The following is a 286,594-nucleotide window of genomic DNA, read 5'->3' as shown; positions in this document are numbered from 1 at the left end:
TGTTTTCCTCCTTAGGTCTTCATTAGCCCCAACATGTGCCACAGAGTCTGGGCCAATAAGTCTCTTTCTGTAAGTGGTCTACCCCTAAGGAACCCCCTTCTCCGGCTGCCCACAGAGTGGTGAATTTCCAGAGAAAATGCCTGAATCACTCACTCTTTCTCCTTTGCTTTAACTGAGCTTCTTGCTTCCTTTTGTTTCCCATCTTTTCAAATGGTGGTCAGAAAGCAAGACGGGGAGCAGGTGCCATGAACCACTCACACGGCGCAGGTCTCCTTGCCCAGTGGATGGATTCTTCTCTGAGTCACTTCTCCAGGAGGGAAATGCTTGCTGAGTCACTCCAGAACGCCCCAAAACAAAGAGGACAGCTGACAGGTAAGGCCAGATGCTCTCCACCAATGCTGAGTTTCTGAAACCCTTGAACATCTTAAAAGGCTGACACCTTGGCACCTGACAGGAGCCCAGTGATGAAAACAGGGGAGTCTTTTCCTAAAACTCACTTCGCTTTATTGACAGTTTGAAATTCATATTTAATAGTCCAGGTGTCTGATCTTGCATTAGCAGTTTCTGTACTTTTAAGAGTCCCTTATTTTTATTGCAAAGTCTTTTTTGTCCCACTCACTTCTCACCCTTATAGTTCTTACCTCTGCCATTAGCCATGATTGCATTTCAGAATCTAATCTGTTTGACAAAACACAGACAGCGAGGCAGGGCAGACAAGCAAGCAACCCCTCATCACGAATTTCGGTGGGACTGCTTGGAGCCCATGCCCAGATCTGGGTAAACAGAAGAGTGGGTAGACAGTCAAGGCCAAGGAGGGGCCATGTTCTGAAAGCCTCAGTCTTTCCAAGACCCTTAGAGGCTTCCCTGTTCCCCCAGCATTCCATCCCAGTGAGATACACAAAGGCACATTCAGACCATAGGTGATATTGTACTTAAAGGAAACATGCACTGCTGTATTTCATGCCTACTCAGTCTGGGGAGAGTTGTTGAGGGTAAAGTCAAAAACCCCCTCGATGAGAAAACAAATAACATCAATCATAATAACATAAAAATTGCATGTGAAGAGGGTGCTATAAATAATTCTGAATGTTTATTGAACACTACAGTTACTTCAAAATCCATAAATATAATCAGTCCTTGGATTGATATATTTCACATAATAAACATTATCAATTCTACAAAAGGTAGTTTCACTCCTTCTTCTAACATCATAGAACACAAACATAAAAATCAAATGCTACACTCTCTCTCAAAAAGGTCATTTAGCAGTGTGAATCCTCACGAAGGGTTTTGAGCCGTGAAAACTAAAGCTAGCAAGGGTGCTATACCTTTCACGCCCTGTACAGCAGGTGAAGGGACATGTGAAGGGGTCTGCCCACCTCAGAAGCCTCCCTCACTGTGCTTCCCATCCTCCCAGTAGAGCCCGCCACACCCGCAATGCATCACTTACTAGAATTCATGCATGTTTATTAACACTTACTTTACATCCAGGGAGTAATTTTGGTATTGAAAAGTTTATACCTCCTGGTCTAAACTAGGGGTGATATATTTCTGTTTCTTTCTTTTTCCAAGTTTTAACTGATACTTTATGTCACTAAGATGGAGAAATAAGTAAAAATTGGTTCTTGCTTCCTCCTGAACTCACCTTTGACACTAACTGATTGTCTCTGAGTCTTCTCCTGGGACCTCCTGAGGTAATTATTAGGTCTCTCCCATGTGACAAGGTCCCACCCAGGTGCCTCCTCCACTGCAGGCCCACCTTTTCCCTGCGGTCAAGTGCCTGTGTCCAAAGGGCTCTGAGATCTGGAAGTCAGTCCCTTAATGGTGCGTTAGAGAATTTAGCTGTTTAGAGTTTGGAAAACTTTGACATGCATTACCTAGCTGAACTGTGAGATAATCTAGTAGAAGCACTTCCAGGTAATAGATGGAGACATGAACCAAAGAGGGAAGTTGCCCAACAGTTAAATATCAAGTGGAAATTCCTAAGTTTAAGTATAGGTCTTAGAACTCCATTTCCAAAGCTCCCTGTATTTCTGGTTTTATTCAAGGTGTGTTAACAAATGACATAGACTTAAAGGATGACTCTGCAGAATTCTGAAAAAGGACTAGATCATCTTTAGCCTAGTGTCTCACAGTGGGGTCCCCGGACCAGCACCCTCCACCTCACTTGAGAACTTGTGCCTGTAAATTCCTGGGCCCCTTCCCACACCTGCTGAGTCAGAGGTTCTGGGAGTAGGCCCCGCACCTGCGCTTTAACAAGCCCTCTGGAGGGTGGGGATAGATGTGTACAAAATGCAAGAATCACCAATGTGGTCATAGGAGTTGGTAGGAGTTCAGTTACCAAGGATGCAGGAGCCTGAATCTGGTCATCATTTTAAACCTGTTCTACCTCGAAGAGCTATATACATGGGAAGCTGACGTGGAAAGTTTAAGATGGCCTTTGACCTTCTAATACTGGATGTCCCAGACAAAGGGAGGATGACAGAACTGGCCATAGAAGACGAAGAAGCTTCTGCAACTCCAATGGAGAGAGGACCGGTGGCTCTGCAGACTGCTTTTCTTGAGCGCTCATCTAGAGAAGGAAGTGCTTATGCTGACTTGTCACTTCACTATTTTTAGAAAGTCACCACCAAGGGTGTGACTTCAAATAAGTCACTAACATGTTTTCTGAGTCTTACTTCACTCATCTGAAAAATCAAGGATTTGACTCATCAGTTCTTAAACTACATGTGATACAATGTGCACAGCACTTTCTGTAAGTATTACTGGAAAAAATGTAAATCAAATCTCATCAAACCTTAAGAGCACCAGCCCCAACAGTGAGAGAAAATCAAGGGCTGGAGGAACAAGGTAGAGGCACCAAGAGGGGCTCAAGACACCTTCAGAGAGGGGGTCAGTTGACACATTCAATGCCCTTTACATTCAATGCCTTGGGCTTACAAAGTCAGGGGGCTGGCCTAGAAAAAAATGAAGTTAAAGAAATAGATTCACAGACACAATATAATGGATGGCACTTAATTGTTTCTTTGGTTTAGAAACATTTGGCTGAGAGAGGTAGCGATCGGTTGATAGACACACATGGGCAGAGAAACTATTGCAACATGTTCACGGTTGTTAAACCTAGATGGGAACAGATGGTCATTTTACTACTCTCTTCAAATTTATGTATGTTTGAATTTTTCAAAATTAATCTTGATGAAAATAACAAAAATAAAGAAGGTTATGTAGGGAAGAATTTTTTAAAATCTTTGCTAAGTCTCTCTTCCCTAAGCATCTATGAGTAAAGAAATCTGAATAAATATTTTTTAAAAAATAGAGAAGCCAATACACTTTTGTTGAACTACCTGACCTATTTCTTTACCCTGTCCTGTGACAACAGACCAAAGCCCCTGGCTGTAAAATATGTCTCTTTAATTCATGTCATGACTCCAAGGGCCTGGGGACCGTCTAAACATCTGCAAAGGCCATGGAGACAACTTTGAACCAGCTGCTTCAGGCTCCTCGGACCCCTCCCTCTCCTGGGATGCTGTTCTCTATGTTCTCCTTCTTAGACAATAAAACATAACAGGGAAAGTAAGGAGAATTGAGCAAAAAGATTTTCTAATGTTGGTGATAACAAGTATTAGGGTACACACACATATGCATCGAGAGAGAGAGATTGGAGGAGGTGAGCATCAACCGTCTCCAAAAGCTTCCTGAAATCATATCAAATTTTTTTTAAAGTTTGTACAAATAACAATCTTACTTCAAACTCTTCTAAATGTTCCTTTCCCAAATAAAAACATTTCAAATATTTCAGGGTTACATTCACCAAGCCACATTTTTAAAAAGTCAAAAAGATACCATCACGTTTCCTGAGGCTCGGACCCCACCCTGTCAGGGCTCAGTGCTTCACCTGGGGACCCTTACATCTGCCGGGTACCGGGAAGAAGGACTGTGACACCAGTGTCTGCATGGTGTCAGATCCCTGAACCCGTCTGTCCCACACCATACTCCACACACACATGACAGAGACAAAGCATGTACAGAGACAGGTGTGTGTGCCCAGAAAAAAACGTGATACGTGTGTGTGCACAAAGCCTTCATTAGTTGCTGCTGTTTGTAATGAAGTTTTGAGAAGCAGAGATTTGCTTCATGCCCTAGGGTTTGCATTGTTGTGTTACTTGCTTCCTTTGTCTTGTGAAATCTTCCCCAATGCATTTATTATTTAGCTGAACTGAAGCAGATGAGGGCGGCAAAATCTCCAGATATGGCACCACAGCTTCATAAAATAATGGTACAGCTGCCCAGGCTCTATCCCCAAGAGGAGAGAAAATAACAACCTCGAGATGAAAACACAGAGAGTTGTTAATCACTTTCTAATATTCCGTGCACAGCAATATGGATGAGCCATCGGAACTTGACCCCCAGGGCCTGAGGTTTTGCTTTTGCATCTTAGAGGAATGAGGCTGCCACTGAATGTTGGGCGGTTGTGGTGCCATGGGACCGGGGAGCCCGCCTCTCCCCAGCCTCAAACAACCCCAGTGTCACGGTGACCTCATCTTCCAGAGAATTAAGTCCCACGGACTGCTTCAGGGCTCGAGTTTTCCTGTAAAACGTGCTCAGACCTCAAGTCTGTTTTGCTGCTGTGGCTTCTCAGAATATTCCAGAGGGGGTGAGGAGGAACAGGCATGGTGAACACAGTAACTTCACTATGGGGTTGAACTCAAGAAACACTACTGCATGTTTCTCTGCATTGTTAGCTTTGTTGAGACTCAGAAACATCCCCTAAAAGTGAAACCCCTCTCCTTGCTCTGCCACGGCAAAGGGACGCTGTTTACGGATTGCTAATGGTAGACAAAGGAAGTTGATAAAGTTGAGCTATCATCATTTGCTAACAGAAGTTTGTTCTCTAAGAAAACCTAATATATATTTGATATCATAAAAACAGGCCATGTTTATTTAATTGATTTTATATGCCTAAAAATAAGGTGCAATTTCTTTTCCCAGGAAATAAATTATGGTTTCATCCTTGATTGAACGCACTGATTCGAATTTTATTTTCTCCAATAAAATGGAAGATTCTGAAGCTGGATTGATTCTTCCCTATCTTCAGGCCCAACGAACTGCACATTTCTGCTGAAACAGAAAACTGCCACATTTGATGTTCCAGCAAATTCATAGTAACTGCACCGATCTTTGTTCCAAACAGTTCTGGGAAAAAATTCACAAAATAATGAAGGAGCTGTTCACTGTGTGATAGTATCCAGACAGGAGTTCAATACTCAACTGCCTCAATTTTACCAAAATAGCCACTACAAGCGTGAATAAATAATGGTGCAGTAATGACCAGTGCACACGTCAAGCCTCTGCTATGAACCGCCTCTGATGAGTAATGCACAAACATTCTGTCAATCAGTTATAGGCCTCAGGAGATAGTTGTTCATGCTTAAGATAAGGAGCCGCATCCTGACAGGTGTGGCTCAGTGGATTGAGCGCTGGCCTGTGAACCAGACGATCGCGGTTCGATTCCCAGTCAGGGCACATGCCTGGGTTGCAGGCCAGTTCCTGATAGGGGACTCACAAGAGGCAACCATACATTTCTCTCCCTCTCTCCTTCCCTTCCCCTCTAAAAGAAAAATAAAGAAAATCTTAAAAAAAAAGATAAGGAGCCGCATGTAAACAATTCTAACTCTATGATATGCAGCTAGAAGGTTAAAAAATTGAGATTCAAACTCATGTTTGTCTGATCCCAGTGACGAAAAGTTTAAATCCTCAACTAAAAGGCTTCTCATGTCAACCCCAAAACTATCACCAGAATAATTTTTTATCAATTTTAATATATACAAATCCGACATGGAAATTCATTATAATTTGCAGTTTGTACTGGTAATTTTTTTTTTTTACTTTTCTACTTAGGGGAGAAGAAAGCCATTGCCAGAAGGATGATCATTTAATATGTGTCTCACATTTCCTTTCCCAAACCTCTGAAAGACTCCTCTTCTCAAGTCGGGCAGCCCCTGAAAGCTTCCCTTCTTCCTCTCGCAGTGGTGAAAGTCACCTCTCAGGGTCTGGAAGGAGGCGTGTGAGGTCAGGGATCCGTGAGAAATGAAGTCAAGTAGCCTGAAATGTAGGGTAAATGAGCAAGTCAATAACAATAAAGAGCACAAAATGGAAATATGGGAAAGTTCAAGCATGGTTCTCCTTTCTCTACAACCAGTTTGATCAGGCTCTCCTCCAATTGGAGAGGGCTTCACTACTTCATCAACCTATCTTTACATTTTTCAATGAGAGGATGATCATAACTCGGGGAAAACAGCCTGCTGTCCCAAATCCTTGCTCTCCTCCAGCAGGTTACTGAGCCCCTGAGGGCCAGGAGCTGAAAGCCTTCACCCACCAGAGCCAATGAGGGTGTGACGCTTAAGTTCTTTGAAGATGAGGAACAATGGGCACTCACAGGAGTGACTCTATTTTAAAGTTTGGAAGAGACACCAGAAAAAAAGATGCCCAAGTGCCAGTGTTTACTAGGATTGAGAGCACCAGGAACTACCGTTACTTGAGAGCATGTATTTAAAACTGATTGGCTCCAATCTGTGACCTATAGGCAATCGGATCATGTCGGTAGGTTAGGTATAAATCATACATACTGTGCAGGTGCATGTTATAAATGCCTGAGAGGAAGACGGTTTCCAACCCTATTCACAACATGGAAACACGGAGTCTGTTGTCTGCAGGAGAGCTCTCGAGGTTTGTGTTTTGTGAAAGAAACACTCTGGGAAAAGCAGCTCATTGAGAGATTTTAAATGAGTGGTGAGAAAGAAAAAGGAAAGATGAGTAAAGCATATGTTATTATTGCCAGTCCCCTTCTGTTTTGTGTTATCAGATAATGCCACGGAATCCACCACCAATCCTCCCTTGTAACTGGAATAGCCTCGCTTCATGCAGGTTTTTAGACATCGGATACATTTCGTCATTCTGAGTTTTAAAAATCAGCTTTGTGTCTGATAATTTCTTCAGAAAATAGATAAACTGACTAGGAAAAGAGCACCATGACTTGAGAAATGTTTGACCTTTTTTAACTTTTTCTGTTACAAATTTTGCATTTAAAATATATGCTCCTATAAATATGTTTTTAAAATCCCAGCTGTTTAAACACATTTGAAATGTAATGGAAGAAACGTCCCAATGCATGTATATAAAAGGTGAAACTAAGGACAAAATAGTGTCAGTCTTACCAATAAAAATCTTATAGTTATTGGAATAGCTATAATAATCCTGGTTCCACTTCTCCTGTTTTAATACAAAACACCAAGGAAACCAATCCAGCAAGGCATTTCATTCTTTCCAGTACTACACCACCGAGAAAAATGTTAAGGTTTCATTGTTTTACTCTCTTCTCTTTCTTCTATTTCATTCTCCTTTGCATTGAAATTACTTACTCAAATACATATTCTAAAATGACTACATTATGGTTTAAATATAAAATGACTAAAATATAAACCCTGCAAAGGCAAATGTCCTCTTTCTTTCTCTCTCAGCATCGCTCTCTGTTTCTTGATGTGTCTACAATTCTACCATTTTAAACAGATTCAGGGCAATTCAAGGCATAAGATTGCAATGAAACCAAAAATCAACATCACACACCAGCACGTACAATGTAAAGAGAAAGGGGAAGAGAAAATGGAATATCGAGAACGTGGCTTAGAAAACCGACAGTTGCAGAGAACTGTCAGTTCCTCCCTCAGTGTCTCTGCTTGATCAATTTCCCCCCTTTTCCCCGCCCTGGGGAGAGGAGTCGGAGCTCGCCATGCACCCCTGCAGAAGTCACCATGTGGAAGTGGCATCAGAGCACCCATGAGCCACACAGGTACCAACTCAGGGCTCGGCGCCAGCCCCCACAGGCCCCTCCTCCCCACGCTTAAACCATGGAGAATAAAACCATGCAGATCGTTTTAAAGGCAGATTTGATGTTGCTCCACTTAACCGTTTTCTGCTTTGGTTGTTTCATATCCAAGAAATGATTGCCAAGACTAATGTCAAGTTTTCCTCCCAAGTTCTCTTCTAAGAATTCTATAGTTTCAGGTCTTGAATTTACATCTTTTGCTGATTTTGAAATTATTTTTGTATGGCATAAAGTAGGGGTCCAATTTCATTCTTTTGCATGTGAATATCAAGTTTTCCCAAGACCATTGACTGAAGAGACAGTTTTTCCCCGTGGAGTATTCTCGGCACCTCTATTGAAGAGGAGCTGAGCATATCTGTGTGGGTTTATTTCCGGCTTCTCTATTCTGTTCCATCGGTCTATGTGTCATAAACAAGTGGGATTAAATCAAACTAAATTGCTCTGAACAGCAAAAGAAACCAGGAACAGAATGAAAAGGCAACCTATGAAGTGAGAGAAAATATTTGCAAACCATATGTAACTCTCAGGGTTCTCCAAAGAAATAGAACCAATAGGGGATACAAGGGGCCAACATGGAGGTGCAGGGTGCTGACCCCCATACCGTAGAAACTCTGGACTCACCCAAAACTTCTAATGGCCCACTGTTGACTGGGGGAGGCCTTACCAATAACAAAAGCAGTTATTTAACACATATTTTGTATATTATGTGTATTACATGTTGTATTCTTACCAAAAAAGTGAGCCAGAGAACAGAAACTGTTTTAAAGAAAACTGTAAGGAAGAAAAAATACATTAACAGTGTTTATTGAAAAAAAATGCACATATGAGCAGCCCCGTAAATTCAAATGTGTGCTGTTCGAGGGCCCACAGAATATGTACTATTGTGAGAACTGATTGAGAGGGATTGGCTCACACAGTTTTGGAGGCTGAGTCTCAGCCTCACAACCTCCCATCTGAGAGCTGGAGATCCAGGAAAGATGGTGGTGGCCTTTCAGTCCTAGTGCAAAGGCTACTGGTGTCACTCCAAGTCCAAGGGCAGGAGAGGACCCGTGTCCCGGCTCAGAAGGCTGGGAGGAAACAAAAGGGGCAAATTTGTCTTGCCACCACCTTTTGGTCCTATTCATGCCCTCGATGGATGGGATGCAGTCCACCCACACTGTAGAGGGCAGTTTATTCGATTTAGTCCACAGACTCAAATGCTAATCTCGGCAAGAAACAGCCTCACAGACACACCCAGGACTACTGGGTGTCCGTGTACCCTTGGTCCAAGCAAGTGATGTGTGAAGTTAACTGTTAGACCACACATTTGATAAGGGATTAAACCCAAAATATACAAGCAAGCCCTACAACTCATTTTATCATAGTAAAAACAAACCAAAAAAATAACCTGTTTTCAAAAATAGACAAAGGATTTAAGCAAATGTTTTCCCAAAGAAGACATACAAATGGCCAACAGATACATGAAAAGATGTTCAACATCACAATCCATCAGGGAAATGCAGATCACAATACATTCAGATAGCATCCCATGACAGTTAGGCATCTAGCATCAAAAAAAATCTGTGCAAAATATTACAAGTGTTGGTGAGAATATGGAAAAACCAGAACCTTCTACATTGTTGGTGGAAATGTAAAAGAGTGCAGCCACTGTGCAACACATGGAGGTTTCTCAAAAACTGAAACTCGAACAGTCAGATGACACGATAACTCTACTTCTGCATATATATGTAAGAGCTTTGAATTCAGGATCTCCAGGAGATGCCTGTGCTCCCATGCACTGTGTAGCAGCATGGTTCACGAGAATCAAGTTATGGAAATCATCCCGATGTGCACTGACTATATAACTGGATAGTACTCATCCTTTAAAAAGAAAGAAACCCCATCATTTTGTCACAACATGGAGGAACCTGGAGAGTAATAGGCTCCATGAAATAAGCCAGTCACAGCAGGACAAATACCGCATGATCCCACTTATATAATGTACCCAAAATAGTGAAACCCATGGAAGCGGAGAATAGAAGAGCAGCTATCAGGGGTCAGAGGTCAGGGGTCAGGGAGAGGGGAACTGTTCGATTGGTCCGAAGTTTTGGTTGTGCAGGAGGGGTCTGATCTGGAGATCTGCTCTACAGCATCGTGCCCATAGTCAATGACACTGTATTGTGCACTCAACATTTCATTACAAGGGTGCATGTCACATTAAATGCTCTTACCACCAAAAGAAAGAAAGAGAAAACAAAGGGACATGGGGAAGCTTTCAAAGGTGATAGATAGGCCTTCTTCCTTGATTATGGTGATGGTATCACACATGAATGCAAGGACAACATGAGACCCAAAACTTCTTTTTGTACATAGACTTTAATCCACATGAGTCTCCTCCCTATTACAATATTATACTACCAACAAAATCTGTTCTCAACACTCACTAGTGTCCAGCTATTTTTTTGAATTAAGTATAGCCGGTATAGGATCTTATACTAGTTACATTAGTTTTCAAAGCCTAAAGTACTTCATCTCTGGCCTTTTATAGGATACGTTTGCTGGGCCTGCCCTGGAATCATGCCCTCTTTTTGGTCATTTTTGAAGAGAAACCAGTATGCCCACGTGTAAGTTCTGGAACATAGAAAGGGATGAAGAAGGGAAGTGGCTGTCACCCAAGGACGTGCCCTGGAAGCTGTGTATTTTCCTTTTGTCCCGTCCTGTAGATCTGAACCTGGTCAAATGCAAAGCAGACTGGGGAATTTTGCTTTATCCTGTGTGGCCCTGAGCCCAGGCACAAAATTAAGAATCCCATCACTTTGTGAAAAGGGGAGAATTGCAACCCTCGGAATGAGTACTAAGGCAATCCTTATTTTCATTCAAGCAAAAAACAACCCTATGCAAGGGCATCTAATGCCTTCCACACATGTGATCCTGAACAAATGTTTTTGTTAGAAAGTGACAGTGATCCTTTTCTAAGTCAGCACCTGACGCTGTTTCCTTGAGCCCTGACATTTTACGATTGTACTCAGTGCCTACTACAAGTCATTTACTGAATTCTGATTACTTTACAGTTATATGAGGATTGTATTTATGGGGCATAAGCCAGTAAAATTCACACATCATTAAGAGCACAGTGAGAAAGCTGTTAGAAAAACATACATGTCACCCTTCACCTTGGCTGTGCACACACTGTCATCTCTAGTTTTTGATCAAAGATAATCAAAGTAAGTTCAGGTGTGTTTGTAAAATAAATCTGGTCTCATTAAATTTTGCCTGATGATTTACATAAATGTGGGAATAATGCAAACTGATCACATAAATCATTTTTGAAGTTTGCCTAGTTGAAATGTTTATAAAAGATTTCTCACTGGACTTTTAAAGCTCTTCTCAAAGCTGAAAAGGCAAGCCAAGAACTTACCAGAATTCATCCACATTTAGATAAATTCCTCTCTCCTCAAAGGACTTTGTGTGGACATATGTCCTTGTGTTTCCCCACCTTGGGAACGTACTTAAGAAAGAAGTTGCTGGTCATCTGATAAATAAAAATAGCAGATATTCTTAAACTCTCTGAATATCTGCTTATTTATGGAGGACCATAACTGGTCCAAGATTAGGAAGTGTATTAACTTACCAAGTTTGTGTCTCAATTAGCAAAAAAGAAATAAAACAATTTTTCAATAAATATGATTGTCAGAGCCACTATCTTAACTACTTTAGGGATGTATGACATATAGCAGATTTGAAATTTCCTGGGTGAATTTATAATTCTGCTTTAATAATAGGCATTCATTTGAATGTTTTGCTGTATAAAATCTACTTGTTCATTTAACATAAAATCATAAACATTTTCAATGTTGCTATCTATTTGTTTAAATTGCTGCTTAAAACTCCAGCGAATAAACTAAGAAGTATTGCACAGCACAAAAAACTATCAACAAAATGAGAAGACAACTTAATTAATGGAAAAAAGTTATTTGTAAATGATACATCCAATAAGGGGTTAATATCCAAAAATATAAGGAATTCATACAAGTTAAAACCTAAAAAACAATTAAATTAAAAAAACAGACAAAGAACATGAATAGGTACTTCTCCAAAGAGGACATACGGTTGGCCAGCAGACATATGAAAAGCCATTCAATGTCACTAATCATCAGAGAGATGCAAATTAAACCACAGTGAGATATCACCACACACCTGTCGCTGAGGCTATCATCAATAAATCCACAAACAACAAGAGCTGGTGAGGATGGGGAGGAAGGGGAACCCTCCCTCACTGTTGGTGGGAATGCAGATTGGTGCAACCATTGCGGAAAACAGTATGAACATTCCCCCCAAATTTAAGAATAGAACTGCCGTACAGTTATTGTTCTGGGCATCCACACGCAATGTGTGTATGAGCCTGAGAAATAATGTGGCTCTTGTTTCCCAGCACCTACATGTTACATCCCTATTGTGGCCACAGATCAACAAGGAAATCATTGCAAAATGCCTGCTCTGTTGCCTCTTGGTCAGTGTCAACATCTACAAACCCTTAACTTACAGGACATCATGGTGACACAGTCCTGGGGAAGTATCAACTCCGTCTTTACTACTCTCTGCTTACGAGGCCCTGGGGAAGCAGTTTATCTCACTGAGTTGGGGGGTCCTCTGTCCATCATGGTGATACCTGATGATCTCGCACACAAAGGATGGTTTAGAAAGCAGGTCTGTTAACCTGGAACTTCACAACTCTGAACCGTGGGAGTTTGGACGGCTGTGGCATCTCTGGGGCCATTTGGTCCCTGGACTCTCATCTGATTCCCTTCAAGGACAAGGGAGTCAGTCTGTGAGGGAGCAAAGTCAGGTGCAAAGAGAAGAAACCGCCGAGCTAACTGGTGAGAATGACGGCAGAACCAAGAGCCTGGACTTCGCCCTGCCACACACCATGAACCTAACCATTTGCTGCTCCAGCCCAGGATCTAATAGATGCTAGCATCTTTAATCTAATCACAAGCAATTCATTCAGAATATAAAAAAATAAAACTTGTGTTGAATACAAATATGAGAAAATGTCTTGTATTCAGTTTTCTCAGATGTATGTAAAAACACATAAAAATTTCAGGGCTTTTTTGAGTGATAAACACGTTCCAAGACTGCCTGAGATTTATGGTTGCATGTGTATGGAAAATTACTGAATTGTATGCAGTGGGAGAATTGTATGGTAAGTGAATTATATCTCAATGAACCCGTTAAAAGTAATTACGGGGTTTGAACAGATAAAGGACAGCATTCCTTCCAGCCACCTGAGAAAGACAAGGAGTACACCACCGACGAGCTTGAAACTGAGAAGACTAAATCCTCACCTTAGATGTGCTGCATTCAGGCTGGAGACACTGAAAAATTACTTAGCCCCACCAGGCCTTGGTTTCAGAATCACCAAAAATTAGTCAGTGTGAAGGTGAGAAATGGAATAGAAGCACAGGGTTTTGGTGACTATATGTGAGAACTCCTGGCACTCCAAACAATGTTCATTTTGTTTATTGTTAAAAATCTAAAATATTAGAGAGGTGGCTACATTGCCATTTAAAAATGAGGTACCGTTCCTCAGAGCAAGACTCTGGCTACCAACAGTGCACCAAGAAGCCACAGTGTTACACACAGAAGTGCACGCCCTTCTCCAAGAGTTGAACAGGTACCTTGATGGTGTGTGGCTTTATGCGTGCAAATGAGATTTAGTCTGTTGTCAACCAGGACCAGTTATGATCCCACAAATCTTATTAGATCTTCTTACCAGTCTAATGATAAATCAGGATGTCGGAACACCAGGTGGGTGTCAGTGGCCCTTCCTCTAGTCAATAGCCTCCGAGTGGCCCCGGGAACAGGACAATGTGCTCCGTGCCCACAGACAACTGCTTTCATGCCTGCTGTCCACTTCCTGGCCCTTCACTGTCAGACCCGTGGCCAGATCACCCGGAGGCTCACCTGCTTGCTTGTAAAATGCTCCTACCAATGCCCATCTCGTGGAATCATGGTAGAAAACAAAAGGAGTATCATGCAAATATCACCTAGTTCCACAGGAGAGATCCATTGACCTTTGCTTCCTTCCTTCTCCATGAAAATGCAAGTGTTGGTCATCAGGTCTGTGACATAAAAAGTCTCAGATGTAGGTGGCACCCTACAAATTGTAGTACGTTAGCTTGGTGTTCCTTCTCCCCTGATATATGGGGGCTGACTGTGGGGTTTTCACCTGAAATGTGTCCTGCAGATTGGGGAATTAAAATCCCTGTTCTTGAGAAGCCTGTGGAGACCATGAGGAACTAGCCAGGATGGCCATCACAGAGACAGGGCTTTCTGTCTCGAGGGTCTAGCATGTCGGGTTCATATTAAATTGAGAAAGACTTTTCCCTGCCATCCCAACATATCTGCCCTTCAGCTTTATTTTTCTTCAATTCTTGGGGGAAGAAAACATAAAAACTCCCCAGACCCTTGAATCTTTCCATCCCTCACTGAGGGGGCTAAACTGTCCTTTTCTTCTGTGTAGATGGGAGAAGATACAGGCTTCCCTCTGGTGATGTTTGCTCCGTGGGAGAGAAGCTGAAATAACACTCGGAATGCAAATAGACTGCCAATGAGCAGAGCCCTTTGAAAAATCACCTCTCAGTATCGATTGGCTGGGAAGGAAAGCCAGTGGCCCCGCTGCACTGGCCCTGGCTGCACTGCCCCAGGAGAGGCGGAGGGGCCCTGAGAACCTCTCATGGCCAAGGGCACTTAGCAACCTGCCCACCAGCAAGGTGAGCTCTGACCATCTTCCCGCCCCTGGAAGCCACTCAATTCATTCTCAACACACTCTTGCCCGCAGTCAAGTGAGGAGTTTGAAAAGAAAAATGAAATTGTCATTGAATACAGTCGCTCTGATCAGCAGAGATGTAGTAACACCGTGCATTTTAGTTTTCAAAGTTCCTGCCTGAACATGATGGCACTTGAAGCCTCCCACATCCCTATGAGTGTCCATACCTATGCCCCCAGAGGGCAACAGAGGCTCCGGGAGCCTCCCGGGCTGCTGCAAGGCCTAGCCTCTGACAGGTGGGGGCAGATGGAACCCCCAGTCTCCGAGCCTGCTTAGAGTGACCACGCCTCACCAGGAGCTTCCAGGCTTGGGGCAGAGCTGGAAAGGCACAGAGCGCCTCCATGTGGGGCTGGTTAACGAATCACATTAGAAACGCACAGGGAACATGGGATAGGCATTGAGACATGCAGTAGAATTGGGCACTAACATGGAAACAGCTCTATCTGTACTGTTTCGGGGGGCGGGGGGGAAGCAAGCAGTAACACCAGAGGGGAATAGGATGATTTAACTGCGGTTTGGGAAAATGTTACTACATTTTAAATATTTCTTCAAGGAGGTGTGAAAGGAGGCTCACAGAATACCTAAACAAATGTGTTATTCCCTCTGGAGTGCATGACTGGTTTGAGGGGAGGGATATTGGGGACAGAGGAGCATCGAGCACCTTCTACTTTTTCTAGTGACAGAGAAAAGGCACCAAATCCCCTGTCACCCTGGGCTCTGACGTACCCAGCCAATTAGATCAGAGTTGGTGCCTCGAAGTTCCTTCCAGTGTGTTCATCAAGTAATAAAAATAATTTTAAATAAACAAAACAGCCCACAGGGCTGCAATGCCTCTTTGTTCTGTCACCACTGCCCCCTGCACAGGAGGCGTCCCTGTGCGGTCGGCCTCATTGTGACACGTAATGGCTCTTCAGTCCGAATGCTGCTGGGACAGGAGAGGTCTGCCCCCACAGGTCCCCTTAACTGAGAAGAGGCACTGAGCGTGAGCAGGAGACCCACCCCTCGCACCGCACAGTGGGCAGCAGGATCTCGTTTTACCATGGGGAACCTGAGGCACAGCCAAGGGGCGCCCTGAAAATGAAATCATTGCTGACAACAGTAGCTGTATTCCCACCATCTCATGGCAGAACCTGCACCCAGATCTGACACCGCGGTCCACACTCAGGCCCCACTGTGGAGATGAGCGCTCACGAGAAGGGGGGTGTTTATGGAGAGGAAGACCTTAGCCCTGGTCTCACTTCTCAGATTAGCAGAGAACACGTGGAGGGACGAAGCGGTGACTCGCCCCAGCCTCCGGAACAAGCCACCCTCCAGCAGCCCCAACCTCCACTCTCAAGGTATAGTAGCAACCTGGCCTATTGACCCACCTGTTCCCTCCACAGTCTGAAGGACATGAACCTTCTCTCTAGCCACCAGCCCAGGACCACTGGAATGGGGGGACTTCCCAGCTTAAGAATCTCAGGTGGAGGCAGGGATTGCCTTTGCTTCAGTTCACAACACAAGAGAGTCCCCTCCACAAGGCAAAGACAAGTGGCCTGGGTTCATCACTCACATCCCCACCCTGCCTGGGAATAGAGAGCCAGTCATCAAACGTCGCAGAAACCACACAGACTACCCCATGGGAGTGACGGCCTCCCTCTCCCAGGGGCTGCAGTTGGGGTAACTCTAGAAGCAACATCTACCAGGAAGGGCTCAGGACTTGGGGTGCCTGGTCGGGCCAGCAATATATTTGAGGCCACGCAGAGCAGAGAGTGAAATATTCATGATTCCTGATTTGTAATGTGATTTCAGACTTTGAGTTCTGGCATGGCCTTCGAGCATGAACCTGAAGCTCCCCTGGAAATTGTCTAAGCCACTCGATACCTTATAATGTATTACCTTTCCACTAGGATTTGCCAAAGCCCATTGCTATAGCTTAGAACCCAGATTGGCCGCTAGCTGGGGATTTATTGAGTGAATGATAAATGTGAATCAATGGTCAATTGGTGAGTTCTTCTTAGTGTTTCTACCCCTTGACAATGTCAAATCAATTGCACAGGAACATAAAACTATATTTATTCCCTTTGTGTGATCCTCCCCAGTCAGCAGCAGAACATAATCTTTAAGCTCCTACTAATACTATTTCCAACAACGAATTTGTTCCATTCACAAAATACTATGCCACACACTTCCCTTCACTCTCCACTCTTCTCGTTGTGACCCCTAATGCTACAGGGTATGGTAAATTCATCACAAGGCAGCAGCAGGGAGACAGAGGGCCTCTGCCAAGCTGAGCAGGTGCAATCTGATGGAAACAGAAAATATTCTCTGTCCTGAGACCGTTTGGCCACATCCCTGCAGCCTTGGCTGGAGACGTCCTCTTACAGCCCCACGCATGGCCCAGGAGAGGACCACGCTCACGAGAGTCACCCTTCTCAGGGAACCCATCGTCCCCATGAACTGCGCCAATCATGGGTACCCACTTCACTTCCCTGGGAAACAAGTGGTAGGTTTTGCTCTTTCTCTTTTGTTGGTAGAACTCTCCTGTCTCCACCATCTCATTGTCCCTCGCAGGCCATCCTGGGGCTTATCATGCTCCTCAGGACACAGGGCACCAGACTTTTCTGTTTGGAATAATGGCTAACCCTCCAAGGAGACTCTTTGTGTCCTGCCCACCCCAGGCCGTGCAGCTAAGATCCCCAGAGGGGTGGGCAGTGGCTCTACAAGTCAACGCTCCTCAGGGTGAGTTTACCAGGCCATCATTCCAACGCTTGCTGGACTTGCAAATTCTGCACCCCACCCAGGCTGTCAAAGTCAGAAAGTCCAAGGGGCAGGGTCCCAGCCATCTCCATTATCACAAGCTTCAGAGCGGACACTACTGTCCACTCAGCTTAAAAGCCACAGTCAGAACTCTCCCCTGAGCTGCTCCTCCGATCCCCCTCCGCAATTCAGATGTGCCTGGGTGACAAAGCCTGGCTTCCCATCTCCACCTTGCTTACCTGGGAAACTGCTGCTGCCCCTGGCACCTGGGTGATAATCAGAACAGAATGACCCTGAGTTTGGTTCTGTTTGCCTGTGGTTCTGTGGAATATCTAACATCAGTGTGTGCATATGTGCACATGAGTGTCACATGTGTGCACGTGTGAGCATGTGTGTGTGTTATACAGTGCCAGAAAGGATAAGAAAGCAATGCTATTGTCTCAAGCTCTTGCTGCAGGTTAGAGCTTATCCTGTGTCTCATCCACCTGCATCTCTTTAAGCACCTGAAGAGCCCTGACCACCTACTTTGGTCCCCAGACCTGATCCAGGGCTAATGACACAGGTCCTGTGACAGCACCCAGAGATGCAGCAATCTGCCTGAGCCCCAGGAGACCCCCTGAGGAGAGTTTCTGGAGCCTGTGTAGCCCCCTCCCACTGCTCTCTCCAGGATTTCATGGGGTCTGCTGCCACCTTCCTGCTGCAGGGATCAGAGTAGGGATGGGATTGTGGGGGAGAGAAGGGGTGGCATTGGCCAAAACTACTCCGCATCCTCTTTCAGTTGGGTCTTCTGGGAGCATGGGGACTCCGAGCACAGTGGAGAGGTGAGCACCAAGCTCTGTGCCTGAGCTCATCACGTAGGTGCAGGGGCGACCCCTTCGGTGGGGCTGGCCATAGAGCAGAGGGAAGGTTTGGCCTCCATAGAGTTCACGACGAGAAATAGAAGAACACGTGGAAGCTATTGGGAGTCAGGTTAAATCTATTTTAAAAAGACAAATAGAGCTCAGATGTGTGTGGGTGGGCATTGGGGATGGCGGGTACCAGTCACTGACCTCCTCAAGGCTGAAGTTTTATCGAATAAACACCCTTGGTACTGTCGGGGGTTTCTGCGCATTTCAATTGCTACATGAGATAATGTATGGAAACAAAATTGAAATAAGCTTTTTGAAACCCATAGCTGCACAAAACCATTGTACATAGAAAGTACAGAAAAAAACAATTGGAATTATTTCAGGCTTTGAAAACTTATAATTATAGGTGAGTGGCTATTATGTTATTGGAACAGCCATTATAACTGAAAGGTGCAATTTGAGATACTATATGTGGGGACATTAATACACCATCAGATTTTTACAGCAAGAGCATCATCACACTGCATCCAAGTTCAAGTTCAGGGTCACCTTCCCAGATTTTTTTCTCAGTTTCCATCCCTTATTTTTAAATAGAGCATTCAGGTGAGCTAATGGTATCATTTCTCAAAAAAAATTACAATAATTTTTGGTTGTGCATTTTTTTTTCGCTACCGTTAAAAGTCTCCAAAGTCTTTAACATTTTAGGAAAATAACCAAAATCAAAATTACCCATCATTACATTCTCCTTATGGCTGTCACTTCTAAATTACTTTTGTTAATTGAATGGAGCTATGGTATGGATAATCCAGAAGGAGGGCAATGTAGAAATTATCTTTATTTACGCCTGTAATTTACATTTAAATGAAAATATGGTTCATGCTTTGGAGGACGCCCCAGCTGGCCCTTCAGCAGAATGAGGAAGGCGAGGGACAGAGGGCCCGGGGGAATTCTGTCCTGGCCTCTCTTCCCTTGCCATTTGGGAGCAGGCCTGATTTCCTGAGCCTCAGCACCCTCACAAACCAAATCTACCCTGTGCTTGTCCTGAGGGTCACAGGGATGGACAAGAGGATGGGCACAAGCAAAGGTGGAGATCCACATGGGAGCACAGAGAGGTCTAAGCAGAGTAACAGGTGCAGACGTACGTTTCGCGTGGGAGGCAGCTTCCTTCGGGTGGATGGCCAGCAGTGGGACAGCTCAGCCACCAAAACTGTATGGCAGATTCCCACAAATAAATAAATGATACATTACATATTTCATATAACATATGATTACCCATTAGTCCTGTTCTCTAATAGGCAATCATATATTATATAAAATCATTAGTCGTAGAAGTACGACTAATTCCAGGACTCAGAAACCAATAAGTAGAAATCAAATCCCTGTCCTCCGGGATGGCACTAAAACATTCTCTTCTTTCTTTACTACCTCCTTCTCTCGTTCACACTTGCTCACTCCTGAATGATAGAATGCCTCAACCAGCATAAGTGATTAAATGAGGTTTGTTTCACCAATTCTAAACATTTTAAATACAAGTACACAGATGATTAAGAAAGAAACAAAAAAAGTCACAAACTTACTCTACAAGCAAAACACATATTCTTCTTGAAACACATACACTGAAAATGAGAATTTTTTGTTCTCGAAGCCTCCGAAAGGAGATGCTGTTTTCTAGCCACCGCCATGTAGACCTGATCTGCGGAGAGGCAGAGACTGCAGGTCCTACCATTGCAATTCACACACTCTCCGAACGTGCACTTGCACTCACACATGGCTTTCCATTTTCAGAATGCATTTAATGGGCAATATGGCCCAAGTGACAGAAATACTTTCAAAGCACATGCTCTCCTAAGGTAGAAATGACTGCAGTGCCAATTAGCTGAATTATTCATCGAGGTGCAGTGCCAAACCACATTATCTAGACTTGAATTCCTTACAGGTTTTCTTCATTTTTCAAAAACTGGAATTGACAGCTGCTTATGATGCCTGAGAGCACACCAAATGCACGCCTATATAATGGTAAAGCATTTGCGGGGAACATGACACACTCAGCCAGTCACCCTCCGTGTGTCTCTGCCCAAGGCCAAGCGCATCTGGATGAAGACTTTGGACAACAGTGTCCATCATAGAACTACGATGTTATAATGAAACCTTGAAACAGAGTTGGGTTTTGATGGTCTGACAGAATGTAAGTCAAATTCCTGGGTGCCCTACGTGGGAAGGAGGCCAGAAGGAGCTGAGTGACCCACGTGGACTGCATCTCTGGTGGCTGGAGCAGCCAGATCGGGGGTGAACTCTTTACCCAAAGGTAAAGGGCCTTCTCTTTACGCAAATGCATTCCTGCCCTCTGTTTGCTTCCTGCCGTCTTCTTTGTAAAAGTAAAACCACTGGTTTGGGATAGAAAATTTCGTTAAAGGGGAACTAGATTCTCTTCCAAAAAAAATCACAGAAAATTATTTGCAGCTGCTGTTTTGTATTTTTTCAAAAGGAGTGTCCAACTAGAGGCTCATTGGACGGGGTGTACCACGGGGTTGTAGACTCCAACCTGTCCTGATTCCCTTTCGTGTGAGCTTTAGATTATGTTATCATGCATACCCAACCCCGGTACCCTCCCTCCCAACCCTCACCCTGGGGCTGGGGGCCCACAGGACTAAGGAAAGCTGTTCTGGAGGAGTCTCCTATTTGAACAGAGGTGTGAGGGAGGGTATTTAGAGATGACCTCCAACAGCCCTCACCCCACTGCCGCCAGTGTGTTCACACTGCTCCCCCTTCCCTTTAAATCTGTATGGACTTCCTTCCGGCTTGATATTATGCCACTCCTAGGTCTTGTTCTTTTCTTAAATTTATTTAATTATGGTTCAAGTACAGTTTTCAGTGGTCTTGTTCTTATTAGGCCTGGGAGCTTTCGCCTTTCTCCCAGTCTGCACCCTCAAAGGAAGCCAGTCCAGACTGCTGGAGGGAGGGATCTCAGGCAGCTTCCACGCACATGAGTGAAGCCTTCCGGAAAGCCCCAGACTCTTGGAGCCTCCAGTTTGTGATGGAGGATGAGCAACCCCAACCAATGGTTCGGCGGGATTGGGCCAACTCACAGAATTGTGACGAGTAACAAACCGCGGTCGTTTCAGTCCACTGGGAGTGGCATTGTTATGCCACAACGGACAGCTGAAAAAAGAGCTTCCAAGCAGCATGACACAACACACGTGGGCGATTTTAACTTTGGGCTTTTGAGTCAGAATTGTCACACTGCATGAAAAACTAAGGCAGTGGTCCCTCAGACAGGGGAAAAATCATTGTCTCCCAGAAATTGAACAGCTGCCCCCCAAGTAACAAAGAAGGGGAAGCACCCCATCGGGGAAATGTGGAGCACAGCAGAGGAAAGCCCAACCTGTTAGCAGGAGAAACCTGATTCTTCTTACTGACACATGTGAAGAATTACAGATCCGCTGATCTATTAGCAGGCACTCGGTTATTAGTGATCCATTCCCATGGAAGAGAAACAGCCAAGCTAAGGTTGGGGGGATGGGGGGTGAAATGCAGAGGTTCAGGGCAAAGCAGGGTGGCAAAGGGAAGGGCAGCTGAAGCCAGGGTGGCAAAGCCCCCCAGCAGCCAGAGAACCAAGAGAGCGAGCCCTTTGCTCTGAGGACTTGTGTAGTTGGCGGAATGGGAGTAAAAAAAAGTTACACACTGATTGGCAGGTAAAAGTGGTGCCAGCTTGCCTGGGGAGACGTGACGACCCAAACTTAGGTAAGTGTGGGGGTCTGTTAGCCCCAACCCTTATCTTGCTCCAACTCCATTAGTTCGTCTTTTGTAAAACAGATACGTGACAGTTAATTAAGGTTGGGGCAGTCACCCAAAGTTATTTATGGGGTGCTTCTTTGGACACAGTGCACCCTCTCCTACATTTCAGGCCTTGGGATGAAAGCACAGTTTCAAGGCTTTTTTTCCCAGAGAGGGAAATGCTGTGTTCAATTTCAAGGCCTTCCCTCCCTTGTGCTAACATAGTGTCTCTGGTGGTGTTGGAACACCTGGCGACATTGTCAGAGCAGCCTCAGGACTGCTGAGTTAGTGGGTGAGGGAGCCATGTCTCCCTCCTGCTCCTTGCCTTGGATTGCTATTCATTCTACCTAAGTGCTAAGAGGTGTGCCCTGGGTGCCAGGAAGCTGGCCGGTAAGGGCAGTGTGGTCTCAGGGCTCTCCCTGTCTGTCTCCTGCCTCAAATCTAACCGCAGAGGCACGTTGGGTTCCAACCCCGTGAAGTCACAAGCATCAAATCAGTGAAAGTCCCTAGCATGGTGCTCACATCTGTCATGGGTGTCTTTTGGAGTGTGATCCCCAAGGAGTGAGAAAAAATTGCCAGTGTGTACATCAACGTTGAGTACATGAAAAATACAGTCTCGAAGACTCCCAATCTCATTTCCCTCAACCCGTCCAAGTGGGTGGGGCTGGAGAGTGTGTCGGGCCTGTCACATCAGCCAGTGAAGTGAGATTGTCATGCACGCTTATGTGCTTTCTTCTGTCCCCTGCCATTTGTCCCTGGCATGGAATATACGCCACGGCCTTGCTGATGTTCCCTCCCCAGTGGTGTCCTTTTGCAGCTCACTGAACACAGAGTAGGCCAAACTTCGCAATGGCTATGAACACAGGTTTCAGAGGGCGAGAGATGGTACTACCGTGTGGTCTCCATCAAGCTTAATGTTCCATTTCACAGCCTTTGTAAATGGGAAAAACTAGGTGCCCGTAGCCCCAGTCATCTGGAACTCTCAGCTGTCCTATAAAGGGATAGCCCTTTTTAATCTCTGAGCACCAAACAGATGAGCTAATCAGTAAGAACCCCAGATTGTCAGAGCTAAACCTGGGCCCCTTCAATCCAGTGACCAAGGGAACACTATTGGCCCTGCATCCAGGGAAGAAGAAAAACCAAGAGACAGTGTGCACAGCACCAGAGACGCCTGGAGAGAAGAAGATGGCAGCCCTGGGATCCCTTATTCTATTCATCAAACTTCTATTTAGCACCTCCATTGTGCTGTGTGTGTGTGTGTGTGTGTGTGTGTGTGTGAGTGAACGAGACAGGCGATAGAACTCTGCTAAATGAACACCATTCTTGCCTTTGAAGTCCTCACCCACTGGGGATTTCATAAGCTAACGACAAAAAAGTGTCATGTCCTATAATTTAATTAAGAAAACATATTTCCCCATTATGTGCCCAGCTTAGCACTGGAGCTGGAAATGGTTTAGAAAGAGTCTAGACAGCACAGGCATTTGAAACACTCGCCACACAGTGTGGCACCTGCGTAGCAGAGGCAGAACCAGATGCTGCAGGTATTGTTTCAGGGCCAGATTCCGGCTTAAAGGGGTTCTGGAGACGGATGGGGCTGGAGAGAGTCACAGGTATGAACGCCCATCACGATACTGAACTGTGCCCTGGAACAGAGTTGAGATCATAAGTTTTATGCTATGTGCAATTTGCCACACTAAAAAAAAAAAGAAAAACACAGTGTTTATAAATGAAAAAATATAATGGGGGAGATATGGTGAGTTTTAAGCAAAGAAGATAAGATGGCAGAATAAGATGATTTTTTCTGCCTTTTAAGAAAATCAGGCACCATGAAGAAGAGGTTGAAAGGCAGTGGAACAGAAATTTTGGGAGGAGGCATGAATAAAGACCTGAACTGGCGCCACATGTGTGTGTGATGTGGAGAGAGAGGAGAGACTGCACACTAACAGACACTCGTGCACCTGACTGTCAGGTCGCGGAAGCAGACAGAAAATTCGGGTCTGGCCAGGCACCTTCCCAGGCTGGAGAAACAGGAAGAGGCGCTGATGAAGAAGAGAAGGTAAGGGCTGTACACAAGCCTGAAGGGATGTTTCCCACAGGAAATGACCAGGCAGAACCCTGCCCGCAGACCGCTAGTCTCATGCTCAGAACAGACGTGGCTCGAAATGTGCGTTCGGAAAGGCGGCCCTGTGGGCAGTACAGGTCTGAGTGGAGGGAGTCAAAGGGACTGGGCCACCCACCACCGAGTGCAAACCCTGCCCCACAGCTGGTCTTCTGTGTTCCTCCAAAGCAAACAGTTGATGTAAAATAATGGCTGATACCTTTTTGGAAATGATCATTTTCAGGACTGCAAACCTATAAGCCATGGTGGTTTGGGGTAAGAAAACAAATCTTGTGAGGGGTCAGCAGTTGCAGCCTCAATTTTTAAAAGAAAATATTCCATTAACCTGTCTGGCACCCCATGTTCCGGAGCAGAGCAGTGAGCTCCAGGCTCACACCCTCAAGAAACAGAGACCCGGGGGCTTTCTGCCACAGTCCAGAACTCAAGGGCTGTAACATGCTCTCACTGGGGACATCTCGTTCTACTGAAAAGGGCAGGGGTCGCTGGACCTTAGCTCTACCCCTGAGGCTGCATTGCTGTGGCTCACGTTTTCCTTCCACACAAAATCCTGGATTCCCGGGTTTCAGAGCGGGAGCGTGGTGCTGTTTCTTGGCAGAAACTCTAACTACATCAGCAGTCAGCAATGCCCACGGAGGGAGATGTGTACTGTCGAATGCACTGGGAAGGTGGTGGCTTTGTTGTCTGCACCAGTGTTAACCACTGAGTAGGCGATACACATTCTTTGAGTCAAACCTATGCAAGGGAAGTAGGAAAGAAGGACCTGCCCATAGCGCCAAAGTAGGGTCAGGTCCAGCCCCCACACTTTGGAGAAGACCATGGCAGGGGAGAGGAAGCCGCCTCTGCCCTCGACAGGTCATGTCAGCCAATTCTGCAGGAGTACTACAGGGGCCTTTAGCCTGTATTCATCCAGGGATGGCCACCCTACTGGGGTTGTTGGGCACAGCTTCACAGAGAGGAGGTCTGACTGCTGGGGGTCCAGAGGGAAAGGCCGGTGGGCCTTGGGAGGGGCCTCCACATGATTAAAGGGCCACGATGTGGACATACAGGAAAAGGCACGTTTTTACTCACCCTGATGCAGGGTCTGGACACTGAGAGTCCTGCAGGTGAGGAGCCACGTTCTCCAGAAAGGGCTCTGGGTCGGGAACACCCACCTGTCTGCAGATGTACCCAAGTGTGATCAAGGTCGCCTGTCACTTCCTGCATAGCGCCCCTTGGGCACAGCCCAGCCCTCCCCCAGTAATATCTTTGGCAAGAAGATCATATCGGGGAAATAAAATATTCTGTGCTGGAACTGTTTAAAAAGAATTTTAAAACCTCCAACTTGTTTTTTTAAAAAAGACATTTGTGGTAGAAGAATATTTCGTGGTTTCAATCAACAAATATTTAAAGTCAAGAATTCTTTTTTTTTTTCTCAATCAGATTTTCTATCTCCCATGAGAGCAGATCATCAGAGAGTGTTTTATGAACGACACTGCGTGGGAGTCACAGTTTCAATTACACTTCTGTCTCTTGTCTTCTGGGTGACATGGCGTGGGTCCCTAATTCTCATTTGTAATTTGGGGGTAATTACTCATGACTTGCCTTGTAGTTTAAAAACAAATAAAAAGCAGTGTTTCAAAGGGTGAAAGGATAGGTGTAAGTGAACTGCTCTTCCCCTTCAGTATGCACAGCACTGACAAACTGTATTTACAGTACTTCAAAAAATGATGAAGTACATTAGATAAAAGCACACGCTGGGAGTGGACGCTTATGCCATTGCCCACAGAGACAGGACCTGCAGCAGGGTTCCGAGTTGAAGGCCAGGAAAGTGACGTTTTAACCCACATGCGCTAATTACAGTCCTAGTCGAGGAATCAGAGCAGTCTTTACTTTCTTCAAAGAATGATAGATGCGGTACCCAAAATTTTAGTGGAAAAATTAAAAACAATGTGTTGGTCTCTTTAAGAATAATTGAGTCTTGCCCTGGCTGGTGTAGCTCAGTGGATTGAGTGCGGGCCTGCGAACCAGATTACTAGTCCGGTTCGATTCCCAGTCAGGGCACATGCCTGGGTTGCAGGCCAGTTCCTGGCAGGGGCCAGTTCCCAGCAGGGGATACACAAGAAGCAACCATACATTGATGTTTCTCTTCCTCTCTCCTTCCCTTCCCCTCTAAGGATAAATAACTAAATATTTTTTTAAAAGAATAATTGAGTCTTTTAAGAAAATGAAACCCAACCTGGAAATATGCATGGGTTTTCAGCAAAATCTGTGAGTTCATTATGCAGCGATTATCCTGGATGTGCAAATAAGATTAAGTTTGGAACCAAAGACAAGTGACACGGACCAGCGTTGTCACATTTGTCCTGACTGGAATTTCACCTCTTAGGGAGCAGTGTATTTCTGGAGGCTCCCTGGGTGAAATAAAGCCACAGAGAGCTCCAGAGGTGGCCTTCTGCTAAGGTTCCAAGAAATAACAGGGAGTCCAGTGTGGACGGCAACCCCAACACAGGCAGAAACCGGGCACTGGCCGGGGCAGTGAGTGTTACGCGTGGTCGGTCCACACAGTGCAGAACCAGTCAGGCACAAGCTCAAAGTGCTAGGCGGGTGTGGTGATGAGGCTCCTCGAAATCATGTTTTTGAGGTCCAGTATCTTCACGGACAGAGCCCCAGAGCTTTCCATTTCTTGGAACCCAATGCAGTAACTATGAAATTGAGCAATTAGAATTACATGCCAATTGGCTACAACTTTTTCAAGTTTCTCGTTCTTTTTAATATTGCTTTTCATATCTTTCCATTCGAACAGCAACGTGGATTACATATATTTACTGCATACAAAACAAGGTGTGTGAGCCTTTTGTTTTTTCGCGTTAACACTTCACAAGACATGTGGCTCTCGAGCCTCAACTGCGTCGCTGTCTTTCAGCACCAGACAAGGCCAAACCTCAGGTGCCACACTCAGAGGTCACTAGGGGTCGCCTTGAGCTGCCCTTTCATCTCCACGTGATCAGAAACGCCTGTCGCGGTGCCTCTATTGTGACACTCATCACATCCTCCCTGCGAGCTGTCCTTCAGTCACCAGCCAGTCTCCCCAAGAACAGGCACAGATGAGAGTAAAAGGTCCACCCATGAAGACGCCACTCTCAGCCTCCCCCACATTTTAGGGGAGTAGTGGACTTGTAAGCATCCAGGTAAAATGTCAAGGTGAGAAGGACTATTAGTTTTATTATGATAAGTCCTATGAGAGCACGAGAAGGAAAGGTCAAGTTTCCTAAGGCAGGGAGAGTAGAAATGGACTGGGAGATGATGGCAATCAGGCAGGAGGCTGTGATAGTCAGTTCTATTTGGACCTTCACCTGATTGGATGAGGCCCACCCACATGAAGGAGGGGAATCTGTTTTGCTCAAACTGGTGATTTAAATGTGTTAATCTCATCCAGAAATACCCTCACAGAAACACCAAGCACAGCAATTTTTGATCTTTTTCATTTTATGGCACACATAAACTAATTACTAATCTGCAGCGCACCAAAATATATATTATATTTTTGGTTAATCTGACAGGTATAATCAAAATAGGTATAATCAAAATTATACCTATTTTTAATTGATTCACACTAGATAACTATTGTGTTGGCTGGTGTCAATTTTTTTAACCAGACACTCTAAGGGGAAAGAGGTCAATGCCCCTGACCAAACAGTCAGGTATTACACACTTAAAAATTTTTTGGCTGCACACCAATTAAAAATCTCTGACCTAGAATAATCTTTGACCAGCTATCTAGACATCTTGTGGCCCAGTCAATGGACACATAAAATTGGCAATTGCAGTATGAAATAAAGACAGGGTCCGTATTAGCAAACCATTGTTTGCCTCAGGCTAATGTACAAGTTGCCATGGCCTTTGAATATGTCCTACTTGACACCATGCCTCTTAAAAGCAAGACCCGTGTGATGCCCACACTACTCCCCCAAGGTCTGCAATGCATCACATGTGAACATAGGGTTCCATAAGTGTCTATTTCATACACGGCAATGCAAATTAACTTGTTTGGGAAAGGAAGGCTCTTCAAGGTGACATCACCCATATAAATTTACCGGCAAACAGCCCAGAATCCACTTAAATTATTCCCTTTGGATGTTATTTTTAACCACTGATACCAGGCTTGCCAATGAACAGAGGCTAGTTACATTCTCCCACCTTTTATGAGTGTAATTTAATAGCTATAATTACAGAAATGTAGTCCAGGAGAATGAAAACAGATTCTCAGCAGATTACTTTGCATCTTACATGCTACTTGGTGATCTGTGCAACAGGAATTTAAAAACTAAGGCTTGAGGGTATGAGTTAACTTTATCTCAATGGCATGTTCAATGAGCTATGGTCGTGTGACATGACCATGGGCCTAACCCCCAACTTCGGGTATCCGCATTATTGCTTCCATAATGATCTCCCTAAATATGGAAAACATCAAGAAACCATCCAGCATTGCTTTCCTGAAATGTAAGTATCATTTGTTTTAAGATGTGTATAAACAGTCTGCCACTAATGTCTAGTTTTGATTTGTATATCTACACCAAAATGCCATAGAAGTGATGATTTTAAAAATATCCAAATGCAATTCAAGCCTTTCCCCCACAAATTAAATGTCAGCTGAAGTCACGTTAAAAGAGCCCACGGCACTGTTCCGATCAGGCAAAGTAAAGACGGCAATAAACACAGCAATATAAAAATGAACTAAAACAGTTCTTCACCCCTCAAATCTGACTCTGAAGAGGCAATTACTATGGTTGGATTCCTCGTTTGCATATTTTTTCAATCTGATTTTGTGTTAATATTAGCTTCTTACTCAAGTCATATGCCTTTTTCCCCAACCACATTTTTCTAAAGTAGAATTTAAAAATAAGTGTCCCCCAAATCTGTCCTGTCACACTTTCCCATGACTCCCCCACCTGATAGATAACATGTTTACCTTTGCCTCATATACAAATGTGGGCACAAAAATGTACCCGTGCAATATTCTGGGATGTCAACTAAAACATTTTTCTAAAGTACTGCCTGTTACGCTCTGGCCTTTCCCTGTGCAAGGCTGGACCCAGGGGCATCCCTAGCTTCAAGGAAATGTTTTTATAACATGAGCAGCAAAGCAAAAAAAAAAAAAAATAGGCAAATATTTGGCTTCGAAGTTTTTAAAGCTGAGGCCCAGGTATCAGAGACGAAGGATTGGACATGACCTGTGTAAATCCCCTCGCAGGGAGGGACGGGGAGCTGGATGCCTTAGAGGATTTCTGCTGAGAGAAAAGATGATAAAGCTGGTGACCCTGGTGACCCAGCATTGACTCTGCCCACCTTCAGCACACTGGCTGCCAGCTGCGGCGGAGGCTGGGAAGGAGCCATTGCATGACTCTGCCTGGCTAACTGGGATTACACCTCCAATACCAGCGATAAGTACAGGATACGTAAAGTAGCATTTCTTACCTACCTAAGCTTGTGGCTTAAGATATGCATCTGCTATAATAAAAAAATGCCCCCATAGGGCTATCATGAATATAAAATGAGGTAAAAAAATAGCACCTCTTTCATTTTTGTTGTAGATGGACATCTAATTCTGGCTCCCACTACAGTTTGTATTCATAAATGAAAGTATCTCTCTGTTTATTCTTGTTTCTAGCCTTATACAATGGCCAGGGTGCCATTTCTAAAATGCATCACCAACCTTACCACTCTGGCCTTTAAAACCACTCAACATAAGGTCTAAGAAGAAACCCCTATATCTCTATTTTGCCATTTACCTCGCGTGGAGCGTGCAGTGAGATGCTGAAGTTCCTGCCACCACACTGACCTACACTCTCCCCCCGGTGTCTCTGTGCATGCCCGTCTCTGCAGGTACCGCCCTCTACTCCCCCCACAGCTGCCCAAACAACCTCTCTGTCCCCTGATGACTCCTGCCCACCTCCTAGCCTTTGTGCCCTGAGATGCGAGGAGCAGAATCCCACATCCAGGCTGCACCACACACAGCCTGTGCTCCTCGGGGACAAGTGTTGTCTCTTCTGAGTGCTTCACCCACTGGGCCTCAGTTTATTTTTTCTCAGTTTAATGCCTCCTGCACCGGATTATAAATTCCATGAGAACAAAGAAAATATTTTAGACTTTTCTATATTTCTGTCATGGGCATAATGTCAAACATAAAATTAGTCCTCAAAAAAATGTTTTTTAAACCAATTTCAGCCATGGCTGGTGTGACTCAGTGGATTGAGCACTGGCCTGTGAACCAAAGGGTTGCAAGTTTGATTCCTAGTCAGGACACATGCCCGGGTTGCAGGCCAGGTCCCCAGTAGGGGGTGCTTGAGAGGCAACCACACACTGATGTTCCTCTTCTCTTTCTCCTTCACTTCCCCTCTCTCTAAAAAAATAAATAAATAAAGTATTTAAAACAAAACCACAGACAACAAAGAAATGAGCTTTATTATTTAACACACACGACTGCTATTAAACATACCTAAATGTAACATTTTGGCCTTGTTTTTTTCACTAATATTCTTTCCTTAAGTGTCTTGGGCATCCCTATTATCATGATTCTTGCCAGGATATTTCAGAATTTCGCTCCTACCTTCCCCCTCACCCCATCCAGCTGTCACTGTCCTGGTTCACCAGGTGTCTCTGGTTTCTCTGGAGGTGACTCTGCCGCCTCTGCATCGTAGGGTGAGGAAGTTTTTTGTTGTAGGTAATCTGGCACAAAATTACTGGAAAGGGGCCCTGGCTGGTGTAGCTCAGTGGATTGAGCATGGGCCTGCAAACCAGAGGATTGTGGTTCAATTCCCAGTCAGGGCACATACCTGGGTTGCAGGCTGGTTCCCTGCAGGCCAACTCCCAGCAGGGGACACACGAAAGGCAACCATACATTGATGTTTCTCTCCCTCTCCTTCCCCTCTAAAGATAAATAAATAAAATCTAAAAAAAAAAATTACTGGAAAGGACAGGTACAAAACTACACAGCACAGGCTAAATGACAGTTTTCTATGCTTGTTTACTTTTATTCCAAACAATTTTTCAAAAAGCAACTTAAAGCCCTACTCTTTATGAATCACAGTGCCGGCACCATGTCTAAAAAAGAAATAAGCCAAAAAGCCAAATGCAACCCTGCCCTCCCTCTGGAAACACCTCACTATAGTAGAAAAAACAAGGCACTGGAAGCTGGAGGATAGACTCACATAGGCAGAAAGATGTAAATGGAAGGATGAATGGAGAGCTGACATGGGCGGACCATAAGTAGGAATCTAACGTAGGCTTTACTCAGCAAAGAGAAAACATGGAAGGCTTTTAAGATGCTGTTCTGTTCCTCCCATATTGAGTTGAATAAGAATTATGCTGTGGGACAAGGGCCCACCTAAAGAAAGCCACTGTGGTTAGGAAGTGTAGTTCTGAAATGCTTTGGAGAAACCGGATACTTTGGGGGCGTGACAGACCTATCCTCCTTACAGGCCACGGCCCTATTCCCACTGTGGGATTGCCGAAACATCGGATAAAAACAGTTAACAGGGAATGAAACGTCATTCTCTAATTGGAAAATAAAAAAGCAATTTTTCAAAATAATGAAGAAGAAAGAGGCCCGTGTTTATTCTAGTTAGGTTTGCTTTGTTCTCCAGTGATCAGGTTGCAATGTAGAATATCCAGAAAAAAATGGGTCTGATTCTCATAATAGGACCAACAAACTGTGGAATCAGTATTAAAATTCCAAACACTGTGGCCTGAAGCAAAGCTTCCTCCAAAAGGTTTATCTTGAGGTTGGCCTGGTTCTTGTCACATAATCCCCCAAGGCCCCCCGCCCCCCTGCACTTGAGCAGCCAGGCCCAGGGGACATCCAAGTCCATGTTGGCAAGATTTAAGGGAAATCAACATAGCATCAGAGAGCATGGCAGTGAGTTGAGTGCCTTGCTGGTGTCATGCGTTGTAAATAGAGTCCAGGCAGGTAACTAGGGAAAACTGAAGAAGCATCGCAAATACTGAGGTCTGACAGATAACTGCAAATATGACTAGTCATCCAGTAGAGAAAAGGACAAAGGAATTTTGGGGACCATTTGGGCAGAAAAGCAGATCGGAAGCCTCGACTCTGAAAAACCAAGAACCAGTATTCAGTTACAAAAAAAATGCCATTAATAGCAATATAATAAAGTTGTCAAGTTTTTTAAAGACTTTTTAGTTCCAGTTACTATTCTTCATTCCCTCAAAGAAACCTTTATTGAACCTGTACTCTATAAGAGAAACAGAGGTACAGAGTCTAAGTCATAAGCCCACGTCACCCAGTGGGTAAACACGGAGTGATGAGTGCATCTCAGATCCAACTCCAAGTTCTTGCTCTTATGAACAACTGAATCTCATGAAACTGCATGAATGCATGTGTGTGCTCATGCAGGAAGATTTACGTGTGTGTGCGCACATGCGTACATATACATTTTAATTAGTGTACTACTATGTGAGTGTGTAAACCAGACTTCAGAGGCACAGGCTTGCAGAGAGGCTGCAGAATCACTGCGACGAGGGCAGCATAATAAAGCCCAGCTGCTCACTCGTGCCCATTGCCGGTCGTGCTCTGCCAGTCCAGCCACGGCCCCTCCCCACGACTCAGCTTCATCTGTCAAATGGACATGCTCTTACTGCCAATCTCCCAGGATTTTGTGATGAAATGACTTTTGTGTCTAAAATGCTTAGAACCTTCGCTGGCACATCGTAATCGCTATGTAATTGTTGGCTATTGTTGTCATAATTGTCACTAATAATGTGTTTTACTGAAAACTTTTCTGTCTCCTTTTTTCTTACCTTTTTATGGTGTAGGGATTCTGTTTATTTGTAATTCCCTGTTTTATTTTCCATAAGGAAACTCCAGCAGATTTTATAAACCAAATTTATCTGAAGCAATGAGAGATTCATCTGCTTCCCAGGAGAGAAATCTCTATTTTATTGGCCAGAGTAAGACCTCTTCACACTGGCAGACACGCCAGTAGGGCAACAAAATTGACATACTGCTGCAGGGTTGAGCCATTGTGAGTTTTTTTTTCACTCCAGAGAATGGTTGGTGGTCACAAGAAAGAGGAGGGTCTGCCTATACAGTGTCCACAGTGGCCATCACAGGACATGTGCTCAGCACATCTTCCGAGGCCCCAGGCCAGATTCATCACTGACCTAGAGCAGTCACTGGCCACTGATTTGAGTTTGAACAATATAAATTCTCCTATGCACAGTTCCACAGTCCAGTCTATCATCTGTCTCCAGCTAATAAAACATTGCCAAGCCTATTTTCTACTCAATTAACTATTTACTGTTTTCAGTTTCCCCAAAACCCAATGCATCTCAACAGGCTCATCTCAATATTTCCACATGTGCATTCCAACTTGGGTTTCCCTGGCAATCCGAGCAGAATTTGCTGAAAACTCAAAATAAATTGATATCAGCTTTATAGCATCATCATAAATCTCAGCCAGTAGAAAACCATACTCTCAGCAAAAGTGGGTTTTATAATTTTCAGAATGAAATCCATTTTTACATGGAGCAACCAGACCTAGATGCTTAGAATAATGCCATAAATTGGCTGAGCCAAGTACAATGGAAAAAAGTTAACTCAGATAAATTGTTCCATCTGTCTTAAAACTCAACCACCCACCCCCATTTCCACATGGAAAGGCCAGGCTGAGGCCCTCTGCACTCAGTAAGCATACGATGACCAGTTAATTCTTATCTACAGCCAACACACACTCACAATGGACATACATAAATGTTTGCACCCCACACACATACACATGCATATATGTGCATGTGTATGTGTGTATCGACACACATGCCACTAGGGAGGTAAGAGTAGAACCCCCACCCTCCTCTGCCTTTCCACAATGGTGTTTATACCATGTGTGTTCTGTTCTGCAATAGGCTTTCTTATCTTGCTTAAAGAAACTCAAATCAGTCTGTTACATTTAACCAAAAGCAACTTAAAGTAACATTTATTATATTTTTAACATATTACAAGGATCTCTTTTACTTTCTACATGTTGGGGGTTGCAGAAAGGATCTTTCCTTGAATATTTTACCTATTATAACAGGAGACTCTCTCTATCAAAAGAAATTAAACCTACATGTATGAGCACACACATACTCCTCAGTAGCATTCCAATTATTTGTAAAGAAATACCCTTAAATGTCTCTTTACTGATTTTTAGGAAAATAACAGTTGGTCCAAACAGAAACAGATTTAAAAAATAAGCATGTTGAAAATATTTTAGATCCTTGGCTTTGTGTATTTTGTTCATTTTTATACATAACTGGTCTTTTTTAAAAATATTTTTTAAGGGCTAGGATGACATGATTTATTTTACTTCATCAGCATGAATTTTATTTAAGATTTTATTTATTTATTTATCTTTAGAGGGGAAGGAGAGAGGGAGAGAAACATCAATGTATGGTTGCCTTTCGTGTGTCTCCTGCTGGGAGTTGGCCTGCAGGGAACCAGCCTGCAACCCAGGCATGTGCCCTGACTGGGAATTGAACCAAGATCCTCTGGTTCGCAGGCCCGCGCTCAATCCACTGAGCTACGCCAGCCAGGGCCCATAACTGGTCATTTTATTATGTAGTAAAAGTTATAAAAATTTAAAATTTTTACTTCTTTTTTTATTTTATATTCAATTATGTGCTAACAAAAACAGTCTTCTTTCTTCCTCCCCAATCTGCATGATTTATATTTTCTTTTCTTATCTTACTGCATTTGCTACACTGTCCAGTATCATGTTGAAAAAGACTGGTCAGAGGGAACATCCCTCACTAGTTTCTATCTTAGGAAAAAAGCATGTGGTTTCTCACTATTAGTTCAGAAGTTAGGTGAATGTGTTTGTAAATGTTCTTTATGATGTTAAGGAAGTTTCTTTGTATTCCTAGTTTGCAGAGAACTTTTTTTTTCATTAAATGGTATTTGATTTTGTCAAAAATCTTCTCCAGCTATTGATAATGATCTAGCCTTCTTTGATTTATTGATATAATAAATTATAATAATTGATTTTTCTAATGAAGAAAAATCATTTTTCTAATAATTTTTCTAATTTTTTTTCTGTTAAAGCAGCCTTCCATTCCTCAAATAAGCCCCACATGGTCACAGTTGCATTTCTCTATAAACATTCTTGGATTCAATTTACTATTATTTCTATGGGGATTTCTACATCTACATTTATGAGAGATGCTGATCTATAGTTTTTCTTCTTGCAATGTCTTTGGTTTTGGTATTCATGTAATCCTGGCTTGAGAATAAGTTAGGGAGCATTCTCTCTGTTTCTACCTTCTCTATAGATTATGGGGAGTGGGTACCATTTCTCCCATAATAATTTGGTAGACTTCACCAAAAAAATATTTGTGCCTAGTTCTTTCTGTTTGACAAGATTATTAATTTTTTATTCAATTTCTTTAGTAAGTTGGTTTTTTTTCTATTTTTCTTTGTTACTGTGGATAGAATTTTATCAGATGCATTGATTTTTTTTTCAAAGAAGCTGTTTTGGTTAGGTTAATTTCCTCTACTGTGTTCCTGTTTTCAATTTCATTGATTTCTGCTCTAAAATTGTTTTCTTCTATCTACTTAAGATTAAATTTTATTTTCTTTATTCTAGTTTCCTAAGGTGAAAGCTTAGATTATGGATTTTAGACTTTTTTCTTTTCTAACACATGTGTTCAATGTGTAAATGTCCCCCCAAATCACTTTCTCTACATATCTCACACATTTTGATAGGCTGTATTTTTGTTTTCATGTATTTTGAAGTATTTTTAACTTGTCTTGGGACTTCTTCTTTGATCCATGTGTCACCTAGAAGTGTGCTTTTCTTTATGTCCCCAAAGTTGGGGATTTTCCACCCATATGTTATGATTAATTTCCAGTTTAATACCACTGAAGTGTGAAAGCACACTTTATGTGATCTCTGTTTTGGCAAATCCCATAGTTTAGGTCCTGGTAAAGTCAGTTTCTCATGAGAGCTGCCCGTGTTAAAGAGAACAGAAGGTCTGGGTGGATTTAAAAATGGCTGCCTTCCCACAGTTCCTGCCTGAGCTCCAGGGCATCTTTTTTTGCTCAGTGCTGTGAGAATCTGCTATGAGGCTGGTAAACTCACGGAAGTGGAGGGCCCAAGACTGGGAAACTTTGGAGGTTTTGGCTCTCCGCCTGGTCCATACTGATCCCCCAGCCCATTATTCCTGCCCATTCTGGCTCTACCTGGGGTCTCTGCTTCTGGCACATCCTCCTATAGGCAGTGATTTTCTGAATCTTTCAATCTGCCTCCTAGTTTCCGAGCAACAGTTTTCTCTGTGACCTCGATTCTGTCATGGAGCTAAAAGAAGATGTTAAGTTTCAGTATGTTTAGCTCTTTTCTTATTGTGAATATTGGAAAAATGGCTTCTAGTCACCTTCCATATAGGACCAGAACCCAGAAGTTTCCTGATTTCAGTTAAATATCTAGAACCATGGCTAGGAACACCCAGCAATGTTTTCCCAAGTTACCATGTCATATCGCCTTTTCATTACATTGACTCTGGTATAAGGTAAGATCATTGCACCAGCCTCAAAGCCAGTTCTGCTGATTTCTAAGCCAGTTCTATTTCTTTTTTTTTCTATGCCCTCAGCTCTGATGACAATACAGAATTAAATCTTAGAAACTGACCATTATGCTGAGTTGTTGGGTCAAATGAAAGTGCCAGGGGAGTAAATGGTTTATATCTAGTCAATCCGCATATGTCATCAGGGTGCTGTTACTGCAAGGCATAGATTCATGTAGGATCAGTGCAATGTCTAGATTAGAAGGATGCTAGCAACCTGTCATGATAAAGTAAAGAATTCCTGCTAAAGACTGTATTCTCAAAGTNTTTTTTTTTTTCTATGCCCTCAGCTCTGATGACAATACAGAATTAAATCTTAGAAATTGACCATTATGCTGAGTTGTTGGGTCAAATGAAAGTGCCAGGGGAGTAAATGGTTTATATCTAGTCAATCCGCATATGTCATCAGGGTGCTGTTACTGCAAGGCATAGATTCATGTAAGATCAGTGCAATGTCTAGATTAGAAGGATGCTAGCAACCTGTCATGATAAAGTAAAGAATTCCTGCTAAAGACTGTATTCTCAAAGTCAGAATGGACCATTGGTCAATAAGCCAGTAAAAAAAGTCATTTTCTGATCCTACAAATCTCAAACCAGTGGTCATTACAGATGCCAAGTTTCCAGAAGATGAGAACTATTTCTCTCCTGGGTATTCTTCTATCCCCTGTACTTAGTATCAGAATGGAATGGAACAGCTGCTCATAACTATTTGTTGACTTAAATAAATGAAAAAATAAATTGCAAAATGTCTGCATCCAATCAGAATTGTATGGAGATTAGCCTGATAGCAGAACCTTCGAACTTCAGAAATTGAAACAGGATGTCAGTGCATGAATTTCTGCAGTGACCCCATTTTTGAAGGAGGAAATTAGGGAGGGAGGGCGAATTGACTCAATAACTGCCATTATTCACACCCACTGTATACCTCAGAAATCCCTGAGTATATTTTACTGGAATAGAAAATATATCGTTAACTTTATCAATGTGGAGAGTTGAGGGAGAATACATTTTATTAATCCTGAAGCTGGCATGTGCCTGTCAGCCAAAGTGAGCTAAAACAGGTATACACGGCATCTGATATTTCCTTCCAGAAACTGTACTCACTCTGCAACCAGAAGTCTCATGCGGGGGTTTATGAATGAGCTGTGGGGGTCTTTGAATCCCCAGCAATTTTGTACAAATGTTTTGCATATGCATATACTTATGCAAGAAGAGCTGGGACTTTCATCAGCTGCTGAAGTGATTATGCAAAATGTAAAAGAGCAGAATGGTATGAGAAGCAGGGAAAGGCCCCAAGAACATGTTCACCACCTGCACAAGTGTCCCTGCTGCCAGCGAGTAGAAGATGCCAGATATCAGACAGTGCACACTCTGAGGAAGGGAAGACGGGCCAACTGGACTGCACAGACATCATGCTGAGCACTGAGGGGCCTCAGCCCAGCCTGACCCTCAGGCAGGACATAGAACAGACCCAACAATTGGCAGGGGAAGTTTTTGAGGTTGGAGTCTTTTTGAGATCTATTACTCATTTCCATTTATATAACAGCTGATCAATCCTTCCATTTTTATTTTGACACAAAGTATCTATTTAACATATTAAATTGTCATCAACTAATGAGTAATCATTGTCTTTGAACAGCTGCATCACAGAAAAACAATAGAAAAAATCCAGAATCTATAATATTTTCATTTCCATTATGGCTGATTTAAGGACTCTTCCACAGATCCCGACTCTGCAGCATTTTAAGTAACATTTCATGGAGGCTGATTCTTTCCTGCCTTCTTGCTCCTGCACAATCTATCACACTCCCTCTTCCTTCACCTTTACCAGCCAGAGCACAAAAAAAGGCCAAATTCTCTTGACTTCCTTCACTTAAAAAAGGGTAAGACCGGGAAGAGAAGCAGATATTAGCAGATGCTCAGCATACAGCTCAAGGCAGCAGGAGAAAAGGTGTTTTGCAAAGTCAGGAAGGGGTGGGAAATGATGGTACCAGCAAAGGTCAACAGCATCCTTAACCGTGGCAGCCAAATGTTGGCTCACTAATTGGACCGTTTACCTCCCGGAACTGTGACAGGGTTGCTCATCTGCAGTTCTCAGACCTTTAAACCCTTCCACTGATCAAGTGGCTTAAAAACTAAAAGATTCTGTTAATTAGTGTTGATTCCACAAGATGTGATTTTACATGATGCCATATCCAGGAAGCCCTTCTTCCTGACAGGTAAGGAATGTTCTTTGTACTTGGCAGGTAGCAAATAAAGCGCTGAATGAATAAAGGAAAATAAGGCACATGATTGTAGCAAGAAAATCCAGTGCCCATGGACGTTTTTTCTGCCACTTTGCCTGGATTTCAGTCTTTTGTTGGCACAGTTTCTGCACACATGCCAATGAGAAGGGGTCAGGTTGAAAGGGAACATCCTAAGTGAACAAAACTCAAGGGAATGTTATATGTTAATGTGGAGACAAATCCCTGTGCCTAAACATTTAAAGAAGCTAAGAGCTTCTTTAGGAATCTAGAAACTTATTTTAAAAAATCCAGACCTAATTTCTTTCTCTGTATCCTGTCACGCTGCTGAAGGCATCTCAGACACAGGAAATTATTTCAAACTCATGGGTTTGAAGTCTTTAGTGATTTGGGGTTGAGTTGCTGGGCACATATTTTAAGGTAGCTTTGTGACAATATATTTGGTTTATAAGAGGCAATTATACAAAAAATTTCAAGTTGTACTTTCTTAAAAGTATTATAACAAGCATAAATATGTATGTCTTTCTGGAAGCCAATTCACAGAAAATATCAAAAATTGTATATACAGTACACACATATATATTATCTTATACACATATATACAATACACAGAGCCTCACACATGTGTGTGAGTATGTGTAGCTTTTGACCTAGTAAAGTCACTTTAGGGAATGTTTCCCTAAAGTAGCGGTGATTGAACACACATGCATAGATACATACGGGGAAAAAACAGTTTACTGACGCTGTGCTATGATCGTGAATAACTGGAAACTACTCTCCATCAATGGAAATAAATTGTGGTAATAAATTATGGCACATCCACCCAAAAGAAAAACCTCCATCCATCAGTGATGATAATACAGACTTATTTGTCCACATGGAGACATCCTGAAGGTTTAGTTGAGAGGGGGAAAAAACGATTAAAAATCTTCACGTATAATAATATAGTGCCGTATGTTGGGAGGAAAAATATCTGAGAAGTTTATTAAAATGTCAATGTTTGGATGGAGATTGTTTTAACTTCTAATATTTAATGTTTTTACATTTTTATTTATAATCCTAAGTAACACAATAAATCCATTTTCCTTTTAGAGAGGAAAACCCCACATATAAAGAAGCACACTGAGCTCAAAGTAGCAAAATGACAGACAGGAATGGGCCGCGGAGGATTACAAAGCTTCCCAGGCTGGGACCCGCTGTCCAAGGCCACCAGGCCGGGCCCGTGGGTCTCATGGGGGCGTCTCACGCTCTTCACTGGAAGCCAGCAGCTTTCCAAACCACCAGGTGGTCAGAAGTTGCTCCAGGGTCGCTGCTCAGCAGTCCTCTCATGTCTGGCATGTCCCTCTCATTTCAGCTGTGCGGCGACTGCCACCCCGGGCCCTGGGTGCGATGGCCCCGATTCAACCCAGGGGTTGAAAGCGACGGGTTAGGTAGAAGACCCCCCTCCCAGGTGCGAGGCCCAGCAGGTGCAGGTGGGATTCCCGCTCTCGGGCAAGCACAGAAATAACAACTTAAAAAGAGAAGAACGCTAAGGGCGCTGGAACCAAGGGCTGTGAGACAAGCTCTGCAGAGAAGCGTAAGAAATAGCTGCAGCCCGAGATGCTGGGGGTTAGAAGGGACTAAATGAGAAAACAGCTTTCTAAGAGGAAAAACCAAAAAAACACTTCCTCGTGATCACAGGGAAACCGGAAGTTAGAACCCCGGAAGTAAATAGCTGGAGAGTGAGCGATGGAGGAAAACTGAGAGTCCTGGGAGTTGACCTCACCAACCTGGCTTGGGAGGTGGAGAAAAGGAGGTGGCCTATTGAGAGGTACTTTGCTTTACTATGACACCTTGGCTAGTCTAATAGTGGCCTTGAAAAGCTGTACTTGCCCCTGGGGCAAGGGAGATGGGCGTGACTTTGGTGATGCAGGTCACGGTGGGAGGAGGCAGAATTTAAGTGTCTTATTTAAATGAGAGCGAGCGGTGAGAAGGGAGAGGTAAGCGGGCAGCTACAAGTGGTTTATAGTGAGGACGGGGGCCATGCGGCCTGGACTAATAAGGAGGGAGACGATGCTGCAGTGATGGGGCCTGGTGTAGCTGACCCCAGAGCTTCAAAGGACTTCCTTGCCACCTCCTGACCTGCCGCACCTGGATTGTAACTCGGCTTTTAAAGACCTGTGCCTGTCCTGAGTTTCACTGCGATTTCCCCATGGTTTCACTGTTTTGGAGCAACACAGGTACATGCTTTTCTTTACTATTACACAGAGGCTGATGAAAAGTATTTTAGGTCCTGCACAGATAAGGACATGGGGAATTGGGGGGACGCTTTTGGCTTGTAGTCTGGTGGGGAGAATGGGAAGTGCTGGGTCCCGTGGGAGAGGAGAGGTCCGAGCTGAGGTGCTCTCGGCCCCCTCGCAAGGTTGCAATGTTGTAAATAAAGATTTGCTCCTTCCAGCATTAATTGTTGGGTCATTCTCCAAGGTGCCATGTGCATGGGCCCCAGTGGGCTCAGTAGCAAAGTGAAAAGTAGGCACTGAAAGGCAGGAAGTGAAGATCTGGAATGTGAGTGAATGGAATTGAAGTCCCAGGAACACACTGCCCCAGGAACAAACTAGAAAACACATTAGCAACATAGGGTTCCGTGCGTATCTGTGAGGACATCTCAGCACCCCTTAAACATTACAAATAAAAGCCCTTAAAAATAAGGAAAAAATGGGTGTCTCTGAGGAAGGGTGAAGAGATGAAATAAGTGCACACATAAATTCACATGTCCAATAAATATACTTAAAATGTTGAACATCTTCTAGCAACAGTTATGCTATTTTTTATATACATGGAAATTCTTATAAGCATTGCATTTATTCCCAGTATTGTGGAGCGCAAGGACATGGGCACTCCCATAGCCTTTCCATAAAAGTCTACTTAGTATGAACCGCCTGGAGGGAAAATTAGGCAGCAAGAAGAGAAAGCCTCGAAAAATAATAAAATAAAATAACCACACGCATTTTGATGAAGGAGTTTTATTTCTAGCAGTTTGTCCTAAGGAATCAATCACAGATGTTTAAAAAGATGCATGTGCAATGCTGTTCCTTGCAGCATAATTTATAATAGTGAAAAATTGGAAACAATCTAAATAGCTGCCAATAAGAAATTGGTTTTTAAAATATGGTACATATAAACTATGATGAAATTCAAGAGAATGATTAGCAGTCATGTGCAAGAATACCAAATGAAATAGAGAAATGATCAGTGAGAGAAATAGGCTCAAAATAATTTACAGTGTGACCTGAATTTGGTTAAAATATGTGCAAATATAATGCTACTATCCATATGTATAAAATATATGCAAGGAAAGGGGCTGCCTTTAAATAGAACATCATGTTACTGGAGACTCTCCAATTCAACTTTGCAAATAAGGAACAAAGTGGAAGGGCTTCCACTGCCAAATATTAAGATGCATTACGAAGCCTGGGAAAATACCAATATTTATTGGCCCTTAAGAAGAGTCTATAGGCCAGTGGGTCTGGGCGGAGATACCAAATGTCAAAGGATTTGTATACAAAAATTTTATTATTTGATAAAAATGTCACCATAATTAAATGGAAAAGGTATGAGTAGTTTGAGATAATGTTCAGAAAATTGGTTGATTGAATATAGAAAAATAAAAGTGGGTGTCTACCTAATGACAGATACAAAAGTAGAATTTAGCTGTATTAAAGACTTAAATACAAAATACTTAAATACAAAACTTACAGGTAAGAGGAAACATTGTAGGACAGAATTTTTCTCACATAGAGAGGAGTTCTCTCTATCGTTAACAATGTAATTAATATACAAAGAACTGCACATACTTAATGTGTACAATTTGATGAATTTGGATATATGCAAATGCCCAGACACCATCTCCACAATCAAGATAACAGACACTCAATACCTCCCAGAGTTTCCTTAAGTCTGTATGGTGTGTTTGTTTTGTCTTGTGCCAGAACACTTACTGTGAGATCTACCTTCTTAACAGATGATGTATTACAGAATTGTACACCTGAAACCTGTAGAATTGTATTGCCCAGTGTCATTCCAATAAATTCAATAAAACTTTTTTAAAGTATTACATAAAGAAGTAGGCATGAGGCATAGAAAGAAGTTCAATGGTGTTTCTGTTACAGTTATGTAAACATAGATGTCTGTTTTTTGCTTCTTCATCCACTGGTCATTTATCAAGCTGTATCTCTGCAATTAAGAACCAATCACATGATTTTCAAAGTTAAAATGCACTATTAAATAAAAACAAAATGTCATTCCTCAGAGATGTTTCAGTAATGATGCAGCACAACAAATAAGTCTGGGTCATACCTCACAGAAAATGCTATGCAATGAAGTCACTGAACACAACATGAAAATACTTTGTTCATAAATCAGTTTAAAGATCGGACTCTGTGTTTCAGTTCTACACAGTCAGGAATACGTCTCAGCACTGAAACCCAAAGAATGTAATAATGTAGACAATGTAACGCCCCCCGAGAAGTCATGTTCATGTTTTCAGGCTAATGATTTCCTCGGCTCTTGCATCCAGGCCCACTGGAGAGCTTCAGCTATACCAGTGAAAAAGTAAATGGACTTAACATGCTAACTAAACACATTTTCAGCTAAGTAAAAGGAAGACTTCGTGATTTACTTGCATAAGTAATTCAAAATGTAATAGTTCTAAGGAGAGAAAAGAATAAAACAAGAAAATCAAGGGTAAAGGAGAGCCACTGCCATCCCTGGTGTTCTCAGAAGCATTACCAACCTCTCAACTAGGCCTTGAGTGACAGCACTTTTTCTACAGTGGGAAATGGCAACACGGAAATGCCCGAGATAAATTCAAGCAAAAACACAACAGAGTCTACATGCAACTTGAAACCTGTCTGTGGCAAAATAACTCAATAATTCTTATTAAACCCACAGCTGATTTGAAAGTAAGCTCTGGCTTGGTGGATGAAGAGTTATTTCATTAAATAAGGGTCTGGATAAGAAGCAGGAGAAAGCAGACAATAAGTACATGTCCTAGAAGTATGTTTACAAATCAATTTTTTCCAGATTGGAAAGCGATCACCCCGGTGAGTTTCTCTAGAATGTTTTATGATTCTGCTTTCTAGTCCCGGCACTTCTTTGCCTTCTGTTTAAGTGTCTCAGGATGGAAGGCTAAATAAAAACAAATGAAAGAATCACAATAAAATTGCCTTTGAGAACATTTTAAAGATGTTTCTCAAATCAGTCCAGAAGCTGTTAGATGACATTGGCAGCGTCGCAGGAAAACATTGTCACATCGGGGTTTGCTCCCCAATTAAAGCCCTACATCTGGTTAGAGTAACTGGGAGAAGAATGGTTCTGGCTAATGTAACGGGACAAGGGAATCTTTTGCAGACTATCAAGTACAAACAGAATTGAGAGGAAGGGTAGAAAACCGGGATCACAAATGTAAGGGTAGATTCAGGAGCCTTGGAATTAAAAATGTAATAATAACAAAAAGAACAGCAATAAAGAATATTAATAACAGTTCATGTCCATTGAAAAAATACTACATAATAAGCATTATGCTACACGCTGTACAAATATTATCAATAATTCTCACAATGACTGTGAGACAGTAACTGTTTTCCTGTTTTAAAGTGACAAATTGGAACAGGAAGTTCCTTGCCAAAAATTCCACTGCTTGTAAGTGACATGGAGTCTGTTGAGAGACACATTGTTGTTACTCACAGTGACTCAGTTCCTTTCAATGAGATGAGCCAAGGGATTGGCCCCAGTCATTTTCTCCATTCCACCACTGTGTTCAAGGCTCAAAGGACTGAGGAGACGCTGGAACCTAGAGGCAGCAGGTCCTTGAATGGGGCCTGGAGGTCCACCTGACTTTCATGCCTAGTTTGTGAGGTTACTCCGAAGCTGGTACACACATTCTTACTTAGTCCAGGTAGCTCCCTTGGTTAGAGCAGTGTATGAATGAATTCAAAGTAACACATTTACCCTTCACTAAAAAGTCTTTTTTCATACACGAAGCTTGCAAATGGTGTACACCAATCCCTAATGGCATCCGACTGCCCCTAGTATGTGACCAATGACAAGTAGAGTGAGTTAAGGAAAATCACCCGGGATTCATCAGGTGGCTTCTCTACAAAGCCCTGAGTGTTGTGCTTCACAAAGGCATTTTCATTCCATGCTCAGAATATCCCAGGAGTGTAGGTTTGATGTTATATTTGAAGACAGCCTGTTTAGAAACACTAAGAAGCTCTCAGGATGAGTGCCAGCCAGTGGCCCCAGCGTGACTTCCACCTAGTGTTTTTTGCTTCCACAGCCCACACTTTTGCAGCCAAGGTTTGACAGTGTTCATATCTGTCCGCAGTCACAGAAAATTAATGCCACACATGGTCGGCGAGACAGCTGGGTCATCTCCAAGAAAGTGAAACTCCAGTCCTAACTCACCATCTTCTACACAGAGAGAAGCTGGTGAAGTAATCACAGGGTCACGATGCTTAACCCAGATGATCCTAGAGAAAGTCGGGAAACCGGCAGAGAGCAAGCAAACCAGAGCCACCTAGTTCTCCGGACAAACAGTAGTCTCCTAGTGGACAAACAGAGCTTAATTCTCCTGGAAGTAACCAGCCTGTCTCTGTTCCTCCTGCATCCTGTCCCCTCTCCTGGTGCCCACACATGCTCTGTCACTGTGCACTTTGATGACTTCTGGGACTGCTGGCCTGCACTGAAGTGCATCCTTCAGTTCTATTCTGGGTGCTGCTCTTAGATTACAGGGTGTTGTCCCAGACACAGCCTAAAACCTAAACTCAAGCCCAGAAAAATACAAGTGGGAAGGCAGCTGCAGCAGAGCTACACAACAGAGGTGAGGAGAGGCATGCAATCACCTCATTCACAGGGCAAACCCCAGCCGAGAGCAATGAGGCAGGAGGTGGGGCCGGCTTCTGAGCGAGAGTCTGAGTGGGATCCCTGTGAGCAGCAATGAGAGCTCAGCGAGGCACAGCCTCCATCTGCTCTTGCAAGAACAAGGCTGACTTCAAGCCTCAAGAAGGAAAAAATGGCAATAAAATGTTAAAAGCCATGGAAGCTGAGCTTCTTAACCAAACTGCATTCCATCAACAGAGCGTCCTTTCCTCTCCTCTCAGTTTCCCTCTCCCTCCGGACTTCAGGTTGGACTTTTTAAATTTCACCATAATTAGATATTTTCACTACATTTTTCTGTAATCCAATTTTTTGCAGTTCTGTAGAGCCTCTAAAAACGTGTTTTACTGTGCAGCCGAGAAAGAAAACTGCATGCAGCCTCTTCCCCGAGCTGACAAGGGCTTCACGAGGTGGTGGCGGTGAAAAAGAGGGAAGCTCCACAGGAACACACCGCTGAGGTTTCAGGGGCGGCCCCGGGCACCTGTGTGAGGGATGCTGCCGCCATGCCCCCCAACCCTGTCCGGTGGGTCCCACCTTCTGCCAGCTTGCCCATTCTCAAAGGAAACCAGATCCAGCCTATTCAGGAATCTTACTTTTTTATTGTAGTATATTTGACATGCAGTGTACATTTAAGGTGTGCAATGTAATTAGATACATTTACATATTGTAATATCACCATCATCGAAGTGATACTTAGCACCTTTATCATGTCCCGTGATTATTACTTATTTTTGATGGTTGGAATAAATATGCTCTAGTTACTTAACAAGTTTGAAGCCTATAACACGGTATTGTTGTCGACACTCACTGTACTGTGCATCAGGTCTCTAGGACTTGTTGACTGCTCGTTGAGAATTTGAGAACCTTACAACTTTATTTATTTATTTACAAATACACCTCTGAGCCTCACATGTTGAAAACACGCTGCTCGCTCTGTCCCCCCGACTCAGGGCAGAAGACAGCCTGCTCTGCCCAAACACAGAGTCCTGCCTTCCTGTCACCCGCAGTCAATGAAGTTACACGTTGGCATTTTCCTGCTATTGCCCCACACATCTGGCTCCCCACCGTCTTGGCCCATTCTTTCTCTGCAACCTTCTTTCTGCATTGGCTCCTCCAGAACATTCTCTCAGCTCACCCCAGTCATCAGCCCCTTCCAAACAAGGAGCATGTCTAACATAGCGTGACTCAATAAACACGCAGTAAGAACCACACAGTTAATGCTTATAATTCTCTAGTGTCCACATGAAAAGGGAATGAGGAGGAGTTACTTTCAATAATATATATAACTGAACCCAGTATATTCAAACATCATTATTTTAACGTGTGATATCAGCCACACACAGTTCAAGTGCTGAACAGTGAGAGGGGCCGGTGGCTGCAGCAGGAGACGGGGAAGAACCAGCTCCCTGAGCTCTCACTGCATGGGGAGGACTCTCCTTCCACCTCATGCAAGGGCCGTCCTCTCTGTTTCACAATGAGAGACCTGCCCAACATGACACCATTCGTAAACCGAACAGCTGGACTTCTAATTTGGATCTCTCTCACCCCAAAGAGCACGTTCTTTCCTGTCACCACACGTCTGATTACTAAAGGACGGGCCCACCACCCCAGTCCCGTGGCCACCTGCTGCAAAGGAGCAGCAGCCCTCGAGAACCTCCTTCATCCAAACACAAAGTCAGGCACATGACAACGTATTAATCACGTCCTCCAATCTCTGTGCTCTTGATATGTAAAGAAGAAAAGGGGAGGTGGGGAGAGAGCGGGTTAGAGGATGGAAGGGAAGGGAAGAACCTAACCTCCATGAACTTGCACTAGCCAAGTTCTGAAGCACTCTCAAAGCTGCTCAACAAGTTGACGATTTCATGTGGACAATGGCACCCATCTTGCAGTGTTTAATATCCTTAACATCTGGGTCATGTGGCTTATTTTTCTCCTATTCTACTGAAACATTTTTGGAGGTCATCTTTTTATACCATATCAAGTGGTCATTCCTCAGCCTCCAGGCTTATGGGTGGACCCCTTCCTCTTCAGGACAAATGTCACAGTTTTTTTCACCTCCTCAAGAAGGAGCACAGCACCTTGGAAATCAAAGGTGCTCAGTAAACATTTTGGTGAGTTACTATTCACACAAAGCCCTTTCTGTTGCTACTCAGAGATGCTGCACTACCATCTCAATTTGCCTAAGCTGACACTAGGCCAATTATAGGCCACATCAGAAAAGAACTTCCAAAAAAATGTCCCTGTGTTCCCTCACATTTAAGTAGAAAGTATCCATTAACCTACCTTAGTCTCTAAATATATTAATTTAGAAAACTCTCTAAATGAGGATTCTTTGGTGGTTTGTCTAAACTGGCAATCATGTCTAGTTTTAAATGTTGCTATTGCATCTATGGCTACAGGACAAATGAGATTTGGGTAGAAAAAAATTATTAAGTGCCTAAAGCATAATTTTCTTTAAAGTTGTTTATAAAACAAAATTCAAAAATTTGAATTAAAATAAAAAATTCTTGAACAGTCTTTGCCTAACTGAGTTGAGGATGATGACTGTCTCATTTTACAGTTCAGGGAGCCCTGTGTTCTCAGTGAACAAAGAGATTCCAACCTTTTCCTTCATAAGAAAAATCCTCGATCACCTGCATATACATTGCCCTTCTCCCTCTACACAGCACTGCATTTTCATTGGCTCGGTGACTGTCCCAGATAAGTGTCTCTGTTGCTTCCAAAGGCCAGAATTCTCCTAAGTCCTTCATCTCATGGTGTGACCCCATCAGCTTCTCTATTCCTTTCTCACAACTTCAGTCTTAACTCTTCTAATACTTCTTAGTAATTTATTTCCTTCCCAAAGACCTCCTGATGTAGTTTTTCAGAAGGTCAGTAACAGCCAGCGGGCTTCTTCTCAACCTTGCTGTGTTTCTGTTCTGCTTACCAAATGCGTGTGTTCCCATGTGTCCCCAGTGCCTTATCAGAAGGTTCGGCATAAAATTGTGCTCAGTAAGTAGCTCTGGAATGAATCAACAAGTAATGGATTGATGACTGAGTGACTGAGTGAATACTAGTCTTACGAGATACTCTACAATATAGACTTCTGTGCACAAATGTTTTGGGAACTGTCACTATCATACCATCTCAGGACAGTGCACATTGGCACATTGAAGAAGCAAAGCAGGTGACCCCAAGTCAGTAGGACCCCAATCTGTAAGCTACTGGAAACCAGTTGGGATGCTGCAGGGTCTCACATGTAGTGAGGGCAGAACCAGTAGGTGTTTGGGCACTGAGCTCTTAGGGAGTCCACGCTGGCCCCCACACTGGTGCTAGGACAGAAGTCGACCCTCTGTCTTCCTTCCCCAAAAGTCGCCCTTGCCCCCTAGAACCCACAGAAGAAGTTCCAAACCACCTGGAAGCTGGTGTCAAGGCCTCTGGTACCTGCTTCAGCCCAGGTAGGGGGTGTGACTCTACTGGGCATTCAAGACTCAGTGTCCCCACATTTGTCTTTAGGCTAAAGAGTGACTCAGGGCCCAGAGAGCTGAGCCAGGGGGTGAGGGTTGTTCACACGTGGAAGGTCTGGGTATGGAGGAATTACTTTGTTTTTACCCATGGAAATAAGCAGTATATGTGAAATGGACATCTATAAAATAGTACACTATATTATATATGGTATATGTGTGTGCATATAAGCATATGTGTGTATACTACATGTGTGTATTCACACATATAGTGCATATTTTTCAAAAACAGGATTCATGATTGACAGTCTTACAATGCCATGCTTATGCCCACTTCCAAGACTAACCAGTCCTTCTGACATTATCAGGAGATCCTATAGATGCTACTTTTAAAAGACTCTGAAAACAGGAAAATCTGATTTGACCATGCTGGATATAACACTTTCCCAGATGAAGCCTTGCTTGATTTTAGTTTCAGCAATAAACTGAACAATTCTAGTATTTAGTAGCCAGTTGAAAGCACTAACAAAACACGCTTCAGAAGTTCCAGAAGTGCGATCACTTCAAACAAAAAGTGAAGCAACATAGGGAAATAGGAGGAGAGTCGGGTGGGCTGCAAGTGCCTCTCTCTGTGGGAGACCGTGCAAGGGAGGGTCCTAATGTTTAGGACTGAATCTGTAAGTCACATTAAGAGTAGTGTCATTGTTCTCTGTCATGATCTCTGGTTTGGACTGAAGACGGCATCGTGACTGTGTCAGGAGATGAGGACTGAGAGGGTCCTGGGAGGTGGTCTGAGGAAAATGTGGGAAGTACAGAGAGACAGGAGAGGGAGGGAGAGAAGCTCCCAGCTTCCTTTTATTCAGTCTCAGAACACACTAGTTAGTGATTCTAAGGAGATAAAGGTTATAGTGATACAGTCAAGGCAAAGATTTTTAAACACTACGATACAACTTTGTAGTTGAAAGCAGCTTCATATGATGCTGGTTTAACAAAATAAGGGAGAAAAATGTGTTGTCATCTTTAAGATGTACTTTAATTCTTTCAGCTAATTGACCTGAGTAACAGGTATGGACAACTAATGAGCTATGGGTGTCCAATAGCTGAAGGCAAGCAAGAAAAACATGGCTTGTCGGTGCTTTTTGAGAAAAGAGAGAAATTTATCTCCCTTCCTTTCTCATAAGCTCTGCTGTCTTTGGGAAATGTCTCTGGCTCCATCTTCAGAGAAGTAGTGTGTATGCAGCTTTGAGAGAGACGCCTTTGATCTCTGGAAGTCTAGACCAGGGGACCACAGCGACTCAGCACACTGCCTCTGCCTGACGTCCACCAAATTCCTGGATGCCCAAGACAGTGAGCGGCAGACTGGTTGCCTAACTATGGCTTTCTGAACTTCACTCTTGCAAGTTGAGAACGTATTTACTTCCAGGATGGATGCACAAGGTATCTGGAAAGGAATCGTGTAGCAGGAGACATGGCTGGGCTCTGGGCATGTCTCTGGAGTTGAGTGTTTTAGATGGAGAAAGACCAAGGCCACTGTGGTGGGCCAGCGGCAGGTACAGGGCCCCAGGACACCCTTGGACGGTTGTTCATTGGTTTAGAATGCTGTAGCTTGCACATTCAGTCAAGAACCTGCTCCACATTGGAGTTAGAAAGCTTGATTCTGATGCTCTGACCCATGTCTGGTGCAGAGTCGTCAGGGGAAGAGCTCAGACGAGCAACTGGAGAGCTGGCTGTCCCTCACATGGGACAGTGGGCTGCTGCCTTTGCAGCCCAGTGCCCATAGCCAGTACTTCGAGCATCCGCAGGAAGCAGGAATTTTCACACAGGGGTGGGGTACTCTTCAAGGTCAAAGAATAAAAGAGAATAGACACCTAGGTTCTTCCCCTCCCCCTCCTGAGGCCAGCGTAGATTAAAACACCTTGGCTCACCCTTATGAGGGTAAGGTGGCTTTCCGTGGGTTCTGGGGTGCGACAAACCAGGAACTTTGTAAAGCAGTCCCACAGTGCTCACCAGACACTCACAGGTGGCCGTTAAAGCACCCGGACGCCTTCCTACTGACAGTAATCAAAACTGAAATCCAAGAGAGTCACTCACTACTTACATTATTTATGCTTTTCAACAAAAAACTAATTAAAGCTATTTAAGTTGGGTCTTCTTTTTCAGAACATAACTGGGCAAATTCAGATGAAGCAGGCCATTCATGGAGTTTTTGATAAGGATCTGAAGAAAGGATGAATCCACGGCTTCTAGATTTGAACCCCTTTGGTCCCCACCATCCAGCCAGGCACTGAGGGAGCCTGCTGTTCCGTCTCCTCTCTGCCTTCCTATCTCAGCCTCTGGGAGACAAAACAAAACAAAACAAGCAAAAAACATTATTTCCAAGACACTGGTGGGAGCTCTCAGAGGTGAGACTGGGCACTTCCATGAGGTCTGTTTTTTTTCAGCCGGGTCATTATTTTTTGAGAATATAAATGGTGGAAGATGCTAACCATGGAGCATGAAGAGGGAAGAATCGGTCTCAGGATATTTAGGTCACTTTTCACTCCAATTTTTTTCTTCTTCTAATGCTGCCTAGAGAACACTTCAGTGCTGTTTTAAAGATACCTTCGCATTCACAAAAGGCCAGGCACGTGCTTGCTGCTCGCTGCTGTGAGAAAATTTCAAATTCTGGCAAACTGCTGCTTTCATCCGGCTCTTAGACAAAGAAGCTATTTTGAAATCCTCATTGCATCTTGGGGAAAATAAGACACACCCCAAGTTTTTAGAAAACAAAGTTAGCTCACTGCCTAGCCTTGCGTGTGCCCAGTTAGTACCTGCAGAGGAGCTGGCCCTCACCCACAGACTGGGCTGAATGTAGCACCCATGCCCCAGAGTTCTTGTGGGGATTGAACTGTGCCCCGACTCTCACACCACGCCCTTGGAGGTTCGAGGTCCTCCTTTTTCCAGAGCCCTCCACAGGCCTGCCTTCTACTGAGGGAGACCCTTGTGGGGGTCCCAGAACAGTCAAACGTAGGTCTGGCTGCCTGCTACTTGGAAAACCAGTACTGCAGAGGCAGGTGCTGATGGAAAGGAAAGGTTTCTTTGCAGGTGCTGGCTCTCTGGAAGATGGGGGACTCTTTTCATAAAGCCTATCTCCTTGGGAAAAGGGGGGACTCACATCTCAGAGCCCATCTTCTGGAAGATGGGGAACTCATGTCACAAAGCCCATCTCCCCCTCTCAGTGAAGGCAGAGGTTTTAAAAAGAGGAAGAGGGGACAGAACAAAGAGATCAGAGGAGGGAGTTGCAAAGTTCTCTATGTGCCCACGAGTACTGTGCTTTCCAATAAGGCAAGTGATGGTGAGGTGTGCGTCATCCTGGTTTAGTCACCTGTCTTCGCGTCATCCTGGCTCCCTGGCTGGAGGTCAGCGAATCTCCCAGAGCTGGGAGGCCTGAAGATCAGAGTCTGTATCTTTTGAAGTTAGTTCCTGGGATTCTTGTGTAAACATGCTGTTCATCCACCAGCTACATATTAGAGTCAGCAGGTATAGAAACAGTGTCAAAAGATTGGTGCGGTGGGTTCCAATCCCCACAGTTCCAATTACCCACGCTTACAACTCCCCCGTGGTTATAACTCCCCGTGGATCCAATCCCCATGGATCCAACCCCCCAGGGTTCCAATCCCCCACGATTCCAGTGGCTCTGAGAAACGACCCCCCTGCGACCTTCTCTCTGTGCCCTGAACGGCACTTGCCCTGCATCTGATGCTTTCGATCTGCTCAAGCTTCTCCTTTTGGAAAAAGAATTTAAAACTTTCTTTAATTAGAAACTCAATCTTTGCTCTGCTCAAGTGAATGTGTGATCATTTCCACAGAGGAGGTGGGGATCCAGACTCCCTGCAGTGCCCAGCCTGCCAGTCCCTGCCCCCACCCCCACACCCCGCCCCGCCAGCCACCCTTGGAGGCTGAGTCCTGTCTGCTCCTTCAAAGGACCTTGTGAGTGGCTGAAATGCAGAGAAGAGATGACTTAGCACCACAGTTATCACCTAAACTCCCATTCACTGGGGTTCAGTTTCCTGCAGGCATTCTCCATGGTATTTGCTTGCCACTGAGCCCATTCCTCTCTCCCTAACAGTTCACCAGGCACACAGGTGAGAGGACTGGGCCCAGGTGTGCCTTTCAGGAGCCTGGCGTTCGATGGCCAGAGGTGCAACATGAGCCTGGAGCATTGCTTTTTAGTGAGTCAATGGGCAGCTGTACCTTAGAAAAATCAATGGGATTTGTGCCGTTGTTCCTGGGAACAGATCTAATTTGAAACAAAAATAGAGGCGCATTCCTGAGTGACTGCAGGAAGAAAACAGTGTTTTCTCTCCTGCCCCTAAACCTTTGGTGGTCCGGAGACCTTCCTGCCCAGGAAGTGGGTGCAGCATTGCCGCCTAGTGGTGTGACTCACAGTTTTTAGACCCCTTCTTTGAAAGAGTATCTCCATGTCAGGGTAGGATTTTTTTATTTATGCTTCGCAGATGCGTTTTTTTATGAAACTTGTTCCTGAGCACAGAAACATCAAGTGTGGAGGCGTGAAGAGTCTTCTGAAGTAAAATGGCAAAGGCAACCATGAATCACAGCCACCTTCAATGCCCGTAGTCCTTCATCACAGCACTCAGAACACATTTTTCTTCATAGGAGACACTTAAGCTTGTCCGCAGAGGCATTGTGTTCACACCAGGTGCTATTGGCTTCTCCCCGTGGACAATGACTTCAGCTCAGGTCAGTTCTTGCTGCACAGAGTGTTTGTGTAAAAGAATGGTAGCCCCTAAAATCCGATGTGTCTTCAGAAAGATCGGTTAGGACAGGCAGTCTCCTCCACACTGGTCAAAATCTGTTCCCTGGGCCACACTCAGGGCCTCCACCCATTGGAGAGGCTGTGTGGCCCCTGCACATGACCCCTGCATGGTCCTGGGCCCTCTTCCCTGCACATGACCCCTTCCTCCTGCTCAGAAAGGTTCCCCGTGGATAAGCAGGTCCTGGGTCCTGCATCCACCCCCAGGGCCCCGGTCCCTTCGCAGATGGCCTCTTTCTCCCATTTATGTTGATGCCATTTCCATCCTTCCACAGGTGAAGACCACGCCTTGCCAGATTCACTGTCACCGGGGCCACCTGTTCCTCCTGCCACTCATTGTAACCCTCTGTGTCCCCTGCGCTTTCTATTGCTTGTCCTCATTCAAAGTGCTCTACCTCTTCTCATCCTATGGTTCAGCTGCTATAGAATTCATATGCACTCCCTGTAAAGGATGAATTTCCACTGGTGAAGTCTGCCAGGTGGTGGTCAGGCAATACGGCCCCATCCCGGACCAGCCCACACAGACCTTGTGCTGTGCTGAGTGGGCGCTCATCCCTGGGGACGCTGAAGTTGGCAGAGCTTTGGGAACACTCGCGTGGGACCCTTACATGGCCTCGACCCAAAGCCATTACAGCCCAGGCAAAGGTGCTTTTTTTTTTAATTACACCAGTTTAGATAAGCAGAGATTTCTTTTTTTTTTAAGATTTTTATTTATGTATTTATTTATTTTTAGAGGGGAAGGAGAGAGGGAGAGAAACATCAATGTATGGTTGCCTTTTGTGTGTCTCCTGCTGGTAGTTAGCCTGCAAGGAACCGGCCTGCAACCCAGGCATGTGCCCTGACTGGGAATTGAACCGCGATCGTCTGGTTCGCAGGCCCATGCTCAATCCACTGAGCTACGCCAGCCAGGGTGGCAAAAGTGCTTTAATGGGCATTTAACCTCTCAGTTAACTAACCTCTGGCATCCATGAAATGTAGAAAAATGTACATATTGTACTGATACAGAATGTTTTTCATGAATGGTACAGTCCACACACATCAGGGACATTTACCCACGCAGTTCCATCTATGTACACTAGACACACCAGCCCTCGATGCTTTGGGTGTTATCATTCCATGACTTAGTGGGGAGGGATGCAAATGAGTGAAGATGTACACCACACCTAAAACAAATCTGACACTGAGCCTGGTCTCCACACTTAACGCTGAAATAACACTGATGTGAAATTCCCTGCTACCTTTGAAGAATCACTGGTCGGCACAGCACAGCATCCCTAGGAACTGGGCTTGAGGCCTACAGTCGTGTGGGTCCCAGCTTCCGGTGCACATGCCGTCACCTCTACAGGAGGCAGGTGCACACTGACTGACGACGGGGAGGGGCTGTGCATTCTGAAAGATGTCTTCGAGCCTCTTCTTAGTCTACTATTCATTCAGGTAATAACCTGTTACTCTTTCTACAACAGGACCAAACTGAGTCATTATAAGTGAACTTTTCTGGTGTTTCATTCTGTGCCCAGAGAAGGAACACCACAGCCTACAATGCAGGAAGCCAAACAGTAACGAAGGGTGCAGTGAAAACCTCCCCAGTGTGCCAGTGCAGACACCTTGACCTGGAGTATCTCCACAGTGTTTCTGGGACAATGCATGCTGTCTGGTGATCATCAGAAACCCCTCGAGGCAATCCAGCCCCCACTCTTGTTTTCCCAGCAGAGATTTGAAGCTGGTTTGGTTGAATGAACTTTAAAAATACCGCTGCTACCAGAAAAAAGTTTTGAAAGTAAATATACAAACAGCAGATCACCATAGTATGTACAGTTCACATATCACAATTTATACTTGAAAACAAAAATGTTTGGAGGCCTTCCCAGTATGGCTAAGGAGAGGCAGACAATAAAGCACCTTGTATAATAGCCAGCCTGATTTTATAAAGAAGATATTTTTCTCATAATGATTTTCTGACAAAATTAACTAATGCCCAGACCAGTGCATTAAGAAATAATAATATTCTCACCATGATACTTGCTGACTAGGATAAGACTTTCTATGTGGCTTTGCCTATGAGCAGATAATTCAATGGCTGGAAGACGGAGGAGGTTATAGTTTCATTTTATAATAATTAAAATCATTTTTTACTTTACACAAAGAATCAATGGCATTTCTTATTAAATTTCATCTTGCAAGGAAAAGAGGGAGAGAAGTCCTTTTATTCCTAGATCCCAGCACAATAGGCTTCAAATGTCCCTTGGTGTTCTCAGTGCCCCATGGTCAACGTGGAAAGATGAGCAGTGCTGAGCACCAGTCCCCCATTGGGGCCTGCGCAGCTGGTGGTGGCAGAAGCCAGCAGTCAGGACTCCAGCATGTGTGTCTAGCCACACCCAGGGTCCGGCGACACATCGAAGTCAGTCCGAAGTCAGAAAAACTGAACATTTAATTTCATATCCAAGTCCTTGAGGGAAACCTCATCAAATGACACTAAGTGCCATCTACTTTTTATTATATGTGTGGCCACAGTGTTCACACGTGAGGGCAACCAGGCTCTCAGGGGTTGGACCCCCAAGTTGTGTGGCTGTGGAGCTAACGGTGACCCACAGTGTCTCTGCCCCTCTGGGTGTCTGTCCAGTTGGCCAGTGTTGCCTCCCCAGTTCTGGGTGAGAAGTCACCCCCTGAACCTGAAAGGGAAGAGCAAGTTTCAAAGAAAGGCAAAACCAAGCATTGGGTACGTGCTTGAAACCAACTCATAGGAAACATGCAAGAAAGGCCTGGTTCCTTCGCTGCAAAGGTGGCTAAGATGTCTGCTCCAGGTCCCCCTGAACTTTGGATCCCTAGTCCGGGGATCTTTTTGCCCCCTGTGAAGTGACCAGGGCATGTGACTCAAGCATCATACCTTAAAAGCCCAACAGGGACCAACCAGTGCAGTCACTTTCTACTGAGCATCTCCCCAGGGGCTGGCACTTCTCCACACTAATCAGTGCAGAAACAGCCTTCACTCTCGGTGAGTCCTTCATCTTCCGGTGTGGGGAAGTCGTGCCTTCTCTGAAGTCTGCAGCAATTATCAGCCGATCGGGCGTGACTCTGTGCTAGAACTAGGTGCGCTTTCACATATAAAAATCCATTCTCGAATTCTTTTAGCAGACCCCCCACTAGAGGACTCTGTTCCAACGTTAAAAGACAGGAGATTAAAATGTAGGCTGCTTTGAGGTCAGGAGGGCTGCCGTGAACAGTGAGGTAAGAGTGTTCCCGGCTCAGGTCCCTCGAGAGAAGAACCTTTTACATTATCTCTTTTTAAACTAAAAATAAGGCTTCCTTTTTTCTCCTTTTCCTGCAAAGAAAGAAATAAATATTCATCAGAGAGGAATGACAAAGCAGAGGATCCGACAGAATGGCAGAGACCCACATGGGCACTATCACTCCGAGCAGTGCTGCTTCACTCTTGTGGATCTCTGTTTCTGAAGGGTGTGCGTGTGTCTCTGCACACATGTGCTGAAAAGAAAGATAAGGAAGAACAGGCTCTACCTCTGGTGAGAGGGCTGGAGTGGAAATACAGCCGGGAGAAATTCTCAGCTGTGGGGGTAGCTGACCGGCCTCTGAGCTGTGTTGGCCAGTATTAAGCTGTGTGGTGTTGGCTGCCTTCGACCTGACATCCCCAACCACCTCCACCCCCCCATCTTCAGCAAAACCTTCTCCGTGCAATGGCTCTCTTAGCGGCCGTTTGGCTCAGAAGAAAAGGGAAGAGCCACTGTAATCAACTTTTTAGTTGAATTGAAGTGGAGAGAATTCAATACTCAGAGGAGCCAAGTTGCAGAGAAGAGATGGAAAATTCCATGTGAAAATTAAATCTGCAGGCCCTCCACGAGGCCCCTCCGGGGCGGGAGAGAGCCGGGGCCCCTGGTGCTAGGGCAGCAGTATCTCCAGACAGAGCTCTGAAAGCACAGGTGGGGGTGCTCCAGAATGACATAGAATTTGGGGACACAAGAGTGACCAAGAAATCTTCTCTGGTCCTGAGATGATGAGGATGGCACCCCACTTCATAAAACACAGTCCAGCCACCAAAAATAACTCAGAGTACTTTAAATGTCCATGTAGTCTTTCACAGCAATGCCCACGAGGGTGTGAATCTGGGCTGCAGCCCTGGAGGAGGTCCTGTGCCCCCTGAACTGGACTCTCTCCTTCTCGTGAAATGGCTGGCAGAGCACACTCACACTGCACCTAGGAGCACCCACAAAGCAGGCGCGTGCCCAGCACCTGCTTAGAAACTCACCGTCCTCTCTTCTCATCCCTCCCTTCACCTGCACCTGTGCTGGGCTCTGCTACTACCACCTGCCAGCTCTCAGCGATATCCCCCAAATCACCATTTCCTGCATCAGAGTTTCCTGGTGAGAACACTATAGGTCTATGTCTCACCTTCCTTGGATCAGATGCTCAGTGCTTTGCAAGGTGGTGATACCAGAATGTAAGGTTAGTTGGCAGGAATGCACCAGAGAGAGAGGGGCAAGCAGAATGCTGGGCCTCCTCAGCCCCCACCTGGATGCTCATTCTGTCCCCTTTCAGATGCCACACTCTGGGGATATCTAGACAAGCTGGGAGATGGTCGGGGAGATAAAACAGGAAGAGGGATCTCTCAGCTGCGCCACATGTGAAACACCTCCAGAGGCTGAGCTGAGACCTGACAGGGAGAGGAGATTCAGGACACAACATGGCCACCTCCTCAAAGACCATGGCCAGGACTGGTTTTCCCTGCTCAACATTCAGTAATCATCTGTCATGACAAGCATCAGTGTTCAGAAAGAGCAGGTTAGTGATGAACGCAATGGCATCTGGAGGTTCTTCCTTCACTGGGGCCCCAGATGAGTGCAGCTGCCGTCTTTGTCACCCAAAGTCCAGGGTGCGACGTGCCGGGGAGAAATGGGACTGAAGGGTGTCTAATCTTGGGACACCCAGAAGCCCCTGTGGCTGACGCCGCTGTACCTGTGGCACAAAGGAAGCTGCACTACCACCTGGCCCTGTCGGCCATGTCCTGACCCAAAGAGCATGATGTGAAATAAATCTCGTGTTGAATTTTTTGTGCCTCGAGACTTTATTTTATTTCTTTCATTTGTATGGAATGTGTTGGTTATTGACTTTGGTTAATGAATATATGCAGGTTTCAGATGTACAATTCTACGATGCATCATCTGTGTGTTGTATTGTGTGTTTGCCACCCAAGGTCAAGTCTCCTTCCATCTCCGTTTATCCCCTCCACCCTCTCCTACCTCCCCCACCCCCTTTGCCCCACCCTTAGTCACCATACCGTGTCTGAGTTGTTTTTCTCTTTGCTTGATTTTGACCCAAATTCTATCTGAATCATTCTTGACTTCCAAGTGACTAAGGACTGAGAGGGAAGTATCTCCTCAGTAGAAAAGAAAGGAATATCAGCTTGATTTCCATTGTTTCAGGAGCTTAAACCAGGACCATTGAGTAAAAGGTCAACTCAGTTCCCTGAGGAGGAAGTGAGTCCACTGGATGTACCTGAGCAGGGACAGTGTGTCCACACGGCAGCAGCCTGGCCCAGAAGGCCCGACTGAGTTCCCAGCACCTGCTGAAATGACCGCTGCTCTCAAAGAAGGAAAGGGACGGCTGTTCCCTTTCGTCCCAGATTGAAACCAGTTTGGTTTTTTCAATAGCCTGCATGTCAGCAGGTTTTAACCTCAGCTCGTGACTCAGTGCTGCGGGAGAACAAAGCGGGTCTGAGATGCTCTGGACACCTCAGTGAGCATGAGATGCCCACTGAAATGTCCCCTCCACTGGGAGACATTCAGAAGTCCCCAACACAGCACTGGCTCCGGGTGGCCCATGTCCGAAAGCACACCGCCTCTCTCCACAAGCTCTCTGGCAGTCTCCAAATGCCAGAGGCACCTGGGGAAGCAGCTGGAAGGAGCACCCCAGGCAGCTGTCCTCCAAGCTCACGCCAGTGCATTCGAGCTCCTGCGAGCTCACAGAGGACCAGTCCCCAGCCTGAGCCCTGCTCGGCGCAAGCAGCCTCCGGGACACAAAAAGCCATTTGTTACCTTGCGTCATGTTTGCAGGCGCCCACGTGGTTATGAAATGTGGCGTGCATCCAGTTCTTGCTCCTCGTCCTTACCCAGCAGGATGAAAACATCATTCCACCAGCCCGCAGCCTAGAGCCAATTTTGCTATCCTCATTCATTTGGGACTAATCACGTTTACTGAGACTTCAGCTGCGTTCCTTGCAGCAGGCAGCACAGCCAGCCTGGCAACTGCAGCTAACCGGCTGGGAGGAGAGCCCTTCCGGGACACACTCACTGGCTCCCGGTGTCTTGAGGCATTTGGCTGGCATGGTCTGACAACTCAGGAGCTTCTAACAAAGAAAAATAAACTGTGATCCACTAAGGCAGCGCAGGAAATTAGCAAGCAGGCTGTGCAGGGGTCTGAGCAGCCTTGGGTGAGGAGGAGGGGGGAGAGGAAAGGAGATGAGGCACCCCCCTATCGGACCATGGCAGTGGGCATTCATGTTGGACCAGAGACAGGGCAACTTGGCAGTGGCCTTGTATAGACACCTGGGTGGTTTGAGGGGTCTGAGCAGGGTCTGGAGGCTGGGCTGCATTTGCCATACCCAAACACACGGCCACCAGAGCCGGCAGATGCCAGGCCCACTGTGTGCAGGACAGCCAGCCTGCCTTGCTGGTCTGCCTGACCCAACCCACCCACACACACAGCTCCATAACAGCTTCCGAGCAAACGCCCCCATGGTCTTTACCAAACCTGTGGTGTGCGTGCCTGTGTTAGTACGAGTATGGATGTGCTGTTTCCTTGTCCAGGGCAAGCTTACTTTAGTGTTTTGGCCATGTGTCCGATAACCAAGTGAATGGACAGCTTCCCTATCATTGGCAATTTCATACAGAATCAGGCCCATATCTGGGGACAGGGGTTAGTTCTGATAACTGATGGACCCAGAGAGTTTCTGGTCTAGGCGTCTGTCAGGAGACAGGACTGAGTTAGTCACAGCCAGGGGTGGGCTGAGCTGGGCGAGGCTGGGCTGGGCTGGCTCTGACCCTTCCTACAGCACAATCCTTGAGGCTGGGGCCCCATGCATCCCGCCCCCCAGGTTGGTGATTGGGACTGCAGAGCAAGGAGATTCAACAGAGGGCCAGTCTGATTCACAGCCTAGAGGGGCCTGAGGTCTGAGGACCAGTCAGCAGGACGTCTCCATTGCTGCAAACATCCACAGTCAGTGTGGAGAGGTGCCCTGGGACCCCAGGCAAGCGCACGAACCTGCAGGGTGACCAGCAATGCACCAGGACGGAGGATGGGGCTGAGGGGGCAGAGGAACTGAGTCCTCAGGGCCGAGTGGTCACCACTGGCAGCCACTTCAGAGAGTGTGTGGGAAAGTGGGCGGGGTGGAGGCCATGTGGGGTGGGGTTTCGGGCTCAGCAACTGCTCCCAACAGGAAGTGGGCTGAATTGTGGGTCCCCAGCCCCAAGACCTCAGCACACAGCCGTATGTGAAAGCAGGGCCATTACAGGTGTAATTAGTTGAGATGAGGCCATTCTGGGGTAGAGTGGGCCCCTAATCCAATATGGTTGTGTCCTCACAACAGAGGGGGCATTTGGAAACAGGCACACACACAGGGAGAAGGTCATGTGAAGAGTGGAATTGTGCTGCCACAAGCCAACAAATTTTCGGAAGCTGGGAGAGGTGCCTGGAGCAGGTCTTCCCCTGGAGCCTGCAGGGGGACCATGGCCCCACCGCCACCTCGCCCTGGACTGTGGCCTCCTGGACTGTGAGATACACTAGCTTTCTGCTATTCAAGCCACCCAATCTGTGGTCCTTTATTACACAGCGAAGCTGACTGATACACTTCCAAGGCTGGTTTTGTGACTGGTGGTTTCCATTCCTCCCTGGGTTGCTCTTCCTGTTTGGGTGGCTTTATCAGGGAGACCTTGGGGGTAAGGGACAAGAGGCAGACCCTGAAAGTACTTCCAGTCCCTGCCGAAGGAGGGTCCTCGGGGTGCAGCCCTGTGCAGTGCCCATACTCCCGGCCTGAACGGGACAGGAGAGCAGGAAGGACTGTGTGGGGAAAACCTTTGCAGCCAGCTGCTGGCCGGACCTCTGGTGCTCAGAACTCTATCAGCCCCATCGGAGACCCCATACTCCACAGCGGGGCCACTCATTCTCAAATCTGTTATCCGACATTTGCTATTAGGTGCAACATTCAACCCCCAAGCATCTGTCACCTGAGCTGACGCAGTGGCTGCAGATTGTACACCAGGGCCTGGCCAGCACCTCCTGAACTCTTCCCACTGCCCTCTGTCCAAAGGGTCTGGAGTCAGACAGAATTACAGATTCACTGGGATTGTGCCTCAGTTTCTCCTGCTACCAAGATCAGAATGGAGAATGAACAATTGTGCCCTCCTGATCTGGATCTTTGGGCGAGTATTCGGTGCAACCCTGAACTTCAAAGAGTGTCTGTGGGTCAAGGTTAGGTCAGGATCAGGGTCAGACTCAGGGTCATGGCTAAGGCTAGGACTGGGGTTAAAGAAGTAGGGTTAGAGTCAAGATCAGAGTTAAGGTCAAAGTCGGAGTTAGGGTCAAAGTGAAGCTAAGGACTAATGCTAGGGCTAGAGTTAGAAGTAGGTTTAGGGTCCGGTCAGGCTCAGGCTCAGGGTCAGGAGTAGGGTTAGAGCTAGGACTGGGGTTAGAGGAAGGGCTAGAATTTATGCTCAAGTTAGACCTAGGAATGCAGTGAGTGCACAGTCAAGTTCTATGACACTCAGGTCCTGCCCTTGCTGCTCCTAGTGTGGAGTGGCATCAGGGGGCACCCAGACAGTGCAGCCAGCCCACAGTAGCCCACACAGTGCCTTTCTGAAGCAGGTGTGGCCCAACTCACCCCAGCTCTGCCGTCCTCACCGACGTTAGCCCAGAGTAACATGAAGTGTCAGGAGATTCCTTTTTCTGACTTAATTCATGGAGCAGATCATGCCTTCAGGTCCCAAGATAAAGTTTGTAGTGACCAAATTCTTGTCTTTTTTAATCTGGAGCTCTGTGGTCCATACCAACCCTCAGGAGTGCTGGGTGTGTGGAATGTCGAATTTAACATGTGCATGTGACCTGTTGCTGCTCCTGTCCATCCTGTTCACATTCATCCCACAGCCCCATGCACCTCCTGCAACAGCTTGCCCTGGGCAGGCCAGCCTGCGGAACGTGCATCCGCACCTCGAGCAGGGCTGTCTCCTCCTCCTGCTTCCGAGCCCCCCACACACCCACACTGATCTTAGGTGTGGGCTTGAGCTGAATTTTACCCAAATGAGCAGTCCTGGCAGACTCCGTGAGGCCAGGAAATCTGGTCTCCCTGTTTGTCGGGTGGTTTGCTGGGTGGAAGTGATAGCCCTTGCTCCTGGTGGTTATGGTGAGATTTGGGAAGATGTCCAAGCTACGGGGCTCATAGTCACCTGAGTCCTGCTCTCTCACCCTCACCCAAGAAGCTGGTGGAGTGCATCCAACCAGACACATCGAGTCTCTCCTTCAAGCCCACACAGGGCTCCCTGCCTCCAACGAGGACTGTCCATCTGGCAATCTGATACAAGTCCCTGTTTTTGCCATAAGGGACAAGATCGCAGTAAAGAAGCACGCAAAAGCCAAAACCCAGCCTTGGGGAGCTCTCTTCTCCAGCTTCAGGCACAGAGCCTCTGACATTGTTGCTTCGAAGGTGGGGAGCAGCCAAGTAGCCACTGACATGTGAAGGGCTGGTACACATTACTAGGCTGCCTGCCCGTTCAGAAGCATTTTTTTATTTTTCATTTGATAGGAAACACTGAGTTTCGGAGGGGTGGGGCAGTTAGGGAGAACTTAGAGCTGTCTTTGAAATTTCTGAGAGCTGCTGCCCAAATGCTGTTCTTATGGAGATTAGCAAATGCCAGTTTTAGCAAATGCCAGTTTCCGGGGAATGCAGTTAGACGGGGATGGAGAGGTTCTCCCTGCAGGGCCCAGTCGGGGAGCTGATTGCATTTGGTTTCCTGTGCTGCACCCAATTTCCTCCTGCTGCCAGGGAGCTTTCCCTCTGAATTAGGTCTCCCCGAGCTTTCTGCAGGGTGAGCCAGAACCAATAGGCGTTTGCCAGAAGTTGAGGATGGGAGAACTGAAAATGAGACCCTGCCTGACTGTGACCTTGCAGGGACTGGCATCTGTCGGTGTGAGGGGCAGGCGTGGAGCAAGTCTCCACCGCTCCATCCCCCCCACCCTCACATCCAGGTTTCCTGTGCCCCCCTGGGGCTCGAGTAGAGGATGACCAATCCTCAGCACCACCTCCTTCTCCCACGTGCATATCACACCCTGTCCCCTGCTGGCCTCACTTCCTCTCACCTAACTTCTGTCTCCTCAGCGGCAGCAAACTCTACTCTTGTAATGAGACTGCAAGGAGATGTTTGAGGAGGTGGGCAGGGTATTATGTGTTTGATGATCGCCTCAGGAACATGATGATTGCGACAGCCTGTTGGACGGAGCAACTGCAGAAGTCACTGTGCCTGGGAGCAGAAGGAGTCTCGGTGAGCAAGACAAGGACCCCTGTCCCCAGGACCTGCTCTCCTGCTGGGGGGCCTACGGCATGAGTGCAGTAAAGGCGAAGGACATGCGCTTATGCATCACAAGAGCCAGGACTTGAATCACAGTTCTGAGACTGGTTACAAACTTGACCTTGAACCTGTTGTGTGACCTCACTAAGCCTTGAATGACCCCACCTGTTGAAGGAGGTGAGTAATTGTCTCCATCTCAGGAGATCGTTGCCAGGATTAAGTGAGACATTGAATTTCCCACGTGCAGCCTTCGGAGCACCTATGTTTGAGTGGAAAGAGGCCTCTGCCTCTGTGTTCATCTCAGATGTCCAAGGCCCACCCTCCCCTCCCCCTTGTTCTGAGAGGTGCAGGTGCACTCACAGGTGGTAGCTGGGACCACAGGCCAGCTCCACAGGATGGGGAGATGCTGAGCAGGTGACCATATCAGGCCCCCTAGACATCAGAAACCCGCAGATAAGGTAGGTGGTCTGTACCTTCACCTCCCTCCATTCACAGAAACACCTTTTTCTTTATCCAGTGGCGGCTGGATATGACACACATGAAGGTTTCCCCATGGACTTCTTAAGGACAAAGACTGAGTCTTACTTGCTCTTTTTTGACACCTTTTTCCAACCCTGATTCTCAAAAATTGGGCTCACTGGAGCTCCACCCTGCTCTGCCGGCTCTGCTGTGGGCGTGGCCTCGCCCCTGGGGACCACAGGGCCCTGGGCTCATCCGGAGAGAGGACCCAGAGGAGCAGAGAAGCCCCGTGGGGGGTGGAGTGAGATCCCTGGAAGAATCTGCTGAGAAAGGGAGCTGCAAAGGATGGGCCAGGGAGGGGCACTCAGTTAGGGCCGTGAGCGTTTGCTGGAGGGGACACGAGGTGCCAGGAGTCCCGAGCTTTTCCTCCTGCCCCTCTTGCCCTTCCTGGTGGCCCCCTGCTTCACAAGCTCTGAAGGCATTCTGCCTGTCAGGACAATTTCCCTCTTACTACTCACACCTCTGAGGTTGTTTCTCAAAACAAGCCCAGGACCAGCCTGCAGAACAGTGGACTAGAGCTCTCCCTAGATGACTGTGCAGAAGCTGCATCAGCCTGGGCCCCCCCTTGCAGACAGGATTGCCTTGGGGCACAGGGGACATTCCAGGGCCAGGGTCTGCATCTCCAGAGCCAGCCACTTGGAGACAACCTGGGAACTTATGGAAAATGCGAATTCTCAGGCCCAAGCTCGAAAGCAACTGAGGCAGGAAGTCTGTGGCAGAGTCCAGAGGCCCATGGTTGCAAGCCCTTCTCTGGACAATGCTCACGCCCACTGGAATCTAAGGGCCACTTCACCGGAAGCAGCAAATGTCCCTCAGGGGCAAAGATGCAGACACTCCCAGAGATGATTCTGTCAAGCAGGAGGTGACACACCAGGCTCCAGGACAAGGTGCAGTTTCCCCAGAGACCCAGAGCCCTCTGTGAAGCTCTCCAGGCATTAGGAGCAAGAACTGCCCCAATTCCAGGGAAGGGACACAAGACCTTATCAGAAATGCAAGTTCCTGGGCCCCACTCCAAACCTGGGACTCTGGAAAGAGGGTAAGTTGAGAGTCATGTTCAACATCACCTTGGCACAGCAGGTGGAAATGGATGCGTTCTGACATCTGCCCCTTAATCCCACAACTCAAGCCCTCTGTCCTTCGCTGTCTCCAACATGTCCAGGAACTTCTAAATGTGCTGACTCACCTCCTCCAGGGCCCTTCCTTGGGGTGATTTTACGGGGAATGTACCCCTCACCTCCACAGCGGTGCATGTCATGTGGCAGACACCATGCCATCAGTCTCAGACTACACTCTCTCTCTCCTCTTCACTTTTCAGTCTTCCCTGTGGCATCTCAGAGAGGACCAGGGAAAGTGCCAACCTGACTTGCCTCTCCCGAAAAATCCAATTAATTTATTTTAGCTACGCTGAGTTACATTTTAGATAAAATGGGACCGAGATATAAAAGCACATAGGTGGAAAATCCCTATAGAGCAAGAGATTATGTTTAAAGGAATAAAAATTGAAATAACGGTAGGAAAATAAGCCTTTGCATGTTCTCCTAACTTGTTGGCCACTGTCCAGTCATTGCCTCTCTTCCCCACTCATCATTTGCCTCACTTTTTAGGGGAAAACCCTGAAAGGGACCCGTGTCTCCCAGTTGGGTCCTCAGAGCACCATCTGCTCTAAGGGACCCTACACTTTTGCAAAGACGTTTGGCGGAGAAAGTTGCAGAGCGAATTCTCATTCTTAAGCCGGCAGACTTTGTGATCCTTTAAGCGCCTTCTTGGATGAAACGTGCGTGATTTTTCATGGAGTTTCTGGTGGGGAGCCTGATAACACCGTGCAAGGAGGGGCTACATGTGTGGGCACCCCAGAAATGGCAGCTGGGGGCTGGGAGGGGCTGGACAGCTGGCCAGGAAGAGAAGTCAAGTCGGGGCAGAACCTTGGATGGGCTGGTCTGAAGTTACGGTAGATGGGGTGTGGCTCCTGGGAAGGGGTAGCAGAGCCTGCCCCTGGGCAAAGGGGCTCTGCGATTGCACCGTTGGGTGTGCAGCCACTTCTTCGGTGTCCAGCCCCCTCCCGTTTGTTCGGGTGGACGCCAGATCGTGCTGTGGACATGGATTCCTCGTGAAGTTCCTCGTCCGTATTTCTCACCACAAGCATTGTTTGATGGCTAGGGAAATTCTTTTACGAGTTTGATGGGTGCAAGCAAAGACTTGGGAAAACACATTTCAGTGATCCTGTCACTGGCGTTCCCACCACGTATGTTCTTTATTTTCTAGCAACACAAATCATTTCCGTGAACTTAAATTAAAAAACTTAAGAATTCTGGGTACCTTTAAAGAAAAGGCAGAACAGACAGACATGCATAGGCCTGGAGCAGGGGCCCCAGAGGAAGGCTTGGGAGACAGGGCCGCCACCGGATCAGGGTCTCGTCTCAGCTCTTTACTGGGCGTGTCCCCTACAGGACCATTTATTTAAGTGCCCCGGGCCCACAGTTCTCATCTGGAAGACAGCAGATCTGCCTGAGAACACAGGTCAATGCACACTGAAGGTGCTTGGTGCAGAAGCGAGACTCCGTACCCGCAATGTGTCTGGCATGTAAGCATTTAATAAAACGTTACTTGTCCCCCACTTCAAGCGCACGTACATATCAACTCTGACCCAGGATTCACCTTTGGCTTCTGGGCTGCAGGGCCCCTGGGCTGAGCCCTCACTCACCCAGAGGAAGTTATCAGAGGACGAGCTCCTGGCACACTTGGAAGAGCAAGGGGTCCAGTGGCCTGACCTTCAGCCCCCGGGACAAGCATCAGCTCTGAATGTGAGGGGTACACACACTGCGTAGCGGGCGCCTCTGCTCAGGGCCAGGTCGGCACAGCTCTGGGTGATGCTGCCCTGTGTGTGTGTGCCCCATGTGTGTGTGCCCAGGGAGTGTCACACTAACTATCACCCCAGACCCCCTGGCAGATGTCCAGGGTCCATACAGAAAGTTGCTAATTCCTCCACCAGCGACCACCACACACGGCTTCGCTCCAGGTCCAGTCTATTCTGTGGAACTATCAGTCCTTGTGATTACAAGAGCCTCCCTTCATATTTTCAGTGAGGTACTGCTGGGGCAAAATTAATTATTTACTCTCTTTCATCATTTTGAGCTGTTACCCTGGCCTCCTGAGGCCTGACCTCGGGTGTGGCCCTCACTGAGTGCAATTCGGGATCTGCTCTCAGCACCAGGTGTGACCTCTCGACATCACCTGTCACACCGGGGCTCGGCTCCACTCTGTTTGCGGCCCCTCCTCCCCTTCCCAGTGAGCTGCTCCATCCTTGGGAGCATCCACTTGCTCCCCCAGGAAGCGTGAGCTGGCACTGCTCCCCATGTGCATGCTTGTCTGGATCTGTGCAAATGTAACACTGGAGAGCCACGCATGCACACTCACAATCACACATGCACACGTACACACAGAAGCCCCTGCACAGGTGTATGCACACACGTGCACACCAGCACCCCTACCTGTGCGCACACACAAGCACACACACTGTGTGCATAATGCTCTTCCACCGCTCGGTTCAATTCTTTGTTCTGCCACACGAAAACTGGGGTGCCCATCCCAGGAGACTGAAGCAATGCAAGCAACCCCCAACCCAGTGTCCCTGTCCCATCAGCCACTCAGGCAGCTCTCTTTTTCCAACCCATCTTCTGTTTCCAGCCCCAACAGTACACCCTGCCAAGGTCAGGGATCCGTCACCCTCCTCTCTCAGTCTCCCTCATTAAGGCTCCTCATCAGACAACTCCTCATTGCCCCTTGCTCGTTCTGCACCTGCGGAGCCCAGAGAGCCTGTCAATCACATGAAACAGAGCAGGTCAGAGAGGGACGTGGGCCGCACGGTGTGCGCTACCACAGGCAAGATTTAATTCAGAAACAAAGGCAGATGGACACACTAATTGGCGAGGCTGACAGCACACCTTTCGTTAAGTTCAATGCTCAGTGAGTAATTACCTGGTCATATATAGACATGAGACATGGCATGGGGCCCAAAATTTTCTTTAACAGCCTGCAGTGGGGCCTCCCTCCAAAATGTGTCATTCTCCTGAAACTCATCCCATCAATGCTGGTCATACAACTTCCTCCAAACCAGAGTGGCCACATCGGAACCCAGGAAGTACATCCACAAAGGTTAACATTAGTCCCGAAAGAAATTTGAAGAAATGCATCTCTCTTGTGGTAGGCCAGGCTCCCAACACTCTTTAGTGGTTTGGGGGGCAAGCAAGAAGAAACCACTTTCCCAACATACCTTACACCTTCTCAGCAAGTCGTAGAACCACTTTAGTGGGGGACGGGGGCTTGGGGGGCGTCTCATGAGTGTGATTTGTGTCCTTATAAGAAGAGACACAAGCAAGTCCTCCCTCTCCCTCTCTCTCTCTCTCTCTCTCTCTCTGTCCCTCTCTGTTCCCATCCATAAGCCACCAGGAAGAGAATCTTTGAGAGGAACCAAAGAACCCAGCACCTTGGTCTTCGACTTCCCATCCTCCAGAACCATGAGAAATAAACACGTGTTGTTCAAGCCACCCAGGCTATGATGTCTGCTGTGGCATTGCGAGATGACTAGGAGAGTGGTCCATGGACACAAGTCTGTGTCCTTGTTTTCTGCATCTTCAAGGGGCCAGTCAGCCTCCCCTGCCCTTTCCATCCATTGCCCCGGCCCACCCAGGCCAACCACAGCATTGCTCGGTAGGAGGTGACTCACTGCTTAGAACCTGGGCCAGAAGATTCTAAAGAGGCACACAGTGAGGTAAATTCAGGAGATGCGATTGGCCCTGGTCAGTGATGGGGGAAGTGAAGGGTGCCCCTCCTGGTCTCAGAGCCCAGGTAGGACCTGGTGACTCTGGCGGAGGCCCAGGCATGAGGCAGACTAGGAAACCCTTGCCCATCTTGGATTTTGATTTGGTTACAAAGATATTGGAAGCCTGTGCATTTTATAGTGTAAACTCACTACAAATCTGTTCATATCAGCCACCATGTCCATGCACCATAAATTCCATCTAGGCAGACACCGGCCTGATTCTGCCTAGGCACCAAGCTCCCAGCACCGAGCCTGGCGTGGAGGAGAACCCGCACATCCTGTGGGAGCCAGTGAATGCACCAGCACACTTCGACAGAGTCGACCCCTCTATGTCCCCCTGTGCCCGAGCAGTGGCCTTGAAAGGCACTGTGGCACCTAAGGGTGGGGATGAGGGACAAATGTGGACCCAATGCCCTCTCCTGGAGAGTAAGGTCTGCATTGACACCCCCACAACTGCTGCCCCCAGAGGGAGACCCAGGGGGCTGGGGCGAGTGCACTGTGCCTACCCTGGACTGCAAGCTCTGCCCTCATCCTTGTCCTGTAGCTTCACTGTACACATTCATCCTGAGGACCGTCTCGTCCCATAAGCTTCCTGCCCACCCATCCATGGCCAACTCAAGTCTTGTTCAGGTCACCCCTTGAAGTCTGGCCTGGCTGTTACATGAACTTCTCAGAATTGTCTTCCTACAGCTTAGTGGCCTAGCTCAGGGAGACCCCATCTTCTACAAATCACACTTTAAATGGTTCCTCCCCCCACCCCATTCCTGTCACTCAGATGTCACGAAATGTGGGCAAAGGAAGGGAACTGAGAGGTGGGATTGAGTGCAGGTGGGCACATGGCTGTGCTCATGGGGAGGGCAGAGGCAGAGGACCAGGGGCCTCCAGAGAAAGGCAGAGGCCCCACTGTGAGGTACTCCATCCCCACAGGCCTGGTCTGAGCCCATAGGCCGAGAGGACAGAGGAAAAGGTAGAAGGCAGCTGCTCTGTGATGGGCTCAGGGGACAACACATGACACAGCCCAGGAGAAGGGAACGTTGTGTGTACCTGGGAGGTCCCGCAGCAGCAAGACCCACAGAGCTGAGGCCACACTGACTGCCTCCGGGCTGCAAAGTCCCCATGAGGACAGCAGTGGTCATGTGTCAGCACAGAAGGTCTGGGCTGTCACCTGGGGACACCTATGAGACACCTCAAGGCTGCTTGAGTGGGAGACGAAACGAGGGCTTGCATGAAGAGGGACCTGCGTCAGCAATGACAAGTTTGTATCCGTGACAGGCCTGCACCGAGGCAGCCAGTCAGAGGAATCAGCGATGCCCCCTGTTCTCAGGACGGCCTGGCGGCAGGCTCGCACCTACTGGGGTCATTTGTTTTGTTCCACCTTTGGGAGATAAGCGGGCAGTGAGCTGATTGAAACCCCTGACAGGACCCCTGCTGTTAGCCGCAGGACAGCTGCAAACAGCCGCTCGTGCGCAGGGTCCGGCACCTTTAATCATGTGTCTCCGGGCTGTACCCATGATCTGTCGTGGGATTCCTCTCTAACGCGCTCCACTGCCCCGGGTCATGGCTTTCTACGCAATTTCAGTTTTCCTCAATTTTCAGAATGACTTTCACCCCCTGAAATAAGCCTCGTTCTCTGTGAATCAACATCTCTTTCCTGTCACATCCCAGCCCTGGGGTCACCCCCAGCCCTCACGGGTCCCTCTGTGACAGAGCCTCTGATGGGGTGTCCCTGCTCAGCAGAGCCCTGCATTCTCCTTGGGGCTTCATTTTCACCGAATGGACTGAAAGTGTGTCCAGGCTTCCAGCAGGAGACCCCAACATTCTCTGTCTGACCTTAGTACAGCTCCTCCTCACCCCCGATTTTCTGTTTCTTATTTGTGGAACCGGAGAATTCTACTCCATGACTCCCGCCAAGGTCCGACAGGTGTGCAGGCAGCTGAGGCGCAAGTGGGTCCTGACCCTTGCCCACCATCTCCTCCCACACACATGCTGCTGCCCTCCTGTCTCTCTTCACCCACCAGGCTGCAATTCCCGATGTCACCAGCGGGGGCTCGGTGGAGGCTGGTGCCTCGGTGACGGGTTCACAAAAGGATGGGGAGAAGACATGGTACGTCCAGGGGCCGTGGGGGCTACCTCAAAGGCTGACTCACCGGGACTTGCTGGACGCCATCATGTTCCTCTTTTCCCTGCACAAGCCCGCCCTGGGCTGGCACCTACCTGCCCAATGATCCATGTCCTTTCCCCCAGGGCCCCCAGGGTGCCCACACCATGGAGCCCACCTCTAACGTCCAGAAACTGTCACCAAAGAGCATGCCTAGAAGTTCAAGCAAAAGTGATGTTAGGAGGTAAGCAGAAAATCCACCCAGTTTCTTTGGTCATGGAGCATTTTAATTTCATTCTACTGTTCCAGAGAGGAAGCCCCAGAATCTAAGTCCAGTGTCATCCTGGGATGCCACCTCTGTCCCCTCTGGTTCTCTGCCTCGCATCCCCCTGTGGTGTTAGGGCAGCTGCTGCTGGACTGCGACATCCTAGGGGAGCTGATGACAAGAGAAATGGAGAGGGACAACAGGTGTGCCGCGTTTGAGGCCTGTATCTTCCTGTGGCACTCCCTTCACAGTGGCACACATCTCGATCCCCAGAGAATTAGCATGTGGCTGAAAATGAATGGTTGCTACAAAGGACATTAACGTGCTCCGCTCTCTGCCCAGTTGTGCCCATTTGAATCCTTCAGTTCGAGAAAGCCAGCTTTGCCACCCAATGCCTGCCCCAGGCCTCCTTCCTGAGGGACAGCGGTGTCCCAGCCTCTGGCCTCGACAGTGCTCCCCACCGCCGTCCCGCCTCCCCACTTGCCCCGCTTCCTGCCCACTGGCCTCTGCTCTTTGTCTGCTGCAGTTACAGATCCCCATTCCCAAGTACCTGGTGCTTCCTTTTCTTCTGTTGTTCTTTATTACTGGAATTTAACTCAAGACTTGGTGAGGCCTTTCGACTTTTCTCCCGAGTTTTTCATGCACCTCGCAGCCTTTAAAAGCCTGGCAGAGCACTGAGCGCAATCAATGAGTCATCTCTCTGCTGTTCGTGTGTTTGGGTTCAGTAAAGAAAGGCCCCCAACAAGAAAGCAAGCCTTTGCAAGCCTGGCATTTATGATCAACTTCTGTAGCGATTTAAAAAGGTCGTGGGCTTTTTGGGAAAGTCTACCCCCACCCTGCAACTCTTTTCTTCCTGCCTGATACTGTTCACAGCCCTGAGGGGCTTCTTTTTCTACCATCATGTGTGACAAGCAAAGGATTATAGACTGGTCATTACTTTTATTTGTGCATCTTGGAGCTCCGGCAGGGAAATGCAGGGCTTAGGTTTTCTGTGTGAGAAGTATCACCATGGGAGACCACCCCTTTAGCTCAAGTCCATCTCACAGCCTGGGTGCCCCTCCACCAAGGGCCAAATAGCACTGCATTCTGGGGAAGCCCTAGAGATTGGTCCTCACCAGAGAAAAAGATTTGTGTAAATTTTGGAGGCAAAGAAAGATAGGTATTTCTACCTTTCATCACCTTAACTTGCTACAGCTAATATGTTAGGTTTGTGTCGAATCCACGGGCAAGGCCATCCCAAACAAAGTCTCACTTTAAGGATAAAAATTAAGTAAACATGAGCTAAAATGCAGTTCAGCCCATGAGGATGTTCTGTGCTAAGCTTCAGCTGTCTGTGTTGTTGTCCAGCTATGGCTCACAGATGGCTGGACAACCCCCAATGAAGCCAAACCCCAGTCCATACTCACTAGGGCGGCCATAGGGCCCAGATTAGGAAGTCCGCCCCACCAAACCTTGCGGGCTTTGGAGGGTTCGTTACTGAGGTAAGAGGACAGTCCTTGCTTGCACTTCAACTGGCCCAAGGACACTGAGCTGGAGAGAACGTTTCCACTCTCCCAGAAGCTTATAAACGGGGCAGCACCCATCTCCCTGGGCTTCAGCCCTGCTGTTAGGGTTCCCTGGGGTCAGAAAGCGAGGTGTCACACCAGACACTGACAGCGACGTGTGGCTGAGTGCCACTTGGTGCACCAGCACTGGCAAATGTTTCGTTAGCTGGCCAAGAGTTCATCATGAGAGAAGCAGCCTGAGACTGGAGGGGCCCTGGGGCTGGCAGGGGCCTGCACCTCACCTGCCCAGCCTCCCCACCTAGAGGGCCACTGGGTTAGCCAGGAAAGAGAAAATGCAGGAATCAGTCCATCGAGATGCCTCCCAACACACCCACAATAGCAAGCGGGATTCAACATGCATGATGCTGGGCCATTGGACCAGAGGTTTTTCGCTGTGAAGCCAGCAAGGACATGAGTCATAGCCCAAACCACACGCAACTGCCGGTAGCCCAGCCTGTCCCTGCCCCCACTGGGTGGTTTCCAACGTCTGTTCTGGTCTTGATTTCACAAGAGCGAGGACACCCTGTGAGACCACCACACTCAGCTGCCTTTCAAGAGGAAAAGTCTGGAAATTGGCTCATATATCTACCAAGGCAGCTACACCTCTGACGGTATCCAGAGGTAGGGACAAAACCACAGAAAGAAATGATGTAAAAGCAAAACTGCGAGATAATTTTTAAAAACCCACTTTGTTGCTGGTCTCCATTCACATGCTCACTCTCTGACTCACTGATGGACCACACCTTGTCTCCCCTCTCTAACCTTGACCCCTGGGACCACGATCCAGCCTACTCCTCCCTACTCTTCTGCAAACTCACAGCTGAGGTTCACTCCTAGGGCATGGGGTCTCGCCTAGCCCTGACTCATTGGAAGTAGATTCCTGTTGCCCGCTGGTCTCTGTTCTGTCCTACCTGCAGAAGCAGCGTCCATACCTCTGACACCAAAGGTGCAGACTCACACCACTCAGCACGAGGTTTGCCTCCCGCACTGAGTCAGGACAGCACCTTCTGGGGGACACACAATGCTTCCTTCTCTCTTCTTCTCTGGTCTGGTGCTCCAGGGGAAGGCCCAAGGGTGCCCCACCAGCTGAAAATCTTCAGGCACCAGGGGGATGCAGCCCTCACCAGGAAGGAGCTCAGTGGAACTTTGAGGAAGGAGACGAGCAGGTACCCTGCAGGCATGACAGGGCTGAGGCTCCCAGATGGCAAGTTTGGGGGCCTGGCCTTCCATCCTGCAGTCCTGTCCCCGGGTTTAATGCAATTCTCCACTGAATCGTATGGGCTCCTCTACTTTGATGTTTCAGTAAGTGGTTACTGAGTGCCTACTGTGTGCCTGCTGTGTGCCAACCACCGAGAGTAATTCAAAGATAAATAAGGCGGTTCACTCCCACCCCAGGAGCTCACAGAACTTGACCCATATGGTGAGGAAATCAGGCCACAGCCAGGAGTCAGGCACAAAAATGCATAAGGTGTTGTTCGGAACACGCAAAAGTGGAAAGTAACCATATATCCAACTACATTTAAATGAATAAATAAATTGGGTTATAGTCTCACCATAAAATAATACATATCAATGACAATAGATAACACAACACGGAGCCTTAACCTAAAAAAAGTCGTGATGAGAAAAACAGACCCTACAGTGCAGTTCCACCTCCGCGGCAGAAAGGCAGGGAAGACGGCGCGGCGTTAGGGGCGCGGGGAGGCGACGGGCATAGAGAAAACCAGGGGGTGATCGGCAAGGGTGCTGGGTCAGCGGTCGCCTCTCTGTCTGTAGTGAGAGGAAGGACATGAGGGAGTTCCCTGGAGGGCGGCTGCTATAGTTGCAGACTCTGGCTCAGGGGGCCCACACCTGCAGCCCCAGTGGCCAGTCAGAGGTGGAAAGTCCCGCAGCTTCCAGGGAGCTGTCACCAGCTCTGTGGCTCCTTATAGCCAAGGAGAGAGGCCCCGCCTCCATTCCCAGGCCAGCTCGTAGGACGTTCACTCCCTCTTCCATGTGGCCTCCTCACCTCATTTGTTCCTTTCATTTTTAGCTCTGCTCATTGTGAAACGTTCTGGAACAAACTGGGAGAAAAGTGCAAATACGTAAATAACTGACAAAATGAAACCACGAGGTGCTCAGGTCACTTGTGAGAGAAGCAAGGGAGCTCTGCAGACCACCCTGGCTGCCACCACTGACCAAGCGAGAGATCACACCTGGGAAGGTTCCGGAAGAGTGAGTGCAAGGAACTGAGTCACTGAGCAGCAGCTCCAACCAGGGGTTGAAAGAACAGGGCCCTGGTAGCTGGAGGCCCTGGACACAGAAGGACACTGACAAGACCTCCTGTGGACCAGCCCTTGGGAGGGCTGCGAGAGCTGTGGCACAGTGTGACCTGGCCAGGGACAAAGCGTCCAGCCCTCGAGGATGTGGGGGTGAGAGCAGGGGACACCGACTTCCAAACTCCCCATCAACTTCCCTGACATCTATTGGTGACTAGCAGGTGTCATCTTTACTCTCAGGGTTAGCTTGCACTGTCAGTAGGAGGGACCGTGGCTCGGCCCAGCTTGAGGCTGTGTCTGCTCCTGGAATGGACACCTGACCACAGCCCACAGCACCTGCTAGGTGGACTACACCACGTGGGGGCAGTGCTGACTGGCATCCCCTGTGTCCTCGCTCCATCTGGAGTTTCTCTGGGGACAGGGGAGTGACATAATCCTGCCACTGGGACCATTCAAGAGTCCACGTGATGACCTGCTACCAGTGCAGTCCCCAGAATCTTAAAGCAGAAAATGGTCAGGAAATTTGACACATGCGCATCTCTGACTTTTAAGAGTTCACCCTCGCGAGGCGATAGACCCTCAAAAGGCAGGATTTTTTTTACCCAAACCTTCAGACCAGCACCAGGGAAAGGGCTGCACACTGGACAAGAGGAAGTAACCCCACTCCAGTCCCAGCGCCGCCCCAGCAGGCAAGGCCGACACTTGTCCTGCTGCTGAGGGCCAGGGGTGGGTGGCCAGCCCCAGTTCCCTTCCAACGCTGACCCGGAGACAACGCATTCCCCAGATCCGTCTCTGCCAGCAAATACTGGAACCAAACTATGAATCCCGCCTAAACATGGACGAAGAAGCAATAGAAGCACAAACAAAGAATTGTGATGCATGTGGTGTGTGCGCAAGTGTGCTTGTGTGTGATGTGTGTGCCTGTGGTATGTACGCACATGTGTGGTGGCGTGTGCGTGCGTGGTGTGTGTGTGTGTATGAAAAGGAAAACCTGCCTAGCAGGAGGGCCCGGAGATCAGAGTCCTGAAGGCGCCGTCCTCCGTGCTCGTGTGCAGAGCTGGCACACCGAGGAGAAGGGACAGTGGGAGTGATGAGTAGGAGGGAAATGAAGTAAAACGCGCACCTCCGCTATTTTGGTAGTTTATAAAATCTTCTGTCTTCCAAACATTTGTGCCTCTAAAATCAGTTTCTCAGGTTGAAGCCACAGAGGGCAAGGAGGTGCTCAGTGGGCCGAGGGTCAGAGGACCCTCTGCTGCTGTGAGGGCAGCGCCTGCCACTGGGGACAGGCCTGAGCTTCAGAGGAGCCCTCTCGGCTGTGATCACAGCATGTCACCAAACAGTAACGCGTAACGTGGTGTCACATTTAGCACCTGCCAACTGTCCTTGAACCCTGACTCTCTCTCTCCTGCAGGTAAGGGCCATCCCAGCAGGTGAGCAAGATTTGGGAAGAGCTCTCGTGGCTATAACTGCCAGGGAGCAGTGACTTAGGACGTGGGCAAGTTACTTAACTCTGTTGCTTGCTTTTGCCAAAAATAAAATGGAGATCATGGTCCATCCCTCACAGCGTTTTATGAGGATTAAGTCAATAGCCACAAAGTGTTTTAAATGACCCCCGGCTCACTAAAAGCACTCAGTAGCGTCGGCACTCTGCCGGCCGGCCCTGGGTCCCAGACCAAAGCTCCTGAACTCCGCCCCTCCTCCCCCACATCCGGAAGCTGAGGTGAGTCCCAGCTCATCGCTCCTCCTCAGGATCTGTGTCCCCACTTCCAGCCCCAGTCGACTCCCCTGAGGAGGCCAGGCCCGACACCTGCTGCCCTACTCACAGAGGCCAGTCGTCCCCAACGCGGGCACCAGGCTGCCACACAAAGGGCTCCAACACAGGCTGCACTGCATCTTCTCTCCATGTTTGCACTACTTCCAAATCTTAAAGGGGGCCTTGGAAACGCGCAGCCCTAAAAACCTTAAAGTGCAGATGCCATACGACGCTGAGTGGGAACCCTCGCCTTTGCTGGGCCTCGGCCTCCTCATCTGCATACGGGATTAAATGGTGACAGCGCCTTCTCCTCGGTGGTCACAGAGGTTGCGTGAGACGGTGGCCATGGTGAAGGGCTCCGTGGCCGGTGCACATTTCACGGGCTTTGGCTCTGCCAACACCTCAGGGCAGGGGGCTGTGGAACAACGCCCCAGTCCCTTGTCACAAAGTTGTCAGCTTTGCAAGGATGGCTGAGCCTTCGCTTTGACGTCTACCACACCCCCTAGTTTAACATGCACACCGGTTTGCATGGCGCCACACTACAGCCGAGCTCAGTAGCGTGTTTGTGTAATTGGCCCTGTAGGTTCTCAGAATCGACTGTGCGCTGGGACCACTTCAGCAGCTTGTGAAAGTGCCTGTGACAGCTCCTCACCCCACACGCATCAGATCCCAGCTTCTGGAGGGGACGGTCCCAGGTATCCGTAGGACACAGAGCTCCCGGAGACATCGAACGTGACACCAGAGCTGGGAAGCACGGCACTCATCTTCCTCCCACCTGTTCACTCAGCTGCGGCCCTACTATGTGCCCGGCAGTGACACAGAGGTCAGCAGGGTGACGCTGGCCCTCAGAACACCAGCAATGAACTGCCACAGTGCCAGTGCCCAGGCACAGCCCTGCATACAGGGACCACTCATGCAGGCCTAAGAAGGCAGGGAGTTTATTCAGAGGAGGAGGCGTTTTCAAAGGAGGGAGATGACTGGGGGAAATGACCTTCATGGAGCTGAACTGCATTGTGAGGCCTCTAGGGTCTGCTCAGAGCCATGGTCATGTGACACCTGGACATAGGTTCTGTTCATGAAACATTTCCCCGGCCCTGCTATAGGGTTCTCATCACAGACCGCTTTCAGGGCTTCCTCTTTGCAGAACAGAAGAAGCATTTTCTTTTTTCCTCTAACTGTGATTTCCTCAGACAGACATTTCCCTGCTGGCCTTGAACTCCAGACATTTTACAAACAGGTTTCTATTCATTGGTAAAGGTTGCATGAACAATTACGGGCGAACCTTGGGAGCATTTCTGCTATTTTTCCCCTTCTGGATCAATACTGTTATTTTTAAAATTACCACAGATCCTCTTTTTTAGAGAAGATGGAGAGAAAATAATGAAATATAAAGGTCATTGCTCTGTAATCCCTTCATAACCAAACGTCTGTGGCTGGTGCTTCCCAGTCCAGCTGGGTGGAACAATAATGGAAACTTGCATTTGCTCAGCACTTGGCACGCATTGAGCAATTCGCTCTGTGCTTGTGCACGGCATCTGAATCCTGTCTCCCTGGAATGCCGTGGTCTGGGGCCTAACCTCCCATTTCGCAGATGCAGGGAGAAGAGGTTCGGCAAGGCTTGGAACCCCAGCCCGAGGGGGGCCTGGAGACCTGCGTTGGGGCCACCACAGCACTGCTGGGCAGCTCTTCCTCCCCAGGCTTCACTGTGTGGTTGTCACAGACCCTGGTGCCCTCTCCAGGGACATCTCGAATGCCAGTCCCCAATCTCAGTCCATCCCCACCTCGGACCCCTTCTCCCTGACTTGATCAATTAAGCGTATTGTTAGCTGAGGCCTATCTAGGGGGCAAGCAATATATTACACGCATTTCAGTGTTGTTCATCGCACGTATGTTGTAGCGTTTTTCTTGAAAGTGTTCTGTGTTCAATACTTTCAGTGTTTCATAATAAAAACACTTACTGAAGCTGCTTAATTGTTACCGACACCATACTTGCCACAAAGTAGGCTGAAAAATGTATAAAACTATTATTTAATGTTCAAAATAGCCCTGGCTGGTGTGGCTCAGTGGACTGAGCCCTGACCTGCAAACCAAAGAGTGGGTGGTTTGACTCCCAGTCAGGGCACATGCCTGGGTTGCAGGCCAGGTCCCCAGTAGGGGGCAGGTGAGAAGCAACCACACATTGATGGTTCTCTCTCTCTCTTTCTCCCTCCCTTCCCCTCTCTAAAAATAAATAAATAAAATATTTTTAAAGTGTCAATATCATATCTCAATGATGGTTTTTAATACTCAAAGAGATAATTTTTAAAATATCAGTAGATTTAAATATTCTTGAGGTTTCTCTGACTTTTATCATTAAAGATACTCTGGCTATAAAAAAAGAAAGAGATAAATTAGAAATGCACTCTGTTCCCGGAAGGGAAATTTACAAACTGTTATGAGAGGGAGAAAAACACACACAATCGTGAAAACCAACATGTGGGCACATCTCATCAGAGATGATCTCTGCTTGCTGTCAGGTGGTGAAGGCCATGGGCAGACGATGCCCTTGGGAGCCTGCCGGGGGTGGGGGCTGGCAATGAGGTGGGGCCTGAGGGGATGGGGACCTGGAGCCAAAGAGAGAAACAGCCCCGTGGCCCCCACGGGCGTTCACGGCTGTGATGAGTGTTGGACCCTCGGGGAGCCAGTCGAAGGGCCGGTTGCCCTCTCAGGCTGAGGGTGGGGTTCTGCATTTCCACCTGAGCTCTGTGTGATGCCACGGCTGCTAGTTCAGGAAGCAGAGTTTAAGTAGCAAGGGTCAAAACTGTAAGTTTCACAGAAAAAAAAAAGCCTAAAAGTCAAGGGGCAGGACATACATATGGGCCAAAACAAGAGGGAAGTGGGGACTGACTGCCGGGAGGGTGCCCAGGTCAGGCCCAAGGGCACAGAGATGCCAGGGTCCTTTCTGTGGGCTGGAAGTGTCTGGCCCGTGAGCCCAAATCATTGAGAGGAAAGAGCAAACACCCATGGAAGGCTTGCACTTGAAATAATTAGCCAACAAAAAGTGAGGGTGGAAATTCCCTCACTACCCAAGTGCAGTGATCCAGGGATGCTGAGGGCCAAGTTAACGGGCTCCTGCTCTTTTCTCTGGGAGCCAGCCCATGTTCCCTTCTTCCTTGTGTTTGTCTGCCCCTGAGATGATGGCCTTTAGCTCAGCGTTGGCTTATTTCCAGTCCCCAGGGAGTTTCGGGATGCCCTCCAGCACCTGAAGCTGCCGTTGTGCAAGGGCTCACACAGACGGCTCCGAGTGAAAGCGCTGAGGCCACAGCGCTGTGTAAAGCAAGCCCCTTGGGGAATCAGGAGAGGGTCTGAACAGTTCATGGTGTCCCTCACTGGTACCAGAAAAATCACCCTGCAAAGTACAATCAGCCCAGTGCTCCACACCCCATTATTATGCAGCATTTATGCAAATGCGGCCGTGCAGCCCACTGAGAACTTGGGGTTTTGAATCGTTTTCCTCATTGTTCTGTTTGCTACATGAACATGTGGTTTTCAAAAGGAGTCTGACTTTTCCGTTCTGAAGCATAAAGGGAAAGTAACAGACAGGATAATTTGACAAAATGGGCCCTCGCAGAAACTTCCCACCCTGTCCTCCAAAGTCAGCTTCCAAAAGCAGAGAGAGCTTGAAGATGAATGCCAAGGACAGAGAGATCAAATATGTGCAACCCCAGCTGCCCCAGGTCAGCAGCTCCTACGGGTGAGCCCTGGGCATGATGAGGGTCACCTGCGGAAGGGCCCAGCAATTCATTCCAAAATCCAGGTGAGGGACATTCTGCTGACAGAGACTTTTGGGGTCCTGACAGTTTGGTTCATGGAAATACCATACTGGGACTTTCAAACCATTTCCACTCTCCTCAAATAGGTTATGTAACAAGGGACGCATATTGGGGAGGGGACCCAAATTGATGGGAACAATGCTCAGTGACAGCCTTTGTGATTATACACAGACACGGAAGATCTGACATGAACACATGAGAAATGTGACCACGTGTCCGGCTGGCTGGACAAGCCATCCCAGAACCTTACGTCATTCCTTCTCCATCGTGCAGCGGGGCGAGCACCAGGTGAGGAACAGGGAAGAAGGGGTATTTTTGCTCCCATTTCTGGGTTCCACCAGGGACTATCACTTTCCAGATTCAGCAGATGGCAGACAAGACAGTTTTGTCTGATGAGCTAATTAGTTTTCAGCACCTCATTATCACCTCACAATGGATCTAAAATAAAAGCTTAAGTGCAGAATGTTTAAAAGGCCTATTTGAAGGCAGTCAAGTGCATTCTTTACGTTAAACTCTTTCATCAGAACTGGACTTTATCTGCTCAGGAGATATTTAAACAGAATGAAGACCTAGGAGAAAACTGTTAATAAAATAGCAAGTTTCTAACATTGAAATGTTGTAAAAGCTGTTATGTACGTTCCAGACCAACACCAGTAAGCCACATTTTGTAGTAAAAAGATCCCCGGTACCAGAAGATCTGAATTCCAGGTTCATCTCAGCCACCATCTGACCACCCGGCCGGAGGAAGTCGGCTTCTCCCAGCCCCACTCCTGTGTCTACGAAAGGAGACCGTGGGCCAAGCAGACGAACTCCACGGAGCCTCCCCGTTCTAAAATTCACCTGTTTGACTGGCACTGCGATAGGATCGACTCTGCAGCCATCTAGGGCACACTTAGGGGATATAATTTTCTCAGATAAAACAATGTGCAAAGTTGTTACGCATTACGAAGTGCTTTTCTCTAACAGCATAGTTGCTTTGGTGGGTCCCACCTGCCTCCAGCCATGGCATTCGACACACCCCGTGCCCAGAGCACTGGGCAAGCTACAAATGCTGAGCCTCTCCAGCTGAGAGTAAGGGGCTAGGGGCAAAATGACAACCAAGCTGGAGCCCCTCGGCGGTCCAGGACCAGGTGTCATGCTTGCTGAGCATGTCAGAGCTGCTGGGGTGGGGGGGAGGCACTGTGTTGTCCTCTTTCAGCATCTGGCTCCCATGGGGTGCTCGGTAATTTTTGCATAAAGACATGATATAAAGCACTTTTGCACAATGGTTAAAATGCACTGAGATGAAGAATTTTCCCCTCCTGGAGTCAGATTTTTCTTTTCTTTTCTTTTCTTTTTTCTGACATGACATAAAAGCTACCACCACTTCCAAACCACAAACATTTCTCTACTTCATACTCTCAAAACTGCCCCATTTGATGGCCACAGGTCACATGAGCCTATTTGAATGTGATTGACATTAGGTGAAATTTAAAATGCAGCCTCTCAGTCACACTAGCTCCATTTCACGTGCTGACTGTCACGTGTGGACTGGTGGCTGCCGTGGGAGATGGTGCCATTTGAGACCCTTTCTGTCACCACAGTGAGTTCTGTGGGCAGCACTGGTCCGGACCAACCCACCCTGACATCGAGAGGACATGACCCACACTGAGACACTCTGTGAGTCATCGGCCCTGTGAGGACTCTACTGCGGTCACCAGGGGGCAGTGAACACATGACTCATCTCACGTGTCACTGAGCAATTTTTGTCATTTGTCTTTGGACGAACACCAAGGGCTCTCACCAAAAATGCCTTAAAAGCAGCTAAAATTGGGCAATCTTAGGTCAGAGTTAGAAACGTTAGGAGGAAAAGTATCTGGGAACAATGTGCACATTTTTGTTATTTCATAAGTAAAGCGTCAAGCTTACTCAGCCTTCACTCCCTTACAGGTGCACCGGCCAGTCGGTAAGTTGTGTGGGAATGTGGGCTCAGGGTAGAACTCTCTGCCCCTCATCCAGTTTCCCTCCTGCCCTCCCAGTATTCCCTTTTGTTTTCCTACCTCGGTTTCTTTTTTAATAGCTTATTGTTGATGCTATTAATGGTGTCCCAATTCTTCCCCAGTTGTCCCAATTCTCCCTCCAGCCCTCCTCCCACTTCCATAGTCAATCCCCACTCCTGTGTCCATGTCGATGGGTCCTTCGAGTGAGTTCTCTGACGAATCCCTTCCCCTTCTTTCAGTCAGTGCCCACCTCCCCTCTTTCCTCTTACCACTGTCCGTCTGCTCCAAGACTCTGTCTATGCCTCTGGGCCTAGTTTGCTCATTGGTTTACGTTGTTCGTTAGATTCTTCTTATAGGTGAGATCCTGTGGTGTTTGTCTTTCACTGACCGTCTTATTTACACTTAGCATAATAGTCTCCAGTTCCGTCCATGCTGTTGCAAAAGGTAAGACTTCCTTCTTCCTAATGCATAGTGTTCCATTGTGTACATGTAGCACAGTTCTTTCATTCACTCATCTACTGATGGGCGCTTAGGCTGTTTCCAAATCCTGGCTATTGTCAATAGTGCTGCTATAAACACTGGGGTGCATAGGTTCTTTTGGATTGGTGTTTCAGGATTCTTAGGGTATAATCCCAGCAGTGGAATTGCTGGATCAAAAGGCAGTTCCATTTCTAGTTTTCTGAGGAAACTCCCCAGTGGCTGCACCAGTCTTCATTCCACCAACGATGCACGAAGGTTCCCTTTTCTCCACATCCTCGCCAGCACTTATTTGTTGATTTATTAATGACAGCCATTTGGGCAACTTTTTTCTCTCTTTGCTCTAATCCAAAAGTTGGCTTTGTTTGCCTCTGTAGTCTTCTCATTATAGAGATTCTTTTCCTCTTGACCCCTCTTTCTTGAGAGAGGTTAATTCATAAAGAAATAAATAGGCTGATAGTTATTTCTCTATGATCACTAACACTTTACCTCCTTTGCTTTCTTTGTTTGAGGGGTTCCCTTCCTGTCCCTCTGTTCGGGGTGCTCTCTTTGGGGTGAAGTGTGTCACGTGTCAGCAACAGAAGTTATGTGCAAAAATTGCTTTAAATGCCTTCGAACATCTTTTTCTTAAAACATGGAATCTCAGAGTACTGGTTCACGTTGGCAATTATTTTGATGCAGTGTATGGGCTCATGTCTCGGAATAAACAGCGGGTGCCTGTGCAATTGGCACCTGTCTCTGCTCCCTTTTTCCAGGAGTGACTCCTGGCTTTTCTCCTGCGGCTCCTGCCTCCTCTGCTCTAGGAGCCCATCAGAGACCCCCGTCCCCTGGGCCCAGGGCCTGGCTGGTGAGCAGAACCCATTCGGGGTGCCAGCATCCACCTGGCCCAAGAAGGGCTCAGACCAGATCTGCTGTCACGTGCTGTGCCCACGACAGTGACGCTGGATGGAGCAGAGAACCTGCACAGAGGAGAGGGAGGCGAGGTACACACAGAGAACCTGCAGGCTGGGAGGGGGGCATCTGCACCCCTGAGTCTAGCCAGCCCGGCTGCTGGTCTCTTTTCTCCAGGACCCGTCCCAACCTCAGGCCTACGACAGGGACAGCACCTCCTGCGGCTCCCGGCCCATGGCCTGCACATCTCCTCGAAGTGCGGGGCTCCAACCGTGACCGTCTTTCCAAAAACGCCTTAGCTTGGTAATAATGCCAAGCAACTTATGTGCGAATGCCGGCGAGGATTTCGGCTGCGGGCGACTTTCCTCAAACCTTCCAACATGCAGCAGCGGCATGGGCGAAGGCGGCGAGCCCCGCGGTAATTAATAGGCACCTTGTTAAGTGAATTACACATGATTAAAATACCAGCCAGGGGACAGAACAGGAGATGAATGTCCTCATCGGCGCTGGATGCAGCTGCTCTGGGGAACCACGTTAGAAAGTTCTTTAATTTAAAAAATTACATTGCTGGGGCCTAATATTGTCAGAAAGACAAATAATCCGGCTCAGAAAGAAATATAGATTTAGAGGATCGTACTTAAGGGCCTAGCAGGGTGGCTGTACATCACTGTCAGGTGGGATGCAGCCGGGCCACAGGAGCCCAAGCCTGGCTTTGGGCCAAGTGTTGACAGCAGGCACTGACCGGCCCTGAATGGGAGGCCCGAGGCCAGCCTCCCAGGGGTCACGTGTGCTGTCTTCGCACAGGCTCACAGTGACTCAGGGACGGCGAGGTCCACCGACCAGAAGATAAGCTCTGTGGAAAGACAGTTTCTTACTCACACATCCCCAGAGAAGGGGGCAGGCCTCACCACGGGGCCACCAGGGCAGTGCCAGGGCTGAGAGGAGCCAGACAAGGGGGTACCATGGGCAAAAGCTGCAGCGTGAGAAGGAAGGAAGCGGGCGCAGGGTTAGTGAGACTGAACAATTTCAGCAGGCCATGGGGTCCAGGGCTGCCCCGGGTTGTTGGTCCTTGGCCCTGCAGTGATTGCTGGGGGGATCAGTGGCTTGTGGGAGCCCCACAGGGGCACAGGGGTGCGAGCTCTGCATCAGTCGGCTCGCATATAAAAAGCTTGTGTCTCAAGGAATTTTATTAAGGGAGGGGACTGCCCTCCTCTGTCAGCAAGGCCCCAAATGTTAAAGCATCAGAATACCGAAAACAAAACACATGGTTAATGCCCACGGTGATGGGCCCCGCCCTCAGTACCTGCAGGGACAACTGGCCTGTGTCACTGGGTGTCCTTCTGCAACTCATACTTCCCATCCCTGTGACCAGATCCTGCAGAGCCGGCTGACAGTGTACGCAGGGCCAGCTGGTCCACCGGGGGCATCCCTACAAGCAATGTCCCCACTCGGTTCCCCACCCTTGGTACCTGAAGTGCCCCGAGGGTGTTCTCTTTAGACATACTGATGAGGCGAAGATTCCAGAAAGAATGCCTACTCCTCGAAGCCCTCAGCCCCTTCCCGAGCCCCTCCTGACAGAGCTCTAACAATATTCTGAACTGGAGAGATGGCAGGGCCCCCCACCCCGCACAGACCCCAAAGAATCTCCACACTTCTGAAGCCCGAGGGCCTTGTGAAGATTTGCAGGGGAGGGAAGGGGGCTGCTGCCCTGTTGTTCCCAAAGTCTGGAAATTGCAGGGCTCAGCGCTGAGAGGAAGCAGACTCTGGCAGAGCCAGGCGAGTGGGCCTGCGCCTCCTGAGGGTCCAGACGGGAGGGGACCAGAAGAAATGGGGCCCCAGCAACAGCCCCCGCCCAGGGGGCCTGCAGAGACATTCACTCTGCCCTACCCTGGGGAAAGGACAGCTGCCTCGGCTGCCACACCTGGAATGGCCGCACACCACTCCATCAAAAAGCAGAAACAAATCCAAAAGCCCAGCCTCAGGAGGCTGGCCCTTTTCTCCAGCCTGGGAGACAAGTGAACAAGCCAGGGTTCCCTGACTTCGAGCCCACCTTGTCCCTGCCCTGTCCCAGAAGCACCTGCAGTACGAGCAAAGGTGCAGAAGGAGAAAGAAGAGTCCCAAATCATGGGGGCTCATTACTGAAAGGAAGCAGGTGCCACAGGGCCCAAAGCAGGACCCCGACTGCGCTGCAGGCCACAGCGAGAGGGCCCCTACCCCATGAGCAGTGATCCTTCCCCACCAGGTCTACTCTGGCCAGTCTCAGAAGGGGTGGCCATCACACCCCAAGCATCAGACTCGGCCTCGGGACTAGGGCCTGGCCAAGTGGGTTGTAGGGCCCCCTGCACACCCGAACCTTCAGCCAGAGTTGGGAAGGCACTGTACAAAGAAGGCATCGCAAACTATTATTTCTGGGTTTTTAATGTAATAAAGGACATTTATCATAAATGTTTATTATTATTATTATTATTATTATAAGTAATAAAATGTAATAATAGAAGACATTTTCCTGAGCCGAAGATAGACTTGAATGGTCCACAAAATAAGCCACTCTGCACCATGTGGGCTCTTGCCAGCTGCCTGAGTGACTCAGCTGCTTGGAGAGTAAGAGGAACAAGACCCACAGGGCAGACTGACCAGCCACCAGGATCGAGGACATGCAGGGACAGTGCTGGGGACACACTGAGGTACTGGCAGGGAAACTTCCTTCCTCTGCAGACCCATCTTGGCTGTGAGCAAGCAATCGAGGGGCTCAGAACCACCCCCACTTCAGGACGCAGCAAAGGGGGCCCCAGGCTCTGCACCAACTGCCTGGTGATCACGCTCAAGTGGGAGAAACAGAACAGGAGTGAGCGTTACAAAATTCCAGATTTCCAACCCAATACCATCATGGCCCGGCTTAGCATAGGCAGCATTGGTTGAATGAAGAAAATTATACTTTGAGTTTCAGGGAGAGGAGGGCACGAGGCCTGTGGGTGGGGAGACTACGGTGAGAGAGAGGAGTGGGCTCAGAGCGGGGTGCAGCCCGCAGACTGACCCAGGGCCCCGAGGCCACGTGCCCAAGGAGCTGACACTGGGCGCTTCAGAAACTTGTCCAGGATGCTCGTGGGAAGGTTACAGCCTCCGAGAGCGGCCCTCTGACTCAGCTTCTCCTCCTGGGTCACTCTGAGCAGGGTGGCCAAGTTCCCTTCACAGGATGGGCCTCTGGCAGTCTGCACTCTGCTTGCGGGGAGAGCAGTGACAAGAAGTACCATACTGTGCTGTCTGTAATGTGAAACCACGCTTTCAGCCTAAACTTTCAGGAAAAAGATCTTTCATTTTAATTTTTTAATTCAATTTTTATTTACTCATATTAGGTGATAGTTTTTTGTGTTATAAAGTAATTTTAGCATTTATTTTTGCATATGGATATTGTTATTGCTTTCTAGAGTTACTTTTAATGCATAATCATAAATAAAAAATTAAAAGCACTTATATCGATGCAGAATTAGTACCACTCATGTATAATGCTCATCTTTATTTTCTCTAAAAAATTGGAACAAAAAAAGTGCACATTGTACACAACAAAATACAGTTCAACAGTAAACAGGCCAGACCCCAGTTTTCTAGCTGGTACTGGGGACCTGATTAGGGGCTGGGAGGCCTGCAGGGTAGGGGGAGGAAGACAGGGGGCGCCATGTCCCACATGAGTCCCAGGTTCCATTCAGGGCTGGCAGCCTAAGCAAGAAGGCACATAACGCTGTTACCCACAGCACTGCTCCTTCCCCATCTGTTCTGAATCAGAGCAGTAAGAAAAAAAAGTTGGGCCCTGGCCAGGGGTTCCAGTTGGCTGGAGCGTCCTCTTACACCAAAAGGTTGCGGTTTGATCCCTGGTCAGGACACATTGGGGAGGTAACCGGTTGCTGTTTCTCTCTCACATCAACGTTTCTTTCTCCTCTCTCCCCTCCTCACATCAATAAAAAATATATACAAGCCCTGGCTGGTGTAGCTCAGTGGATTGAGCGCGGGCCTGCGAACCAGACAATCGCGGTTCGATTCCCAGTCAGGACACATGCTTGGGTTGCAGGCCAGTTTCCGGCAGGGGCCAGTTCCCTGCAGGGGATGCACGAGAAGCAACCATACATTGATGTTTCCTTCCTCTCTCTTTCCTTTCCCCTATAAAGATAAGTAAATAAAATATTAAATATATATATATATATATATACATATCCTCAGGTGAAAATAAAAAAATTTAGTTTTTTTATTGCTCTCCGCTGGGTCTGTGGGCCCAGCGAGCGCTGCACAGGGAGCCGCCGCCCTGGGCACCTCAGTGGGTCGGACAGAGTGGGCAGCGACCCCACGTTGCCGCGCTGCACTGCCCGCGCTTCTCGCAGCTTCGCGAGCCCCATTAAACACTAGTAAATATAACGATAACATGGCTAATATTGATTAACTGCCTGCTTTCATGTAGTTACTGTTCTGGGTATTTTCATATATTTGTTTGCATCTTGAGCGTTTGCTGTTCCACTACAGGCCCAGTTGGAACTGGATGGTTACTTGAACAGAAGATGAGCCCTCAGCCACAATCACCCGGCGGGGCATGGGAGGGAGGTGGGGCCTTAGGCCTGAAGGCCCTAAGAAGGATTCCTCAAGGGGGCGAAGCTGCTGACCCCAGAACTAAGCTGGTGTGGTGGATGGTCCCAGGTTCAGGAGGGCTGACAGGTGTGGCATCAATTCCAAAATAAGGCCTTCCTGCCAGATCCGAACGCGAATACCAGCCACGTGAGATGAACCCCCGTGCAGCTGCTTGGGATTTAACGAGGGACTACGTTAAATGTGGGGGACTATCCTGGGCCCTGAGGACCATGTCCTGCTGTGTGTGTGTCCTGTTCTGCGCAGCCACAGCCACGGGGAAGGCACAGCGACCTCTATCGACGGCCCCCTCTCTCGGGCACTTTCTCAGTTCTCTTTCCTCTGCCCTGTCTCAAATACTGCCCCCCCCCCCCGCACAGCTCTTGACCAGAGAGTCTCTTCTCAATATAGAAACTACCCCTGGGGCATCTCAGTTTTGCTGTGGCTTCATATAGCTATAATTTAGCTGAAAACTCAGCCCAAATAAATATACCTTCTCCAGACCTGTCCCCTGAGCTCCAGCCTTAGCGTGCAATGCCTTAGAGAAATTACCAGGACGGGGACACAGGGCTCCTACGCCCCACCACAGAGACAGGATGGCCTCGCTCCGGAGGCCTGTCCTTTACAGCTTCACTCTCATTAAGAAGCCTGCCCTGTGCCAATTTTGTCTAATTACTTTTCCCCTCTGCTTGCTATTTATACTCTACGTATGATGATGTGCTTCTCCTACGCCTCTTGCCACCTATTCTACCCCTTCCAACTAAATTGGTGGCCCTCCCCGTAGTCCTAGGGTCTCAGAACAAAGGCCTCATCAGCCACAGCCAAGGCTGGCTCCGAGGGGCTGTAGGAGCACACGCAGGCTGGCCCTCCCGTCTGCCCGGGAACAGTGCTGGGTTTCAAGGTGCCACTGAAGCTGAAGCTGAAGCCTCGTTGGTCTCATTATACAAGGGCTTTGATGTGAAGCCTTCAGCAAGGCGATGTCAGTTTGACACTTCTGAGAGTCCAGCCGTTGATGAGTCCAGCCGTTGATGAGTGAATGTTCATGTTGGGAGGGAAACTTCCACAGGATGTGATCAGCCAAGTTCAAATGCAAAGAAATCAGAACAACCACAACTTTCCCGTGCCTTTATCGTCATGATAAAGACACAGGGTCTTTACACACAACTTCTGAACCCAACACCTTTATCTGCTTTCTTCCGGTCACAGCCTGGCTTTTCGGAACTGCTGGAGTCAACGGTTCCTTTCTATCAGCAGCCCCGTGACGACGCCCCCACTCACTGAACCTCGCCATTACATTCCAACATGCCTCTGTTCAGACAACCCCACGAGGACCCCACAGGAGGTGAGTGCACATCTCCCCACTTCACGGGTGAGAAAACTGGTGACCAGAGTCTCAGAGTTGCTGGGGGTCCCCAGACTTGAATCCCTGTTCCTCCTCTGTGATTCTTCTCTGCGTTTCTGAAGTGCATCACCAACGGGATGCATCACTCAACGGGACGCTTCCAACTGCAGTTTGAAATGAGATGGGCCGGAGCCTTTTCCATTCAGTAGAGTCAGAGCCCTGGAATGGGCTGGGGAAGACATTCGCCCTAGGGACAGAAATTGATGCCTTCCGTCTGCAAAGTCGAAGTCCTGACATGAAGCCCCTCACCCCTGCCCCCTGCCCCAGCCGGCCCCGCCCTCCTGTGAGTGAGGCCCTTAGACACAGTCCACTTCCACCCCACGGGAGAGACACAGTCACTGAGAGGGATCACAGTGCCCACGGATCTGCCGGTTTGCTGACCATGTCTCTCAAACCACTGGGGATGTCAGCCCCACTGTTTGTTTCAAAGCCCAGAAGCGAAGCCAGATGACTTATCTGAAGAAGGCATTGCATGACCAAGAGACGCAAAGACACTCAGATCGCCCTCATGCCCGGGGCTCCGTGCCAGAATGGCCAACATTCTTCGGGGGCCAATGTGGCAGGGGACATCACTGGGGCACAATAACCACTGCGAAGGAGTGTCCGCGCACTCCTCTCTGCCCCGTCTGGCTGCAGGACCCTGGAGAAGTCTGGGTCCGGCTGTGAGAAGTTGCAGACCACGCCTCAGCCTCCTCCCTCCTAACTTCTCTAGATTCTGTCTGAATTCCCCGCTGGATAATTCTACAGAATTGCCCTGGCCTGGCAAACCCCATAAACGTAGACACATCTACTACCAGCATGTCCCCTTCTCAGCACCACCCAGGTCCTGAGCAGAGCAGACCCATCTGGCCTCCCGATGAAAGGAGGGGAAGGAGCAGAGGAGAGCTGGCGTCGCAGCTCAGGAGGTGTGCTTGGTCTAGGCATGACCTGGGACAGATCATTCAGTTCAGGGATTCAGCTCCCTGCTCCCCAGTGCAGCTGCTGCTCGGCTCACGGCTGATGCTCCTTAAATGTGAATTAATGATGAGAAATGAGCAAGTAAATGAAACATTCGCAGTTAATGAGAGAGAGACCTTCTTGCCTCTCCTTCAACCATGGGGCTTCCTGAGGCAAAGCCGGCAAGGGGAAGCCTAGCCTGGGATTGTCACTCCCAACCCTGGCAGCCTGGGTCTCAGCTCCTGGGCTCCCCCCCACCAAGCAGATCACCCCATGTGGCCGTGGTTGGCAAATGTTCTGTCTCCCATGGGGCCATCTCTCTTCATCTCAGGAGAGTGCATCCATCACCTGGTAAGCGTCGGTGTCATATCCTGCCACTGCCACGCGACGGGCTCATCTGGCAAGTAGATAGGCTGTGCATCTCTCCAGGGCCTGGCTTTTTAGAGATGTAAGGGAAGGTCTCCAGACAAAGGCCTGGTGGTCCATCTGGCTCTTACTTAAGATAATCCCGATGAATGTAAAGCCTTTCCCCAAACTCCTGAGTAGTTGTGCTTCACGAGGCTCACTGTGAGGTCCCAGGGGCTGGGGAAGAGGCAAATCTGGGCCCCGGGCTCCCTGGGCTGCAGCCTCTTCAGCTGAATCCTGAGGACAGTCCCCCTGAGTCCCATGACTGGCTCAGGGACGCCCCTCTTTATCTGACACCCCCACCTTCTTTCTTGCTCAGCACTTTGGGAGCAGCTCCTCTGGCAGGTTCTCCCACCCCGGGGCCCCTCCCTCCTCAGCACCCACACTGGGATGCGACCCAACGCAACACGCCCATTTGCTGGTCCTCTGCTGGGTGGGTGGAACACACAGTGTCTGGCACTTAGCAAACAATCTCCAAAGAAACCGCAAAGCTGAAGGAAGCTGCATCTCACTGAGCTCGGACTGGATTCCACTGCTCCGTACTGTTTACATCGGGGTCGGAAGTCCGGAGGGGCCACATTCGGGGTGGAGGTGACTAAGAAGCACCCCAGACTCCAGCCTCTGGCAGCACCACAGAGGAAAAACGTAGCTGCCACCGTGGGACTGCTCCCAGAAAGCGACGTGCATTTGCTTAGTCTCTGGCTTCAGAACCCCAGCGGTTTCCAGGGACCCAAAAGGTGCTAAGACTGATGACAGTGAACCTGCCTCTTGTAACCAGATTCTCCGAAAGTAGAAAAGCTTGACAGAGGTTCTAACTGACGAGTGGCAGAGAACGAGCAACAGTAATGGGGCAAAAAGACAACCGCGCGGCAGCCCACACCCACCCACTGACCACGACTCAGAAGCACTTGGGGGAAACGAGGAGAAAGCACAAAGCAACTAGGAAAGGCCTCTCAGCACCAGAGCTTGTCGTCAACTAATTCAGCCCCTCACCTCTCCCCCTCTGACTCCAGTGCCCACTGCCTTTTACCTAAATACGCTCTCATCGGTCTTGAACCCCGGAGTTCACTGAAATGCAAAAAATTCCCAAACTGAACGTGCGGCTTTAATTTAAGGTGAGCTTGTTAAAAAATGCCTACCATGTACAAGGACCAGAGCCACAGCTGCGGACCACACAAAGGTTAGCAGGCTTCGTGACCCCTCCCCGGCTCCAGCTGGCTGCATGGAGGGGTCCTGTCCCCAGACAAGAGGAACTGGCCACCGTGTGCCCTGAGGAGTCTCAGCAACAGATCCTCACGTGACTGTCTCAGACGTAAAAGACTCAATTCTCATTCATTTTGGGGGACAGAGATGAAATTCGAAATTTCCAACAATCCTCCTTCTGAAAACGTAGATAGCCCAGGAAAGATGGCAAGAGACACATTCCTCCTACCAGGGTATTTATTCTCCACATACCGTCTGAAGGGAAAGCCAGTTCCCAGCAGGTGAGCACTACACAATGTGCGTCTGCCACAAGGTCAAGAGCATGCTTACTAGGAGGGGCCCCCAGAAGGGCTGGAGTGGATGGATGGTGGGGGCCAAGGCCCCAGCCAGACAGAGGCCTCACCCACATCTCCCCAAGAGGGCGGACGCGTGGAAGGTCAGCTCTGGAGGAAACGCAGGGGTGGCCTTGACCATTTTCCCACCACCTAAACCAGGGGAGAGGTTCCCCGGAGCAGGGGGCGCTGATGGCGTCAGAAGAGTGACCAAACCCAGGTATGAGGATTCCAGCTTCAGCGCCCTCCGCAGTGGCAAGGACAGGTCTCCCGGGACACACTCCTGCTCGGGGCACAGCCTCCTCCTCCAGGGCTTCATCCAGCTTCGGCAGCTTCTACCCCCACAGAAGGGACCGGAATCCACAAGGCAAACACTGGTGCAAAGTCGCCAAGTGTAACGGCACAGTTTGTTTTGATAAGTAACTCTTCAAAGCACACATAAAAGTCTTCCTTGGCAAAGAGAAAGACCCACGGGGGTGGGGTCACCATGTGACACTTAGGTGAGGCCGTAAATAAACACTGGGATCACAGAGTGTTTATCAACTGGGGAGAAAATAGTAACAATATTAATGTCTAACCAACAGCTTTGGAAACGTTAGCCTCAGCTACGCCGTGGGTTGTCTGCATCAACAGCATTGCTGGGAATGCTCATGTCAGCAGACACTTCAGAATGAAAGACAAGGGCCAGAGCAGGAAGGATGGGTTTCGCTGTGGGTCCAACACCCCGTCTCTCCGAGCCTGCGGAGTCGCACCTTCCCATCCGCAGGGCCCAGGCTCTGAGAAGCCTGCAAGGAAATCTGTTTCCCTGGTCCACACCTGGGTGGGGTTCCCCTCCTGCCCTTTCTGTTGGCCTGTCACTCATGATTAGAGAAGCTGAAACCGGGAGATGGCCGACATCAGAGGTAACGAACGTGCCTTCACCTGTCCCTCTACCCAGGAGAGCGCCTCAGAGTCGTGTGGCACCGGGGCTAAACGCAACCCTATGAAGATCAAAACGTCCACTGGGTCTCTGGAGCTTTATGGAGACACTGGTGCTTGTCTAACGGGGTCCATTGGGTCTGCACCCCAGAACCAGGACACAGTCTGAAGTCAGACAGATGTGACAGGTGGTCACTTTGCCACTGCTGTGGTGAAGAAGATGATGTCGTGTTCCCACTCAAAGTGTCCATGCAGTTGCCCCAGGTGCATGAGTGCGCATTTGACTCAAAAATTGGCCATCAGGTGATGTGGGAGGTTGAGGAGTTAAATCTGGTACCTTATAAAGTCACGGAAACTCAATGAATGCCTGGTCTTGAAGCACCGAATTTACGTAGTTTATCATTGTCAACAGTGGGTCAGAAACTGTTTTATATAAAGGGCCCAATCAGACACATTCAGGTTTTTCAGGCCCTATGGTTTCTGCTGAAGCTACTCAACTCTGACGGTGTAGAATGAAAGATATATATATATATATATATATATACACATACACACACACACACACACATACACATACACATACATACATACATACCTGAATGAGCATGGCTGTGTTCCAACAAAACTTTATTGATGAAAACAGGAGGTGGAGAAGATCTGGCCTGCTGGAGGCCAGGGCTATCCAGTAGAACTTTCCGTGAGCATGGAAATATTTTATATGTGTTCTTCCAGTAGAGTAGTCAGTATGGATCATCTGACTATGGACCAACTGAAAAACCACATTCTAAATTTTAATTTTCACTAATTTAAATGTGAATAGCTACATGTAGCTTGTGACTGAACTCTCTGTGGGACAGTGAAATTCCAGACCAGACATCTGGGAAAAACACAGCCTGGGATTCCGGGTCCCACCCACGGCCCAGAGATGAGAGGGTCCTGGGGTCATCGGGTCGCAGATGAGAGGAGGAGGAAGGGTTTTCCGTCCAGGGCTCGGAGGAAGGAAGCGGTCTCCGGGAAGAGCCTGGGCCTCTGCGGAGGGGAGTAAGGGCTCCAGCCGGGGCATTCAGAGAAGTGGCCGTGCGGAGCGTGACTTTCCAGCGCCTTGCCGTGGTCTCGGGGAAGAGCCACATGAAGAAACCGTCGGACTGTTTTACTTCTTGTACCCTGCGATTTCTATAACCCAACCTCCGTTCCGCGGGGACACGCTCCAAGGCGTCGCCGCTACCACTGCTGAGAAGGGGGCAGGCAGGAGGCGGTGCAGCCAGAGGGCCAATCGGTAGCCACGGTGAGTCTGCAGACCAGACAGCAGGGGGTGCTCTTCGCTCTGCCCCCCTCCCCCCCCCCCCGCAGCTTGTCTACCAGTGGATTGGCTTCTAAATTAGAAATAAGGAGACTAAACGGTAATGGAAAATGACAATTAAAATCATTTAAAAAATAAAAATAGAGGAAGAAGTGAAGAAAGAGAAGAGTGAAAGATTACTTGTTAAAACACCATAGAAATGGTTCTTATAAAATTTAGTATCTTTTTGTCCTCTCTGAGCCTCGGTTTCTTCATAAGTAAAATGGGGGGGAAATGGTAAGTCCCTCATGGGCTAGCGAAGAGCATTCCCTCCACACGGAGGGACAGTGCCTCAGGACTGCACCGCTGGAAGGGAACCAGGTGCCTGTCTGTTTCCCCTTCACTAAGGGGTACCCCAGCATTGCCCAACTTTACTCTGCAGGAGTGTGTTTGGGGCCGAATGCTGGCTTTAAAAAATGTCCCACGTGGGAGCAGCTCTCTCAGTGAAAGTTTTAAGAAAGGACCTGGATGGCCCTGTCTCTCATGAGAGGTCCGTTCTCTGGCAGGGCACAACCAGGGTCAGCAGGAGGCAGCAGATGGAGAACAAGAAGCTGTCTCATTGGAAACATTGCTCTGAATATTTTTTCACTTTTTAAAAAATGTGCAACTTTTATCTATTGTTAGGGCGGCAAGCAAACTTTCGAAACCACAGTCACTGTACATCTGTCTTCTCGGAATACATCGCCCACATGGTTGTGCAGGCTTCCAGGAGCCGGGTTGGTCACCAGCATGCTCGTCATTCCGAGCAGGCACAGGTGACTTCCTTTTGTGAGACAACTCGGGACAGCAGATCATGCTCGAAGCCCCTCAGCTGGCCACAGCCGGTTCTCTGAGTCTTCCCCGTCCCACTGGTCCTGAGTTCCTGGGTCTCTTGAAAGTCGCTTTAACCAAGTCAAACACCAGCATCAGTTCAAGGTCATGGTCCTTCACGTCGCCTTCCTGCTGAATCAGACCCACCGTGGCTTCACTGCAGCCTTTCAGAGCGAGCCCTGAAGGTGCCCCACACTGTCCCTGCCCAGGGAGGTCCCCACACCCCATCTGGGAACCTTGGTCCCCTCCATCTCCTGACAGCCACACACGGAAAACCAGATTTCTCCTGTCCTGCTGTTCCTTTAAATCTCCTGTGGCAACGGAGACTTTTTTAACTGATAGAAGTGGCCCTTTTCATAATAAAGTGTCCACCATGATGGGCTCAGAGGCAGGAAGCTCTGTGAATCAGCCACCGGCAGGAAGCCCCACTCAAAGGGCAGATTTCAACGCATTTCTCAAACGTGATTGAATGCAGAGACAGGTCTTTGAAACACCCATCGCGTTGTCAATGTGGTAATCAGGACACAGGGCAGCTTAATTATCACACCGAGGACGAGCCAGAGCCAGGCGGTGACAGACACAGCCAAAGACAGGCTTTGTTGATGCTCTCAAAAAATAAAAAATAAAAACTTCACCCCCAGCCATCACTTAGAGCGTGGTTCCGAATCTTCTTACAGTCTTCTCGCAGCAGTGGAATAAACCATCTGAAGTGGTCAGGTGACCCGGATCTCCAAAGGCAGTCCCCAGATCCCACAGCCAGGGGTCCCACCCCCAGTGTGAAGTGAAAAGGAGTAAGTAGTTGGGAGGTTTGGTTCAACAGCAGTGTTTCCTGCTAGATGGAGAAATGGAGTCCAGGAGCCCACTGAGCAGCTGATGAGCACAGCGTCTGCCTGCCAGTTTCAGGCCCTTCCTCTGCTCACCCCACCCCCGCACGGAAACACACAGCTGCCCTGAGAAGGTAGTGACCTGCCTGGCATCAAGACCTGGCTGCAAGGAACCTGAGGGTGGAGGGTGATGGGGTGCACCAACCCACCAGGGTGCCTGGGGCATGCTGGCCGAGCTGAGCGGAGGCCAGGCTCCTGGCTGCAGGGAACACCCGCCACTCCCCAGGGGTGGCTTGTACCCAAGGCAGGAGGCCCTCCCATCAATTCCAAACTGTAGAGAGACGGCGTTTCCATGGAAACCCAGAGCTCCAGGCCAGCCCCATGTGAGAGGGACTGTGGGCAGCCACTTCTGCCCATGTCTCCACCTCCACTTCCCCCTGCAGCCTCTGCGTCCAATCTCCCCCATGTCCTCCATTGTGCTAGGTTAGGGCCCACCTGCTCACCTCGTTTTAACCTGATTCCCTCTGTGAAGACCCCATCTCCACAGACAGTCCCAGCTGAGCTACACAGGGGCGGGACTTTGACACAAGAACCTGGGGGCACAGTTGCCCCACAGCACTCGCTGATTCCACACCCACCCATTGCCCAGTGAGGAGTGGGCAGCCGGTAAGCAGGCAGCGTCTCTCAGGAAGGGGACCAGGGACCCCCATCCAGGGTTCGAACAGACCAGCTCAAAGTCACCTCCAGGGGAGGGCTGCACGTTGCCTGGGGTGACCTCACCCACAAGAGGGAGAAAGGGCAAGGACACAGCCTCTCCATCGCTGCCTACCTACCTCCCACCGCTGCTTGTGACGCTGACACTGCTGTCCACCGCACAGGGGTGGCCTTCAAACCCCGAGTCGGAGGTGGCAGTGATCTATGGGCTGTGAAGCCCTTTTCCTGGGGTTGGTTAGACTAACATCTGAAATCTCCTTCCTCACATCACAACTGCTCCTCCAAACGTGCACCCGAGGCTGTGCTGAGAAATGCACACTGTGCCCAAAGATTACATTTTGAAGAAGGCCCAGGTTTTTCACTTTCAGTGTTCAAAACCCACGTTTGGTTGGCTACACAGGACACCAGTTTGTCCCCGACGTCTGAGGGAAGTGGGTCTACCCCGATTACGTTCCTCTGCGGACCTCGGTGTCCCAGCACACCTGGAGTGAGTGCGTGTCACTGCCAATGGTATGTGACCATGCCCCCAACCCCTGAGACTGGTATGCAGAGCTGAGGACAGCATAAGAAAGAGGACGCCACCTTCCCACTGATGTGACCATCCGTGTGGTGCTGGGGTTGGGGGACAATGACATGAGTTTTAAGCACCTGTAGGGAGTGTGTTAGCTGTTTCTTTAAATGAGAATATGCTGATTCACATAAACTCAGAGAACCTGTATGTAGCACAGGATTTGCATATCATTTGAGTGAAACCTGAGCACGAATCAGAAAACAGTAAGGGGAGGGAGGGATTAAACCGGAAGATTATCCTCCTGGGGTTTCGGAAAACCAGACTATGCGCTGGGAGGGAAGCAGGAACGGGAGTCCCTTCCAGCTCCAGCGCCCCCTGCTGGAGGTGTGTGCTGGAGCCTGTCTCTGTACCCCTGAGTCCCTGCTGCCTCTGTCTCACAGACCTAACTCTGTGTGACAGGTGTGTCCCAGGAGCTAAAACTCGGCCTCCAAGGAAAGCAGAGATCAGAGAGGGAAACGTTGTATTTGACCATAAATTCAATAAATATTATCGAGCCCCATAAGACACTAGAACACAAGAAGGTACAAAAAAGAGCCCTTGGGAAGCTCCGCAAGGAGTGGCAAAGGTTACGGAGGAGAAAGGACGTCAGAGAGGAGCCTGGAGGCTGGCGTCAGGGGGTTGGTGTCCGCTGGCTGTGCTTCGAGCCCGACGGCCCCGCTCCACCAAGCACCAGGGACGCAGTGGCAGAAGGAAAGCTCAGCGGGTGCCTCAGGGGATGTAGACTCTGGTCGAGAGGACAGGCAGTTACACGAGCAGCTAAAACAAAGTATTAGTCACAAATGAAACTCAATTTTGACAGCGGCAGTCACGGCTGAGATAAGTGTGTGACCTGAACAAGTGCCTGGCTCAGAGCAGGCACTCTAACTCCAAAACACTGTGGTTCTCACCCACGGACCAGCTGCACCTGTGCACGGGGAGGACTTACAAACAACATAAATTGTAATGATTCCAAGAGCAAGGAAGGTCAGCACAGAAGTCTTAATAGATCGGATCACCTTGAGTAAAGTTCGAGGTCTTTGTTCCCCATCTCGGGGACTCCTATTTGTCCAGCCCAGACTAATTCGTCTCTCCTAATTTCACTGTCTAGGAGAGCTCATTAAGAGATTTACCTGATCAGACTAAATGTTCTGTTCCTTAATCCATCTCATTATGCTTCCAACACCCCCGTACTGGCCTAAACATTTAAATTTCATAGCTTCCATTAATGCAAATAGGATCTCATCAAGGTCTAAAGATCCCTGGGAGAGCGGAGATTGAATGTCTTCATCTGAATGCACAAAACAGCAGCTGCTCCTGGGACAGGTCCCTTGTTTACAAGGTTTCCTTCCGTCGGAGGTGAGCTCACCCGCTCTGGGTGAAGCGCACCGATGCATTCCGGGTTCTCCAAGTGCCTGGAGGAAGCCCGCCCCCTGTTCTCCACCTCAGCCCCCGCCCAGTGGGGTGCTCTCCATGAAATGAGGCAGGCACAGAGGATAGAGCGCCTGGCATGGCAATTTTAACTTGCAAAGTAATCGGTACTGAAGCCAAAACAAAGGGGAAGACAAGTGCTAAAGAAGGAGACATTCCTGCCCCAAGTTTGGGACCCATAAGATGCCCCTGCTACTCTATGAGACAGCTGGAGAAGACGAGGTTAGAGGGAGCAGGCATGGACTTGTACCCTCGTCTCAGCCCCACCACATGGGAAACCTGGGGGGTCAGTGAGCCCACCTTTGCCTCCGTCCTCCTCCCGTGGGACTGGAGCAGGAGTCCTGACCCTGGGAGGTTGGAGGACGGAAAGACAGTGGAGCAGGCGAGTGTTTTACCCTCATGGAAGGCAGATGACGTGCAAAGAACCAGATGCCACCAGGACCACATTTCTATGAGGATATACGGAACAGCCCACTGCTGACATCGGCACATTAAAAACCTTCAGTGCAACGGACGATTTTCATAACAGGATTCAATACACTTGACCCAAGAGAACAGACTGATGAAAATTAGTAAAGAAATTGAAGTTGTGTTCAATAAATAGCCTGCATGTTCCCACACAGACACACAGGCAGACACACCTGTACACACAGAGACACATGGGCAGATGTGCACACAGAGACATACAGGCATACACATATGCACAGAGACATGTGTGCATGCACAGACACGCAGAATCACCCACCAAACCACCAGCTGGGTCACCCTGACCGTGGGCGAGAATGTTGCAAATGTGGGCTGTTAGCTCACTACTAAGTAATCATTTTGTTGTTGTTTGTTTGTTTCTATGCAGAGCCAGGCACCATTTACTCTCAAAGAGGTTTAGCTCTGGGAACAGGCCAGGCTCTCCTGAACCCCAAGCTCAAGGCTGGCATGGACAGTCAGCAAGAGGCTGCTTATACCCCTGACACAGGATGCAGGGCCCTGGGAAGTCCTGAGAGGCCCAAACACAGTGAAGGGCAGCCAGTCGGGGCAGCCGACAACGGGGGGCTTCAGTCCTCCCATTCAACCTCTGTCCCGGCCTTTGGTCTCCCACCTCCTTTCGTTTGGCTTCTGAATATCCTGCACACTTGTCCCATTTTCCATCTGTGACTGGCTTCTAACAAGTCTGCAATGGTACGCCTAAGCCTGATGTCACCCCGATAACTCACTGGAAATTCACGGCACACTGTGACTGTGTCTCTCGGGCAGGTCCCCAAGTGTGTCAGAGGCGAACTGTTCCTCAGCTGTTTGGTCTGATCAGTAGTCTTCCCAGGAAGTCTCCTCGGAGGCGCAAGTCCGTCAGACACTCTCAAGGCAGATGGGCAGTTGCTCTCTGTGGGTCAAAGACCTACACGAAGATGACCAGCTAAGATCCCTGAGGACACGCAAAGGCCCAGTGGAAGCCCCTGGTCTCGTCTCGCACCACCCCCCACTCTCATGAAGGTGCCGGCTGCTCCGGGTAGGCGGTGTTGTTACGTGACGGGGAAAATCCCTGAACGGTGACTGAGAACTGCAGTGTTGGGACGGGGACTCCACTGAAGAAGCTGTTGTGCAGCGCCGGCTCTTCCAGTTTGGCTTTGAGATGCATCTTCCTAACGTCAGGGTTTTCTGCTTCTGGCATTATAAGGTCGGTGAATGAGTTCCCCTGCCTTCCCGAGACCTAGGGGACATGCTGCCGGGTGGGGAGGAGGGGTGCTGAGGGGTCCTGGGACTGGGATATGCCTCTGAGTGCAGATGGGCCTTGAACAATTCCTGAAAGATGAACTAATTCTCACTGTGGGCATTCTACTTAATGCACATCAGTCTCAGTTTACCCACCTATGAAATGGGCATGGTATCTTTAAAAGTCTTCTGAAAATGACAGTGCATGTCAAGAACCTCAAAAGTAGTGAGAATTGTTATTCATTATGGTATTTCAGGGTCGAAGACATTAGTAGAACAGTTTGGAGAAACCAATTCACAACGACTGTCTTTCTGTTTTATGAAATAACTTTTTAAAAAATTTCCTTGTAACTCTCCATCTAACATTGCCCAAAACAACATAATTAATTTCGATACACATTTTTAAAAAAACTTGATGACTGAATTCCCAATGATATGTGGCTGTGAGGCTCAGCCCTTTAGCTGTATTCCTCTGGAGAGACCTGAAGCTAGACACTCCTCCCGAAGCCTTCTCCGGCATGCAGGTGACCCCGGTGACGGCCACTTCTCACCACTGGGGCTGTATGTGAGCTCTGCCTGTCACCAAGAAGGAGACAGAGCTACCCCTGTAGGGCAACTGCTCCTGACCCTGGCTCTGGACAGGGACTTGGACGCCCCACAGCCACGGGGACACACGGTTTCCATGTTTGCACAGTGCACGCATGGCCTCACGAGCAGGGTCAGTGTGGCTATCGCTCCTCTTGCACACATGGGCAGCTGTGTTCCTGGGGGGTTGAACAGCTTGTCCAAGGTCACGAGAGGCAGTGCACAAAGGAACAAAGACCTGTAGCCGGATGAGTCCTGCTCTTTGAGACAAGTGCTGGTTGTGGATTAACATGGAGATAGAATAAAAGATTGAAGATGGTCAGAGAGGGCTTGGCAATTGCAGTTGGAATCAACCGCCTGGTCCCACAGACAGGCTGGCTGCACGCAAGACGCCCCCCCGCTGCCCCCCCCAACCCTGCACACTCAGGAATGTCAGGTCTAGGCCTGGACCTGGGTCCCACAAGCCCACTCTTTCCAAAGCGTCACATCCTGGAGCTCCAGGGAGAAAGTGTCCTCGCCACACTTGACACACTTTCCCGAAGACACTGGAAGGAAAATTGTGCTGTTTGTTTCCAACCGTCTCCTTCCTGAGCTTTGCAAGAAGCCATTTCAGAAGTGACCGTATTAATTGGGTTTAATTAATCCCCCTCTGGGTTCGCTGCAGATGGGAGACTAGAGCTTCCCTCTGAGGTGGGAGGCTGCTGGACACACAGAGGTTTTGCCAAAAAAAAAATCAGGATACGTTTTTTCCTAATTACCAAAATTACTGTAATTCACAGGATAATCTGAAACAGCTGCTCATCTGTTGAAGAGACAATTTCACATTTTCACATAAAATAAGACCGAGCCAGGACTGCGGCATCTGCCTATTCCTGCCCACATCAACTCACGGTTGGAACGGGCAATATTAACAGTGGATGTCATCTATGTTCCAGCCGGGGCCATCTTTTGCCATTTTATACATTTGACAGCAGAAAATTTTCACAAACTTTTAGTTGGTAAAACAGGAAAGTCATTTTCAGACTACATATGGGGGAAAAATCCACCACGTCTTCTAACTCAAAGAGGAGACAAGTCTTCTCAATTCTTTATATGAAGGCACAGGTGGTTTTAAAATTTCAAATCAAGGGGGCTAATGAGTTTTTTTGCAAAAGAAGCGAGGATCCTGAACCTTCTGAAGCTCTCTGGCAGATTTTCGAAACTGTATCGAAGTGAGACCACCATGCAGGGTGCCCCGGGAGAGAGCTGAGTCTCTGGCCCAGCGACACCTTTGTTGTCATGCTCCGCGTATTGAGTCGGGGATAATAAAAGCCTCCTTCGTAACACTGATAGCAAGTGTCAAGCAACACACTGGAAACTCCTACCGACACTCCATGTGCAGCCCGCATTAGCCCAGCCTACTCGCAGGTGGAGAAAGAGAGCATGCAGGTGTGAACCACAGGTCACACAAGCATCAGGGGAGGCTGCGGGAGGGGGACAGAGAGGGGACAGAGCCGTGAGTGCTGGAGTGACTCTCCAGAGTGTGGTCACAGGTGACAGAGCAGCGTCGTGAACAAAGCAACTGTAAAAATCCAGGTGTCGGTCTCTGGGGGGGACCTCCGTTCTCAGTCTGTTGGCAAACACCAGGGAGCGTGATTCCAGGTCCTATGGTGAGAGCGTGCAATGGCCTGTCCGTCTGCCTTTTCAGCGACTGCACCGTTTTTGCATTTTCACCAGCAACCAGTACGAATTATTGCCCCAGGTCCTCGTCGGCACTTGGTGGCGTCTGTGTTTCAGATTCTGGCCTTTCTACTGGGTGCGTAGCGGTGGCTTGTGTTTGTTTTGCTCTTAATCAAGTTGAGGAAGTTCTGTCCCTTTATCCTTTCTTTGCTGAGTTTTTACCATGAAGAGGTTTTGGATTTTATGGAATGTGTCCTCTGCATCTGTCGATATGATAATGTGGTTTTCTTTCCTTCTTTAGCCTGTCAATGTGATGGATTACACCAATTTGCTTTCAAATGTTGACACGGTCTTACCTACCTGGGATAAATTCCACTCGGGCTTCGTCTTTAATTCTGTTTACACATTGCTGGCTTGGAATTGCTCTGATGCTGTCAGGGATTTCTGCATCTTTGCTTGTGACAGATACTGGTCTCTAGTTTTCCTTTCTTGTAGTGTCCGTGTCTGCTCTGGGTGCTGGGGGCTGCTGGCCTCACACAGTTAGGAAGCTCTCCTTCGGTTTCTATTTTCTGGAAGGACTGGCCTGGTTTTTTCTTCAGTCTTTGGTAGAATCCACTCATGAGCCCAAGAGTCTGGTGTTTTCAGTTTGGGAAGGTTTTTCATAATTGATTCAATCTCCTTAATAAATACAAGCCTCTTCAGATTGTTTACTTCTTCCCGTGGGAATTGTATTTTTCAGGAAGTTGGTCCCTTTCACTGAGGTTATCAAATTTGTGAGCACAGAGTTGTTCTTAACTTGTGAAAAATAATTTCACAGGGTACAGATTTCTAGCTTGGTGGACTTCGGGGTTTGTTTGTTTTTTCATCTAAACACTTCAAATGCTTTGCTCCACCTCCCTTTTGCTACGTAGTTTCTAGGGACACCTCAGGTACCACTCTCACCCCTGCTCCTCTCTAGGCGGGGTGTCTTCCCCTCCGCTCCTCTCAAGGTGTTTACCACTGGTTTCCTGAAGCATCAATCTGATATCCCTGGATCTGTTTTTTTTGCGTTTATCCCCCTTGGTGTTCTCTGAGTTCCCTGGAGCTGTGCCTGGCATTAATTTGGGGGAAATTCTCAGTCGTTGCTTCTGTTTCTTCCTATCTTCTCCTTCTGATAGTCTTGTAATATTTGTGAATACATTTTTGAATTGTCCCACAGTTTTTTGAGTATTCTATCCTAATTGTTTCAGTCTTTTTTCTCTCTGCTTTCTACTGTTGGAAGTGTCTGTCGTCATCTCGTCAAGCTCAGAGTTTCTTTCCTCAGACTTGTCCCGTCTCCCATTGAGCCCGTCAAAGACAGTCTTGATGTCCGTTACCGAGGTCTTGATCTCTGCGTTTCTCTTTGACTCTTTCTTAGAATTTGCATCTCTCTGCTCGCCTTACCCATCTGCTCTCGTATGTTGTCTAATGTTTCCATTAAAGCCCTTAACATACTAAACATAGCATTTTAAAATTTCTGATCTGACAATTCCAACCTTTTTTCAGTCTTTGGTTCTGACACTTGCTTTTCTTCTTCAAACTCTGCATTTTGTCTTCTGGTCTGCTGTCTCATTTTTGTTGCCAGGTGAACATGGCATAGTAGGTAAGAGGGATTATGGTAAACGGGCTGCTGCAACCTAGTGCCAAGGTGCTGGGGGAAGGGAAGCGCTCTCTAGCCTGTGACAGCCCCCAGCCCGTGAACTCCCCCAGGGCCGCTCAGGTTCTTCCTCCTCCTCGTCCTCCCACACCCGGCCCTCCACCTCTGGAACCGGAGGCCTTCAGGAGGGGGTGTTCCTCCTCCCCAGCAGGTTAAGCTCTGGCAAATTTCCCCTGAGGGCACACCTTGTTAAAAAGAACAGAGTGTTTGGGGGCATTTCAGAATGGTTTCTTTTCCCTGCCCACAGTCGGAAGCACAATGGGATTTTTCTGATTTTCTCTATGAGAGCCCTGTGGAGCTCCAGGCAGGAAAATGCACCAAACTGTGAGACCCTCGCCTATGACAGAGCCCCCCCCCCTTCAGTGCACCCACGATGAGCCTCCAGGGACCCATCAGTTACCTGCCCAGACATCGGTTCCCACGGGGTCTCAGCTCTGCCGAGCCGTGATCCTCGGTCCCGCCTGTCCCCAGTTTGGGGGCAGCGCTGCGCCCTGTGACCTAGCTTCTCTGACTCATCTAGGAAGAGCCGTGGATTGTTCGGTCTGTTCTGCCTTTTCCGGGCCATGGAAACAGAGCAGTGGCCCCTGAGCTCCTTACGTGCCCACCCACCCGGACAACGGGAGTCCTCTGCTCCCTAACTTTCAAGAAGGAGAACTCTGCAAAGACATTCTCACTTTTTTAAAAGTTCAGGTAAAGTATTGATTACCCTGTGGCTCAGTCTGACTTTGACTTAAGTCTTCAGAAAGAAAAAACTATTCAGAGCTTGAGCTGGGAAAACTGACTCTTCCCACAACCCTTTACAGCTTCTTTAAAGAAACCCGAGAGCGGCCACCTGGCTAGTGACCCCACCTTCACCTGAAGTGCCAGGAAGGGGGGAGCCGAGGAGTGAAGTGCCCACCGAGAGCTAGGTGGATGCCTCTCGCCCAGGCTCCCGTCTCTCTTCTTTCGAGGTGACGATTTTCTCACTATGATTTGCTTCCAGTCTTCTGTGCAGGTAAGTATGGAATAAATACTTGTGGTCTGCTCAAAGCCAGTCCTCTTTGTGAAATGTTCTCTTGATGCACTAGGAGTTCTTAAGGGAGGTTCTTACGTACACCAGGCGGTGGTTCTGGAGGCCCCGACACAGAGAGCCCCCCTTCTCTGTTTGCAGGGACCCCCAAAAGGGTGAGGGCCCCCTCCAACCCCGGAATGAGGGTCCACCCTGTCGAGGCTGGGCCACAGATGAGAATACACAGAGAAAAAGGACAGACTGTGGAACTGAAATATGAAAGAAGGACTGGTGTCATTCAGGAGCCTGAGAGTCCTCATGGCTCCCACCACACCTAACGCCTGCAATGGGAGATGCTGGACCAAGAGCAAAGGCAGAACGGAAGGGCGCCTTCGATGGGAACCAGTACTGCACATCCCTTTAAAGACACACTGTTGTATTCTTCTTGCCTAGATAAAGGTTTATTTATATTGATAAGGTAATTGTAGTTCCTTATCAATCATAGCCCTCACCCAGATTTCAGCATTTTCTTGAAGTGAATTTCCAATGCCAGAGAGAAAAATTGATTGCGCTCTGCTGAGAAGCATTAGGTCCCCCATTTAAAGAGCAATTATTCTCACTGACACCACACTGGGCAGGAAGCCGGGTGACGGTATCCCAGGTTGCCTTCATGCAGTGACAGGGTCCAGCGGAGCTCGCCTGAGCTCTGGCCCCGCAGGGACAGCCTCGGACCAGCCTGGGGGGCTCAGTCCCCACCCCCAACTCTGACTGGAGCTTGTGGCTGCGGATCCAGTGGAGTCAGATCTGCTCATTTTCCGGGAGAACGAGACGGCTGCACAACCCCCTGCCGTCTCCACACTTGCAGCTTCTGCCACTGACTCCACCCCAGTCTGTTCCCTCTGTGAGCCACACTGGGTACATCACCATCACCTCTCCAGTGTGCAAACTCCGTAGCAGACCGGTGTCTGGCTCTCCGGCTTCTTGATTCCATGGTTGTTGCAGGTTTTGTTCTAAGAATCAGACATTGGTACAGAGAACCCAGCCTCACAGTCTCATCTGAAAATAAAACAAAGATAAGAGAGCCAGGGGGTTGCTTCTCTATAGTCTCTGTGTCTCTCTCCCTCTCTCTCCATCTTTCTCTCTCTCTCTCTCTCTCATTACACCATGAGAGGTTTTAGCCTGAAAGTGTATTTTCTACAATGTGTTTCCCAGGCCCTATCTTTCCAGGTTGAGTCCACATTCACAGTCTAGGCCCCCGAGGCTCCGGTGTGATGCCAGGCTTTCAGGATGTGTTCTGTGTTAACGTGTGTTCTCCTATGTTTAGTGCCTGTGGGCATTCTTTTCCACGCATTAGTTCAGAGAAAGCAAAAAGACCGAAGAGGGAGAATGTGCACACTGTGAGCCTGAGAATGAGTCGGGTCTGTGCCCACTTCCAGCTCTGTTCCATGGATCCTTCCAGAATGCTGCGTCCCCCCCCCCACCTCCCGCCACATCACGGCTGTTCCCTCCCTCTGGTTCCATCTTTCTGCCTTCGGGCTCTCTCAACCCACACAGCACACAGCACCTGCACCACCGTGCCTGGAATGCAGGTGTGCTGCCCACTGCAGGTGTACGGGAAATACATCAGGTAATTGGAGGAATTCATCTCTTACCAACAATCAGTGCCTGCCACTTAGAATGACTCCCTCTCATTTTTCCCGGCCTAAGGCCCTTCCTGTTCAGACCCCAGAGGGATGTGTACCGAGAGAGGTGGAAATCACTTTAATTCTCAACCTGTTTATTCATTCCCAAAAAAAGAAAAAGGAAAGGAAAGAAACTCCAGGGAAGTGGGACTCTCTTTTCAGGTGACCTCAGAGCCAGCCCCGGTCACAGCCTGGGCCCCAGCAACAGGCTCAGCTCCCAGCAAACATGAATTTCACCAAACCCTGTAGGCAACCAGCCAGACTTTCTCGATCTTTGTGGTTTCAGAAAAGATACTTTTGTTGAACAAGCAATTGAGTGTGTCCACCTGAAACAGTTTTTGGAAACATAATTGTGGCGGTTGTAGTTTGGGAGACAGCTTTGCAGGAATTCTGTGGTCCAACAGTGACACCCAGTGGCCGGGAGCAGAACTCCCTCGTTCACACAGAGGAGGGAAGGGACTCAGGAAGTCCAGGAGGATGAGGTGTTGAGCAAGACTCCATGGGAGGGATGAGGACAAATGCAGGACAGGTGGCAATGGGGCAGGGGGACATTCTGGTCTGATGTCACCAGCACCTTGTCAGTAAGAGAGGAGGCAGCTTCAGACTCCTCCCAGTATCAACAACCCCAGCAAGATGCAGAGACCGTGAGCCCACAGAACAATGTTGTGAAGTTGGAACGGATTGACGACAATGACAGGTTGTTCATGCTGGACCAAACTTTAGAAGCAGAGAGGTCACATTCGACCCCTCAGCCCAGGAGTTTGTAGTTGGGACAGAAACCCAACTACAACCCGGTCTTCCTAGGCCGGCCCAGGTCTCCACAGCATCGAAACACCTGCGATAAATAAAGAGAATATAAAGTCTACGGGGAGAAGCAGCACTTGCTCCCAACTTTTGTCGGAAGACTTTAAACTAAGGTGGAAATGCTCGACCTGGAGAACGGTGCCACTCTGTGACTCACAGCAGGTCAGAGGTTTCATGAGGGCAGGCAGCGGCTTCTTTGTCCCCTGGAGAGAGTGGTCAGGGGGCGGTGGAGGCAGGACACTGTCGGTGCCACTCGACGGTGAGACGGCCCCGGACACATCAGTGTTGGGAGCTCAGAGCTGCTCCCGGCCATAGGGCGTGTCTGCCCCACAACACCCCCTTAACTCACAAACGATGACACTGGTTCCTAATCAGCAGGAGGCAGAGGCGGGGCCGTCGGAAACCGGGGAGTTTAGGTCTGGATGAGGCAGGTGTGCGTGTGAGTGCCCCAAAGTGCCTAAGTTTGGTAAACACCCTCCGACATTCCGGAGCCCAGTTCCCTAATGTACTTTGAAGTAATAGGGACACCTCACAGAGAGACTGCTAAAACTAACAACAGAAGCAAGTCTAACATGAAAAATGGCATCATTTGAAACGAAATTGTAGCTATTCTGACAAATTTATTATGAAACGTGGTCCCCCATACAGAAGGGTCAAAAGCATTCCACAGTCGGCTCCCATTTGTCCACCATCTGGACACTGCAATTAACATTTTCCTGTATTTCTGGGTCAGTTACCTCTCTGTCTTCTTAGGATTTTGTGATGTGTGTAAAATATGAGTCATAGGGAGATGGGAGCTCTAGTCTCCAGTAATATACCAGAAAACACTCCTAGCGCCAAATCCACGGTTGCATCTTGGTTTGTAAGAGGAGTTCCCTCAGTGACAGACGCACCTGCACAGAGGACGCAACCACCTGTCCAGATGCAGAGCGTTACCATCATCAGCCTGTTCTTTTGCGGCACCAGCAATGCCAGACTCCGCCGCCAGATGGCAGCAGCGGTCCGCCTTGCGGTCCGCGCCTCCTGCTCCGTCCACCAGCTCTGGGAGTATTATCAGTCTTGCAAAGCCAAACCGCGTCCCTAAAGTGCTCGCTTTGTTGGTGACAAGACGCTGGCAATGATGAAGAGCACCTGTAGGCAGAGACAGAATTTCTTGACAGAGAAATGAACTGGAAACGAGAAATCCACAGAGGAGGTTGATTCACATGGGAGAGACCCCCAAGGCCAGGTCCCCAATTGCCCTCCTGGGTCACTTTCCTCAAAGCAGCAGGGGACACCAATCCGAGGACTGGTTCCGTTTTTAAATAAGATGTAACGCTGACACACTAATTGCTAAGCAAATCCTTAATCCAGAAAAAACTAAAAACTAACCGAATCTGCACATGAAGATATTTATTGTACTTCATTGAGGAAGCACATGTTTCTGAAAATCATGAAATGTATTTTTCAGTCAAAAACACTGTTTCTAGAGGCTATAAAATATATTCCTAAATTCACCAGCCTGAAGCCCATAACTGCTTATTTTTAATTGTCACTCGAGTTAAGGTTCCTAAGGGCTGCAACTTGTAGCTAATTTTAGAATTAGTTAGAACTCTAAAGCTAGGATTTACGTTTGTGGTTTTCTTCCGGCGAGGGTCAGAAGAAACCATTTTCCACGGTCGCAGCCAGCGCTGCGTGACGTGTGGGGAGGCAGGTGCTTCGAAGCCGCTGCAGCGAGGCAGCCTCATTGCCCTGCGATAAACCCGAGTGACAGGAGTTTGTCAAACTTACGATTGGAAGTTTGAAAGTACTTCTTTCATATTAAGGCGCTTCCCAGCTGATGGCACTACTGCAGGCCATTTCCTGTTTTCAGCCCGTGGCTGAATCGTTGTTCGGCTAACACAAGTGTGGCAGTGACCGCATGTCAGTGAGTCCCAAGCAGGTGAGACACAGGTCTGACCCGCACCAGCCAGGGCTCTGCCCCCATGAAGCCTGCTGTCACGAGGAAGAGGAAACCGTGTAAGAGGCTCCTCAGTTTGGGGCGGTGGGTGGGGGGCCGCTGTAACAAAACACTGCAGGCTGGACCACAGAGTTATTGCCGCCAAGTTCTGGAGGGCAAAGGTCCAAACTCAAGGGGTCTTCTGAGGCCTTTGTTCTTGGCCTGCTGATGGTCACTCGCTCCGTGTCCTCACAGGGGTCTTCTTCCCTCTGGGTGTGTCTGTGTCCAAACATCCTCTTTTTATAGGGTCCCCACTCCTATTAGATTAGAGCTCACACTTGTGGCCTTATTTTAACTTCACAACCTCTTTAAAGACCCCACATCCAAATACAGTCACGTTCTGATCTGAACATATAAGTGTGGGGGAGGGGAGGACACAGCCAACTGGTGACCAGAGGTAAATGCTTTGATACTTGCGGGTGCGGGTGAGCATAGACTCGGGCAGGGGAGGGGCAGGTGGGCAATTTTACATATGCCAGTAAGAGACGGCCTCTCCGATCGGCGGCCAGACGAAAGCACAGGAAGAAGCTGTCCCGTCACCACAGGAGGAAGGGTGCTGGGATCTGGGGCAGCCGCAGGTGTGAGGCCACGAGGCGAGGGTGGACCTGTGCGTTCAGGGAGGAGAGGGGCCCCAGTCAGGCGGTCGGAGGGTCTGGCCTGGTGTCAGTCACACCAGCCAACGGGGCCGGTGATGAAGCGTTTCGGGTACTCTGTGTACAAGCTGACTTCACACTGGTCTCCTAAAGCTGGCTGTGATGGGAGGGTTCACCCCTTAGAAATCAGGGACACTGCCAATCAGGGCTCCCCAGCTCCCCACCCTTCATTAGCCCTTTACGGCACCTCAGTGGACAAGGAAGAGACACAGCCAAAGGTCAGGTCCTGAGCAGGTCATGACAGGCCGTGGTGAGGGTCTTGGCTTTGCCCTGAGGGAGGTCAAGGGTGTTGAGAGGCTCTGAGGGGAGAGGGGCCACTGGTTACCGTAGTGACAGGATTGCTCTGCAGCAAGGTGACACGCAGACCTTGGGCCAGGAGGCTTCTGCCATGGCGCGGGGGGGGGGGGGGGGGGTNGGGGGGGGGGGGGGGGGGGGGGGGGGGGGACCCGAGGGAGAGCCCTGGCTGTGTGGGGCCAGGACCAGCCCCAGCAGGCCTGGTTTCAGGTGGAGGCCACGGGTGAGGCTGCAGAACATGTGTGGGGCGCAGAGTGGGAAGCCAAGTCCAGGATGACTTCAGGGGCTCAGCTGGAGCTGCAGAGAAGGGGGGCACTGTTGGTGGAAGAGCCGGTGCCAAGCGGACTCACAGAGCCCGGGTCTGCACAGACGCCCCGAGTTTCGGAAGAGCAGCCGGGCACACGTGTCCCAGGTCAGGTAGGCGGAGCTGTGTGCTCAACACCCCAAGTGCTGCCTCCTCCCATCCCACTGATCCCCCCTCTACCCTCCACTGCCTCCCCACCCCGCTTTCCCTTGGTCACCATTATACTGCTGTCGGTGTCTAGGAGGGTTCGTTCGTTTGTTCGTTCGTTTGTTTGTTTGTTTGTTTAATCCCTTCACCTTTTTCATGAGCGTTTAACTCAGGATCAAATACTGGACTTCAATACAACCTAGCGTCAGTAAAAGCCTGGGTCGGTTCAGCGTTTGCGACCACTCGCCACTAGAGGGCAGTGCAAACCAACATTTGTTTCTGTGTAGCGAGCGGAACAGGGATCGGGAGCCAGTCTGATGACATGGGGAAGAGCGTGAAGCTTTGAGTCAGCTGTCCCACCCGCGAGCTTCGCCCCCAGGCCCTGAGTGACGTCAGCGGTGGGGAGATTTAAAAACCTGCCTGGTCAAAATGAGCAAAAAGGTCATTCTTTGCTGGAGTTAGGCCCACTGTTTACTCACTGTGTTTGCCCAAATGGCAGGCGAAGCACTGCCTATTGCCCCTCCCTGCGTTAGCGTGCACACTGGCGCGCCAGGAAGAATGCGGCCGAGCACGGACCTCTCCTCTGTGACCAAAGGCAGGGGAAGGTCGAGGCGTCCTGGAGGCCCCTGATGAACTTGCCTTTGCAGCTCATCCACCTGGTTACAGTGTTCTAGAAAAGGCATGGGGTGGGGAGGTGGGGGCATGTTTCCCAAGAGAACTATAGGCTCGGAGGCCACTTGGAGGCAATCAGTAACCAGGTGGGACACATTAAAAGAAAGTCAAACATGAGTGAGGGAAGGAAGCAACGAGGAGTGGGAAGCCACGATCACCATGAGATTCATCATTTGGAGGAATGTCCTCTCCACGAACAAGGAAGGAAACCACAGAAAGACACACTTGGTCTAGTCCTGGGTCTGCCTGCTCAAACCACAGTGCCTGTGCTCCCACACGACGCAGTCGCAGTGCTCACAAAAGACACGAAATAGAAAGGACGATGTAAAACACATACAACTATGATACACCAGAGTGTCTGAGTTTGTCTCAAATACTTGGAAGTGTCCTCTGAGCCTCTAAGACCAACACAAGTTTTATCTGTCTGGCTCCCAGTAGATGAGCCAGAGACTGGCCCCTGCCTTGGGCCCCGGGAAACACAGTGGAGGCTGTGCCTCAGCGTCTCTCCTCTACGCGGAGCAAGGCTCAGACGGCCAAAACAGAGGGGAGCCTCTCGAAAAATAATGGGAGAAGCGGACAGGCACGTTGAGCTTACGAACCAGCCTGCTTGTTTAAAATGGTTCTGGTGGCACAGACACGTATTTTCACGTGTGATCTTGCGGGGAACAATGTGTATATTTTGAGTAAAAAGCAACTGTGCTGCATGCACAGGGTAATTTCTTCAAATCAAGTTTAACCTTGAAAAGGACACCTGTTGTCTCACCATCCAAGCCATCAGGACCCAGGAGTAAGTGGAAAGTATTTCCACATCCCTGAGTCAAGGGTTCGGCCTCAGGCCCCGGCTCAGACAGCAGATGTGCAAGTTGGCACCTCACAGCCACACTCGGCGTGTGTTTCGGATCCCTCACTCCCGTCACACGCTCCAGTCACGAAGGAAGTAAATGGACAGCTCACCCTCCAGCCTCACCCCTGTCTCGAATCTGCTCACTTCCCACAGGCGTCAGCACCCCCGCCCCATCCTTCTGTCCTTCTGTAACCCCACCCACCATGCTCAGATGCCCCCAGTCTGTCCCTCGTGCTTCCCCATCAGTCCTGAGACAAGGTCCCTCCCAAGTCCCTCCCTGAGCGTCCAGGTGCTGAGTGTCTGGGTCTCAGCAGGATGAGGTCCAAATGGGCAGGTCCAGGGACCAGGGTGTCGGCCATGCTGCCCCGCCACTCCGCTGTCTCACCAAGTGCCCCCTTGTCTCTGAAATTTGCCACCCTCACACTGGGGAAGGTCATGCGATGGGACACCACCAGAGCAGGGGGTCCTGCAGCTGGGCTGCTTCACTCCCAGAAGGTCAAGGTCCCTGAGGGGAAGAGCACAGGGGGCCAGACCGTGGGGCAGGATAGAAACCTAGGAAGGGATGACGTCAGAGCGGGCAGGACTTGGGGGTGGGGCCGAGGGGCTGACCTGGGGGCTGAGCAGCAGCCTTACCTCAGGAAGAGGGTGCATCAGGCGGCACCAAGAACCGAGATGAGGGACCTAAACAGAATCCGGCTTCCGTGGGGAAGAGATATGATCCATGGAGAATGAGCCAGCAGAGCAGAAGGGTGCCCACACCACACCGCAGTGCATTGGGAGAGGCTGCCAGGGTGGGTGCCCAGCGGCACCAGGCTTCCCTCAGGCCCCAGAGGGAACCCGGGCGGCTCCCACGGCAGGAGAGGAGTCTCTCTAACGCTGGCTCACCTCCACGGTTTCATGGACATGGCTCACATCTGCCCTCTTGCCAGCTCCCGACAAGCTACCTCTGTGCAGAGACCCACATAAACCCTTTGCCCTGAGGCAGCGAACCTGAAGTGTCTCTCCCACCAGGCAGATGCTCTGCACGTGGCAGAGAGAGCCCTACCTGAACCCCGTGCTCTGAAACGACAGGTAATCATTGGGCGGATGTCTGGGACCCATCCCCGGGTCTCAACTGGAGCCCAGACTCGTGGGTTCTCTGCCCAGACGTGAACACGGAATGCATGGTTGAGCCTTCCCCGGAGCCCATGTCTGTGGGGTACACAGGAGCCTGAGACCCAGGGTCCGGTGGCTGAAGGACTCATGGTGCCTGGAAGGCCCTCAGGGGACGTGGAGAAAGGAGTGGGCAAAGGGTGAGCAGGGAACCCTGGTTCACACGCAGCAGGGGAGGAGCATGTGGCAGTGCATGCCGTGTCATCCAGTCCAATGACAAGCAAGGGGAGGGATGCTGAGGTTGGAGGCGAAAGGCCACAGAGGCCTCGCTGCACCCCCTGCTTCTGTTCTGCGTGTGAGTCTCGGAATAACAAAGGGGCCCACGGGACTGAGCAGGTGCGGGGGCGGGAAGGGCACCGACGTCATCATCGATGTCTAGGGACCCTCCGAAGGAGCAGAGTGGTGAAAGGAGGTAGCCGGCAGGCCCATAGCCCACTAGCCAAGCAGCAGCTGGGTAAGGCAAGGAGCTCGGGCAGTTGGTGGGCAGCACCCCCCCCCCCAACCCTGTCCTTGCACTTGCAGCGTCATCTTGGCGCAGGGTCCGACCCTCAGCTTTTCAAGCAGCAAGTCCGCTGCTCCCAAGAGTCCTCGCTGGTCTGATCGAGGACTCCCAGGAACCAGGTTCCCTGGAGGCAGATGTGGAAACTGGAACGTCCACTTGTGCCGTTTTGGCGACCGTGAGGCATCAGAGACATGCAGTGAGAACCAGGTGAGATTCCCCCACAACCACATCCAAAGGCAGGGAACGGAAAAGACCCCCGCCACGTCCTGGAGAGAGCGGGCCTGCCCCTTATTCCACATCTGGGCTGGGGGCAGCTCCTGTGGCCAGACCCTCCCCTTCACTGAGGCCCCTCCACTTGACCCCCTGATGCCGCGCTGAGAGCAGTGAGCACCGTGTCCACCTAACACAGGTGCGCAGAGTGGGCACTGCAGCCTCCCTCGGAACAGCCCAACTCCGCAGTCAACCGGAAGGTGAACTGAGAGTAGACTTCCTCCCATACACCGAAAAAGGTTGCAGGTTCGGTCCAGGGTCAGGGCACGTGTAGGAGGCAGCCAATCAATCTCTCTCTCTCCCGGTCCCCACCCCCAGTTCCTCTCTCCCTAAAATTAGTAAAAACATACCCTTTGGTGAGAATAAAAAAGAGTAGACCATAAATGGTGTGGTGTGGTCATACAACAGAATAATGCAGAGTGATTCCAGGAACAAATGGCTACTGCATGCAGTGACGTGGGGGACACATGCAACTCCATGGGGGAGACATGCAACACGATGTGTGGTATATGCAACACCATGGGTGACACATGTGATGTCATGGGTTATGCATGCAATTCCATGTGTGGTGCATGCAACTTCATGGGGAGGCATGCAACACCATGTGTGGTACATATAACACCATGGGGGACACACACAATGTCATGGGGGACACATGCAACTCCACGGGTGAATCTCACAGCTAAAAGAAGCCAGACGCAAAGAACGCACAGCGCGTCCTCTGGCGAGTTGGTCGGGAAGGGCCCCGGAGCCTTTCTGAGCACTGGAGATGGACTTGCCCTATGGGTTGACCTCCAGTGTGTGACTCAGGTGTTCACACTTGTAAAAACCCATGAAGCTGGGTGTGTAAGAACCATGAACCATACACTTAAAAACGTGTATGACATGTAGCAAAAATAAAAAATAGAAAAGAGCTTCATTAGATGGTAAGTAGCATTGTAGAGTGAAACTAAGATTTTACTAAGTGAGCCAGACCTGTTTTCTTTGAAAACAGAATGGCAGGACCCCAAAAGGTTGAGCTCGGACACCTCTCTGCTGCACAGGGGTCGCCTCCCTGGTAAAACAGCCTGTGGGCCCCCATGCGCCCTCTGTACGTCGTGTGTCGGTGCTGATGCACTGAAGCTCAGCGAAGGGAGTGATTCAGAGAAGCAGCACTTGGAGACGACGACGTCACTTAAACTGAGAGAAGGAGCAAGAGCAAAACAGTCCTTTGAAAACTCTCTCTGGCTCTCTCCGCCTCTTTAAATACTTCTTTATTTTTAATGACTGTATCCTTTGTGGTGGAATTGAGGCTCATATTTGTGGCTCAAAAACTATTTGTTTCAATTGTTATAAATCTGATACATTTGGGGAACCTTGTAAGCTAAGTTTTAATTCAGTGTGGAGACCCTGGACTCTTGCCGAGAGCTGGCGATACCCAAATGGACAGTGGGGAGGTGAAATTTCCGTAGGTGATGGATGAAGCCTCTGTGTGGAGCTCCAACCCAGAGAAACCTGCCCAGAGGGTGAAGTGTGGAAACTTGGATAGCAAGGTCCCCCACGCTGCCAGTTCCAAGCTGTTACAGAAACGGCCCCTTAGCACAGAAAAGGTGGAGCACAGTCCAGCGTGACCTTTCCCACGGGCTGCTGCTTGGAGGGACCACCTCCGACCCCGGGCACGGCATCGCCCAGGTCCTGAGAAAGGTGGTTCAGGGAGGCGAACGACTGTGCCATCATAGCCCCTTCCAGATTTCTTTCTTTTTTTATTCACTTTTGTGTTTTTTAATTTTAAAAACATTTCAGTTAGAGTTGACATTCAGTGTTACACGAGTTTCAGGTGCACAGCCGTGGTTAGGCACTTCTGTAATTCATGACCACCAGTAAGCCTAGTCCCCACCTAGCCCCATACGGTGATCACAAAATTAGTGACCATATTCCCTGAACTGCACTCCACATCCCCCTGACTGCTGTGCAGCCGTCTCATCTGGGGCCACTGCTACCTCATCTGTTGGGGCTCTGGCATTCCAATTGTAACAGCCCAGCGACTCCTCCTAGGCAACCCGCTCAGGACTACGGGGCACCTGTGCGCACAGCAGGGAAGGCGCCAGCAAGCGCTCTCCTCCGCCGGTCTCGGGAGGAGAACCTGAGCATCCCCAGGGCAGGCACAGCCTGGTGGGCGACAGCGCCACCTCGGGCACTTTCTGGTAGTGCAAGGAGGACTAGCGGGTGCAGCCTGTGCTAGGACAGTGTTTAGTTCAAGATCGTATTGTCACCATGTTGATGAGATGCCGTGGGAACTGAACTCCTGTTTGTATCAATTAGCCTACAGTAAAGTTGGGGTCATGGTACGTCGTTCTGCCCGCAGTCGCAGAACATATGGACGACGCCGAGGCTTCGGGGTCATGCGGTTTAGATCTCGCGGGGAGGGGGTTGGGAGGAGCCTCCCACACCACCACGGTCAAGTTCGCTCAGCTCCACTCAGGATCTCCTCACCAGCCTCACTGAGAGGTTTCTGTGTACGAGATGACCCGGCCTCAATTCACTCAAGGAAAATGATTCCACGCACCAGACCCAGGAGAGGGCAATGCAGATGGACACCAGATAACATAGCCTAGGACGCCATGTATCCATTCGATGTAGCAATTCAGAGAAGGAGTGTTACCTTAGCCCACAGGAGGCATCTGTGCTCCTGTTAGATGCGGGAAACAAACTGTAAGCACAAAAAAAAGGAGAAAGAGGCATTTGCCAGTCTGAAGGCCAAGTTCGTGGAGCCCTCACAGTTGAAGGCCACGTGTCTCCTGGGGATCCTGAGGCTGCTGTGGCCTCCTCTTTCTAGGTGCTAAGAAGTACATACCTGCTGCTTGTAAACATTTCTGCACAGGTATTTACAGGCCCCAGATTTGTGGGCACATTCAGATGGGCAGTTCTTTGGGATAGTTTCTTTTTTTAAAGATTTTATTTATTTATTTATTTATTTATTTATTTAGAGGGGGAAGGGAAGGAGAAAGACAGAGAGAAACATCAACGTGTGGTTGTCTGTCATGCACCCTCCACCGGGGACCCAGCCTGCAATCTAGGCATGTGCCCCAACGGGGAATCAAACTAGCAACCCTTTGGTTCACAGGCCAGCACTCGATCCATGGGCCACTCCAGCCAGGGCTGTATTCATTGTTATTTGGCCCCATTTTGTAGACTGGGGTGTGAGGCCCAGGAGTTTTCAGTGCTGGGCCCTAGTCTCTCTCTCTGGTGGTTAGAGGCTGTGTGTCAAACAGAATTCCACCAGCAAATCCCCGCCCTCCAGCTCCATTGCCTTTTCACAACTAACAGGCGATCACGGCCCAACGTGCTCTGTGGCAGCCTGCATTAAGTCATTGTCATGAGCACATTCCACAAGCAAGGGGTGAGCACAAGCGGGTATAAAATGCGGCTTCCTGAGCATTCCGTGGGTGCTCCATCTCAGGAGAAGATGCACTCGGGGACAAGAAGGGACCGCTGCAAGGGTCCCTGAGTGTCTGTGGTCTCCCGGAGGGAAGGGGTGCCACCAGGCACACTTGACACCAGGAGTCCCAAATGTCCTTCCTCTGGGATGGAAACTCCACACCTGTCTTCCCCACACACAGCCTGCCACCCTGCTCCTTATTTGGAAGGTGCTACCAGCTCAGACCTGAAACGTGAGCAGCCCTGCCCCTGGACAGCCGGGATTGTGTGTCGAGGGAACATCGGATCCAGAAAGAGACACTTGGAATGCTGTGCGCTCGGCACGAATCTCTGACTCGCCGGCGACTGGCCGGTCGGAGTCCAGAGAGCGCACTTCTGACCACAGGAGACCAAACAAGGAGCGTGGGCTGGCAGGGAGGACTCCGTCAGGAAGCAGGACACGGAGTGCACATCTCTCAACATTGACGTGAATTAATAAAGTTAATGGCTGCCCCCATCCAGTCAAATCCGTCCCGTTTTTCACTGGAGATGTGCCAACCTGCACATGCCTGAGAGCAATGGAGTTTAATTACTATATCTTGGACCAGAGAAGCCAAAGATCTGATGTCCTGTTATCTTCTCCAGTTGCTCTGAGCAAAAGGAAGACAGACAGAGAATCCATATGTGCCGCTTCACAAATGCATACCTGAAAGAAAAACTGAATTAAAAATTCACAAGGAAGCTATATTTGATAGTAATAAGACCTGCAAAACCACACATTTCCTTAAGACTCTGTGTTTGAAAGGAATATTCAGTCACAAGACCTTAGGGAAATATGTAATTTCCATGGAAAACAATTCATGTAGTGGCTGGAGTACAAAGTATCCATATGTTCCCACCAAGTTCTTAAGATAACCCCATTTCCAAGGGCGCTGCCCACCCAGTCTTCCCTCTGATTGACGGCTCCATGGAGTAAACCCAAGTGTTGGTCTCCAAACGTATTTAGCATAAAAGAAGGACTGTTTTTTGGATTTTTGTTGCTGCCTCTTTTATAAACATAATCACCCATGTGAGGAATTCATCTAATTCCTAGGGTGGTTCCTGAGACTGACATTTTTATAAACCCATTCTATAGGTGGAAACTGAGTCAGGTGACTACCTTGTTTAGGCACTCAGCCAATGGGAGCCCTCGATCTGTGCACACTGCCCATGCCCACTGCCCACTGAGCATATGTATATATATATATGTACATATACGTGTATAAATGTATGTATGTATATAAAGTCACACAAGTAGGATCATGCTTTTCCAAGTTATTAGAGAGGCATGATGGGTACAATGCTATTAAAGTAACTCAGTGACAGAATTCTGCACACAGAAGGCTTGTTGGACTGGACAGCCCAGCCCCTTGGTCAGTGACCCCGTCCAAAGGCCATCATGTGCTTCAACTTGGCATCTAACGGCTCAGGCAAACCCTCCGTGGAAGTTTATTGCTGAAGCCGTAATAACATAACACACAGCTTTATAGTCTGCAGCTGCTTGTGCAACATTGGTTAGAAGTTACATCCAACGTGAGAGACGTGTCAAAATGCAGATGTTAAACCAAAAAGCACTAACTCAGTGTCCTTTAAAAATGTCCAAAGAGCGTAACTGACTAGTGGTCAGTCACGTGTTAAAAACACCAGCCCTTTCACTGAGGGTGAAAGGCCTACACCAGGCTCCAAAGATCGCCTCCTTTCGTCACTGCTGATACACTGTAGCCAGAAAGCTTTCTTTTTGAAGTGGGAGCAGCCCCGACCTGGAGCAACGCTCCCTGACTGTCTTTTCTGGCCCCCTTTCCTTTTATTGGAAGGAGGAGAACGTTGTTTATACAATTTTTATTTACATTTTTTGCTGTTCTCAGGGGGCTCCGTCCATGAGAGGGCATGGGGCTCGTTTTGGCTGGGCAGGTGCTGGCATTCCTTCAACTCTGAAGGCCAGAGCAGCACAGGCAGGACGGATGGGCGGGTGGCTGCCGACGCAGAGAGGGAAGTGCACGTTATGGAAGGCTCATTGCCAGCCTAATGAGAGCTGACAACTTCTGGTGTTTGCATGGGGAATGGCATTTACAGGTGACCCAGGTAAGAGGGGACTGGGCTCAATCCGCCCAGGTGAAGAGCCCTGGGGTTCTGCAGAACCCGGGGTTCTAGGAACCCGGTTGCATCCCCACCCCCTCAGCTGAGCTTAGCTTCCTAGAGAGAGCGAGGACCCCTGATCCCCGGGAACTGTGTGGAGAATGGGAACCAGCTTGCATGTTGGTGAGCCCACTGGCCCATCAGCACCTGTCAGGTGGCAGCGCACCCGAAGACAAAAGGCTTTTGTGGGCAGGTTGGCGCCATCTGGGAAATGCTCACAGAATGGCCATCTACATTCTGTCCCCGCCACCCCCGCCCCTGCCTCAGAGTGGGGGGAGGGGGGTGCGCAGCAACAAAGGGCTTTCTTCTAGGGGGGGCAGAAACTTTCCTTTAACCCTTCGAGGTTCTTCCTGTTAGGCCTGAGATAGGTGGAGGGAGGAAATGAGCAGACTTAATGGCATTTGTCTGGAAGCCCACAGGCACCAGAGGGTCAGAGGGTCAGAGGGTCCACCTACAGGAGAGGGTCGGGGACAGAAAGTTAGAACAGGGTCCATGTGACATCCTGAGCTGAGGATCAAGTCAGAAGGCCCCTGGGGCTTTGGGGGGGAAACGAGTCATCCACAGGATGACAAGAAGGACAGATGTTCAGCAATTAAAAGTTTGCCCTGCCCTGTTGATTGGTCATAAAAAGTTATTTCTAGTGATAACTCTTGTTATAAGCAAAGTCCCTAATTTAAATTCTTGAAAGGGAAGAATTAAAGTTTTTCTTGAGCCTTCGAGGTCTCTCTTGGCTTCCACTCAAAATAATTCACCTGCTAATGTGGACAGCTGGGGGTCGGGGGTGTCATTCTTAACCCCTTCACTTTCCAAGGCAGAAGGTGGTGTCTTGCCTTACCAGAAAGATCGAAATTTACCTTGATTTTGGAAGTCTTTACGGGGAGAGTTTCATCACCCACATTAGCCACCATCCCGGGTAGGAAGCAAGGTACTCCAGTCAGAATGCTGCCCTGAGCCCTGGGGTAGAGCTGTCGGCTCTTCAAGCCCCCCGAGCGCAGTCTCTCCATAAAACAGGGTGTTTCCTGCCACCTGGTTCGTCAGCTAAGAATGGCTTCGGTCTCACCCCAGGCCAGGAGGGGACTTTGCAAGGGCAAATTTCAGGGTAAGTGAACTACAGCTCCATAAAGAGAAAACACAGACAGAGGGGATCCCACTCGACAATACAGGGGGTTGTTTATGTAAATATCTGTGCACTGATTACTTGTTTCCTCATTGATTTCAATGTCAAAAAAGACATAGCCCGTATGAGACAGCTGTGGGGACAACAGGCCCGACCCTGTCATCAGATGGAAGAGTAGCTCTTTCTTCTCTACTTACACTGAGCTCTGCAGCCTCTGTGTTTAAAACTTCTTTTATCTAAATTGGCATTCACGTTCTGTGACCTTACAGAATGGTTTGTTGATTTTTGTTTGCTGGGTTATTTATCTTCTGTGGTGTGACGAAATCAGGGCCTCTCGTTCAGCTCTGTGGGACATACCCTCTGGGAGGGATAGCCCGGTCTCCGCTCCGTCCAGACCAACCTCCAGAGGTCATCCGGACTGCGGCCCCCACCTGGCCTGCCTGTCCGGTCCCCTCAGACATTGGAGCGTGCGCAGCTGTGAAGGGCTGCACGCTGCCATGCATGAAGACACCCCTTGTTCTCCTGGACCACCACCTCTGCCGGGCTCTTGCCTTTGCTCCAGGTCAGTTGGCCGACTGCCGAAAACAGACATTATTGTCGACTTCCTTCATAGCTCCCCTTTTCTGCCCCCACTGTTCGCTGCCCACGGAATCTAGGCCACGCATGTTGCTGAACTGTGGAAACCACCTCATGCTTCAGTCTCTTTGAATTAGAGCCCCTCTCCTGGTCCCCCTTCACCCCCCACAGAGCTGTGTGTCAGCTGCGCGTGGTCGGAGCATGCTTTCCATCCCATCTCAGCCAGGTCGTTGATAAAAGATGGGAAGCAATCCTGGGCCCCAGCCCAGACCCTGAGGAACACCTGCTCGGCGGCCTCCTTATCACTGATGCGTCGATAGCCACCCTCTGGGCACACACCTCCGGCCAGGTGCGATGCAGCGCTCTCGCTGCCTCTTTCCTCCCAGAGCCTAAGGCATCCACCTGGAAAGACTCGCTCGTCCCGGGTGCTTCGTGAGGCACAAACACAGTTGCGGGGCAGGTCAATGCCAAACGCAACACTGAACCCCTCACTCTCTGAAAGAGCCCGGCCTTAACTAACGTGTCTTCCAGGACAAGAAAATGAGGCAATTAACTGTTGCATGAAAGAGCAGGTCTGTGCCCACAACCTGTTCTCTCTACGTGTGAGCATGTCCCCAGGCCTGTTAGCAGGTTATTTGAAACATGGTCATTCTGGTTCACCTTCAAGGGTATCCCAGAAGTGACAGGTTTTGCTAGCAGCTTTCTCTGCACTGGGTGTTTTGTATTTGACCTTGCCCTCTGTCTAGCTGCTCGTCAGTCATAAATGTCCAGCTCAGGGGCACCTTCCCACCTTACAACATCGCTAGGTGCGAAGGGGACACAGTGAGGCTAAAGAGAACAGGTCCTAAAGAAGAGTGTGGCCTAAGCAATGTCACCCAGAGTTTTACTGTTACTTTGTGGTAGACTCTCCGAGTCACAGGGTGGGAGGCGCCCTGTGGGAGGGGTTCTCTCTGCCACCAGAGCTGGGCGGCCTGGCTCAGTTGGTAGTTACCCGGAGGCACCTGATAGATGACATTCGTCAAGTCCACACATATTCTTTTGCTGAGTGTTGTTGTTCTTTTCTTATCTTTTCTTTTTTTAATCTGGAATGGATATTTAAAGTTTACCCTATTTTTTCCTCTATTAATTCACATAATCCTACAGTGTTTTTTTTTTGTTGTTGTTTTATTAACATGATAGCATACACTGATTCACTCTTTCAAATTTGGCCATTTATTCTTTGGACAAATCTCTTTGGTCCCTATATTTTATCATATTATGTATTTTTTACATACTATTGGATTTAATTTGCTAAGGCTTTTTACATCTATGTTCAGAAGAAGTATGTTTTTAATGATTATTTTCTTGTTCCATCTTTCTCTGGTTTCGGCATCAGGGCCACTCTGGCCTCGTGAAATGAACTGGCAGCTACTCCCTCCGCACTTGTCCAGAGCAGCGTCTGTACAGTGTTGCTATTTCCCCCTTAGATGTTTTGCAGAATTCACTAATGACACCGTCTGTGCCTGGAATTTTCCTTGCGGGGAGTCTTTAGCGACAAATTGAACATCTTTAATGGCCATTGGGAGTTTTAGGCAGTTTCTTTCTGAATGTGATTTGGCAGTTTGTATCTTTTGTGAAATGTGTCTATTTTATCTAAATTGTCAATTATTTTAGAACAAAGTTGTCTATCACGGTAACTTTGTTTCTCTCTCAATCTGGGCAGAACACCCAGAAATGTTACCACTTTCATTCTGAATGTGAGTGATTTGTTTCTTTTCTCTCCTTTTTTTCTGGTTAGGCTGTCTAGAGGTTCGCCAATTTTATTGAAAAACCAGCATCTGGTTCCATTGGTTTTTCTCTACAGCTTTGTTTGTGTCCATTTCAGTCATTTCTATTCTGATCTTCTTTTTATCTGCTTAGTGGGGGCTTACTTTGCTTTCTTTTTTTCCTGCTTTTTTAAGGTGAAAACAGAGGTCACCGGTTTGAGACCTTACTTCCCATCCAATGCAGGAACTCACTGCTCCCTGCTGTCGTCCAGTCTGATGCAACAGTGACCCATGGAACGTGCACAGCGTGTTTCCACTCTCATTCCACTCAAAGTACTTTCTAATCTTTGCATTGACTACTTATTTGGCTGACTTGGGTGTGTGGTATGCAGTTCTCAAACTTGAAGGTTTTCCACATATTTACTTTGTTGTTGGTTTCTCTTCTTCCTTCCTTTTTTCCCCTCCTATGCTTACAGTTCTACCAGACAGAACTACATGGAGGGGGAGGGGCAGCCACCCTCCTCATGCACGATTGGGCTCGCCAACCCAGAAGCTGGCCTGCGCCCTGGGTGCAGAAGTTTAAGCTGAGGTTTCATGATGCTGTCAGGGTGAACTAAAGCTTAACCCTTGGCCATGAGAGTGAACCCAATCCCTGGCCCTAGAGGGCTGGGGACTTGGCGAGTGTCCTGACCCTCTAACCAGGGCTCGCGCCCTCTGGCCTGGTCCCAGCTAAGGGCTCCCGGGGCTCCTTCACTGGCCTTGACTCAGGCGTAGTCAAAAGTGACTCGTGCAGAAGAGAAGACAGTCCTTCAGGAGAGTCCAAGCATTTGGGGGGCTCTGTGCCGTGACCCAGAAACCCGCAAGGAGACCTGGTGTGCCCTNTTGGGCTCGCCAACCCAGAAGCTGGCCTGCGCCCTGGGTGCAAAAGTTTAAGCTGAGGTTTCATGATGCTGTCAGGGTGAACTAAAGCTTAACCCTTGGCCACGAGAGTGAACCCAATCCCTGGCCCTAAAGGGCTGGGGACTTGGCGAGTGTCCTGACCCTCTAACCAGGGCTCGCACCCTCTGGCCTGGTCCCAGCTAAGGGCTCCCGGGGCTCCTTCACTGGCCTTGACTCAGGCGTAGTCAAAAGTGACTCGTGCAGAAGAGAAGACAGTCCTTCAGGAGAGTCCAAGCATTTGGGGGGCTCTGTGCCGTGACCCAGAAACCCGCAAGGAGACCTGGTGTGCCCTTTACCACACCACACCAGGAGTTGGGGGCTCTCTGGTCATCTTTTCCCAGCATTCCTGCTCACTCTGGCTCACCATGCTCAGAGGACATGCTGCAAATGGGCCCGAATTGTCTGACCTGGGTTGCAAGTGCCCTTTGACCCAGCATACGGTTGATTTTGATTGACACCTACAGGCACGTGAAAACAGTGTTCACTCTGCAGTAGTTAGGTGTGAGGTCAGGTTCACCAGCGGTTGTTGGTGACATGATTTCAGTGTGGAAAGTGTTTGGGCGCTTTTCCTAGACCTACCTTACAGCCGGCAAACAACACTGTATCGGTTGCAGGTGTCCGGTGTAGTGATTGCAATTACACACCTCACAAACGAGGGCCCCTCGCTGCCCAGGGTCAGCACTGACACTGTTCCCCAGGCTGCAGACGCACCAGGGACATCTCCCCCCACCACCACCACTATCCCCTCCGGCCATCAGTTTGCCCTGCACAGCTGAGTTTGTTCTGTGTCCTTTCCTAGGGTTGTTTTCAGATTCCACCTGCAAGTGAAATCGCCGCGTGTGTGTCTTTCTCAGCCTCTTGGCCATCTGTTTTCTACCAGTTTCTGTGGGGCTCAGAGAGAGTACGTGGCAGGACTGGAGAGCTTTCCTGTTTTTCGAGGCCTTTTATGGTGCCAGAGGTTTCTCATCTCGATGGACACCGCCCGTCTGCCTGGAGGAGTGCACTCCCTGCTGCTGCTCGTGAGCTAGAAGAACAAGAAAGTCCGAGGTCGGAGTGTCGGCCACCGTCAGCTGCTGGCCTGGGTCGGGACCCGGCGCTGCAATCTATACCGTGTCTGCCCTGCGGCTGAGTGTCCTGGAGCCCGCACGGTGCTTTGAAGCACCTGAATGGTCCCAGCATTTAAAACTGGGGCTGGATTTTCTGCCAACATTCTACTTCCCAGGGCTCCAAACCCCCAACCCTGAATGACCAGCCGAGCAGGGGGCCCTGAGCCGCACATTCAACCCCACTGAAAGTGAGAGGGGAAGCGGGGGCCAGATTTATAATTGGCGTGAGGGTTGCATACAATGTTTAGACTAGAGTTTTTGTGGGTGGTGGGAGCCCCTGGAGACTAGGGAGGGAAAGGGGTATTGGTTGGGAACCTGAGCAGGGACGTGTGTCTGGTCAAAGCAGTGTGGACAACAGGACAGGGGGTGTGGAGGTCATGGGGTTCTGGCACCGCCGCGGAGTCCCTGGCACAATCAGTGGTCTGAAGGTCACAAAACTGAGAGTCCTTGTCTAGTCTGGCTCAGAGAAGAGAACGCAGGTCACACCAGCTGCCTCTTAGGTGTTAGGCAGGTCTGTCCCGTTAAACTGGGCTGTTCAAATGGCCTCTGGGAATTTTCTTTGGCTCTCAGGTCATCCTTCCTGTGCTTTTATCATCCACTAGAGTGTCCACATGAACAGGAAAATGAAGGGGAAATAAAGAAAAAAGCCCCAAATCGGAGGCTGACTACCAGAAACACCTGTCCTTTCAGCTCACAGGACCGAGAACAATGACGGACCATGTCCGCAAAGGTGTCTGGGACACGGCTCACTGCTTCGGGGTTTGGGGTTCTCCCAGTTACTTGTTCTATTTTCTGTGTGTACTGAGCACAGTGAAATGCGCCAGGGCCCCGGCCGGACATCTCAGTAGGTTAGAGCGTTCTCCTGATGCACCAAGTTTGCAGGTTTGATCCTCGGTCACGGTACATACAGGAATCAGCCAATGAATGCACAGGTACATGGAATGGAACAACACAGTGATGTTTCTCTCTCTATATATATATATGTGTGTGTGTGTGTGTGTGTGTAAAATTTGGTCACAAAAGAAAATAAGCCAGTGTATTTCCTAAGCATAGCATGTGAGATGACAGGCATAACTGGTTTTGTGAGTGTTTTGCTCCTGACCCTGAGGTCGGTTGCCTACAATGCCCACAGCCGGTGGGTCCACAGACGCTGGTTGGCCCAAAAGTTCAGGTGTGTTTTTTCCTTAAAACGGCTCTAGCAGCATTTAGTTGTCTTTAACTTCCTTGGAAATAATTTTGTGAGACTGCATTGTGACCGCTGTCATACCAGCGTGCATTGTAAAAGACATCAACATTGCTGAATTTTTGTGTAGCCATTTTAAGAAAATAAGTGACACTTTTGGCATATTATGCCCTATTATTTCCAGAAAGGTGAAAAAACACCACTGTGCAGTGTGTGGAGAAGGTGCTGTGACCGACCAAATGTGTCAGAAGTGGTTTGCTCAGCGTTGTGCGGGAGACGTCTTGCCGGAGGGTGCTCCACAGTCAGGGGGGCCAGCTGAAGTGGACAAACTGAGAACAATCCACTTTGTATAACGAGAGAGAGCGCCAACATACTCCGAATATCTGAATCAGTAAAGCTGTTGTGAAAACGAAATGCGTGCCTTTTATTTTACAGAAAGGAACGAAATGGGCTTCTCTAGCCGGGTCCTGTGCTGTCTTCTCAGCAGCTCCTGGAGCTCAGAGAAGCCGCCTCTTCAGCCAGGCAAGGCTCCTGCGGCCCTCCTGTTCCGCCCCTGCCGATGCCGCTTTCCTTACGAACTCAGGAACCACAGAGAGATGACAGGACGAGGAAGGGCGCCGTATCTCTCGTTCGCCTCCCAATACAACCATATAGAGTCTTGTGACTCCACACACACACACACACACAGACCCCCTGCCAGGAACGAGTAGACCCATGAGGCCCAACAGCCCCTCGATGACTGGGAGGGGGTGTCTTCCTCCTCTCTGGAGAAGCCACTGGTGGGCACCCGCTCGGCCAGGAGTGTCTTGGAGAGCGACTCACGGGGGAAACCACAACACGGAAGGACAGAGAAAGCGGGGCAGCCCACGGTCTCTCCACTGGGAGCGTGCATGTGTGTCAGGAGGGGGTCTGAGGTCAGGAGAGGGGGCCCCCACTGCTCTGGTATGACGGAAATCGTGTGCCTGCATGAGCCCCAGAAGACAGACTGTGGCCTTTCGATGAGCCACCTGTGAGCTGCATTCTGGCAGAACTCCATTTTAAGCAGGCGCCGCACAATAGGAAGACGAATGGCAACATTCATGCTGCTGATTCAAAATGTATAGATTTTCTTGACTTAGAATGACAGGAAATAACAAGGGAAAAGCACTGTGACAACTCACAAGAGACATCGCAGCAAAAGGAAGATGGAATCTTGCCATTGGTGGCAGCAGGGATGGCACTGGAGGGCCTGGAGCTCAGGGACATTGTCGGAGGGAGAAAGACACACACCGTGTGGTCTCACTTCTCTGTGTTACGTCAAGAACAAAAACAAACGCACAGAAGCAGAGCAACTGGAGGTCGCCAGGGATGAGAGCTGCAAGATGAAGATGGTCACGGGGTCCAAACTTCCAGTCACAAGGTGCAGAAGGTCGGGGGTGTTGTGTCCAGCATGGTGACCAATGACCATGCTGTGTTATAGATTTTAAATGACTAACACAGCATATCTTAAAAGTTGCCACCACACACAGAAAACTGAACTGCAACTATGGGAGATACTGGATGTACCAATTCACTTACTGTGGCCATCACTTTGTAATATGTGTATCAAATCGTCACATCGTATGCCTTAGACTTAACACATGTTGTTTGTCAGGTATAAATGAATGAAGCAGAGAAAATAATAATACCCATCTACTGCAGCAAGGGAATCATCCCTGCCTCTCTTCCTTGCCCATCTCAAGCTCGGAGGCCGTCCTGGGGTGTCCCTGCAGGACAGAGCAGAGCCCTGAGTGCCTGGAGGCACCCTCAGGTGCTCTCCTGCACCCCTGCCCCCTGGCTCTGAGGTCACATCCAGCTGCTGGGGCCGCCATCTCCACGCTGTGAGGACCTCCTCACACCACGCCACATGGTGCCATGACACAGATGTGGCCTCCTGGACCTGCCAGCGCCACAGCGCCCCCAGAGGTGTGGACCTGGTCACAGGCTGCAGTGAGTATGACCCCCTCTGATGACAGAACCTGTGCTTATCCACCCTCTACCTGCAAGATGCACTCTTTCCAGGAGGTTCCTCAGCTCCTCGTGAGATGGGACCCCTGGCTGCCTCCCCCATCTGTCCATCCCTCATGTCTGCACTGGCCTGGAGCTGAAGGCAGGCACTGTGGTGGCAGCCCGAAGCCCTCCTGACAATTAGATGTTTGGGGACACGAGAATCCAGAGCCACGCTTTCCCTCCTCCGTGCAAAATGCAGCCCACACACTCCCTGCAAGGAGGAAATTGTCACATTGGGTAGGAGGCCATGGGGGTGACAATGACCACCAATCTTCAAAGCCAAGAATCGACAATTTGGAAACACCATTGCAGCGGCTGGGTCCTGCCGCTCTGGAGCCACGGGAGATGGCAGTGTGGACAGGCAGGGCAGCGGGAGAGGAGATGGAAGTCCTCAGGCCAGTGCGGCGTGAGGAATGACATCAGAACTGAACCCCACTGGACCAGAACTCCCGCAAGCTCTCAGAGGCCACATCAGGTGTGGAGGCAGAAGACACACAGGCCAGGTCACACAAAAATCCTCTTCCGTCGTAACTCCGTGGGTGCGTGTTCAGAACAGGCTCATCTTTCCAGAAAAGACTGCAAGAAATCCTAAACCCCATTGCGTAACCCACACGTGGGCTGAAGGCAAAGGTTGGGGTCACGTGAGTTCAGGGCGGAGCATCTCCGAGGAGGGCCTCGAGGCCTCCCCTCCCCATGCTCAAGGGACAGCCCCGCTCTTCCTGTGACCTCCCAGGAGGAAAACGGAGACAGCTGGGGACTAAAATAAAAGCTTCATGACAAAGCGGCAGGAGAGCTGGACCTACACATTCTCCGCTTGGCCGCGAGTTCTGCACACAGGTGCCGGCAGGTTGAAACCCCTCTGCATCCGCTGCCTGGAACGGGTGGTGGGGGCGATGGGTGCTGGACACGGATCACAGCCTTTGTGGGTGCGGAAGGCAGGGAGTGCAGAGTCTCCGGAAGGAGGGACAGGGAGAAAGTGCTCATGAACACAGGGTTTGGGTTTTTTTTTGGGGGGGGGAGGTGATAAGAATGTTCAGAAGCTGCAGAGTGGTGATGGTTACACACCTCTGTACAGCCAAAGATTTCTGTCACCACCGGATTACACACCTAAAGTGATGAGCTCTATGGTGTGCGGGTTCCATCCCAGTAACGAGGAAGGCCTCTCCCTCAAAGCTTGAGTTGCTGCTGTCAGCCAGTGATGTTTACACAAAACACATCCTGTTCAAATAATGTACTGCGTTTTTTTTAAATAAAAATTACTGAAGCCTGGCCTGAAGCAGACTTGAGAGTGTGCCTCTTCCTCCTCCTGTGAGGACCCCAGTCCTAAAGAACCAGGTCCCCACCTTGGGACCTCATTGAATCTTAATGAGCTTCAATGGGTCCCATCTCCAAATACAGGGTAGGACCTCAACCTGCAAATTTCGGCAGGAACACAGTTCAGCCCACAGTACATTCAAAATAAATGTCCACTGTGGTCTCTGTATATTGGTTTAATGGTATGCTTTAGAAAAAGTTTGTAACATACTTAAAGCAGGATAGGCCTGCCCTGCAAAACCTGAATCTGTTCCTCGTGATCCTCACTTCACGGAGGAGGAAAGCCAAGCCTGGAGACAAAGGCAATCACTCTCAGTCATTCCGCCAGTGAGAGGAGGGCCAGGCCCGAGGAGGCTGAAGTGTGTGGCCCTGGACTTTGCTTCTCAGAGCTGAGTCCCTGGGCAGCAGCTCTGCGTGGCTGGGAGGGTTTCCACATCCAGACTCACAGGTCCTACCCGGAACATACGGGATCAGCGCTACATTGTTACAAGATCTCAGAAGTATCTTGGCCTATTATAATGTCGGCAGCACTGCTGTGACAAAGGTGCCCCTGAGGGGCAGTGTCCCTTCCAATTTCCTCCAGTCCCAAGGCAGGTGGAGAGTCTCCNAGAGCTGAGTCCCTGGGCAGCAGCTCTGCGTGGCTGGGAGGGTTTCCACATCCAGACTCACAGGTCCTATCCGGAACACACGGGATCAGCGCTACATTGTTACAAGATCTCAGAAGTATCTTGGCCTATTATAATGTCGGCAGCACTGCTGTGACAAAGGTGCCCCTGAGGGGCAGTGTCCCTTCCAATTTCCTCCAGTCCCAAGGCAGGTGGAGAGTCTCCGGCCCCCTAGGCCCCCCACTGGCTGCTGGGAGGACTCTGGAGCCTCTGCTCTCCGGGGCGGGCCCCTCCCCAAGAGGAAAGGTGAGGCCTGGGGGGCAGGGAGTGGGAGCCAGGGAGGGGCGCAGTGGGGAGGGCAGGGAAAATATGTCCCTAAGGTGGCCTCAGCAACAGTGGCAGCGGTTGCTCCTGGGTCCAGAGCTAACAGCGTGGTAGTTGAGTCACAGGCAGCCACACACTGACCTCTGGCACAAGGGCACCCAGGGGGCACTCAGCTGCGCTCTGTGCAGAAAGGCAGAGGCCCAGCTCTCGGGCGGTGGGCTGCAGGGTTGCGCCAGGGCCATGCTGCTGGACGTGTCCCAGGTGGGGCCGTGGCACCACTAAAATGCCCTTGAGTTACCTGCAACCTACCTATGGGCCAGACTTTCTTGGGTCCTCATCAGGCGTGGGCCCCGCCCACCTTTCCTTCTCCTCTCTGGGTTCCAGGTGCCTCCCAGGCTACCGGTCTGTCCCTGCCCCTGGTGTCCAGAGCAAGGCAGCCTCCAGAGATGCTGGGGAGAACCCTGGTTCCCATCCTAGAGGTGGGGAAACAGGCCTGGAGATGCATTCATTCCATGCACTCTCCTCTGTGAAGCAGCCCCTGCCCCACTCCCTCCCCGCCCCCAGGCCCTGGCCTAGGTGCTAGGGCCAGAGATGAAGGGAACTGAAATGGATGGGGCACTGCGGGAGACTGCTGACACCCTGGGACAAAATGTATACGGAACACGACAGCTATCAACACATTGTAATTCATCCACACAAATGTAGACACCCATGTGTTTGTTCCTAAGTGGGTACACACATATGTATAAACTGTTCATCATAAATATGAACAAACTCTTATTTAAATACACACACAGTGATAAATGCTTGGAAGGAAATCAGCAGGACAAGGGGAGCCGCGCTTCCGACCCAGGAAGCTGCTGTCTGAGTTCAGAGTGCAGGTGCGAGCAGCAGCGGAGGCCAAGGCTGAGCCCAAGGCCCAGGCCCCAGGCCGCGGTCCTCGGGAGAGCTACGCGCCGGCTGAGCTGCAGGGCAGTGAAGTCCAAGGCCACACACACAGGTAGGAATGTGACTCTGGGTGGGCTCCCCGCCTGAGCCCCAAGATCTTTAGTGCTGTGGCAAGGACTTTGCACTCTGTCTGCAGAATGAGACGCCCCGCTGTGTTAACGACCAAGCGGGACCGGCTGGGAGGGCGGGGGGAGGGGGCTCCGCACCTTACCGAGTGTAGGGTCCCCGAAGGCGTGCCTCCTCCCACGCCGACCGCTTGGACCTGCGTCATCTCGGCCCTCTATTCCTTGGTCCTTTGTAGGTCAGACTTCCGCACTAGCCCAAATCCCTTTTGCTGCCTTGGGGAGGGTTAGGAGGAGTGTGAGGCTGAAGTTGGGTCAGATCAGAGAGCTCTGGTGACTGGCTGGGGCGCCAGCCTGGGATGCTTCTGCTGGTGTTTCTGCCCCAGGGCGGGGGGGTGGGGGAGGCCGTAGTGGGCGCCTTCGCGGGCCTTTGCAGCCTCAGCGCCAGGCAGACCGGCCTGGCAAACTTTCCTGTGCTCCTGGTAGGAGCTTCAGCTCCCGCTCCCGCCCCCGCCCCATTGTTTCCAATTTCCCAGGACGGGGGCGGGGGCTGTGCTTGTCGACCCTAGGTGCTGCTGGGCGGGGACCCACTTCGAGACCCTCCGCACGAGGTATCTGTTGCGCTCAGGAAGGTTCAGTTGGGTTCCAGGGTATTCCCGGGAGTCCAGCGACACTAACCACTCACTGCTCTTTCTGCAACCTCAGTCCTCCCCCCGCGGATCCGCCCACCTCGCCCTCCTCCCGCCTTGCTGCAGCAAGGTAGTTCCCCTCCCGCAGCTCCACCCCGCCGCCTGGCAGCCGCGCCTCGGGCCCCCGCCGGCCCCGAAGGAGCGCGCTCCCTCCCCCGGGCGGAGGTCCTGGGAGCAGGCCGGGCGGGGCGCTTCGGCGGGGGCGGCGCTCGGTGGGCACGGCGGAGCCTGCCAGGCTGGGGTGCAGCGCACCTGGCTCCACAGCCCCTCCCCGCGTGGCCCGGCCCCCGCCTACCCCGGACGCCTCCAGCCCCGGCCTGGAGGCCCGCGGCTGTCCTCCGCCGGCGCGCGTGGGCGGACGATGGGTCAGCGCGAAAAAAGTGAATGAGGACGGCGGCCGCAGCGAGCGCCTGACTCCGCCGGGCCCGCCGGCTCCATGGACGCGCCGTGCGCCTCGGCGGCCAAGCCCCCCACCGGGTAAGCGGCCAGGCGGCAGGGACGCGGGCGGCGGGGAGGGCTTGGGGACCCGGGGAGTGTGCGGGGCGCCGGGGAATACGCCGGACTGCAGGCCCGGGGCGCAGGCAACAGCGCTTGCCGAAGGCAGGGCGCCCCCGCTCTGAGGGGGAAAGGGGTTGTGTACTTTCTGTGCTCCTGTCGTTGCCCAGGTGACAGTGTCGGGCGGAGGCCCGAGCCCTTTTCGCGCGCGCGTGAGTGTGTGCGGGCGCGCGCCATTCCCCGGGTGCCAAGGCAGAGCCCCGGCGGAGCTCCGGCAACCCCTCGGGCATCACCCCCAGGGTAAGAAGGCGGAGGAGGCCCGGAACTCCGACTCCAGCCCGGTTCCTGGGGCACCGGCGTCCGGGGCCTGGGCTCCCGCGGGAGAAGGGGCGATTTTGAGACTTGGAAGACGCTGGGCCCGGCGGTCGAGGAGGGTCGTGTAGAGGGCACCGCCCGGAGGTTTTCAGGACAATCGCCCCGGTCCTCGACTTTATTTTCCGGGTCCTCTGGACAGTGGACAGAGTGCAGGGTGGAACCGAGCTGACGAGGGGACCCTGGCCTTGGACCTAAAGTCGGGGTTTCCGGCCCGCCGCTTCCCGCACCTAAAGGGCGTGTTTCCATCTTGCACCTCCCGTGTGCCGATCACCCGCCACAGGCGCACTTGACTCACAGAAAGAGCTACCCCCCCTCCCACCGAGAAACACCCTGCCCTTCGCCAGGGCTGAGCTGGCGCTAGAACCGCTCGAGACCCGACCAGGCCGCGGGCCTCCGCGCAGGGGTGCGCGCGGGCCCTGAGGGCAGCAGCCGCCGCCCTTGAGTCCTAGGAATGGAATGAGTGGGGCGGCGGCACCTGCTCCCCGGGGGGCCTGCTCTCTGCTCCAGCACTTGCTCTGTCTGGAACCAGGCCGCTTGGGGACAACTAATCTCTTTTCTCCGTCCGCAGTTGAGTCTCACTGACTCACCCTGCCCGGTGCCCACGGGCCTCTGTTCCCCAAGTCTGCAAGAGGTTTTCAAATTGGCTTCAAAACAAAACAAAACAAAACAAAAACCTCTCCCTTTAATGCCAGTAAGAGTGAGCCAGGTTAGCAAATCGAATAATGCTGAGGCTGAGGAATGTTGACAAGAACTTTTTTTTATTGCACTTAGTGGTGGTTATGTAATTCCCTCTGAACAAACAAATCACACACCCCCCCCAGGAAAGTAAGTGTGAGTCCCACCAGGACAGGGGATATGAGAAGCAGAATTACCTTTGACCCTGTGCTTCCCTAGGAGGACTGAGTCATTGTATCACTATCACCTGAGACGCGAATGTGGAGAGCACTTTGAAGAGGCCGGAAAAACTGTGATGAGAGGATGTGTAAAAGCATTTGGAGAATTCTGACTATGGAAGTGCGGCCACACACCCCGAGGCAGGCTCCTTCCGGCCTGGGGATCCACCCAGCCTATGGTTCTCACCGCTTTTGGGGCTCTGGGGGCCTCCACACCTGTGTCCTCAGAGAAAGGCAGCACGCAGGACGTTCACTGTGACGAGGACAAGACGTGGCCTTGGCACCACTGACGCCTCTGATTCTCGCCCCATGCACATCCAGAGGATCCAATCTGCTTCTTTGCCCAAGAAACAGGAGCACACGGCTTTTAACCCATTAGTCCCAATTAGTTCGTCCACTGTTATTTGTTTGAGTGCCTTTAGGATGAGGCATCAAGAAAGTATCAATGTGCTTTCGTTTTCCAGACAAGAACTGTATATTTCATAACAGGGTCCTATGGGTTAAAGCCCAGGGAGAGAGCGGTCTTGGGCGTTTTGAATCTTTTATATCACGTAGGTGTATCGCCTGCTACCAGGAGAGATAAGGAGTGAGATTTCTGGCTTAGGTTCGAGTGCTTGGTGGCCATGGGGTGCTGGTGGCTCTTTGGGGCAGTGAGGGCCCCCCCTCTCTGACCTGCCCCTCTGTTGCCTGACTACAAGGCTGACCTCCCCCCCCCACCCCTGAGCCCTCCCAGCTCTCCAGGGGAATAAATGTGGTTTCCCTGTGCTGCCGCTGGCTGAAATGCTTATCAAACCAGACAAGCAGTCGGCGATCAGTTTTCCGACTGATGTCATGAACTTGACTCATTCTGGTGTAGAAAATTGCTAGCTGGGCACCACGAAGGAAGAGATTTCACACTGCACAATCAGCTCTCCCAGGGCCCCTCCGGAGGGCTGCTGAAAGGACAGGGAGATTAGTGAAGGCAAATTCACGGATCCAATGTCCCACTGAATTATTCATTGGTAGTTGATTCCTTATCTTTACAGAGAACACTAGTATGTGTGTTTAGTGGGATTGAGATTGTGTGTTTTCCTTAGTAATTTTATTAAAACAATGGCATGGGACTCATTTCATTGCTTGGGGAAAGGATGTTTCTGGGAAGGAGGACGCACACAGGAAAACTCCTGAGTCAGACGTGGCGTGACTTTAAGGGATTTTAGAGTTCACGGGATGTGTGATAAGGGGCAGAATGTTTTAGACCACAGGGAAAGGCAAACCACCTTTTGGTAAAGTTTTAAAACTTATTTGTCAGTCTCCCAATAGACTGACAAATGGGCCACAGGGCTGCGTCTCCCACTGGACCCATGTGAGGAAGGGACAGGGTGTTCGGGGTTTGGTGGGACACTCGCTGAGTTGTTTCTGAGGGAGGAAGCGCACATTTCCCTAAAGCAGGGCGCTCTCCAGCGGCGGCACATTTGATCGATGGCTGAATCCAAGCCCTGTGCTTGCGTGAAACTCAGCGGACGTTTCCAGTCAATTTCATCAACATGTGAGCTTCAGGAGGATATAGGTGGTGTTTATCGCTCTAACAATTTAATCCAGTTATTGGCACAAGAGATAATTTTTTAAAAATTAATTGAACTGGGGAACTTGAGCATACCCTCCTAATAGTGAGTGGAGTAGGCCCACTACCTTTGAAGCCAAACACATTTTCCCTTCCGTTCTCGCAAGCAGGCGAACCCTGAGGGTGTATCAAATGTATGCCGTAGGAAAGCACTTACGTGGGGAGCTTTTTTTTTTTAAGTTTTCTGGGATTTTGACTAACATATTAGAGAATGTGTTTACATTGTTTAAAATGATGACATGTATAGTTATTTGTCCCATTAAGCTTTTCCCATTTAATTCAAACTATATTTTTAAAAGATGTTATTTCTGGGTTATTCTTTTTTTCTATGAAAATTATTGGGGTAATACTGGTTAGTGACATCATGTAAATGGGCTATTCTTTATGGTAACAATTCGTCCTGGAATGTAGAAGTTGGGGATTAATTTGATGTGGAGTAGAAAGTAGGCCTAGGAATTTCTTTTGGAATTTTATTATTGTATAATTATAATTTTTCTTCATAAATTCAAGGGGTCAGGCATGTCCCCGATACAATATCAAATCATCTTAGAGCATTTGGAATATTTCTCAGTGTTTGTGGTTGTATGAATGCCCTGGAACTGACATATGGTTAAATGTGTACAGCGCCAGGCCCCCGCCCCCCGGAACTGCGTCCCCAGCGGCCCCGCCTCTGGCCTCTGCCCTCTCCGTACCCAGCGGAGGGACAGCCCCACACACGCGGGGCCGGGCTCCAGGGCCTCTTTAATTTGGGGTCTGGGAGGCGAAGTCATAAAATCCGTGTGCACCCGAAACTGCTGCCATCATTATTAAGAAAACAAGATTATAGACTGTGTCTACAGACCGTAATAAGTGGTTGAGGTTTCTAGGCCCTGCTGTGCTTTGTTATTAAATTTATCGTGAAACATCATTTTAAAACTGGACAGAAGTCTTAAACAGGGAGCAGAAATATTGGATAATAAGTGTGTTCAGATTGAGGACGCACAGATTTAGCGTGTAGGGGCACTCGGCTCTGATTTAGAGGTAAATGGGGTGAAAACATTGGGCGGAGAGTGAGCGCTTCATTACCTGTGGCTCCGTTCTCTCTCCATTCACGTTGGATTGTGGGGTCTGGGAGTTTGTGTTTTGGCTAATTTTAGTTACACATTTCCAGCTACTTTCTACTGTAACAGAACATAGACTTGATATGTATATGGATGCTTTTATATATATATTCACCTTCGTACTTTTTCTCCACTTACAATATTTAACATGGCCTATTATTCACACACACACACACACATGCATATATATAGCTATATTGATAACATGCCTTTACGATCAATTTTAAATTTTAGCCCTGCCGCCTCCCACTTCATACCTTCGCTTCCTCATTGTCACCTGTGCCCCAGGCGTCCACTGCTCCAGGCCACCTGCTGGCTTTCAGCACCTGCTCCACGGCTGTGGCAGCACCCTGTGGTCTCACTTTCTCTTCGTGCGTCCCTAGGTTTTGACTTCTCCCCTGTCTCTTCCTGCAGTCCTTCTCATGTGTGGTTTCTGGGCTTCCATTTGCACCTTACAAAGCTCACTGTGGTGATTTTTTCCCAGCCCTGATGGTGCCGATGCCACGCTGGGTCTTGCTGTGTGCTGGGGGGTGTGGGAGGATCCCCACAGCATCTGCATTTCCTACTCCTGGCCCCCCCTCCCACACCCTGAGCGAGGAGCAAGCTCCCGTCCCAGCTGCGAGAGGCCGTGAGACTTAGAAGTTCACAGGCTTCCTTCTGTCTCCTACAGGTCAAGCCCAGTGAGAATACATCCCACAGCTAAAAACATTTCAATTGCTTCTCAAGCAACCATAGAGGACACAGTTTATTCAGTTGTGTGTGATCGGGCAGGCTCCCAGACCACAGGTGCGTGTGCAGACCCGCCCCACTGGCACCTCACCCCTGGGGCCTGCAGACAGCAGACTGCTCTGGCTACATCACTGGCATCCTTGTCTCCGCCCCCCATATATATGTCTGACACGAATCCCCAACAATGAGCCAGATCCCACATGGTCTTCGTTCATGACCCCCCCCCCCTTGTCCCTCAGGCCTGAGAACCAGATGAGGAACCATTCACTGTGTCTGGGATGCTTTTGCCTTCTGATGGCCAGTTGTTCTGTGTCTGTGAGGCAGGTGTTACTGCCTCCTACTGAGTGCAAGGTGGGGCTGTGGCGTTTTGGGCTAGGCAGGGCAGCACTCCCCAGTCCCTGATGCCTTCTCCCGGGTCACAAATCCTGTTTGCCTTTCTGTGACTCGAGCCAGCCAGGCAGGCCTAACAGAGGGGACACAGGCTTAGGAACAGGGAACCCACCCACGGGCCCCGCCAGAGTGGTGCAGGACACCCTGTGGCTCGGGAGTGTGGTTCTGGGTCCCGTGGGGCCACTCCATCCTGTGCTCCACCACATCTGCACCGCTTCGCCTCCCCGCCACCCGACGCCCACCACGCACCAGAGCTCGGCCTGTGCTCACCGTTGGCCCAGTCTTCACCCACCACTGAGAGTCTTGGGGAAACTGGCCCAGAAACAAGGGGGCTTCAGCCGTCTTTGCTGAAAGGGTCATATTTCTAACCCTCTGTGAGGACCAGGTGCTGGGAACAGCCTGGCAGGTGACCCTGCTCCTCTCTCTAACACCAGAGCCTGAGCCGTCCCAGGTTTCCTCAGAATGGAGGTCCCTGGCAGGTCCTGGGCCCTGCTGGAAACTTGTCCTCGGGGCTCCGAGCACAGCTGCCAGAAGCAGTACAGGGCTCGGAGTGTGGCCGTGGTGACCGGACACAGGCCCAGCAGGCAGCCGACCTCTGGGCAGCAGTGCTCCTGCACCTGAGCACAGAGGAGGTGGGCGTGCCCCGCCCCGCCCAGGATAGGGCTGCCACCGGAGGGCGGCGGGGACGGGGCTTGGTCTGGAGCAGGTCGGGAGGCCCACGTTCCTCTTGGACCAATGTCTGTTCTTGACATCCTTGCTGCACCCACCTTGGCTTCTCGGGAAGGAGTACCAGCCAAAGGGTGGGGAGGGAAGAGGATTTCCAAGTCCGAGCTCGTAGTGTGGCTGGGGTGAGGCACCAGGGCTTCCCCTCATTGCTGGCCTGGGAGGGACAGCCGGTCTCCAAAGATGCCGGGTGTTTGCCTCGGTGTCTGTGCTGAGAAATACCCAAGGCGTGGACCCTTCAAATGCGTGTGAATAGCTCCGACCACTGAAGAGTGTGTGAGCCTGATGTATGTGTGTTGTGTGTATGTGTAAGTGTGAATATGAGTGGACACAAGTGTGAATGTGCACACACATGTGCACATGAGAGGGAAGTGGGAGCTGACTTCCAGCACTTGGCCAAGCAGTGGATTCCCAAATCAGATTCCTCCAGCCTGCTGTGTGTGTGGGAGCTGGATGGAGACGCTCGTGGGCGGGCATGCTCAGGCAGCAGGAGTGCGTGTCTGTGCTCCATGGCTGACTCCTGGGGCTCCATGCAGCTCCGCGATCCGGAGCCCGTTCCTCAGGACAGGAGCGGAGTCCAGCAGCGTCCAGTGCAGGAGCCATAAGGCTGCCAAGGGACAGATGCACCCCGGCCAGAACCTCGACGTTTGCCACTGAGAGCAGTGTCCTGCCAAGGTCTCTGTGGCCCTCCTGTCCACTCACCTGCCCCCGCGTGTCTGTGATTATCAGGTGGAGTTGGTCTGGGGTGGAGCTGAAGACTTTCTCCCGCCCTCTCTGTGTCGGAACCACGGCTCACACAGCGGCGGTTAACAACACTGAGTCCTGGCACGGCCTCGCACGGGGAGCGTGGATGGTGGACGCTTGCAAACGCTGAGTCACCGGCTTCGATCCCCAGTGCTCCTGGGGGAGGCAGTCTGCGGGTGCCCCACGTCCGAGCCCCCGGAAGCTCCGCCCGTCTCACCCCTCAGATGGGTCTGATGATTTTCTCGCACAGACCCCTCGCTGAAGAATATGCCGGAATGAGGTCGGTGTGCAAGTTTTACAGTGTTCAAAAGAGTATGAAAACTAGTCTGGACGCTGGACGCCTTTAAATTGAAAAGGACTTTAGTTGAACTATTTCCTTACTATTTGTCCATATTTTCTTACCACAATGTTTCACATTTTTGGAGAGATGAATTTGGGGCAGTGCATTTTTCTAGACGGAGGAGACAAGAATGCCCTTCACACGGACCTGCCTTCCTTCAGCGTTCCAGTCACCTTGCTGGTGATAACTTGCTGCTGACAGCAGACCTGCCACCTGCCCTCCACCTCGGGTGGCACTAACCCCTGTCCAGTTTCCGGGTGGGACTGTCACGTGGTCCTGACATCTCCTCGTCCTGATGATTATCCCAGCACGAAAGCTATAAGCCAGTGACACAGTTTTCAAAGCCCCTTTTCCTAAAGCCACTGTCTGCTTCACGCAGGAAGCCAGGGTGTCACTCAGCTGTTTTTAAACCACTGATGTTCCTCAGCCACATTTTCCTGAAGCCACAGTCACTCGGGGGCATCGGCGTGTCTGTGTCCCTGTACCGGGCCCTCGTGATGAGCCCTCCTCGGCCGCCACCACATGGATGGGTCTCCAGATGCTTAACCGTAGGTGGGAATGAGCCATGTGAAAGGCACTGGAGGGGTGTGGCCGGTGACAACCAGGCCCAGCTGTCCTGGAGTCTAGAACAGGTTTGTGAGTTAACATGGAGCTTCAAATCCCGCTGTCTCTTCTCTCCTGGCAACTGAGCAGCCGGGACCCCGGCCGATGGAGCGGGAGCCTCTCTTGGGGCCTGAGTTTGGACTGCTCATTCCTACATCTCCGGCCCCCAGCAGGAAGGAGGAGGAGGCCCGGTCTCCTGTGTCTGGCCTTGCTCGTGCTCTGTTTGGCACCAGGGGCTGTGGGAGTGAAACACTGACTGGGTCACCAGGACCACTCACTGGGCGCCCCACGGCATCCAGTCAGGGGCTGCTGGGTGTCAGGCAGGTCTTGCAGGCACGTGTCCTGATCACCCAGGCCAAGGCCGGAGGGACCGCTTGCAATCGATTTCCCATTTTTTTTTTCTAACTTGTTTTCATGATGTCTTCCTTGCCCTGTGTGGCGTCCTCTCCTGTCACACATCCCGGGTCACTACACATCTGCGTGAGCAGTTGTGAGACTATACCTCATGTCTCTTTCTTGTAACTCTTGGTCTGAGGAAAACATGCCTCTTGAGACAAGGACTCTGAGTGCGACCCCTGAGCAGAATCACTGGTTTGGGGTGTTTCCTCTATGTTCACTCTCATTTTCTGAGTTTAACATTCGACGGTCAGGGCTTGGACTTCAACCGCAGTTAATGGGGAGTAACAGGTGACCCGTTTTTAACCTGGGCGGGTTTTAACACAGTGGTGGGGTGGGGGGAGGGGCAGCGCGGAGGGCACACTCCCCATCACAGTGTTTCTGCTTCGAGAGGGTGGTGTTCCTACAGTGCTGAATAGTCACGGGCGTTCACACGTGTCTTCACCAATTTTGTACGTGCAAAGGTGATATAGGACTGCGAAAAAGAGATCCCCCTGGGGGTGTGACTTGGTTGCTTGTGTCCCTTTTCTTCTGTCAAAGGGAGGTAGAGACGACCCCTGGGCCCACACAAGGGTCCTGGCAGGGGCAAGCTGGGCATTTTTGCGAGGAGCAGGAGGGACTGCACCTGTCCCATCCACACTGCAGGTGAGGGTGTTGATGGAAAGAACGGTGGACATACAGACAGGCCTTCATGTCCACCCTCTCCACGTGACAGTGAGTAACGTCTTCATCCCTCAGTCCTCTTGGAACAAGGCAGACGTGCCAGCAACAACCTGTGACTGCGTTCGGCCTCCTACGTGGAGCCAGCGAGAATTCTCAGAGGAGGACCCTGCTCAGAACCTGATGTGTATCGGCATCTGTGCCCAGTACCCTGTTCCCATTAAAGAGCGAGGGACATGAGTGTCCAAGTTCAGTGCTGCGCCCAGCGGTGGGTCACATGATATTGTACCAGCCCCTCTGCAGATGGCTCACAGCAAAATAACCTCATGGGACGATTCCCTAAAGTCATGCTCTGAAGTGGGAGAGAACACCCAGGAGAGTGTTGGGAGGGGGAGCTGGCCTCACAGGGCAGCTCAGAGGCCGTCCATACCCCCTCGACCGACACTCTGGTAGGTTTGCCCGCGCGGTCACGGGAACACCCAGGAGTGTGGTCAGTCCCCCACCCTGAGCATATCAACTCCACAGAAATGTTGTTCAATGCTTGTGGCTCTGACGGACTTCCTCTACATCCTTATTTTTACTAAAGGGAAGTTGTTGCGATGGAGATTCTGAGTTTGTCTCTGTTCTCACTGCTCCTGCAGCCTGGGGCGGGTGCCACCCCCACCACCCACCCGCCACCCCCACCTCCTCCCTGCTGTACACATGGAAGCATTTGCCTCATCAGTGAATTTGACTGTGAACTCTTCAGTTCACATTTGATGTCTCATGCCTCCAAATCTTATAAAAGGGCCTAAAACATGTCTGAAAGCATAACCCTGAAAGTAGTTCTGTTCCATGACTTTCATTGAGGCTCGGAGGCCTGTCAGCTTATCTCTGCTGAGTGTGTGGGCAGTGCCCGGAACACGCTGGTGTGGGGGCCCAGGGCCTGCGGCCGTGGTGGGGGCAGTGGCTTGCTCCTGAGCACATGGCCTGGTGAGTGCCGAGTTGTTGCTGTGGCCGAGGCATTACGTTAGGGGAGCCGAGCCAGTGATTTAGCGCCTGCCAGAAAGTGAGTCACCCGCCCGCCTGCCCGTGGGGGCGGTGGCCACATCCGTGACACTCGGATCCCTGAGCTTTCCGCCCAGCGTCACGTCTTCCTGTAAACAGTCAGGGAGCCATTCCCCGGGGACCGAAGTGAACCCAGGTGAACGCCCCACCTTCTGGAAACACCCTCGGCACCGGAACGGAGGCTCCTGGGGAGACACGTGCCCTTCCCGCAGTGGAGCTGGGCAGGGTCCTTTCACTGACTCACTCACGTGTCAACCCTGAGTGGGGAGAACGTAGGAGGAGACCAACAGGAGGCTCTCCCAGGACTCCACTCTCCTGACCCTCTGTCCAGTGGGAGAGAGACAGACGGGAGAGCAACCGCATCCGAGATGGGGACCCTCAGAGGAGCAGCAGAGTGCTCAGTCAGGGCGGGAGAGCGGGGGCTCCCTGGGGGTGCCAGACGGCTCCTCGAGGTCCAGATGGGGTTGGTGGGGTTGGGCCCCTGCCTCCCGCCCAGCACCCACCCCGTGGCAACAATGCCTGTGTTGTCCAGCGTGGCCAGACCTTGCTCAGAGTGCTTGTGACAGTCACAAGTGAGCGAGAAGCATGCCCGCCTCAGTGCCCTCTCAGCGTGGCGTCGGCTTCCTGCAGACAGGAGGGAGTGTGAGGGCAAAGCCGGAGAAGCCCCACACGGCCCCTGCTGTCATCTCGCAGGCGTGAGAAGCCAGTCGCCACGTCCGGCCCACATCGGGCCTGGATGGACACTCTTCCCCTTGAGGGGACCAGTGTAAACCCCACATCTGTGTCCTGAAATCATGCAGGCCGCGTGGCCTGCACTGCCAAGTCCCAGAGCGGCTGCATCCAGCCCCCGTGGAGGTGTCAGAATCCTTCCTGAGGGGCCATGCGACAGACTTCCCACTGAATCCCACTGGAGGTGGCCCGGGTGCCCACCTTTCTGGGGGTGGCTTTTTGACATGCCCAGGCTGCACGTGACAGGCATCAGTATGTACATGTGCTTTGCTGTTCATAGAATGATTCTCAGAACGATGGCAACTCACCCGTCATTGAAAAAACCACACATCTCAGGTGCTGAACGGTGGCCCCTGGCTCTGGCTCCGGAGCCCCCCCTGACCTGCCCCCTGCACTCACCCAGGTGCCCTGTGACAGCTACTGTTGGGCTCACTCAGCCTGGGGTGATGCTGGGTCTGCCCACTCAGACACTGGGGGCCGTGGCGGCCCTGGAGGTCAGCGGCCAGGGGAGTGTGCAGGTTCGCCCAGGCGTGTTTCCCCTTCTGTGGAAGTTCTTGGTCATGTGCGAGTCTCCAATGAACATCTGTACGCCCAGGGTCTCACTGCATAGGATAGGTAGCTGGCTCTCTGTCATGAGCTTGGGCAAGAACTGAGATATATTTAAAGTTTGGGGGGAAGGAAATTTCTGTTCTAGGGCTAGTCATCCCTCCGATCCAATTCATGTGCCATGGGACATGGAGGAGGAAGCTTAACACATGGAGAAGGTCAGGCGTTACTGTTTGTGTTGAGATATAGTTGATGGATACATAACGCTGTATTCGTTTTAGCTCTCCAAAGTGACAATTTGATGTATGAATATATGGTGAAATGGTTACCGGGGAAAGTTCGGTTGACATCCACATCTCACAGTCACAAAAACACTCTTTTCTGGAGAAGAAAACTGTCAACAGGCATTGAAACCGGGAAGCATGAAGCCTCCAGCTGTGTGCCTTCTCGGGGTCACTGGCAGCTAGGGGTCTCCGGGGCCTGTGCACGCATCAGATTGCCTATCCTAGTCTGCGAGGAACACCCTGGGGACTTGGGCAGGACTGCGGGAAATCTGCAGAGGCCTCTGCGAAGTGTGGAGCCTCGAACACTGCCGGCTCTTTCCATCCAGGACCGTGGGTGCCTTTTCATTTCCCTGCGTCCTGTTCCCCAGGGTCCTGATTGGGTGGGCTGGGACTCAGCCAGGGTGTTTTGCGGGTGCTCCTGGGTACCCTGATGTCCAGTCCTGACTGAAGATGATTCCTTCATTCCCCATTCAGTTGTCCGTCCACCCGGCAAGGCCTTGAGTGAATTGTGTGAGTGCGGATAACGCCTCAGCTTCTGGGAATGGGCTTGCTCCCAGAGAGCACTGCAGGCGCTGGGGCTCCGTTGTTCTCTGTCACCAAAACATCCTCCCCAGAGGCCTGTCTGGATGTGTTTCACTGTGCTTCTGGTGGTTTAAGCAAGTGGCTTTGGAGACAGGCAGCCAGGCCCCAATGGGCACTGAGCACTGCTTGGCCCCCAGCTCCTGCCGGGAGGGTCTACACCTGGGCAGGTCAGATGCAGCTACTCTGGAAAATACCTGCACACTCATTTGTCTGGAAGATCGGTTGATTGACAAAGACATGAAATAGGCAGCCTCTGTAAAAGAATGCTTCGGTGAAAACAACGAAATCAAAGAAAGAAAGTAAAGCCACGCTGAATTCTTTATTTGCCCTCATTTGATTGTCTTCTAGCCCCATAAGACAAACTCTGAATTAAAGTCATCTGTGGGTGGTTATTTCTATGTCCATTTTGCCTCACATTTTTTCCCACATTATGGGTGTTTAAGAATAATATGATCCATGTTTACTGGAAGAGAACCCTTTTAAGTGGTTTCCATTTAATTAGCTGTGTTTTTTCAAAACATACGAGTGCATTAAAGCGCACCCATGCACTGTCATCCTGGGTGTGGGCGCTTTGCCCCTGACCTGACAGAATCCCAGCAGACAGGCAAGGACAGGTCCCCAAACAAGTGTCCTGAGTGGAGCTGGTGGGGAGCGGGGTGCCGAGCGCCCCAGGAGTGCCCAGAAAGGAAGGGCAGGCAGTCCCGCTTGCAGGGTGCGGCCGGGCCCCATCAGGGTTATTTTTATGAAAGGCCTTCTCAGAAAGGGGTTGGGCTGGAACAGTTGTTAAATATAATACCGCTCCAGATACCCGGAGTGGCCAGGCGGGGGGGGGGGGGGTGGCGCTGGAAATGCCGCACCAAGATTAGCTCACAGAAATCGGCACCTAGAGCTTTATTTGGTGGGCATTTCTTTTCCCCTAATAATCGGAGAGGAGAGTGAAGGGGTATAGACAAGTGCGAAAGGCAAGTCTCCAGGAGTCTGTCAGCCCCAGGTGCCCAGTCCCTGGGATGTCACGTGTGCCTTGCCAGGTGGGCCCTGACCTTGCACAGAAGTCCCCGTCGATGGGATAGGACAGGCCATGACTGCTGGTGCCACCCACACTCACAGGAGTCTGTCTCTCCCTCCAGTTAATGGGGCAGCATTTTGCAAAAGAAATAAATCCAATAACGTTGACAGAACAAGTGACATAGGTGAAGCTTCTGATTCTACGTCCGTGGAGCAGAGGCCGAGTGCAAGCCCCATGCTGGGTCCCCAGACACAGACACCCGTGGGTGTCCCTGGGCCAACGAGAGTGAGGACAGAACCACATCCAGCCATCATTTAGGTGCCGTGGGGACTGAAGTAACCCCTGACCAATGGAAGCTTAGGCTAATTGCTGTCAGGCAGGGACTGTGGCTCGAGTGCTGAGGTTGCCGGTGGCAGTGTCCCTAATGTGCTGCAGTGACTGGTCCTGCAGCCAGTGGCCCTGTTGGTTCTCACTCACAAAAGTGCTCAGTCACGCTCTTCTCCTCAGTGTTTTGGGGAGGCCCTTTTCAGAGAGTGTGTCCGTTTTCCTCTGTGCGATGGAGACAGTGCACTGCAGACCACACCTGCTGGTTGAGGTCGGGATGTGCTCACACACAGAAGCCGGAGCGTGTGGGCAGGTGAGTGTCAGCTGACGTTTTCACCTTTGCAACTCTCACCCACAGAGATTCAGTGCTTCCCTGTGCAGGCCTGCAGCTTCCCGGTGCCTCTCTGTAGCTGGGCAGCCACTAGCCCACAGTCTGTCCCTGCAGGTGACTTTATGCGTTCGAGAATCTTCTCTGAGTGGCATTGTCCAGTGCACACTGTTTCTCGTCTAGTTCTTTTGCTCGGCACGGCCACGTTGACATGCATCATACCACAGTGCCCTGTATACTCTGTAGCTGGGCATGTCACTCATGGAGTCCTTTACAACCCGCCTGCCTGTTCTCTTGTCGACGCACGTGTGTGGGTGGCTCCAGGCTTTGCTCCTATGAACGCCCGTGTGTGGACGTCTTTGTGTGAATGTGCACCCCCTTTTTCCCGAGTAACTACTGAGGGACGCAGTGACTGAGCCACTCGGCAGGTGTGTGTCTGCGAGGAGTGGAAATGCTCTGCCCAGGAAGGGGGCCTCCAGTGCAGGGGCGCCCGGCACCTGCGAGCCAGTGAGCACCCAGCCCTGGGGTCCCTGTGGTCCCAGGGGGTCCAGGTCTTCGTCACGCTGGACGTGCAGGGAGCACAGACAGCCGACTGGGAGCGTGCCCCAGGGCCCCTGGAGGCTGGCCCAGTTATACCTTTCCAGCTCCGATTCAGCCATTTTATTTTTACATTACTGTCATTTATTTTCAAATCGTACTTACCCTGAAAAGTAAGAAAAGATCATTTGGATTAGATGACTTTTCAGAGAGCTTCCCTGAGATTCAGTTCACTCTATCCAGTGAATAACTTCAAGTGAGAAAATGGTTATTTTTCTTTTTCAAAAATATGATGAAAATGTGAAAACACATAAAAGTAGAGGACAAAGTACAGGGGCTCCCATGTGCCCACTGTGGGGCTTTTAAATTTTAAATTTTTGCAAGAGAGCTTCACTATTTTACAGGAGAAGCCCGCGGGCAGGCTGACCTGGCCTCGAACACCCTCCCGAGGTATCCTCCACAGCCCATTCTTCCTTCCTAGCCCTGAGCTTCCTGTTCACACTGAACCCCCCACAGATCGCCCTCAAGGCCACTGTGCGAGCTCATAAGATGTGCTGAGGCTGAGCCTGCTGGGTAGCGCCGCTGGTCTGAGGAGGAGATGGCCTCAGTTACCTCCTGCCTAGCTGACCCCTGCTGGCCCCGCCACTGCAAGGGCCTCCTCACTTCCTTCCTGTCTCTTCTTGTCACTCCAGCTCCGTCTGCATCTCAGCCTCACTCTTGTCTGTCCGTGTCCTTTAGCCACCATTGTGGGGTGTGTGCTGGGAGCCCTGTGTGGAAGTGTGTGCTGTCGCCCCACCCCAGGGCCCGTGCTCCCTTCTAGGAGGGTGGGGACTGGTCGTGACTCTGCAGCACAGGACAATACTGTCCCAGCAGGGACCAGCCCAGAGCAACCAGCACCACTCCTGGGGTTACCTGCTGGAGGAGGGAACCAGGTGCCCCCAAGAAGCTCAGCCCTGTGTCTTTGGGGTAGTGTGACTTAGTATTTACTGTTATTCTTTTAACCTTCCAAGGCTTAGGAAGCAGGGAAGAGGCTGCGGTGGTGAGTGGGGGCGGGGGGGGGTGGCAGCAGGGGGCAGAGCTGTGTGGTTGCCTCTCGGTTCTAGAAAGACAGCTCAGTCCTTCCAGCCCCTTAGTCTCTGCATCTGTGTCTGCTGGGGAAACCCACTTCTGGGCTGAGACAAGCTCTAAAGGGAGGCCGCTCTGTCCCCACGGAGACTCCCATTCCTCCAGCCGGTATCTCAGGGTCCCAGTAACCCCTGCCGGGGCAGACCCTGGCCCTCGGCCGACCCCACCTAGCCGGCTGCTCTGCCTGTTGCTTCCGAAACTAAGTTCCCAGGCCACCAGCCATCAGATTCCAAGTCTAATTGATCAGATGTGCTTGTGGCACTCAGTGTCCTCTTGTCTCTAAGAGCACAGAGGACAGGCCTGGTGACCGGCCTGCTGCAGTGAGTCCCCGTGATAGTGTCTGACACTTGATTGTGTTTGCTCAGGGACAGTCTCCCCCTCGCACAAGTACTGCCTCTCCAATTTGACTTGACCATGGGCCCAGCCCAAGTCTCCACGGCTCCTATGCACATGACATCCACCAGCACTTTCTTGGGGCAGCTCCGTCTGTCGTCCCTCGTGGCCGAATTTCTCTGTCCCACTTGTGTCCCCAAGGCCTTGGAGCAGGGCCTGTGTCCAGGAAGGCTAATGGCACCAGAAACAGAAAGCTGGGCCAGGGAAGGGCAAGCGAGCAGAGCTCCGGCCAGGAAAGCGGTCGGTGTGCAGCCACAGACATCACCTTGGACGCGCTGTGCAGAAAGAGGAGAGCTGATGTCCATGGCTGCCACCATGAGGGTGGGACACGTGCTGGTCCTCAAAGGAGGCCTCATTTTCCTGGCCCTGAGAGGGAGCCAATGATTCTCACACCGTTGTTCCAGCCACTGCTGCCCACATGCTGTCTGTGGCTTGCTGGGAATGTAACTTCTGTCCACCCCTGGAAAGAAAACATCTACCAAGAAGGGGCTGCCAGTGGGTAACCGGGCTCTAATTTGAAAGCAGAGCCTAGCAGCCGAGTCTAAATGGGGGCCTCTCGGCAAACTGCCTGCCTCTGCACTGCCCTGCCCATGGGCACTGTGTTCTGGCCACTGAACAGTCCTTATGAAGGAGCTCCTGGAATACTATTTCACCCAATAGGATTCCAGGAGCTTCCTCCACCCAATCAGAGCTGTGCTACTATTTCCTCATTAGCATCTTCACAGAGCAATCAGAGCAGCTCCATTCCAACCAATCAGGACAGTGCTTGTTGAGCCAATCACACTGTGAGGATTTGGAGTCCTCATCCGCAGGAGAACTCACCATCAAAGACCGCAGGCGGAAACTGCTATATCTCTGTCAGCTACCCTTGGGGATGGGGAGCACATTCTCCCTTTCCAGGGAAGACTGGAGACCGCATTTCCCCAGCTGGAGGAGGATGTCTGGTTGGAGCAGAGCGGTCTAGCCAGAGAGGGCCACCTGCCTGCGGGTCCCCTTGAAGCTATGTTGTTCCACAGCCAGATTGCATTGCAACTGAGCTGTTTGCACTGAATCAAGTTCCTTCATCACCGCATCCCAAATTCGGAATTCCTGTTGGTGTTGAATTGGTGCCAACGACCATCAGGGACACTTCTAACTGACTAATGCTGGCCCACCTACTGTGTGTGGGGTATGGCCTTAGTGGCTGGAAGAGCTGGGTCTGTGACCCTCTGACCCTGGCACAAGTGGCCCGCCCCCCCGCATCTGTGGAAGGCTCGGAGGCGTACGCAGTACAGACCGGTTCTTAGGTTGGATTTTTAAGGTTCTTTGTATAATGTGAATGCGACTCCTTGGTCACATATGTGATTTGCAAATATTTTTCTCCCCATCTGTCACTTGTCACTTTGCTCTTTTAGCTGTTCTAGAAAAGTAGAAGTTTTTAATTGTGAGGAAGCCCCATATTTGTTGCATGTTATGGTGCAAACATGCGTTGGGTGCTGTGTCTGAGAATTCTTGCCTAACTCCAGGCTATGAAAATTTTCTCCAGTTCCTACTTTTCCATCTACCTCTGCAATGAATTTTAAGTCAACTTTAGTAGAAGGTGTGAGATTTAGATCAAAGTTCATCTTCCCCTCCTATTCCTCTTAGTTACCATCTTCTCTTTCTTTGGTTGAATTCGTTTCTTCCATATGTTTCTTGGGCTATATTTCTCATTAGAATTATCAGGGTTTTAGTAGCAAATTGGAAAGACATTAAACCGTCACGACTGAATTTAACGTCTACAATATGTCTGGCCCCTTTCACATGGACCGGTTGTGAGGCCCCTCAGTAAGTCACTGGGTTTTTCACCAGCCAGGCCCTTTGGTTATTAGCCTCTCGGTGCTGGGCCAGTGCACAGGGTGGGGCCTGCTAGTAATTTGAGAGTGACAACAGCTGTGCCAGCCCCCACAGGGCCGCAAGTGTCCCGGAGGCGAGGCGAGCTGCCCGCCGACCGCATGGTGCGTGGGCGCAGGGATTGGTCAGGGGGAGGCCTAGAAAATGTCCGCACACTCAGCCTGTGCCGTCACTGGAGCTTTCTGTCACTGCCTGTTGCCTCCGAACTGCAGTCGTCTGGGCAGACAGGCCTTGCAGGTGGAGGACTGCGCCCGGTGTCCAGGTGGCAGCTGTCCCTGGTTTTACTACATGGAAGCACAGTGCAGGGGGAGGCTGGTGTGAAGCTCACTGGCACTGCTGCCTGTGATCACGGACCTGTTCTAAATATAGCTCCCTTGTCTCTGGTGCAGCTGGAAGGAGGGGACTCTAGTGGCCGTAAATGGGAACAAGGCCGGTCCCTGTGCTCCGGCCGTGCCGCCCACGGGCCCAGGTCTCATTCAGTTAATCTCCAGATCAGTTTCAGCCTGTTTGGTGAGCAAGTGTGTGGGAGTTTCTGTGAATGTGGAGCTTCTAAATTTATACACCATTCGATATTGATGTGCTAGTCTCTGCGGCACGCAAGGTCGGCCACCGTGTTTGAGTCCAGGGACAGGACTGTCCTTCGGGCATCCCCACGGGCCACGCGTCTTATTGTTTCCTGTCTCTCCGTGGCATCTCCGGTGGGTACAGAGTGGAGAGCAGCAAGTAACATAAACTGATCTGATCTGTGCTGTTGACAAGCACGCCCTCTCTCCCGTGTGATCTCGGGAGATACAGGAAGTCCCTGAGAAACTTCAGGCCGCCAGTGCGTGGTGACCATCTCAGTTACTGAGTCACTTTCCTCATCTTTGTTCTGAGGGGGTGAAGGTAAAATAAGTACTTCCTGTGAGGTTCCGTGTAGTATTCTCCTGGAACACTGGGGGACCGGGACAGGGGATGGTTAGGGAAGGGGCCCCGTGGAGCTGCTGGCTGGGCAAGGACCGGTGGTGCCTAAGTGCCGCCCGTCTGCTGACAGTGGACTTGGCTGGCTGGTGTGGAGGCCTGGCAGCTGCTGACTTCCAGCGGAGCCCTATTCTGGGCTGTCTCTGCAGGGCGGCTGATAGGCTGCAGCCAGGATGGGGCCCCTCCCGGCGCGCCCTGGCCTCCTCGTTACTTGTGAGTCTCCCTGGTCCCCTCTCCCCTGTGTGCTGAAGCACAAAACTTGTTCCAGGTGCCTCGGTGGCCAGTCCGCACCAGAATCCCCTTCACAGAAGGCACTGGGGAAAGTGAGGCCTCAGGAGCAAAGGCTGGTCCCGGTCCCGGGCCCTGGCCGCCCCAGTTAACTGCCCCACCTGAGCACCGCTCTCTGGTGACACCTGTCCTGGGAGGAGCACAGCAGGACAACCAGGTGCTGCTGACTTTCACTGCCGGAGGACCCGGGCCTCTGCATGAGGATGACTTTGATGAGTAAGGAACATCTTATCACAAGTTCAGAGTGTACCTGTCTGGGTGGAGGCCACCCAGCCCAGATCTGTGGGTACTGATCAGAACAGATTCCCTGGACTCCCTGCTTCATTGGCACAAAAAGGAGGTGCCCATCTTCCCGTGTGAGCACCCTGATGTCTCTGGATGGCAGTTTCTTCAAACAACACGCTCCCCGAGTTTAGTGCCGCCTCTTAGCTTTTACTCGTGGGAAAGCAGAGGGTGTTTCCTGGAAAAGCAGGCAGGCCCTCAGCCCTTGAAGAGGAAACAAGGAGGTCACGGGGGCTTCTTTACTAAAACAGAGACACCCACAAAACCCTCGCAGGGCAGATGGAAGGAGAAAGGAGAGACAGCAGGGGACAGCAGGAGACCATAAAATGTTATCAGCGTCAAAATCGCTGTCCTCAAAAAACGTGGAGGGCGTGCCTTCTCTTTCCCCTGCTAGGTAGCAGCTGGGATGTCCCAGCTGCCGGGGACCGTTCTTCACTCTGTCCCGGCCAGGCAGCAAAGCCCGAGGGATCCAGGGGGGCCCCAGCTGACGGACAGCATGGCAGCTGGGCAGGGACCGCTCCCCTCTGCCCTGGGTCACAAAGGCAGCCTTAGGAGAACTGTGCCTGGACCGTGTGGCCTGGTTCCAATAAAGCTTTTTATATGGATGCCAGCATCGGGATTTCCTGTGATGTCCCATATGAGAAAATCGTCGCCTTTGGCTTTTTTCTCCAACCATTGCAAAATTGTAGACACCACTCTTGGTGTGCTGGCCCTAGGGAGACACAGCAGGGAGGGGCCAGCCTGCCCACTCCTGGCCTTCTGCAGCAGCGAGGGGCCAGAGGGAGCAAGTCATGCCCTCTGTCTACACTTTATTTTAGAGCAGTTTCTCCTGGACTCCACCTGAACCATGTGCCTATGACTGGGAGTGGGCTGGGGTTCTTTCTTGCTCGGAAGGACCTGGAATAAAGACCCCCCTGCCCTCCATCGAGGGCTCGCGCCCCTCTGCCCAGAGCCTGCTCACCGTGACATGTTTTGCATGTTCTGAAATCAGACTCTACTAGGGACTCTGTGTTTTTCAGAAACTCTCCCCCTAGGTTCTCTCTACACCACAGCTTGTGAGCTGGTGCAGGGACTGCAGCACCGGCCTGAGCCGGATCTGACAGGCGGTCCCTCAGGGTCCCCGGGAGCAGGCTCTGCGGGGTCAAGGGTCAGCCGAGTTTAGGTGAATGCTGCAGAGGCAGCGCCCACTCCTTAGCTAATGAGCTGCCACAGCACCTCTGTAAAGATAATTAGATACAACCAGAACTGAGTGAGGTTTCGGCACCAGGCATGCTTGCAGGTTTTTCCAATCTGGTATTCTTAGGGCTCTTTTCTCGTTGTTTTGCTCTAAGTTGAACAAGACAGTGCATTTTGGGCACTGACTTCCTATTAAATGAATCGCCATCAAATCCATCTTGATGAGAGAGACCTGGGCTCTCAGGTCTCCGTTTGTGTGACTTGTTTCTGTGCTCATTCTTTTCCCTTTCAGCATCCCATTTCCTTTAGAAACATTTTCCTCCCAAATGTTGTCCCCCGAGGAGATGGGACAGTGGTCACTCACTTTCCGCCAGTGTGCCATTTTTCTCCCAGGAATACGTGCATCTGCGTTTTCTCTGCTTACCCAAGCAAAGCATTTTCTCTCCTAAAAACGAGTCGAGCGCCAGCCAGCCAGCTGTCCCGGTCTCCTGGCCTGCTCTTCCCCAGGAGGCCCTGAGCACCGTGCCTGGTGCACAGTAGGCACAGGACAAACGTGAGCCTGAATGAGCATATTGAGGAAATTCAGGCCTCCGACCAAGAATGTGTGCCGTTGGAGGAAGTCAAGTTTTGAAGTCCTCCTTGAACGGGACCCCTGCCGCTCGCTGCCAGCTCCGACTGGGGCCTCGTTTGCGTTGCATAAAGAAGCCTTTCTAGGGCAAATGTTTTCTCTTCCCCTCCTGTGACAAGGGTGCATTTTACTTCACGCCAGGCGAGCCGCGCGCGCTCAGACGGGCTCCCCGAGCCTGCTGCCCACACAGGTTATGCTTGGCACCGGGTTCGCCCGAGACAGCACAGGTGTCGGACTGCCCGACGCTGCCTCCGAGGGGCATGAACGGGCTTCAGATGGAAACGCGGCAGGCTTTTTGGTTTCTCTCTGTTTTCCCAGTTTGCCGGCTTGATTAAGTCCAGACAGAAGGGGGAGAAGCCACACAATGGGGACTTCTAACAAGCCCCAGTGTCCTGGCGAGCACAGCTGCGCACTCGCTGAGGGCTGCTTTGGTGCACGCTCCTGCCAGACCCGTCGCGGTGACAGAGCCCACCTTGTTTCTCCACCAAAGAATCTTTGATGGGAGAATTGGCACGACTGTGCACATCAATTTTCTAATTGAAACTCTGGGCAAGCTAATGGGCAGTGTCTACAAAGAAACTGTAAAAAAAATCTCATTCCCTTTCCCGACTCTGGCTTTCATGAAATCAGAGAAGATTGGGGGGAGTGAGCCGGGGTCACAACTGTACCTGCTCTGGTTTAGCCTGTATCTTGTCTGTCACCCTGGAGAACAGGGCGCCCTGGGGTGGGACCCCATGCTGCCAGGGCCAGGGTCCGGCCTCAGCAGGTTCCGACCCACCGTCCACATCTGGCATGTGCTTCCCTGTCGGGTCTGACTGGTCAGATCAGGGGCCCCGTGTAGTGTCTGTGTCTTGTCCCTCCTGTCCCACAGGAGCAGAACGTGACACCCTGGCTTCCCTGCAGGGACACACCTCTCTCCCCTTTCCTGAGGCCACTGATGTCAGATACCAGGTAGAACCCAACTGTGAGGATAAAGTCTCCTTCCTTCTGCCCGAGATGTTCCTTGGAGACATGGCTTTCTAGGGCCTGTCCGAAGTGACACTGAGCAGTTAGCCAGTCACGAAGCTTTAGGCACTGGGGACCCGCTGTCTTCTGTCACCCCCCTTACCCCATCCCCATCCCATCCACCCTGGGATCGCAGGACCTGCTGAAGGGCAAGCTCCTAACCCAGAGCTCTGTCTCCCAGGGAACCTGAATGAGACTGCTCTCGGCCCCAACCCCTCACCTGCAAATGGGCTCGGCACGCACCCGCTCTGCACAGACGCTGCAAAGGCCCTGTGCCCTCATACAGAATGGACACTCAGGCACTTGGGGCTCCTGTCACCATTGTTGACCTTCGTGTGACAAGCTGGAAGGAAGGGCCACTGGGGGTAGTGACAGTGTGCTCTGTGCACACTGCTGACAGAGGTGCCCCTGGTGAAGGGCACGTAGTCCCACCGAGGGCTGCCCCCGGCCGCTGGGTGAGGGCCGGCCACTCGGCCACCTCCTCCTCGCAGACACACTTGAGCTGTGGGCCCTGCTCCCTCCCCCCAGCTCTGGGACACCTGTCAGAGTGCCATCCCCAGTTTCAGGTCATCTGCCCTCCTGGAGGGGTGCGGGAAGTTTCCTCGTTGTGGAAAAGAAGGCTGGAATGATTTGTGAGGGAGGGCACAGGGTACCCAGGAGGTCAACCCCGGACACCCTGCCCTCTGGGGTGGGGCCCACGCCAGGCCACCTGCCGCTACCACAGGTGTCGAGCAGGAGGCGGTCCCCAGAAGAGAGGTGCGTGTCCCACTGACCTGCCTGCCTCCCCTTCCACTGGGCTTGGGGAAGGAAATGTTCGTTTTTGTGCTGTCCTTTCCAAACTTCTATCGTTGCATAATTTCTGTAGTGTTCACAATAAATAGTGTGATGTTAGGGTTTATAAGAAATATACAGTCGGCCATTCAGGGGACAAACCATCTCTCTCACATACACCTAGTCCTCCCGCTTGCCACCCCCCGAACTCCAGAACTTCCTCAGTGTAAAGAGTGATCAGAGTGTCCTTGGTTATGCACAGGGGGTGGCTTTGGAGGCAGGTAAGGGTGGATTGGAAGAAATCTGGTTTTGAACACACACCAGCCATGTGCTCCCCATCCCCTGTCCCCTGAGTGTGCAGTGACGGAGCAGCCCCCCTCTGGGTCCCTGGTCACCTCTCTGCGGTGTCTCCGAAGCGGGGCAGCAATGTACGTGCCGCTGGGCTCTGTGAAGTGGGAACCGGGAGCGGGCGACTGCCTGGGCCTGGGCAGAGGACAGAAGAGGGCAGATTTCTCTGGGGGGCAGATTTCTCTGGAGTGCTGCTTTGCAGACGAACCACCTGGATCTCAAGCGAGGCCTCCAACATGGGGCCGTGGTGGCTTGGTCCTGGGCCGCTGTCCCCTGCTTTCCAGGAGGGCTTTGCACAGGGTCCGGCACAAAGAACCCCCTTGTTTTCTTACAAAATCCTTATTACAAACTCATAGGCATGTAATTCTGTAACAACAGCATCACACTTAAGCACACTCTATGACGTTTTAGGTGACACGTTCAAATTAAAATTATGAATGATGATGCCCATATTATTACCCCACCAACTACACACCAGCCTTACTTCTGCCGGGCCCTGTGGAACCAAACACTGGGATCGACCTGCCCCGCAGAGGCCGTCCGTGCATCCTGGGGCCGAGGGAGGGCCGGGCCTGGCAGACTGGCTTTCCCGTCCCACGATTACTTACGGAATGTTCCATGCATTTGTGTGCGAAGGGGGTGGGGGTGAAGTTATCCACCCCAGCAAACAAGGCCGGGACCTCCAGAGGCCCCGTTTCATCCCACCCTGCCCCGAGCCCCCTCCCGGGCTGGGGTGTTCTCCTGCCCCCGACTGCACGGGCAGTGGGGGGTGCTTGGTTCCTTGGCTTTGAGCGGCAGGGGTTGCTTTTGTGTCACGTTTTGTGTAGCGGTTACGACCGCCGGCTCCTCGGCACAGAGCGCCCGCCCTGCCCTGGCTGGCGGCATGGAGCTGCGCAGTGCGGCCTCCCTGTAGTTGACTCAGACGCCACCAGAGGCGGGCATTGTTGGGGGAGGTCTCGATCTCGCGTGGGCCAGTGGCTCTGCGGTCCTCAGGAAGCTGCGTCTCAGGTAGGGGCTGAGACCCAGGGGTGAGCCTGCTCCTTCCTGCGCTCCCTAAGTGTTGTCCCCTCACCTCTGTTCCCTTTTTTACAAAAAAGGGGGATGGCACCCGCCATGCGGGCTGTCCTGGGTGCTGAAGGGGGCGTGGGGTGCACATGTGCATTCGTGGTCCCCGTTCCATAAACGCTGGGTGTCTCTCCTTTGAAACGGGAGTAGTGTGCCTTCTGTCAAACTGCTCTCTGTCTAGGGCGTCCTCCTGAAGTGGGTGCTGGCTGCCAAAAAGGTGTCCGGTGACGGGGGGGTGGGGGGATGGTGTCGCCGTTGGCGGTGCAATCCAGTCCAACCAGTCCAGCCGGCCCCATCCTGGCCTTTCCAGTCACTGGCTGGAACTGAAACTCATCTGCTCCCCCACGCCGACAAAAAGCCACACCTGGATCCCTGCCCTCACAGGTACACAGGCCCCAGGTGCCAGCGTTGGGGAGACCTCCAGCTGCCGTGGGGACAGACAGGTGCCCAGTTCACCCACCAAATAACGCAGTAGTGAAAGTCCTCTTTCTCATCCTCTCATCCTCAGCTGTCATTCTCATTGACAGCTGATGGTGGCTGTGGTGTCACTCTGAAATGACTTTGTCAGTATTGCAGGGCAGGAGAAAGCAGTAGGGTATGTTAATGGCATTGAGTGTGGAAGTGGTAACTGTGCAACACTGGATTCTCTCTCTCTGTCACACGCACACACGCACATGCACACAGTATAAAAGAGCAATGGCACTGGCCTTATGGTGACGCTAACTGTAATTCCCCATGTAGATCTTTGGAGAAAGGGCTTATTCCAGGCATTGACTTGAGTGTGTCTAGGCCACCTTGTGCCAGAAAGGAAGGAAGTGTTCAAAGACCTGGGAGACATACGTCAAAAAGGCCCAGGGGCTGGCTCAGAGGTCCCCCAACCCACAAGAAAAAAAGTAACGGACCACAGTGAATTACATTTTAAAAATGCATGAGTCCCTAGTGTATCGTGAGTCTGTGGTGTTACTTCTTTAAATAGATAAAGAAGAGCGAAAGGGAAGAGGTTGGCTAAATGTTTCCAAAGAAACAATGCAGTTTAAAAATCCCCTTTGGGCAGTCCTGGCCTGGGCAAGGCCCCTGATCAGATGCTCACGTCACAGGGTCAAGTGTGGTCGGAGCCCAGGTGTTCTCGGAAGGGGGAGCACAGCCATACGGCTGAGCCGCCTCGCCGGGCCCGCCCCGCCACGCGCACACGGGCTCTGAACCTATGGTAGGGACAGCCTCACTTCACAGGCCTCACATGTGTTGCCGAGGAAATGAGGGATGCTCCCCTGTAGTTTTCTTGTAAAAAAAAACTGGGGTTTCATGTGAGTCCAGTGATAAAGAAACAACTGGGCACATTGAGAGCATTCTTCAGACACTGCAGCGAAGTCCCCCGCCGATGAAGTTTCTTCGGTAGCTCTTTGAAAAGTGTCTCGCCACCAGTGGGGCCAGGAATGAGCAGCTGCTTTTAGAGGTCATTGACAGCGGGGATACTGGCCGAGTCTTTGATGGGGCGCCACACCCCCGCCTCCAGGTGCAGGCGGAGCAGCCGAACCAATCTGCTGTGGACCCTTTCACGGTGGGACTGGGGGGGGGCGGGGAGGGGGTTTCCGGCTGAAGGAGCGAGGAAGATTCATTCGATTCATTCGGCACCCTGTGCTCCACCCTCAGGTACAGCGGGGCTCCTTGGGTGCAGACAGACTGACTTCAGCCTCCTCCTCCACCCCGGGCTCTGTGGAGAGGGTAGTGAAAGAGGATTTGGGGAAAGCCTGGTGCTTGCAGCTCAGCCAGAATTTCCTGTTTGTTGATTTCATCCCTTTCTCTTCCCGGTCAAAGTTCCCATTTTCTGAGACAGGGCTAAATCCTGCTTTGTGTTTGCATGCCCTGAGTCTGGTGTGGGAGGCTGTTTCTGCGGCAGGAGCTGGAGGCCATTTATACCCCTCCCGCCGCCTCACCTGCCAGGGTGCCCGACCCTGTAGGTGGCCCTTTGTCTGGGTCAGTGCAGTGTTAGGCGTCAGGCATAGACCAGTCGGTTTGAAAGTGCCTTCATTTAAGTGCTTTGGGTAGGCATCAGAGCACACTTCGATATCAACCATCTGCTTTAGGAAAGAACGTGTCCAACGAGTCTTCCTCATCCACCCAGAGTGGCACACTGTCTCTGGGACCCCTTAGGTGGTTGAAGTATTATTGCGATCAACTTGGCAAAGTTACTTTCAAGGGGATGAAGGTCATGAGGTGGATCTTACTCCTATTTGACATATCTCTTGCTTTTGGGGTGAACTGACTCATTTTCCCCTTAAAATGTAGCCCGGTCAGCAGGCGGCATATTTGTGTCTTTGCCCATTACTCTGTACGAAGCTTCCCTTATTTTTATTTAAAAAGTTGCTATTAAAAATATTTTCCAGATTCTTTTAAATGTAAATTTATATTTAGATATTTACAGAGACTGGCTGAGCCAAGGGGCATTAAAACAAATCAAACACACAGTGATGATATTTTGCGTCTTTGGGAAGTAATCTTCAGGGAAACATCTGTTCCCAGGTTGTAACTCAGAGAACAACGTATCACGTGTGCACCACAGGCTTTCAAGAGCAGGAGTTTCAGCTCCTGCTTGCCACCTTGTGCCATCCGGCCGGCGGCCCTCTGGGAAGGATTAAGTGGGTGACTCAAAGGAGTCTTCCCTGGCTCCGAACCAGAGGTGGGTGGGACCTGAGTCACCACCCAGCCCCGCCCTCCCCCACAGTCCTGGACAGGCCTGTCCTGGTGTCCTTCAGTTCAAGTTTCAGGATGTGAAAACCCTGACAATCCCACACCACCCCACTGCCCGCCAGCCATGAATGGGAGACCGTCGGAAATGTTCTTGTAACAATTCACTGGTGTGGGCAGTTGTTTCTCGTGGAACTTTAGAACCACAACTGGAAATGTGACTGAGTCTCCCGCATACACACACACGTGTGTTCTTACCAAAGCATGGAAGAAGTCTAACGGCAGGGCCACCTTTGAGTCGGCACGCCGTAGAGTAACCTCCCCAAGGACGGACCCCTCCTTCACAAACATTTATGGGCTTTGCCAGTCAGCATTTAGTGCGTTTGTGAGTTATATGGCTGTGATACAGTACCACACCTGTGCCAGGTTATGTAAGCTCCTGGCTGTCCTCCACCTCTGCTGGGGCTGATGGCGGGGTGAGCAGTCCTGGCCTGCGTGTCAGGGACGAGGGTCACTCTTGGAGTTTTAGGGAGTAACCCGTGCAGCAGTTGGGAGGGACAGAAATGCTGGCAGGGAGGAGTGACCTCTACAGTGGGTGCCCAGGCCACCCCAGTGCTGGGCAGGACTGCAGAGCTCCTGGGCTACGGGGACTCAGAGGAGGTGCCAACGGCTCCCTGCAGACGTGCTGTGGCCTCCGTCCCCTGGGCCAAGCGGACAGTGACAGGCCATCCCCTTACTTCACTGCTTTCATTTCAAGTAGGTGCTTAACTTGCTTTTTTTTTTTTTTTTTTGCATTAAGACTAGGATTTTGGGGGGGCGTGATTTAAATTCATGGAGTGATAAAAAGAAGTGAGATTTTTCTAAATGCCATGAGATATTTTTAATCCTTTCTGCTTGAGAGTCGGGCACTGCACATGCACAGTGCCCGACGCGATTTGTGGGCGCCTTGGTTTCCTTCCCTGCCATCTCTGCCCCGTCGGAAACTGAGTCTTGCATCCTGTGCTGCTCATCCTGCAGTAATCCCCTCACAAACTGCTGAGCCCCTCTGCAGGCCGCCTTTGTCTCCGACCTAACTCTGTTCTGCCAAAGTTAACCCTGTCGCTGACGACAGCTGAAAACTCCTGGCATCTGAGTGGTGTGTTAGGTTTACAGGGTGCGGTCTTAGTCCTGCCGCCACGGACCCCACGCTCCCTTCTGCCTCAAGTCCCTGAGGTGTCCATCCTGACACATCACTTTGTAGCCCTAGGCTTTGTCTGCTACCGGTAACAAGGTAGACACAAGTGAAGTGTCTCCCGTGAGCTTCCTGCAACCCGGAGCCGTGCAGTGAATTACAGGGTGACTCCGTGGAGAATGCCCTTTGCACTCCCAGCCCTGGTTGCGGGATGTTGGTGTTTGTTCCTAGTTTTGTGTTCTTTGTGGAAGCATCACATCCCCTGTGTGTGAGGACTTACCAAGCCGACATTCTCGGCAGGCTGCTGGGAGCTCCTGGAGGTGACAGCTTGGTGAGAAGACACAAACTTATGCTCCAGGGAGGGGTGGGGTGGGTTCAAGCCGCCGTGGAGCCCCAGGGGAGATGTAGAGCACCCCGGTTCAGACCCACAACCCAGAGGTTGTGGGAATCGGGCCCGAGTTGGGCAGGGTTGCAGGTGGGGTGAGGAAGACTCAGGCATTTTAGGAAGAGTGAAGGTTTCCTTTGAATTTTGAAGCCATTGGGAGCAGAGGGACCCTGTCAACAAGAGCCTGGGCTGGGACAGCGGTGGTGGTGGGGGGGGGGAGGGCAGGAAGGCCCCGCTGGGCCAGCGGTAGAAGCAGACCCGGTGGAGCATCCCGCACTCTTTTAGGAGTGTCCTCTTTGCAAAGGCAGGAAGAGTGGGGTGGGAGGTCCTTCCTAAGAGCTGGGCCGGGCAGAGCACCAGAGGGCAGGCCTGCAGCAAGGGCTCAAGCAGGTGGGAGCCCTGCCGTTTCAGGGTGGGGCCCAGTTGTCCCTCAGGGACTCTTTGGGGACATGGTGGACAGAGGGAAGGTGAAATGAGAGGCCTGGACATGACCCAGGTGACCCCGACTCACAAGAACCTGTCTGGGGAGCTGCAGTGGCCCATGGGAGTCGGAGCCCCTGGGGTGCTGCTGGGGGACAGAGGGCAGGGGGGACAGAGGGCAGCGGGCACAGGGTGGAGGGGCGTGTCATCTCTTCCTGCCCTGCAGCTGGGATAAGGCCCCAGGACAGGGGCTACCACAGGCAGGTATGGGACCCAGGGGAGGTGCTGCTGTGCCTCCTGGCAGGGCCCTGGCCTAAAGTCTGGGAGCAGATGCACAGGAATCGGTGGCCAGAAATCAGAGGTTTGGAACACAGGAGGGCTCCTTCCAAGGCAACGCCAGCCCCACATTTCGTGTCACATCCCCATGGACTTAGCTCCCACCTCTTCTCCGAGCTGAGGAGCATGGGGAGCCTGGGTTGCACGGAAGTTGGTGACATCTCCCACCACCTGGCAAGGACAGCTCCCTCTAGGGGCCGAATGTCGTCAGAAGAGAGCCCAGCTGCCCCTGACCTTGGTGTGTGCCCACAGGCCCGCATCCTGGTCAGGCTCCAGGCAGACTGACATGGTGGGGTGTGGGAATGAGGACCCGGGAGCCGTGCACAGTGGGTGGAGAAGGGAAGGGAGCCCCAGGCTATTGCAAAGTGACACAGCGACTCCTGGGAAATGACTTCTTGCTGGGAAAATCAGGAGCGCTGGCTCCCGGCACCCTGTGCGGGTCTCCTGCCCAGAGCCGCTAAATCACAGTCCCACTCACGGGTGTATGGCTGCCCCACCCACTCACGGGTGTATGGCTGCCCCGTAGGGAGAGGGCCCGCTGGCCGGAGGGCCTGGTCCCTGCTCCTGGCCCCGCCTCCTCCCCTTTCCTGGCAGCTCTGTGGTGTCCTGCAGCTCGTGGAGAGTGGCCTCTGCAGCATTCATGTGTTATTGCACGTGTACGACACAAGTGTAAGACATGCACATGCACGTGCATGTGCACACACAAACACATGTGTACACATGCGCACGCACACACACACAATCCTGGGGGAAAGTCAGGAAGGCTCTGATGGCAGGGATCGGGGACGGTGAGGATGGGGCTTTATTAGTATTATTTTACTGAAGTCACTTCCCCAGTGTTTAAATCTGGATAATGAGCACATAATTTAAAATTTCCGATGGACCCTGGACTGCAGCTGGCAGGAACATGGAGCCTCCACCCTGGGGGTCCTCAGCACAGAGGAGCAAAGTGACGCACAAGGGCCACTGAGCCATCAGGGTCGGCCAGGAGACGAGCCAGTGGGCTCTGGTGCCCGCGCTGGGCCGCACCAGCCCACAAAGTCGGCACAGTAAAGGGCAAGGCTGCTTTAACCTCAGGGAACAGCTCCCTGCTCTTCCTGCCCTTTTCCCTCTGTCTTCACATCAGTTCCACGGTGTTTGCCCATCTGTCCTCAGTGGACAGAAGGGAACTGTCCACTCTTTCAGTCACACAGCACACCCCACCCGCAGAGCTGCCTGAGCCCATGGGACCTGGCCCCCGGCCCCTTCGTCCTCGTCTTTCCTCCCCGCCCCCGGCCCCTGGTGAACCCAGGCTGCCTCCTGGGAACTCCCAGCCTGTTACCTCGGGCCGGACCTTGGTCCCGAGGGATTCCCCAGGCTTCCTCTGTACTGGTGCACACAGAGGTATTCACGGTGGCTTCTGAGGAAGGAGGCACTTCTCAAAGACCCTCCTGGAGTGGAGAGGCAGGGTTGGGGTACAGCCCTTGGCCAGATCATGCCTGGGGCCCCCAGTCTCAAAGCAGGCTGTGGGGGTGTCCAAGCCACACACATGCGGTGTGCAGCCCAATTACCAGCATTTACAAAGCGCTTTGGCTGAAGTCCCGGGAGGGGTGGGACAGGGTCTGCTGTGTTCAGACCCCAAGTTTGTACTCTTGTGTGTGTGTCTCCCAGGAGCCTTTTCAGGGTCAAGGAACTGGAGTTGCAGTGGAGTCAGCTGGGGGACACAGTTGCCCAGCTCGCCACCACTCTAGAACTTTCTGGCACCTTTTTTGCCATTATTCAGCGTGGAGATGAACTCAACCAGGGAGCCTGTTGAAGTGCCAGGGAGCTGCCCCTGAGGACGTCCAGGATGTTACAGGGTGTCCTGGTGGGAATCGGTGGAGGATGGGCAAGGAGCGCCCTTGCATACTTTGTCGTCTTCCTATAAGTGTGCGGCCACCCGGCTGCCGGACCGTGTGACCTGTTTCCTTCTGTCCTTGTCACACCTCCTCATTGCTCAGGTGTCCAGGCTTCCATTGCCTAAAACTCCTCTCCTAATTTAGTAAGTCATTTTCATGCAACATCATTGTTTTCGAAAAAATAGGAGATTAGCTTATTTTCTCTGCCGCCTCGAGCAGGAGCGTGTTCCTGAAAACGCAAATCGGAAGTTGTGGGAACACACATTTCCTCCCAGAACCTGTGCAGTCTGGGCCCTCGGGGCCCCAGCACACGTGACTGTGTGCTGAGAGACGGGACCTTCTCACTGGCAGTGGGTCTTTACCTCCCCACATGCTCAGACGTGAAGCTGTCCTGAGTAACCTGCGCAAAGTACCAAGGGGCTGCCGATGAAAACGCAGCTTCTAAGTCGCAGGACGATGTTTAAGTTTTGCATGGAGTCCACTTGCTTTTGCTGTTGAACAGACACACTGAGAGCTCCCCAAAACGTTTTAAGCACACGGTCACGTCTGGGTTTGCTCGCCCGTGATCATTCTAACCGACGGGGGCCGGGTACAGCTTGAGGACCCAGGAGAATGTGAGCGTTCTTTCCCTCCTTCTTCTGTCCCTTCGGTGACTCAGCCTGAATAGGTCCACCATTTATCAGGGAGTTTCAGGGGGGTAAAGGCTGGGTCAGACTCAGCCCTCCCTGTCCAGAGTTCCCCGCCTGGACGCGGGTGAGCTGCAGATGCTCTTCTCCCAGGCCAAGGTCACGGCGCCCTGGGGTCGGGCACCTGTGTGCTGGTGACAAATAACTGCCAGCTCTCTGAAGTGATGGCAGTGTTACTACCAATGTCACAGACACGAAGCCTGTGTAGAGCCTGGTTCACAACAGTAAGGCAGGCAGTGCCCTTCAATGGAAACTGTGTGGAGCCTGTCGGTTGCGAGTGGTGGGGTGAGTGTACGCTGAGCCCTGGATCGGGGACAGCCGTGGCTGCGTGGACGCGCAGAGCGGCTCTGAATGGGTGCTGCCAATATTTTCAAGAGCAAGCAAGACAGAGGTGCCGCTGTGAATGGTTTTGGGGGGCTTCACCCTTTCCTCAGTGATGCCCGACTCCTCCGCAGAGCTGCATGAGTGTGGGGACCTGAGATGTGTCCTTGACCTTTTATGCTGCCCGCAGTGGGGTGGTGACAGGCTCTGCGGCCCTCCGAAGTGGCGTGCATCCCCACAACTTTCTGCAGCCCTTTCTTAAGACAGGCCAGGTCGCGACCCACGGGCTGGACGTGTTTGGCCACGGCCGGTGTCTAAGAGAGGCTTTCACACTTTTTGGTGAGTTTTCACAGAAAACCAAACGGAGAATATTATTTTTAAGGCAGGGGCATTTTGTGAAATTCCAAGTTCAGTGTCCACAAGTAAAATTTCATGGGGACACCTGTTCTTTCCTTCGATGATGTATTGTTCTCAGGCCATGATGGTGACATCGAGGGACAGCACCAGACACCACGTGGCCCTCGGAGCCTGAAGTGTGTACTGTCTGGCTGCTCGTGGAGTGTCTGCTGGTGCCCGATGCTGGTGCCCAATCTAGGCACCCGGCCAGCGATGAGGGTACCCTGACGGGGAGTGTTTGTGGGTTTCTGGCTGAAAACTCCGTGGCCCGTTTCCAGCTACCATGTGAGGTGAGGCCTGAGGGCAGAGCTGGGCGGGGAACTGGAGAATGCCACTGGCCTCACCCCTCACAGGCCTCTCAGCCCCGAAGACGCCACAGCTGTAAACAAGCTCAAGGGCACAGATAACAGTCGGCAGGGAGGGGGTGACTGCTGAGTGTTTATTAACTTTGTTTCCAACATAGTTTATGTAATCGCAAGTGGGTGGAATTTAATTTTTAACAGCTAACATTCCTAAAACATGAGCACTTGGAGACACCTCTGGGACACCTGGGCAGGGGCCCCGCCGGGGGCGGGGCACGGGGCTGGGAAGAGGGGCTTCCTGGGCTGGGACTTTCGGGGTGAGGCAGCCGTGCTGGGAGCCAGCGGCGGGGAGAGCTCCCACTGAAGAGGGCAGGTGTCAGGTGGCCAGGGACCCACCAGCGGCGTGGGAAGGCGCCTGGGGGCTGCTGGACACACCCCAAGCCCCGGCCTCAGGTGGAAGAAGCAGGAAGGGGGTGGCAGCTGCATGTCCAACACCAAGAGGGTTCCTCCCTTGGCTTGAGCTGAAGAGAAGACACAGCCTTCCGGCTTGTAAAGAGACAGGGTGTGGGTGTGAGCACACGAGGGGGTGTGTGTGTGTATGTGTCAGCCTGTGTCCGCCGTCTGTCCCAGGGACACTTCCGGAGATGGGGTCTCCTCTGCTGCCCTCAGTCCCACCCTCCTGGAAATCTCGGGGAAGGGGACTGTTTTGCGAGGGTAAGGGAGACTCCTGGGAGCCGCAGTGGGCAGATGTGTTGTGTCAGCGCCTGAGACAGAGCTACAGGCCGGGCAGCCTGCGGGGCAGGTTACAGGTGTCGGCCCCCAGGCTGCTGGGAAACCCTGAGCAGGGCTTTTTGCAGGGCTTTTTGTCTTGTTGGATATCCTAACATTTGCTGAGGGGGTCCCAGAGGACACCGGCTCAGGTCAGGTCCCCAGGGAAGCCCCTCCCCACCCCATAATTTGCCCACTAGGAAAGCTAGTCACCCAGCTTCTGCGCTCCAGGGCATGGCCATGGGAGGTGAACACACCTACCAGTGTGAGACCAAACCACCCTGGGGGATGCTCCCCACACCTGCTGGGCATGGCTGTGTGCACCCTGCTCTCTGGGGAAGGCTGAGCCTCAACCCAGTGGGGAAAGGCCTGGAAGAGGGCCAGGGTCCTGCCCTGTGCTGTCAGCGGTCGGCGTGGTGGCCAGCTCCAGGTCCCCTAGTGGGATCCAATGTGCGTGGAATTTCCTTCTCCTTCTCTGTCCCCTGTGGGTTCTGAGGGGACAGAGCCCTGGGAGGCCCACAATGTCAACAAAGCCCCCTGTGACATCAGCCAGCAAGTCCTGGGCTGCCTTCACAGGTCCCAGCCCCTCCCCCGCAGCTTCCACACAGCTGGGGATGAACCTGGATGCTTCAAGAACTTGAATCCTGCTGGGCGACCTGGTGGTGATCCCGACTGCCATGTAACTACCGCTCTCGCAGGCACGGCGCCCTCGCCCCACAGCGCCTGTCGTGTTCTGAACGATGCTCTTGGACAGCACCCCTCGCACACACCTTCGTGCCCATTCCTAACCTGTCAATGTTTCCTAGACAGGGATGGCTTTAAAAATATTCTCCTTGAAGTATTCAAGGGCACTGCCCAAGGAGGCATACGCCAATAGTCGTAGGATTGTTAGTAATACTACTCGAAGGTCTCTAAAGTTGGCAATGAAACTGCAGGTGGGGCTGAGCTGTTACTGTAGCCTCTTTACCCGGAGGAGGGACTTGCCTCGGCCCAGTTTGAGGTCGGCAAAGCCTAAAAGCGAGTTCAGCCCAAACATCTCCCCGGAATTTACTTTTCCACATTGTTGCCATTTGCATCTTTAAGTGGTCTTTGTAGAGCTTCAGTGTAACTCTCCGTTGAGCAGAGTAGAAAAAACACTGCAGGCAAATCTTTAGGAAGATATAGAGAAGTATACTGCTTTATTTGCTTTATTTGCTTTAAAGCTTTGTGGGATTTTTTAAAATAGATTACAATTAAGCTAGGAAAACCTTACATGTTGACATTGAAGAGACTCTAAAGCGTCGTCCCATTGTGGAGTGCCCAGGGAAGCTGACCTGACTGCTGGGACTGAGGCAGCGGGTCCTTGGGTCAGAGACGGGGAGGTCCAAGGAGCTCACGAGGACTCAAGGACTTCCAGGCGCCAGGCCCTGAGCTTTATCACTTTGGGTTTGATTTGAAAGAGGCACATGGCAAGGAACCGAGTTGTGAGATAAAATCCACAAGGGTGAGGCTGCTTCCTGGGCCCTGCTGGGAGGCAGCACCTGCAGGCCAAGGTGAGGTGTTAGGTGAATGGTGGGTGCAGACTTGGACCAGGGCACGAGGACACCTGGAGGCGATTCCCAGCTCAGCAGGGGTCCAGCAGGCACCCCTCTGCGTCAGGAAGTGATGTGGGTGGGGAGGGTGGCAGTGGGCTGGGCTGTCCCCAGGGCTGGGGGACAGACAGAGACAGGTGCGGTGAACAGAGACCGGGAGCTGCTGAGCCTTCCTCTGCAGACACTCCTTGTCTCCTGAGTGATGTCGGCCTCTGCTCACTGTATTCTATACACTCCTCCCTCCCCTGGGGGTGGGTGTGCCTGCTCTGTGACTGGTGGGGAACCTGAGCTGCAGAGGGACCCCTGGGATTCCCACATCAGCGCACCCCCGTTTTAGACGGCACTGCCTGGAATTGTCCTCACCTCTGTGGGCTGAGATCGTACCTGGTGTGCATCAATACCAAGCACCAAGGAGTATCTGTTACCGACCGTGAGCTGTTGAATCCAGGAGGGGACCCACCCCTGAAAAAGAACGAGCTCACCTGGAGGAACAGGGAAGCACCCCGTGGAGCAGCCCGCCCCCAGCCTGCTGCTCCCTCCGCACCCCAGACCCCTGCCCCCCCTGCAGGGCACCCTCTGCTGGCTGTCTGTTGCATCCAGCCCCTCGGAACTGGTCTCTCTCCTGCAGAAATTCATTTTCTCTCTTTTGCAAGTCTCCGAAGACCCCTCCCTTCTCTGTCTGGCACTTGCTGTTCTCTCATTTGTCCACGTCTGAATCTCCCATCACAGGTTATGGGACCAGGGATTTCTCACTGTTAAGTGTCCACTTGCCCTGGCTGTGTAGATGGGGGTTCCAACTGGTGCTTCTGAGAAAAGCTTGGGGCTCCAGTAAGTTTGTGCCCTCATGAAGCTGAGTTTCCTCATCCAGGAGGCAAATGGAACAAGACTGGCCCCTGCCTCCAGGAGGGGTCATATTTGAAACTCTCATTGCTCACTTAGGGGTATAGCTCAGGTTGAGGGACAAGGATCTGAGTTATCTGCTACGTTTTTCTTGTGGCCCTTCGGGAGTGAGTGGCCTCTGGCTGGGCAGGGCCAGGGGGCCGGGGTGATGGGGGTTGGGGGCGTTCTAAGCAGGGCAGGAGCAGGGGTGGGAGGGTGGCTGGGCTGGGAAGGCGGCCTCTCCTTGCCTCACCCTTCCAGTGCTGCCGCAGCTGGACAGTGCACCCACCCCATTTGGACGCAGCTGTTGTCCCCAGCCCCTCTTCTTACTTGTTGTGCTCTAGTATCTTTCTCTTAAAGACACCCCTTAGCAACCCTGGGCCCCTCCAGCCTGGCTCAGCCCCAGCAGGGGTAGGTGCCACCCAGGGGAGCCAGGCAAAGGGACCGATTAGAGAGGTCAAGACATCAGATTCCCTTCCCCGTATCTGGTGCCAGGTTGACCGGAGGTGACCACCCCCAGAAACCACAGGCTTGCAGTAAAGTCCCTGTTCCTTATGTGGGGTGGTTTGAGGTGGGCGGAGCTAAAGGCAGGGCCTGGGTAGCAGGCAGAAAGGACCTGTTCAGGGACTGTCTCTCTCCAGCCTCTGCTTCTGCTTTTCGAGAGGAGGGGAAGGCCCATCAGGCAGCAGCAGGCCCTGTCCCGAGCCAGGGGGGCCAACAGTATGCCAGATGACATGAGACCCAGTGTGACATTTGCCAGGTTCCTCAGGGTGTGCCCTTCATTTTGAACTAGGTTTTGGTGGCGGTTGGGAAGTAGGTCTGGCTTTGCTGGACACCTCTGTGCCCCTGGGGGCTGGGGGCAGGTCCACAGGGCCCAACGGAGCCTCGGGGGCCGCTCCAGCCGAGCCCTGAGGCCGCCAGCTCTGATTTCCCCAGGCCAGGGACCAGCAGGCTCTATTTTGAGCCACAGTGTTCCCAGGGGAGGTTATTAAGTGTCATATTTTCAGAGGAGAATTAAAGGAACCCAGGACTTCACTCTCAGTCCAGCAAACGTCCCCATTGAAACCCAAGGACCCCAGGCCTCTGGCTCTGCCTGTGCTTTTGTCTTCACTGCTCGCCCCGCTCACCCCCCACCCCCGCTCTTTTTGCTGAGGCAGCCTTTGATTGCACAATACGCCAACCTAAACACAATGCCATTTCTGTGTCTTTTAGGTGGTAAATGTTAAGTTTACTCCCAGAGGCAGTGAATGCACGCTGTAGCTGTTCTTCCATTAAACACACACAAGCTTGTTTGCCAGAACGTCCCCAAAGGCAGTGAAGCAGTGAGAACCCAGGCTCAGAAATCAGATGTTCACCAGGAGACCTCGGTGACAGGGTGTGGGGATGGCCCCTCCTAGAGGCGTGACTCTGGGAGGCGGAGCCTGGAGGGAAAGCAGTTGGTGCGCTTTCCCTGGACGTTCTCAGGGCTCTGTTCCGATCCAGTTACTGGCCGGGCGGAGAGCCGGCTAGTCAGATTTCCTGCTTTTCAGCTATTCACAAAAGGGACAGAGCCAGACCCAGCTTATCAGCCCGCGGCAGGATGCATTTCAGAGTGTGGGGCGTCCTATCTCACCTCTCACTCCGCAGTTTTCATCCCAGGGCTCCCACTTGGTTTTGTTCCTCTTTTTCACACGTTGCTAGAAGGAACTTAATCCAGCTCTGCTCTGCTTTCCCACCAGAGGAGAGAAGCCCCAGTGTGCAGCTCCGGGAAGGCAAGTCGCTGCCCCTGGGTTTGGCGCCCCGTCTGCCCGAGACGGGAGGTTTGTTGATATTTCTCACTCCCTGCCAGTTCCGTGTGTGAGACAGGAAGAAAACTGGAGGTTTTCCCATGGAGCTTCAGAGCTAAAATCGGTGCTAATCAGGCAGCGTGCGTCCTTGGATGCTACAGTGAGACCCAAAGGTTTTCTGTCAATGCAAATAACGACGTGTCTGTCACTCCCCCACAATGTGATTAAACCAGAAAGGATTTCGTTTTAATCAGCATTGGTGAACTATCATTCTGCAGTGTGCAAGGGGGGCTTGACATCTGTATTTATTTTCTCTTCTTCCTCGTGTAATAGACGACAGTTTGCCGTTTCCATAGCGATGTGTGATGTAATTTACTCCTGGTCTGTTCTGTAACTATTTATAATTTAGTGCCGTAATCAGTGAGCGTCCCTGGTAGTTTCACGGAATATGGCCACTAATGCCCAAACACCCCAGCAAGAAATGTGATAAACATTTAGAATGTCAAAAACTCTGGCTGTTGTTTGGGCCGGGGGCGGGGGGGGTTAGGGATAAGAATAGCTCCGGCCACCAAATCTCAGCTCAGGGACCTCCTGGGAGGCACCAGGTCGTCTGGTGGCCCGTGGCCCTTCCTTCTGGAACCACAGCCAGGGTACCCAGGGGAACCCTGCATTCTGCCTGCCCTGCTGCTCCTCCAGGGGAGGGAAGGAAGGAGCGAGGTCCCGTGTGGTGGTTCTGTGCTTTTCTCCGACCGCCGCTCTCTCTTCCTTCACTCTCTTCATGGGGGGGCGTGCCCATTGTGACCGAGGACGTCAGGGTGACGATGGCAGCGGGGCACCCCCTGCAGCGTCATGGGTCAGACTCCCCAGCGTTCAGGCACATCTCTGCCATCCTCTTGTCCCGGAACACACCTTGGGCAGGCCCCGCAGCCTCAGTTCTGCTGTCCAGTGGAATGGTGTCCTTTCTTAGATGTGAAGTTCAACTCCGGGTCCAGCTGAAGCTGTCGCTTCCCGCGCGGCCTGTCTGCTGCTCTGTGCGCTCTGGACCGGAAGAGGAGGGGGCGGAGGAACAGGAGGTGGTGACAGGGAGGCAGAAGCCTCAGCACCTGGCAAAGCTGCGAACCGAAAGGAAGACACTGCAGGTGCTGCATGAGGAGCCCTTGGCGGGATTCGTTATGGCCCAGAATGCAGCAGGCTTACCCAGTGTCCCAGGGGGGTGCAGGAGGTGCGGGGTGGCAGTGAGGAAGCTCAGCAGAGGCTGGTGCCACACTGGGCGGCTCCTGGGGAGCAGCTCAGTCCTTGCCTCCATGGGGCTGAGCTGGACCAGCTAGGCCTCCCGATAGGACAAAGAGGTTGACCAAGACTCTGGGGACAGTTAACTCAGGTGATACTGCAGCTCCCAAGGAGCAAAGGGCAGGGGCCTGAGGGGGAGGCCCTCGGCTCAGCGGCCAGTTCCCTCTGGGTCTCCGCTGGGACCCTCAGGCCCCAGGGGAAGGGCGCTGAGAGCAGTTAGGCTGGTGGGCCTGTCTGTACAACGGCGGCCTCTGTGTCCCCAGGACAGTGGAATGGGTGTGAATGGAGCACAGCCTTGGAGCCTGGAAACCAGTGCCACACAGAGACCGGAAGGAAGCAGTGAGCTGCCCCCAGGTTGGGGGGAAAGAAAGAAAAGTGAGATCCATCCAACAAAAGACAGTGGCACCTCCAGCCTGAGAGAGGGGAGTGCTGTGTATCGTCAGCAGGCGCTGGGCTACACGCGGAGGGGTCAGCTCCGTTTGAGGCCTGACCCCTCTCTGGGTGCCCGGGCGCCTCCTCCCTGGTGTGGCCCAACCCGGAGGCTGGTGGACGCACTCCCTGACAAGTGGCTGGCTGCCCACATCCTCCTTGGACCCCTGCTCTGCCTGCCTGCCCTTCCATGGTTTACAAAGCCTGCAACTTTGACCGAGGGAACCAGGGCAACGCGTGCTTCCCTTTGCTGGACCCGCAGGCTGTGGGGACGTGTCCATGGGGAGCAGTGAATGCGGCTTGAGCCTGCATCAGGTGGCACCTTTATTAATAAGTCACGAGGCTGGCAGGATCCGAGGCCTCAGCTTATTCTCACAGCACGGCTCCCAGCCCTGACACTTCAGAACAGTGACTTTCCTGTATTGTGGGACTACGGGGGTCCCCACCTGGAGAGCCCCTGCTCTCCACGGAGAGGGGCCCAGGGAGCCAGCTCGGGATGTGCGCCAACATTGCCAGGTGGTTTGGGAATCGGTGAGTTTTCTCTGCTGATCTGTTCCGTTCGATGAGATGCTCCAAGCCCAGGCAGCACCGAGTCCTTTTCAGAAAGAAGGAGCCCTCTGGTTCCGCTGCACAAGGCCTGCGTCCCATTCTCTGGGATACGTGGGCCAGTCTGCTTGGCTTCACCGCTGAGGGTGTGCGGGGAGGGAAGTGACCCACACCCACTGGCCTCAGGTCCCGGTGCTGCCGGGAGATAGCTGTGGGAGCCAGTGCCCGGTGCTCCTCTCCGAACACGAGCCGATGTGGGTTGAGATACCACCGTTCCCAAGCGCCGGGCCGAGTCTGGAGTCGGGCGAGTGTTACGGATCGCTTTTGTTATTATGTCTCTGAGAATCCTATCAGGAACGTGAATCTTTTTATGTCGCATTTCTAAAAGCACCCCCAACCCCAGGTCAAAACTGAATTCTGTGGTGGGTGTGATTTCGTAGTCGGTTGCTGCACATTGGAGCTTCTATTGGGTGTCTTGGTGAGCGAGCTTCTACTCTGACCTCTCCGGGACAGGAGGCTGCCTGTGTTCTCTTCTTATTAATCCCAGAGGGCAGACCTCCTTGTTACAGTGAGAGTAACTGTAGCAGCCTCCGCCAGTCATCCAGCACCTGCTGGGAACCAGAGCTGCACCGGAGACTTCCCTGGCTCATCCCACTTAACCGTTGCATTAACCCCACCGGGTAAACCCAGAGATCTCTCTCTCTGGCTTACAAGCCACAGCGTGTCGACCAAATAAAGCCATCTGCTGGAGCTTAGCTTGCATCTCTCTGACCCAGAGTGTGTCTCTGGGTCAGCTGGCAGATGCTTTGCGGCTGTGAAACTGTGTGCAAAGGCAGTGTGTCTGTGTTGCCCTTGAATGTGGCCTTTCCATGGGGAAAGCCGTTCCCCTGCTTGGTTGGAACAGTGTGGTGCTGTGTTTACAGCAGGGCTGTCCTTCACCCTTGAATGTGGCCTGCTAACGTGGCAGTTCCCCAGGTCCGTTTCTTAGCCCCTGCATGTGTGGATCTTGGGTGAGTGTTTCTCTTGGTTTAAGTTTTGTTTTTCAGAGCAGAGGTGGTAGGAAAGCATCAGGAATGCTTTCGCATAAGCTTCGCTTATTCCTGATTAGAAGGAATTCTTGTCTTGGAAGGAACCTGGCCCTGATGTTGGGGGGCAGATGTTGAACTCTGAGGGAAGATGTGACGGCGACTCTCCCCAGGGCCCCTGATCACGCCCAGCAGTGTGCAGAAATCACCAGCCTGCCAAGGTCGTGGGTGCCTCCTGCCTGGAGGAGTCCCGGAGGAGGAGGAGTCCTGGAGGAGTCCCGCCTAAGGGCGTGGAAGATGCTGATGTCAACCCTGGGCAAGCCCCACTCTCCCCAGGACTCCGCCTCTTCTCTGACCTGTGACTCCCAGGAGCTAAGAGAAATCTTCAGGGGGGGTGGAGTTCGAGGGGGCCCCAACTCTACTTAGGAACAGGACTGGTTCATTCAGACCATGTCACAGGCTCGTGTCCGAGACTCAGTGCCACCAAATTCACCAGGGGCAGGGGTGCCCCATGGTGGGGATGGCCCACCCACCACATAGAGAGTCCTCGGCTGCTGCTCTGGCCATTCAGCCCTGCAAACCCCCATCACCCCACCTGCAGCCCAGGAGGCACAGCTGTCTTCTGGGGACTGACCATGCACGAAGGCCCAGGCTGCTGGCTTGGAAGTGTTCCTAAGCCAAGAGCTACAAGCCCAGTGGTGGAACCTGGGATGGGAAGCAGGTGACCCAACAGGGGTCAGTCCTGTCCCCTTAGCTGTGCCCTGCTGTCCTCTGGGGTAGGCCTAGCTGTCTGCACATTTTCATTCTCTGAGGTGCTCACGAAGGCAGGGTGATCTGGTCCCTGAATCCCAGTGGGGGCAATTCCCACACTGGCTCCAGCAGGGCTGTGAGCTGCTCTGGGGACGGACAACAAGGCCTTGCTCGGCCCCTGCTTTGCAGTAGGGGTGGGGGTGGGCTGGAGTTGGAGGCCCAGCCAACTGGAGGAGGCGGGTGGGGAGTCCAGAGGGGAGGGAAGAGCGTTTCCAGCCGGTGGAGCTGCACCTCCATTCGAGGTGCAGGCGCAGGGGCCTGTGTTTGGACAAGGCCAGGGGGTGGGAGTGGCTGAGCTCGGCCACAGACCCCACACAGCATCATGTCCTGTCAGGTCTCTGTGCCAGCGCACAGCGACAGGTGCAGGGGTTAAGCAGCAACTTGGCCTTGCAGTGGAGTCCATTCTGAGTGACACTGGGCATGTGGGACCTACCAGTGGAAACGGGGTGTGGTAGGTTTCACCTACCAGTGAAACCTCTGCAGTGAGGTTCTGTGCAGCCACCTACGGGGAGGCAGGTGCCAGTCAGCCCATCTGGGCCTCTGACTTGGGAGCAGGTCCCCGGCAGCCCTGTGTCCCCGAGTGAGTTCTCAGACCCAGCGGGCGACACTGGGCTCCGACATGGAACCCGGCCAGCTCTGCCCGGAGGTTTAGACAGTAAACATGTGGTGTTTTAAGCTGAAACCACTTGGAATCCTAATGGGTGACCTTTGAGACGCCAGAGATGTTTTCACAGATAGGTTTTGTTTTCTAAGTAGTTTCTTCAGGACACACCCGATTTTCAACCTGGAGGGAGCTGAGAGAGGGCGAACGGTGTGTGCGTAGTGACTCACGGCCTCTCCCCGCAGGGCTGTGCAGTCCTCCCCAACTCCCCCCCCCACGCTGCCCGCCGGGGCACCTGCCATGTGCCCTCTGAGTCAGGTCTCAGGTGCGCCCCATGCACCGCACCTGCCAGACCTTCCGAAAGCAGTCTGTGAAGGTGTTCGGCATCTCAGGAGACCTTTTAATGTTTTGTTTTGTTTTGTTTTTTTCAAAAAGAGCCAGAACCTCATTCTGTTTGTGTGAAGTGTTTGAGGGTTTCTGCACAAGGCAGACATGCGTACCCACACAATGCACTGTGGTGGAAAACAGCCCTTCAGGGTGCAACTGCCGTCCCCCCGGGGGCAGCTCTGCAGGGTGCCTTTAGGACACAGGCTTCGGGGGGACCCGGCGGGCGTTGGTGGAGTGAAAGGATCACTGTGGGCCTCGGATGGGCAGATGGGGCTGCGTCAGACGGGCCACATTTGGGCAGACATTAGTGCAGAGGGCTCCTCGGTGCTGATGATGGACGGGGAGGGTCGTGATGGGACCGTCTTTCAGGGGACTCTGGGGGCTGGGGATGTGGCTTATTGGGGGAAAGTTGGGGGAGTGGAACCCTCACAATGTCCCCCACGCCCCTGCCCCTGTGCTGGCCAAGTGAGAGAGGACTTCAGCAGTGGTTTCCTTTTCCACTCCATTTTGGAGGGAGTTCAAGCTAGTCGTGTGACTCCCCAGAAATAAATGTCGTCCTTGCCGGGGAAAACCCTCACTTCCTAGGCTCGGTCAGCAAACCCATCTTCTCTGAAGCACATCGGGGAGGTGACGCTGGTGGCAAGTGGGCCGTTCGGGACCGGCCTGCAGCCGAGACCCTCGGCGGGTGAACCCAGGGCTCCACCGCCCCTTCTCTCCGTCCTGCCGTCTGGGGTGTGGAACCCGGGGCAGCCCTTCCTCCTCACAGACGCTGAAGCACAGAGCCATCAAAAGCTCTGGCTCTGGAACCGACCCATTGGGGTTTGGCAGTAGCCCCAGTGCCCCGAAACCCCAGAAAGGGGCTCCCAGACTCATATCCCTCAGACAGGGAGGAGGCCAGAGCCTGCCCGGGCGGTTGTGAGGGGTGGGTGCGTAATTCACACTCTACCCTCGGACCAGTGCAGCGTAGGCTGGCTGCCCCGTTTCTGCTCCTACAGACGGAGACAGAAAAAGGATGTGATGGGTGAGAACAAAGCATGAAAATTATACAAGTGATGATGCAGGTGTGAGGCTTTTTACCAGGAAAAAAGCAGAATGGATGCCTGTCCATTTCTCATAGCGGAGGCTGTGACCCCGAAGTCAGTCCTCGGTCTCGTGTTCGCCACATGACACAAACCACGGTAGTTTGTGGTCCCCCCTGAACCCCATTTGCTGTGCTTTCCCTGTGTGTAAACGATCTCTCTCATCCTACACATGATACACGTACCAGTGCTGTTATAGAGAGATCAGGAAAAGCAGAGAAGCGAAAACAGTAAAACAAGCGTCATGTTACCTGCCACCCAGGGACCCAGGGACCGTTGTCCTTAACGCTTCGCTGTATTTCTCTAGACTGTGTTATGGTCCATTGCCACAATGTACACCTTGCTTCAAAACAGAACTTTCCTAAACAAATGATGTTTTGAAGCTTGTTTTCTGAAAAATCTGTGCAGAGCGTGCTGGCCCGTCAAATCATCTCCCCTGAAAGTCTGTTTAACCGGCACTGGCATAAACGTGTTTTCTAGTACTGTGATTTATGGGCAGTTTCTCTCACTGACTTGTGGCCGCATTGTTTGCTCTCCCAAATGATGCTCTGAGCACCTTTGGAACTCGCACCCTGCACACCCGTGGGGGTATTCCTTCAGGGCACACTTCTGGAAGTGGAGTGCTGTGTCTGATAGCGCACCCCAGGCTGCCACCAAGCAGTGGGCTCTGCAGGAGCAATTAAGCCTGTAGGGGCCGGGCTCGCCCTCTGAGGGCTGGCCTAGCAGAGTCGGCAGGAGGGGGCGGCGGTGGTGGAGCCAGGCGTGTGCGCTGCTTCGCATCCCAGCTCCAGCGTCCTCTGCCCTGGAAGACCAGTCTCTCCGACACGCAGTTTTCTCAGCCACAAATCTGTGGAGGACTGAGTGAGGTGAACTTGCTGAGGTCATTATTATCGTGGGTCTCGATGTCTAGGGAGTACAAGCTATTATTATAAAACACCACGGCCCATATAAAATAGGTTCTTATATGTAAATAAGTGTGCATGTGTACATGTATAACATACACACATACAAACACACATGTAGATATGCAGACTTACAGAGAGGAAAATACCTACATGAAGTAAGGGCAGGCCTTCCCTCAGCATGTGGAAGAGACAAGTTTATATCAAACTGATCATCATCAGGGGTAAGAAGACGCCTGCGAGGGGGCCTGAGACTTACAGTATTGCCAGACGCGCCAACCAGCTGGCCGGCCACCCGGCCAGGCCAACCACAGTGATGAGAGTTTAATGACCGATAGAATTTCTAATTTTATGTTTGATGCTTATCCAAATGTATCGTAGTTATGTTGTTTGGTCAGATTTGTAGTGCTGCTGATGTTGTTACTGAGAACTTTATAATTTAAAAAAGAAAGTGCCCATAGACTGATTTAAAAGGCCTCTCCCAGGGTGGGGCGATGGTGTCCAGGAGTGAGACACAGGCCCGCCCTCAGAGCCGCAGGGCGCTCACCACAGTGGGCCTTTCCTCCCTAAGTCGGAAATGTCGCTTCATTCCGTCCCCCTGTTCTCGTTCCAGGAGAAAGATGAAGGCGCGTGCACCCCCACCCCCTGGGAAGCCCGCCACCCCGACTGTGCAGAGGGGACAGAGCCCTCATCGCAGTGCGTCCCCCGCCCGCCGGCAGAACCTGCTGCACCTGAAGGAGGACCTGCGGGACAGGGTGGTGGACCTGACCGTGGTGCTGCCCAGTGGGCTGGAGAAGAGGAGCGTGGTCAATGGAAGGTAAGGGCCTGGGACTCTGCGGGGTCAGCTGGGGACCACCTGGCCTGCCTCACCTGGCTGGCCCCGGGAGCTCCCCTCAATCCTGAACCCAGCACAGCACACTTCTCCAAGAGCAGTGCTTGACTTGGGCAGGGAGCGGGGGGCACGTCCCACGCCAGGTGGGCACCCAGCCACCAGTCTGCACTGGCATCCCTGGCACTGAAGTTGCACCGCCAGGGGCGCCTCCTGAATGAACCACTCGAGTGTCCACTCATTGGCTGACCCACTGAGGGCTCATACACTGGCAACCTGCTCTCTAAAGTCAAGTTTAGACTAGGAAATAAAATCTTGCCCTGGCTGGTGTGGCTCAGTGGATTAAACACTGGCCTGTGAACTAAAGGATCACTGGTTCGATTCCCAGCCAGGGCACTTGCCTGAGTTGCAGGCCAGGTCTCCAGTAGGGAGCAGGTGAGAGGCAACCACACACTGATATTTCTTTCCCTGTCCTTCTCCCACCCTTCCCCTCTCTCTAGAAATAAAAAAATAAAATGTCTTTAAAAAATAAAGTCTATTAAAAAATCTGACCCACAGATTTTAAATGTAAGGAAATCGATATCCAGACTCGTGGGCTCCGCTGGTCTGGATGGGCAGCACTTCCATTCTTAGATCCAGGCCACGTGGGCCAGGAGCCTGCGCTCAGGGTCAAGGGCTCCGTCTTCTTCCCACAGCGGCACAGCCTCCCTCTGTCAGAGCGCTGCAAGTTTTATTCCCAGAGGAATTTCTAGGTGTATGCTTGCTATTTATCACATTTTACCATGACTGTGTTGTTTGATCAGTTTTGTGTAGCTGCTACTGGCGTTACTGATAGCTTTATTATAAAAAAAACTTCAGCAAAGTCACAGGAAACGAAAATGTAAACATCAGTGCAGCTTTTATTGCAGTGGGTACCATGGAGTGGTCAGCCATGAGGACTTTCCGGCAGGACCGTCTGCTTACACCTGCTGAGGCAGGAGTGGCAGCGCTGGGGGGACAAGGAGCCCAGGGGCGATAGGGAACATTTCAGTTTGGGGAGCAGCCTGTTCAGGTGTTCTAAAAATGGACGGGGGCGGGGGGTGCATCCCGGACCCTGGGCATCGTGTTCTCATGAATACACTGAACACAGTGATGCACCCGTTTCTTTTTAAACATCAGTTTTTAGAGTCTAACCAAGTCTAACCAAACCTAGGTTAATGAAAATTTGTATTTAATTTAAGCTTTAGAGTGAAAATTCCAAAATTACCAAAATTTTCAAAATTTTGGAATTTCCAAAATTCCAAAATTACCCATTTGTTTAATGGGTAAAAGGATCCATGAGTTTTTTTAATGATTCGTGGGCCATACGAACAGACGCTGGAGGAGCAGCCCTGCCCCCGAGGCTGGGGCGTCTGCTGGGGGTTCTGGCCCCAGCATCTCCCATGCAGGCCACGCCCACCTGCTGTCCACAAAGTGTCCTGGGTGGGTCCTGAGGCTGCCCCTCAGGCCACCCTCCTGACGCCCTTGTCCCAAGGGGAGGCCCCAGTGCCGAAGCGAGGGCTGCACTGGACCCACAGGGAGACGCCAGAGGCCCACACCGCAGGGAATGCTCCCAGGGTCCCTGCAAGAAACAGTTGAGCGACGTGAGTTCTCGTGTTTCTTCATTTCACAGAGTGGCCCCCATTCTCAGTACACTTTCCCACTCCACTTTAACTCATAAACATGCACCATCTTGCAGGTTTAACTACTTCAATAGACATGTGAAATTTTGTCAGTAAATATGTCTTGCTCACGGTTCTTCTGTTGGGGGGCCAGTTACTTGTTGGATTAAAAAAAAACACTTTATTGGGTGGTGGGTGCACATACCTGTATGACCTTGTGAACCAATGCCACCCCAATCAATTTTATTAAAAAATTAATTGAAAAGAAAGATTAAAAAAGAATCTAGCCAACATAAATAACAACAACACTGTGTGGGGGGATGCTTGATGGAGGTGTGATGGACACACAGAAAACCCTATTTCATTCACACCACGCGGTAAGGGGTCGGCGGGCCCAGGGCCTGGAAAGTGCCGGCCTAGTTCCGAAGTTTTTGAGACAAAGGCCGCGGGGGCCTCATCTTCGCCCTGCCGCCCCAGGCCCGGTTCACAGATGTATGAGGAGGGAGGGTGGGACACCTGCCTGGAAACCAGAAGTATGGTTTTGGAGACTGTTTTTGAACCCAACACATTCTTTCAATTATATTTTTGTTTATTTTCTCCTCTTGCAAAGTAGAAGCTGCTACAATGCCCCTTTGCAGCGTAGCTACGGGAATAGGTGTCACTGTACAGAGTGAGCATGGCATTAATTTTCGGTTTGCTGAGTCACGAGTGACACCCCCTCTCCCAGGGCGCCTGCAGGACTGGGCGAGGCCGGCACGCTCCCTACCTGGGTCGCGGCGCCCACAGCTGCTGCTTGGGCTCAGCTCCGCGTCTTGGGAGGGGTTCTGCGTGACAGTCTCTTTAATAATACAGGCGTGGGCTGACGTCCAGTTCCAGACCCTTGCTTAAAACAGGCCTGCTATGTTTATCAGCCTCGGGTCTCGCTCCCCATTTATGGGAGAACCTTCTCCTAGGATAAGGGAGTGATTTCTAATCTGTGGTCAGCCCCTAAACCAGGCTCTTTCCCCACGTGGAGACTCTCATAAAGAAAGCGCAGTAGGAGCTGGAGTTGGATTCTGCATCTCACAGTGGTTTCTTCAAAGCTCCCTTTGGACTCAGAAATGTGGATGTAAGTTCCGGTGTGTTTCCTACAGAGATTAAGAGCCAGCATTTTAGGCCACTCTTAGGGACCTCGCCATAGCCTGCATTAAGGATGGTGCTACTCAGCCCATGGCCACTGGAAGGCGCCCACCAGTCCCCTCACCTTAACTGGGGCCGAGTAAAAATAAGATCCTTGAGGAAACAATACCCTCAACCAAAAGAGAGCTTTGCAAACTCCGTCAGGCATTGGTGGGTCAGAGCCGTGTCGTTTTGATGTGGTGAATTTGTCAAGTTGAGTCACACACCTGCTCCAGCGGCCCCGGGCAGCACCAGGCAAGCATGCCCCGGGGAACATCAGCCTGCCTGGGTCTTCAGTCTTCAGTGCCATCTGCCTGTGTGGGCAGAGGCCCCCTCAGATGAGTTTACAGCCCGGCCTGGGCACTGAGGTGCAGGCCCTCCTAAAACAGCACTGCACTCTTGGAGTACAGGCACTAGCCCCACACCCCTCCTGCAGAGAGCCCGCCTGTCTCAAGATAAAGGGAAGACATGGAGAGCGGCCCTCAGCCCTGTCTGTCTGTCAACCTGCCCTGCCCCAAGGGGTCGGTGAAGCCTGATGTGGACAGAGCAGCTGCATGGCCGGTTTGCTGTCCTGCAGGGGCCTGAGGCCTGGACCCATCCCAGAGGCGAAGGAGGCACTCCCTCCCCTAGCGTGGCGAGTGGGGAAGGGCAGTGTTGGTGCCTGGGAGCCCTCGGGAAAGAAGGCCATTCTCTGAGTATTGGGCTGGTGGTCAGGTGCGATTTGGTCTGACTTACATTTTCACTTGAAGTGTACTTTTTTTAAAGATTATTCTTTCGGAGCAGATTGAGGGTCTTAACAACGTTGAGAAGAATGCACAGAGTCCCCGTGCACAGCCTGCCCCCCACGCCCAGCCTCCCCAGGGTGCCCCGAGGCACTCCCTAGGCTGTGAGCTTACCAGTGCTAAGGTGGGCGTGTTCTTTGCCAGACCCACCTCAAACAGTTCACTGAAGGCATCCTCGCTGTCATAACATCATGCAGAGGGGATATCTCACACTGTGGGACCTTGATAAATTAACAAGGGAAGCCATTGATTCCTTGAGGGAAATCCACATGGAACACCTAATGTGTGTGACGCGTGGGGGACAGGACAGGGCAGCAGGCAGGGGTGGAGGGGGGCATGGAGTCTGCACAGTGAGTCTGCACAGTCTGTGTGTGCAGGAGGCGGGCAGGTTCGTGCTGGGGCCCGGCTTCTGGCAGCCACCCAGTCTCGGACCCGGAGCACTGCCTCTGGCCAGGGACTTCCTGCCCCTGGGCGTCTTCAGTCACCTGCTTGTCCTCTGTCCTTCCTTCCATCCTGCCCGTGTGTGCTGCTGTGTGAGGCCCGTGGGCACGGACCACCTCAGGGAGGGCTCTCGCCCTGCCTCCCAGTCTCTCTGATGTCACAGGACACCGCCCGACAGGACTTCCTCCCTGGTCCTTCTGTGACTCTGTTACACAGTCAGCCTCACCCCGTCGAGGGGTCACCTGCTGGCTTCAGCCCCACACTAGGGACTAGGCCACACTCAGCCTAGTCACGCCTCGACCGCGGGCACAGACTGCGAGTTAATTTTGACATCATGTCCCAAAGTGGCTCCGTTTGGGTATTTTGTGAGGCTGGACAGAGGGATCCATTTATGCACTGAAGGCACGCATCCTATACGCTCCTCTCTTGAGGACTGAGCGAGCAGCAGTTTTCCTTGTGGCCCAGACGGCTGCGCTGCCCGAGAGCTGGTGAGAGACGCAAGCTCTCAGCCCAGTCCAGGTGTGAGACAGCAGCCCGGGTGGGGCCCGCAGTCTGTGCTGGAGCACACCGGAAGTTGGGGTGCCTGTTAGAGTTTGGGAACCCCACTGCCGTGGGTGTCTAGGGCCTGACGCTGGCCCGAGGACTGTGGGACCACGTAGTGTCAGCAGACTTTGTGACTTCGGTAGAAGTGCTGTCCACTGGACAGGGACGAGGCCCTCAGCCACCTCCACTTCATGGAAACCAGACTTGGCCTCTCCAGTGTCCCTGTCCCTTTCATGAGGTCCCCAACAGCCTGCTCACTGTCCCCTGGTCCTCAGTGCCCCTGTATTTGGGAAGCAGTGTGTACGCACACTCGGCTCTGTCCAGCTCTCCACCAGGGTTTTAAAAAGAGCTTCGTGAGAAAAAAAAAGACCACTTTGCTTCTTTTTGAAACCACTGACTCACACAAAAACATGTTGAAGTCTCTACGTATCTGGAAAGTAATGTTTCTTTTTTAAAAAGTAAAAAAAAAATTACTCACTTTTTAAATTAAAAAATAGAGACCACACAGATGATGACAATTAATTTCAAGTCTATATTCTGGGCACTTAGAAGATGTTTGGGGAACAGAGATAAAGAAGTCAGAAAAGAAAAGACAGGAATAAATAAATTAATTTATTTAGCAAACTCATCAAATTGACAGGCTGGCACTATCCTAAGAAAGGCATACTTTCTTTAGAAAAGAAAGAAAGAAAGAAAGAAAGGAAGGAAGGAAGAAATAGAAAGAAAGAACAAGCTGTTATCTTCTTCAAGTTAAAATTTTCGAGGTTCTTTTTCCCAGATTTTATTTATTTATTTTTGGAGAGAGACTAGGAGGGAGAAAGGGAGAGAAACATCCATGTGTGGTTGCCTCTCATGCGCCCCCTACTGGGGACCTGGCCCTCAACCCAGGCATGTGCCCTGACTGGGAATCCTTTGGTTCTCAGGCTGATGCTCAATCCACTGAGCCACACCAGCCAGGGCAAAAATGACTGAATATCACAAATAACTGAAAATCCAACATCTCATGGCCCTGAGTACAGCAGGTCCCTGCATTACATCTTGTTCAGCTGTCATTTTGTTACAACGTTGATGAGATGCTGTACTCTTGCTTATATCAATTAGCCTTTGGCAAAATTGGTTTCGTTGTATGTGGTGTCCCCTAGAAGTCACAGAACCCACTGATGGGACTAAGTGAGGACTCAATGGCTCGGGTCTGGTACGAGCTCTGAGAATGCTAGGATGTGGCGGTGCCGTCGCGCCCAAGGAATCCATGCGCAGCTGCTGTCTTTCCTGGGAAGTTTGCTCATACCCCCGCCAGCCTGCCTGTTCTCTCCCGGCCTGAGGGAAGGGTGCAGACCCTGCTGACTGTGCTCCATCTTCATTTGCAGCCACGCCATGATGGACCTCCTGGTGGAACTGTGCCTGCAGAACCACCTGAACCCGTCCCACCACGCCCTGGAGATCTGGTCTTCGGACTCCCAGCAGCCTTTGAGTTTTAAGCCAAACACTCTGGTGGGGACCCTGAATGTGCACACCGTGTTTCTGAAGGAGAAGGTTTCTGAAGAGAAGGTGAAGCCCAGCCCACCCAAGATGCCTGAGGTCAGTAGGAGGGGACCCACGCAGCCCAGGGTACACGCAGACGCCTGTGGCCACTGCGCTGCAGGTGCTGACGGGGTATCCCTGCAGTCTCCCTGACACCTGCAGATGGCTGGGGAGGCGGGCCTACCTCCGTCCAGGCACAGTTGGGCACGGAACTGGGTTTCTTTTAGAAGGTAGAAGTTTCCGGAATCTAAGAATGTCTATTATTGTGACGTTGTTCCTCTGGACACGTCAAAAGAAGGTGTGTCCTAGAGCACAGTCAGCCATTCCGGCTCCCAGCAAAGGAGGACTCGGTCTACAGTTCCCCACTTGCGAGGTGACTTCCAAGGTCACTTGTCACAGGCAGCCACTGAGCTGGTGCAGCTAGTATGACCAAAAAACTGAACTTGTAATTTATTTAAATGCAAGTAACCACAGTGACTACCCTACTGGACTAGGCCTAGAGGGTCCAGTTCGGGTCTGGGGGTCTTCCTGACCCATGAAGCAGGCAGAATGAAGATATGAACATTTTCTTAGTGATTGGGGGTCGGGGGCAGAGGTTTTCTTTTGAAAAATCGCTGTGATACTTATTACAATCGGAGAATATCTTATAATATATGTAGATTTATTTCAGGCTTTTAATCATTGATCAAAATTAATCCCAGCTGCTTACTGCACTTTATAGTAAGCATTTGCTATGGTTCTTTAGGTCTAATTGTGAGGAATGCTATTTCATTTGTTTAGATTCTTAGAATACAAACAAAATTTTCCTGCTTTTAAAAATGGCAATTTAGCCCATCGTCCATGTCCTGTGGATTCTAGGTCTGGGCAGGTGACACATTTTAACTGATGCCATCTGCCCTCTGGGTGGAAATTTTCCCAAATCTTCCAGTAAAGTCTGTGTTCACACAGAGATCCCTTGCTTGCACCCTGTGGTTCCCTTCCCTTCCTGGCCCCGGGCCCAGACTCCTCGGGCAGGCGAGCCCAGGGCAGTGCCTGACCCCCGTTCCAGAAACACGGACAAGACCGTGTGCTCCCTGTTCCTCCCTCACACTCCTCGATCCCCGACACTGAGACTGGTCCAGGGTCTGCGGTCGGCCTGGGTGCCTCCGGAAAACCCCCATCTCCACATCTGCCCTGCAGGCCGCTAGCACCCTGGGGCAGCCAGGGAAGGCAGGCAGAGGGTGGCTGCCTGAAGCCAGATTCAGTGTTTCCGATGGGCCACGTTGTGCACACTTCTCATTAGTACAGAGCTGATGTTCTAAAAACTAAAATGTTTATTAGCTTAAAATATATCTGTGTGTAGTGTGTGTGTATATATAAACAGGTGTATACACAGACTTACAGACTCACACTCGATATTTATACACTTAAGGGGATGCTTTGGTTTCTTAAACAAGACTTTGATGCCTTGCTTGCTGAGGGTTTCCCTTTACATGGAATTATACTCACAATACTTCCGAATGCTTGTGCTTTACTAAATGTACACACATGCCTTGCGTTCGAGTGTAGTCAGAATTCCGGGAGGGCCCTGTGTGTGTTGGATTTGAAACCGAGCCCTCCCCCACGTCCACCTCCCTGTGTCCCTAGCAGTTTGTTCATCGGTAAAGACACTCTGAGGCAAGTTTACTGTTCCGGGCATCTATCGGCCGCTGTCCTATATGCCGTTTCCCCACGACCCGCTGAGTTGGTGGGAGAAAGGTTCAGCCCACCCGACACCTTGCCTGACCCGGTCCCAGTGTAAACACGAAGGGTGGAGCTGTCGGGAGGATGCGCTCACGGTGTTCTCTGGTCCTTCCAGAAGTCCGTGCGTCTGGTCGTGAACTACCTGCGGACGCAGAAGGCCGTGGTGCGTGTGAGCCCCGAGGTGCCGCTGCAGAGCATCCTCCCCGTCATCTGCGCCAAGTGCGACGTGCACCCGGAGCACGTGGTGCTGCTCAGGGACAACGTCGAGGGGGAGGAGCTGGAGCTGTCCAAGTCCCTGAACGAGCTGGGCATAAAGGAGCTCTACGCCTGGGACAACAAGAGAGGTGGGTGCTGCCCGGGCCAGGCTGGCTGCTGGGCCGGTGGGAGCGTCTGCCCAATGTGCCAGGGTTGCAGGTTGAAACCCGGTCAGGGCACATGCAAGAATCCACCAGTGAGCGCATCAGCAAGTGTAACAACAAAACCATGGTTCTCTCTCTCCCCTGAGTCAATGAATAAGTTTCCTTATAAAGAGAGAGAGGTGAGTCCCTGCCCCTGAGAACACACAGGGAGCAAGGTCTACGCCCCGTAGAACAATGCCCTGCACACCAGGCGGGCAGGTATGTGAACTTGCAGGCAACTCAAATTATATCCAAACCAGTGTTGGCGTGGGCAGGAGACAAACTGAACTTGCTTTTGTGCCCTGGTTGCAATTCTGCCTCTGGCCCCCTGTCCTGAGCACCAATTTCCCCGTCCCCCGGGAGCTTCGGTGGGGTCAGGGGAAGGGATGGGGAGGCAGACTGGAGCTCCCCTCTACAGGAGCTTCCCAGAACCCACTCATGAACCATGCCCTCCTGCGCTTCCTCTCCAGCATCTTCTGACTGCCCCTGAGTCTCAGACAGCACTCCTAACCACAGTCAGTGACAAAAACACATCCAGCCAATCCCTAAAACTGCCCAAAGGACCGCTCAGTCCCTCAAGACAACTGAGGGTGCCTGGTCCCCATCGGTGCTGGGGACACTTTAGTCCTCGTGTGAACACGTCCCGTAGCTAGAGGTCACAGTTAGAGCCAGCAGGGAGCGTGGCAGCCGGGGAGCCCAGGGTTGGCACAAAGACCTGCTGCGTGAGCAGGTTCCTCCAGCCAGTTCGAAGGGCCGACTCTGGGAACAGCAGTCAGCGCGTGCCCCGGCCCCCACACACAATTTAGCGTTGTTTGACTCTGGAATTGTTAAAGTGAACTTCACAGAAGCGTCTAGTTTTATGAGCCACGCTTGGTGTTGTTATTGCTTGCCTTTTTATTTATTCCATACATATTGAACAGGCTGGGCTTTAAAATAGAGACATATTCAAGTTTTTTGAGTTTTTCTACAGCTTTTTTTCAAATTCTTATAATCAAATAATTGCTTTTTAATTATGAAACTTATTGTGAAATCAGCGATCATAGTGGGAACACTCCCCCCCCCCAAACCTGCCACTGGAGGTTGGGGGACCCAGGTGGCACTTGACGTTCAAGAAAGGGTCTCAGGTCAGTTGAGTGCAAGACACGTGGACTGTTTATTCTCCAAGTCTGCCACACAGGCTTGGAAATGGCGAATCTGTCTGGTTTTATCTGCCCGATTTAAATCGCGTTTCTGGGAGACTTTGGGAATAGCACTTACTTGGCAAGGCAGAGAAAAGAAAAACTGTCCCACCTTGGTGAACGTGGAAGATAAAGCCTTACACAAACACGTATTTCAGTTTTGTGACAATCACAGGTATATCTTGAAAGGCAGACGCAGAACCTTTTACCTGGGAACCGTCATATAAAACCGGCCTCTCCACTCGGGTACAGCCCAGCAAGCTGGTGGCATCTGGAGCAGGGGGCTGAGTGTCCGTCTGGGTGACCTCCCCCATGTGGGGAGGACACCCGGAGCAAACACCCTGGCTGCTCAGATTTGTCATCACTTCCGAGTCGGGGAAATAGCATTGCCCATGCCCGAGTCCCCCTCTCTGTTGCCTTGGGCACCTCCAAGGAACCCTCCCTCCCGGGGTCCCAGCAGCCTCCCCAGAGAATAAGAATGACACCTAGCATTGTTGAGGAGGGGGTGTTGAGCCCAGGGGGCCCAGGCCCTTTCATCTGGGCCAGACCACACCCCACCCTGTGCGTGGGCTGAGAAACCTTTGATGACCATCCCTGACCAAGGCCTCCACCTGCCTAGTGGCTGTCCCCCAGGAGCCCCTTCCTTTGCCGCTCTGGCTCTGTCCTCTCCAAGCCAGCAGCTGTGAGATGTGTCCCTGGACACTGGCTTCCTCTATAGGAACCCCTGGCCCCTGCAGCCTGCAGAAACACAGGACTCTGCTGCCACCTGCTTCTGCGGTGGTGCTTGGCAGCCAGCAGCTGCAGGCTCTGGGGTTTCAGGCCAGGAATGCCGGCCTGCTCTGCACTTGGCTCCTCCTAAGGAGGACCAACAGCCCCTGCCAAGGCTGCTGGAGGGCCCAGCCTGCCCTGGGGCGGCAGAGGGTCTCCGCACGCCTTCACTCTCTTTCCACCTGCCTTTTCCAGTTCTTCTGAGCAAAACTCAGTCGGAGCCTTCCCTGAGCTGTCGAGGTACAGGTACGGTGAGCCCCAGCTGCCCCTGCCGGGCTGCGGCCTGCATGGCTGGGAGCTAGGGCGACAGACACATGGGTGCCTGTGGGCCATGGGGGTGTCAGTGTGGCAGCTCTGGGGAAGGCTTGCTGGCTCGCCTGAGGTTGTGGTTTGGTTTCTCGGGTTTCTGGTTGCTAAGAAAAGAACGTTCCCTGCGGGAGGATTTGCTGTGTGGTGCTGGCCGGTGACAAAGGAGGGAGGCTGTTGTGGAAAATGGCCCGTGTGAAGGACCCCAAGCGGACTCCAAGCCAGATTCATATGGAAGAGGCAGCATTGTTTCTTACCTGTGCTCACCTGTGCTTACCTGCACTCACTTGCACTCACCTATGCCTGCCTGTGCTCATCTGTCTTTGCGATCCATCCTGCCTGCCGCAGAATTTAGGCCAGTGTGGTTTGTGACATTTCACCTTTGCTGTCCTAGACACGGATGAAAACGACGAGTCTGGATTTTGCATTTATTCTGATACCTATTTCTTATAAACTCTATGTGCACACAGATACATAGATATTTATATGTGCATACACACCTATACATAAGCATGCACACACACATACATATTCATATTTTAATGAAAGTTTTGGCATACACACACACAGGAAGGTCATGAAACTCCTAATGAGGTTTTGTATTTTACAAAAACTTCTGTTCTTGTGAAAGTGTCAAATGCTAGATTTTGTTTCTAGAAAAAGAAACTAGTGCAGGGACACCTGGCATTGGCCCGGCACCAGTGTGGGGTGCGGCATGTGGCCGCGGTGCCGTCCTGAGGGGTGGTGGCCGGCCACTGTCACTGTTCCAGGGGAGACTCCAGGGGCTCGATCTCGTGGCAGGTTTCTGACCCCTGTGTCATTTTACGGGTGGTGTCCTAGCCTGAGTGCCAGGCACGTGCTCTTCTGCTCTCACCTGTCAGGGACCGCAGGGTCATGCATTCACCCCACCCGTGTCACCACGATGTCAGTGTGGACAGAGGCCAGATGCACACGCGCACACCCAAGCTTGCTGTGGCTGACACGAGGCTGCGCTCTGCAGTACAACACACTCTCGTTTCACCTTCCCAGCCCTGTGCCTACAAGGGCTTTGATGCGACTCACCAGGAAATCCGAGTGCACATGTGGATACACATAGTACCACCTGCTGGTGTGGACTTGTGTGATGTGAGGCTGCAGATGGGCTCGGCCCCGGGCCCAGAGCCCTGGAGCTGGTGACTAAACCTGAGGCTTTGCTGTGAGCAGAATGATCTCATGACCGTTTGCGCCCGGGGCTGCGTGGTGGGGTGGCTACATTAGTGTGCACGCTGTGTTACTAACACACTGACCTCAAGTCTGCCTCTGACTGGATGTCAAGTCCCAGCCAGCGCCCAGGAGCAGCGACCGATGTTTCGATGGCAGACTTTGCTCAGCCCAGCCCCAATGCCCCAATGCCCCCACCAGCGGCCTGGTGCCCAGCAGCGGACAGTGGTGTGGGAGTGTCCTGTGTCTGTCCTTCAAGGACACCTACGTTTCCTCCTCTCACTGTGTCCACGTGGCTCAGGGGAGAAAATGGGATGCATTGGGGGCAAAAGCCTGGGCTGGCCCCTGGTGTGTCCGCAAACCAATGTAGGATGCTGGTCAACCGTCTGGTGGCACTGGGGTACGAGCTGGTTCAGATCCCTCCCCCCCCTCTGTCTGCAGATGAAAACACTGAGGCCTAGGGCACTGGAGCAGGCTTCCCGAGTGGCCCTCATCACAGTGCCCACCCCCTCCACACCCCTGACCCTCAGCGTTTTCTGGGCCCCCTGACATGTTCCCAGGGGTGGGCTCATTGAATGCCCGGTGCTGGGCCTAGCCCCAAAGTTGCTGACTCAGGGATCAGGTCTGGGCCCAGTTCCTGGGCTGCTGATGCTTCCTGTCCCTCCTCATCCAAGGAACCACAGGTCTCAGCTGTGTGGTAACCTGTCTGATTGGGGCTGCATATCTCTGTTGGTGGCACCGGGTGCCCGGTGTCAAGTCCTGCTGGATTCCAGCACAGGGGATATATCAGGGACGTTGTGACAGCTGCCTGTGGGGCCAGGTCGGGGCCAGGAACATCCTGGACCACTCTGGTGCGTGCCTAAGCCCTGTGCTCTGCCCCTGGAACCAATACAAAAGAGTGCTGAATGCCAACTGCAATTGAAAAATACAAAATTAATAGTGAACAACCCCCCCAATAATACAATAGTGAAACAGTGATAAAAAAATAGAATCCTGATGAAGAAGGAGAAGGTTGAGCATTTAGAACTCAAGAATTAAAAGGGGAAAAAAGAATAGAAGAGGAAATGCGCCCCCTAGAGGCTGTCACTAGAAAGGAAAACAGGCTGGCTGGGCAAATGGGAGAAAAGGTGGGCACGTGGCCACACCCTGAGAAAAAACACCCCTGAGCCCACTAGAGAGCGTGAGGCCCTGTAGCGATTTCGTGAATGGGAACTGGGGGCCCTGCGGGGACTCCAGATGCTTTCAAAGAAATAGTCAGTGGTTTCACTCTCTAATAAGAACTAAAAGTTTGAGAGTAGAGACGATATTTTTTGAGATTTTAACCTGAAGTGCTTACTCTCTTATGCTGAAAAATAACTTGGTGTCTCTGCCCACAGAAACCTTTAGGAAAGCATCGCTTGGCAATGATGAGACGGATAAGGAGAAGAAGAAGTTCCTCGGATTCTTCAAAGTCAGTAAAAGGAGCCACGGCAGCAAGGTAAGGCCACTGCATCACCTGAAACCGCTTCCCGGAGGTGTCTGAGCTCCAGCCCTCCTGGAAGGCCGGAATCCCTTCAGGCAGAAGGGGCGTTGTTCTCGAGCCCTCCTTCCACGTGCGGCCCCCGAAGCACTTCTCTGGGTGAACCCCTGAGCCTTGTGCTCAGGGCTGGGGCTCAGGGAGGCTGCCCCAGTGGAGGAGTGGGCGGAGGGTGGGGTTTGGATAGCACATCACAGCTCGGATCCCCGAAAATGAACCAGAGTGTCAGAGAGCACCCACAAAGCTGTTCTGCTTTTGTTTACACCCTGGAAGATTGTGTGCTGGAGGCGGACACTGACTCACTCAGTTCCTGGCCGGGGATGCCAGGGATGGTGGAGCCTGTCTGTGGTCACGGGGACTTCTCCTCTGGTCCGCCTCAAACTGGCTCAGAATGTCTTCCCTTCGCACACACCTCGTCTTTCCCCTGGGTCTTTCCCTCACATTAATGTTATCTCTGTTCTCTCTGGACACTATCACTTCATTCGTATCCTTATTGGCTTGTTTACATGGCTGTTGAGGGGATTCAGGCCTTCGTTCCTCATTTCTCACCGTTTTCATCGTTCGTGTGCAATCTCATAGTCAGTCTTTGCAGACACCTGGGGAGAGAGGTCGGTCGCCCCATGTCACAGGTGAAGGAACCCGGAGTCCCCGCCCTGAGCTAACCACAGTGCGAGGGGACTCCAGAGCCACCCCCCACTCTGTCCAGGGCCCTCACCCTTCCCCCACACTGCACATTCCGGGACAAGTCGCGTCTCCCTTGGGAGCGTTTGGAGTAAACAATTATTTTAATGATTTCTGAAATCCTGCTGTGCCGGGCAGTGTACACACATGTCAGAGACCAGAACATGAAGAACATCCAGGCGTGTAAAGCTGAGGGAGTCCTTAGTATCGCTCCTTAGAGGAGATGTGTGTGTGTGTGTGTGTGTGTGTGTGAAATCTCTGTGGAGACTACGCTTCGAGTCTCCACAGAGACTGTGGAGAGGCTGCATTTTGGTTGAAGGAGATGGCAGCAGATACCCTTTCTTGTTTAAAAACTTCAGTGCTTTACTGTTTTTAAAACACAGTAAAGTTGTGTCATTTTTACACTTATTCTGCTGGCCCAGTCATTCCCAAACACCTTAGGCACCTTAAGACAGTTGGATTCCCAGGTCGTGTCCCCAGAAATACTCATTGGGAAGCCGGGTGGGGCCCCAGAGCCTGTTTTCCTGCTGAACCAGGCAATTCTGGGCCGCTGGTCCACACACCTGGTCAGTTATTCCTGTGTACACCCAAGTGACCCTCAGCATAATGCTAAACTGAGTTTAAAACTTCCCAACCCGACTAGCTACCTAGCTGGTTTTCTGAGCTAACTCCATCACTCAGGTGCACCACTGTCCCACTTTACCTGTTTTCTGAGCTAAGGAAAAGGAACCTCAGCACCTTGAGTTGGGGAGTTCGGAGCTCTGGGCCCCGGACAGTGAGTCTTTGAGGGCAACTCTCAGGTTCACAAGCGAGGGACATGGCTGTGGATTGAAACCACTTAGTACGATTCGGCAGCCTGGCCATGCAGCCACGCGGCCACACAGCCAGTGTGCCTGAATGTTTCCCAAGGAAGATGTGCTTGTTTGTGCTCACTCTCACCTGGAGGTGACATGTGCTGTGCCCCTCTTTCAGGTGGAGCTCCCTGGGCTGGTGGGAGCAGACAGCGACGAGGACACCTCGAGGTCAGCGCCAGGCCGGGGCTCGAACGTGAGTACCACACCGCGGGCGCCCCTTGTGAGAGGGCAGAGCTGCGTGATGCTTTGCACAGCCTCCCACAGAGGGGAAGATGGGTTACTTTGTATTGGGGGTGTTGGGGCGTTTGGTTCTCAGTCTAGAGAAGCACCAAGCTGCGTTTGGGTTCATGTTTTGTTGCCTGTGCCACCTTTGGTGGACACGGAATGTTGTAGTTTCTGCTTCCCACACTGCACCTGGCAGCGTGACTGGGAGACTCCGTGGTTACACTGACTGACCTTACTTACGCTCTCCCGACTAAGTTCTCTTCATGACCAGGCGTGGCTGTCGGCTTTGGAGACACGCTGCCAGGCCTGGGTCCGCCCATTCCTAGCTCTGCAGTTACCCCCTGAGATGACATCATAAAGCCACCTGGGCCCTCACACCTCAGAGTCGGCATATGGAAAAGTTCTTCACAATTTCAAATTCTGGAAACAAAATAATTTATAGCCTCTTAAAAATATTGACCTTTAAAATGCATCTGACAGAAGTTTGATTCTTATTGTCACTTTTTACATGTTTCAAAGACCAACTCGTCTGTAACAGTAAGGAATTTTCATGATTGTTCTTTTTCTGGGTCTCACATTTTCACGCCAGCCTCCATGTGAACCTCTATTCCACTCAGAAGAGTTTTATGCCTGAAACTTTTTTGTCACAACTTGAAATGATAAAAAATTGAAATGACATGCAATAGAAAATGTAAATGTCTATCTAAATTCCATTTTTAATTTCATATGATCATGTAAAGCAAATTCCTTAATTTTAGCTGCCCCGGTCCCAAGCAGATACTGAAGAACTGGAAAGTGCCTTGAGTCAGTTCTGCCACCAGAGGGCAGTATCTTCCCAGGCACAGGGAGTCCCGGCCACTCCACCTTCCCGGCCTGGAGAACCTACTAAAATTCGTTGTTCTTAAAATGTTCACAATTAACATCAACAAAAAAGTGTCCCGAGGGCCAAGCCGCATGTTTGTGATGTAGAACTAATTTTTACTATAAATCAATACTGACGAGAAATTTTAAAAGTGTGGCTTGGACCTTTCTAAAGTGCTTCATGTTCGAACTTATAACATAAATGGAAGATGGAGTGTTTTCAGAGAGAATGCCTGCAGCCAGCAGAGGTCCTGGCCAGCTCTGGTCTGCACAGAGCCAACTTCTCTCTCAGGTGGCACCGTGCCGTCTGCAGTTTGCTCCAGTGCACGAGGTTACTTTTTTTTTTCAAGTTGAGTATCCTCCACAAACAGGGCACAGCGTGGGTCTGTTTGGTTTGCGGTCAGCGCCTCAAGGAGCTGCATGCCCTCTTCCCGGTGAATCCTTGCTCCTCTTCTCTGGAGTCATGAACAATATGAGGGCCCCTTGGCCCCCAAAGCCCTTTTCCACTGGGGGGGATTCCTTATGAAAGAGACTTCAAAGGCATTGGGGAATCAACATCAAACCATGGAAAGGAATACAGAGCCTGAAATGTAATTCAGAGACATGGTCCTTAGGTGCTTTGTTTACCTGTTTGCCTATCGAATGTAGTTTTTAAAGTTTCCGTGTCACACACTCTGTAATGCAATTCTGAAAACTGTCAAAGAAGGTTTTGTGTGTAAAGCTTCAGCGAGGTGGGTTTTCCCCAAAGCACTCAATTCTTAGAGTGAGAATGTCACTTAGGTACACAGGTACATAGGTAGGAAGGTAGGTGGGAAGGTAGGTGGGTAGGTAGGAAGGTAGATAGGTAGGTGGGAAGGTAGGAAAGTAGGTACATAGGTAAGTAGGTAAGTAGGTAGGTAGGAAGATAAGTAGGAAGGTAGGTAGGAAGTCAGGTAGGGTTAGGGAAGTTAGGTAGGAAAGTAGGTACATAGGTAAGTAGGTACATAGGTAAGTACATATGTAGGTAGGTAGGTAGGTAAGTAAGTAAGTAGGCAGATAGGTAGGTTCATAGGTACATAGTTAGGTAAGTAGGTAGGTAGGAAGGTAGGTGGGTAGGTAGACAGCAGAGAAGGGTACAATGACAAGTCACACAGAGACCCACTGTCACGGAGACTCTGCATGGGACACGTAGGTACGGGGGGCACCATGGATACAGAGGAGTGGGCCACACCCTGTATGGGTGTGCGCAGGGAGTCCCTGGTGGGTGCCACTCAGACCCCAGGGGACTGGGCCTCTGGGTCTTATAAGAATTCAGATGCAGGGGCTTGGGCAAGTCCTGGGCTGCACTTCTAAGGAGAGCCCAGGTGAGGCTGCGGGAACCAAGGTGGGTGCATTGCTGAAGCCTAGAGACAGACAGACTCACAGATGCCCTCGGTGTGAGGCAGGCAGCAGCCTGGGCAAGAAGACAAGAAGGGTCTGCGGAGGGAAAGACTCAGCCAGGACCCAGCCAGTGATCAGTCCTAGAGGCGGCCTGATGTGCCTGGTACAGTGGGCGCCTCCAGCAGAAGGGACATCCCAGCCTCGCAGGGTTTTCTGATCATGTGTATGCATGGGGGGGGGGTGCACCTGTGTACCTGCCTGTCGAGGGCAGTTTCTAATGACTGGAAACACATACATCCAGAAAGAGACCACAAATGAGTTGCTGGTTCTCCATCTTTCTCACTGTCACCTCCATCCCGAGTGACAAGGGCCAGAGCTCCCTGTGCATCTCACAGCCAGAACCATGCCCCCCCGCCGGCTGACGGTGTCTGCTGCCCCAGATGACAGAGCCTGGGTCTGTAATCACACCCCAAGAGTCACTCTTCCAAATGATGCCCTCTAATAAAGCCCCACGCGGGGATGCTTCCAGTGGCCCCATGACCCCTGGTGAGCCAGGTGTCTCCTTGCAGAGGGGACGCTGAGAGCAGTTTTGGGACAGGCCACCAGAGAGCTCAGCTCCGAGCTGCAGGCTGAGGGACTTTGATAAATTCAGGCAAGACCTTCTGTGAGGACATTCCCAGGAGATAAAAGAGGAAGGAAAACCAAGATCAATAAAAAGGTAAAGAAATAGGCTTGCCTCCTTGGCTTAAAAACATATTTATGTGATATAGTGTATGGATGACAGTTTTTTGGTTGAATATAAGAACACATGCTTAGTGGCCTTTCCTTCGTGGGTTGTCTTTGGTGTTTTTCTTTTAGCAAAATGAATTTCTGTTTTCCGTGATCTGCACGACTTTCTAGGCTTGTAGAAGGAAATTGAGCAAACCATCAAAGCAGGTGATAGGGAAGGTTATTCCTTTGGGAAAACCAGGATGTACAGAAAAAGACATGGGTCTCACTTGCATTTGACTTTTCCTGACATGCCTTTCTTGGTGCGATGTGAGTCCCATGCAAGTGCACGGAGACGGCAGATGTGACTGTTGCCTTTTCTGATGCCAACGACCCAGGCCTTTGTCCATGTGTCATTCTGGTGGGACCCAGCGCAGTGTCGAAGTGGCTCACGCCCCGTGACGGCAATGTATCGCTGAGCAGATGTAACGTCCCGTTAGGTCAGATGCCCACCAGTGGAGCCAGTCTGACACATGCCTCCCTGAGTCCCGGCTTCCGAGCGTCCTCAGTGNAGCAGATGTGACTGTTGCCTTTTCTGATGCCAACGACCCAGGCCTTTGTCCATGTGTCATTCTGGTGGGACCCAGCGCAGTGTCGAAGTGGCTCACGCCCCGTGACGGCGATGTATCGCTGAGCAGATGTAACGTCCCGTTAGGTCAGATGCCCACCAGTGGAGCCAGTCTGACACATGCCTCCCTGAGTCCCGGCTTCCGAGCGTCCTCAGTGAGAGAGGGTGGGTCACAGTCTGTACCCACTGACCCAGAAATCCACCTGCAGGTGCAGCCTTTTTATGGCCAACTAAAGCCAGCAACTCGTACTTTCCCAAATATCGTGCATTTGGAGACTCTGGCATGAGTTTTTCTCACCCTCTCTTTCCAGTCCTCTGAGCCGATTCAGCTGTGCCAACCCTCCTGCCACGTCCAGGGCAAGAACCACTTTATTCTGTCTTCATTGTTATCCGTGCCACAATCCTTACATTTTCTCGACTGGACCCCCAGCACCACACCTGCAGAACCTGAGGGGGGCGCCCGTGAGCCCGTTGCCGAAATCAGGCCCCTGCAACGTGACTTCCGGTTCCGTGTGTTGGGGATACTCTGTGTCCTGCACTGAAGCCAGACCTTTGGTTGAAGCAGTCAGACTACATGCGGGGAAAGGGGAGTTGTTGATGTTCAGGCAGCATGCCCAGGGGCCCTCTGTGAGCAGAGACAACAAATGAAACCTCACAGCAGCGAGAGAAGAAAGCATTTCAGAGTAGGAGGCAGGGTTCCGCAGTGCAGATGGCAGTCGGGGTGTCAGTGCCCCTTCCTCTCCTTGACTGCGGGTCAAGGACCGGGCAGCCTGGGGGCGAGCCAGGGGCCGGACACTAATGACACTCCATGGCCCAGCCCTGGGGGCTGTGACAGGGACACTGAGTCTCAGAGAGGAGGGGTGGCGATAGAATCACTGGAGGGAACATGTCACCAATAAAATACTAACAAATATGAATAAATTAATTTTGTATTAAGTGTAAACCTTCAAATTAAATTTAAAATTTTACATGTACATCTCGGCATACCCGTATGATGAATTCTTATTCTACTGATTTAAAATTTATTTGCTCTGTGACTTGTAACTCTCTACATAATTATCAGCCATAGCACTTAAAGGGCAGCAATAAAACGCAGTCAGCGGTGCCGTGTTATTAAGCCAGCCCTCGGACACTTGGGTGCACCTCTGTCTCACTCTGGTGACAGGCTGAGAGAAGGCAGCATTCTCTCGGCTTCGGGCTTCTCCCCCGAGGGAGCCCTCCTCGTTAGATGACAAGTCTGCAGCCCCCTGTGGCACCTGGGACTCTCCATCCCCAAGAGGACAAGCAGAGAAGTCCCCTGTGAAGGCACAAAGTCCCCACAGGCTGGGGAGGTAGGTGGGCTTTGGCCCCAGGTAAACAGGAAGCCTGCCCGTGGGGTGGGGTGGGTTAGGTTCCAGGGTGGTCTGTTCTGAGGATCCCTGGGGTGGCCCCCCAAGACACCTGTGCTAGGACACTGGAGAGGTCCCCCATCAGGCAAGAAATGCAAATGCCCCAAGCCCTGGGCAGCCCGCCCCACCAGCCCGCCAGCCACAGGCAAATGGCAGGACAAGGGGGAGGGGGCACCTGTCTGGTCACACCTGTCCTACAGGTCTTGTGTGGGGGAAGCCGCTTTGCATTTGGAGAATGTGCCCGCCTCGGCCAGCTCCTCCTGGCACTTGGAAACCCAGGCCAGGCTGTAGGAAGCGAAGGTGCCCTCCTGGCAATGGGTCTCACCCAATGCAAGGTTACCTGGGGACCTTGGAAATGTTAATTAGGGGTTCATCACCCATTTTCTTCTTTTGCTTTTGGTTTGGTGAGTGTGCTAACCAGAGATTCCGGGCCGAGGCAGTTCCATAGAAAGGCAGACAGCCTGTGAACATACCTGCAGGGAGGGACTCCTGGGGCCCAGGGGAGGGGAGGGAAGGAACCTAGGTGCTGACCTGTTACCTGAACACTCAGGTGTATGGGGCTGGGGTGGGGGGAATCCGCTGCTCTTCAACAAGCCACAGCCTTTCATGGGCATGCAGAGCACTTGATTTAGTTTGACTTGAACTTCACATGTCCTGTCATTTTCAGTTCTGTCTCAGCAATTTCCGGGCACTGCCCCTAACAGCCCATCCTGGAATGTGCTTCCCCTAGCCTCTCAGTGTTGTTATTATGGGTCATATTATTTACACTATATTTTATTTCAGCCTTTCCCATAATGCTTCTTACATCCTTATGATGTGGGGGTAGATGAAACCCCGCCCCCGTAGCACGCGCATGGAAAAGCAGGACTTTGGGAGAGGAGTGTATTTTGTCCTGAGATTAGATGATGTGTGACTTAGAGGTGGCTGTCACCTACATCAGGCCACCACAGCGCAGGCCCACCTGTGCTAACCTGCGGACACAGGCCGCTGGTGAGCAGGTGGAGGGGCCACCCCCGTAGGTGGCCAGGGTGCCTGTGAGACGAGCCTGCCAGTCCCTTCCTGATCCTGGAGAAGCGGCACTCGTCCCGCTGAGAAGGGAGCCTCGGAGTGTCCCCACTTCCTTGTGCTTAGCTGGTGGCTTTTCAGCCTGTGTTCCCGAGTTTGCTCCCTGGATCCTTTGACAAACCATAAAAAAGAAGTACTGAATGCTTTCGACAGAGGGCAGCACGGTGCAAGGAGAGGGAGGACTCAGAGGCAGTCCCGGACTGGCCTGGCGGGGGTTTCCCTCAGCCACCTGCCCAGGCCCTGGGCCCTTTTCCCCTCGCTACTGAGAAACCTGAGCTAAAATGTCCATATCCACTGCGGTCAGAGTGTGCACGCGGTTTTCAATCAGTTTGATGGAGAAAATAACTTTTTTGAAAGCATTTCAGTTTCCATCCTTCATATTTACTTCTGTTTCCATTTGTAATGATGTTATGTTTAAATTTTGCCCCCTCAGGGGCAATAACCATTAAAAAGTCTCCTATACCACTCATTTCTGTGGAACACATTTATTCAAAAACGATTATTTTAGTGACCGCATGTCAACGAAAGCCCAAAGTAGCGTGCTATAAATCAAAAAGGGACTCTGAAGTCACACTGCCCTAGCAGTATCTGACCCAGTTTTGGAGAGTCTGTGTTAAGTGGGTTCTCGATGGCTGCCGTAGACTATACTGAGGGCGACCAAAATGTTTCCCTTCATCCCTCACCAGCCCCGTCTGGAGGTCTCAGGGACCCGGTAGATTGGCTCATGGGACTGGTTCTCACGTGGCAGCATCTGCCTGGCCAGAGGGGACAGTTTAAGAAATGCGGGCAAGATCACTCTCCACCTTTGCTTTTTGGAGGTCAGTTTGTCTTGGACAGAAGGGTTGCAAGCACAGCATGTCCCATTTGTCTCCAGAAGCACATTCTGGTGGGAGTCCAGCTTCCCCACCCCCACCCATTGTGGACAAGGCTCTCTCCCCAGGCTGTGTGGCATGGTGTGTGCTCTTATGACTGTGCAGATGTGCGTGAGCACACACAGGGCCATGGGCTCCCACGGAAGAGCAATGCTCACCTTGGCCCCCAAGATGAGACTTCCCCGCAGTAAGGTCCTGCCTGTGTGTGCCTGGCAAGGGCTGCCCAGGAAAACTGAGGCCAGTTCCTCCCCTCGAGGGGGGAAAAGGCCAAGACGTCAGAATGCCACGAAGGCAGGGGTGCTGCGGAATCCAACCCGACCTCCGGAAACAGCCTCAGAAGTCTTTCAAATGGTATTCTGCACGGATCTTCAGAGACCATGCAGGGCACTTCAAGGGCTGAGTGAGTGTCAGGCACGCAGAGCTGTCAGCAAGGGGACCTGGAAGCCCTGGGGCCAGGCAGGGTGCAGGGAACAGAAGCAGTTAGTGTCAGGGTCGGGAAGCGCATTGTTGGGATCAGGTGCTTATGGGGTCTTGAAAGGGGCCCGGTGGACATCTGAAACAGCGACAGTGATGCCGGCAGGCATGGTGTGTGCTCCTCCCTGGTGTTTCACAAGCTTGAGCAAACCTTGGCATCTTCTGTCCACCTCCCCTTTGTGTGGGGGGCAGGGGGAGGCGAGTGAGCCAGCCATCCAGGGGAACTGCTGCACCCCTCCAGACTCCGGCTGTCCCTCCTCTGGTCCCTGGTTTGTTCAGTAGCCCTGAGATCTGCCTCCTTGGGTCCTCACAGCTGCTCTGGAGGGGGGAGGAAGGCAGAGTATTTCACAGTTCACTTTGCAGTGACCAGTTCACTTAATCACGGGCCTGCTGTCTGCAGAACTGATGGCTGGGGGAAACATTTATGCTTTTTCTTTACTCTTTTCCATGGGAGCCCAGGTAGGGGTGGATGAATTTCCTGGGAGTGGAGCTACTTCCTGTAGGTCCTCACCTGTTTCCTTCAGGAGCTTGCAGTTGGTGAACAAGGTGCTGGACACCTGGGCCGCCCAGCATCTCCCAAGAAAGCACAACCTTGTGTGCACGGCCTCCTTCGGGGCCCTGCTGGCCGGGACAGTGGGGTAGGGCAGAGAGAAGATGTGCCAGGTGGGGCTGGGCTTGGTCTTGTTTTCCATTCGGAACTGGAGGGCGGGTTCTTTAAATGCTCCTTCTGCACAAACCCTTCATCTCGGTAAGCAGGTCCTTGGGTGAGGATTTAAAAGATAAAAATAAAAAGTGTGGTTTTGCTCATTTTTAAGAACACATGTGGTGTTTGTCTTTCTCTGACTGACTTATCTCACTGAGCACAATACCCTATAGGGCCATCCATCCACGTTGTGGCAAATGCTAAGATTTCATTCTTCGTCACAGCCAAGTAATAGTCCACTGTGTAAAGGTACCGCAGCTTTGCTGTCCACTCATCTGCTGATGGGCATTGGGCTGTTTTCCAGTCTTACGGCAGGCGTCTGTCATGTGGCATTTTCTGCGGTGGTTTTCCCAGGGAAGTGAAAATGCTGGTGTTGCCTAGGCTGGCCAAGCCTGCCTGCCGGTGGCCAGACTAGGGTGGCCGGCAGGTGTTGTCGTGTTCGGGCCGAGCATCCACAGAGAGAGGGCGTGTCCATTGATGACAGGTGTCTGTCCCTCCCCCAACAGGGCTGTTTGACTACACCCAGCTCTCCGTCCGTGAACTCCCGTTCCGTCACGCTGGGCCCGTCCCTCTCGCTGAGCAACATCTCAGGCATATCTGTCAAGTCGGACGTGAAGAAGCGCCGGGCCCCTCCTCCTCCGTCCCTGCCCGGCTCGGGGCCACTGGTACAGGACAAGGCATCGGAAAAGGTAGGGGAAGGGCAGCTCTTGGGACAAGTGGTTTTTTTCTTTTTTTTAACAAGTACATCAAGATTTTTTTAATTGTCCTGTAATTTCAAGGGGTATCTGATATTTTTATGATGCATTTTTTATTACGTATTGGTTTCAGGTGTACGCTTAGTGGTTAGAAGATTGAATCCTTTAGACAATATTCCCCTCAATCTTTCCAGTAGCCACCTGGCCTCACACATAATTGTGAGGATATTACTGACTGTGTTCCCTGTGCTGTACTTGACATCCCTGTAACCATCTTGTAACTACAATTGGTACTTCTAAGTCTCCTCACCCATCCAGCCCCCAACCCCTCCCCTCCAGTAACCATCAGTCTGTTCTCTGTGTCTACGAGTAGGTTTCTGTTTTGTTTGTTCATTTATTTGTTCTTTAGATTCCACATATAAGTGAAATCATATGGTGTTTGTTCTTCTCTGATCAACTTATTTCACTCTATTATAATACCCACCAAATCCATCCATGCTATCACAAAGGATACTAATTTATTCTTTTTCGTGGGCAATTAATATTCCATTGTATATGTGTAATACAGCTTTTTTATTCACTTGTCTACCGAGGGACACTTGGGCTGCCTCCAAATCTTGGTTATTATAAATAATACTGCAATGAATATAAGGGTGCATAGATTCTTTGAAATCAATATTTCATATTTTGAATGTATTCGGATCTTTGGATGTATTCCCAGAAGTGGAGTTACGGGGTCATAAAGCCGTTCCATTTTCTGTGTTTTTGGCCTGACCGCATCCTGCTTTACGAAAGGGCTGCCCCAGACTGCACTCCCAGCAGCAGTGCGCCAGGCTCCGCTTTCTCCACGTCCTCGCCAGCACTTGTTTGTGGATTTAGGGATGGTAGCTATTCTGGCAGGTGGGAGGGGACATCTCACTGTGGTTTTAATTTGCGTTTCTGATGATTAGTGGTGTTGCCCATCTTTTCATGTGTCTGTCGGTCGCCTCTATGTCCTCTTTAGAGAAGTGTCTGTTCAGGTCCTTTGTCCATTTTTTAATTTGGTTGTTTTTTCTTTGGTGTTGAGGGGGTATGAATTCTTTATAGATTTTGGACATAAACCCCTTATCAGAGGTGTCATTGGTGAACGTGTTCTCCCACTTAGTAGCTTGTCTCTTCCTGCTGTGGATGGTTTCCTTTGCTGTGCAAAACCTTTTTGTTTGACGCCACTTCATCTGTTTATCTTTCTTTTGTTTCCCTTGCTTGAGGAGATGTAGCAGACAAAGTATCTTTAAATGAACCTTCGCTGGGTGCACTGCAATCTTGCCAGGCTGTGGCTTTGGCTAGGAGAGTGTTTAGGATGTGTATTTAAGCTTTATCTAGAAGTGGAGGTGAGATGCCACCCTGCTTTGTTTACGGGAAACTAGTTTTGTGTGGGTATGTACTCCTTCCGGTCCTATGCTTGTTGGTCAACATCATTTTATTTTGAGCATTGAAATTTGGGGCATCATTATGATTGCTTCCTGGGGAAATGGCACAGTAAGGACATGGTGAGACACCTGGACTTGGAGAGACAGGGGGGCCACACCCTATACTTGGGATGCCCCACCGTCCGACTCACAGCCAGGCAGAAATGTGTACACATTAAGTTGCTATGCGTGATGTCACATTTTTTTCTGGGGAGCCGCCTTTTTCAGGGCGACCTTCAGAGCCAGGGGTTGTCATTACCTATAGACTGGAAGCACCTGTCATGTAACATCTTCTGCGATGGTTTTTCCAGAGAAATGACAGTGTGAGTTTTGCCCAAGCCTCACCTGCCTGCTGGGTCCTAAAGAGAACCTGAGTTGCAATATCAGACCCTCACTTTTCTGCGGCGGGGGGGAGGGGGGCACTCTTTGACAATAACTCCTTTCATGGCTTGGGACGTGAAGTGGTCAAACACGTACACTTTTTATTTTCCCACTCCTCCTCCGTCGGGTAGGCGTGGCCAGGGCGGGGCCGGGGCTTCGGGCTGGTTTAGAGGTTGGGTTCTCCCAGGCACACAGATTGGCATGTGCCCGGCAGCAGGCGCGCTCCCCGGGCCTTGTGAGGCATCGAGCAGACCTGCAGCGTGGAGACAGGACCGCGGGGGTCCCCTAGAAGCTGAGACTGTCCCCTGGCCCCCGCAGCCAGCTTCCCGGGGAGGTGCCGCGCATGCGTATGAGGCAGGTGTACCCGGGATGCAGACGGGGAAACCTCATCGTCAGGGGAAACATCTCTTACGTGCATAGGAGGTGCCTCTTCTCCGGATTTCAGTACGCCGAGTCAGAGCGCACTAGGGTGCCCGGGCAGGAAGTAGGAGATCGGGAATCCCTGCCGAAAAACCAACAGCACTCCCTGCCCTGCGGAGGGAGCGGAGTTCCCTTTCAGACACCGAAAGCTTTTTTATGGAGATCTGTTTTGTTTGGCACGGAATGCGTGGAGAAATTGGCTCAGGAGACCATCTCCTTCTTTAAGGGTATGAATGGTATATGGATTAGCTTTAAGCATTTGCTATAAACATGTGTTTTTTTTTCTTTTTTAAATGAAAGCTATTTTGTTATTTACCAATTTCTGGGAAAGGAACCCAAAATGTACTACCGTCGTCACTGTGGGGAAGAACGTCAATTCCTTCTCGGTGAACTTCCTTCCATGTAAGATAAGACGTTGTTTGGGGAGCCTGATTTCTGCACTGTGGTTACCAACACCAGTGTCCTGGAGGAGAAGGAAAGGGGTATTTTCAAGGACGTGCCTACTTTGTAAGAAAATGAGAATGCCTGTACTGAAGACTTTTTTCTTGTTACTAGAATTAAAAATCCAGTATTTGCTTATTTGGGTCATATAGGAGGAATCATCTCAGCCATCTTCCAGTTCATTTCAACTTTTCTAAGAAATGTCATTTTGGTGTCAGTATCGGTTTCCTGATTATATACTCATATTTGGCCATTACTGTTTGTTATTTTGTTCATCCTCACCCAAAGATATGTTTATTATTTTTAGAGAGAGAGGAAGGGAAGGAAAGAGAGAAGACCGTCAATGTGAGAGAGAGACACCGATCGGCTGCCTCCCACCCGAGTCCCACCCAGGGATCAAACCCACAGCCTTTTGCTGAACAGGCCGGTGCTCCAACCAGCTGAGCCACCAGGCCAGGGCATGTCCTTGTTATATCTAAAAGCACTTTTCAAAGATCTTTTCCAGAGAGAGAAGCGAGTGCTGCCCTCGGGCGGGCAAGCCTGTCAACCGAGCAAGGGATCAGACAGGCAGCAGGATTGGCTGTCTCTCAGGAGGCAACATGCGCCTCCCATGCTGGACCCTCCCCCCTCTTTCCAGGACCTGGAGTGTAGTTTTAACTGTGTGGGACATTCAGCCGGGAGTGACACAGTGTACACATTAGGACACCCTGTGCTAAGTCAGCATTTTTCAAACCCAAGGGGTATCAGAATCACCCCTCACTTCTCCTTGGCTCCATGCTGAGAGATCTGGGGGCAGCAGGTTGTGGGTGGAGCCTGGGAAGTTGTATTTCAACAGGTTGCAAGGGAACCCAACTCTGAGAACCCCCACTCCACAGACTTCGGCCTCCCTGTTCTAAATTTGGACCAATAACGGGTGAGAGAAGGTCTACTCAGCATCAGTATTTTTCACGGCTCTAGAGAGCGTCTTCAGCAGAAAAGTTACCTAAAATGCAGGCGTCTGGGCTATGCGATAATAATTATGTGCAGTTAACTGAGGCCTGAAGTCCCATTATGATGAGTAAATGGCTCCTTCTCCTCACCAGGAACCAGGGCTGGGTCACGGGAGGGACAAGGAATCCTCACCTTCCACCTTGGAGTCCCCCACTGCCCGCTTCCCATGCTGAGATGACCTGCTGCCTGTCCTTGGCCCCGAGCGATGGCCGGAGTGCTTGTGGGGCACCTGAGTTTGGGTCAGAGACCCTTGTCCACCAAGTCTTGACCCCCTGACCCCAGGGAATCAGTGGGGCCTCTCTCAGGAAAGCAGGAACTTCTGAATTTGTGTGCAAATGGCATGTAACGCATTGCTTGGCTGAGGGGTCCAAAGCAGTTTATGGGTTCCTCTGTGTGCTTTCTAGAAAGCCCCCCTAGAAAGGGGGGCAAGTCTGGACAGCCCCTGCAACATTTGCTCATCACTAAGGGGAAAGAACCGCCAGTGAGCCCCAGAGGCAGGCGCTCCCTGGGTGCCAGGGCTGGGAGTAGGCGCAGCTGTGTCTCTATACAGACCAGAACGGCTGCCAGGGTGGGACAGGGACCTGGGGCAGGGCCGCCCGAGAGACCTGGGACAATGATGTCACTGGTCCTACCATCCTTGGTGAGGAAGAGCAGGACGGGACTGGAGGCACAGACACCGTGAGCAACGCTGGGTCCTGAGGGCCCAGGCAAGAGGAGGAGCAACGGGTGTGCCCGAAGGCGGGGCATGTCCCTGAGTCCTGGTATCGGTATCGAGGGGGGGCCTCACATGGGGGTGGGGGAGATTCTAGGGGAAGCACCAGCCAAGTGCTGTGCCCTTCCTGTCCCCTCTCCTTTCCCTTCCTGGGCTGTGCTGTTCTGTGATCCAGGTGTCTGCCCCTCACGCTGGACGTCCTATTGACCCCTCCATCAGTTTGGTGTCCCAGCGCCTCTTGGCTATGCTTCCTGGAAGTCGCATGCACACGGACATCACACCTTTTCACCATTTGTGAAAATGAATGGTCTGAAACAACCCCAGAACCTCAGGTTTGCTGAGGACACCATCCCTTCTCCAGCTGAGTTGGGGAAACTGAGTCTGGCACCAAGTGGAGGGGCATGCAGGGCAGCCCCGCTGGCTCCCCGGCACCGACCCCCCCCCCCCCCGTCTCTTGGGGCACCGCCCGCCACCGCCCTCAACCAGGGAGGTCATGATGGTCCCTCCTTCATCCACAGAAGGATAGCAGATGAGACCCAGCTGGGTTTGGAGAGGGGACACAAACCTTGATGAGGAAGAGGCTCTTGGCGTCCAGGCAGGGCTCCTGTGTCCCCATAGACAGGAGTACTTCCTTCCAGCTGGGCTCCAGGACCCGCAGGTGTGGCTGCAGGCTTCCTGCTCCCTCTGCCGTCGTGAGCAACGCGTGTCTCTGTCGTGGATACCAAGGGGCCGCCCTTCCTTCCACTCTGCGGGCCAGCTCCTCCCGGGAAGGTCAAGGGCAGGGCAGGTGGCATGTCAGTTCAGCTGCAGGTCAGAACCTTGAGGACGCAGCCCTCCTCCAGAGGAGCCAAGTGGGTGCCAGCCACCCCCACGCCCTCCAGGCTCCTATGTCCCCCGCACCCCCACACCCCCGGCATTCCAGCAGGTCCTCCCTCCTTGTCTGGACAGGGAGGGCATCTCTTTCCCAGGGTCAAGCCCTGACGGACCTTCCGGGTTCTTCTGTGTGTGTGTTTCTGGGCTCGTGAGGGTGTCTCTTTCTGTGGAAAATTCAGAAGTCTTACTGGAACAAAAGACACTTCAAGCACCTCTCCCCACAGTGTGCCCCCACCCCCACTTTTTTGTCCCGAGTAGGATGCAAGGAATAACTTCTTGTCAAAAAAAAATGCCCTTTCTCCCTGTCCCCCTCCGCCCCCCCGCCCCCCCGAATGCCGCGCACCCTGCTGCAGGCCTGCCAACTCGGTTTCCCTCTGGAGAAAAGCGGAGCTGCACCCTCCCATCAGCCCCTGCACTCGGGTTGCACGCAGCGGCCTCCCTCTCTCAGGGGCCCTGCGGTGCCCTCCCCAGGGGTCTTGTCTTTCTCCATCGTTGGGGGAAGACCTACTTCATACCCAGTGGCCCAGACTGCCTGTGGGGCACTGGTGTTTGTTCGGTTTCACGTCCTTGTAGTGACGACTCACGTCGAGAGCTCCTCTCAGAGCAGGGGGCAGGGGACGCTGTGGACAGGGACCACTGACCTCCAGCGCCATCCTCCAGTGACTGGCTCCCTGTCACGTCCTAGCCCCCAGCGCAGCTCCTGGCATGCAGAGGGGTGTGGGCTCAGTGACAGAGCTGGGGGGAGAGTCCCAGCGACTCCAGGACCTGGTCGTCCCCAGTCTCCTTAAATGAGTACCAGTCTGTCTGGGGGGCGGGGTTCTGGCTCTGGGGGTGGGCAGGGGGCCCTTCAGATTTGGAGCAATGTGATACGCTGGGCTGATCATCAATGAGCGGTCAGTCATTCAGGGTTGGGGGCATGTAGAAGCCGAGTCAGGGACTCCAGGGGCCCCAGGGCACAGTCACTCCTGTGCCCCGCATGTCATCAATCTCACAGGAGAGTAACCCGGACCCCAGGTCCCATCCAGTCCCCTCCCTACAACCCAGTCCAAGACTGACCCTGGGACCCCTTGATTTCCAGGCCAAAATGGGCCTGTCTTGCCAGTGACTGCCCGCAAGGAAAGGGCACAGGTATGTCAGGGTGCTGGCCATTGGCCGAGGCTGTGAAGAGGTGAGGGCAGCCCTTGCCCCCAGCAGCAGACACTTGACCGTCATCCAGCTGAAGTGCCAATGAGGTTGCACCAGACATGACTGTGTCTGACATCTATTTAAGAGAAAAAACTGAAGATGCCCAGAAGAGAGCATTCTGGGAATTGAAGAGCCTAGAAATGACCATCCCTTATTTGAAAACTAGCAGAAAATAGACTATTTCGTCTGAGAAAAGTAAGGTCTCCCTGGGGGAAGAGAGATGTTGGGTCAAACACCTGTGTGATCGCTCCATGCAGATGTTTCAGTTCCTGTCTGGAGTGGGGGCCATGCTTATCTCTCCAAATGGCAGGGTGTTCTAGAGACACTGGTTTCTCGTGGAACGTGGGGAAGCACTTTCTGTCAGGCAGAATTGGGTGAGCCACTCTAGCAAATCAATCGCACCCACTGAGGGGATCCTGGGAACCTCCAGTCCACAGCCAGTCACTCAGAAGCTCAAGGTGGACTTGTAACTGGTGTCTGAAATCAGGGGTTGGGGGGTGTCTCGTGGGACTGAGACCTTGACCAGCAGAATTGGATGCTGTCTGTCTGTGAGTGGACGGTGTGAGAATTGAGTTGACTTGTCGGATGCCCAGATGGTGTTCTAGAGTTACTTGGTGGCGTGGAAACACCCCCAATGCACATTGGAACTGGGTGCGGGGCTGGTTTCTCCTGAGGCCTCTTCTCTCGGCTTGCAGACGGCCACCTTCTCGCTGTGTCCCCAGGTGGCCACACAGGTGTTCATGTCCCTGTAGTCTCTTCCTCTTTTATAAGAACTCCAGTCCCATTGGATTAGGTCCACGCTAGTGGCCTCATTGTAACTTAATCAGGCCTCAAAACCCCGCCTCCAAATACAGTCACGGGCTGAGGTCCTGGGGGGTCAGAACGTCAGCATGCGAATTTAGGAGACAGATTTCGGTTCACAATGGAGGAAAACCAAGTTTCTGTTTATGTGCAAACAAGATTCTTGGCCCTAAGGAATTTAAGGATGAATAAGTTTCAGTCCTTTAAAATCTTTCAATGTTTTGTTGTAACAGGTCACTTCTGAACCCCAAATATAAGAGGATGGCCCTGGAAGGGGAGGTTATAGAGTCCGGAGGTCCAGGACAGGCGGGGTCCAACCCCTTGGAAGTTCCTGCTGGTGACATTGCTTTTATGGTGCCCCCCAGAAGCCTGTTGAAGGGAAACCATTAGTGTTGATTGGCTCACGGGCCAGAGATTGGCCTGGGTGAGGGTGCCCCTTGTAAATTATTTCCAGGTCAGGGGCAGGCAGGTCGTGGGGAGAGGCAGCGGGGTTTTAACTGGTAGATCAATTCAGGGCCAGGGCCGCCGGGCCAGGCCAGGCACGTAGAAGCCCACTCACCAGCAGAAGCCCCTTCAGTGGCTACAGGGCAGAGAGGTCTCAGCCAGCTGGGCCCCAGGTCAGAACACAGACAGTGATAATGGCCCGACCATGATTCAGTTCTGTGCCTTAGCTTTCACTCGGACACCTGGACGTCATCTCGCAGGAGTTAACCTGCCTCTGTCCTCGAGCAGTAGGTGGTATTCTTCCCTTCACCATCCCGAGGCCAACTCTGAGGCGGACCCGGGGAGGGCAGCCAAGCAGGTGAACACCTGTCCTGCAGGGGCTGGGTGCCTGGGTGCTGACTGGCGTCAGAGGGAACTGCGTGGCCAGCAGGTGGCGATGTGCAGGGTGAGGTGTAGGCAGACTTGGATCTCCTCCACTCTGCCCTGCTGCCAGAGCTGGTGAGGTGGGCGTGTGTGCAGGTGTGTGCACAGCTCTTCTGCTGCCCTGAGGTGCCTGGGGGGCAGTCCTCAAACGCAGTGCGAGTTTGCAGGGGGTGACCTCCAAGTTTGCGTGTCACAAGCGGGGACATCAAGGGCTGGCTATTGGAAACAATCGAAACTTGGAGAGTAAAAAACGTAGAAATCCTGGAGGAAGGGCAGACGCATGCTCTGTGACGTGCGGGGGAGCCGTTCTTGGTGCTGAGCGTTGATGGTGGCCCCTCAGCCACCCACCTGGTTCATCAGGGAAGGAGTTCTGCAGCGGGGACGTCTGGCGGAATCAGGGTGGAACCAGGCCACCGCCTGCCTGACCTTGGTTGAGGAAGCAGCATAAACTGGGGGCTGGTGGAGAACGGTTACCTGCTGTGCTGTGTAGCTCGGTTCCCCAGGTGCGGCTGCTAAACGCACGGAGGCAGTTCCAAAGACGAAAACTCGGCATGTCTGAAACCCGCCCTACACCATCTGAAAGGAAGGAAGGGTGCTGGCTGGGTGGCTAGTGGGTTGGAGCATCATCCCGTACCCCAGCAGGTGGTTGGTTTGATGCCTGGCAGAGGCGTGCATGGGAGGCAGTAGATCCATCTCTCTCCCTCTGTCTCTCTCCCTCTCTCTGTCTCTTCCTCTCTCTCTCTCTCTCTCTTTCTTTCTCTCCCCGCCCCCACGCTTTCCTCTCTTTCTAAAATCCATAAACAACCTAGGGTAAGGATTTTAAAAAAAGAAATGAAGCACCCAGCCTATACTGCAAGTGTGGCTGCATACCCCGCACAACTCTCTACCGGTGCAGCTCCAATGTGGGCATCTGCTGACTTTTCAAGATGCCTCCTGTGTTCTTTGGCACTATCGCAATTTCCAAAAACCTGCTTATCTGCCCAATCAGTATGTTCTAGGGCTTCCAAAGTCTTAACAGAAATGAAGGATGAATCAAGTGAAGAACTGTGTATGGCTGTTTTGGAGTTGGCCAAACTGCTTTTGCGTCTGCATTTTAAAAAATAAAGGTGTCGTTTCATCTTCAAATGTCCCAGATAGAAAGTAGATCTGCCTGTTTAGTAAAGACACAAAACGAGGGAAAAGCTGAACCCTGGAGCTGCACATGCCCCTTTCATCACCCACAGTCAAGGGTAGGTTTGGCCCCTGTGCGAGGGCAGGGAGCAGCCAATGTGACATTTTCTGTGGCACAGAACAATCCCTCTCAAAGGGCTGGAGGAAGCGGAGGCGCCAAGAAGTTCCGCTGTGAGGCTGGGGGACCGTCCCCACTTACCACGGCGGTCCCCCACTCCCCGGGTCTGGGGCAGAGGAGGCTGCATTGTGTTCAGGAAGTGGACTTCCTTCACCAGAACAAACAGCCCTGGGAACCGCAGGTCCTACCGCGGAGCCGTGAGAGCGGCCCTGGGAGGCAGAGCCACTTCCTCGGTTGTAGATAACTGGGGGGGCGGGCCTCCGCGCTTCTGGAGAGAGGAAACGGCAGCCCTTTTCCTTGTTTCCCATCCACCTTTTGTTGTGGATTCTTCCCCCTGGACACTTGCAGCTGGAGAGGCCGGTGTTTGTTTGAAGATTAGAGCCCTATGTATTTTTAGCTATTCTTACCGTGTGTGGCATTTCACGGAGGGCCCCTGATAAAATCAAAATGAGTCAGGCTTGCCGCGTTCCCACTCGTTGGCTTTCCCGGGACACCGAGGAAATGAAAGGCTGGGCTTCGCATCCTAGTTGAGCTGTTTAAATAGCCACTGTTCAAACACGCTGTTCGCTGCCTCCAGCTCAGACACTTCTTTGCACATTGGTTCTGCCTGTCAATCACGTCAGCAGTGCACTTCTCCTAGTAAAGGGAAACTGGCGTAAGTGTGATTTCATTTTCACCTTTTGATTTTGATTTTTTACAGCTAAGTGTTTTCATGATTCTTTCCAAGCACCTTCATAATCAACACTCAGGAAAGCGGGTTTTAGAATGGCAACCAATACTTGAAATTCGCAGTGGGGAAGGCCCTAGTTCCGTGCAAGGCGTCATCCAGCCTCTGGGGCCCGAAGCAGGCTCAGGGTCCTACCCCAGCGTCACCCAGGCCTGAGCGTCCTTGCCCAGCTCAGCCTTGTCTGACCTGGGTTCCCTGTGATCGAGTGACTTTCATCTTTAGAAACATTTCATTTGTTCTTCAACCAAACTCACGCTGTTTTAGTTTCTGGGGAGCTTTTGCTTCTGTGACCCAAGGAACATGTGTAAAAAGGATGAAAAAGGCAACCAGTCAAATGGGAGAAGAGACTTGTAAGCAGGCGAAGGCTCCCTGGTTAACTATACTCACCAGTGTCCAGTTCCCTTTGCTTCCTCCCTCCATTAGTAACCAGCTAACTATCTACAGTAGCAACCTATCTGATAAGGGGGTAACATCCGGAACCTATAAAGAACTCCTGTAACTCAACAACAGACAAAAAACAACCTGATTGAAAATGGGCAAAAGACTGGCATAGACATTTCTCTAAAGCAAAGACACAAAGAGCCAATTAGCACATGAAAATGTGCTCAACACCCCTAGTCATTAAGGAAATGCTCATCAAACCACAATGAGATACTGCCTCACACCCACTAGGATGGCTGCTGTAAAAAAACAATAGCAGTGTGGGCAAGCATTTGGAGAATTGGAACCCCCGTGCACCGTTGGTGGGAATATAAACTGATGCAGCCCCTGTGGAAAGCAGTATGGGGGTTCCTCAAAAAAATTAAAATTAGATTCACACTAGGATTCAGCGTTCCCGCTCCTGGGTTCATATTGAAAGGAAATGAAGCCCGGACCTGGCCGAGATCCCTTCCCCCAGGTTCGCTGCAGGATCATTCAGAATAGTGACAATCCAAACCAACCTAAGTGCCTGCGATGAGAGACTAGATGAGGAGAGTGGGGTGTGTGTGTGTGTGTGTGTGTGAATCAGCCACAAACGAGAAGGGACTTCTACCACTTGCGACAGTGTGGATGAACCTGGAGGGCATTGGACTAAGTAAAATGGGTCAGACAGACCGGGACAGGTACTGTAGGCCCTCACTTCCATGCAGGCTCTAAAAAGACAGAGTGCAGGTACAGGAGAACGGAGGGTTGCTGCCCAGGATCCAGGTTGACGTGGATCAAAAGTTACAAACGTCCAGCTGCAAGAAAAGTCATTTCTGGGGCTGGAATGTACAGCAGGGTGGTTACAGTCCTCAACAAACAGCATTGTATACTTGGAAGTTTCTAGAAGACTAGAAGTTAAATATTCTCACAAAAAATATGTGGACCGATGGATGTGTTGTGGTGATCATTTTACAGTGTGTACAGAAATCAGATCACCATGTTGTGTGTCTTAAACTAACATGGTGTTATGTGTCAATTATATCTCAAGAAAGAAGTACCACAGAGAATTTGAAACTATTTTTAATTTAAAAAAATAAAAATACAACATATCAAATTTGTGATATTTTACAGCAGTGCTTGTAGAAAAATGTATAACTAATGTTTATTAGGAAAGAAGAAAGGTGAAAAACAAAAGATTTCAGATTATATATTAAGATGCTAGAAAAATGATTTAAAAAAGAGAGAGAGAGCCCTGGCTGGTGTAGCTCAGTGGATTGAGTGTGGGCTGTGAACCAAAGGGTTGCGGTTCGATTCCCAATCAGGGCACATGCCTGGGTTGCAGGCCAGTTCCCAGCAGGGGACGCATGAGAGGCAACCATACATTGATATTTCTCTCCCTCTCTCCTTCCCTTCCCCTCTAAAGATAAATAAACAAAATCTTTTTTAAAAAGAGAGAGAGAGAGAGAGATGACATAGAATCCAATGGAAGCAAAAGCAGAAAGACCATAGAGGAGATCGATGAAAACAAAGCTATTTTATTAAAATAATCAACCAGATGGGCGACCCGCATCCGGACTGATCTCGGGAAAAAGAGTGGGAATGTAAATTGACAGTATCAGGAATGAAAGACGACACATTAATAGGATTCCATAAACATTAAAAGATAATAAGGAAAGGGTGATCTTTTGAAAGATCACTTTTGAAAACCTAGGTGAAATGGACAAACGCATTAAAAAAACACAACCTCCTGAGACGGTGCAAACTGAAACAGGACTCTGGCTGCCCCCTGGGGCCCGGTGGCGGTGGCTACGGCGACAAATAGTCACCATCCATCTGCACGCCCACCCCCCAGTGCCTGCCCCGCACTGTGGGGGTCCAGCAGTGGCACCCCAGGGGGCCAGAGTCCAGATGCAGAAGATAAAACAAGCCAGATAGGAGAACTCTTTCACGGAGATAGGAGAACTCTTTCCAGATATGAGGAAGCCCCTCCTTGTCAGTGGGGAATACATTTCAAGGCCCCCAGCAGATGCCCAAAACCCTAAATGATACCAAACCTTGTAAACACTATATTTTTCCTCATACATACCTATGATGAAGGTTAATTCATGAATTAGACATAGTAAAGAATTAATAACAATAATGAATCATAAAATAAGACAATTATAACAATGCACTGTAAATGAAGTTATGTGACTGTGGTCTCTCTCCCCCTCTGAAAGTATTGTGTTATACGGCACCCACAGTCTCCTCAGGACGCACCTTCTGGCTTCTCTTTGGTGAGTTTGTATTCGCTGGGGTGGCCACCCTTGTGGTTTGGAGCCGTTACGTCTCCACCATGGGAATGATCTGGAGATTTCTCAGATAATTAAAACTGGAACTGCGTGTGACCCAGCGGCTCCACTGCCAGGGATTCGCCCGAGGAAATTCCAAACACAAGTGTGAAAAGACATCGGCGCCCCACGTTCATTGCAGGACTGTTTACAACGGCCAATATCTGGAAGCCCCTGGGGTGTCCTGCCCATCCTCTTAAATCAGAGCTTCCCTCCAACACACTTCTTGACCTCCAGTCTACCTGTAACAGGCCAGTGAGACTCAGAGCCCAAGGAGGCCACAGTGGCAGGGCCGTTTCCCAGCCTGGCCGAGGACCCCAGGGCCGTCTCCGACCTTGGGGAAACCTGCAGGCTCCCGACCAGCCAACAGGGCGGCCCCATGTCCTGGTTCTAGGAAGGACAGAGGTGACAAGGGCAGCCCCAGACGAAGAGCGGGGCCGGGTCTCAAGTGCGCCGCAGATCAGGCCTAAGGCCGGCGTCGGGTGCAGAAATGTCCCACGGAGGCACCTTCGGGCACAGTTTGGTATCCCGTCTGCCTGGCAGGTGAATGCTTTGCCACGTGGGACCGTGAAAACTCCATGGGCGTCCGATGCTTACGGAATCACAGTACCAGACGCTTGCGTTCACAACTACAGCCATTCTTTCCTCCAGACCTGCTGTGAGGGAGGGTGGGACAAGGAAAGGACTTGAGGTCACGCTGTGGTCATGCCCCAGCTCTGTCCACTCACTAGCTGTGTGGCCTTGGGCAAGGTATCTTCTTCAAGCTCCAGCGTCTTCCTTTGTAAAACAGAGAGAGTAAAAGCNGGCGTCCGCTGCTTATGGAATCACAGTACCAGACGCTTGCGTTCACAACTACAGCCATTCTTTCCTCCAGACCTGCTGTGAGGGAGGGTGGGACAAGGAAAGGACTTGAGGTCACGCTGTGGTCATGCCCCAGCTCTGTCCACTCACTAGCTGTGTGGCCTTGGGCAAGGTATCTTCTTCAAGCTCCAGCGTCTTCCTTTGTAAAACAGAGAGAGTAAAAGCACCTTTCTCTGGGGGCTGTTGAGGTAGGCGTGCGCGATGCAGTTGGAACCCCTGGTAAATGTTCAGTGAATCTCTGTTGCTGCCAGTGGTTACTATTTTCTAAAACCCTGCAAATACATCTACTAGAACACTCTTCTCTAACCACCTTGGACTAACAAAGGCTCCAGAAAACAGCGTTTGCCTGTGAGATCTTGCATTGATTGGCAGTCTCTGACCCTGCCAGGCACTCTTCCAACTCGTGCCATAATGAATGCCTGGGCAGCTGCCTGGGCCTGGAGAAGGCACGGTGCCCCACAGAGGTCTGTTGAGCGGCTATGACCATCTCTGGGAGGCATGCCGGGCCCCCAAGCTGGGCCATCTTTGCAAAGGCTGAGGGCTTCTGATGCTTCTCCCGACCCCGAAACCTGGGGTGAGCCAAGCTGTCTGTCAACGGGCAAGATCGCTTTTCCAGAGCCTCCCTCCTGCTCTTCCCTCCTAATTATCTCCAACGGGATGTGGACGGTGGGCAGAGTTCCGGAGCCTGCCCTCGTTACCCAGATGCCCCCGGGAGCTGCCAGGGTCCTGGTTAACCAGCGTGAATTCACGGAAGAAACTGTGTCCCCCCACCTGAGCTCCAGAGGACAGCTTTGGCCGTGTCGCCAGCCTGGAAGATCGCGTACCCGATGTAGAGTTCTCTCTCCTTCGTTACACCGTGAACACTCAAGGTCAGGAAACTGGCGTGCCTTTGAACCCATTGCAGTTCCTGGCACAGAACAAGAACCCAGCTGCTTGTCGAGGAACCGAAGGTTCAAGGTTGCAAATGACATTCAACCGTGTGTTGCTGACTTTTAAGAAGAGACTAAGAAGTGTGGGCCAGAAAGTAATGCAGGTGGGCAAATCCTCAGCGTTTGAACATTGGTGATGGATCAATGGATTGATCTCAACCCTGAGGGAAGAAATCCAGCTACTGGAGCCCAGGCTGTGTGCCCTTCAACTTGTCACCACCTGGCTGGAATGCAGAGAGGATCATGGCAGTGCAGGTGGTAGAGCCGCGTCACCCTCGAGAGCCCAGACCCGAGTGAGAACGTGGGCCCAGGGAGTGGAGGCAGACTAACAGAAAAACAGACTGGCTGGGCCTGCACTCCTCTGCCAGAGCCCCCGGGGCTTCATCACAAACTCGTTGCGAACCAGCCACAGAGCAGGGATTTTTAAATGGGGGAAGCAGTTTTAGACTCTGATGTGTCTCAGGGTCACTGTTCTTTACCTCTGAAGTTGCAGTACAGGGATTTATTGAAAACTCAGAAAGAGAGAAGAGAGAGAGAGAAAGAAAGAGAGAGAGAGAAAGAGAAGGAGAGAGGGAGGGAGGGAGGGAGGGAGGGAGGGAGGGAGGGAGGGAGGGAAGGAAGGAAGGAAGTCCTGGCTGGTGTAGCTCAGTGGATTGAGTGTGGGCCTGCGAACCAGAGGATCGTGGTTCGATTCCCAGTCAGGGCACATGTCTGGGTTGCTGGCCAGTTCCCAACAGGGGACACACGAGAGCCAACCAAACACTGATATTTCTCTCCTTCTCTCCTTCCCTTCCCTTCCCCTCTAAAGATAAATAAATAAAATCTTTTAAAAAAAGAGAGAGGAAGGAAGGAAGGAAGGAAGGAAGGAAGGAAGGAAGGGGAGAAAAGAGAAAGCAAAAGGAAAAAAGACAAGCGAGACAGGTACAATCACAAGGGTGTCTGAGCGTTTAACCAAAACCAAAGCACCTCAATGTTCCACCAAAGTCCCAGGGGCTGATGGAATGAAGGCTCAGGGAGCGCAGGGCAGACCAGGCAGCTGCTGGGATGAGGGCTGGCTTGCCTCCCTCCTCCTGCACCCCCACTGAGATGGATAAACAAGGATTAGTGCACACATGGAGGAGGGAGAAGGAGTCACAGCCCTGCCCAGCACAGACTTTGGACCAAGAATGGACGGAGGCTGAGAGCTGACTGCTGGGGCGGAGGGTCCACCACAAGAGACCTGGCCTTGGACTGCGCAGGAGCAGGTGGAGGCAGGGGACAAAGGCTCCCAGCTCCCAGCATGAGGAGCCGCTGACAGAGGACCTAGACTTGAGTATGCGGCAGGGAGACCTGCAGATGCAGTTTGTCACTCTCAGCCAGGGGTTGGCCCTGGAACTGTGGACATGAACGAACCTAGAAACTTCGACGCCAGGGCCCAGACACGCTGAATGCACCAAGAATGGGGCAGGGTGGGGGCGGGCATGGGGATCGCATTCTACGTGCTGACGGAGACCCAGCCCTGCTCTGAAAGCCGCCACCTCAGGCAGGAGCCTGGGAGGCTCCGTCGCACAGAAAAGACCACCCTCAGCTCCTTGGGGATCCCCAGTGAGCTAGCCAGGCTCCCACAGGCTCCACCAGGCGCCAGCTGTGCCAGCTGACCCGTGCACGTAAACGCGTTGATGAGCATCATCCAGGGAGGAAAGGTCACAGGGTGACCAACAGAGGCCCAGACAAAGGGGGCGGAGCAGGGACTTGGAGTAAAAGACAAGGCATAAAATAGGAGGAAATGAAATTAAAAAAAAAAAACATTTCAAAAGATGTACCTGACAGCTTCCGAGAGAAAGGGAAGGTATTGTGTCCAGGAGAAAGGTACTATTAATATTTAAAACTACAGAACAAAAAAAAGGACTTTTGTAAAATAAAAGTGTAGTCACAGGATTTTGTGAATTCACAAAAGTTGGTAAATGAAGTAGAGAAAATTTCCAAGAAAGAAAGAAGAGCATTTTTGGATTAGACAAGAATATCCCAGAAAAATTAGAAAACTGATGTAGGACCTTCAGTGGTTCACATAATCAGAGCCCCAAGAGAGCTGAGGGAAGGAAACTCCTAAAGGTGTTAACACCAGACGTTCAGCAGAATGAAGGGCCCTCGGCTGTCTGGGATCCCAGGTGCACAGACAGCGGGGGAGGGCTCCACCAGGGACACGCCATGGGGGGGGGGGGTTCAGGGCTCCGGAAGGGACACCTTCCCCTCGAGGGCGGAGGAAAGCAGGTCCACCAGGAGGCCCCGCTGCGCTTGGCACAGCTTCCAGCTTGTAGCCGGTGGGTGAGGGGTCAGCATTTGAGAGGCACTAATTGTTGTTGTGGCTGTTGTTGTTGAAATGTATGTTTATTCCGGTACTTCTGATCAGTTGCACAACTTATCCAGTGAAAATTACCAGATAAAATTTACATTTCTTCAGGACGGGGGTTTATCGATGACTTGACTTGCGCTCAAGAATGCGCTCATGTCTGCTTTACTGTACATTTGCTCAAGCTTGAACAGCCCCCGCTCCACATCCTGCTGGTACCCTGGGCCGGTGTCAACAGGGCCTCCGGACGACTGTCACTTAGTGTTGTGTTCTCTGATCTTGTCCACGGAGAGTTTCTGCACAGGGTCAAGTTCCTTAAATGCCACTGCTGTCACACCGATATTCCTCCTCCAATAGACTGAGATTGCAGACTGCACGGCCGAGGACAACCTGAGGAGCCTCTGAAGGAAGAATCGTGGTGACTCTGCGACAACCAAGTGACCAGAGTGTGAAACAAAGCCGGTTGGGACTGGGACATAGTGTTCCCTTGTGCCTCGTGAGCCTCTGTTGCCTGGGGCGTTCGCTAACTAACAGCCTAGATCCCACGCTCAATTCTGCTGACTGCTCAGGGCAGTAGAATAGAAACACCTCTAGATTTTCAAGGCCTCCTAACTTGACCTCACACGCATCTGGTCTCAGAAAGCTAGGTGAGGTGGTGCTGCATGAAAATGAAGATGCCAAAAAAACCGGGGGGTGGGGGTGGGGGAAGGAAATTCTAGGAAACTCAGTGAGAAAGCAAATCGGCCATCAAGTTCAGAGAAAACAAAAACTAGCCTAGAAAGAATGTGGGCAACAGACACATCGCATATCTCAGCTGGGGGACTCCCCCTGCAGAAAACTCGGTTTGCATCACTGTGATATCTACGGAACGCTGTATGTGTAACTAAACAGGGGATTGAAATCTCGTGCTGTGGTCTTTTAAAAGATTGGGGAACTGGATTGAAAAGAGTGTGTGTGTGTGTGTGTGTGTGTGTGTGTGTGTATCAAAGAACTAAACCCTCATGTGTACTAGGAAGCCAATATCTAACATGGAAAAAGTCCAGAAATAAGCTTACAATTTATGAAAATAGAGTAAATTTTAAAAGAAAAAGGCGTTTGAGGTGGTTGGGGCTGCGGTGGGGTCGGTGGACCAGAAGCTGCTGGTTAAACTCCGAGCATTGTGGAACTGTGTGGCGTTTTCTTATGTCTCTGTTTTACATAAAATGCACGGGGCTTTTTTTGTGTCATTTATACAATGATGTGTAATTAGTGTTTTTTGTTTGTTTTGCATAGGTAATAAGAGAGCGTAGAAGGAAGAAATAATACGATTTTTAAAAAACTAAAGACCAGAAAAGTGTGTGCCAAGTGTTAGTAGTTAAACTGAGTATTAATGAGGGATTTTTCCCTCCCTTTTGCTTATGGATGTGATTTTCCAAACCTTCGAAACTGTGTGTGGTTTTGTTCTTCCTCTGCGTGGGCACCATCATGGCAGCTCTTTTTTTTTTTTATTTATTTATCTTTAGAGGGGAAGGGAAGGGGAGAGGGAGAGAAATATCAATGTATGGTTGCCTCTGGTGTGTCCCCTGCCGGGAACTGCCCTGCAACCCAGGCATGTGCCCTGACTTGGAATCGAACTGTGATACTCTGGTTCGCAGGCCCGCGCTCAATCCACTGAGCTACACCAGCCAGGGCGGCAGCTCTTGATACAGCTTCCAGAAAAAGCAGTTTTCTTCGCGTTTCATTCGGAGCAAAGAATCCCCTTTCTCACCTTCGCGCCCAGGCGTTACCACATTGCCTACTTGGTGTGGGTCCTGGGGGTGTCTCTGAGCTTCCCTGGTCACCTTGGGGTCACCCCGGAGTGACAGCAAGCCTGTCCTGTCCACTGGGGCCCCAGAACCCAGGAGGGACAGCCTTCCTGAGAGCACTGTGTCCCCTGAGCTGGCATCTCCAAGCTCGGGGTCCCACAGGCAACACCCCCGGCAGGGTCCCTGACATGCGCATTCCTTTGCATTCCGCAGATGTCGCTGGGGTCACAGATGGACTTGCAGAAGAAGAAGAGGAGGGCACCGGCACCCCCACCGCCCAGCCCCCTGGTGCCCCCTCGCACCGAGGACCGAGAGGAGAACCGGAAGGGTGCGACGGGTGAGTGAGTGGCCTGCAGCCTGGCGGCCTCGGGTGGCTCTGCCTGCGACCCTGCCACTAACCTTGTGGCCACCGCTGGCCTGGCATTAACACAGAAAGTACTAACGCTAACGAGGGGATGCGTGGACGTAAACGGTCCGGCCTTGGGTGCTCATGCAGTCTCACAGGTGCTCAGGAGGCAGGGGGTGGGGCGGGGAGTGGAGGACGACGGGAAAGGCCGGGGAGGGCAGGCATGGATGGTGTGACTGTGGGTGTGTGGCCTGCGCCTCTGAGGGAGGGGGATGCGCTCCCGGTGACATGTGTGCATGGTGCTTTGAAATCAGATTTTGGTTGACGGCAGTTGGGTCAGTTTTGACCCTTTTGTTTGAAGCCGATCTCTGCTTACATACCTTTCACCTGTGTCGCAAAAGCTCCGACATTTCCGGAGAAAACAAAACGAAACAGAGGAAAGAGGATAGAATAGTGATGTCTCTGAACAGAGGCCTAAATCCCGCCCCCTTGGGACAGGGAAGTAGAGAGAAGGGATGGACCTCTCCACTTGCAGGGACAGTTAATTTACTCTAACATCGTCCAGTTGGTGGTTCTCTCACTGACGCAGGGCAGAAGCAGTTCTTCAAGGACGGGGTACCTGAGACAACCCCGCAGCTGCAGGCGCATCGGAGCCCATCACGGAAGCGGCCGGGTGGCCACTCTGATGCCCTTTCATCCACCTGTCACCCCACGCTCTGCCTTCGACTTAATGGCCGCAGCCCCTCCTGGGACAAGTGGTCTCTGTCAGTGTGTGAGGCTGCAGTGACAGCTACTTGGCTGTTGTCAGTGTTTCTCCCTTGTCAGCCCCTCACTGCTAGTATCAGGGCGTTTCATGGCCTGGGAATCGATGATCCTAAGGAGCAATAACCTGTATTTCATGTCCATTCACCCTCTTTCCAAAGGGAAATAGGCTCAGGTTTAAAGAAAACATGCTCAGTAGCTCATTAAAATAATCCCCGTTTCTTCCTTTTTCGTGATGAGACCCCACCCTCCCTTCCAAGCCCACCTCTTCCCACCTTTTCATGAAGGGGCAACAACCCACAGATTTAGCGTCCCTGTAGAAATTCTAAGAAGCGTCTACTTTAAGTGGCAGTGGGGACATGGCTGAGTTGGACTGGTCCTCAGGCCACACGGCCCATGTCCGCACAAGCGGGACCTCCTGGCTCAAACCTGAAGGGCTGAGGCCGGGTGTCCGACTTGCTCAGAGAGCCAGGCCTGGGGTGGGGCACAAAGCAGGGCGGGGGTTTGAACGTAGAAAACTGGACGGAAAATTGCCTTGCTCAGGAACATGCCACGGAGCAGAGGTGTGGCTGGTAGTAACTCACTACGGAGCTCTCCTTCTGGTCCAAAACTTTTATATGTGAGGGCGGAGGAGGCTGAAGCCTGACGTTGAGGGGTGATAGAGAACGTCTTGGTGGACATTCCCAGGCCAGCTCCTTTCCCCACCACAAATCCCTGTGAACGAGAAGCAGACTAACATTGCCACGAGGAGAATTTACAGCCAACGTCCACACTTTAGTGAAAAGGTGTAAATAATAAAAGTAGCCCCTGTCCAGAAAAAAAAAAAAGATTGAGCACCTTTTTCTACTCAGAAATAGTAGCTAGATTTGGGTCCTGACCCAAATTTCATAGCAAACAAAAGAAGCTTCTGGCGGTCAGCTTATTTTTCCCATGGGCGGTGCCCGGGCCAGGCGGTGCCTGTTCCTGCCGCTCTCAGCTGACGGGCACGTGAACGCAGGAAATGATGTGTAGATACAGCGGAATCCTGGTTTTCTGTGTCTGAGGAACTGTAACCAAGAGCAGGACTAAATGGGTGTGTCTCTTGATGGAGAAATGGTGCTTCTTAATATTTTTATTAGTAATCTGATCAGGAGTATGAAGCAGTGAACCTATTAGTTTCTAGAAGATTCTAAACTTTAAAGCTCGAAGAAAGCATTTTTAAAAGAAATAATAGGAAGCATGACTTACAACACCAGTAATTCGCGTCACTGATGAAGTCACTGACTCTCAAAAATTGTATTAACAGAAGAAAGCCTTATTTCTGCGTAGAACTCTGGAGGGACCCCTGGTGTGTAAACTCTCCAACTCTCCTAGACAGTTTGCATACAATTGCCCTAAACAGTGGAGCGGGTTGACGGTGCAGCGAGGGTTAGAGAGGTGAGCTAAGTTAGTGGTCGCTCCATCGTAACGTGAAGGGCTCCTGAAAGGCAACACAGTGGGCTGAAAAGCAAGTCTGTGAACCTGCAATAGACCAACATGAGTAAAAGCGGTTCCTTTTAACTTGATGAGACTGTTAGGGCACATTTAAGAATAGTTTCAAGCCCAGCGTTTAAACATAGTTGGGCCTGCCAGAAATAAATTGCAACTGAAAAGCTGTTTCCAAATGGGCCAGAGGATCATACACCATGTGTGAAAAATGTTAAACTTTGAGTAAAGTTGATTTGCTGCCAGGCAGGTTTGGGTTTGGGGATGGGTGAGGAGGAATTTAGTACATGGTGTGGTTAAACTTGGTGTCAAATGTGGTTGAATTTGGAGCCATGTGTGATTGGATTTGGTAGTGGGTATGGTTGGATTTGGCACAGGGTGAGGTTTGGAATTGGTGCAGGGTGTGATTGGATTTGTTAGAGTGCTGAGATTTGGTGCAAGTTGTGGTTGAATTTGGTAGTGGGTGAGGCTACATTTGGTGCAGGGTGTGGATGGGTTTGGTGCAGGGTGTGGATAGATTTGGTGCAGGGCGTGGAAGGATTTGGTGCAAGGTGAGGTTGAATTTGATGCAGAGTGAGGTTGGATTTGATGCAGAGTGTGGTTGGATTTGGTGCAGGGTGTGGTTGGATTTGGTAGTGGGTGAGGTTGGATTTGGTGCAGAGAGTGGTTGGAATTGGTGAGGGGGAATGATGGCAATGTGCCTTCTGTTGGGGGGCGGGAGCCTCTGGCCTTAACCTGCTGCAGTAACCCTCATTGATTCCATCAGGTATTGGACGGCAGGTGCCACAAAAGCCTCCCAGAGGCACTGCTCGGGGACCCCCGCAGTTAGTGCTCCCCCCACCCCCACCCTACCCTCCTCCCGACACAGACGTGGCAGAGCCTCTCGGCTTTCCTGGGGAAGGCGCTGCTCCCGAGGCCTGCGAGCTGAGACCCACACGTATGTGCTTCTCGTCTTCTTGTCCGTGTGTGTTGACTGCTCACTTCTCTGGTCCCTGGTGTTGGGGCTGGGTTTCCAGACTTCCCATTCTCGCCCCAGGGTGTCTGTGCCTCTCCTCTCCAGCTTCTTCTTCCAAATGCTCAAAGCAATGTGTCCTGGTCACCAGTGAGTGCCGTGCGGGGACCCGGAGAAAGTGCTTTAACCCCTTAGTCATTCCAACTGTGGTTAGACTTCAGCCAGAGTTGCACCCAATGGGTGGAGACAGCGGCTGGACGCCAATGTTCCAGAGAACATTCAGTGGAACTAGCCTCAGAATATCTGCAGGTCGAAACAGCACAGCCCAGCACAGCAGCACGTAGACTCGGCCGTGAGCTCACTTGGGAAATGGTGAGTGCAAAGCAGGGCTGTGCCCAGGAGCTCGGAGGACCAGGGAGCCAGAGCCTGGGCCATGTGGCCAGGGGGCCAGCACTCGTCCCGTCACTCTGCAGAAAGGGAGACCGAGGCACCAGAAAGAGGAGCTGCTGGGTGTGAGTGCAGCCCTATCCAGTGTGAAAGGCGCCTCTTGTTTCCATCTTGTCCCACGTGGTGTGAGATCAGGCTCACGCCATTTCCTGCGCCTTCTTTTGGATGCTGATAAGCACTGCATGTAGCATCCCCGCCTCCAGATGGGGCCCGTTTTATATATTTAACTATATCCGTGTCTTCATCTGGCATCACCTGACCACCACACCTGTGCGCGTCTCCATCAGGGCGGCCTGTCCCAAGGCAGGCGTGCCCTGGGCTGAGTTTTCCAAACATAACGCGTCACCCTGTGCTCCGCCCACACGAGTGCCAGAAAGTTCCTTCTTTTCCAGCACTGGGCTGTTGTGGGATTTTCTATCCTCTTGGGAAATGCAGACCTGCTCACTGCCCGCTTCTGGGTCAAGAAGGTCATTGCCGAGTTACTTTCTCCAGGCAAAATAATCCTGATTCATTTCATCTTTCTTCACAAACACTGCACTCCAGTTTGATCATCTGGACGTTAGATGTGCTTCCGAATGCAAACAAGTGTTTCTAGGGCATCAGAAACTCAGGATGAGACGCACGAGGCCAAGGCAACAGCCCAGGCTCAGACCACCTGGAACTTCTCGAGTCTGAGGCAGTGGGTGTCAGCTCACGGCCACCAGCTTCCCACGGCCTCGCCTGGGGCGGCTGCTGTCACCCACAGAGTGGGTTCCCAGCATGTCACTTTCTTCTGAAGCCTGCAGTTGTGATCAAGGGTTGAGGGTCTGTTTCCTCTCTGTGTCATCTTGGCAGCTGACCTCCTCAGGCTGGCAGTGGAATTTTGGGGGGGAGGGAAGAGAGACCATCTCTTCTGATAGTTCTGTAGAAAAAGGGAACCTTTCCCAGAAGCCCCCACCTGTGGTGTCTGTCATGCCTCACTGCCTGTGGCTGGGCACTGCATGGCCCCAGTCCCTGAGAAGGACGAAGTCACTGGGGATAATTCAGGCCCAGCCCGACCGAGCCTGGGTCTGGTCAGCTTTCCCCAGGTGTGTCGACGGATGTCACTGTGCTGCTTGACACTGGAGCTCAGTTCCTCGGAAATGTGGGAACTCACAGCTGGTAGGCAGCTGTCAGGGACCCTCATACCAGGCCTGCAGCCCCCAACTTAGTTGCAGCCTGGAGCATGTCATACCTGTGATAAGTAGTGTCAAGAGGTATCAGTGGTGACAAGTGAGTAGGTGACTCAAAGACACTGTGGCCGTGCCTCTGAGAGTCAGAAACAGCCAAGCAACCGTGGTCCTCAAAGGTCAATGTTAATGCAGGCCTGGTTTCTGCTGGTGTCTAGCTCTTCCTACTGTGCAGCCCCAAGGAGCTGCCGGAAATACCCCTGACATTAGGCGGTGCCCACTTAGTGCCCAGCGTTTAGAGGGTCTGGTTTCTTGATAACCCGTGCAGCTACGAGGAGAGCAGAGTAGGGCTGGCAAAGTCGTATGACCTATAACGCTCTGGAATCTCGTATCTCGTTGAGGACTGCCTGCGACACGAAGCATAATAGTATCTCTTGCCAAGTGAACCTACAATAGACAAAATGTAGCTGTTCAGTGTCAGCTCCGGGCAGGTGGGAAGCTGTGTCCACCATCACCTGGTACAGATCAGAGGCTCCTCTGGGCTGCTCTGTGGCACCAGCTTCTTCCTGGCGGCCATAGCCAGGCCAGCCGGTGGAGTCGGAGCCGGTAAAGACCCACTGCATGAGGCACGTGTGGGAGGAGGGTTGTGGCCACGCTGTGGACGGCTCCAGGCTGTGGCTCAGCGGTCACGGTGCATGGGCCTTTGGCAGTGTGTGCGAATATAATTGTGGCCAAGCAGGATAGTGGTTTTCTGCTCTGTGTTCCGTAATCCTTCCCTCTTATTAATAAGCTTCCCATTAACTTCAGCCGTGCAGCCATGCACACGGGTGCTTCAGGCAGGCACATGTCTAAACTAGCATAACTGCAGACGGATTTTTTTCTCTCATAACTTTCTAACGAGGCTGCTTTCTGCTTGCATGTGATGCCGGCTGAACCTTTGCTGTGAAATGACGCGGATGGAGCCTGCCCCTCTAATTGCCGTGAGTCATTTGTTCTGGAGATTTGCAGGACTGGTTATGATGAGGCTGCTCACCGTTCCTCGATGACTTGTTCCCATGAGAAGACCCTGGGGACTTAAAACGGTGCACAGAGAGCTCAAGTTCCAGTTCCTCACTTTGCCTTTTATTTTTCCATTGAACCGTCTCCTGAGCGTCATTTTCTTACATGTTTTCCTCCACCAGCCTTAGGCAGATCAGCCTCTCCCTCGATATATGTGTCCAGAGTAATTGGCAGATGATTTTAAAGGGAAAAGGAGGTCATCGTCTCCTGTTCTGAGGGACACGTGAAGTTTAAGAGTTGCCGTGATGCTTCTAGCCGATCGGTTTTCAAGTTGTAAACAGGCCTCTCGTCCTACAGAACTTTAAAGCCATTCTAAAACCAGGAAATAAAATCAGAGAATCAAACCATGCATTTTCAATCAGAAGACAGTAATTTGAGTTTGCTCGATGTAAAATCCATAATAATCATTCACAAGATGGGCAGCGGTGGCCGAGCAGGAGGACTGATAGCGCAGGAGCACCGAGGGCGGAGCTCGGTGGAGCCCGGGGAGCAGCCGTGAACTTGCTTGAGCAGATAGCATGAAGCTGGAGAAGACACGGCAGGAATTTGGCTGATGCCCTTACACAGGGACCGGTCTGCTTTCAAGTCACCTAACATCGTGCTCTGAAATTTAAACCAAAATTAAACAGGTCGCCTGTTTCAAAACAAAGTAGCTAAGCCCAAATCTGCGAGGCAGTGTGCTTCTGAGAGTCCTGTTTGTCATGGAAGTCCCCTTGACACCCTGCTGGCATGCAGACGTCAGGGGCCAGCCCAGGGACACACTCTGGCCCTCGCCTTGGTTTACTGGCCACTTTCCATCCCCTGCGAGAGAGCCGGCCACACAGCTGCGCCTGCAGCCCCGGGAGAGGGCGCCTCGGCCAGCAAACAGGAAGGGGACGGGGACCCAAGGGCTCTGCTCATAAAATGGGTAGAATGGAAGGAAATTGGCCACTGTGGGAGCAGAGTCCACCCCTGCTGAGAAGTACACTTGAAAAAATGGAACTAAATGCTTAGCCTGCTAGAATCGACCTTGACAACCATTCAATTCACCCAATCTGAGCTTAAGATTGAATTCTCCTTGGATGCAAAGCAATGGGAATCATGACAGAGCTGTGTTATTACATTAGAAAAGGAGACTGATGAACTCATTTCCTTTTCCTCATCATTTTTTATAGTACTTTACTTATAAGCTACTGTGTCTCTAACTGAAGAGAGATTGAAGAATTCAGTTACAGCTCCCTGGGTCCAGAGTGGGGGGTGGGCACCGGACCTGGACACATTGTTGCAGTTTCAAGAATGTTGCAAGCCAATCTCTAAATACAACCATTATTAAAGAGTACATTATGTAAGTTTACAATTAAATAAGTAATACCACGAACAAAAGGAACAAATATTGAAAACTTATCACTTCCTCATTACTTACTACCTCGGACTATTTCTGTGTCCTTGAGCTTATTTACAGGTGTCGGATCAGCACGATTCAACAGTATGTAACAGTAGAAGTCCTACGTAGCAGGCTGCTGCTGAGGACCTCTCCCTAACCCCACATTCAGTGACTGATGTCCATGGCTGGAAATCCACAAAACGGGTATTTACACCATGGAAATCAGCAAAGGTTGCAAACCAGCTGGCCGCTGTCTCAGCCAGCAGAAACTTTAAGGTTTTGTATTAACTCCAGAGAGTTTTATCTGACAGCCTACATGAAACAGCGAGAGAGAAGATGCCCATAACACAGCTCTTCTGGGAGACAGAATTGTATGCGTTGGATCACAAGGCCTTTTCCGCTACTGCCGCAAACAGAGACAGAAAGGAAACGCAAGGGACCCCAGGGGAGGATCTGACTGGTGCTCCCTCTCTGTGCGCTGTCAAGTCCCCAGGGCCTGGACGGTGGGTGCCAAGGCGACTTTTGTTTTCCCAGGTGCGTTCACACTCTGCCATTTACTCCCCCACAGTGTACTGCTGCGCGTCGTTTCCTAGTCACGCCAAGCGCTTCTGACAACGGTGCCCACGGAACTCCGCGCCTCTGACCTCCGGCCCTGACTCTCCCGTCCTCGACACCACAGGGCCCGCTTGCACAGTGCGGTTGACTCTCTTTAGAGCTGACCGGTACATGTATCGCTGGCAGAGATTGGTTTGACTGGTGTCCCTGTGCCCTCGTAGGTGGCAAAGACTGTCATACGTAAATTCGGGTTGATGATCCTGACCTGCCTGAGATTCCACTTTCACCAATACCTGGACGTGCTTCTGTTATGAACCCTGCTTTATTTTAATTCATTACTAACTCATATATTTCTCCACTGGTACTCAGTTGGAGAATTCTGTCCCTATTTGCCTTTGGACTAGATTGTGTGTCTATAAATTGACCAGTGCGGTCAGTGGACCCATTAGGGTAGGAGCATTCTGCCTACCTGGTACGACTAAGTGCCTACAAGCACGAACTAGAAGTTTCTGTAGGAGCTCACAGCTCATGCCTGTGTCTGCGTGCTCAGGGATACGCAGGACTCCCAGTTTTTTAAGAGTTTTTCAGGGTTTCCTATCACTGTCTTCCCCAACACTTAGGCTGTTTGCAGACGGAAGAGTGAGGAGGGAGCGCCTCCCTCCTCCACTCACTACACACTCAGCCCATTTCCCCCAACACTGAAGTCTCACTTGAGGCAGGCCTAGCACTGGGGCCGGCCAAGTGAAGGGCACATGTCCACACACTTGGGTTCTGCTGACCTGGGCTCCCCTTACACAAGGAAGTAACAAGTGCTGCGTTTGACAAATGCTGGTCTGGAGGGTGTACAAAGAATAGTGATGTCCCAGTGTGTGGCCACCACGTCCCTAGAGGGGCGTGGCCAGGTCTTCTTAGATGGCAAGATCCCTCTCCCTTCCTGGGAAAACCCACCCGCTCCTGAGAACTTGTCACTTCAGCTGTCCTGAGAGGGACAGGCAGGGGCAGTAACCATGTTAGGGTTCGGGGCTCAGGACAGGAGACTCACTTGCTTAGGTTAACTTTTGATACTGTGCAAAGGTGCAGGTGAACTGGAGAAGCTTGTCATGTTTTTCTCCAAAAGATTTTTTTCATTGTTATTGCTCAAAGTGAGAAAAAGAATCAGTTGATGTTTTTTACGAGTATGACTGTTCTGTGGTGGATCGCGCTGAAAATGCTAGTGATGATGATATAGGTGTTATTGCCACTGATATTGATATTAATAATAAGGAAATATAAGCTAGAACGTATAGAAATGCATAGCTAGAGCTATAGGTAACCACTCTAGTGCCGTACGTTCGTGAAGAGGAAAAAAGAACGGAAGGTTACAGAAATTACAAGAAAACAGAACAAGTTAAAAAGTGTCTTTTTTTTCCCTTTTGCATTATAATAAAGAACTTTTGTCTGATAAGTAGCCATCATTTGCCCTCAAATCATTAAGGGGGGGAAATCTAAGCAGGAAAAGGTCATGTTTACCTAAACGTTGGGGAAAGCACCGGGGTTTACGACCCAGATTTTAAAGACTGTGGAAGATGGTGTGCAGCTACAGCAATAGGCATGTGTGGGAAAAGTGTCTGTGAGGCTGAGGAGAGAAGGCAGAGTCTGCAGGCACACAGTTGGAGGAGGGGCAGGGGCAAGCCTGATTGCTTAGAATGATTGGTTAAGGAGGCAAAGGTGTAAAATGAAAGACAGTGCCAACTCCATGTAAAATACAGGACACAGACGTGGAGGGATGGGGACAGGAGGAGAGAGGTCCAGCCAGGGCACCCTGACCGCCGGGGCATGCAATTAGCTGACAACGTGGGTTCTGGACAGAACCTCGGGACTCTCGGTCCCCAGAATGGCTGGGTACAGGGCTTCGCGAAGTTCAGGGCGATGCGTTGAATGGGCGTCAGAGATCCACGCCTGTTGCAGCGCCATGCTGACTGGCGATCGCGTCTTCTAGGAATCCGACAAGTTCATGCAGAGACATTTTTTTTCCTCAAAGCCCTTGCACCTCAGAGATGTTTTCGTGTCTGGTGTGACCTCAGAACCCATCACTCCTTGCAGATCACGCCTCCTCCTTGCAAGCCAACAGAGACCCACCTGCTTCCTTTTCCCCATAGTGTTGTGTCAGGAGTGGCGCTGAAAGAGCTCAGGTCAGAAGTGGCCCCCATCTCCCAACAGCGAGGCCCCAGTCAAGCCGACCTCCTATGGCTGGTCCCCGTGCGAGCTCACAGCAAGTGCCGAGGTCAAGGAAACATTAACTCTGAGTTATTTTTCATCTATATTGGCTTACACCCTTACATTTGCACCATGGAGTCCTGCTGGGGGTGGGCAAGAAGCAAGCAGCGGTGTCTGACCTGCCCTCCTGTTTGCAGGATGAGGTTCACCATCTCGCATCCCCGCAGCTCTTGGCTTCCCGTGAAGGTTCTGAAATTGTTCAGTTGTGAATGAGAGCGCCAAGCTCTACGGAGGAAACACTTTGGAGAAGTCGTAATGCAGTCTGCTCACTGGGTAGCAGTCAGGGCTCACCCCTGCATTTATGGTACTGGTCAGCCACTCACACTCTGCTTCCATGTTGTTTGGGTCCGTGATGTGACACTGCTTGTTCGCAGTCTTCATAATGCATGTAGTCTGAGGCAAAACATGTCTATTCACAGGCTAATGTTTTTCATAGCAAAGCAAAGTTTCCTGAGATGGGGGTGGGATGGGCACCTTGCAAATGTTTGGAGAGGAGGGGAAGGCCATTCACACGAGTGCTGGAGGCAGCTTGAAGCAGGGCCACCATCCATTGTCCAGGACTTCCTCCACCAGCGGGGGCCTGCCTTCTTTTCTCTGCTCTGAGTGGTATGTGCATGCATGCTCTATTTCTGCAGATGTGTGTGTGCATGTGCACGTGTGTTCCCATGTGTGCTCATATGGGCGTGTGCACCTGTGTGTTCACAAGTGTGTGCACCCATGTGTGCACCCATGTTCCGGTATGCACTTGGACATGTCTGGGTCTGGGCACTGTTGTGTGTGCATGTGTGTGCATGCATATTCCTGTGTGGTCACAAATGTGTTGGCGCCTGCATGCATGTGTGTTCCTATGCATGCACATGGGTGCTGCTGTGTGCATGTGTGTTTTGTGTGTCCATGTGTGTGCATATGCCTGTGTGCTTATGCTCTGTGTACATGCCTGTTTGCATGTGTGCCCATAACTCACCTGTGTTTGGTGCGGGTGCACATGTGTGTGCGCGTGTGTTCACATGTGTGTGCATGCATTCACGTGTGTGCACAACCGTGTGCATGTGTGTGTCGTTGTGTGTGTATTGACTACTTCATGGCTTGTACCCAACAAACAGGGAGCAGGAGGAAATCTCAGAATAGTTTACCCTCTATTAGTGGCCATGGTGAAATGCTGACAAGCAAACTTCAAAGGCCCCAGTGGGGATGAAGGTCCGGGTCTTACCTGCATGAGGGTCAGCATTACCTGTGTCTGAGTTCCCAGCTCGGTCTGTCACCAGGAGCCACACAGAGCCGCTCACCATTCCACCCAACACTTTCTTTCCGGGAGGCTGGGATATTACCACTTTCTCTTCAGTGTATTCTGCCTTTAATTGCTCTCTAATCCTTCTTTTTTCTGCTTAAGAAAATAATAAACTTTTATAACTATGGATGAAGCTACATAAAAGTCAGAAGGTTATCTATATCTACCCATATCCTTCAGTAAAGAAAGGAAAAGAAGGAGAGAGGAGAGCTTTTGAAACCACTGGGAACAGCCACACTGTCTCCAGGGTGGTGAGTCCTCGGCCAGCTCTGGGAGGGGAGTGAGGGCCTGTGTCAGGCTGCAGTGGCTTGCATGGCCCAGACTCCTTCCCTGGCATGTGAGCAACTCGGGAGACAGAGGTGATGTACATGGGCCTGTTTTGTGTGAGTGAGGAGTGGCCTTGTAAAGACTTCCTGTGCGGCACAAATCCTAACTAACCCCTAGGTGAAAGTGGGCAGCAGACGCCACTCATCCACAGACATGTCCCCTTTGAAGAGCAAAGTTGCCAATGTTAAGAAAGGTTTGCCTTGGAATTCTGTCTCCTGCAGGGTGGAGGGGGGGCAGGAGGGTATCAGGGCAGCCCCGCCCGGCCCCCACTAGCCCCCTCACTCTGCAGGGTGAACCAGCTGCTGAAGGGGACCAGTCCACATGAATGCTGGTAGCTTCCCCGCTCTGCTTCTCCACCAGGGGGAGCCCTGGCCCTCCCAGCAGTGGCCTCCTGAGTGAGGAGACAAAGGTCCGGCTGGTGACAGTACATCCTCAGTGGCTGAGTTCAGAGGGTGAGCCCTGCTCTTCACAAAGAGGGGACAGTGAGGCCAGCAAGGGGCAGGACAGCCCGTACTCAGAGGGCCTACTCTCCGTCCACTCTGGCTGGTGTGATGCTGACTGGGACCTAGAAAGGAGCAGAGATCTGCCCTTGGGTGGGGGGGGGGGGGGGGGCACGCAGAACACAGATGCCACCACCTTTCTGTGCCGGAGTTCAGTTTGCAAAGGTGGTTCTGAGACCAACCTGTGCAGGTGACTGACTGTAAATCATTTACAGCAACAGCCAGCTCCCAACAAATCCCAATTGTACGAAGCAGACCAACATTTAAAACACGGGGGATCGTGCATTAAAATCCTGACTTCTGCTTTTGCAACACAAGTAGGTATGGCGACACCAGTTTTCCTCATGAAGGAAACGGTGTGGGAGGCAGTAGCAGCCGGTGCTCGCTGCGGGCGGACGCCAACGCCCCTCAGAGCCCCGTGCTCGCATGTGGCCCCACGCCGTCTCTCCCAGGTGTCCCCTGGGTGTTCCTGGCCCCTTTAGGGGGTCAACTTGGCTTCCTTGCTCTGATCAAACTGGAGAGATCAAGGAACTCAAGCCCTCATTTTTTAAAAATGAGAAAAATGTGAAGGTTCCATTGTCAAATAAGTTTTACACGTTCGATTTTCTGCTTTGTGTGCTCACACAAAAGATGCGGGGCTGTTTCTAGCTCCCTGCTTTTCCTTTGGACTTCAGCAGCTGTACAGGTTGCCTTTGAAGAGATTTCTTACAATGAGTCCCTTTGCAGCTCACAACAGTACGGCCCTGCGCTCGGCGCCTGATGCTTCCTGGGCCCTTGGACGCAGGGTGTCCGCCCAGCCTGGTTCTGAGCGGCTGCCGGGTCCCTTGCAGCCGGGCACAGGCAGGGTTGGTGAGAACACTGCCAGGCTTGCTTCTGCATGTGCCCAGAGCCCTGCACACGCTGCCAAGTCCCTGAGCACACACTGGAAACTGAGGCTGGAGTCCGGGCACAGCCTGCGAGGAGGTTATTTGGGGGTCTTGGTGGGCTTTGCTGAGGTGAGTGCTTCTGGCCAAGAAAGCTGAGTTATTTTGGGGCCACCACAATTGTGAGTCAGACAGGTGGTTTTGTGTGAAACGTTGAACTTGCCAGCTGTGTAGTCTGCTGACCTCGGACGAGGCTGGAGACGACTCTATACACATTTCCTGAAATGACGGCTCTGATTTTTACAGAAACCACCTAGAAGTGCCCACGAGTCTGATAGATTTTGTAGATGGTAAAGTGTCAGAAACCACATTAGGAAAGGAAAGCACAGGCGAACCTAGAAGCAGCGCCATAATCAAACAGAGTCCAGAGAAAAAGGCACGAAGTGTTGTTTTTCTTTTTATCTTCTCATACAAATACCAACTAAAACATTTTCCTGCAGAAGAACAGTGACCATCCTGTCTGTTCCCACTGACCTCCGCGTTCTGGTACAACTGAAGGATGGGGGACCGAGGTGTGGGGGTGCCAGGGGGTGGGAGATGAGGAGGACATGCAGGCAAATAGCACGGCTCTATTTAATCAGAAGAGGGAAAGAAGAAGAGGCGCTATAATTTCAGGGCACATTAAAGGGACACTCGGCCTTGGAGGCCAAGGTGGACTGCCCACTTGGCAGTGGCCCTGCACAAAATACAAAGGCCACCTTCAGCTGGTCACTTTCAGGTCTATGTCTAGCAGGTAGTGGCGGCTGAGCACTGCGCTGTACAAAGCCAGACCATATTTAGCCCTGGCTCATCACCGCCCTCCTACTCATTATGGGTGGGACTTGGGGGACACGGACAAAGTTCTTAGAACCTCAGATGGAAGGTGAGTCACCCCCACTCCATGCCAGAGCTGAATCCTGGTCAGTCTGAGACTGAGTTCCCAGGAGACTCGGCAGGTCGCAGAAGGCCCAGTTCTCGGAGGTGCTGGCTAAACACAAGCCCTGCTCTTTAAGACACCACACGACCTGGAGGCAGCACGTCTGTTTGGGGTGAGTGCCGTCCTCACCCCTGCTGCCCACACTTCCGTTCCCTTCTGTGCTCAGGCCCCGGAAACATTAATGTCAGAAAGGACTGGATTTTTTTTCTCAACACTAGTTTAGAATATATTGAAGTCCCTGGACAAACAGAAACAAGATTTGTCCCATGGAACATGAACGAATGGGTTTTGGCAGAAAAGTCTCAGCGTAGCTGTAGTGAACAATTCATTCAGCATTTCTTGGTGAAGGAACTATGGTTTGGCTCATGCCTGACACGTGACCGTGTGACCGTGAGTGGACTTGCCCGGTTTGGGAGCCTGGCAGAGTGTGTTTCTGCAACACGCAACTTCAGGAATCATGTGTTGACCAGGGCTTCTTATATAATTTGCAAAAGAGAAATAATTACACTCACCCTTCAGGGGCATTGGATTGAAACAAGAGCTGGGTAGATATGATCTACTTGAGCGTTACACAATGTCAAAGCCCAACGACCCCTGTGTGGATTTCAGGTCCTGGTTGAGGTGGGCTATTGGACAGTAATTAGCCAGCGTCTGATATGTGAGGCCACCCTAAAGCTACGACATCCCCATAGAGGAGAAACCCCATTCAGAAAGATGCTGGAGCAGACACACGAAAACACAATGAGACTTCCGTTTCAAGATGGAGGACCTCAGTTCATGGACTGTCACCTGCTGGGGGAAGTCGGNGCTGGGTAGATATGACCTACTTGAGCGTTACACAATGTCAAAGCCCAACGACCCCCGTGTGGATTTCAGGTCCTGGTTGAGGTGGGCTATTGGACAGTAATTAGCCAGCATCTGATATGTGAGGCCACCCTAAAGCTACGACATCCCCATAGAGGAGAAACCCCATTCAGAAAGATGCTGGAGCAGACACACGAAAACACAATGAGACTTCCGTTTCAAGATGGAGGACCTCAGTTCATGGACTGTCACCTGCTGGGGGAAGTCGGCCACCCCATCCAAGGGCAATTCTCCCCAGCAGGCACCTCCCTCCCAGGCCCCTTGGATGTGTCCTCAGCCCGACCCGCCACGAGGCTCTGCATTCTGTCCTAAGCCGACAGCGAGGGGCATGTGCGAAAGCACCTGCTCCTCTCCTTACTGACCGGGATGTTGCGTGTCAGGTTGGCTGCCGAGAGGAGGGATTCATTTAGCACAGATGTGGGGGCAGAGAGTGCGGGCGGACAGCGTGCCTGCTGTTTCCTGTGCATCGGTAAAAGGGCAGCAGCCAGAACCCGGCCCTGTTTGACGACGGAGAGTCGGAGCCTCCGGCCCGGACTGACTAGCAGGTTGGGATTCTAGGGTTTGAGTTATGGCTCAGGCTCTTGAGAAATAGTGGCTGGTGGATAGCAAGAATACAATGCTTGGCTCTTAAGAGAACCCAGGTCTATTTTAAATCCATAAGTTCTTTGAAATTCTCTCTTATCCTGCCTTCTTGAAAACAAATTGTATTTATACATGCACACACACAGAGCAGCGCTCTGTAGGGAATGGGCTGCCCTGAGACCCCCTCCTGCAGTTTGTGAGGGGCCCAAGCTGTGGGCCTTTGGGACCAGAAGGCTAATATAAAAGGTTAAATCATGCCCCACTGAAGAGTCCTTGTGTCAAACAGTGTGACGAGGTGAACTTCACTTTGAGGAACCAGGGGGAGAGAAGGAAGCCAAGATTGGAGCCCCAAGTCAGGGCAGAACAGACATGATGCTGGAAACAGAGGGGCCCCTGAAGCCTCACCCTAAACTGGCCCCACTCCCTCCAGAACATTTGTCCAGTACAGCGACACCCCCAACTCTGCCTGGGTGAAGGAGGACTCACTCCTTGTTACATGGAGTCTTCCAGACATCAAAATACTGTCATATTCAGATTCCTTTTAGTACATGTTTTAAAAACAATGATCCATTTTAAAATTATATTCACAATGCAGTAGAAATTACATCTGTCGCCCCCGATTGAATGCATGATGGAACTTCCCAGACGCCAGTTAAAGATGTGACAGAAATCGTGGTGGCCCTGAATTGCCCGGGGGTATGTATGAGGAGTGGTGCTGAGGTACATTGCCTCGGTTCGCGTCCTTGTTCGGAGCACCGTTCTGCAGGTGCCTCGATGCCCTCCTGCCCCCCGGTGCCTAGAACCTGGGGGGCTGAGTCCAGGCAGGCCGAGGGGGGCAGTGGGTACTCCTTGTTGGCTGGGAGTGGGATGAGGAAGATTCTGTCTTTGACACAGTTTCTCTGGGCCATGTCAACGTGCCCAAACTGCCTCTTGAGAAATCGTCTTTTGTAATGACCAGCAAGTAAGTGATGTCGTAGGACCTGTCGTTTGCATTTAATAACATGAAAAAAGTGAGTCCATTGCAAAGTACTTGGAAGAAATCAGTGCTTAGTCCTTGAGGTGTTCTTTGGTGACTTTGTAGGAGAAAAACTCAGTGGGAATAGTTCTGAACTGAAGACGAGTGAGTTCAGTTCTGAGGCGTTAGCACCTCCGTCTTCCCCTCTGATCTGGAGAGTTCTCCCAGATTCTCGTTTATGAATGCCTATGAGAGCATTCGAACCACAGGATTACATGCTTTAGGTGAGAAGCACGGTGGAGTTGATACCCCTGAGTCGGCTCTGTGGCTGTTCATTTGGAAAAGAATTTTATCATGAGTTTCTGTTAGACTTTCTGCTAAAGACAGATTGTGTTTGTCGTATTTGCAAAAAAATCACACAATGATGACGTTTTAGCTCAAAAAAGGTTGTTCACGCCTTGAGAGAGGCCAGCGCACCAGCACATTAATTAACTCAGAAGTGACAACCCCACTTTCAGAGCGGACAGAAATAGCAGGAAGGAAAAGGTGGTGCCGTGCCCCATCTCAGAGTCACAGGAAGTCACCAGTCAGTTGTCCAGAGAGTGTAGGCTCCCAGATTTTGATTGGGAATTCCGAAGGACCGTGGAATTCTAGCTCTCGAAGGGGAGCTTGGAGCTTTTCAGAGCCACCTTGCTTCTTTCGCCAAAAGGGAAAGGCCTGTCTGCAGTTCAGGGGAGAACGGGGACTAGAGGTGGGATTCGGACTCTTACTTTTCCCCCGCCGGCCCGGGGTGGGGTCCCTGCTCCACTGGCCTCATGGGAGCCCTCGGGGTGGAGGGTGGGAACTGGGGCACAGGAGGGTCTAGAGGACAGCACCAGGCCCCTGCACCATTGTCTCATTCAGCAATTGTCAAAACATGTCACAGTGCCTGGAGTTAACAATAGGGACCGGCCCGAAGGAGAAACGATAATGAGGGGACAGGGTGGGGGTCACGGGGGGATGGGGGCGTCTGATTCTGAGCTAGACTCAGATGAACAGGGCTGAAGGCAGAAAGAAACGCTAACTCTCAGGGGCGCCTCCTGGGGTCCCGCCCCTGCCTTCTGACCCGTCTGTCTTTGCCGGCCACCCTACGGGCGCGTTCAGATGCTGTCCGCACGGGTCCTGAGCCTTGAATGTGCTGCCGCCATCCTCACCGGCTTCTACGCCCCTCCCTCCCACCCTCCACAGCCCATGGCTGATTGTCACCGCACTGGGTTCCTGCTCCCTGAGGCAAACAAATTCATGCACACATGGTCCCTTTCCAACTTGTCCTTTTGGTTCCTGGGGACTGCTCTCACTCCGCTCAGGTGCCCTCCCGCCCAGCACCAGTTCCCCAGCCCAGCCCAGGTGCCTATCGGGTGGTCTCAAGGGTGGCATCCCCCAGCCCTCGGGGAGGTTACCCTTGAGAAGGGGAGGGCTCACTGGGGCAGGAGGGGCCTCTGGTAATCGCTCCATTTATTGTACACCCAAAGCAGTTTAACATGCGCCCACTGAATGACCAGCCGCCCCCTACCTGTGCAGGCACACCCAGAGGGGCATTTCTGTAGGCCACGGACAGTCCATCTTTGTGTGTCTGTCTGTCTCCTCATGAACTGTGAGTCACCAGATAGCCAAGGCTCTGGGATTGGAGACCAGTCTCCCCGGTTCAGTCTCGGGGCACTTCCCTACATGGCGCATTGGAATCGAGTTCCGCTTTGCCGCAGTCTGTGGGCTGGGTACCACTCCCTCTCCTGGATGAGCCTGAGGTGGAGGGTCCCGGCACCCACCCCAGGCAGCTGTCCCCTGCTCTGCAGGTCCCTGAGGCCAGGTCCCTGTGACCTGATGCTCGTCCTCACTACGTGAAAGAAAAAGTGCTCATTTAATAGACCTACTTATTCAGAGACAGTGACGGAAGGAGGGCAGGAGACTGGGGTCCCCACGGCCATCGGGGCAGCAGCTGTCAGCGGGGCAAGGAGCAGCTCGGAGCAGAGCCCACAGGGTGACGTCTGGAGGTGGAGCCACAGGCTGCATGGCGAGAGCAGCCGGCCACCCTCCGAGGTGTGACAGCTTCTTGGGGAACCACTGTCAGGAAGGGGCCGCTTGTGTTAATCCATGGGCAGCATTTCTTCTCCTCTTTGCCCTCTAATTAAGGTCCCACAACAAAAGCCAGGAAGGGAGCCAGAAGAAAGGGGCATTGTTGGGAGGCAGCCACTGGGCCGGGACACGTCGCCCTGAGCATCCGGGCCTCTCGGAACAGCCCTCCTTTGTGTGCTGGCTTTCTTCGGGCGCTTCCGTGCGATGTCTGTCTGTGCAACTTCTGTCCTTTGCTTTATGTCATTGTTTGGGATCGCAGATGCCCCAGCATCTTTTTATTTTTTATTTTTCTGTTAATTCTGGGTTGCCAGTCCGCTGCCCTGGTAGGATGATGGCAGTGTTAAGTACGATGGGGCTGCCACTGGACCACTGTCCCTAGACTCCCAGTGCCCGGTTGTGTGGGGTGTGAGCCAGGCATGCCCTGGAGCCTCGGTCACCGTAGGTGTTCAGTCATTTACTGGGGGGGGTGATCTTGTAGCAAAGCGCAGTGAGGCCACAGCATAGCATGGCCCCTATTTCCAGGACCACCCCACACAGCGCTTGCTCCCATCATACGTTTTGAGGTATCAACATTTAAAATCTATTTCTATGTGACATTAAAAACGAGCGACTCAGGTGCAGAGCTGGCTCCTGGTGGTGCGCACCCATTTTCCAGTTTCGGCATCAGTGAGAGTTTCTGCTCTGCCCACAGATTTTACAAACCCCAGAAGCTCGGGAAGAAAGAAAATAATAACCTCACCGACCGAACATGTTTTCAAATAGCCTGGGAGAGGGGCCACATGGCCATGGCATCCCCACTGTGCCTGTCACTGTCACGGGAGGGGACTTGATAGTGAGATGCAGCTCAGTGCATACCACCCCTTCCACAGCGGGGGTCCCTCGGTGCTCAGGGTGCTGTCGTCCTGGTTCTTTTTAACTCCGCATGGAGCCCCCTCCCAAGCCTGTCTCTTCTCTAGACCAGAACTTACCGTCTTGCGTGGAAACACGGAGGGACAACTGGATGCCAATGGGGGCTGTGCCATCGCTATTTCAGGCCAAAGTTCGAATCCCAATGGACTGTTTGTCACAAGCTCCCAAACAGTATTATCTATGTCTAAATTTGTTAAGATTTTTTAAAAACCCTACTTTTTAAAGAAAAGAACTTATTTTAAAACACCTCCCATGAAACCAAGTGTCCATCTGAAAACCAAGGCCTTCACCATGGCGTCAGCCTGCACTGTTAAATGTGTGCCCACCGTCCACTCAGGAACGAAAGGCCACCTCAAAGGGTGGTGATGTTTGAGGGGCTGTTTTCTCTCAGCCACACATAGGCCCAGGCCCCAGCCCCAGGTTAAAGTGTTTCTGGAGGAAGCCGTGTGTTGAACCCCTACGTCCCTAGCACCCCAAACCCAGAGTGCTGGTGAGCCGGGCAAGCCGGGCAGGCCGGGTGGCGCAGGAGCACAGGTGCCAGCTGACATGTCCTTGCCGTGTTCTGTGCAGTGAGCCTACCCCTGGGGCCCAGCGGCCTGGACAGGGTCCTGCCGGCAACCCCGGACGCCGAGGAGACAGTGTCTGTTGGCAGCTGCTTTGCCTCAGAGGACACGACAGAAGACTCGGGTGTGGTGAGCTCCCCCTCCGACATCATCTCTCTGGACTCCCAGCACGACAGCACCAAGTCCAGAGAGAAGTGGGCCACTGACCAGGAGGACTGCAGTGACCAGGACCTGGCTGGAGCCCCTGAACTGGGCTCCTTGAAGAGCCCCTCATGGGAGAGAAACGGCTCTGGGCCCTGGCATTCGAGGTGAGTGATGGGACAGCTGGGGAAGGGGGGCCCCATCCGGGTCTCCAGGAGAGGAGGTGCTTGTCCCGGGGACCAGGGCTTGTTTCCCATGGTGACGTCTACCTGCTCTTTCCAGGTGCACAGGCACTGATGAATAACTAGGGGTGGCAGCTGTGTGTGTGTGTGTGTGTGTGTGTGTGTGCAACTGTGGATATCCTCGATACCTGGGGCCCTTCACGTGGGGTGCTTGTCCACTCAACTTCCTGCCTTCTAGACTTCTCCAAGGTCATGTGCGTGTCCTCTGTGCCTTTACTTATTTTTTAAGGAATGGGCACGTGGCATGTTTGGGTTTCCACCGCCGGAAGCCAGTTGTGCACGTGTTTCTGCTTGCACATCGGGAGTGTGTTCTAGCAGAGAAGTGACTAGGCTCTCAGACGAACGTATTCTTGACTTTCTCGATGATTGCACATCATTGACGACTTGCTCCCCAGAAGGACTGTCTGGTTTGCCTGCCCAGCAGGGGTTGCTCCACATGTACCCGCCCGTGGGATGGCGGGCAAACAGCATTTCCTGGGGCTTCAGTTTATGTGCCTGGTTGGTAAGGAGGGGCAGCTTGTCACACATGTGGTGGCAGTTTGGGTTTCCCTCTCCTGCGTGTCGCCTCTTCATAGACTTTCACCCTTTTAGAAAAGTGTGGTGTTACTCTAAAAACCATCCTTCATCTCTCCTTTGTCAGTCATTACACACGGAGAGTCTTAAAGACTCTGGCTTGATTTAACTCTTTGGTTGTTGTGTAAAAAATGCTGTTTAATTTTAGTGTTGTTAAACTGATCAGTGTTCTCCTGAATATGTATGTTCTCTATATTTAAGAGACCCTTCTCATGCCCTAAATCAGCGGTCCCCAACCTTTTGGGCACCAGAGACTGGTTTGTGGAATACACTTTTTCCAAGGACAAGGGGAGGCGGTGTGGAGGCAGGAGGCGGAGCCTAGGTGGTGATGCGGGTGCTGATTTGCTGGCTCCAACAATCCGCCACCCACCTCCTGCTGTGCAGCCTAGTCCCTAAAAGGCCACGGGCCAGTACCAGTCCCTCGCCCAGGGGTTGGGGTCCCCTGCCCTAAAAGACTAAAAATTATCTGAATTTCTCATAAAAGCTTAATGCTGCTTTCTCGTATTTGGGCTTCTGGTCTACCCTTGGTTTATTTTGGGGTGTGATGTGAAAAAAAAACTATTTTCTCCCACTGATTCCTGGTCCCACTTTAGTCACATGTGAAGTTTCCAGATGCACCTCCGGCTGCCCCTCCTGCCCTTTTCATAGTTCCCGCGTATGCAGCCAATCTCCGTCACAATTCTTTTTTTTTTTACTGTTTTAGGAAAAAAGCAGCTTAATTCTCTGTAGCCCATGAGCTTTTTTAACCTTTTACATACTTTTAAGAACCAATCACACAGTGCCATAAAAGCATTCGTGGAAATAAAATAGAATAATAAAAGGTAGTTCATAAGTCACTCACCAACATGAATGAAGGGTTTCATCCTTTTACGATTTTGCTGCAACTTTGTCCAGATGAACAAGAATCTTCAACTGGTTAGTGTAATTTTACCATCGATAGTATTTTATTTTGATTCATTTTTACCTAATTGTATATCGTGGGCATTCCCCTAGTTTTCTGTTTGCTTGTTTTTTACACTATAATAGTTTTAATGTCTAGCTCTTCCGTCTTCATGCCAACTCCAAGGACAAGTTCATGTTTCATCAGACAGGAGCTAAGGAGGCAGCAGCGGGGTTTCTGTCCACCCCGCACGAGATGCATGTGGCTGAGGTCAGCCTGCGCCGCTCGCCTCTGTGAGAGCAGAGAGAAACAGCGGCGTTTCCTTCTCAGTCCACTGGCCGTGAAGAAAAACCACTTTCTCCGTAACCCCAGGTCCTTTCTGTGGGTTTGCACGGGGACCGCCCACACCGAGCCCCACATCTGAAACTAAGCAGACATTCCTAGCTGTGCTTGGTGGGGCAGGGGGGTGTAAACTCTCACACGGGGAACCAGAATGGTTCTTGCTGCCTGTGGTCTCAGCCAGGACAGTGATGGAGTCTTTGGCAGCCCTTGCTTCATCCAGACAGGGGGCAGGGCACAGTTTTCTGCCCTCATCTCAGGTGCCCAGGGGCATGGAGGGGCTCCAGAGGGGCAGTGGAATCCCACCACCACTGACTACTTGTCCGGCCCTTGAGAACCCACCTAGCTTTGCTGAGCCGTGCATTTTGCTTGCGCATACTCAGATAACGCTGCCCACCTGTTGGAGGTGGGGTGAACCTGAGTCCCCTGCCCCCGTGCATGGGGCTCCATTGTCACTACCACTGCCATTCGATAGGAAAGGGAGCAACCATGAACTTCTACAGCAGGCCGCTTTCCATCACGGGGTCAGCTCAGCTGTCCAAAGGGGATGATGGTCTGGGCTCCCAGCCTGTCCCATGCTCTTCTCTGACCCAGAGTTGGGGCCCACTCTCTGCCCTAATTTCTCCTAGAATGATCACAGTTTATTTTCACAGGAGTTGCTCCACCGACAAACTCGAGCAACTCAGAGCTTCACCCAGGTGTATCAGGCAGGTGTGTCCAAGTGCATGATTTCCAGTGAAGCTCAGGATGCCTTAAAGGCAGAGCCCATAGTGTGACATCAGGGGTGCGAGCTCAGAGGGAGGCGCTGGGACAGCTGCAGGGTGCACGTCCCTCCAAGGAGCCTGCCCCTCCCGCCTCCCAGCCCTTGTTGCCCTGAGGGATCACAGATCAGGAGAAGCCAGAGATCTTGGTGTTAGGTGGGGTCTTCTAAACTGTAAAGGTTGACAACCAAGCAAACATTCAGGCCCAAACGAAGCACGTCTGCGCACTGGACATGTCCTGTCCCAAGTCTGCACGCTGCAGGCTGTGAGAGGGCGCCGGGCCCTTCCTCCATCCCCTTGTTTTCCTGCTGCAGAGTATCATCGCTGTGACTCGGGCACCCCCGGACATGGCTCTGCAAAATATCTCTTCCCAAGTAAACCCGGGCGGCCGTTGCATCTTCCTCGCAGTGAGATAGTGAAATCCCTCACAAATTCTGCAGCAGAGGGACGGGAGCTGTCCAGTGCTGGGCAGGAGAGCGAGCCGGCAAAGCCCAGGTGGGCCCCGATCAAGCAGGCCAGTTCCAGGTTTCCAGACTGGTCAGTGGTCAAGTCCAGTGCTGGGGGCATTAGCACCCCAGAATCAGGCTTACCTATTGTGTGAGAACAGAACCTGCCCCTGCCACGGAATGAGGTTCTGACCCAGGGACAGGAGATGCCGTCAGAACACTGCCCAAGAACACTGTGTTCAGAGAACAGCAGCAGAAAGAGAGAGAGGCGTTGACAAAGAGTATGTTTCCTGACACCCGCACACTCAGGGCAGGTCGGGCCAGGTTCTCTTCATGTGCCTCTGAAGTGTGAGCACCCAGGCCACTCGAGTGGGACAGGCCACTGTATCGGTGCCAGCCACTGTATTGGTGCCGGCTGCTGGTCCCATCTGCAGCCTCCTGGCTCTGCCCTGCTGGTTCTCTTACCTGGTTTCTGCAGTGAGTCCTCATGTGGCCATTTGTACTCCAGAAGACAGGGCCTTCCTGCAGTGACGAGGCTGAGCCCAGCTGTGACCATGCCACCTCTCCCCCCTTTGCTGATGCCAGGTCTTACAGTCTCATTTGCCGTGACTGGTGAGGCTGGGCCTCTCTGGGAGAGTGGACTCTGAGAGGTGGCAAGGCTGTCCCCAGCGGTCTCAGTCCCCTCAGCTTACAGAACGGCATTGTGCAGCTGGTCCCAGTAGACGAAGGCGTGTCCGTGGTCTGACACACTGCCCAGGCACCCAATACTATTGCCACCTTCCTGGTCCTCAGGAATCCATTGAGTACTGTTGGGGACAGGGTCTAAGATCCTCTGTGGCTTGAGAAGACCCATGTTGATAAGATCTACACGGTGAAGTGCCCATGAGTGTTTCTGCTTTCTCTGCACCCTGCAGGTGGCGCAGTCCTACAGACTTCTTTGTCCAGGGTGGCCTGGGGTGGCAGGTTGACAAATCTGAGGCCAGCACTCTATCCCCAGTAGCTCCTTCCTGCTCAGCTGAAAGTGTCCTTCTTAACCTCTTCAGTCCAGGGGTGAAACACTGGCACCTGCCCCATACGGGTGCCGCAGAGGGTCCTCCCTCCGTCAGGGCTGCTGCTGCACCGATGTCAGCCTTGGTGGGGCTCCCTTGTCGGGGTGCAACACGGGGGGATGAGGGAATGGGGTCAGTGGGCCCCATGTGGAGCAGCAGGGTCTCAGAGAGGTCATGCAGAGCCACAGAAGACAACAGGTAGAGCTTCTTCCAGTGGCGGGTGGCTCCCTGAATTGCCTGCTGCTTTCTCCCCTCCACCTGGACACCCCTGAAGTTCCTTCTCGGCCCCACTTGTCAGGGAGCAGTGGATGTGATGGCTGGGGCAGTGAGGAACTGCTGTGGCCTTCAGGGTTATGGTTTCAAGTGGTAGCTGGAGCCCTGGCCATTTGTACCCACGGGAGCTCTGACCTCAGGAGCCTTTAGAAACATGTTATAGTCTCCAGAGCCCTGCAACTTTGTAACTGTAGGGACTTACTTTAGAAACATTTTATGCCATTCAGAGCCCTGCAACTTTGTAACTGTAGGGACTTTGGACCCATGGGAACATTCATGAACGTTTTAACACCTTCCAAGATGCTGAAACTTTGTAACTACATTTACAAAGAGCCAGGAGAATTAAACTGTGCAGGACAGTAACCACCAGCCACATCTTGGCTACGAGCGCCTGTCACATGGTCCCACCCAAAGTAAGATGTGCAGTGAGTGTGAACTATGCTCCAAATTTGGCCTGAGGAAAAAAAGCAGTTTTATAGTAATTACATGTACAAATAGTGAAAATAATTTGGGTTAAAACTGAGTTAAATAAGGTACGCTAATTGAAGTTAAATAAGGAATCTCACTGAAATCAATCTCACCTACTTCCTCCCTTGGTCAGCGGGACTACAGGAAGTTCTAAGATCGCACTGGTGGCTCACATCACATCCCTCCTGGGCATGTAGTTCTGGGACTCTGGGGCTCTGTCACCACAGGGCCATTTGTTGATGGAAGGGGTGGTTAAATGACAGGGCTGCTATCAGCTGTGTCTTCTCCCAGGCTTCTTGCCTGCAGTTTATCAAGTAATTGTTTTTGAAATCCTATGTGTTGGTTTTGTTGTCATTTGCAAGTTGTATTGCCACCTGAAAGGGACGTCTTTTTCTCTCCCAACTCCTTTTTCTCCCATGATTTTGCCATTGGATAAATTACTTAAAGAAACTCTTCTAACCACATCAAACAAGATAATGACCGAATGGGTCATAATTAACCCAGGCTCCTCCCCACCCCACCCCCTTCTTATATACAATGAAACGGAACCAAACCGAAAAGCACCTATTTTTCCTATTTTTTTATTTGACCGGCGGCCCCTGGTACACCTGAGTGCTGAGACCATCAGGCCTGCACCCTGGGGCTCCCGCCCTGTCTCCTGTCCCCTGCTGCCTGCCCCACGGGGAGCAGGCAATTCCACTGTCTGGGCAGACTGTGGTTTGAAACTCACCAGGGTCGCCCTTTGTCCCTTGTATTCGATGCAGCAGTGTCCTGAGCGTCACCCTGTTCTCTGCAGGGTCACACCCGTGTGAAAAAATGCTGCTGGCAATGTTTGCTCAACATGTGCAGCCCGGAATCGAAATGTCTGGGCCATGTTTATCCTTTATTTTCTTGGTCTGAAGCCAAAGCAAACTGTCACAGGAGCCATATCTGAGGACTGGGGGGCAAGCCAGGCTAGGGAGTGGTGCCTGGAGGGCCTCTGCGCGGACACTTCAAGCTGAGAAGACACTAGTGCTTCTTGCCAGCTCCCCCACCCCTCAGGGACTTGAACTCAGCCCTGCTGCTTGTCGACAGCATGCTGCCCCATGGCTCAGGGATGGCAGGCTTCGCTTTGGCTTTGGGGGGGCTACTAGTAATTATTGGGGGAAGCTGATGGCGGTGGGTGAGGAAGGAGAAACAAATATCACTATCTCTCCCTTCTGAGATTTTATATTACAAAGCAAAACAGAGATGTTGCCAGTGCCTTTGGATCTGCCAGGCAATCCATTCATGCCGAAGTCCAGGGCCCGGAGCACGTGGCCCACAGTGGCCTCGGGAAGAGCCAGCTGCCGAAGCCAAGTGGCCTCTCTGCCCAGGGACAGCAGGCTCCATGGCCCCGGGAAACGCCAGCCCCGGCCAACCCTCCTCTCTCCCTTCCTCCCTCCTTCCCTCCCAGCCTGGGCACTCTTTGCAAAAAAGAATTGCTGTTCATTAGAGGACCAAAGGATTATTTAAAATGTTTCCCATTTAAAAGATTGTTTTATCCCTCAAGCTGCTTTGTAAGAACACGATTCTAAAATAAGGATAAAATATTGGCTATAGTGCATCAATTTCTATGAAGCCCGCGGGGCGGAGGGTGCCCAGATTGCTGCCCCACCCCCATGCCCACTCCCGCAGGTGCCACTCTTGCACCCTCAGTCGTTGTATGTGACACACCGGTGACCCCTGAGCAATGTACAGGAGGGTTGGGGGCACCAAGCCCACGCAGTTGAAAATCTGAGTGTAACGTTCAACCCTCCAGACACATAGCTGCCTCTCGGTATCTGCGATGAAGCTGCTCCAGCATGTACCCCTCCCCCCACAGATACCAAAATCCCAAACACTGGAGTTTCTAATACAAAACGGTGTGGAACGGTTCATACAGTTGGCCCCACACATCTGAGGACTCCCCACTACAAGTTGGAAATGTTGCCTTTCATCCTTGGTTGGCAGAGGCCACAGGTACAAGACCTGAGAATAGGACAGGCTGGCTGTATGAATACTTACTGATGAAAGCCAGCATCAAAGTGGATCCATGCACTTGAAGCCCGTGTCATTCGGGGTCAGCTATGTACGTCTCAATTTCTTCACTGAACGTCCATCTGTATTTCTACATAAACACGGTGGTCCATGTGCCGACCGGTGTCCACGCCCTGGGGCATCGATGCAGGGGGGGAGGTCAGCTCACTCCCTACTGTTTCCTGTTTGGAGATCTTTCCCTGAATACGATGAATGGTATTACGTTTATGTATTTCCCCCTATGGGGTTCTTTTCTTAAGGCAAACGATCAAAACAGGCTTATGAGCCAACATTCTTACAGAGCGGAAAAGTGGAAGCGACGTGTTTCTTTCGTGAGGGGCGTTTCCACGTCGCTCTCCGGTTAAACCCGGGAGCGACGGGGCGAGTGTCTGAGTCGCTGCCCTTTGTCGGCTTGCAGTGTTTTGTCCTCTCCGGGTCGATGTGCATCAAACAAAAGCGCCGGCAGCGGAGTGTTTAAGGTCATTTTTATTTCTGTTTCTATCATTCTGTTCTCATCGAGCGAGGTGACTTTGCTTAATTTGAAGTAAAGGCAGATACTTTCAAGTAAAAACATGGGTATGGGCTTGTTCAGTGGGCTTTCAGCACAGTACACGAAGAGTGGGCATGTCCAATGTGTGCAGTTTCCCCGGTTCAAAGGCCATCTTACGCAGCGCTGCCCGAATTTTCTATGCCGTGCGCATTATTAAATATTTGAATTCAATGTGTTGAGGCCATCCCATTTTGTGAAAGAGAAAACCACGGCTTTAGTGAAGTGCACTGAGATAAAGTCCAAGGCAGAAGCAGTAGGACAGACAGTCCGTGCCTCCGAAGGCCCTTATTAATTGCTCTGCGCGCACACACATCTCCAACCAGCCCCTTTGTCTGGCTTGTCAGAGGACATCAGCGGAGAGAAATCTGGACGCCACTTCCTGGCTCCTCGAAGGGCACCTCGACCAGGGAAGAAAGGCTCATTTATCAGAAGACAAACTCTGCTACGTGAGGGCTGTGCCGAGCGCTTTTCCTGACACGATCAGGGTCCGATGGGCAGTGCCGGACACTGTCCTCAGTTTTAACCAGCAGTGGGGAAGACCGTCACGGGTCTCCGTTCTTCAAGTGGCAGGAACCTAGAGACATGTATCCTACCTGTCTCCTACTTGCTCTCCTAGCCGTTATCTCATGGTGCTGCTGTCCCAGGGAGCGCACAAGGCAAGGCCAATCCTCCCGCACAGGTGGGCAGACATTCTCCCAGACCCCCGGGGGGCCAGGCCCAGGTTGTGCCCTGGTTGCCCAACCTGGCTGGTCCTCCCCTGGACGTAGGAGCCCTTTGACCTCGGGCAGGTCCGCTAGTCTCTCGACTCTGTCTTCTGTTTGTGCGGAGGCAGTGACAGGACACTCTGCCTTACAAACTGCTGGTGAGAATCGGTGCAAAAGAGCTCAGTCGGGAGCCTGCCCAGGGGGGCTGCTCTCGACTCAGAGGGATGCCAGGACATGCGATGGCCAGTGCCACCTCCCGTCAGGTCTGGGAGGAGGCTCCTGGTGGGGCACAAGTGGGCGTGGTTATTACTGTCACCACTGTCATAACTCTTCGTTGTCATTATGATCAGTTTTGTATTTCCTGTTCCAGAATTCCAGAAGCATGGCTTTGTGGGTGGTATACTCTGGCCCTCCAAGCCCTTGTCCCCTCTGTCACCTGTCCAGGGCACAAATTAAGCCAAAGTAAAAATGTGGAAAGGGACATATTGGGCCATATGTCACCCTGCCTGGGTGAGCACTTCTGGAGGCCGTGAGCCCAGCCGCACCTCTGGCCAGAGCCTGCAGCCCCCACCCCTGGAGGCTCAGGGACCTGAGGAAGCCTCCTCGTGGGCTTAGGGACAGGCTGGCTGTGTGGGGAGAGCGCATATGTGTGCCTGGCCACCATGTGCCTTTGCACACTTGGCCCCCAGAGGGCCTCAAGGTAGGGCCAGGTGCCGCGATGACAGCACAGAGAAACAAGTGAGTCCCATGGGTGTGTCAGCCTGTCCGTGGTGGTGTGGCCGGTGGTGCACATGGAGAGTAGACTCGGGACTGCGAGTGCAGGGAGCCAGGATGGTGTGCCAGCTGTTTGTCCTGCAGGGTCATGAACACACACATATGCACACACCCCTCACATATACACCACACCCCTCACATACCACACACATGTGCACACACCCCTCACATACCACACACAGAACATATACACACACCACACACATGCACATACCCCTCACATGCCACACACCACACCCCTCACATGCCACACACACCACACACATGCACACACTCCACACATACATCACATGCATACACCTCTCACATGCCACACACATCACATACCATACACATCATGTACACATGCACACACACCCCTCGCATACACATGTACACACATACCACACACATGCACATGCCATCTGTGTCTCAGCAGCTCTGAGGACCCTGGTGGTCTGGGGAGCACAGAGCAGCGTGAATTTGAATAGGAGATGCCCCTCCCTCGGGTGTTTCTAGAAAGGCGTGCAGTACATGCATGATAAGGGTCACACATGCCCTTGCTTCCTCTCTGATCTTTTCTAGAACTGAGAATGCTGCTGCGGCGCCCGATGACAACAGAGACCTGCTGGTCACCAGGCGGTTGGGGCAGAGTCGGGCAGACCTGGACGAGGACCCGGAAGGTGAGGGGCGCCCCTGCGCAGGTTCTCCTGACCACGTTCTGTGCAGTGACACCATGAGGGGCGGCCTCCGGGAGCAAGAACGGCTCAGCTGGCAGGCAGCCTGGACGAGGAGGGGGGAGCAGTCCACAGCCGGCCCTCCCAGGTCGGGGTGGGGGCGGCCCCACAGCTGCCTCACACCTGCTCTAAGCAGCCCTGAGTTTGCACGCTGAATGGCAAACGTAGTGAGAAAGGAAAGCTCCCAGGACCCAGGGGACTTAGGGAGACACTGGGGGAACCAGACACACAGCTTCCTTTGTTAAAAAATGTATTCGCCAATAACGGGCCATGTCCTGTCACCATCTCCTGTCACCGTTCTCCTGGGGAGGTGTCGGGGGTGGCCCCACCAGGCCGAAGCTGACGCAAATACTCCCAAGTAAACAGTAAACAGCTCGGAAATCTTCAAGCAAAGGCACAAGGTGAAAATGAACTAGGGGTGGGGGCCTGAGTGCAAAACGAGGGGGGAACAGATCCCTGCTGTCCAATGTGCTTGTCGCTTTTCTGTCCTCGGGAGACATGACTGAGCTGATCTGTCCGAATCAGCCGTGTGTCCATGTCACTGAGCTCTGCCCCGTGACATTGCATCCTTCAGGGCGAGTTCTGCGGTGCTTGGGGGTCTGTCGTTCACGTGGTGAGATGCCAAAGCCAGGGCCGTTGCCCTCATGCTTTGTGGGGCTGTGGGGAGCAGGAGCAAGGTGAAGGCCAGTCTCAGCACCCCCTTCATGCTCTGCGCTCAGACAGAGATTCCAGAGGTGTGGGTTCAGAGATGGACTTTTAAGGAAAACCTGTCAGCAAAACGGACCCAGACACTTGCTCTTAAGACATCACCAATCAGCCAGGTGCCCCTCCATTGAGTAAGGGTTGAGACACAGTCCCCGGGCCAATGTAGATGATAGACTGAAATGCCACTTTGAAACGTGCAAAAAAAACACTTAGAAGGGCCCTCGGAGAAACCAAGTCACGGTGTGGTGGCCACAGGTGGTTGGTGCGGGCCACATAGGTGGGCGTGTGTGACTCGTGTTCATGCTTCTCTGCAGACTTGGAAGAGAGCTATGAAACCGACACCAGCTCTCTCACTGGCTCCATCGATGGCGTGTCTGGTCATGGCACGCAGGAAGCTATCGGCCCTGACACAGACCCCGACACCATCCCAGTGACATTCATCGGGGAAGTGGATGACCCCGTGGAGTTGGGGCTGTTCTCCAACAGAAACAACAATGCTGGGTCTTTCGACAGAGGGTGTGGAGCCAGCAGGGCGGCCCACCCACCACCGGCCCCAGGGGCGCCCCAGGAGCAGCGTGAAAAGCAGAGGGCGAATGGGCCCAATGCAGCTGCCCTTCCCCAGGACACTGGGAGGGATGTCCGATCAGCCTCAGCCGACTCCTGCAAAGATCCGAATCCTGTGAAAGCGGAGCCCTGGGCAACTTCTGAGCTCCGCCAGCAAGCCCGGAGTGTGCAGGAGCAAGGCAGGGGGCAAGGCTGCGCTCTCAGTGAAGGGGCGCGGACCACCAAGGCCGTGAGCTCTCCGCCACGGAAGGAGAAGGACAGTGATGATGAGAAGGACGTCTCGGTGCCGCTGTCATGGTGTCAGCGAGGCCAGAACCCAGGAGGGAGTTTTGGATTTAAGTACGGCCTCACAACATATAAAATTGTTCCCCCGAAATCGGAGAGGAGGTGTTACGACAGAGGAGTGTCGCTCTCCACAGGCGCCATCAAGATCGACGAGCTGGGGAACCTGGTGAGTCCCCATGGGAATGGAAGCAGGACCATGGCACTGCCATCCCCTGCTCTTGAAAAAGATGCCCGGCCCCTGGGGGGCGTCAAAGAACTCCGGCGGGTAGGCTCCCTGGAGAAGCGCTCTGGCCAGCCCCTGGGGAGCTCGGCCCGAGGTCCCCCCACCCCCACGGCTCCAGCAAAAGCTCCATTTCCGGACGGCAGGGGTGGAACAGAGCCCAGTTCCCTGGACCCCACGGCAGTGTCGCCCCAGCAGCCCTCTGCCCACCAGGGTGATGGCAGGCTGCTGCCAGAGGGGCACAGCCGACCACCCTCAACAGCCACTTGTCCCATGAAAGTGCCAGCAGCTCATACCACCCAAGTCCCGTTTCTCAAGCCTCAGAGAAGGACGTCCAGTCAGTATGTGGCCTCAGCCATCGCCAAGCGGATGGGGCCCCCTCGAGCCCACGCTGATGTGGTGAGGAGGCATGAGGCTGCCGAGAAGACCTGGGGGGCTGGGGGGCTGGAGCCGAGAGGACGGCCTCGTGCTATGGAAGAAGATGCCACCCGCAGCCCATGCCCAGAGCCACACAGACGTGAAGGGGAGGCAAAGTCGCCCTGTGGCCATCTGCCCAACACCAACGGGGAAGTATCGGCAGGGGGGCAAGGGGGCAGCCCTCCCGGGAAACCATGTCCACAAGACTGTCCTGCTGGAACCCACGGAGGCATCTGTGTCCCCCTCATCACCGCAGCTCAGAGGGACCAGGATTCTGCGGGACCAAGCTGTGATTTTGGCGGAAAGCAGGGCACAGGCATCCACAGGGCCAGCTCAACGCCAGACCCCAAAAGCACACCAGACAGCACCGAGGGCCCACTTTCCGGTTCAGGAGATGTTCAGGTTCCCACCGGGCTCCTGGTGAATGGCTCCAGGTGGGGCCCCAGCCACAGCGAGCCTCCTCAAGCTCCCAGGACAGCTGGATTGGACCACCACACCGTCCTCCCGAGGGGGGAGGAGAAGCCCGATGTACCGTGCACAGATATTCAAGACCCCGACAGCACACCACCCCCCAGCATCTTTGGGCCAAAGAAGAAGTTCAGACCAGTTGTGCAGAGGCCAGCCCCCAAGGACACATCCCTGCACAGTGCCCTGATGGAGGCCATCCACACGGCCGGAGGCAAGGACAGGCTGCGCAAGGTGAGTGCGCAGGGCGGGTGGGGTCCTCACTCCACACCTGTCAGCTCAGGGGAAGATGGGGAGGGCACAAACAAGGGGCGAGCAGGTGTAGGTGGGGCCAGGCTTCTCTCTCATGGCTCAGGAAGGGGCAGAGCAGAGCTGTTGAGGACAGGAAGCGGGTGGTGTGGGCTGTGCACCAGCCTTGAGGGCTCCCCCTCCTGGGGAGAAGGGCACCACCAACAGTCCGGGGAGCAGGAGGCAGGGCAGAGGGGGCAGTTTGTGGACAGTCGACCCGGGCCCCTCCTGCCCGGTGTTCTTCAACAGGGATAGGCATTTAACCTATCACAAATGCCACGAAACTTCATTGTTACACCAAATAAAACAATCCCTCCGAAATCAGAGGAGCGGCATTACGTCAGGAGAATCACTCTCCTGGGGTACCTTAGAGGGTGCCGAGCTGGGGGAGCTGGGGAGCTATTTCCTCTGATTTCTTTTTTGTTATTTGTTTGTTTGTTTGTTTGTAGAGAAAGGGGAATGGAGGGAGAAAGAGAGGGAGAGAAACAACAGTGTGTGGTTGCCTCTCACACGCCCCCTACTGGGGACCTGGCCCACAACCCAGGCCTGTGCCCCGACTGGGAATCGAACTGGTGACCCTTTGGTTCTCAGGCTGGTGCTCAATCTACTGGGCCACACCAGCCATGGCTCCTCCAGTTTCTACATGAGGAAGCAGAGTCGTGGTGAGGCCCAGTGACCTGGTGAAGGCCGCACTGCCAGCTAGTGGGGATTCAGGACCCCACCCAGATCCGCAGGACTTAACAACACATTATCAGCTCTGGAAAGCCAGGACCAATCACAGGAGGGGCCTGACATCACAGGCCAGACTCTGATGTCACCGCAAATGCATGGCGGCTGTTATTTTGTACAAGGTCAACACTGGTGAGACAGGTGCCTGGCAAAGGCCCGGTGTTCCTGCAGGCAGGGCTGGCACGGTCAATCCATTGGTCACAAGGTCTGGGTTTCCTTTCCTGCCACCTCTCAGTGCGCGTGTCCCATCATCTGAGTGACACATTTTGACGCTTCCTTTTCTAGACTGCAGAGCCCAGCGCAGAGGGAGGGCCCAAAAAGCTGTCCTATGTGGAGGCAGAGAGTGAGCACTCGGCCCTACTGGCTGCCATCCGGGGGCACCGCGGCGCCTGCAGCCTGCGCAAGGTGAGGCAAGGGGGCTGCCGGCCAGGTGTGCTGGGCAGCAATGGGTCTTCCCAGATGATGGGTAGTCATCACCTGGTGGCCCACCTGCTGCTGCCACCCAGACTGGCTCAGATGGGCGGTCACTGCACGGGGATGAGAGCGCCCAGGAAGGCTCCCTCCCTTGTCCACCTGCCCACCTGGCCCCCAGCATCTTCCAAGTCCCTGGAGGGGGTCCCAGTGTGGCTTCGGGGCATAGAGTGGCCTGGGTCCCAGGAAGAGTTTGGTGTACACGCTGCACACTGAGGAGGGGTGTGGGTCCTCCCAGACTATTGGACAGGTCGGGGTGCATGGCCTTGGGCCCATCACATGCTGCCCAGGCATCAGGGAATCAGGAGGTCCTTGTGGGACAGGACAGGACTGCCACGCTGCTGCTGGCCCTCAGTCACTGGCCATAGGGGCAGCTCAGAGGCAGAAAGTAAACATGCCTCCCAGCCTGGCTTGGGGCAGGGCCATGTGCTGCCCTTGGAGGGGACCCTCAGGATGTTGTCACTTAACTATGTCTTTGCCAGGTGGCATCTTGTGCCTCTGAGGAGCTCCGGAGCTTCCGTGAGGCTGCAAGCTCTGCACGCAGGACGGAAGCCCCCAGGCTGGAGGACCTCGCCAGCCACCCCCCACCTGCACTGCCGCCCCCATCTCCTCCAGCTGCCCCAGCTCCCCCAGCATCCAGGACAGTGACCAGGTCAAGCTCCAGCCCCCTCAGCAACCCCATGGATGCCAGGCAGGCCTTGATGGATGCCATTCGCTCTGGCACAGGGGCCGCCAGGCTGAGAAAGGTGAGAGGGTGCTGTGGGCATCACTGTGGAGCAAGAGAGATGTGGAGAAATGCCACCGCCTGCAGGCAGAACCTCGAGCCTGGGGACAACAGTGGGGTGAGGGCGGGAGGGGTGGCTGTGTCATGTCCTGCACCACGCTGGCCAGAGGACACCGTACGATGCACCTTCCCCTGGATGGGCAGTCAGTCTGCCCAGCCCCTGGGGGCTCAGGGGTTGGGGAACCCCTGAGTATGTCCCCCACCCACCCCTGAAGGTCCAGGGATGTGCTGGATGGCAGTCTAAGATGTGTCCTGTGCAGCACAGCTCACACTCGCGGTCCTCATACTGGAGGGAAGCTGCCCTGTGACTTCTCTCATTTCTTCTTCTCCTGCCTAATGTTTGAAAACTACTGGTCTCACGCCCGTGGGCCCAGCACACGCACTGCGTGGTCTTGTGCTGCGCTGCCCGCCCGCCTGGTCCCGGAGAGAAAGCAGAGTGGTTCCCAAATCGGAGGGACCCTGGGCCCAGGGCTGCTGAGACCTGTCCCAGCTCAGGATGAGTCTGTCACTGCATGGCCCCTCCCTCCCCACCCACTCCCAGGGGTTTAGGCACTCGGGCTAACAACTGGGCCCAAGCTGGTGCTGCCGTGCGACCCCGAAGGGGTGGCTCCTGCGATGTTGCCCGCCCTCATTTCCCAGGCAAGTCAATGGGCTCTGAGGATCAGGCAATCAGATGAGGGTCAGCTCGGGCACAGAAGGTTCCTGCAAGCAGGCAGCCCACAGGGCAGGGGCCACTGTCACACAGGCCTGCCAGCCCTGCCCAAAAGGTCGTTGCTCCCCACTCAGGAGCCCGTGGCCGCAGAGGACAGGGAGGGGGCCCACATCCCTGCAGGCAGGCCCCGCTGAAGCCGGAGGTGCCCCTGTGTTCCCCATGCAGGAGCAGCCTGAACACCCACTGTCCCGGCTCTGGGGTCCTCAGGGCTTGTCTGTTGTGATAGCGAGGCATCCACAACTGTGGGCGACCCTCGGTAGGACCTGAGATATCACACAGCAGGACACTGGCCATTGTTCCGGAAGCTCAGCCCCACCCCCAGGTTAGGGCGCTGGGAGTAGGGAGTGTCCTTAGTGGATGACGTGGGCAGCGGTGGGGGTGGCAGACCCCGTACTCTCTCTTTGCAGGGGGTGCGGTTGGAAATTGCTGGCAGCTTCTAGGGATTTTTTGAAAAATTTCTATTGGTGAACTTAAGCAGTTCTATTATGTAGAAACAGCAGAAGTGAAGAAATTGGGGTGGGTGGAGAAATGAGGGGAACCCCAGAGCCTGGAGCGTGTGCAGAGGGAGACAGGTCTGTGTGGCCAGTCCTGAGACTGCTGCTTGGCCAAACAGGGCACCGGGCTGCACAGAGTGCTGACCCCACCCCCACCCCGAGTGCTTCCCATGGACTCAGAGCCATGCAGGGGTCGTCACCTGACTGCCTGCGGGTCCCCGGGGACCTTGTCCACTGTCTTCAACACCGTTTCTCAAAGAGAAATCCGTGGGCCATTGACAGCCAAAGTCAGATTTCGGGGCGCTTGAGCCTGCACACCTGCAAATTTTGAATATGTTCCGAATGACTTCCCATTTGGGTTAGTCGCTGGAGCCCTGGGCTGCCTTGGAATAACACTGAGTGTTGTTGAGGCACAGCGATGAGAGACTTTTGACCTTTTCAAAGGAGACGTTCCTCTCCACTTGCAGGTTTCACCAGGATGCTGGGGCTGGGGGGGTCACAGGCTTGCCAGGAAGGGACCCAGCACTGTGACTGGCCACCTCAGGCTGTCTCCCTCTGAGCGCACACCCTGTGCCTTCCAGAAAGCAGGAAACAAGTTGGGGGGTTGTCGACCAGAATGGAGCATGTTGTTTGTGCTCTGGGAAAGGAAGCAGAGAGAAATGCGAGGACATTGGGCAGAGAAGGGCTAGCTGGGCACTCAGTGATGGTGCAGGAGAGGGCATATGGGTCTGGACACCAGGCAGGTGGCAGGACACCTGGGTGAGGGGGGCGGCCCTCGTGGCCACGGCCAGCGGCCGAGGCAGGCCATTGCTCTCCACCACCTCAGCTTGGGTCTGGCCACTCCCAGTGACATTCAGAAGCCCATGTTCTCACTGCTCCTTGGATTAGTCAGAGTGTGTGACCTGCCTCCGCCATCCTGGATGCAGAGGCCTGGCGAGTGAATATCGATGCAGCCTGTCTGAGGGTCTGACACTGGAACACTTTTCAAGGTGCCCTGGGGCTGAGAGACAGGCCTGGGTGGCCAATATGAGTGTGACGTGGGACACCAGGTCCTTTCGCCCTTGATCACTACTCCGCCCAAATTGAGCCCTGTCTCACACGGCCCCTCTGGGTACCCATGCCTCAGAGGGGCACTGGGAGTGGTCGAGTGTGTTCGTTTCTGCGTTTTCTCCTTGGCCCTGTGAGGGGGATGGGGACCAGTGCAGAGAGACGGCGTTTCGCCCTGGCCGGGCGGCTCAGTGCTTGGATCATCACCCCTCACACCAGCAGGTTGCAGGTTCCATTCTCAGTCAGAGCACGTGCCTGGGTTGTGGGTTTGATCCCCAGTCGTGGTACCTACAGAAGGCAAGTGACTGATGTTTCTGTCTCACATCCCTGTCTCTCTTTCTCTCTCTCTCTCCTCCTTTCCTCTCTCTAAAATCAATGGCAGCATATCGTCAAGTGGGGGTTAAAAAAAAAAGACTCGGCGTGTTGGGCGAGGAATGGAGTCGTCACCGGTCTGTGTGCCCCTCAGCACCCAGACTCCTGGGCCCACGGCTTCCCGATGGACCCTGAGTAACCAGGGCTGCCTCTTCCCCACAGGTGCCCTTGCTCGTGTGAACCACCAGGAGGATCAGACCGTGGCAGAAACGCCCCTGCCAGATGCCCACCGCCCCGCCTCCAGTACGCCACATGGCCGGGGCACCAGGATGTAGCACTGTTCCTGCCTGCGGCCAAAACATGTGCTGTTGGGTTCCCGTCACAGTCACGGTTCAGAGGGAGGGGCACTCTATGCCTGGGGCTGCGTGGCTCGTGTGCCAAGGAAACGTGTTATTCTGCCTTTGAGTATTTAAAGTTGCCAATAAATGGTTCTTGTTGGCAGGCTCCTGGGAGTACAGAGACTGGGAGTTGAGATTGGAGCCCAACAGGACACTAGCGACTGCAACGGGCCGTGGGTGAATGACCAGGCCTCAGGCCCGCAGGGGGCCACTGAGACTCGGACCCCACCGAGGGGTCAGCCCACCCAGCTGCTCACATACCCTCACTCGCTCGCACTCCAGGGGGAAAGACGGGGATGGAAGGATCGAAGCTGAAGGCGGCAGGCCGTGCGCCAAGGTGTCAGGAAGCCTACGTCTTCTTTCCCGAAGGGTCTCGGCTGGGAGCCTCGGAGGGCCGCAGACCGGCCAAGGGGGTCGGACCTACTGAGGCTCGGAAAGCCAGTGGTGACCGCCTGGAGTGACACTCACAGGGCGCATGCAGATGGGGGAGGGTGGGGGCAGAGCTCCCGCAAAGGCAATGCAGCTGAGACCCCGCAAAGCCCTGCAGGGGGTAGTCGGCGCCCCACCTGACAGCAGTTTCGGGGTGGGTGGGAGCTGTGAAGCCATAGGACCCTCCCCTGGGAGGGTTGCGAGTGGAGCCCTGGGGGCCCTGCCCATCCCCCCCGGGGCCAGGACCTGGGATGCTGGGTGTCACCAGCCCAAGATTGGCTAAGGTTTTGTGATTTGAGAAAAAAAGGAAAAGTCCCAACACTTCTGCCCAGCAGGCCTGTGTCCCCCTTGAACGGTGCGGTGGTCTCCCCGTCGGGCCGGCCCTCAGTCACCAGTATTTACAAGGAAGCAGCAGCAGCGGCCTTTCTCAGCTCCCCCCAAACAGAGCTCTGTAAGAGACCAGGAGAGATGGAGAGCAGCCTGGGATGAAGCCTCCCTCCCAGCGAGGCCGAGGCTGGGGCTGCTGGTGTGGTGTGACGCAGGGGACCTCCCAGGACTATTTCGGCAGCTGGGCTCTGCGGTACCTGAGGAACGTCACTCACCCTCCCTGGGCAGTGGGAGCACGGGCCAATGGCTCCCACACCACGCGGTCTCCACAGCGTGTCTTTTTGTGCCACAAATAAAGCACTCTGAAATTGTAGCCACAGTGTGTGTGTCATGGCTTCGGTGTGTTTGGGTGCGCGAATGCACTTACTCACTCCATAAATACAGGTGGCAGACACTGTGGGCAAAGCTGGGCGCGCCCTCATGTGGGTGAACCCCAAATCTGGCCCCTCCCTCAGTCCCCGGCAGATGACACAGCCAAAAAGGAAGTGTTCTCGTTCCAGGAGGCAGTGGCACAAAGCATTTTTAATGTTGTCTCAGACAGGAAGTGCCCACTCCTTGCTCCTGGGACACTACACGTAGACAGGCATCCCACACATGGTGCCTAGGGGCAGGGGCTCGGCAGGTCTAGAGACAGGGATGCAGGACTCTGCTCCTGGAACTCTAGAGCTCAGGGCCTCACTCGAGGACACAGCTGCAGCCCTGTCCTGGGACCAGGTATCCCATCAGCATCCAGCAAGAACAACCCATGTTCTGGGGGTGAGCTCACCTGTCCTGCATCTCTGGGCAGTCTGGTGAGCCACCAGGGCCCCGCAGGTAGGAACTGGGACTTAGCAGAGAGCACAGGTGCACTGTCCTGGTGAGCAGCCTAATCAGAGCATGTCCTGGGCCATGACAAGCCCAGGAGGGCTCACACAGAACTTGATGGGGACACAGCAGGAACCTGACACCAGAGGTGACCTCCAGGGCTCCTCAGCTCCACAGGTCCCAGTGGGTGTGGGGGGGACTTTCTGAGCTCAAGGCTTCTGGCTCTGCTGCCTTGGGCGTGGTGGCCTTGAGTAACTTGTGGCCTGAGCCCTCTCTGGTCTGAGGCGTGTGACTCCACACCTGCCTAGGAGGAGGACACAGCTCTTGGTCAAATGGTGTTCGCCTGCTCCTGGCTCCCGTGTCCCTGGTTCCCATCTGCTTGGCAGGTTCAGACCTGACTCTTGATGCCAGCCGGGCTCCCAACACCCTGGCACCTCCAGTGACTCCCCAGAATGGCCGCAGGGTTCCTGTGGGCACCTACCTGAGAGGGGCCACTTTTCTGGTGGTGACAGATTGCTGTGCACTTCCTCCTGTTGCAGGTGTTTCGTTGTGACCACGATGAGTACTCGCTTCTGTGTTTTCTGGGTGTCGGGCCCTGCAGCTGTCTGCGGCCCCCTGTGCCAGGCTGCCTGTCACCTGCACCAGAATCCCGGGGGGAGCAGTCAGGACAAGAAGGGGAGCAGATGTTTGACCCCGCAAAATGCACCTCCCTGGGGTATTGACTATCTTAAGTTAGTTATTTTCAAGAAACAGAAAACTCAGGAAAAAGCTTTCCCTTTCCTGGCACTGCCTAAATATATTTAGACAGAGGACCTGCTCCGGCAGGGAGCCGTCCTCACAGGTGACTCAGGTCGGACCGGAACCAGGTGTGGCAGACAGGAAGGAGCCAGCAAGGCCCCTGTGGTCCAAGCCCTCTCTGTGTCCCCGAGTGGAAGACCCCCCCACACACACAGCAAACAACTGTCCCCCGAACACATGCTCTTCTCTCTCCAGGTGAACTGCCTTCCTGCACTTTCAGGTCACAAACCACACAACCCCCACTCAGCTCAGGAAGGTGTATGATCCTCAACAGCCCAACACGTGTCCTTGGGTCCCGTGTTCATGCAGAAGCCCCATGTGCACACATGTCACGGATTTGGTCTCTTTCTCCTACAAATCTGTCTCGTGTGGATCTGGTTATTAGTGCAGCTCAGAACCGTAGAAAACCTGGGGAATTTTGTCAGCCACTCTCCTTAGAAGTGGCAAAGAGCAGCAGATGGACAGGGGTGGCCATTTCAGTGGACAAAAGAGCGGAGCCCACACGGGCCACCAGCATTCCCAGGCTGCTCTCAGCCAGAGGCTGATCTGGGTCTCATGGGGACAGGACAGAAGTCAGAGGCCAAGCTCACACCAGGTGGGGGACTCACTGGGGGGTCGCCCCACTAAGGTGGAACCCCTAAGAACTCCCCTGAGAGTGGTAGTGGGCCACAGGGGCAGACACTAGGGCATCTGAGCCCAGGCCTGGGTAACTGGGTGAACCCAGTTCATTTCACGTTTGAATGGGTACAGGGTGGTCTGAGGCCCACAGGGGCCCCCAGTACCCAACCCTTGCTGAGGGAGCTGCTTCCATCCTGCATCTCCCATGCTTTCTTTTCTTTCTAATATATTTTATTGATTATGCCATTACAGTTGTCCCATTTCCTCCCCCTTCATTCCCCTCTACCCTGCACCCCCCTCCTCCACCATTCTCCCCCTTTAGTTCATGTCCATGTGTCATAAGTTCTTTAGCTTCTACATTTTCCATGCTACTCTTGCCTTCCGCCTGTTTATTTTCTCCCCACCACCTATGCTACTTATTCTCTGCACCTTCTCCCCCTTTTCCTCTTTCCACTCCCCTGTTACTAACCCTCCACGTGATCTCCATTTCTGTGACTCTGCTCCTGTTTTATTTGTCTGCTTAGTTTGTTTTTGTTTTAGGTGTGGTTGTTAATAATTGTGAGTTTGCTGTCCTTTCATTGTTCATACTTTTTTTCTTAGATAAGTCCCTTTAACATTTTGTATAAAAAGGGCTTAGTGATGATGAACTCCTTGAACTTGACCTTGTCTGAGAAGCACTTTATCTGCCCTTCCATTCTAAATGAAAGCTTTGCTGGATAGAGCAATCTTGACTGTAGGTCTTTGGATTTCATGACTTGGAATACTTCTTTCCAGTCCCTTCTTGCCTGTAAGGTCTCTTTTGAGAAATCAGCTGATGGTCCGATGGGAGCTCCTTTGTAGGTGACTGTCCCCTCATCCCTTGCTGCTTCTAGGATTCTCTCCTTCATTTTAATCTTGGGTAATGCAATTATGATGTGCTTTGTTTTGTTCCTCCTTGGGTCCCACTTCTTTGGGACTCTCTGAGCTTCCTGGATTTCCTGGAAGTCTATTTCCTTTGCCAGACTGGGGAAGTTCTCCTTTATTATTTGTTCAAATAAGTTTTTCACTTGTCACTCTTCCTCTTCCCCTTCTGGTAACCCTATAATTTGGATGTTGGAATGTTTAAAGATGTCCTGGAGGTTTCTAAGTCTCTCCTCAGTTTTTTAAATTCTTGTTTCTTCATTCTTTTCTGTTTGGGTGTTTCTTTCTTCCTTCTGGTCCACTCCATTGACTTGAGTCCCAGTTTTCTTTCCATCACTATTGGTTCCCTGTGCATTTTCCTTCATTTCACTTAGTGTAGCCTTCATTTTATCATCTAATTTGTGACCAAAATCAACCAGTTCTGTGAGCATCCTGATCACCAGTGTTTTGAACTGTGTATCTGATAGGTTGGCTATCTCTTGGCCGCTTAGAAGTATTGGCTCTGGAGCTTTGATATGTTCTTCTGATTGATCCATTTTTGGCCAGATCATACCTGCTCCATATAAGGGGCAGAGCCTTAGGTGTTCACCAGGGTTGGGCAACCCAGTCACTGGGTTGTGATTCTTTATGTGGGGCTGGGGTTAGAGAGGGAACAATGGTGCTTACTGCACTGGTATTTCAGTCCCTTCTGCCACTTCCCACAAGCAAACTGGGCCCTTCTGGTGCTGGTTCCTGGGTGTGTGGGCTTGTGGACATTCCAGGACCCTGTGGGTCTCCCCAACGAACTCTCTGTGAGGCTGGGAGTCTCTCCTGGCACCTTTTCAATTGGTGCTTTTAGGCTTTATTTCCCATCGCTGGGGCCCTGGGTTGCATGGTCTGTCTCACTGCCCATTTTTGCCTAGTTTATCTGCGCATGAATGTGTGACTGTGGTCAGCACCACACCGCCTGTGCTCCTGGGTCTGGCAGCCACTGCCTTTTCCTGCCATGACCCCTCTCTACCAGCCGCCGATTCCACCCCTCTTACCAGTCTGGTTGAATGGTTGTCGGACTTCCGTGCAGTTCAATTTTCTATCTGTTCTGGTCGTGTTTTTGTTTCTAAATCATTTTTGTCCCTAATTTTGGTTGTGCAAGGAGGCACAGTGTTTCCACCTATACCTCCATCTTGGCCAGAAATCAATAATCAAATTTTCTCCCACGCTTTCTGCAGGCAGTCTTGAAAATACACAGACTAGCCCACCGACAACCCTGCAGACCTGGAAAGCAGCCTCCACAAGCAAACACCAGTCCACACAAGGGTCAGCAGACCCTCATCGGCAGAGACTTGTGGTGCTGGAGCAATGGGATGGAGGGGTCAAGCCTCCTGTTCACACTGCCAAGGGCCATGAGACGACCTTGACCATGTGTGTGGGAAAGGGAAGTGTCAAGGTCAGGGCAAGTGTGGGGGGGGAAAAGAAACTCTAGAAATAACAATACAAAACTGGAGCCTCTATGGATGGCTCTCATGGCAGATGAAACCCAGCTGGAGACAGAATGTTTGACCTGCAGGGAGAAACTACTGGGGCAGCACAAGGGGACAAACGAGGACAAGCGAGGCAGGAGTGAGGGACACCATGGACTCAGATGGCCAGCACAGGTTTGATCAGAGGCGCCGCAGTGAAGGAGGATGATGGCAAGGCTGAGTTAATAGCTAAGGAGACAGTGGCCAAGTCTTTTCCTGAATCCCAGGGACATTCTTCGCGTTCGTTCACCAGGACAGCTGAGCGAATGATCGCAGACTTGGTGGCTCCAAACTCAGAAGTGTCTCCTCTCCAAGTGTTGGAGCCAGCAGGGCCTCAAGGCTCTGAAGGCTCCAGGGACGGTCCTTCTTGGCCCTTCCTCCTCCCACCTGCTGGTAACCCCTGGCGTTCCCTGACGTTCTTCTGGCTGATACATTTCTCGGTGAACAGTTTCCTCTCCCATCTGACTCCAGGAGAAACCAGGCCCCGGTCCTTCACAAGGACATTTTGGCTAAAGACCCACATTCCTCACCAGCAGCTTCCTCCTGCAAAGCTGTGAGACCTCATCTGAACTGGTCACATCTGCCAAGACCCTGTTTCCAAGGAAGGTAATGGTCTGAAGCCCCAGGTGGACGTGAATTTAGGGGCTCACTATTGTACGCAGTCTAGATACGAATCCAATCCTTTCCGAAGCCCAGTGGGTCCCCAGCAGGAAAACCAGTGAGGTTCACATGTACACAGACCACAGGGACACTGAAGAAGGCTGGGGAGAACCATCTCCGAAGTCAGGGAGCAGGACGTCGGGAGGTACCCAGACACCGGTCAAGGCTTCCCAGGGTGTTCAGCGTGGCCGGAAGTATACAGGTGCCTCAGGTGAGAGAGCTTCCCACACTCAGGCGAGCAGGGAGGGAGCAGTTCTAACCCGGATCCGGGGTGAACTCGGGGCCTCTGTCTCTTTATTCGCAGCACATGGAGCTGGGAAAACTCATTATCACGTCACTTGTCTCAAAACAGTCTAGCTACTTCTCGAGCACATAGCCCGCCACCCTGAGGCCTGTGCCAGGCATGGTGACCACACCCTGTGAAGTGTCCAGCCTCGTAGTCCCCCTGCTCCCCATAGATCTTCACATGTGAAACACTGACCGGTCACCCAGTACACGGGTGTGGAAGTCGAATCGCCAGTGGTTTCCCTGCTCTGCCTGTTCTGGGTTAACTGTGTGTAGTGACTGTCAATTGTTCTCTCTCTAGCTTCTGGCCCTCTGTGGCCTCCTCTGCGGGGGAAGGTCCCAGCTCCCTGCAGGATGGGGCGCAGTGCACTGTCCCCCAGAGCCTCATTCTTCCTGCTCCACCTCCCCTACTAGGTAAAGCACCCCACTGTCCATCCAGGCTCAGCCCAGCAGCCACGTCCCACCCCGACCAGCCCTGCTGGACACCACAGAGCAGCAGGGAAGCCTCTTGCCCTCCTATTTAGAGCAAACGCTGTAAGCCAGGGAGACTGGATCTGGCTCACCCTGGCCCAGGTCCAGGGGGGTGGCCAGACAAAGCCCTGCACACCCTGAGTCATGGGCCTTCTCAGGAGGTCACACAGGCAGGCAGCAAGGGCCAAACTCTCAAGCCCCTGCTTCCCCAGAGCTGGTGACCTGGACATACCTGGTGCCTCCAGTCTCTCCCCTGTACAACTTTCCCCACCCTGGGCCAGACCGATGCCTCCATCATCACTGGACAGACCCCCAAGCAGGGTCCAGGCCAGCCATCTGCTCAAAGCTGGGGGGTCAGTGCCATGGGAGACCCCAGTAGGGCTGACAGGAGCACTCACACCATGACCAGGACTCCAGAGCGAACTTGGGCAGCAGCCCTGCAAGCAGGCCAGCTTGTTACAAATCACAGCTGCGGAGTGCGGAGCGAGGCTCGGGTGGGGCGCCGGCCCAGGTGGCTCTGCCAGTGGGGTAGCTGGGTGAAGCCACAGAGGGGCCGTCCCCAGGGCTAGGTGTGCTCCACCTTGTCCGTCACTAGGGGCCCCCTGCAGGCTGCCTGTGTCGCTCACCACATGGGCCCGCAGTGACCCTCAGGTCTCCAAAGGGTGCTTCAGATGTTCTGAGATTTAAATGTTCTTCTCTCACTCACCTATTTCTTCCCATGAAAAGTGCAAGAAATTCTACCTAACATCAAAATAAAATTCATGGGGAATGGCTCTACAAAGAGATGACTCAAATATTCTCCTTCAACCCCGATATACAACGTTCCTTCCCAAAATGTGAGGGAAGAATGTCCTTCACCATCAGGAGCTGCTGTCCGTATTTTGGAAACAGGAAAAGCTGAGGAAGTAAGGTGCCCGGCAGCCCGGTCTCACAGCCGGGTGCAGGCCTGTGGTGGGCGAGGAGGCCAGGCAAGTCTACCTCTGGGTGTACCCACCTCCGCCACCTGGGAGCCCCAAGACCAGCCTGGAGGCCACCGAACCTGGTCTCCTGAGCTGCAGGAGTCACTTCGCCCACTTTCGGGCCATTGATGCTAATTATGTGGCACATGGTGACTCAGGAACCCTCACAGCCCTTGTGCTGACTGCCACCTCCCATCCCTGGGACAGGGGTTAGGGCTGGAGCAGGATCTGGGGGTTCTGTGTGGCTTTTACAAAACCGTCTGCCCTACACCCCATCTGACCTAGGCCCTTGGAGAAGCTGGACTCTCCAGTGTGTCTGTGTGGTGGCCTTTGCGTCCCCAGGGCATCATGGAAACATGTCCATTGACCACCCCACTGTCCACATGCCACTCAGGGGCATGCAGAGCAGGACAGAGAAGCAGGGAGCATTCCCCCCATGACAGAGCTGCTGTGCGGTGACAGTGGCCCATGGCTGACCTCCCCTGGGCCCGGCTATGTTGCCCTCTGCTCATCTGCCCACCTGCACTCATGGTTACCGTTTCTCCCTCGCGCCCTGTCACCCACCTTCAATGATGCAGAGTTCACTGGGACGCCTTGGACCAAGTTCTCCAAAGACTCACCCAAGTGTCTGTCTGTGTTGGGCAGCACTGGTTCACATTATCTGGATACAACATGTGACAAGGCTGTCACACTTCGGTCGTCCAGACAGCCTCAGGCCATGTGTGGAGAAGGTAGCCAAGCCAGAGCCACCCTGCCTGCTGCCAGCTGGCCAGCCAACAAAGGGGTGTGCACAGGCAGGCCTTCTCGGGGCTCCGTCCTGCTGAGGATCCGACCTCACACTCTCCCTGCACATTCCCGCTCTTGCTGGGAGAACGTGCTGTGTTTTCCGGAGCTGGGGCTCTCCCAGGCCTGCGGCGACGCCCCTGCGTCTCTCAGCACCACATGCTCCATGGGAACCCTCTGCACTCCTTTCCCCGGCACCTAAGAGCTGCTGTTACAAGAAGTAAACCACCCACCTGCCTTCCCGTTTGTAACCCCGTTCTTTCCCGCACGATGCCAGGAGAGGACGTGCTGCCAAACAAGCTTGGCGTGATTAAAATGTGACGGTGCCCGTCGCAAGGAATGCCCGGAACACTTGGAACAGAGCTACACGGGTTCCACCGCCAGGTGCAGGTGCCAGCCCTGGTCCCAGTGCCCGGCAGGTGCCGTGGCATCTCCGCCAGCACGGGCCACGCCAGAGCCAGCAGCTGGCCCTCTGTGCACGCATGCGACTTCTTATTGTGTAACAGGGCACTTTTTAGAGAGGGAAGTCTGCACGGGCTTTTGAGATTATCAAAGTGCAAACAGTAGGAAGCAGGGAAGGGAACAGGCTTTGTTCAGCTGGCAGCTTCTCAGGGGGCGGGGCTGCCTGCAGGGGGGGAGGCCCCAGCAGGACCGGGTCAGGTGTCAGCACCACCGGTGAACAGTGATGCTGGCTTTAATTCCTGCGCAGCCTTTGCTCTTCCGCTTCTCCCCGTCTGTGGGACCTGATTGGGGCATTTGTTTTGTGAAGAGCATGTCACGGGGGTGCTTCCCATCCACACCTGTGGGTCTTGCCACTCGTTGTGTGCCCACTCCTAACGTTGAAAAACCTACCTGAAGCTCTATGTTGTAGTCAACCCCAAGACTTTGCTTGTTGACTCTGCCCTTCAAGCAGAACAAGAAACTTTTCTTTCCTGCCACCCCCCCCCACCCACCCAGAGCTCCAAGGTCTGGCTGGAATTGTCTAAGATTTCAGTGACTAAGATCTTCACTGTATTACATCTTATTTTCCTTAAGATTAGTTTCTGATATTTTGTATGAGTCAGTGATTTGTGTAGCCAAAATTTAAGAACATCATAGCTCTGGCTCCTCCGAGCTGAAACTGCAACACCCAGCAGGTTTCGAGGCTCCGGCTCCAGACTCTTCCAAACACAGTTTCCTACCTGATTCCAGGTCTTGGTGTCCCTCCCTGCATGGTTCCATCCGGAGACCCTGCACAGCTGGCTCCTGGTCACATAGCCACACTCCAGCTGGGAGTCAAGGACTGTGGCATTCTGTCCACCCTCCACCCCCAGATTTTGTCTTCAGTGATTTCCTTCATGAGGGACTCACAGCAGACACTGCCCTGAATGCTGGCTCTCTGGCCTTCTCCTTACCTGGCCCTGAATGTTTAGTTACATCCTAGCTGTGCACGTAATTCTCTGATGGGGGTGGTCAGGTGAGAAGATGTAAAAGTAGGGGATACTCAGAGGCTGCCCAAAGGAGTCCAGGTGGGGAGTAAGGGTGTCCCTGAGCCCCGAGAAGGGGCTGCAACATCCACGGGTCTCAGGTTGCATCCACCCGTGGGGCAGACGCTGGCGCAATGGGGACCTGTTCCCACCACCCAGCCCAGCCCCTCTCTTCTCATCTGCAATGCACATGTCTAAATGTGTCACCAGCTATGTGTCTGAAGCCTGCCTTCCTCCAGAGAGCCTTGCCTCTCTGAGAGGCAGCAACCTGTCTGTGTGTCTCTGTGTCCCGGGCACCTGACACAGAGCGAGCTCTCAGAGTTTGCTGAATGACCAAACGTCTAGGAGGCAACAGCAGCCAGCACCTCTGCTGCCAGGCGCTAGGCAGGGGTCTGCACACTTGTGTCGTCTCATCCAGGCATCACGTCCTTGAGCCCAGCTGCCCAAGGAGAAGCTGCAACCAGGGCGGTGGCTCGGCCACAGCCTATCCACTGGGGCACTGACTGTTGGCAGTGGAGGACAGGCCTGGCCTCTGATTTCTGCCTCGAGGGAGGAGACGGCGCTGGCACCCCCATCACTGGCTCCATAGTGAAGGGAGTGGGGAAAGGGCCCATGAGGCTGAGGGGTCCTCGCATCAGGCCCAGTGCACTTCCTGTGGCCGGACCTCGTAGGTCTTGCAGGACGAAGTGAGGAGGCTGTGACTATGGGCCAAAGCCTCAGATCTGTGTGAGGCTCTGGGATGACCCATGACAGAGCCGAAGGCTCAGCTGCGCCTTCTCCGCCTGTGCCAGGCGGGCCACCTTCACAGCAGCTGGGTACGTGAAACAGCAGCCCAGCATTTTTCGATTTCAGAGGCTGCCTGTGCCCTGAGGGCTCCTCTCTGTCAAGACAGGGAGTAGGGTCCCTGAGGTAGTCACTCCTGTGGAGGTGGGCCATCCATGAAACCACAGGAGATGGAGGCCAAAGACCCCACGTGAGCTGGCCAGGGAGGTGTGGGGTCACAGATGTGCCCCCTTCAAGATTCCTCAGCCTGCAGCCGGCTGGAGCCCACAGAGCGAGAGGGCTCCACATGCTTCCACCCCCCTCACCCCGAGAATGGGCTCTTCATCCCCAGGGGTGCCCCATGAGGCCTCCCTTACCCATGCACCCCACCCAAGGGAGGTTCACCCTTGGCCTCCTGGTACCTGCCCATGTGACAGACCAAATGTACAGCCCTGGTGGGAAGGATGGAGGGTCTCAGCGTGTCTGGCAAGCTGCTCCCTCCACTGTTGGTGTAGGAGCTCCAGACAAATTGCAGACTGAACGTCAAGTGCACTCAGTCACCCGGCCGACCGCTTCCTGCAGCCAAACCTAAGGCAGATCAAAGGCAGTGGAGGGCTGACCCTTCAAAGGGTTCTCTTTAGTGATAGTAAATTCATCAGGGACAATTGGGCTTGTTTCCCCTGTAACGGCGTGACTTCCACACAGCTTTTGGAAATATCTTGGCTAAAGGGGCTCGAGTCCCCACGGACTCTCCACCTGCTTCCATCAGGCTCTGCTCCACCTGGGACCCATCAGAGAGACATCCACAGAGTGATGCCTGCGAACGCTGGCCTCCAGGACAGAGCCCCAGCAGGCTGCCGGGCCAGCCCGCCTGGCTCCAGGGCTTCTAAGCAAGGCCTCCCCTTGGCCTGGACCACACCCCATGGGGAGACACACTCAGGATGCTCCCAGTTGCCAGCGGCTGGCGGACGTGTCCCCACGCAGGTCGTACTCCACCCGTGGTGGTGGAAACAAGTGGGTCCACAGGGCTCGGGGCTGGTCAGCTGGGGGGGACGATGTTCAAATGCACATGAATCCTGACACCTTAGAACTCAAATGGAAGAACATTCCGTGTGATGGGGTCTGGCCTTCACCCGTCTCCACACAGGATCCACCAACCCCCCTGGGCAGGGGCCTTCAAAGCCAGGCCCTGGGCTGATGCTGCAGACACGGACGTCCCACTGGTGCCAGCCGGTGTCCCAAAGGGGCTCGTTTTTGTATGGGGTAAGGTCATGAGGGTCCTTTCTTGTTCAAAACCTCACCTACTAAGACGATGGTTGGGGTTTCTTCTAAAACACGTAGTAGTGCAGGCTCCACAGTTCCTTGTCTTTCTCCAAGGGATGGCCGGCTCTCCCCCCACCCACCGCCCCTGTAGACATGGACATGGATGTGGACATGGAGACAGAAAGAGCAGGCAGGTGATTCTCAGCTTCCCACTGACTCCCTTTGATTTCGGTCACAGGAGCCACCAGAGAACTAGTGCCCGTTGCCATACAAATGATGGTGTGGGGTGGGGCAGGGGGCACTGAAGTGCCTCTCAGCTGAGCATGCACCACCTTCGAGGGGCAGAGTGGACCCTCTGGTGGTTCAGGTGGACCCTGGGAGGCCTTAGGTACCTTCTGGGCTGCGGCATCCTGCACTCAGTCTATCACGGACCACCTTTTATTGGATCAGTTCTCTCTTCTGTCCCCTGGACAAGTCTCTCTGGGAACCAGAGCCACCCCTGTGCCTAGTCCTCTGTTTGATGTCAGTGTTCAAGGGTTGAGGCGTGGCTTGCAAGGTCGGTGGCCCAAAGGAAGCTGGGAGGGAGGGCAGAAGTAGAAAAGAGCTAGGAGAATGAAGTATCCCGTATCCTTCGAAGTATCCCTCACGTATCCTGTCCCCTCGAAGTCCCAGCAGACAAGAGGCAGATGCAGCTTTTAAAAACCACAGCTTTCAGGATTTAATGATATCCACCCGAATACGCTGAACCATCATCGGCTTCCTTCATTATTCGTAACAGTAAAAACCCTGCAAAGTCAGACTGCGCCCTGACATTCTGTAACCCGTCCTCTCCTCTACCCCGACGTGAATGTGTGTTAACCGGTGCTGTCGGGCTGGGCCGGCACCATGTCATGAGTGGCTAGGTGGATGTCATCAAGCGACCACACCCTCAAAGCCCACCCAAGGGACCTCACAGAAGGTGTCCTCGGCAACCTGCCTCCCTCCCTCCTCTGCAAAGGGTTTCTGGGGCCCCAAATGAGGCTCTCGTGATATTACGTGTGAGTGAGACGTGAATCCGGACCTCAGAAAGATGACCACAGAAGCAACAGGAAGAAGAACTTGACCATCCAGGTGTGTCATGACAAGAGCACAGACTCACACTCTGGGGTCCGAGGATGGACACTCGAAAAGGAAGGGTCCCCAGAGGGTGGAAGCAGAGCCGCCAGACAGAGCCCAAGGCTGCTTCCTGGGGGAGGAGGAGGCAGATAGGGAGCTTGGAGCACATCTTCGGGTCCCTGAATGAGACCCTCCTACCCTCGTATCTCCTGTTGAGTAATTTCTCTGTGAAGTGAGTTGATTTAAGCTTTTCTGTGACGTGCAGGTGGAAGACTCTTACCTTATCTGAGGCAGGAAAAATAAATACCAACGTCAAATCCTCTGCCCGAGAAACGCCGGCGCATGGGGACCTATTCCCATGTGATTTCACCAGCACAAGCATTTCAGCACCAGCATGAAAGAAGGGATTAGAGAAAGAACAAGGCCCTGGGCAGGAGCCTTGAGAGAGAAGTTAGACCAGACCCATACAAAAAGTGGGGGCGAAGAGACACCATCTCGGATTACGCTTCATTTTTTCTAGTGAAGGAGGGCGGCTGCCATCATATGAGGCCCTGAGGACATCCGCTTTTCCAAGGAATCGTCTCCAAGAAAAGTGAGGTGAGGTGCTGCCACTCGCGGAGAATAACCGGTTATCACCACCGGCTGGCTGAGCCCTGCCGCCACCACCCACTTGTCACCCCGGTCGGGCCCCACAGTAGCTCAGCACTCAGACCACTCTCTCCTCCACTTGCCCGTGAGGACGCTAAGGCTCCGTGAGCCACTGGACGAAGGGAACACAGGTGGCAGGTAGAACTGCGGGGACAGTCCACTGTCACCTCTGGGAAGTGGAAATGGGGAAGTACCTCCCTCACCGGCGATGCTGAAAGGGTAAGAAAAAACTCACAGATGTTCCCATATCAAACACCAACGCCTTGGCCTAAGACGAGACCGCAGAACCAGGATCAGAGAATTCCGACTCACAAATGCCAGGGGGACGTTGGACGTTTTGATGGCAGACCAGGCACGTGGGTAAGCGTGTCTCTTATGGTGCAAATCACCTGCATCAGAGCCAAACCAGAGACATGCGTTTCACTGAAATGCCTGCGACATGGTTTATCGCTGTGGCAAGTGAGCCACAGAACTGTTCGTTCCTCGTTGAAGCTGGGAAACACCCTTTGCCATGTTTTCCAGCTTTCCGTCTTTATTGTGAACATAACTCATGTTCACAGACTCTAACTTTGCTCTCTGATGTTTTTTAAGCTGTGAGTTCTGTCCCAGCCAGGCTGTCCCTGTTAGCAACGGGGACAGGAGCAAACAGAAGCCACAGCTCTGCCTTCGGGGCTGAGCCATGTGGACACATGAAGTACTGGATGGACTTTACCCACAGGAGGCCCATGGAGTGGCTTTGACAAGGATGCTGTTCCAGGCCACGCATACCAACGACCTGAAGAAATTGCTGGAAGCCACTGAGAACTTTGATCACCAAGAGAATGAAAGGAAAGCTGAGAAACACAGACATTGCTGTTCAGGTCCCAGTTCAGGTTAGGGGTTTGGGGGTGTGGCCAGCTTCCGCTTGGGAATGCCGCATGCTGAGCCAAGAGGCCACACAAAGGCTTCCCTTGGTCTCCCTCTCTGAAGGGGAAACAACAGATGCTTTTTAAAAAAAAGGTTTTATTATTTATTTTTAGAGAGAGAGAAGGAGGGAGGGAGAAAGAGAGGAAGAGAAACATCAATGTGTGGTTGTCTCTCGTGCACCCCCTACTGGGGACCTGGCCCACGACCCAGCCATGTGCCCTGACTGGGAATCGAACCCTTTGAGTTGCAGGCTGGCACTCAATCCACTGAGCCACACCAGCCAGGGTTATTAGATGCTTTTAAATGCGACGAACAAGGGACTTGTGGTGTTATCCATAGAATGTCATTTCAAAATAAACCCCATGGCCTGAAAATAAACTTGATATTTACAGATTTCTGACTCATTTTGTCAGAGGCAAAAATGGAGGAAGTGACACTGAGATACATTCTTGCCTCTTTTCCAGATGTCACATTTTTTGTTGATTCAGTTCCATTCACATCATATCGTGTCTCCGTGATTGTCCCCCACGAAGCCCAGCTCTCCAGGCAGGCCCAGGAACGTGGGTGGAGAACCCTACCCTTCTGATTCGTTGGCAGGACGTTAGCTTGTAAGGAGAACCGGACTCATTCATACGTGTGACAGGCTGCTGGGAGCACCAATGTCCAAGTCACAGCACTTAAATAACGGCAAGTCATTTACGAAAATGGTGTGGAATGGTTTTGTAATACTTACTCTGTGGTTTTCAAAGGGCATTTTAACATTTGTGGTGCTGACCCACCAGCAGGACTATCACGTCACAGAGGAGGAGCCTGGGGGCCAAAAGCATCCAGTGATTTTCAGACTCACGACGAATCAAAGGTGGAGTCCAGAGTAGAATCCTCATGGCTGTTCTGGTGGGGGAAGGGGGGTGGCTGTCATTGGAATCTAAAGCCAAACATGCACTGATGCTCACGTATATACTTGGGACAGTCACAGGGCAGGGGTAGGGGGCGAGTGTGTTTCCAGTTATGCTCTATACATGAAAAATGAGCCCTGGCAGGTGTGGCTCAGTGGACTGAGTGTTGGCCTTCAAACTGAAGGGTCGCTGGTTTGATTCCTAGTCAGGGCACATACCTGGGTTGCAGGCCAGGTCCCCAGTAAGGGGCGTGTGAGAGGCAACCACACATTGATAGTTCTCTACCTCTTTTTCTCCCCTCTCTAAAAATAACTGAAATAAATTATTTTACAAAAAGACAAAGGAAATAGAAAGGGATGGCAGATTGATGGGCTGAGTTTGAAGAGGCTAGTAAAAGACAGGAAAACATTGCTCTGCCCTCTCCTGCATACAGCTTCTCAGTGGAGCATGTGGGTGCTCAACGTGAGTGGAAACGACATGGATTAGAGGCCCCTAAATCAGGTGAGCAAATGACAAAGGGAGAGTGGGCACTTCATCTGGCCGAGGGTGCTAATAGACGGCAGGGAAGAACATCCCTGAGCCCCTGGGTACGGTCGAGGGACTGGGGACATAAGGCGACCAGCTGCATCTCGACAGTTTGGGAAGACAGATTTTCAACCACACACACATACACACATGCACACAGAAAGTCAAAGGGACACCCCAACCTCAGTTGGAGACTTTAAAGAGCATCCTACCAAGATTACAAAACTAATCACATAAAGATAGTTTATGAACTCAGTATCCTAGAAATTCTGGAAGCTAGGGTTGTTTCCTGGCCATGCTCAGGGGCCCTCGGTAAATGTTTGCTGACCACGCCCGAACAGAGCAAATGAAGAGGCAACCATGAGCGGCCCTTATAGTTTTCCTAAAAGAGAGCAGACAGACCACAAGTCCTGCTGGGTACAGCTCCTAGGCTGGGAGATGAGTGTATGCCCTGGATTTCATAGGATGCTGGGGTAGGACCTCGCATCTCTATGGACACGACTGGAAGGGATGGCAAAGTCACACCATGTACAGGTGTGCTAGGAGGGTGAAAAGTGATTGAGTGAATTCGAGGAGAGGCCCCAAGGTTGGTGCTCAGCTCCGATGTGGCTCACCATTTTGCCCTACACATTGATGAGAACATTCCTTGTGACGGTGATTTCCACTCTGCAGAGTGCAGTAGGCCTGATTTCTAGTTTACGAGCATTTTTAATGCGACTGTATCACTGTGCTTACATACGCTCTGTAACTCTTCTCTGTATAACATTGTTCACCGTTTTGTGGTCATGCCCCTATTAAATTTAATTCCTAGTTTTGTTATGGTAAAATATACATGACCAGCCATTTACCATTTTAACCACTTGCAAGTGCACGGGTCAGGGGCACTGGGTACATCCACAACGTTGTGTGTGCATCCGCACTTTCCATCCGCATTTTCCATCCGCACTTTCCATCCGCACTTTCCATCCGCAGAACCCAAGTCAAGCCACACGCTGTGGATGGTGGATTCTCTCGAAGCTGCCGGCGGCCTTCCAGGCGGCAGGGACGAAGCATTATCTGCAAGGTGCCAAGGAGAAGCAGTCATCAGCTCCCAACTCATAACACAATTATTCTTCTAATGAGAGTGCAAAACAAAGACATTTTCTGATTTTTCAAAGACTAAGAGGCTGTCCCAATGGCAGGTCACTAAAAGAGCAAATTAAGAATGTTCTGCAGGAAAAGGAATCTCCCAAGAAAAGACAAAACCCGGAGATAGGTCACCCCATTTAATTAGCCCCTGACTGTGAAAAACGACCATGCTATGTTGTCAAATGGAAGTTTCCGTAACAAATGGGGTCAGGGGGTCTCTTCTCTTCTGGAGGTGGCCATCAGCATCATTCTGAATGACGTTAGGCTCTGGAAAAATTGATACTGATTCATGCCACAAAATGCAAGGGAAAATCGCAGCAAGAAATGTCACTAAGGGACCGAGCCCTGTGAATGATACAGAATTTGGGTGGCTCTCCGGTTAAGCATCCCTCTTGGTGTGGTATCTCAGGATAATCACTTGGGGGCTTACCTTCACCCACCCCAAGAAACAGTTATCTGTGGGATATTTCTCTTTGATTCTTAAATTGTCCAATTGAAGTCTTTATTTAGACATCAGATATAAAGCCAGCCGGTTAACTTCGTGTTTAGTGTGTCTGCAGTTTGAATGGAGGTACAAAAGTCATATTAGAAACACAAGTCTTTCTGCCTTTTACCTACATGTCCTCCGCTCTCTCACCACCTGTGGCAGAATCACTTTTTAAAAATTGTTGGTGCTGTTTCTGTTGTTGTGTCTCACTGGCATTTCCTTGTTTTTTACTGAACATCGGCATACAGAAGAGGGGGTACAACATAAAAAAATTTTCAGCTCCCCTAATTTCCACGTAGTGAAGCGCAATTGCACAACCACCTGCCAGTTCTGGAAATAAATAGATCATCTACCCCCACAAACATCCTCGTGCAGCTCCTCCATCCGCCCCAAGGGTCGCCCCTCCTTCTGTCCCCGCACTGCAGTGTCGCCTGTTTTTCTGCTTTCACGTGTGTGTCATTCTGCACCATGTGCTCTTCTAGGTCTGGCTTTTCCCCACTCAGCGGTATATGTGTGAGAGAGTCATCACGCCCATTGGGTTTTTTAAAGATTTTATTTATTTATCTTTAGAGGGGAAGGGAAGGAGAGAGGGAGAGAAACATCAATGTATGGTTGCCTGTTGTGTGCCCCCTGCTGGGAACTGCATCCCCTGCTGGGAACTGGCTGAAAACCCAGGCATGTGCCCTGACTGGGAATCGAACTGCGATCATGTGGTTCGCAGGCCTGTGCTCAATCCACTGAGCTACACCAGCCAGGGCCCATTGTTTATTTTTATTGCTGTGTCGTGCTGTGTTGTGCGATGACCTCATGAAATGGCCAGTCTTCCTTTGGTGAATGGGACACATTTGGGGGAACGTGTTCATTCATTTCTACAGGATGTGCGACCAGACGTAGAATTTCTAGGTCATCAAGCACACCTACGTTTGGCTTTTGCAGATAATGCCACTTTTTCCCAAGCAGATTTCCCAGAGTCCGCGTCCACCAGCGAGGCTGGGGGGCCGTGCTCCGGGCTCAGCCACGACTGTGCGCTGGCCGCCTCGGTGGCTACGCAGAGTCAGTGCGTGGGGGATTCCACTTGCCTTTCTCTCCTTACTAACAAGGTTGAGTCCTTTTTGTATGTCTGTTGCTCATTTGCGTATCCTCTTCTCTGTAGTGCTTCAAAGTTTCTTGGCCTCTGCCCTGTTACGTTGTTTTCCTTTGTCTTATTGATTTGAAAGGGAGTGTTCTTTACACTTTCCGGAAACAAACCCTTTATCAGTGCCATATGTTATAATGATCTCTTCCCACTGTGTAGTTTTAACATTAATTTTGGTCATTTTTCAAAATTTGAAAATTCAAGAGATTTTCAGATTTACAGAAAAGTCCAATGTATCCTCATATTCTCTTTACCTAGGTTACACAAATGTTGATATTTTAACATATTTTCCTGCCGTTTTCTTTTCTTCTATGAGCCATGCAGGAATAAGCACTTGGTTTGTCCCTAAATACTTCAAAGTGTATTTCTTGAAAAACAAAAACGTTATCTTATGCACCTACAGTAAAATCATAAAAATCAGAAAATTTCCATGGATTCTCTATTATTATCTACCCATCTTACTCAAGTTTCAGCAATTGTTGTAATAATGTTCTTATAGCAGAGAGAAAAAATATTCCTGGTCCACACTGCAATCCATAATCTTTGTGTCTTATGTTAAATACCAATGCTGTTAGTTTCCCTTGACCTTCACTCCTCCTTCTCTGGGTTTCATGACATTAGCGTTCTTTAAGGAATTAAAGCTCACCTGCTAGCCTATCCTGTGGGTGAATGTACGTGCTGTCGCTGTATAAGTTGTCCCGAATCGCCCACTGTGGGTGTGCACCCAGAGTGGCCGTGTGTGCTTCTCATTGGATTGTGTCACATGGCACAGGAGGACAGGTCGTCCCAAGCGGGGATGCTGGCTCTGGTCACACTGACGAAGGGCTGTGCACACATTTTCTTCCCTTTGTAATTAGTACCCACTCTGTGGGGAGGTACTTTGAGACCATGTAAATATTTTGTTCCTCAGAAATATTTTACCCACTAGTTTTAGCCACGGGTGAGTGCTGCCCACATGAGCTGTTACGGCAGTTGTTGCCCAGTGGTAGTTTCCAAAGGAATAACAGAATTATTCCTTGACGTGGGAAGTATTCCTTCTACATTTCGTGATTAGCATTCTTTTGGGAGTAAGGAATATTTTCCAATCTCCCACTCGCTCATTCATTCATTCACACTGGCATGGACTATGGGTTCTTTTTCCCCTCAGTAGGTCAGAGTCCAATGCTAACACTGACCTGGAGTCTCCCGTGGTTCTAGACCTGGCCGGCCTGGTCCCGCGCAGCTGCCTGTGGGCCTTGGGAAATGTCCTCCTCATTCTTTGGGCAGCTCCTTACTTTCCCGAACAGTGAGATGTGCTGGGCCAGCCCTTGTGCACCCGATCCTGGTTCTGGAATTAGCTTATTTATGAAGGACACCTCTTTCTTTTAAGAGAAAATGTATTTAGAAATCAAGATCTTGACTGGAGGTATGCTCATTACTGCTGATTGTCGCTGCTTTCATCCCTTAGAGGACAGAGTGGGGGGGAAGTAGATACAGGTGATAGATAGATAGATAGATAAATAGATAGATAGATAGATAGATAGATAGATAGATGCTGGTAGTAGATAGACAGATATGACATATATGTCATCTGTTCTCACTGATTCCCCCAAGTTTTTTATAGTCTACTCTTGCCTAATACCACATAATAAATCCATTATTTCTTTAGAGAAAAGCATTGAAATTGGATGATTTTTATGCAACCATTTGGATGATTTGGCGAACGGTTCGCCCAGATTCCTTCAAGTCTATCTGTTCTGGCTCCCGTAGGCAGGATCAGTATTCAGTGCTGTAACTTTGGGCCAACAGGTGGGATATTCCTTTTGAGAGAGAATTCACACAACCAAATCCCTCGAGGGGGAAAACGGCTCTGAGTGAGCTGGGCTGCGCCGGCACCCTTGTGCTGCGGCCGTACACCGGGGCCACCTCGGACCCTTCCGATGTAGGTTAAAGGTCAGTGCAGAGGGTGGGATTCACAGGATGACGAATACCGTCCTGGCAAACCAGACAGGAGTCTGGGCGGTAGGAGTTCTGCTCTGCAGGCACGGGCTGCCCCACAGCCCCGGGTCTGACTTTCTGGAAGGAGAGAACGCTGTCCTGCTGGGACCTCTGTCTGTCCCTCTGCCCCATGTCCCCCATCCTCCCATTCTGTGTGTGTCAGTCTGTGCAATTTTAACACCACTACAGGAGATGATGAAATTGTGTAAAGCAGGGGAGCGTTCAAGGACATTAGCTGGTGAATTCTAACTTCCTGGGGAGTGTTCTACGAGATAAAACTCCAAATGTAAAGAGATGGGAGACGACCTAGCACCTGCCCAGGCACCTCATGTCCGCGTGGAACAGGAGCCCCCGTCGCTGGCCTCTGCGGCAGCAATCGGCCTCTCTAAATCCAGGCAGCTTTGGGGCCCAGGAAAGTACGACAACGAAATCGTATTTTGTTCAATCAGTGGCCTTCATCATAAAAAATAAAATTATGGAGGAAATTTACTAGGTCCTTAATAAATGTCCGGCAGCGTTGGTGATTAAGAAAACATCGAAAGAGTAATGACTGGTATTTGCTGATCACAAAACCCGAGGCTGTCATCAGCAGGTGAAGAACAAGACTCTCCTGAGCGGCCAGTGTGAATCCGGTGCCCCGGGCCGTGCGGCTGGGCACTTGGCAACGCCAGCCAAAGAGCCGGGACACCTTTCGTGTGGTTGGAATGAGTCATTCAATTCCTGGGCTTCCATCTTAAAAAAATAACCATAAATATGAACAAAAATTCAACTAGTAGGGTATTTATTGCACATTGTTTTTGACAGCAATAAATGACTAAGTAAGCAAGTAGATAAAATAATCTGACCCCCCAAAAGGGAAGATAGTTTAGTATCTGTGTGTATTGTGCTTTCTCTTTTCCACATTGCTCGCTTCGCTCTCCCAGTGCCAGGTCCCGGCGGGTGCTTGTCTGCTGGCCCCTGCACCGCTGCCCTCTGCTTGGAGTTCTGCGCCTGCCACCTGGCTGGCACTTCCATGCTACACGCCAGTAGGTTCGTGCCCACTGTCCCAGGGAGGCACCTCCAGTCCAGCCCCAGGGAAGGGGACTAGGGCGATGAAGAGCACCTCCCCTCCCCCTGCAAGGAGCTCCTCCAAACTCCTCCATACTGCGTGAAGGTGCTGATGCCCGCCTAACATTTTCAACAGAAGGCTCTCCATCGTTCCTTCTCCGCAGCCCATCAGACACTCGCCGGCTGTTGGTCCGCTGGAGTCCCACGAACATCTGCCCTTTTCCATGAGGTGCTCACACCACAGCTCACTCCTCCACACCTAGCACGGGACACAAAAAGGTGCTAAGCCAGCGCCAGCTGGGACCCACTGGGAGCCACTGGGAGAACCAGCTGGAAGGTCGATGGAGGGCTGAAAGCGAGACTGACCACTTTCACAGCACCCTGTGATCGAAGACGCTGCTTGTGAGTGGCGTGGGTGCTAGACCCCCAACCATGAGGGGCCAGGTGAGTAATGACAGAAAGGGGAGGGGTTGGGGGAGAAATGGAGTTGGGGTGGCTTTTTTGACCCAGAGGAGGAATGCAAGGAAAGGCATTTCCTTACTCTCTGGTGCACAGTCCACTAGACCAGAGCGGAGACGCCCGCTGGGAGAACCTGACGGGAGGGTGGGGTGCCACCCTAAGGGGCTGTGAGGCTGGCCAGGGTAGTATCGGAGCAAGGATGGAGTGAGCGATAATCTCAGAAAATGCCACAGAATGTGTCTATTTGACCTTTACTGTTGAGGATGTAGGAAGAGAAAACAATTCAAGCAGCTGGGATTCGGGTGGTGCCACCGAGGTGAGTGGGCAGTCCGGGGCACAGATGCTCTTTCCCTGGGGTCTGGGTGACTTCCCAGCCACAGCAGGGGCGACGGCCATTGCACATGGTAGCTCGGCACACTCCTGGGCCCCAGCCAAGCAATCGAACTTCAGTCTGCGTGTCCTTGTGCAGGTCCTTTGTGAGTGTGATTAACACACACACTCAGCTGATTTTTATCCCAGGAAGGCCATCCTAGTAACCTGTGTGGGGGGCTGGGGGGCCTCATCCAGTCCGCTGAAAGGTTTTATGTAAAGCGCTGAGGTTTCCTGAGGAGGAGGGACTGCCCCCCCAGGACCCTTCTCTGGGCCGCCCCCCGGAAGGCTGGACCTGCAGACCCCAGGCTTGCCTGACCGGCTCCAAAGGACACAGACCTTCCAGTCTGTCCATCCAGGATCTACCCATCCGTCCATGTGTCTGTCTGTCTGTCTGTCTATGTATCTATCTGTGTACCTATCATCTATCTGCATCTATCTATCCACCATCTACCTATAACTATCATCTATGCACCTGTGTCACCTTTCTATGTCTGTCTGCTACGTATCTACCTACCTGTCATCTATCATTTATCTGTCATCTGTCTGCCCATCCATCCGTCTATCATCTGTCACCTGCTCTCTGTCCTGCTGGCTGAAACAGACCCCAACCACTCACCAGGCTCGGTCACGCTGACAGACGAGGTCCTCTTCTCCTTCACAGAGGACACATCACCCACCCTCACAGAGGAGGGTCCCCCACAGACAAGATCCCCCAGAGAAGAAGACAGCGCTCCTGAGCCATGGGAGCCCCCACCTGCTCAGAGGCCCCTGCCCCACCGCCACTGCCGGCCTAGACCTCCCAACCTGCTCTGCCTCGGGAAGGAGCTTCTCCCCCAGGCTCTGGTGGCATCACCACCACATCCACTAGGGTCATGCTGACAACACAGTGGCCCACCTGAGCAGGCCACAGGCATATTGGGGAAGAAGGGGTGCTGGCTGCAGGCCGCATGGGACCAGCGTCACCCTGGGCGCTGCCAGGGGGCTCCGGCAGTTTAGGCGAAGCCCGCGTGACTCCGCACTTTGTCTCCACTGCCCAGGGAAGAGGACGGGGGAGGACAGTGTGTCAGTGGCTTGGAAGCTGTTCCCTGCGGAGTGATCTGAGAGAGGATTCTTCACGGGCTACGTCACTGAGTGGCCGAACAAAGGCACAGTGTCCGGCGACCGCCCACATGACTGCACTGCGGGTGTGTTTGTACAGCGACGTGGTGAGGTCCAGGCACACCTCTTGTGGTGGCGGTAACGCCGGGCAGTGTTCACGGTCTGTTCTAGAAAACCCCAGCTAGGAGGCGCTGGCACGTGGTCAGCACCTGACACACCTCACCCTCACGGGATCCTCGTCGGATGAGCCCTATCATGGTCTTTATCTTATAGGAGGGGACACTGGAGACTCAAAGAACCTCCCAGATTTGCCCAGAGACAGAGGGAAGCCAGGCGTGTGGCAACCTCAGGTCTCAGGATGCCCAAGGCCCCACCCTCTGCAGGTCACCGATTCAGTTAGACTCACTGACAGGCTGTTGCATTTCTCTGCAGATAGTGAGTTTACCTGGGATTTTAAAGATGTAATTTGTGATGTTTTTAAAAAGCCCTTTTAGGAAAATAAAAAGAATGTATTTGAAGGGAGCTTAACTGTGTTAGTTCTTAGGGATTTTTGTTGCTTTAACGAGTCACGAACTCAGCCCCCAGGTGTCCCAGGAACACATCAGGCTGGTCCCGAAGCTCCCTGTCCTGTTTAAGGACCAGAGTCAACTTTGTGGAAACCACGCTCTGCTCTGAGTTCTTTTTCTCTGCAAGCCACGGGGTGTCCTCGCTGCCCACGGTCACGGGATGGGAGGCCTCTGAGCACAGGCTCAGCACAGCCACTGTCTGGGGTAGGGGCCCTGGGAACAGACACCTGGTGGGCACCTCTCACTCTCAGAAGATCGGGAAGGGGAGTCAGGATTCCAAGGACCCCCAGAGGCACTGTCCCTCCCTAAAATGACCTATGGCTTGGCCCAGTATCTCCATTTACGCTTTTTACGACACCATTTTGCATCTCATTTTGGCTCCAGGGGCTTCTTTCTTGTCTAGATACAGCCACCCTGAACTTGCTGTCCCTGGAAATCCCAGCCCTGTTCACACTCATGTGCCTCTTCTGTCCCCTCTGCCATAACTGACTGTCCCCTTCACATCTCATTTCTCCTGTAGGTCTCTGGGAAAAGGAAGGTCCGGTGGATTCTGGAGCTGCGAACATTTGGGTCACTCTCAGCTGTTTGCTTGCTCCCAAACTTAATCTTTAGCTCAGCCCTTCCCTTGAGCTCCAGACCTACGGCCAAAGTTTATAAAGCAGAACTCACCTCTTTCCTCCACAAAACATGCTCTTCCTTCCCCACGGCCATTCTCAGGGAGTTATACGATCCTTTATCCAATTCGTTGTCAGGGCAGTAGGAAGAAAAGCCAGAAGGGGACCCATTCCACAGCTCCCTTACCTCTGGATGGCCAGGCAAAATTCTCCCCTCACTGCTCCCGCCAGAAATGCCCTGGCTGCCGCCATGATCCCAGCCATCCCTGCGGGGCTCAGCCGGTCCTCAGCCTGCAGGTTGGTCCCTAGGGGAAATCCCGCGGTATGTTCACAGCCTGGACTTCAGTGCCCTGCTCCCCTCGAGGGACAGCAGGGCCACAGCCAGTCCTGCAGTCAGTGACCCTTCCACAAAG

The 286,594-nt window shown here is 51.7% G+C and overlaps 1 protein-coding gene across 5 annotated transcripts; it reads left to right on the top strand.

Annotated features, from left to right (window-relative positions):
- Nucleotides 1-134,850: 134,850 nt before the first annotated feature.
- On the top strand, nt 134,851-262,273 carry COBL (cordon-bleu WH2 repeat protein). Of its 5 annotated transcripts, XM_037041102.1 has the most exons (16): nt 134,853-135,221; nt 180,337-180,540; nt 186,484-186,694; nt 188,475-188,703; nt 190,899-190,949; nt 193,586-193,686; nt 195,379-195,453; nt 204,050-204,232; nt 223,223-223,346; nt 226,348-226,518; nt 243,308-243,608; nt 253,102-253,199; nt 254,273-256,143; nt 257,212-257,331; nt 257,880-258,143; nt 260,969-262,273. In XM_037041102.1, exons 1-16 carry the CDS (start codon nt 135,181-135,183, stop codon nt 260,984-260,986), a joined length of 4,062 nt encoding a protein of 1,353 aa, XP_036896997.1. In that variant the 5' UTR covers nt 134,853-135,180; the 3' UTR covers nt 260,987-262,273. The 5 variants fall into 5 exon arrangements, with proteins under 5 accessions (XP_036897001.1, XP_036896997.1, XP_036896999.1 ...); XM_037041104.1 differs by lacking the exon at nt 226,348-226,518; XM_037041103.1 differs by lacking the exon at nt 190,899-190,949 and having other exon boundaries at nt 134,854-135,221.
- The last annotated feature ends 24,321 nt before the right edge of the window (nt 262,274-286,594 follow it).

The sequence above is a fragment of the Sturnira hondurensis genome, unplaced genomic scaffold (assembly GCF_014824575.4).
Source record: "Sturnira hondurensis isolate 20B ecotype Veracruz unplaced genomic scaffold, ASM1482457v3 Scaffold0002840, whole genome shotgun sequence".
Taxonomy (NCBI): domain Eukaryota; kingdom Metazoa; phylum Chordata; class Mammalia; order Chiroptera; family Phyllostomidae; genus Sturnira; species Sturnira hondurensis.
This window is presented reverse-complemented; position numbering and strand designations above follow the sequence as displayed.

Coding starts and splice junctions, on each gene's coding strand:
- COBL (XM_037041102.1), top strand. CDS start 135,181: ATGGACGCGCCGTGCGCCTCGGCGGCCAAGCCCCCCACCGG. Junction 190,950..193,585: donor CCTGAGCTGTCGAGGTACAG/GTACGGTGAGCC, acceptor CTCTGCCCACAG/AAACCTTTAGGAAAGCATCG. Junction 257,332..257,879: donor GCGCCTGCAGCCTGCGCAAG/GTGAGGCAAGGG, acceptor TGTCTTTGCCAG/GTGGCATCTTGTGCCTCTGA.